At 42.8% G+C, this 243,793-nt stretch overlaps 13 protein-coding genes and 2 long non-coding RNA genes across 27 annotated transcripts; 8 read left to right on the forward strand and 7 right to left on the reverse strand.

The window, feature by feature from the left end:
* Window positions 1-6,738: 6,738 nt before the first annotated feature.
* On the reverse strand, window positions 6,739-11,782 carry LOC117816314. The gene is made up of 2 exons (XR_004631923.1): window positions 11,589-11,782; window positions 6,739-7,902 (listed from the first exon to the last, which is right to left on the reverse strand). It is a non-coding gene; the product is annotated as an uncharacterized LOC117816314 (long non-coding RNA).
* Window positions 11,783-14,591: 2,809 nt separating this feature from the next.
* LOC117816385 (ecto-ADP-ribosyltransferase 4-like) lies at window positions 14,592-20,590 on the forward strand. The gene is made up of 3 exons (XM_034688613.1): window positions 14,592-14,626; window positions 14,740-14,839; window positions 19,721-20,590. Exons 2-3 carry the CDS (start codon window positions 14,768-14,770, stop codon window positions 20,471-20,473), a joined length of 825 nt encoding a protein of 274 aa, XP_034544504.1. The 5' UTR covers window positions 14,592-14,626; window positions 14,740-14,767; the 3' UTR covers window positions 20,474-20,590.
* Window positions 20,591-21,910: 1,320 nt separating this feature from the next.
* On the forward strand, window positions 21,911-24,867 carry LOC117816420 (erythroblast NAD(P)(+)--arginine ADP-ribosyltransferase-like). The gene is made up of 3 exons (XM_034688674.1): window positions 21,911-22,013; window positions 23,146-23,263; window positions 23,994-24,867. The coding sequence occupies exons 2-3, from the start codon at window positions 23,201-23,203 to the stop codon at window positions 24,816-24,818; spliced, it is 888 nt and encodes a 295-aa protein (XP_034544565.1). The 5' UTR covers window positions 21,911-22,013; window positions 23,146-23,200; the 3' UTR covers window positions 24,819-24,867.
* A 3,147-nt stretch (window positions 24,868-28,014) lies between these two features.
* Window positions 28,015-29,518, forward strand: LOC117816409 (ecto-ADP-ribosyltransferase 4-like). Its single transcript, XM_034688659.1, has 2 exons — window positions 28,015-28,121; window positions 28,563-29,518. The coding sequence occupies exons 1-2, from the start codon at window positions 28,059-28,061 to the stop codon at window positions 29,298-29,300; spliced, it is 801 nt and encodes a 266-aa protein (XP_034544550.1). The 5' UTR covers window positions 28,015-28,058; the 3' UTR covers window positions 29,301-29,518.
* A 1,707-nt stretch (window positions 29,519-31,225) lies between these two features.
* LOC117816424 (T-cell ecto-ADP-ribosyltransferase 1-like) lies at window positions 31,226-33,239 on the reverse strand. The gene is made up of 2 exons (XM_034688683.1): window positions 33,139-33,239; window positions 31,226-32,090 (listed from the first exon to the last, which is right to left on the reverse strand). The coding sequence occupies exons 1-2, from the start codon at window positions 33,199-33,201 to the stop codon at window positions 31,266-31,268; spliced, it is 888 nt and encodes a 295-aa protein (XP_034544574.1). The 5' UTR covers window positions 33,202-33,239; the 3' UTR covers window positions 31,226-31,265.
* A 5,144-nt stretch (window positions 33,240-38,383) lies between these two features.
* Window positions 38,384-43,663, reverse strand: LOC117816113 (complement C1q-like protein 4). The gene is made up of 5 exons (XM_034688232.1): window positions 43,597-43,663; window positions 42,382-42,505; window positions 40,820-40,999; window positions 38,896-39,027; window positions 38,384-38,771 (listed from the first exon to the last, which is right to left on the reverse strand). The coding sequence occupies exons 2-5, from the start codon at window positions 42,473-42,475 to the stop codon at window positions 38,470-38,472; spliced, it is 708 nt and encodes a 235-aa protein (XP_034544123.1). The 5' UTR covers window positions 42,476-42,505; window positions 43,597-43,663; the 3' UTR covers window positions 38,384-38,469.
* Window positions 43,664-48,159: 4,496 nt separating this feature from the next.
* On the reverse strand, window positions 48,160-55,099 carry tppp2 (tubulin polymerization-promoting protein family member 2). Of its 2 annotated transcripts, none has more exons than XM_034688233.1 (4): window positions 54,961-55,099; window positions 53,974-54,165; window positions 50,008-50,161; window positions 48,160-49,810 (listed from the first exon to the last, which is right to left on the reverse strand). In XM_034688233.1, the coding sequence occupies exons 2-4, from the start codon at window positions 54,162-54,164 to the stop codon at window positions 49,619-49,621; spliced, it is 537 nt and encodes a 178-aa protein (XP_034544124.1). In that variant the 5' UTR covers window position 54,165; window positions 54,961-55,099; the 3' UTR covers window positions 48,160-49,618. The 2 variants fall into 2 exon arrangements, with proteins under 2 accessions (XP_034544124.1, XP_034544125.1); XM_034688234.1 differs by lacking the exon at window positions 54,961-55,099 and adding an exon at window positions 54,497-54,579 and having other exon boundaries at window positions 48,715-49,810.
* Window positions 55,100-57,057: 1,958 nt separating this feature from the next.
* On the forward strand, window positions 57,058-63,715 carry ftr84 (finTRIM family, member 84). Of its 4 annotated transcripts, none has more exons than XM_034688161.1 (8): window positions 57,058-57,093; window positions 59,864-60,576; window positions 60,739-60,834; window positions 60,923-61,156; window positions 62,236-62,392; window positions 62,471-62,527; window positions 62,652-62,705; window positions 62,802-63,715. In XM_034688161.1, exons 2-8 carry the CDS (start codon window positions 60,004-60,006, stop codon window positions 63,341-63,343), a joined length of 1,713 nt encoding a protein of 570 aa, XP_034544052.1. In that variant the 5' UTR covers window positions 57,058-57,093; window positions 59,864-60,003; the 3' UTR covers window positions 63,344-63,715. The 4 variants fall into 4 exon arrangements, with proteins under 4 accessions (XP_034544052.1, XP_034544051.1, XP_034544053.1 ...); XM_034688160.1 differs by lacking the exon at window positions 57,058-57,093 and adding an exon at window positions 57,439-57,627; XM_034688162.1 differs by lacking the exon at window positions 57,058-57,093 and adding an exon at window positions 57,439-57,627 and having other exon boundaries at window positions 59,889-60,576.
* A 10,508-nt stretch (window positions 63,716-74,223) lies between these two features.
* LOC117816318 lies at window positions 74,224-79,364 on the forward strand. Of its 3 annotated transcripts, none has more exons than XR_004631926.1 (3): window positions 74,224-74,308; window positions 74,440-74,544; window positions 74,737-75,697. It is a non-coding gene; the product is annotated as an uncharacterized LOC117816318 (long non-coding RNA). The 3 variants fall into 3 exon arrangements; XR_004631925.1 differs by lacking the exons at window positions 74,440-74,544; window positions 74,737-75,697 and adding exons at window positions 78,079-78,184; window positions 78,417-79,364 and having other exon boundaries at window positions 74,231-74,308; XR_004631927.1 differs by lacking the exons at window positions 74,224-74,308; window positions 74,440-74,544; window positions 74,737-75,697 and adding exons at window positions 77,864-77,948; window positions 78,079-78,184; window positions 78,417-79,364.
* Window positions 79,365-86,117: 6,753 nt separating this feature from the next.
* On the forward strand, window positions 86,118-87,939 carry LOC117816408 (P2Y purinoceptor 4-like). The gene is made up of 2 exons (XM_034688658.1): window positions 86,118-86,502; window positions 86,948-87,939. Exons 1-2 carry the CDS (start codon window positions 86,345-86,347, stop codon window positions 87,768-87,770), a joined length of 981 nt encoding a protein of 326 aa, XP_034544549.1. The 5' UTR covers window positions 86,118-86,344; the 3' UTR covers window positions 87,771-87,939.
* Window positions 87,940-91,492: 3,553 nt separating this feature from the next.
* Window positions 91,493-93,064, reverse strand: LOC117816311 (NAD(P)(+)--arginine ADP-ribosyltransferase 1-like). 3 transcript variants are annotated; one of them, XM_034688515.1, is made up of 3 exons: window positions 92,935-93,064; window positions 92,479-92,549; window positions 91,493-92,401 (listed from the first exon to the last, which is right to left on the reverse strand). In XM_034688515.1, exons 2-3 carry the CDS (start codon window positions 92,533-92,535, stop codon window positions 91,631-91,633), a joined length of 828 nt encoding a protein of 275 aa, XP_034544406.1. In that variant the 5' UTR covers window positions 92,536-92,549; window positions 92,935-93,064; the 3' UTR covers window positions 91,493-91,630. The 3 variants fall into 3 exon arrangements, with proteins under 3 accessions (XP_034544406.1, XP_034544405.1, XP_034544407.1); XM_034688514.1 differs by lacking the exon at window positions 92,935-93,064 and adding an exon at window positions 92,760-92,841; XM_034688516.1 differs by lacking the exon at window positions 92,935-93,064 and adding an exon at window positions 92,806-92,828.
* Window positions 93,065-95,731: 2,667 nt separating this feature from the next.
* Window positions 95,732-97,165, reverse strand: LOC117815499 (ecto-ADP-ribosyltransferase 4-like). Its single transcript, XM_034687254.1, has 3 exons — window positions 97,097-97,165; window positions 96,744-96,883; window positions 95,732-96,637 (listed from the first exon to the last, which is right to left on the reverse strand). The coding sequence occupies exons 1-3, from the start codon at window positions 97,155-97,157 to the stop codon at window positions 95,732-95,734; spliced, it is 1,107 nt and encodes a 368-aa protein (XP_034543145.1). The 5' UTR covers window positions 97,158-97,165.
* Window positions 97,166-99,965: 2,800 nt separating this feature from the next.
* LOC117815500 (ecto-ADP-ribosyltransferase 4-like) lies at window positions 99,966-101,162 on the forward strand. Its single transcript, XM_034687255.1, has 2 exons — window positions 99,966-100,103; window positions 100,298-101,162. Exons 1-2 carry the CDS (start codon window positions 99,966-99,968, stop codon window positions 101,153-101,155), a joined length of 996 nt encoding a protein of 331 aa, XP_034543146.1. The 3' UTR covers window positions 101,156-101,162.
* Window positions 101,163-109,141: 7,979 nt separating this feature from the next.
* On the forward strand, window positions 109,142-121,892 carry vwa10.2 (von Willebrand factor A domain containing 10, tandem duplicate 2). 4 transcript variants are annotated; one of them, XM_034688870.1, is made up of 19 exons: window positions 109,142-109,307; window positions 109,583-109,783; window positions 109,891-110,100; window positions 110,541-110,748; window positions 111,145-111,230; window positions 111,307-111,400; window positions 111,877-112,005; window positions 112,102-112,288; window positions 112,443-112,612; window positions 112,750-112,862; window positions 112,970-113,086; window positions 114,440-114,643; window positions 114,734-114,869; window positions 114,968-115,120; window positions 115,201-115,293; window positions 115,394-115,503; window positions 119,593-119,757; window positions 120,768-121,088; window positions 121,265-121,892. In XM_034688870.1, exons 3-19 carry the CDS (start codon window positions 109,900-109,902, stop codon window positions 121,703-121,705), a joined length of 2,928 nt encoding a protein of 975 aa, XP_034544761.1. In that variant the 5' UTR covers window positions 109,142-109,307; window positions 109,583-109,783; window positions 109,891-109,899; the 3' UTR covers window positions 121,706-121,892. The 4 variants fall into 4 exon arrangements, with proteins under 4 accessions (XP_034544761.1, XP_034544762.1, XP_034544759.1 ...); XM_034688871.1 differs by having other exon boundaries at window positions 109,915-110,100; window positions 119,593-119,754; window positions 120,765-121,088; XM_034688868.1 differs by having other exon boundaries at window positions 109,143-109,307; window positions 119,593-119,754; window positions 120,765-121,088.
* A 238-nt stretch (window positions 121,893-122,130) lies between these two features.
* On the reverse strand, window positions 122,131-243,313 carry LOC117816551 (cytoplasmic phosphatidylinositol transfer protein 1-like). Of its 2 annotated transcripts, XM_034688873.1 has the most exons (10): window positions 242,898-243,304; window positions 156,378-156,526; window positions 148,034-148,122; window positions 147,331-147,338; window positions 142,592-142,663; window positions 131,232-131,327; window positions 130,561-130,716; window positions 129,253-129,316; window positions 128,133-128,272; window positions 122,131-126,423 (listed from the first exon to the last, which is right to left on the reverse strand). In XM_034688873.1, exons 1-10 carry the CDS (start codon window positions 242,943-242,945, stop codon window positions 126,418-126,420), a joined length of 828 nt encoding a protein of 275 aa, XP_034544764.1. In that variant the 5' UTR covers window positions 242,946-243,304; the 3' UTR covers window positions 122,131-126,417. The 2 variants fall into 2 exon arrangements, with proteins under 2 accessions (XP_034544764.1, XP_034544763.1); XM_034688872.1 differs by lacking the exon at window positions 128,133-128,272 and having other exon boundaries at window positions 242,898-243,313.
* Between the last annotated feature and the right edge of the window lie 480 nt (window positions 243,314-243,793).

The raw sequence follows: 243,793 nt of genomic DNA on the forward strand, positions 1-243,793 counted from the left end.
ACAAAGGTTGTCTGATTTGGAGCACACCTGGACATCCAGAACTCATAAAACACAGAAAAGTTTGCAGTAAAATAGTGCACAGATAAAGTCTGACTTGCACACACACTGGGAAGTTGCATATCTATGATGGCTGACTTGGTTGGAGGTCCTTGACATGCAAAACCTTCCCTCACCTGCAAGGTCATGACCAGGCGGCCATATTTGATGCATGTGAGAATGTTTTTGTTCTGCCGTGCCCACCCTCACGTTTCTCAATGATGACTGACAGATATGTATGTGACAGATATCTAATTTAAGGTTATTATTTTACTTAAAATAGCTTGTTTTACCTAATCAAATAATCCAGTCGCCAAACAAATCCACTGTCAGTCTGAATCTGCATTATTTACCTCATTATTTCTATTTTTCTCTAATTCTTTTCTGTGCTGCCAGTCACAGAAGAATTAGCATAAAATGCTACCTTCAAGTGGTTTTCAAAACACCCTAATTATAGGAGTGTGAGCCTCAGAAAAGCCAGAGTAATAAATACACATGAGACAGGTAATTACACATGCCAAACTCTCAGTCTCCCTGCAATCTGAATTTAATTCTTTGTCGTCTTTCTGCTGGTTGAAGCTCCATACAACCTTTTTCCTAAACAGTGATCAGAGAGGCTTCAGTGCCCTGCAGTGCAACCATGTGACAGTTCTGTTTTCACAGGTGAAGTTATCACCTTATCCGGTTTCCATTTAGAAAAGGCTGGCGTGACATTTTCTTTATATGAAGTGACGTACCTGTCAGTAGATAATGACAGTTTTCATGTTTGAGTGACATTTTTTCTTTAATCCCTAAAAACCATCCTGACCACTCGTATGATGGAACTAAAATAACACATTTAGACCATCAAAATGTCAAAACATTGATCAGAGATGAACCTGGAGCACTTCACGTTTTGAATATGAGTGAAGAGGATGCAAACTGGAAACTAATCCATACAGAGCCCTCCTCTTAGCTGTCACTCCGTCAGACAAAGAAGGCTCATCACTTAGCTTTAATACCCACTGATGGCTCAGAGCCAGGGAGCTGCAGAAGGAATTTGACTTCTATGCATCAAAATACATTAATATATAAAGTCTGCTCGTACATTTTCTGTCTATTACACAAAGTAGAATAATGTATTCAAAACCTAATTAAGTCAAAACTTCAAACAGACATCAAAGAGCATGAATATATCAGCTCGGCTGTTTTTGTCCGTGTGCAGAATCCACTGTCTGCTGGCCTCAAAGCTGAACAACACCCTGTCCTGAGTGGGTGATGGTATGTTAGGACAAGGATACAGGATATGAAAACACAGTTCATCTGTTACCCACGCATATATCCCAAAACATTGTGACAGCTTAAGTTCTGATGGTGGACAAGTGGACCAAAAAAACAACTTGTTCTAAATCAGTAGTTGAGAAATGTAACGGCTAACTTCAGCCAGATCCATGTGCAGTCCATCAAGGCACCGGAGTTCCATCTTAGCTCTGACAATCCGGAGCCTCCCACAGCAGATACACAAGACTTGTATGTCTGCAGGATGCCAGAGCACAGCGCATCAATCAGCACAGAGCAGATTGAGCCGGACAGGAAGTCAGGACCAGCAGACGCTATTCAACTTAACTACAACAACAAACCGTCATGATGAGTGGAGCCAGGCCTGGAGTCAACAGGTCAGAGGTTTTCAGAGGACTAGAAAGACAACATGGACGAGGAGAGGAGGAGGAGAAACCTTGATTTAGTTATTACCGTGGGTAAACCTCGGTCACATGACTCCAGCTGTCCGGCGGTCCTGCTCCGTGCTGCGTTCTGAAAACACAACCGGTGGGTGTTGACGGACGAGGGAGCAGCAAAACCTCTTTGTGTCAGAAAACAAAATATGGTGTTTTGCATTGTCTCAGGACCTTCTGATATCTTAAGCAGTCTCACATGACCGAACAATGGTCGAAAAAATCAGGTTGAGTATCCAGATCACGCATTTCAAAACTGCAAGTTCAAAAAGCTTCATCAGCTCCACACTGACTGGAGGATGGAGCTAGAGGTATAAGCCTCTGTGGGTCTGATGATCATGGTTGTTAAATGATGGTCATTAACAGGACTGTTGACCTAGCTTCCATAAGTGTCATCTTCATCCTCCCCAGCCCTTCAACTTTAGATTCAGCTTCCCACCTACATCTAAAGGACAAGGGACATATATTCAAAGAAAGCGTAGGGGCAACATTTAACTCTTCTTACCCTAAAAGGACTAAAAAAACAACTCAAGATACTAATAAAAGAAAATGTTCTGCATTGAAATTCAAAGAAAGCTTATAGCTGCTTGCTGAGACACAGTCCTGATAGGTCATTCTATTAAAAGTCCCCCCTCTGACCATTGAGGCAATATAGCCTAGTCATAGCCTATCATAGGTTAGGATTTGGGATAGTCAATCAGATGTTGGGGGCTCATTTAGCTTCAATTAGCAACAGATTTATGCTAGTGATGCAGCTAGTAGTAATTTTGTCTGGCTCCTCCTGGCTCTTAGCATTGGGATGTTCAGGGCCCGTATGCACGTCCAGCCATTACACAAACGGGACCATTAGTCTCAATGTACCGTTATGGAACGGCCCATTTGGCCGTAGCGTTAGCCGCATGCACGACTGCAAATAATTGGCTAATTAACTAATTGCATCATGAAAGGGAGGCTGGTGCAAAACGTCATATATCCAGGGATCCTCCTGGAAAACCTCTATCCAACAAATTCAAACTGTGCATGCATAGTACGCAGAAACAACAATAAACATGGCGAGCGGTACCGGTGTGACTGAGAGAAGATCAAGAAGAAACAAATTTCAGGGGAAGAAGAAATGAACATTTGATTAGAAGAATATAGAATAAACAAACAGCTGTTATCAGCATGTCAATCCTCAAAGATAACAGACAAGGAGAAAGGGAAAGTTTGGCTTCAGATCTTGAACCTGGTAAATGCGTGTGGTGTTTCTGAGCGCGCTCAGTAGAAGACCTACAAAATAAAATAAGCAACATGAAAGCGGCTTTCAGCAACAAACACCGCCACCAACGTGATCCAGGTGGAGGACCACCTGTCCCACCCAGTGAAGGATGAGGACTTGTTAACGGAGTTGTTTGGGAAGGATTCATTTCACGGTGTTTCTGGTAGGTTACCTAAGAATTATGTTGTGTCTCCTAAATCTAAATTTGCTGTATATTTCAACATCGTCATACTATTCCAAAGGATTTGTTCGATGCCTTAATATCTGTTGTCTTCGCGTATTTCGTCTTGAATGGTAACTCATAAGCGCGATGTCCTCCATCCTTTAAACAGCCTAACAGGTGCAGTAATCCTACTGTTAGCACCTGTAATGGTGGGGTCTACCTCCATGAATGTAATGCTTTGTTGGGGCGTTAACCTGGCTCATGCAGACCGCTAATCCATTTTTTTTCACCATTGGTACAAACGGCCTGTTTTCATCGCTAATGGCTGGACGTGCATACGGGCCCTGGTGTTTACTCCTCCAATCTGAAAAGGAGTTTGGGCTGCAGGGAGTTCAAGCTCCCATCGTCCTCTCCCTGCAGTTCATATGAAAGCTATTTGAGCGCCCCCTACTGTCTTGAAAAACATGGGGAAGGTTTTTAAGCTGTGCATGATTTTGCATAAAGTGCAAGGACTTTCATGCACTTGCTTGTTTGTCATATTTAAGTTTAGAGTTTGTTTCTGTTGTTGTGTCTCTTTAAGATTTACAAAATATTTTAAAATCGCATCATTCCTGAATGTGCAGCTTCTTTCTCCTGAAGGAAATCATTTAGGCCACTGCAGCGTGTTTGCACTCGGAAGCCACAGTGAGTTATGTCCCGACCTAACGCCTCCTACCCTTCAGGTGCGGCTCCTTTATACCTCCATCCCCTCTCGCCGTTCTATCAATCCGTAACAGATTGTTTGGGAAAAACAAGTGAAGCGCACTCTCCACAGGTACTCCCACACTTGTGCTATGTGTCACAGGGTTTTCATTATTTTTTCGGGAGACTTCAGTGTGACTCCTAGCTCCTGACCAGTGTCACCTACAGAGCAGTTCATTTGAAGTGCAGCAGGAAGTGAGAGTGATGGAGCGACACTGGGGACCACTGCCGCTGCTGCTGACACTGTATTCTCCCAGATAGTAAACTGAAGAGACAAAAAGGAGGGCAGAGACAGAGAGGGGGACAAACTCAGAGAGCAGAGAAGAAGAGAGGGAGCTTTAATTGGGCTTGACTTGTTTGCCTTAAAGGTATGAAAACCAACTCGTTCTTATGCTTTGAGGCCGTCCGGTGATGCATAGTTAAAGGTGACATATCATGCAGAATGGACTTTTTAATGGTTCTCGACCTGAAATATATTTCCCTGGCATGTCTACAACCCCCCCGAGAATGAAAAAAATCCATTCTGCCCCTGTTTAGATTTCTCCACCTTTCTGTAAATGTGTGTGAAACCAGCCGTTTCAGACTTCAGTGTTTTTGTTATGTAACAACAATATCCGGTCTGTCACGGAGTCAGAGCTCGGAGCTTGTTCAGCCCATAGACTGTATAAAATACAACTCAACTTCTCCGTTTTTCATTCCCTGCACACGTGTGTGCTAACAAGGAGCTTAGGAGGGAGGCATGCTAGTTGTAGGCTGTCTTAATAAACACAAAGGTCGGTTTTACTCCCCACGTCTGCAGATTTGAAGATCTAGTGGATGATTTTTATTTATCATGGATAAGTGCTAGCGCTAGTTAGCATAGCTACATAGCTACATGTCGTAGCTGTAGCTGTGTATCAAGACACACGTCGACATACTGACAAATAAAACAACAAGAAACACTAAATCTGTGACCAATCCTTCAGAAAAGGTCCCGCTGCCTTTCTGGCAGAGGTCGGTTTTACTCCCCACGTCTGCAGATTTGAAGATCTAGTGGATGATTTTTATTTGTCATGGATAAGTGCTAGCGCTAGTTAGCATAGCCACGTAGCTACATGTTCATAGCTGTAGCTGTAGCTGTGTACGAAGACACACGTCGACATACTGACAATTAAAACAACAAGAAACACTAAATCTGTGACCAATCCTTCAGAAAGGTCCTGCTGCCTTTCTGGCAGAGGTCGGTTTTACTCCCCACGTCTGCAGATTTGAAGATCTAGTGGATGATTTTTATTTGTCATGGATAAGTGCTAGCACTAGTTAGCATAGCCACATAGCTACATGTTTGTAGCTGTGTTCCAAGACACACGTCTACATATTGATAAATAAAACAACAAGAAACACTAAATCTGTGACCAATCCTTCAGAAAGGTCCTGCTGCAGGCGCCTCTCCGTCAGGATCAGATTCTGGATCAGATTCAGAGGGTTGAAGTAACGTGATCTCTGAGCAGCCGTGTATATTCAGCCAACATGTAAACATTAGATCAATGTGCTGGAGAGCCGAGGCACATCAACTTCCTGAGGGGGCGTGGTCAGAGGGAAAACAGACTGTTCTGAGGAGGACTGAAGAAGAGGGTTTTTCAGGCATGCCAAAATCTGATTTCAAAGTGTTTTTTTGAGCATAAACTTTAAAGACATGTTTTGGGGACCTCTTAGACCAATATATATTGATGAAAAAGGCGTGATATGTCACCTTTAATGCAACTCAAATCAGAGCTACAAATTGTTGCTGCATTGTTTTTTAATTTCCAAATTGTTGTGTTTGAGTATAATTTTCTGCCTTGGATCGATTCAGATTCTCACACTCTAAGAGACCTCTTACTCAAACCTGCTTCCTTCCTTCCTTTAACTCTGTTGTCTGTAATTTAATGCTTCATTAACGCACACACACGACTCGTCTCTTGTAATTTCACGATTCAGACAAACATAGCGTTACTTATCGTGAAAAATTGAGACACAATGATATCCCCCCCGCAGCCTCGAGTGCAACCTTTTACTTCTTATGAATGTTTATTTGATACTGTGATTCTGCAAAAATGAGAAACAATCAAATGAAGAGAGAGAAAGGATAATGAGACAGAGATTGAATGCTCTTTGTGAAGAATTACCGTAAAACTTGCTGTAGAAGAAACCTTTTTTGCCTCATTTTTGAAAATACAAGGATAGAAATGTGTGAAGCAGAGAAGGAGGAAGAGACAAAGCGAGGTCATGGAACTACTAAATCCACGTTCAAAGAAATAACAGCCCAAGTATTCAATTTTGTTATTGTTATGCAAATCACAGCTTAACATTACACATGATTTCAAAAGTAAGGACGATACAACCTCTGCTCCGAGTTGCAAATCACGACTCCTCTACTGGTTTGTTTTTCTGAGAGAATAAAATGTAGAAAACTTTGAGAGCGGTCGACCAACCGCGAGAGAAACTCAAGGTTGACAGGGCACGAGAACGAAAACACAATGATACATAGTTAGCACAATAATGGATTATTTGATGATGACCTTGTTGGAAAAACACTTGTTTACCAAAGTAATGATGTTAAATTGTGTTTTGAGACGCCATGCAAGGGTCAAGCTTATTTAGAGGAACAAATAAAGAGCTGATAACAGTTTTTAGTATGCACATAGCAACCAGCAAGAGGTCTGAGGATTCAGAGAAGTCAAAGTAATATTAAAAAATATCTTTTAATGACAGGAAGTGACTTAAAAACTACAGTTGTTCTAGTGCATACAGTCTATTAGCATATCCGGGGCTGCAGATGTTATGATGAAATACTCGAGACACATATATGTGCATATACCTCACTGCATATTTAATGTTTGATATCATGTAATAATGTGAGCTTTCCTCAGAGATACACAGGCTTTTCTCATGTCAGTGGCACAGCTCTTCCTCTTTTATGACTGAGCATGGTCACACAAAGCTTCCAGTCAACAGGGAACACATGAAATTACAAAATTAAGGCTAAAAATAGAAGAAAAGAGGAAGTTTTATTCAATGAATGGAAAGAAATAACGAGAGGAGTGAGAGGAGTGAGAGGAATGAGAGCAGGCGAAGGAGCAGTCCCACCTCACCCACTGAAACATCTGCGGCCTGTCAGAGCTGCTTGACTTACAATAATAGGCAACACTATCTCTCTCTCTCTCTTTCTCTCTCTCTTTCTCTCTCTCCTCCCTCTCTTCTTTAAAAACAAAGGAGGAGAAACAATAGGGAGAGATTTACATGCACACATGCATACACAATGCTATGCTGCCATGTATGATAAATGTCCGTCCCTGCAGCCCCTGTGACCCACTTGAAGACGATCCCTGTGTCGACTGACACTTACTCACCGAAACACATTGCCTCCACACCTTCCTCCACTCATCCCTCTCCTCTTCATATATCATGGTTCTTCTGCATTAAAAAGGGTGGCGCCTTCTTCCTCCTTGTGTTTGCATCACCTGTTATCGGAGTATCTGTCCAACATCATCTACTTCTGCAGCCTCTCTCTCTTCCTGCTCTGTATTCCTTGTTGATATGACTTCAGGAAAACCGTGTATGAACGAGCAGATGTATATCTTCATGCCTCATGCAGCTGGTAGTGGTAGCCTCAGAACCTGTTGGCTGACGGTATATATGTAGAACACACACAGTCAGAGAGATGTGCCTCTGAAGCCAGCTTTTCTGGGCTTCCTGTGTAGCTTGCAATCAGTGGAAACGACTTTGGCTGCTTTGTCTGTGTGTTGCTGTTGTCTGCAGTCCAACCATCGATTTAGAGGCGATGCTGGAGCAGAGTCTTAGCTGCACTTGCACGCAGAGTCCGTTCACCATAAGGTAAATGTTTGTGATGTGGTCGACGGTGGGATACAATATCGCATTTACGGCTGATGAGTTCTGCCTCTTTGCCTTCCACACCTGATTGTTCCCTGCATGCAATCAAGGCCTGCTGAACACCAGAGGACAGTGTAGAGCTATAAATAGAAAACAGACACTTTCAATACCTAACATCATGATTTATTCAGAGAATCTTCACTGTTGTACAGAGAATTGTGATTATATAAAAGTTACACCAATAAAAGATTCAGAGGATCTAGAGCAGGGGTTCCCAAAGTGTGGGTCTGGATCCCCTGGGGGGTTCTGAAACAAAAAATGGGGGGTCGTGAGATGTCTTCAAGAGTGATTTTTTTTTTAAGTAATCTAAAAATATTCATTATTATTATTATTATTCATTTTTGTCTATTTACCTTGTTTTCATATGTGTATCTTCCTTTTTGTTTTGTACTGTTTATTATAATAATTTTGTATTTTTTTGTATTTATTCATTTTTTCTTCTCTTTGTTGGTTTTGTATTACTTATATATAATTTGTTAACTTGTGGTGAACGAAGAAAAAAGTTGAATGACAATAGTTATCTAAAAATAGTACATTTGACCCATGATAGTGCAAAAAATATCAACAAAAATAGAAGCTAAAATTGAAATAACACCTTGAAAATAGAAAATGTAATGAGTTTTCTGCCTTTCTTTTTGCCAGATGACTCCTAAGTTTAGTGTTAGTGATCAGTTACTTATCAAAAGCATCAGTAGCAGCAGGTTAATTTATAACAGCACAGGAAACACAGACACATGCTCATATAGGTAGGGTCATTTTCTGCAGACAAGCTAAATGAAGCCACATTAAATCATCAACAGCGGGGGTCGCAAGTCTTTGGCACCTATATTTTAGGGGTCTCGGGCTGAAAAGTGTGAGAGATCTCTGTACAGAAAGAGCAAGGCCAAAAACTAACACTTGGATCTTCGGATCCCCAGGTGGCACTGCATTTAAATCACAAATGCAGGTTAAAACTGAACCATGCAAAAAGGAAACCATTTAAACATGATCCAGAAATTGTGACTTCTCTGGAACTGAGCCCATATAAGATGGACTGAGGGGAAGTGGAAAACTGTCCTGTGGTCTGATGAATCAAAGTCTGACATTCTTTTTTGGAAATCATGGACGCTGTGTCCTCCGCTCTAAAGAGGACAGGGACCAACCGGCTTGTTAAAAAACTCACAGTTCAAAGCCAGCGTCCCTGATGGTATGGGGATCATAAGAGTCCAGAAACAAGTTACCAAACAACTATAGAAGTTTGGGATAATGGAGGCTGCATCCTCTGCTCCAAAGAGGGGTCACACAGCTCTAATGATTCCCAACCCTGATGGTATGGGGATCATACGAGTCCATGGCATGGGTAGCATCCTCATCTGTGAAGGCTCCATTAATGCTGAACAATATATACAGGTTTAGGAGCAACATATGCAGCCATCCAGACAATGACGTCTTCAGGAAGACCTTACACATTTCAGCAACACAACTCCAAACAACATTCTGCACAGATTACAACAGCATGGCTCTGTAGTAGAAGAGTCCAGGTGCTGAACTGGCCTGCCTGCAGTCCTGACTCGTCCCCCATTGAAAACATGAAATACGACAAAGGAGACCCTGAACTGTTGCGCAGCTGAAATCCTCTAAGCAAGACTGGGACAACATGTCATTTTAAAGTCCAGAACCTGGTCTCCTGGGTTCACCTACGTTTACAGAGTGTTGTTCAAAGAGGAGCTGATGAACACAACATTAAACATGTCCCAGTACAAACTGTTTTGCAACATTTTATATAGGTTGTACATGAATTTGCAAAATGAGGGCCTCAGCTTACTTGAGGGGCGGGTGTGTGTGTCGTAGCTTTTCTCCAGGAGGCGTAAAACCCGCCTCTGCTCCACCTCTTTGCCTGTTTCTAAATTTATTGCAAGTCAGGGTGAGTCAGCTTTCCCAACATGGCACCTGCCATCGTTGCCTGCCATTATTGCCTCCAAATGCAATGGTTCTACAGTCTGTGGTTTCTGTTAGTAAGGCTATGCTGTCAACTCAGTCAGAAGTTGGTTGGAGCCAGCGTTTCCAAAATGGCAACCTCCATTTTTCAGCTTCCTCGTGCCTCTTCAGAAAAAGATGGGAGGTGTCACCAAGACTGCTGTATATCCTTGTTTTATTCAGTCTATGGTAGCATGTTGGTGCACACTCACTCTCCTTCTTTTTCTTCACATCCCCAAAGGCATCTCTGCCTCTCCATCAATGACGTCGTCTCTCAGTTTGAATCTCTCAAGCATCCTCGTTTCAGCTGTGACCATGATTTGCTCTCTAATGGTCACATTTTGGGAATGTGTGACATAAAACCCTTCCCTCAGTACAATAACACAGGAGCGCATGCGTACCTGTGTCCCTTGTTCCTCCCACCAGCCTCACATTTTGACTTCTTTCTCTCTTTTTCGTCCTCTCTGCCCTTAGTCTGTCATTTGTAACGCACAAAGGCTCTGAGGTGTTTCTCCCTCTCATGAAAATCTGCCCTGATCGACAGCTGATTTTCCCTTCCCTCATTACCTTCCTGAAATCCCATTTCCTTTTTTCACTTTGTTTCCTTCATTTCCTTCAAACTCTCTTCTTTTTTCTTCTTCCTCCCTCCTCGTCTGATTACCTCTGACTTCATTTCCCTTCTTGAAACTTTGTCTCCCGTCTTTTCTTCCTCCTAGTTTCATCCTCTTCCTGATTTCCATCATTATCTGTATCTCACTCCCCTCCTTTGTCCTCTCACTTTCTGACTCCTTAAAGCACGCCTCCGTCTCATCCTTCCTCCTGCAGTATCTACGATTCATTTGAAGCGAACTCTTGCTAGCTTCACATCCCCCAGTTTGTTGCACTCTTACTTCACTCTGTACTCCTGTCTTTTCCAAACCTCCACACCTTGCTCTTCCTGTTGCTCTCATCTCAGCTTGGCCTGCAGAAGACTGGTGTCCATCCTCTGACAGATGCAGCTACCTGCTTTCACCTCCCTCCTCCTGGTTTATTAACAGCTTTCAGAGCATCTTGTATCTCCACTACCTCCCTCTGTGTTTAAAATCCACTCGTTCCTCCTTTTTTTTCCTCTCAGTATCTCTCCAACATGGCCTGCCTCCTCCTCTTTAACCCTTTCTCACTGTGTTGCCTCAACTGAGGATCAAATTGACAAATAATCTAAATTCTGTAGGGGTAAAGGCCCAACACACACACACACACAGAGAGAGAGAGAGAGAGAGAGAGAGAGAGAGAGAGAGAGAGAGAGAGAGAGAGAGAGAGAGAGAGAGAGAGAGAGAGAGAGAGAGAGAGAGAGAGAGAGACCTCCAGAAACTCAATGATTGCACCCAAATGTCTTGGACAATGCTGCCATCTACTGGAAAGTTTTTGAAACACAACACCTTCAGAAGTATTCAACCTGAGACCTCACAGCTTGTTGTAATAGAGACACTAAAGGTGTCAATAAGAGGAAAATGAGGGCTTAAGTTGACTCAGCCTCACGGTTGGTAGTGGCTCATGCTGGCTCTTCTTTTCCAGAGAAACACCACAGAGTTAATGAAGTTTTGTTTTAAAACTTAATGCTTCACTGGTAAATAAGAGAAGAGGAAAAATATCTAAAATGAGAACACTAACAATAACTTCTTCCACCACCTAGCCGTCCTATTTGTCGCTTTTGTCACGGCAACACAACCCTGGCACAAGCGTGGTCTAGGCCATCCAAGCGTTGGCTGCCCGCGTCATAATAAAGGAAAGAAACAGGTGGCTGTGGAGCGAAGGGAAAGGCGGACCTTACCTGTAGCGACTTTTTTCCAGGACACCATGCACGGCTCCAGGACCAGCTCATGCTGCTTCCTTCTTGTTACTCCTCAGGGTTTCAGATGACAGTTCATTTTAAGATAAAACATATAACACACGACAAGACTCAACGCAATGGGGTAAAGTGGGAGAACTTCTCAAAATGTCTTCACGGCTTCCAACAACGGCATCTCTTTCTCTTTCTCTTCTCGCCTCCTGCACAGGTGTCTGCCCAAGCTAATCAAGACCACAGTGTTCCCATTCTCATTGGCCAATTGGTCCGAGACCAGGAAAGCCCGCCCACCTGTAGCTCGACAGCCATAACACCCATGCTCAGGACAGTGCTGCTTTAACACTTTATAGTTTTGTTATTCATTTATTATGTTTAATATCATCGGGCTGCAGCTGAAATATTAGGCAACGTCTAAAACTGTCATGCACACCACAAGAAAATCTTATAGGGACATCTTTCACGCATTAATGATGGGACAGCGATATTTAAATCTTGATTTGCACATTGACTCTGTTTTTTTTCTCGTCTGTCAGTTCTTCCTTCATTTTGCAAATACATCTGTGTTGACGATACAAAGTCTTGATTGGGTGGGGTGTTGATGGACGAGAGAGCACGGAGAAGGATCGGACATGGATCTGGTGGTAGTTCGTCGTGACATTTTCTAATTAAAGAAAGTTTTCTCGATATGATATATCATGCTATAAATCCCGACCAAATAATGTCCACCCGCCCAAGCCCATTTAAACCCTCACAGTCCAACCCAAAACCGCCTAATCTTGCAACACTAGTGCTGGCTGAGCTTTAAAGATTACTTCTACAACCTCACTAAACAAGTAAGGTCATTTATAATGAACCTAAACCAGCTCTAGTTTGCTGGTTGTGCCTCTCATTAAGGCGTTTGGGGATTTCCATCCATCCATCCATCCATCCATCCATCCATCCATCCATCCATCCATCCATCCATCCATCCATCCAGCCAGCCAGCCAGCCAGCCAGCCAGCCAGTCATCCATCCATCCATCCATCCAGCCAGCCAGCCAGCCAGCCAGCCAGCCAGTCATCCAGCCAGCCAGCCAGCCAGCCAGCCAGCCAGCCAGCCAGCCAGCCAGCCATCCATCCATCCATCCATCCATCCATCCATCCATTATCTTGACCACTTATCCCATTCAGGGTCACGGGGGGCTGGAGCCAATCCCAGCTGACTTCGGGTGGAAGGCAGGGTACACCCTGGACAGGTCGCCAACCCATCACAGGGCAAACATGGAAGACGGGCAACCACACACACACACCGACACCAACACAGCCACACACACACACACACACACTCACACCTACAGGCAATTCAGAGTGACCAATTAACCTGGTGAGCATGTTTTCAGACCATAGACTGTATAAAATATGGACGTAGTATCCGTGACATCACCCATCTGTTTCTGAAGTGCTGTTTTGAGACCAATCGTCGTCGGCAGCCATATTGCTGCTGTCGAGCGATTGTGACGTAAAGAGGCGGGCTTTGAGCCTCCTCGCCAACAGCAGCAGTGTTCCCACCTGTCAATCAAGTCAGCTGGGCCTCTCATTGGAAGACTCGTAATCTTAATATCTTCGATCGCCGCATTAGAAACCCCCCCCCCCCCCATACAGTTTGTGCCAATCGAGAAATGATCTATCCAGACTAGACTCATTTTGAACCAGGCTGTAAACATGTTTATTTCTGCTGTAAAGATTGTCTTCTTTGAATTGGTCTGTATGTGGTTTCTGGTCCTTCCAGATCCTCGATGAAATGTAGCTCTAGCGAAAGTTCAGACAGGAAGACTATAAAGCAATCACAGCAGTTGTTTCACTCTCCTCTCCCTCGTCAATAGCTCACCTGCTTCCAGCTGCACGCTCCGGAGCTGTCATTGGTTAATCAGCAGCTGTGTCATCCAATAGCTCAGTGGCACGCCCTTATCGTCAGCCTATCAACTTTCTTCTGTCTTTTTAAATGCATCTCTCTCTCCTGCTAGTTCCTCTTGCATTGATGGTGGGCACCCCTCCACCTCCCCATCTCCACCTGGTCTCTGCAAGTCTTCAGTTCCTAGGATCATCAACCACCACCACCAGTGTCTGGACTCTAGGGGGATTTCTTCAGCTGCCAAATTCACGCATCCTACGCTTGCAACATTATCCCCATAGAGTCCTTACGCCAAAGATCTCTGTCAAGTTTCATTATTCATTCAGTTGTAATAAATAACCTTTAATATTCAAATTGTGTCTCTCTTGATTGAACTGCAGTTTTTAGCACTTCAGCATTGGACTCATATTTTTAGACTGGAGGTGGGAGGAAGCCGGAGTACCCGGAGAGAACATGCAAACTCCACACAGAAAGGCACCTGCTTGACCGGGGACTCAAACCAGGAACCTTCCTGCTGTGGGGCAACAGCTCTACCCACTGCACCACCGTGCAGCCTTAAGTAAACACTCTGACTTGCTTTGACAGCTTATAATAGGTGACAAAAACATTGATTACAACCTGTTTGATCTGAATTAGATGACTCAGCAGTTCTGTAGTGCAAACAGCTGCTGTTACATCTTGTTTTCAGATGGAGCTTCAGGTTTCTGCACATTGGTTAGTGAGTCCTTCTGTGAAGTTCACACAGAGAAGGTATCATCTCTCTGGTAGAAAGTCAACCTTGTTTCCTTGAGAGGAAGTAGCACACTCACACTAAGACCCACAATGTTGAGGTGACGAGCAGACATTCAAAACCACATTACACCTCATACGTGAGAATGGGCGAAAAGTATATCTCTCTGTGTGTGTGCGTGTGTGTTTGCATGTGTGTGTGTGTGTGTGTGTGTGTGTGTGTGTGTGTGTGTGTGTGTGTGTGTGTGTGTGTGTGTGTGTGTGTGTGTGTGTGGTTTTTGGTATTTGGTGGCCTGTTTGAAGCAGAGGGGGGCATACATAGATATGTAGGCTTTTCAAGTTAGCTGAAGACTCATTCCTGTTAAAACGTTTGAGCGGAGCGATGTGTTTTCTCTGAGAGACCGGTGAGTTATCAATCATTTCATTAACTTCTACAGATTTCAAAGGTACAAATTGAAAGACAGATAAAAACTGAAGTTGTTTTATATAATGGTGATGTCTGTGTGTTTAAATGTAGAAGCTGTTGGCCTTTTGAACCTGCAGTGATGAAGAGTAACATCCACTTTATTGCTTCGATGTTGGTGCTTTTCTGGCTGCAGCCCCTGCACTCCAAAAAGGTGACTTCAATCTACCTCTGTCTCTGTCATTCCTTTAAACTTGAAAGCTATATCACATCTCTGAGTGTGTTGCTCTCCCTTGAATCAGGGAAAATTAAGCATTACATTGTATTAATGTAGCAATAAGCACAGAAACTCTAGTTTTGAAGCTCTTACTGATATCCTGCAGTATAGGTCATAAGTCCCACCTCTTCTGTGTTGAAAGGTGGGTCATTCAAGACTGCATGCCTGTGTACCTATAAACCTGGAGCATCTGTGAAATGATGTAGCCGTTGTCACTCTGGCAGTGGCGGCTGGCCAATAGGGGCGCTAGGGCGCCGCCCCACCACCCACCACAAGACATTAAAAAAAAATAAAATAAATAAATAAATAATAAAATAATATTCTGAACTGTATATATATATATTTCAAAATGAGCAAGATTAATATTGTATAGTTAAATAATTATTAGCAAAGCTGTTTTGTTCATCTGTGTTGTCTGATTGGCGACGTATGTTCCTATGGGTTTTCCCCATAGACTGGTTTTCTCCGGTTTTCCTCCGGGGCGCAGAAATCTTTGGCCATAGACTCTGGTTAAAAGTTGTACATGCGCAGTAGCTCCTCTTCAATACAAGAGATAGGGCCTTGTCGGGGCGCACCTTCCCTGCGCCCAGAGCTGAATGCAGCTTGATTTACAAACCATCACCCTCCTGTCATGGGGCTGACGTCACAGCCGTCTGTCATCAAGCGCGGCTGATTGACAGCTCGAGCCGTGGGAGTAGGAGACGATCGGACAGAGACGCAGAGAAAGTAAATAACTCAGTGAAGTCACTCAAAACATCACCTTTTGAGAGGAGAACATATCAGGAGAAGCTCCACGTGAAAGAGCGTGGACCTGATCAGCCCAACATCATCATTAATCAGCAGTCCAAAGACAGAGGGAGACAATACACCCGGTCTGTTTCCAGGACCTGGTTTAGCAACAAGGCTAACTACATGCAGTGATGCTAATGCGTTAGTCTGCTTTCCCTGCCTCCTTTTCCAAACGTCAGGATCTGACCCAGCATGGATAAAGACAGGTATTACTGATTTAAAGCACTTTTCAGAAAAGTTAAACTGGCAGGAATAGTAATGCTATTATTTGACAGATTATTTGTTAACAAGCATTATACACAGTGTAACAGCGCCATCTGCTGGCGAGCATGTAATATCATTACTACACACACATTAATTGGTGATGCATGAATAATATCTAAACCTCTTTCAATAAGTACTGAGACAATGATTAGCTTACACAGCTTATACACATGGTAAACAGAAATCTTATTAATCAATGATCTACTGTAGCTATTTAGCCTACTGCAGCAGTGGCAGCATGAATACTACAGTCACGAGACACCATCACCATGGTCACTTATCTATTACAGGTGATGCAGCAAGACAATCAAATGAATCTCGCTGAATCTGAGAGGTGCTTCTCAACACTGAAGAGAATCAAGACCTTCCTCAGGAACACAATGTCACAGGATCCTCTCAATGCATTGGCCGTGCTCTCTATGGAGAAGAAACTTGTCAATAGCATCGCTGACTTTAACCATAGAGTCATTGAGAAATGTATTTCTCTCAAGGAAAGAAGAGCAAAATTTATGTACAAAAGTTAGAACAGTACATGACATTATAATGTTTCTTTTGCTGTTTTCGTGTATGTAAATACACTGGTGTGATACCCCAGACATTTACCAAAAAGCAAGCAAACATGTACTATTTTGGAGTTATAGCCCCCCCTGGAGAAAACTCCACCAGCCGCCACTGCACTCTGGTGTTATTGCTTCAGGAATAAAGCTACCATAATGAAACATCAGTTGTGCTACTTCTCTGCAGTGCAGGGGAGTACAGTCCTCTGTATCCTATGTGTACTTATCATGTGCTGTGTTTATGATATTACAGCTCATAAGGTGCAAATATTGAGTTTTATTTGCTCCATCATTCTCAGTTCTATGCAGGGTTGTCAGGCCAAATCAAATCAAATCAATTTTCTGTATATAGCAGTTTACACACAACACGGTTGATTCAAAGTGCTTTACAACAGACAATGAGGAAAACAAAGAGAACATGAAATAAAAACAACACAAACAGAGGAAGAGAGAGGGAAAGAAGATTGGTGAGAGAGCAATATCATTAAAAATAAAATTCAAAGTAATAAGACGACTTTTAAAAGACTCAACAGAGGGGAAGAACAGGATGGTGGGGGGAGGAGAATTCCACAGTTTTGGGGCACAGATAGAGAAGGCCCTGTCCCCGTAGCTCTTTGTCCTTGCTGTTCGGACAGACAGGCAGTTTTGGTGGGATGATCTGAGTGCTCTGACTGAGTGATGTGGAGACAGGAGTTCTGAGCAGTAAGAGGAGGCCAAACCATGTAGCGCTTTATAAACAAACAGAAGGATTTTAAAATGTTTTCTGTGAGTTACCGGAAGCCAGTGTAGGGAGGCAAGAATTTGGGTTATGTGGTCTCTCTTTTTTGACCTTGTCAGAATCCTGGCTGCTGCATTTTGGACTATTTGAAGGCGAGATAATGAGGACTGAGTGATGCCAAAGTACAAGGAGTTGCAGTAATTGATGCGTGATGATATGAAGGCGTGGATGACTTTTTTTCCAGGTCTGAGGTGCTTAAGATTGATTTGAGATTGGAGATGGTGCGGAGCTGCATGAAACTTATTTTTACCACCTGGTTTATCTGTTTGTCAAATTTGAATCCTGAATCGAATATGTCACCAGGGTTTTTTTCATGAGGTTTTATGGAGGGGGCCAGTGAGTCAAGATGAGGAGAAATACTATTGATGAGATGTGGTGGTCCTAATAAAATCACTTCTGTTTAATTGTCATTGAGTTGTAAAAAATTAGCAGCCATCCATGCTTTAACTTCTAGAAAACAGTTCCTGAGGTCGGTTAGCTTGTTGAGGTTGTTGGGTTCTAGGATGAGGTAGAGTTGTGTATCGTCTGCATAACAATGGAAAGAAATGTAATTTTGAATAATGTGGCCCAGTGGAAGCATGTATGTAGGTCAGCTGTTTTCTCGCAGAATTATGTTACTTTTTTGGGTGCTGGGGAGAGGGATTTTTCAACTAATCAATCTTTATTTATGTATCACCAAATCACCAGTAACTGCATGAAATCTCCTCCAGCCTAAATGTTGAAATCATAGTAAAGATCTGAGGCAGAACGTTCCAGGAGTAGAAGGTCACTGTATGTGATGTGGAAAATGTAAAAAGGCTGTTTCTTCAGCATACTAGAAGTTGTCTGGTTTGCCACTAACCCCTTTACAACACTTACAGAGATTAAGGGGTCGTGTTTGATATTAGAGGTATCATTGTTAATCTAAGTCTAAACAATACATACAGGAGCTTTAAATCCTGAGGATTATTTTACTCTGCAGAGTGGAAACTTCCTGCTCTTTAATCAAACATGTTGATCTGATCTCCACTTCTCTAGTCTAACCTTTTAAGGCTCCAACATGCACGAATCACTAAATTTGTCTCATGGAGGAGGTACAAGAAAAGAATAGTGGCATGTCTCACAAGCATCCAGCTTTCGTGGCGTCAAAGTGCATCAGAGAAGAATAAGTGTGACAAGTGTGGTCAGACTGAAAGGGGGGGCTGCAATAAGGTGCTAAACTTAAGCAAACTGCACAGAGCTGCAGAACTTAGTGGGCTTCTTTGTGCTCCAACACCCTCAGTACAGTCTGCTTTGTGAATTAGACCATGAGACGGAGCAGATAGGGGGGGGAATGATGCACAATTCTTGGTGCTATCAAGGACCGCAATCCAGTCTTGGTTAATTCCCCCCTTAGTTTAAAGCCTGAAGTAGCTTCATGCATTTTCCATCAGCCAAAATGTTGAATACATGCACGAATCACTAAATTTGTCTCATGGAGGAGGTACAAGAAAAGAAAAGTGGCATGTCTCACAGCTTCCATCTTTCCTAACATCAGAGTGCTTCAGAGAAGAATAAGTGCAACAAGTGCGGTCTGACTGAGAAGAGGGGAGGGGGGTGTTAAGCGGTCTGTGACTGGAACCTAGACAAGAGAGTTTCCTTTCTTACTGTTCTCATGAAATGTATTAAAGTATAAACATGATTTTAAATATAAGGTGTTGGAGAAGGAATATCATGAAGTGTTTTCAGTCTCTGTAGCCACACAACTATGAGTTTTGTCTGCACTGATGATGATGTTAAATACACCACATGCATAAAGAGCTGTGCACAAAGATGCATCTTATCACTCATTGAAAGTTAGAGACAGTTGAGGTAAAGTCTGTGCAGGCCCACAGTTAAAGCTGCATTTATTGAATGAAGCAGCTGCTCTTTAATGAATATGTTCCCTAACAGTTCCTGAGGCTGTAAGATTAAAGAACATGTTCAAACACCAGTGAGTGACCAGACCAGTCTGATCTCATCTTAATCCACCATGAGCAGAGCACTTTGCAGCATTTAGCAAGTTACAGTGGCAAGGACAAACTTCCTTTAACAGGCAGAAACCTCCAGCAGGACCAGACTCATGTTAGAGACAACTGCTGAGACCGTGTTGGAGAGAGAGATAGAGGGAGATGAAGAGAGAGAGAGAGAGATGATAGTGGTGAGACAGATAGTGGTAGTTGTAGCAGCTGGAGTCTGGCACGTCCGCAGCAGCAGAGATCCAGAGGAACCTACGAGACAAGGAAGCTCAGGGACTCCAGAAAGGTCTATGGTTAGTAACTTTAATGGGACAGGGAGAGTTAGATAAGGTTACATTATGTACAGTATATATATGGGCTGTTTATTTATATATAATGAGGGAGAAAGTTTATAATCCAAACACAGATATTTCATCTAATCCTCGTCTTCTTCGTCTTCTTTCTTCCTCTCTAGATCAGTTACATCATCAGCCAACATAAGGACGACCGAGCCATCCCACTGAGCATGGTTAAAGATTCTGTTGATGACATGTACTCTGGCTGCACACAGGCGATGCAAAAGGTGGCACATAAATACTTTGACAGGGAGAACAAAGGAGTGTTTCAAAGAGTCTGGAAAAAGGCTGAAAAGTGTACAAAGAGAAATATGAACCATAAAGAGGACGGGGCTTTAACTAAGGAGCATTTGCAAGCAATCTGTGTGTACACCACTGGTTTTCAACGGTTTCATGATCTGTTCAACGCTGCAGTCCGAACTAACAGGTCAGAATACAGCACCTCTTTCCCATTCCACTCTCTACACTTCTGGCTCACGTCAGCGATTCAGATCCTTAACAACAACAAACACTGCCTGGAGAGTTACCGCCGGTCCAACAGCGTGTTCACCGGCAAAGTCAACCAGGTCATTCGGTTTGGTTTCTTTGCCTCCACCTCCAAGAGTACAAAACTTACTCGCTTTGGTACAGAGACCTGCTTCAAAATCAAGACCTGTCACGGTGCTTATCTGAAAAAATATCCAACATTAAAAGATCATGAGAAAGAGGTGCTCATCCCACCCTATGAGATGTTCATGATATCTCAGATAGGGAAGAAAAGATTAGGAAATCTGAGCCAGTGTAAGACCATCTACGTCCTGGAGAGTGTAGGATACTGGAGCAATCTTAACTGCAAAGCTGCAAAGTTAGACCAGTCAGTCTCCAGATTATAGACGGGTGTGTGTTTGACTCTGTCTTAACTTGGTTCTGGTCTTGACCTGGTTGACTCTTAAAAGAAAGACTTTTTTACACTTCCAACATGTTAGTCTGAAGCAATGTCACAAATATATTCTCAGTTTTGTGTTTTATTCTGCATGAAATCAATAAAATGTTCAAAGAGCAACATTGGCTTGTGTTGTGCTTTTTCCTTACAAAGTGAATCTTATCAGTTAATCTGGGTAATCTGGAATATCAGGCCTTTTTCCTGCAGATGGATTCACTTAGCATTGATGTTATTTAGTCTTCTGAAAAAAAATTGGAAAGAGCATTACTTTATTGTTGAGAGACATTGAGTTCCACTAAATCAAACACAACCCTTTAATCCCTCAGAGGAGATACAGGGATTAAAGGGTCGTGTTTGATTTAGTAGGTTACAAAGAGGCGTCACTGTTAATCTAAGTCTGTATCATAGTCAGTTAAAACAATCCTTCCAGGAGCTTTAAGTCCTGAGGGTTATTATACTCTGCAGAGTGGAAACTTCCTGTTCTTTAATCAAACATGTTCACCTGATGTCCACTTCTCTAATTTAACCTTTTAAGGCTCCAACATGCACGAATCACTAAATTTGTCTCATGGAGGAGGTACAAGAAAAGAATAGTGGCATGTCTCACAAGCATCCAGCTTTCGTGACGTCAGAGTGCTTCAGAGCAGAATAAGTGTGACAAGTGTGGTCAGACTGAGAAGAGGGGTGGCAACAGTTTGTTTCCTTTCTCATGAAATGTATTAAAGTATAAACACGATTTTAAATATAAGGTGTTGGAGAAGGATTATCATGAAGTGTTTTCAGTCTCTGTAGCCACACAACTATGAGTTTAGTCTGCACTGATGATGATGTAAAATACACCACATGCATAAAGAGCTGTGCACAAAGATGTATCTTATCACTCATTGAAAGTTAGAGACAGTTGAGGTAAAGTCTGTGCAGGCCCACAGTTCATGCTGCATTTATTGAATGAAGCAGCTGCTCTTTAATGAATATGTTCCCTAACAGTTACTGAGGCTTTAAGATTAAAGAACATGTTCAAACACCAGTGAGTGACCAGACCAGGGACTTCTTTATAATAAAACCATGAAGGTCTATGTCACAGTTTTACACTTTGACTTTTCAGCTCTGGTTCTGGGTTACACTCCATCACTTTAAGGACTGCACATCTCTCACCAAGTATTGAGTCACACTGAATACTTATAGATTCACTGCAATAAAATAGGTGGTGTAGTGTGGAGGTATGCAGCACATAGGAAAATATAACAGACATGAACACACTCATTTCCAAACTCACACACACACACACACACACGCACACGCACATACACACACACACACACACACGCACGCACACGCACACACACACACACACACACACACATACACACACACACAACTTGTCCGTGTGTGTGTGGGAGGTCTTTTGACCTGCGTGGTCCTGTGGTAAGGTATAAAAGAAGAACACACAGAGGTCATAAGCGCTGAGGATCATCTTTCTTGAAGGACTGGTAAGTTGAACTTTCAACCCAACTTTGAAGTAAGATACTTTTTTCAGTTCCATTGAAGAGTTTTGTCATTTTCCATACCAGTGATTTTATTTGACATGTTTTCTATTGTCTTACTAAATATTTTTTTTTACAGAAGAGGTTTAGAGCCACTGGAAGAAAAAACTTTTTGGAGGTCTCACTTTTTAAAAAAAAAACTTGACTTCAATGTATAGATATATATATCTATATATATATATGATTTCAGAGGTTAAAGTTAGACTTGGAGAAAAATGTCAGAGTTTTGACATTAACTAAAAAAGAACAATAAAATGTATGGATGTATTTATTTATTTATTTTTGTATGACTTTAAAAAAAGATCAGCAGGCCTTATCCTCTTCAGCAGAATTCTGACATTGATAAAAAAAAAATCCTGGAAAAAGTCAGAAAAGTCTAATTTTCATTATTTTGGTTTTAAAATAAATGAAAAAAAAATAAAATAATTTTTTTTGATGATATTTCTTCCAAAAAAAAAAATTTCAGTGGCCTAATCTTCTTCCGTAGAAGACTTTCATATAACATTTTTGAGATTGTAGTCAGTATTTAACTTTAATATAAGAATTTAATTGAAAAAGTTAGAATTCTAGCTTTGATTATAGAATTCTGAGAAAAAGTAATGATTCTGAATTTTAATTCGAGAATTCTAATGACAAGTCAGAATTCGGGGCGCTGGTGGCCTAGCAGTCTAAGCGCCCCACTTATAGAGGCTATAGTCCTCGTTGCAGAGGTCGCCGCTTCGACTCCCGGCCAGTTGACCATTCAATGCATGTCTTCCCCCCCTCTCTCTACTCCCCACATTTCCTGTTCCTCTTCATCTGTCCTGTCAATAAAAGGCGAAAAAGCCCCAAAAAATATAACTTAAAAAAAAATAATCAGAATTCTAACTTTGATTCCAGACTTCTGAGAAAACAGCCTGAATACCACATTTAATTTCATGAATCTAAGAAAAATGTCATAATTCTAACTTCAAGCTCAGCATTCTGATATTAAAGTTAGAATGTATGGAGAAGTGTCAGATGTAAAAAATAAATAAATAAATACATTTCAAAATCTACTTTTTTTCCCCCAGTGTCCCTAATCCTCTTCTGTACACAGTTTCTTTTATTATTCAGATTCTTCAGTGTACCTGACTTCAACAAGGAGGAGAAACATGCTGACCTTTGTTCCACTGTTCTTACTCTTCGGCTGGATGCTGCCTGCAGACTCAATGACAGTAAGTGGAGCGTGTTCAAACTCTTGAATGTTTACCAAAATGTAGAAATTTGCTGACTGTAAAGCTTTTCACACTTTAGTTTAAGAGCACGCTGCTCAAAGGAAGTATTGCTGCAAACTCAACTTGTGAAACACGAAGTGAACAATAACTGTTAGTGAACAACAGTGAGGTGAGGATGAAATGTTGCTGGAGAAAGTAGGGTTCAGAATGCTTATGGAATACACACATGTTCAATTGAAGAAACTTACAACACACCTTTTGTTAATTCAACTTGTTGCATTCATATTTGAAATGTAACCCACTGTTGAGAATTTCTACAAACAGTTTGAAACAAATTGTAATCAGCTTGTGATTGTTGAAATGAAGCTCCTGAGGGAACCCTTCATTTGTACTGTAAAGCTTTTCACACTTTAGTTTAAGAGCACGTTGCTCAAAGGAAGTATTGCTGCAAACTTACTGCAACAACAGTGAGGTGAGGATGAAATGTTTCTGGAGAAAGTAGGATTCACACTTGTTATATTGAAGAAACTCAGAACATCTTTTATTAATTTAACTTGTTGCTTTCATGTGTACAATGTAACCCGGCGTTTACCATTTCTACTGATAGTTAGTTTTTATTCTTGAAACTAATTCTGATCAGCTTGTGATTGTTGAAATGAAGCTCCTGAGGGATCCCTTCATTTCAAGCCAATATGGTGACCCTCATCACATTCTTTGTTTCCCTTTTTAGATCCGTTTCAACTTCCCTCTTCGACGTACCTACCAGGACATCCCATTGAGCATGTATGAAGACTCCATTGATGACATGTACTTTGGCTGCGACAATGAAATGATGGAAAAAGTCCAGACTTATTACTTGAAAACAGAAATGAAGTTTAAACCATTTGCAAAAGCTTGGTCTAGTGCAGACAAGTGTGCTGAAAAGAAACCAAGTGAAGAGGATAAAGCTCTCACCAAAGATCACATGCAAGCAATCTGCGTTTATACTAGTAATGACACATACGCGACGTTCAATAAAGCAGTCAGGGAAGAAAAAAGCAGCTATAGCACCAAATTTAAGTTCCACTCTCTACATTTTCTTTTGACGTCTGCCATCCAGATCTTGAAAAGCAATAACCACTGTCACACCACATACAGACGCAGCCATGACACGTTTACTGGCCTTGAAAACCAGATAATTCGGTTTGGTTCCTTCGCCTCCAGCTCTTACCGTGATGACATATTTGACTTCGGAACAAAGACTTGCTTTAAAATCAAGACGTGTTTAGGTGCTTTTTTAAAAAACTATTCAGTTTACGATGATGAGGCAGAAGTGCTCATTCCCCCGTATGAAACCTTCAGAGTCACTAGGAAAATTATTGGTCGCAGTGAATCTGGAGAACTGGAAGACTGTGACCTTGTCTATGAGCTGGAGAGTGCCGGAGCTGTGAGCAGAATGAACTGCAAAGCTGTGTATCCATGGGTCATCTCTGCTCCTTCATCCAGGCTGCAGGAAAGAAAAAACCTGCTCCGGTCCCGTCCCAAGCTTTCTGACTTTCTTATCACAACTGAATAAGTTAAACATGCCAGCTGTTACGTCAAAGGGACCTTTCAGATGTGCTGTTTAGATTGAGTGAAAACAATGCTGTTTGTTACTCATTAAACTCATTAAACTGCTTATTGCAAAACAAGTTTGTTGTTATGCTCTCATTTCTCTGTGTCAAGATTAACCTTCAAACACTCTGACTGCTGTGGATATTTTAATGTATATCACATTATATTAAATAATTATCTTTGTTACATTATATTATGTTATATTATTCCTGTTTACTACAACTTACGGTCATTATATACCCATATGTATTTATTATATTGCTTAATCTGTCATAATCGCACCATAGTCACACCATGTCAACCTGTCACTACTAAATCATTTTTAGTACTGCCTGTAATTACTTCTGTTTCATCCATTTGTAACATTTGTAAATTGTATTCTATATTTATTTAGCTATTTTTATTTTTACTTATTTTATTTTACTAATTGAAACTTTTTCTTGATTGTACTTATGTCTGGGTTGATGCAACAACTGAATTTCCACCCTGGGGATCAATAATGTAATATCTTATCTTATCTTATCTTATCTTATCTTATCTTATCTTATCTTATCTTATCTTATCTTATCTTAAAGAGCTCATAGCGCCCTATTACCCTTCTAGATTCCTACGCTCCAAACATGCAGGCCTGCTCATCGTACCTAAAGTCTCTAAAAGTAGAATGGGAGGTAGAACCTTCAGTTATCAGGCCCCTCTCCTTTGGAATCATCTACCTGTCAGGGTCCGGGAGGCAGACACCCTCTCTACTTTTAAGAGTAGGCTTCAAACTTTCCTTTTTGATAAAGCTTATAGTTAGAGCTGGATCAGGCTTGGACCAGCTCTTAGGTATGCTGCTACAGGCTGAGACTGACACACTGGGATCCTGTCTTTCCCTCTCTCTCCTCTCTTTGCCTGTCTCTTACTTTAACTCTTCCTGTACCATTAAAGTTATTATTGAAGTCTGTATCATAGTCAGTTAAAACAATCCTTCCAGGAGCTTTAAGTCCTGAGGGTTATTCTACTCTGCAGAGTGGAAACTTCCTGTTCTTTAATCAAACATGTTCACCTGATGTCCACTTCTCTAGTCTAACCTTTTAAGGCTCCAACATGCACTAATCACTAAATTTGTCTCATGTAGGAGGTACAAGAAAAGAATAGTGGCATGTCTCACAAGCATCCAGCTTTCACGATGTCAGAGTGCTTCAGAGAAGAATAAGTGCGACAAGTGTGGTCAGACTGATAAGAGGGGTGGGGTGTTAAGCGGTCTGTTCCTGCAAACTACACAAGAGAGTTTGTTTCCTTTCTCATGAAATGTATTATTACTGTATGTATTTTTAAAAAAAGTGTTTTCAGCTTCTGTAGCCACACAACTATGAGTTTAGTCTGCACTGATGATGATGTTAAATACACCATATGCATAAAGAGCTGTGCACAAAGATGCATCTTATCCCTCATTGAAAGTTAGAGACAGTTGAGGTAAAGTCTGTGCAGGCCCACAGTTCATGCTGCATTTATTGAATGAAGCAGCTGCTCTTTAATGAATATGTTCCCTAACAGTTACTGAGGCTTTAAGATTAAAGAACATGTTCAAACACCAGTGAGTGACCAGACCAGGGACTTCTTTATAATAAAACCATGAAGGTCTATGTCAAAGTTTTCCACTTTGACTTTTCAGCTCTGGTTCTGGGTTAAACTCCATCACTTTAAGGACTGCACATCTCTCACCAAGTATTGAGCCACACTGAAAACTTTAAGATTCACTGCAATAAAATAAGTGGGATGTATGCAGCACATAGGAACATATAACACACATGAACACACTCATTTCCAAACACACACATACACACACACACACACACACACACACAAACACACACACACACACACACACACACACACACACACACACACAACTTGTCCGTGTGTGTGTGGGAGGTCTTTTGCACCGCGTGGTCCTGTGGTAAGGTATAAAAGAAGAACACACAGAGGACATAAGCGCTGATGATCATCTTTCTTGAAGGACTGGTAAGTTGAACTTTCAACCCAACTTTGAAGTAAGATACTTTTTTCAGTTCCATTGAAGAGTTTTGTCATTTTCCATACCAGTGATTTTATTTGACATGTTTTCTATTGTCTTACTAAATGTTTTTTTTTACAGAAGAGGTTTAGAGCCACTGGAAGAAAAAACTTTTTGGAGGTCTCACTTTTTAAAAAAAAAACTTGACTTCAATGTATAGATATATATATCTATATATATATATGATTTCAGAGGTTAAAGTTAGACTTGGAGAAAAATGTCAGAGTTTTGACATTAACTAAAAAAGAACAATAAAATGTATGGATGTATTTATTTATTTATTTTTGTATGACTTTAAAAAAAGATCAGCAGGCCTTATCCTCTTCAGCAGAATTCTGACATTGATAAAAAAAAATCCTGGAAAAAGTCAGAAAAGTCTAATTTTCATTATTTTGGTTTTAAAATAAATTAAAAAAAAAAAAAAAAAAAAAAAAATTCTGATCTTTCTTCCAAAAAAAAAATTTTCAGTGGCCTAATCTTCTTCCGTAGAATTCTGACTTTCATATAACATTTTCGAGATTGTAGTCAGTATTTAACTTTAATATAAGAATTTAATTGAAAAAGTTAGAATTCTAACTTTGATTATAGAATTCTGAGAAAAAGTAATGATTCTGAATTTTAATTCGAGAACTCTAATGAAAAGTCAGAATTCGGGGCGCTGGTGGCCTAGCAGTCTAAGCGCCCCACTTATAGAGGCTATAGTCCTCGTTGCAGAGGTCGCCGCTTCGACTCCCGGCCAGTTGACCATTCACTGCATGTCTTCCCCCCCTCTCTCTACTCCCCACATTTCCTGTTCCTCTTCATCTGTCCTGTCAATAAAAGGCGAAAAAGCCCCAAAAAATATAACTTAAAAAAAAAAAAATCAGAATTCTAACTTTGATTCCAGATTTCTGAGAAAACAGCCTGAATACCACATTTAATTTCATAAATCTAAGAAAAAAGTCATAATTCTAACTTCAAGCTCAGCATTCTGATATTAAAGTTAGAATGTATGGAGAAATGTCAGATAAAAAATACAAAAATAAATAAATAAATACATTTCAAAATCTACTTTTGTTCCCCCAGTGTCCCTAATCCTCTTCTGTACACAGTTTCTTTTATTATTCAGATTCTTCAGTGTACCTGACTTCAACAAGGAGGAGAAACATGCTGACCTTTGTTCCACTGTTCTTACTCTTCGGCTGGATGCTGCCTGCAGACTCAATGACAGTAAGTGGAGCGTGTTCAAACTCCTGAACATTTACCAAAATGTAGAAAATTGCTGACTGTAAAGCTTTTCACACTTTAGTTTAAGAGCATGTTGCTCACAGGAAGTATTGCTGCAAACTCAACTTGTGAAACATGAAGTGAACAATAACTGTTAGTGAACAACAGTGAGGTGAGGATGAAATGTTGCTGGAGAAAGTAGGGTTCAGAATGCTTATGGAATACACACATGTTCAATTGAAGAAACTTACAACACACCTTTTGTTAATTCAACTTGTTGCATTCATATTTGAAATGTAACCCACTGTTGAGAATTTCTACAAACAGTTTGAAACAAATTGTAATCAGCTTGTGATTGTTGAAATGAAGCTCCTGAGGGAACCCTTCATTTGAAGCCAATTTGATGACCCTCCTCTTCATCATATTCTTTGTTTCCCTTTTTAGATCCGTTTCAACTTCCCTCTTCGACGTACCTACCAGGACATCCCACTGAGCATGGTTGAAGATTCTGTTGACGACATGTACTTTGGCTGCGCACAGAAGATGCAAAAGGTGGCACATAACTACTTCAATATAGAGAACAAAGGAGTGTTTAAAAGTGTCTGGAAAAATGCTGAAGGGTGTACAAAGACAAATATGAAACGTAAAGAGGCCGGGGCTTTAACTAGGGAGCATTTGCAAGCAATCTGTGTGTACACCTCTGGTTATAAAAGGTTTCATGATCTGTTCAACGCTGCAGTCCGAACTAACAGGTCAGAATACAGCACCTCTTTCCCATTCCACTCTCTACACTTCTGGCTCACGTCAGCGATTCAGATCCTTAACAACAACAAACCCTGCCTCAAGAGTTACCGCCGGTCCAACAGTGTGTTCACGGGCAAAGTCAACCAGGTCGTTCGGTTTGGTTTCTTTGCCTCCACCTCCAAGAGGACAAATCTTACTCGCTTTGGTACAGAGACCTGCTTCCAAATCAAGACCTGTCGCGGTGCTTATCTAAAAAAATATCCAACATTAGGAAATTATGAGAAAGAGGTGCTCATCCCACCCTATGAGATGTTCAAGATATCTCAGATAGCTAAGGGAAAATTTGAAAATCTGAGCGATTGTAACACCATCTACGTCCTGAAGAGTGTAGGAGTTAAGAGCAATCTTAACTGCAAAGCTGCAAAGTTAGGCCAGTGAGTCTCCAGATTATAGACGGGTGTGTGTTTGACTCTGTCTTAACTTGGTTCTGGTCCTGACCAAGGGAGAAGTTCCCTCGGCTGGTCGTGAAGCTTTCAGCAGTGTGTCTGCCCCCTGGTGGCTGGCTGCAGTATAGGTCAAAAAATCTGTCTCCCCCATTCATTTGACTCTTAAAAGCAAGACTTTTTTACACTTCCAACATGTTAGTCTGAAGCAATGTCACAAATATATTCTCAGTTTTGTGTTTTATTCTGCATGAAATCAATAAAATGTTCAAAGAGCAACATTGACTTGTGTTGTGCTTTTTCCTTACAAAGTGAATCTTATCAGTTAATCTGGGTAATCTGGAATATCAGCCCTTTTTCCTGCAGATGGATTAATTTAGCATTGATGTTATTTAGAGATATGAGATATGCATGGAAAATAACTGGTATACGTTTGATATCAATGCACAGAAATCATGCATACAGCCACTGGTTAAAGAAAACATGTGGTAAACTCTGTGTGGAGAGGTTTACTGCACAAAGATAGAAACCTTGAATGTGTCACTTTTCTGGCGAAAGCTGTCTCATTTCCTTTAGTGACCTCAGAATAGTCATTGCAAAACTCTGCATCTGAGGAACATAAAGATCGTCAGACTGAGGCTTACATGGACCACAAACACACTGACCTGATTCAGAGGAGTGCAGCCCTTCAAGCTATTTGTAGATTGACATTGTATTAAAACTTGTAACTCTTTAAGTTCATTAAACACTTTTTGTTTTTACTTTTATTTGCAAAGTGTTTGATACATTGAATAATGAAGTACATTCTTAAAGATGTAGTAGTGTATGCTGCTGGAGTTGAGCCTGACTTCTCTCAACTCACCATGGTCCTTATTATGCATACCACTATATCTCAATATAATCAAAACAGATGAGTACTGAAGTAATGCAGCCCGTATATTATTAACAAAGACCCAACATCAAGACCGGATCAGATCCAGTCCCATCTTACAAACAGGACTCTCTTAATCCACCATGAGCAGAGCACTTTTCAGCATTTAGCAAGTTACAGTGGCAAGGACAAACTTCCTTTAACAGGCAGAAACCTCCAGCAGGACCAGACTCATGTTAGACACACATCTGCTGAGACCGTGTTGGAGAGAGAGATAGAGGGAGATGAAGAGAGAGAGAGATGATAGTGGTGAGACGGATAGTAGTAGTTGTAGCAGCTGGAGTCTGGCATGTCCACAGCAGCAGAGATCCAGAGGAACCTACGAGACAAGGGAGCTCAGGGACTCCAGAAAGGTCTATGGTTAGTAACTTTAATGGGGCAGGAAGAGTTAAAGTAAGAGACAGGCAGACAGAGGAGAGAGAGGGAAAGACAGGATCCCAGTTTGTCAGTCTAAGCCTATAGCAGCATAACTAAGAGCTGGTCCAAGCCTGATCCAGCTCTAACTATAAGCTTTATCAAAAAGGAAAGTTTGAAGCCTACTCTTAAAAGTAGAGAGGGTGTCTGCCTCCCGGACCCTGACTGGTAGATGATTCCAAAGGAGAGAGGCCTGATAACTGAAGGTTCTCCCTCCCATTCTACTTTTAGAGACTTTAGGTACGATGAGCAGGCCTGCATGTTTGGAGCGTAGGATTCTAGAAGGGTAGTAGGGCACAATGAGCTCTTTAAGATACAAAGGTCTCTGAACATTTAGAGCTTTTTAGGGTCTTTCCATTCAGAGCTGAGTGAGCAGATCTTTCCCATTAGGAATTCATCTGTGAGTCAAGCCCAAGTTCTTGTTCAAATAAACTCCATTTTGGAACTAAAGTGTTTGAAGGTTAATCTTGACACAGAGAAATGAGAGCATAACAACAAACTTGTTTTGCAATAAACAGTTTAATGAGTTTAATGAGTAACAAACAGCATTGTTTTCACTCAATCTAAACAGCACATCTGAAAGGTCCCTTTGACGTAACAGCTGGCATGTTTAACTTATTCAGTTGTGATAAGAAAGTCAGAAAGCTTGGGACGGGACCGGAGCAGGTTTTTTCTTTCCTGCAGCCTGGATGAAGGAGCAGAGATGACCCATGGATACACAGCTTTGCAGTTCATTCTGCTCGCAGCTCCAGCACTCTCCAGCTCATAGACAAGGTCACAGTCTGCCAGTTCTCCAGATTCACTGCGACCAATAATTTTCCTAGTGACTCTGAAGGTTTCATACGGGGGAATGAGCACTTCTGCCTCATCATCGTAAACTGAATAGTTTTTTAAAAAAGCACCTAAACACGTCTTGATTTTAAAGCAAGTCTTTGTTCCGAAGTCAAATATGTCATCACGGTAAGAGCTGGAGGCGAAGGAACCAAACCGAATTATCTGGTTTTCAAGGCCAGTAAACGTGTCATGGCTGCGTCTGTATGTGGTGTGACAGTGGTTATTGCTGTTCAAGATCTGCATGGCAGACGTCAAAAGAAAATGTAGAGAGTGGAACTTAAATTTGGTGCTATAGCTGCTTTTTTCTTCCCTGACTGCTTTATTGAAGGTGTTGTATATATGATCATCAGTATAAACGCAGATTGCTTGCATGTGATCTTTGGTGAGAGCTTTATCCTCTTCACTTGGTTTCTTTTCAGCCCACTTGTCTGCACTAGACCAAGCTTTTGCAAATGGTTTAAACTTCATTTCTTTTTTCAAGTAATAAGTCTGGACTTTTTCCATCATTTCATTGTCGCAGCCAAAGTACATGTCATCAATGGAGTCTTCAGACATGCTCAATGGGATGTCCCGGTAGGTACGTCGAAGAGGGAAGTTGAAACGGATCTAAAAAGGGAAACAAAGAATGTGATGAGGGTCACCATATTGGCTTGAAATGAAGGGATCCCTCAGGAGCTTCATTTCAACAATCACAAGCTGATCAGAATTAGTTTCAAGAATAAAAACTAACTATCAGTAGAAATGGTAAACACTGGGTTACATTGTACACATGAAAGCAACAAGTTAAATTAATAAAAGATGTTCTGAGTTTCTTCAATATTACAAGTGTGAATCCTACTTTCTCCAGAAACATTTCATCCTCACCTCACTGTTGTTGCAGTAAGTTTGCAGCAATACTTCCTTTGAGCAACATGCTCTTAAACTAAAGTGTGAAAAGCTTTACAGTACAAATGAAGGGTTCCCTCAGGAGCTTCATTTCAACAATCACAAGCTGATTACAATTTGTTTCAAACTGTTTGTAGAAATTCTCAACAGTGGGTTACATTTCAAATATGAATGCAACAAGTTGAATTAACAAAAGGTGTGTTGTAAGTTTCTTCAATTGAACATGTGTGTATTCCATAAGCATTCTGAACCCTACTTTCTCCAGCAACATTTCATCCTCACCTCACTGTTGTTCACTAACAGTTATTGTTCACTTCGTGTTTCACAAGTTGAGTTTGCAGCAATACTTCCTTTGAGCAACGTGCTCTTAAACTAAAGTGTGAAAAGCTTTACAGTCAGCAATTTTCTACATTTTGGGGAACGATCAAGGGTTTGAACAAACAAAGAAACAAAGAATATGATGAGGAGCAGGGTCATCAAATTGGCTCAACATGAAGGGTTCCCACATGAGCTTTATTTCAACAATCACAAGTTGATCATAATTTGTTTCAAGAACAAAAACTAACTATCAGTAGAAATGGTAAACGCAGGGTAACGTTGCAACTATTAATGCAACAAGTTAATTAACAAAAGGTGTGTTCTGAGTGTCTTCAATATTACATGTGTGTATTCCATAAGCATGCTCTTAAACTAAAGTGTGAACAGCTTTACAGTCAGCAATTATCTACATTTTGGGGAACATTCAGGAGTTTGAACATGCCCCACTTACTGTCATTGAGTCTGCAGGCAGCATCCAGTCAAAGAGTAAGAACAGTGGAACAAAGGTCAGCATGTTTCTCCTCCTTGTTGAGGTCAGGTACACTGAAGAATCTGAATAATAAAAGAAACTGTGTACAGAAGAGGATTAGGGACACTGGAAAATAAGGTAGATTTTGAAATTTGATTATTTTTTATTTTTTACATCTGACATTTCTGTATAAATGTTAACTTTAATATCAGAATGCTGAGGTTAAAAGTATAATTATGACTTTTATTTTCTGAGTTTTTTTACATTAAAGTCAAAATGCTGACTCCAATCTCCAATTTTTTTTTAATTTTTTTTTGCAGGCCAGCAAAAAAGTAAAATTTGGACTCTTAAAAACAATTTGACTTTTCTGACTTTTTCTTGGAATTTTTAGCTTAATATCAGAATTCTGACTTTTTTTCATACCAATTGTATGATTACATTCATAATTCCACAGAAGAGGATAAGGGCTGCTGGATCTATTTATTTGCTCTTGGTCAAAAATACATAAATGAATATATTTATGTATAAATACATTTTTTTATGTTAATTTATTTTTTCTCCTAATTCTGACATTAATCTCTGCATTCTGAAATGTATATATATTTTTTCTGTCATTCTTATTTTCTTATTCTGACTTTAATGTCAGAATTTGGAGAAAAAAGTCAGAATTCTAACATTAATGTCAAAATAAAAATAAAATTAAATATCAGAAAAACAATGTACTGATCTAAGATTTAAAAAAGCTATTTAAAATGCCCTAATTCTCTTCTGTGGAATTCTGACTTTAAAGTCAGGAGCCAAAAAGTTTTTTCTTGCAGTGGCTCTAAACCTCTTCTTTAAAAAAAATTATTTTAAAGACAATAAAAAAACATGTAAATAAAATCACTGGTATGGAAAATGACAAAACTCTTCAATGGAACTGAAAAAAGTATCTTACAACTTGCCAGTCCTTCAAGAGAGATGATCCTCGGCGCTATTGACTTCGGTGTGTTCTTCTTTTATACCTTACCACAGGACCACACAGGTCAAAAGACCTCCCACACATATGTACAAGTATTGGGTGTGTGTGTGTGTGTGTGTTGGAAATGAGTGTGTTCATGTGTGTTATATGTTCCTATGTGCTGCATACCTCCACACTACCCCACTTATTTTATTGCAGTGAATCTTAAAGTATTCAGTGTGACTCAATACTTGGTGAGAGATGGAGTTTAACCCAGAACCAGAGCTGAAAAGTCAAAGTGGAAAACTGTGACATAGACCTTCATGGTTTTATCATAAAGAAGTCCCTGGTCTGGTCACTCACTGGTGTTTGAACATGTTCTTTAATCTTAAAGCCTCAGTAACTGTTAGGGAACATATTCATTAAAGAGCAGCTGCTTCATTCAATAAATGCAGCATGAACTGTGGGCCTGCACAGACTTTACCTCAACTGTCTCTAACTTTCAATGAGTGATAAGATGCATCTTTGTGCACAGCTCTTTATGCATGTAGTGTATTTAACATCATCATCAGTGCAGACTAAACTCATAGTTGTGTGGCTATAGAGGCTGAAAACACTTCATGATATTCCTTCTCCAACACCTCATTTGTTTAATCATGTTTATACTTTAACACATTTCATGAGAACGCGTAACAAAGGAAACTCTCTCGTGCAGGTTTCAGCCACAGACTGCTTCACAACCCTGTCCGCCATCTCTCAGTCTGACCGCACTTGTTCATGAGGGGTTGGTTGCAAACCAGACAACTTCCAGTATGCTGAAGAAACAGCCCTTTTACATCTTCCACAGCACATACAGGTACCGGGGGGTCACTGAACTTCTACTCCTGAAACAGTCTGCATCAGATCTTTAATACGTATTCAACATTATGGCTGAAGGAGATTGTGTGACCCATGTGTAATCCTCTCAGGCCGTCCTCTAAGAATCATTCACTGGAGCCGCCAGCTTTTATTATTTCTGCCAGCCTGCATGTGTAACAAGACAAACAAGAGTAGAATGGTGATTCTCAAGGTAACCACACACACACCAACCTGTAGTAATTCCTCCACTGCTGTGAGGAATTTACTATGGAATATATAAAAGTGTTTTATTTTTACAAGACATAGCAACTTGTGGTCGTATAGAGGATCATTTTTAAACTCATTTCACTGACAGAGTAAATAAGTAAAAATGAAACAAACAAAAAGTGTCTGTCATTGTAACTCTTTGTAACAGTATCAGATAAATACCACAGTATACCTGCACTGCCATCTCTACTCTGAGACCGAGCTGCAGTTACACATATACGACAGCAGGTCTCACTGTTGCGCTATTTAGTTGGACCTATTTAACCATGTTAGAATTGCATGCAGCTACTTCAAGCTTTATACTAAGGGGGAATGGATTGCAGTCGCTGATTATTTGCCCTATCTGCTCCGTCTTTAAGTCTAATACACAAAGCCGACTGCACTAAGGATATTGAAGCACAAAAACACCCACTAAGTTCTGCAGCTCTGTGCAGTTTGCTGCAGTTTTGCACCTGATTGCTCACCCACACTCCTGCGCGTACATTTCCCCGGCGTGCACTCCGAGTCTCCGTCTCCTGCCTCTGCTTCCCCTGACTCCACTGACTGCCCCTCTCGCTCGACCTCGGGCCTGTCCCCTCTGACCCGATGAGGTGCTTTGCTCAGGACTGTAGTCCGGATCAGAGTCTGAAAAGCTCTCACCACGGGGGCTCTGACAAGCAGAAGAATGAATGACATTTAGAAAGTACTACAGAAATGTAGATGTACTGTAGCGTCCGTCCGATTCGTGAACACGTTGATCTTTAATAACCGGTCACTGTTGGCCGTGATCACGCCAACCAACAAAACAACAATCAATGTTTGAATGAATGAAGAACTTCTCCTCTTGTCTCTCCTCTCTCCAGCTCACACACTCTACACCTCTCCTGATGCCTTCACTAACGGTCAACACTGTAGGAATTAAGAACATCTACACTGAACACGTTTAACAAACAGTAGAGCTGTTACAGTATTGCATGTGTTATAACTTTTCTCCTGATATCGTGTCACCAGTACAACTGGATAATGCTAGCATGACAGTTGTGAGGGCTAACAGCAGCCATGTTTGTTTGTGTTTTTAACTTTTACTATGATAATGTTTTGGTGAGGACCGGTTTTGAATCAGTCACGATCATATGGTCGAGAGTCAGCGGCGCTCGTGCATGTGAGCGGGGGGGCGTCGTTTTGGAGGAGCTCTGAGGGAGGAGGGGAGAGGAAATGCTACATTCAAATTCATGCTAGTTTTCCGAGACTGCCAACCCCAGCTTTAAGGTCACAGATTTTGGTTGTCCAAAAGCAAACTTTAACATAATAAAGTTTGCAAGGAGAAATGTTGTTGAACATCAGGGGTCGGCAACCTTTGGCACGGGTGGCACGCCGTGGCATAAACAGTGGCATGATGGCACAGCTCAGTGTTATGACGATCCCAGCTTTATGTGTGGACTGATCTCTTGAGTTTGAGTGACAGCTCCCGCCCGCTACAGATGCAGTTAGCAATGTCAATGCTGGCAGCTAAAAAGGCCAAAACTAGGGCATTCCAGTCCTCATGGACACAAGAGTGTTGTTTTGTATTTTTGAAGGACCGTGCTGTGTGCACAGACCGTCAAGTGTTAAGCGGGATTTTAAGATGAAGCACGAGAACACTTTCAAAGACCAAGCAGATAAAGCAGAATCAATTAAACGCGCTGAGTCCAGGTATGACACACAAGCTAGCTCCCTCGAAGTTTTTGCCACAGCTAAAAATCATTGCATTGCACAGCATGGGAAGCCGTTCACGGATGGCAAATTTATTAAGGAAGCTTTTCTCAGTTGCTCAGTTGTTCTTTTTGGAAACTTGCCCAACAAAGAAACAATCAAGTCACAAATAAAGGACATTCCCACGTCAGCTAGAATGGTTCAGCGACGTATCGATGAGATGGCTGAAAATGTTCAGCAAACTGGATTAAAAGATGCTACAGTATTTAGCATTGCACTCAAGCAGCAACCTCCGGTCTAAAAATATGAGTCCAATGCGGAAGTGTTAAAAGCTACAGTTCATTGAGGATCCACTTGAGGCTGGCTCCGGAAGTACAGGAAGTCACATACACATGAATGGGGAAAAGACGATCTTTGCAGCATTAATAAACATGTTTACAGCCTGGTACAAAAGATGAGTTTAGTCTGAATAGCTCATTTCTCGATGTCCTCTCACTGTGAGGGGGGTGAATTTTTTTCTAATTCGGTAATTTCGAAGATATTGAGATTACTAGTCTTCCAATGAGAGGCACAGCTGCCTGCAGGAACACTGCAGCTGTTGGCTAGGAGGCTCAAAGCCCGCCTCTTTACGTCACACTGGCTCGACAGAAGCAATATGGCTGCCGCAGCCGATTGGTCTCAAAACAGCTCTTCAGAATCAGATGGGTGACGTCACGGATCCTACGTCCATATTTTATACAGTCTATGATTGCACTTAATGAAAGTGAGGATGTCAATGGCATCCAGCGTTTGGAAGTCATGGCTAGGTACTGTGATTCAACTGTCAGAGAGGTACTTTGCTGCTTGAAGCCAATGCCTGACACAACAAAAGGTGAAGACATAGCCAAGGTGTTAATTGAATATTTTGAGAAATGAGGGATTAAGATTAGGAAAGTGTTTGCAGTGACCACAGACGGAGCCCCAGCCATGGTTGGGAGACAAAAGGGAGCTGTCAAACTGACAGAAGAAAAAGTCAGCCACCCCATCATGAAACTCCACTGCATTATACAACACACTGGAGTTGACACACTGGGATCCTGTCTTTCCCTCTCTCTCCTCTGTCTGCCTGTCTCTTCCTTTAACTCTTCCTGTCCCATTAAAGTTACTAACCATAGACCTTTCTGGAGTCCCTGAGCTCCCTTGTCTCGTAGGTTCCTCTGGATCTCTGCTGCTGTGGACGTGCCAGACTCCAGCTGCTACAACTACTACTATCCGTCTCCCCACTATCATCTCTCTCTCTCTTCATCTCCCTCTATCCCTCTCTCTAAAACGGTCTCATCAGATGTGTGTCTAACATGAGTCTGGTCCTGCTGGAGGTTTCTGCCTGTTAAAGGAAGTTTGTCCTTGCCACTGTAACTTGCTAAATGCTGCAAAGTGCTCTGCTCATGGTGGATTAAGACAAGACCAGATTTGGCGCTATACGAATAAAGATTGATTAATTGAGAACACAAGTAATATTAAACCTCTTTAAAGTATTTTATTATATCTTTATTTTTTAAAGTCAACTGTTAAATAAAGAACAAAGTTAAATATAATCATCAGGACAGAGTGGGGTAGATCAAGGACCCAGAGAAGGTATTTAGGCCCTCCACGTTTCCACACAGCTGCCTGCCGCTCAGCAGCTCTACATACACCTGACCCCCCTGCTGCAGCGACAGCAGCACCGTCTGAGAGCTGCTGTCCTCTGAGTCCTCTCTGTTGTCTTCCCAGGTGGATGCCACCACCTCCCCGTTTCTCATGAGCCGCACCTTGTAGTACATCCTCTCCCCTTTCCCTCCCACCTTGGAGTAGACCGAGAAGGAGAAGGAATACAATCCGGGGCGAGGAGCTGTGAATAGGCCTGGAACAAATAACATTTTCAACACGGCTTTGTAAAAGGCTCCTCTGCATTTTCAGGTACAAGTTAGAGCTAACAGAATTCCACCAACTGAAGAGACATGGTGAAGTTAAGTGTGAGTGCTCACCCAGGGCGGGGTTATATCCTCTTCCTTGGTTGAAGGTGACAACGTCATAAGGAATGGGGCTGTTTCTGGTGAAAGATCCAAAGCAGGTCACTCTGCGGCTCATGGAGGCTGTGAATGCAACCCTTATACCTCCTGAAACAGAAGCACACCAACAGAGAAGAGACAACACAATCATTAGAGGTCTTCAACATGATCTTTATGCTCAAACTGCTACTTAATATTTCATATTGATGTCTGTAGAGTTTACCCCTCCATCAACAACGACAAAAAGAGAGTAGAAATTAACGAGAGCTGTGGTCTCAGGCAAGAAGTGACCTCAACAGTTTAAAAAGGAAGCCATAGCAGAAGCGTACAAACTGCAGTTCCTCTGTTGTCCACTTGAGGTTGGCTGCAAAAGTCAGGGAAGCCCATTAGGTCCCATGTTAAATGATTATTTCTACAGCTAAATTAAATAAAATTAAGTTGGTCTATTTAACTCATTTATATTTTTCTACAAACTGCACATGGGGGATTTTTTTTTATGCAACTGTAAAAATGATATAAAGGCAAAAGGACGTTCACAAAACGTGAATAAAATCATGTACAGTCAACGTAAAGCTGCGTGAAGACATGAGTTCTAGTTGGTTGGCGCGAGGAGGATAATCTGCTAAGTCTCGAAAACCTTTATATGTCACTTGATTCCAGCTATCGGTTGTACTATGTAGTTAGCCCCGCCCCCTTTAGCATAACCGGCTTCCCCATTCAATATAGACGAGCTCAACCTTGTTTGATGACGACAGACTGGAGCAGCGTCTGAAGGGAACCCCTCCACTCTCATGAAAGTATATATGTCATACAATGACATTGTAACACAAAGTGCTGCACAAGAAAAACAACTTAGAATAAATTATGAAAAAGATCCAAGCCCCAGCCCCGACCCCAAGCCCACCCCACAATCCTAGGGTTAACAACACAATATGCAACAATAGTAATAAAAACATTAAAATAAAATAAATAAATAAATCTAAATAATTTGCTGAATGAACTGAGGAAACGCTCTCATGTTATCTTAATGAGGAAACACTGGAGGTAAAATAAGAGGTTAAAACTCAAAACAGGAAATTAAAATCACCAAAGTAAAATACATTTCTAAGATAATAAAAGACTAAAATATTAAACCATTAAAAGAAAATAAGACGTGAGACTTAAAATAAATAAATAAGTAAATAAATAAATAAAGTAGAATAAAAGTGACTACATTTGAAATAGATAATAAATAAATAAATGAATATATAAAACTGTTAAGAACAAAAAATAAAACTTAGTTAAAAGCAAGACTAAAAATGTCGGTCTTGAGTTTGCCTTTAAAAATATTGATGCTCTGTGCAGCCCTCAGATCCTCAGGCAGGATGTTCCACAGGCGTGGGCCGTGATAATAAAAAGCTGCCTCACCGTGGGTCTTAGTTTTTACGTTTGGTACATTTAAAAATCCGCTTCCTGAAGACCTGAGTGCTCTCACTGGCTCATATGATAAAAGCAAATCTGATAAATAAGAAGGGCCAAGACCATTAAGAGCTTTAAAAACCAATAAAATAATCTTAAAATTAAAGGCGTAATCACAAAATATTCTGGAGTTCATACTCTTGTGAATAAAGAGATCGTTCACGTTTGATGTGAATGCAATATAAGAGTTACAGAGCTTACATTTGCATAATTAGGGGCTTAATCAGTAGGTCATTAGTAAATATAAATGTTGAAACCCATCTGATTTGATTAATTCTTATTTTTACATCTCAAAAGGAGTCATTATGTAATACTCATAGCCTTCGAAGTTGGAGAACAAAGCACTATCAAACCTAACTTTTCATGCTAACATGGACATAACATCTTTAATGATCCCAGAAAATACACATTTCACAGTGTCCTAGTTCTCATGACAGAATACCTATGACTTCAAGGACAGTGTCCCCCAGCTGGAACACTCTCTTGGCCAGGTCCATCACTCTGTGGAAGATTTGATCCTCTACTTCATGAAGTTCAGTGGCAGCACAACAGCAGCCTCGCGGGTTCTTAAAGGTACAGTCACAGTCCCACTTTCTGCATGGCAGCTCGCCGTCCCACGATACTGAAAGAGTGAAAGGAAGGAAGTCACTCGATCTCTGAATCAGACAAATTGATCACTTAATGCATGCAGTGTGTATACATGTTGATATTCAGACATTTAAAAACACAGAAAACACAACCCAAATGTCATAAGAGTGGGCAAAACATTGATTAAAAACAGAATTAGATGGTTTGGAAATCACCTGATGTCTGTATTAATTGAACTAATTTGCAACAGGTTAGAAACATGACTAAGCACACTCCAGAGAGGCTGGGTCTCTCAGAAGGAAAGGTGGGAAGAGGTTCACCAGTGAGCAAATAGTTCAACAGTTTCAGAATAATGTTCCTCAGAGTGACAAAGAGTTAGTGGATTTCATCATCTACAGAACATGACATCATTAAAAGGTTCAGAGGATCTGGAGACACCTCTGTACAAAAGGTGAGGTGGAAAACTGTCCTAGAGGGACCGCCCGGCCTGTTATCAGCTCACAGCTCTAAAACCAACGTCCCTGATGGTATGGGGATCATAAGAGTCCATGGCATGGGTAGCTTCCACATCTGTGAAGGCTCCATTAGTGCTCAACAATATATACAGGTTTAGGAGCAACACATGCTCCCATCCAGACAATGACGTCTTCAGGAAGACCTTGCATATTTCAGCAACACAATGCCAAACCACATTCTGCACGGATTACAACAGCATAGCTCTGTAGTAGAAGAGTCCAGGTGCTGAACTGGCCTGTCTGCAGACCTGACTCGTCCCCCATTGAAAACATGAAATACGACAAAGGGAACCCTGAACTGTTGAGCAGCTGAAATCCTCTATCAGGCAAGAAGGGGACAACATGTCATTTTAAAGTCCGGAACCTGGTCTTCTGGGTTCACCGACGTTTGCAGAGTGTTGTTAAAACAACTGAAACGTGCTGCTGGCATCAAATTTAAAATGAGCATGTGTTTTTAATAAAGAAATCATTTCCAGTATCAACATTTGCTTTGTTGTCTTTGTGTTGTTTCACTCTTTGGATGGACATAGGACGTCATGAGAGGTGACATCTCCCTGGGGAGGTGTTTCGGGCATGTCCGTCTGGGAGGAGGCCACGGGGAAGACCCAGGACACGCTGGCAAGATTATATCTCTCGACTGGCCTGGGAGCGCCTCAGTATCCTCCCAGAAGAGCTGGTGGAAGTGGCTGGGGAGAGGAGTGTCTGGGCTTCCCTGCTGAGGCTGCTGCCCCCGCGACCCGGATCCGGATATGCAGAAAAAGATGGATGGATGGATGGATGGACATCGAAAGTGTTTCTAAGTCTCAAACAGAGATGTCCTATGTCGTGTCTGAATTTGCTCTAACCAGCTCCTAAAGGGAAACTTTACTCTGAACATTAGTTGCAAAACAGTTGTGTTTACCTGCTTCCATTTTCAGGCTGCTGATTGAGTTGTCGGCTCTCACTCGCTCCCACACCAGGCTCAGGATGAACAGAGTGCAGGCTATAGCTCTCATCTCAGGGGAACGTTTGCAGTCGAGTTTACCCTGAATACAAAAGAAATACAGGAGGGACACGGTGGTATGTGATGTTTAACTATTATACAAAAGGCAGCTGATAGCTTAACTGAAATTTTTTTTTTTTTTGAATTTATTTATTTTTTAAACAGTTTTATTGTTTTTTGTTTTTCCACAAACAGAAAATAATTCAATCAAATCATACAACTTGTCTTCAAACAACATTACACATGTAAAGTAAAGCATTAAGAGTGGATAACATGAAGACATTTACATTAGAAGGAGAAGAGAAGGAAGAAGAGAAAAAATAAGTAAATAAAACAAAATGCATAAAACAAAATAACATACTGCCACCGTATCATACCAAACATTCCAAGTAACAGGAAAAAAACAAAAAAAAACAGCTGCCAGACCACTCCCCCCACAGGTTGATATCATGCATATTGCCATAGTAATACGTTTTCACATATCAAGTGTACGCAAATATAATACCTGATAATAAAAAATTTAAAAAAGGCAGATACCGACATTAGGGACTGAATAAAAAAAGAAGAACAGGATGCTTAATGATTAGCTCTCTGCAGGTTTGGCCATTTTATGTCGTTTTGTCCCCTCATCAGAAGCTGAGTCAGTTCTTTCGGTAAATAACTGAACACAGGAGACCACATGTCAATGAAGTGCCTCTCATTACCCCTCAGAACCGCACTGATCCTTTCATGAGGGAGGACCCTGAATAACTCCTGATACCACAGTGTAACTGTTGGCGGTTTATCTTTAATCCAATTTATCAAAATACATTTTCTAGCTAATAACTGCAGTTTGTCACACAGTTTGAAATGTGGTTTTGAGGGGAGGCTGAGAATGAAAAGGCCTGAGTCCCTCCTGATGCAGGTCCGGAAAATGCCACTCAGTTCTTTTGAGATTGCACCCCAGAATCTTTTGATCAGTTTGCACTGCCAAAAATAGTGATAGTAGGTTCCAATCTCCCTTCCACATTTATTGCACAGGGGCGAGGTCTGACGATCCATTTTATTGAGTATGTAAGGGGTTAAATGTAAGCGATGTAAAATTTTATACCGTGTTTCTCTGAGTCTGTTACACGTGAAGGTTGATCTAACTACCTTAATGGCCTCCTGCCAGTCATCCTCAATGTGTGCTGTGTCAAGGTCAATATATTTATAAAACGAGTAAGCATGAGTTTTCTTTTGTTGAAAGCTTGCTCTAAAACTCACCTGCATAAAGCTGGGGTTTGTATTTGTAATCCATTTTTGTCATTAAAAAGACAATAATAAAAGTACTCACTGTCGTCCAGCAGAGAAGCTTCTCTTGACTCTGTATCCGCTTCAAATCAGGCAACCCAGTGTCTGAAACCCAACTTATCCTGAAGACAAATAAACAGAGGACCTTGAGGTAGTTTGCACGCTGCCAGTTTGTACTCTATGTTTGTTTCCAGCTCACTTTTATTTCCAAGTGGGTGGGGAGACCCCTGTGTCTTTATTTCCCATACGTTCTCACTTTCAACCCTACGCTCCACAGACAAGGTGTAACCTGCGAGGGCACAGGGTTAAAAGCTCTGTGCAAACTCCCCAGTGTATATCAAAGTGTCCCAAAGATGGTATCTGGCCCCCTGTGTGTACAGTGTGGTTATTAGGTCAGAGGAGTCCGGTTCACAGATAGGATCACTCAGTGCGTTGTCTACGATAATCCAGCTGCATTATCCCTCTGCACCTGTCAAACCATCCGAAACTGAGGACACTGGGAAGGCCCTACTTTAGTGAAGGCTGGTGTTTCCAATATTCACCCTGGAGGAGAAATGATCTTTTGTTAACTTGAATCAATATGTTTGTATTCAAGCATCATTGAAGGGGCTTTTCCACAGCAGGAACTTCCCCAAGGAACTATAGGGACCTTTTGAGGAACTCTGCATGTTTCGACAGCAGGAACAAGGGTCTAAAATTAGTTCCTGGGTTGTTGATCTCCCTCTGAAAGGTCCCTGCCTTGGGGGGTAGTTCTTTTCAAAGGTCCGGGAACTTTAGGGGACGTGGTCTGTAATGCTGAACCTTTCTGATTGGTAGAGTCCCCTCAGTGTTTTTATCTCACCCTCCGTCCACAATAACATCCTACACACCTGTGATCCACTTGGTTTAATAACTCCTGAACAGCGGTCATCTCTGAGCCTGATAGTGTGAATGCGTCTCTGTCAGCTCCCGGTGTTCCAGTCTGAAGAGTGACCCTGTAAACTGGAGACCTTCAGCTGAACGTGTCAGTGTTTGTGGAGTTTACGACAGCTGTTGAAACACAGAAGAAGTCCTCAGGAATGCAAACTAGTTTAGTTTTTATTCTCCAAATATCCTCATCAGATATTTAATGATCGTCTAAAGACGTTTGTGAGGGACGCATCCGGCTGAGAGTCTCCAGTTAACAGGGTCGCTCTTTAAACTGGAACACCGGTCCATCTCTGACATGGCTTTAAAATCTGTCTTCTTGCTTCAAGTCGAGCGTCATGGCGTTATGAATCCTCTTTGTCTCATAACTTGTCTCCTTCCAAGTGTTGATTTAATGAATCCATCTGCATGATCAAAAACAGCACAAGTGGAATCTCCTTTATGCTTACAGGCTAACTGTGGTGTCGCTAATGATGATGCCGGCCTGTTGGTCTCCTTCTATGGTGTCATCTTTCTTGTATGGCCTTCGTATCTTTCTTACTGCCCTCTACTGGTCTGATAGTGCAGTGCAGTTACTTTTATTGCTTCCCCATATGTCATTTACTACAAACCACGATGAACACGTTGACAACAATGTGCCACAGGAACCTTTTAGTTCCTGGTACTTCCGGTTGAAAAGCACCTAGAACTGCTATTAACAATAGTTTTTGAAGCACAAGTTTTTAGGAAATGTATGTATGGTTCTCTTTAAAGGGATATATCTTCTTTCATTGAGATTGAATCATACGTTGAGCGAAACAGAAATGTCAGTGTAAGTTTACCCACAAACCCTCAGTGATGTTTATCAGCCGAGGCCTTTAGTGTGAGACAAAGAGGAGGAAAGCTCTCTTTAAACACATACCATCAGTGTCACATTACCGGGAGAGTCCAGGTGGCAGGTTGAGTGTACTTTGAGTGTTATTGTCCGACTACGACTCTTTGTCTTGTGAAATTGCATCCAAGCTATTTTGGGAAACCAGCAGGGATGAAGTAAGGTTTATCTTCCTTTGGAGATTTTGTTCTTAATAATCACCGACTGAAATCTGATGCTTGAGAATTATTTTAATTTACACTACCGTTCAAAAGTTTGGGGTCACTTAGAAATGTCCTTATTTTTGAAAGACAAGCACTGTTTTTTTCAATGAAGATAACATTAAATGAATCAGAAATACTCTCTATGTGTAACAGGGTTAAAAATGCAGTATTAATTATTCTTTCATTATAATTACACAAAGTATACCTGTGTGTGTGTGTGTAGAACCTCTTTGTATATTTCTTTTCCCAAAAGTATTTTGAAGTGCAGCCTTGTCTTCCGGTCATTTTCTTCTTTGTTGGTATCTTGACCTTTATATTTGATTTGCCTCCTTCCCTCTCCCCTTTTGTATGTTATCCCTTGGGGAGAGGTAGGTGTCCGTCACTTTACTTTTCTGTTTCCATATATTTACCTATTCTATGTGTGCTTTTGTCCTGTATAGTGTTCCTATGTGTATATTAAACAGAGTTTACTTTTATTCCTTTTTAAAGTCATGGTTAAGCAGACTAACTGAACATGCACCTGTTGGTTAACGTGCACTGAAAGTTAAGCTAGTCGAAATGTGCTCTCATCTGTGCAGGAGCGGAGGCGGGCTGCATACTGTATAAAACTCTGAGGCTCTTGTCTGTCTGTTTAACAGGTATGATTATTGTGTTTTATATCCTTTATGTGAGTGTAATGTTTATGCTTGTTACGCAGGCCCTTTTGTATGTTATCCCTTGGGGAGAGGAGCGGAGGCGGGCTGCATACTGTATAAAACTCTGAGGTTCTTGTCTGTCTGTTTAACAGAATAAACGCAGAACAAACGAAGTCCTGGTGTTGGTCGTTAGTCAACTTTAAACAAACACAACGCAGATTTCCACCGGTTACATATGCATTGTTAATGTGGTAAATGACTATTCTAGCTACAAACGTCTGTTTTTTAATGGAATATCTACATAGGTGTATAGAGGCTCATTTCCAGCAACCATCACTCCAGTGTTCTAATGGTACATTGTGTTTGCTAATCGTGTTAGAAAGCTAATGGATGATTAGAAACATCTTGAGAACCCTTGTGCAGTTACGTTAGCACAGCTGAAAATGGTTTTGCTGGTTAGAGAAGCTGTAAAACTGGCCTTTCTTTGAGCTAGTTGAGTATCTGGAGCATCACATTTGTGGTTTCGATTATACTCTCAAAATGGCCAGAAAAAGAGAACTTTCATATGAAACTCCACAGTCTATTCTTGTTCTTATAAATGAAGGATATTCCATGCGAGAAATTGCAAAGAAACTGAAGATTTCCTACAACGATGTGTACTACTCCCTTCAGAGAACAGCACAAACAGGCTCTAACCAGAGTAGAAAGAGAAGTGGGAGGCCCCGGTGCACAACTGAACAAGAAGACAAGTACAGTAGAGTCTCTAGTTTGAGAAATAGACGCCTCACAGGTCCTGAACTGGCAGCTTCATTAAATGGTACCCGCAAAACGCCAGTGTCAACGTCTACAGTGAAGAGGCGACTCTGGGATGCTGGCCTTCTAGGCAGAGTGGCAAAGAAAAAGCCATATCTGAGACTGGCCAATAAAAGGAAAAGATTAATATGGGTAAAAGAACACGGACAATGGACAGAGGAAGATTGGAAAAAAGGGTTATGGACAGACGAATCAAAGTTTCAGGTGTTTGGATCCCACAGAAGAAGATTAGTGAGATGCAGAACAAGTGAAAAGATGCTGGAAGAGTGCCTGACGCCATCGGTCAAGCATGGTGGAGGTAATGTGATGGTCTGGGGCTGCTTTGGTGCAGGTAAAGTGGGAGATTTGTACAAGATAAAAGGGATTTTGAATAATGAAGGCTATCACTCAATTTTGCAACGCCATGCCATACCCTGTGGACAACGCTTGATTGGAGCCAATTTCCTCCTACAACAGGACAATGACCCAAAGCACACCTCCAGATTATGCAAGAACTATTTAGGGAAGAAGCAGGCAGCTGGTATTCTGTCTGTAATGGAGTGGACAGCGCAGTCACCAGATCTCAACCCCATTGAGCTGTTGTGGGAGCAGCTTGACCGTATGGTACGCAAGAAGTGTCCATCAAGCCAATCCAACTTGTGGGAGTTGCTTCAGGAGGCGTGGGGTGAAATTTCTTCAGATTCCCTCAACAAATTAACAGCTAGAATGCCAAAGGTCTGCAATGCTGTAAATGCTGCAAAGGGAGCATTCTTTGATGAAAGCAAAGTTTGAAGGACAAAATTATTATTTCAACTAAAAATCATTATTTTAACATTCTCAATGTTTTGACTATATTTTCTATTCATTTTGTAACTCATTTGATAAATAAAAGTGTGAGTTTTCATGGAAAACACAAAATTGTCTGGGTGACCCCAAACTTTTGAACGGTAGTGTATAAACTAGTGAATAAAGTTGCATGTGCAGTTTTAAAAAGCTCATGAAACAAAGTGACAGGATCCAGATTTTACTGACTTTATTCCAAAAGTCCACAGAGTTATGGCTGCAACAGAAAAGTCTGCTGGGTTAATATGCATTGTAACACACAGATTAAACTTTACAACAGAGCATACATACAATACCGTACAGCAGGGTCACTAATTTCATGGTCTGGGGGTTATTATGTAAAGTAGATAGTATATAAGCTCATTTATTTACCATGTGTTCATATAATATACCCAAATAACAAACATAAGCGTTATAATTTTCTTGTTTTGAGGTTTCACATTGCACAAAAAGAAGGTCGAAAAATGAAGTAACATATCTTTTCATCCGTGTAACATCAGTGCAGTTTATAATTTGGTCCTTTCAGTATTTTACATTCACTTCTCTTATACCCTTTATTTAATTTTCCTCATATTATATATAAATACATGAGAGTGCATCATTTAATAAAGAAAAAACGTGAAAAAATTGAAATCAAATGAAATCAATTAAATTAAAATGAGTTGAATCAAAAATTTTAAAATAACAGTCATGTTTTGTTGTGTAATATTTTACATTTTTTACTGTTAATGTTCAGTACATATGCATATTAACTGGCAAACATCTATATCTTATTGCTATATATTTTCATCTTTATGCAACACAAAGGTGAATGTCTGTCGTGTGAAATCCTGCTTTGCAAAGATCTGGGTCCTGATTTTTGTTTTGTACATTGATCTGCATGCCTGATGGAATATAAGTTGACCTATATGAATTATTTTCATTTGCAGTAACGGGCACTGATTGGTTGCTTAGCGAAAGGCACTAAAATATAAATCTGTAAGCTTACGACTTCATCAGAGGGGCTGAACAATGGCAGCATGAGTATTGGACTTCTTACCAGCTGCCTGTCCTCTCCATATTACAATTTCATAATAGCACCTCAAACACATGTGACACTCACACCCATCTCGGGCGTTACATGACGCTCATTTGTGTGTTATCGTCGGAGAGTAACATCAACTAAACGTACAGTGTTGGCTAACATTTGGATAGGAGCATGGTGGTGCAGAGACGCAGAGGATCTTGATGTTTTCGATACATGCATGTTGTGAAAATCAGCTTTATCTTCTGGTATCTATTACCAATACTTACAATTTACTTCCACTAAAGCACTGGGTGTACATCAAAGCATTGGCGCAAGCTGCTACATCAATGTTAAGGCACAGTGTAAAGCTGCAACACAGGCTGAGTTAGTAACTAAATGCATGCTAGGATAAAAGCTACTTTCTCTTTCGGTGTCTAAAGTCTCTAAAAATACGCAGGACACAATCGCTCGGTTCTGTACTCAGAGATCGTTATTATCATCATCTTTTGGTTTCTTTTTGTTTGTCGTTTCTTTAAATGAGTTATTCTTTTTGTTATTTAAAACTCTGATATAGCTGGGGTAAATGCAAAGCTGTTGGAGTTTGTTTTTTACAACCCTGTCCGGTGGATTAGGCTTCTTTCACTTTGTCGTCGTAAGTGCCGGTGCCTTTGTAAGCCGACACGTAGCCGCTGGTGTCTGGGATGTCCTCACGGCCAGCCTTTCCCTTTCCTTTGCCGGACTCGTCGAAGCGCTCCTTGTGAGCTCCGGTGTATTTGGTTGTGTCAGTCAGTCTGTCCACGGCTGCTGCTTTTGCCACTTTCTAAAATAACAAGGCGAGAAAAAATCTGGATCAGCAGATAGTTATGAACCCTGGGAAACGATGGCACAGAAATCAGGTAAAAGACATAGCAGTGACACTCGTAGTTCTTCCTGTTTCTATCCAATGTAAGGTGAAAACATTATGATTTGTCAATACTTTGGTAAGAGTGTCAATTTATATTAACAACATATACTCACAGTGACTCCAGCATTGGCAGGCTCCTTGCCAACGACGAGACCGTAGAGCTGCTGGAGCGCGTCCTCTTTGCTCTTTCCTTTAAAACGTTTGGGAGCCAGTTCTGTCAGGGCCTGGTTAAACTGTTCGAATGTGATTACACGAGCTGACTTTGCCCTGAGGAAACACAAAGTCCATACTCAAACTACGTCACAACATTTACATTCACCAGAAGCAACATCTTAAAGGGACAGTAGGGACATTTTGAGGTTCTGCTTAGTCAGGACTGCAGGCAGACCAGTTCAGCACCTGGACTCTTCTACTACAGAGCCATGCTGTTGTAATCCATGCAGAATGTGGTTTGGCGTTGTGTTGCTGAAATATGTAAGGTCTTCCTGAAGACGTCATTGTCTGGATGGGAGCATGTGTTGCTCCTAAACCTGTAGATATTGTTCAGCATTAATGGAGCATTCACAGATGTGGAAGCTATCCATGCCATGGACTCTTATGATCCCCATACCATCAGGGTTGGGAATCATTAGAGCTGTATGACCTCCCTTTGGAGCAGAGGATGCAGCCTCCATTATCCCAAACTTCTATAGTTGTTTGGTGACTTGTTTCTGGTACTTGTCTTGTGCCATCTTTACTGAGGGTTGGTTACACTCGTGCTTTTCCTCATGTGTCTGCCTGGTTATTCAAGGTGGATTTGCATTCAAATATTCACTACAATGATCTCTGCAAACATGGACTCATCACTGTCATTCATGTGTAAGTGTCATGTGTAGCGCAGCTAGCCACAGGTGTCTAAGTCTTTTATCACTTAGAGCAGGGTTCCCAAACTTTTCAGCCCATGACCCCCAAAATATACCAAAGACTCTCGACCCCCACTGTCCCTCAAAGTGATTTAATGTGTCTTCATTTAGCTGGTCTGCAGAAAATGATCCTACCTATATGAGCATGTGTCTGTGTTTCCTGTGCCGTAATGAATTAACCTGCTGCTACTGATGCTTTTGATAATTAACTGATCACTAACCCTAAACTTAGGAGTCATCTGGCAAACAGAAAGGATGAAAACTCATTACATTTTCTATTTTCAAGGTTTTATTTCAAGTTTAGCTTCTATTTTTTGGGGTCCTTGGCTTGTCCCCTGGCCTGGGTCTCCCGCGGCGGGTTGGGTCCTTCGGTCTGACTGCTCTCGCGGCCCGGGTGCCGGGCCAAACCGCTCAGCTGATCTGACCCAAGTGGTTTCATCTGCACCAGTGGTGGTCTTGTTACACAAATAGAACACAGCACGGCGGCAACCCTCTGCGACCCAAGCTTCAGTAATGATTGTGGACACTAAAGGCTGATTTATACTTCTGCGTCGAATTGACGGCGTAGCCTACGCTGTAGGTCTGCGTAGCTCCCGTACCTACGCAGAGGCCTACGCACGTAGCTGAGTGCACCTCCTCCAAAATGTAACTACGCGTAGAGCCGACGCGGACCGCAAGCTCTGTGATTGGTCCGCTCGACGGCTTTGTCTTTCCCGCATTCACAGCACTTCCGGGATCCCGGACATCGGCCACACATCGGCCGTGTATTTCATCTCCTCCTCTCTATTCTTCATGTAATCATGTCTGTATGATAAACAGCAACATGTATCAGCTGTAGATTAACACAACACGCTCTGAACCTCTGTGGAAAAGTAAACAGAGATCGTAGCGGGGCAGGAAGCAGGCGACCGGCTATCAGAGAGACCACACTGCCCTCAAGCGTTTCGGAGGAGAATTGCTGCGCGACACGGACACATCGACGCAGAAGTATGTGGGGCTCATGTCCGCGTCAGCCCCTGCTGCGTAGGGGAGACGCAGAAGTATAAATCAGCCTTAAGGGTTGCTTAATCATTAGTATCACCCCACAGAGTTTTTTTTTGGCATCATGGTGAGATGGTCCCTCTCCATCTAAGTGTGTTAGGTCTCTATCTCCTTCTCTCTCCCTGTCCCTTTGTATATCCTTATGTAATCTTTCTTTCACTTTCTCTTATTTTTTATTTTATTTTTTGGCCCACCTAGGTGTTCACGCCCTCTTTTACAGAACATGATATTAGCTGTCAATAAAAGATAGGCCAGAGTTCTAAGAGGGATGGTGATGGTTGCATGCACACAGTCACAAGCACAGAAGAAAAAGGTTTTCTTTCTTTTCTTTTGCTGCAAGAATAAATTGCATTAATATTTGACAGTTTGTGACAAACATGACACAAACCAGAAATATATATGCAGACAAGAGGAAAGGAAAAAAAGAAAAAAAAAAAAAAAAAAAAGTGATTTAATGTGTCTTCATTTAGCTGATCTGCAGAAAATGATCCTACCTATATGAGCATGTGTCTGTGTTTCCTGTGCTGTTATGAATGAACCTGCTGCTACTGATGCTTTTGATAATTAACTGTTCACTAACCCTAAACTTAGGAGTCATCTGGCAAACAGAAAGGATGAAAACTCATTACATTTTCTTTTTTCAAGGTTTTATTTCAAGTTTAGCTTCTATTTTTGTTGATATTCTTTACTATAATGGCTAAAATGTACAATTTTTGCTTACGACCCCCCATTTGTGTCTTGCGACCCCCCAGGAGGTCCCGAACCACACCTTGGGAACCCCTGACTTAGAGAAACATGGTGCATTGGTAAGTAAGCATTAGCATCTTTGAAATCTTTTAAAAGAAAGATTGTTCTCAGAATGTTTTGTTTAGTTCAGCATGCACAACTTTTCAAACAGCGCCCCAAACTACACCAATAATCTCAAAAAACCTCCTTAAATCTCAAATTTAATAACCTCCTTGGTAACACTTTACAATAAGGGTCCCTTAATTAGCGTTAGTAAATGCATTATTAAGCATTAATTAACAGTTTAATAATTGTTTAATAACCGTTATAATTTATTACCTAACATTAACTAACACATTAGTTAATGCATTAATAAGCAGTTAATTAATGTCCACTGCTCAGAGTTAATTAATACATTATTAAGCATTAATAAAAGTTACAAAACTTAATTAGTTAATCATTCTCGAATGCTTTCTGGACCCTTATTGTAAAGTGTAACACATGCATCACTTAGGTAACACATTATAAATGCTAAACTGCCTCATAAGCATAAGCATAAGCATGTGCATCACTTTTAAGTGTCCTCTGGAAACACTTCTGTTGTGTTGCTGTCTATTTGCAGCGTTTTTTTTAATGTGTAGTGCTGTTGTCTTTGCATCGCGTTTTCTAAATGCTGCGCATGTGTTGTCAAATTGATGAAGATGTTTTCTTAATTTGCTTGTGTTTTGTCTTTTTGCATGTGTTTTCTTAAGTTGCAGTGCTGTGAGCTCTCAGGGCCACCGTACTTCTCTGTGCCAGTTGAGATGTTATCTGTGATTATCTGTTTTATTCTAAATAAAATGTGTTGAATTCTTTATATGTGTTGCTTCAACTACATTTCAACTCATTTTGCTTCAGAGTATGTGTTACCTAAGGGATACATGTGTTACACTTTACAATAAGGGTCCAAAAAGCATTCACTAATGCTTAATTATGGTTAAGTAATGCTTATGAGGCAGTTTAGCATTTATAATTCGTTACCTAAGTGATGCATGTGTTACACTTTACAATAAGGGTCCAGAAAGCATTCACTAATGGTTAACTAATTAAGTTTTGTAACTTTTATTAATGCTTTATAATATATTAATTAACTCTGAGCAGTGGACATCAATTAACTGCTTATTAATGCAATAACTAATGTGTTAATTAATGTTAGGTAATACATTATAACGATTATTAAACTATTATAAAACTGTTAATTAATGCTTAATAATGCATTAACTAACGCTAATTAAGGGACCCTTATTGTAAAGTGTTACCAACTCCTTTCACTGAGGTTATAGAGACAGATTTTCTAGACTGTTTGTTACACTGAAATATGGTTCCATAGTTACTGATTCCATTGAAGGTTTAGCATGAGTGAAATCTTACTTGACTTTGCTGAAAACGATGTCCACGTCCGTGGTGGTGACGTTCTTGCCGTCGATGATGTGACAGTCCTTGCAGAGCTTGACGAAGTTCTTGCCGTTAATTTCCTTCCCTGTGGCCTTGGTGTCTCCATGGACCGCAAACTTCTGGAAGGCGGTCTCCACCTGCGCTACAGACACTGCGCCCTCAGCCATTCTGATGGAGGCAGACACAGAACACATTATCAAATAGATCATGCTTACTTTGACTTAACCCTGAAATGAAGAGTGATGACATATTTGCTGATGCTCATTTTCTTTCAGTCCTAAAAAAAAACTCACTCAGACTTCTAATGACTCTATTAGCTGATTGGTGGTCAGCCTGCCAAGAAGCGGCTGCCGTCATCTTCAGTCCAAGTTCACATTTTCTCTTTCCCTCTAATACACACACACACACACACACACACACACACACACACACACACACACACACACACACACACACACACACACACACACTTTCATTTCCATCATTATGTCAGTGTTACCCGAGCTGCTCTTAGGCCAATTTAATTCAATCAACTCCATTTCCAAGTGGCTGCTCCGCTGTTCACTCTCCTGCAAATCAACCTCTTGCTTTTTCTTCTCCTTCACTCTCACTCTTTCTCTCTCTCACACAAACATACTGACACACTCATACACACATACAGGAAAGGTAATGAACACTAACACTGAAACATATAAACACAATTTTAACACAAGAATCTAAATGTGAACGAGAGGTGGAACAGTCATTCATTCACGACTCTCATTTTTGGCATATTTAAAAGCAAAGGCTTGTTGTTCATGCATTACACTTCATGCATACATTATTAAAGCAACACCAATGTTACTGCTGCGTCTAAAAATATCCCTCTGCAGGTTCATTATAGATTAAAGAGACAGAATCATAGCTCTACCTGCTGCAGATATGAGAGCATGAAACGGTGATGCTCAGAAAGGTAAAGTGTACCTGCTGCTTTAAATGAAGAGATGTGTGAATGTTCTGGAAGATCCCGATTTGTCCTCCTCCTCCTCCGCTTTCTTCTTCTTCTTCTTCTTCTTCCTCTTTCTCCGCTGCCTCTTCTTCCTGCCACTCCCAGGCTCACACTGATGACAGCGATGGAGAGATACAGAAGGGCAGAGAGAGAGACAGAGAGAGAGAGATGCAAGGGGAGGGAGGGAGGAGGAAGGGAGAGAGTACCAACCAGCACAGTCAATGACATCATGGCCACTCAGCCTCTCTAGTGTTGATTCAGTCTGGTCAGCTCCTCGCCTCTGTGTACAGATATGTCTTGGTTTCAAATGTTCCTGTTCTTCAAAAAGGGAAACATAGAGGGCAAAGAAAGAGAGAAATCTGTCCCACAGCTGCAATAACCTTACTAATCCCTGACTAAGGATTGGTTCTGTTTTTAAATCTTTATTTGTTCTTTCTCTTATTTTATCTACTGATTTAATGTCATGATCTTCTTCTTCTTCCTGATTCTTGCATTTGCACGGATCAGGCGACAACCTCTGGCTTTCAGGAATGAAGCCAATGCAAAAGTGCTAAAGGCTGCAGTTCCTCAAGCATCCACTTGAGGCTTGCTGAAAAAAGCCCAAGAGGCCACATACACACCCATTCTAAAATAGCAGATCTTTATACCAAAAATAAACATGTTTACAGTCTGGTTCAAAAAACAGTTTTGGTCTGAATAGCTCATTTCACACTGTATTTTTTTTGTTAATCATTTTTAAAAAATATTGAGGTTATACGTTTTGCATTTGACTGACTGGGAGACACACTAGCTGTTCGTGTGGAGGCCAGCTCACGACTTCCACCAGATCCATGTTTGGTCCATCTCTGACCAGCTGCAGTCCGGCCACGTGCTCGTCCATCAACACCCACAGGTTGCATTTACAAAACGAGAATGAGGCACAACCAGTGCTGGTTCAAGTTAATTATAAATGACCTTACTGGCTTAGTGACATTGTAGAAGTAATCTTTAAAGGCTAGACAGCACTAGTGTTGCAAAATTGGGTGATTTTGGGTTGGATTGTGGGGGTTTAAATGGGCTTGGGCGGGATTTATAGCATGATAAATTATGTCATATTTAAAATACATGTTGAGAAAACCTTATTTAATTCGATAATGTCACATCAGACTTCCACCAGATCCGTGTCAGGTCCGTCGGCATGTTCTCTCGTCTGTCAACACCCACTAGTTGTGCTTTCAGATAAGAGCACAGAGCAGGACCGCCGGACAGCTGGAGTCATGTGACCAAGGTTTTCTCACGGTAATCACTGAATCAAGGATTCTCCTCCTCCTCTCCTCATCCATGTTGTCTTTCTGGTCCTCTGAAAACCTCTGACCTGTTGACTCCAGGCCTGGCTCCGCTCATCATGACTGTTTGTTGTTGTAGTTAAGTGAAATACGATCTGGTGATAACACAGAGTGTTTTATTCTGAAAATTAACCGGATGTTTTCATTTTGTTTTGGTGAAACCTGACTTCCTGTCCCGCTCCATCTGCTCTGTTGAGATTGATGCGTCGTGCTCCGGCATCCGGCAGAAATAGAAGTCTTGTGTATCTGATCCGGAGGACTCCGACCTGCCGGATTGGAGATGCAGCCGGAACACAGCGGAGCGGATCCAGTGGAAGTTAACACATTGACTAGAATCGAAACCTATCAGATCTGATGCTGTGGCGGATCTGAGACGGACCAATTTGGCGATAAGATTCACCTCTACTCCACATCTTTGCCTCTTGTTAAGTCAACCAAAAATGATGGCGACAGTCATCAATAGGCTTCAAAACTCTTCTTCAGAATCCAACGGGTGATGTCACTGAGACTACGTCCATATTCTACACAATGTCCGGCATGCACACACTTACCAACTTATCAACTTATTCACACACTCAAGCAGACTACCAGAAAAAGCAATGTGCTTTGTTTATTTTTACATGATGTCACACACCTGGGATGCTGTCCTGAGTCTGTCGGACAACAGGGGGCGTAGTCGTCCTGCTGCTTCAGGTAGGATGACCACACCTCTATAAATCAGCTGACAGATAAGATCATGTGACACTCCTGAAGAAGACTGCAGGAAGTTTGTAGTCAAAACATGTCAGGGTGAAAAAGAGTTATTGTTCCACTGTTAATATCTCTTCAGTCTGTGTTTATCTTTAAATTTTAGGGTTAACATTGTCCATTATCCTCATGCTGCCACCACCTCTCTTCTTTAATCATGCTCTCTAAGAGAGGAAAACACCTGTGCTGTTTATTTCACTTTACTGAGAACCTTCTTCTGTTAACTTCTGTGTTATATCTTCTAATGTAAGTCAAGCTTATTATTCTCCACTGACTTAGCTTGTCTCACCCCTCTGAACTCAGCTGAAAGCCATCAGTCATTACTATGCTCTGCTGCACTATCTCTCTTCTCTCACTTACTGTCACTGTCACAAGAGCCCTCTTGTCTGAACAAAGATGACAACGGCCCTTCAGAGGACAAAGACCATTGACGAGAGCTCTGACCGACTGACACACTACGAGAGGGATTATTCCATCTCACAGCTTCATATCAAACTGAGGGTCACAGCAGGACTCAGAGAGGGCCTTACACTCTGATAATCATGCATGGACACGGGACACAGACTGCAGGTAAAGAGACAGGAACAGAAACCTGGGAGGGAAACTTTTAATATTTCACATACTAAGTGCAGTCATGTAGTTTCCCACAGGACCACAGGAGGGCACCTGTGATACATAAGCTGCAAGAAGAAGTGCACTTACTCACTCTGTGGATCCCAGAATCAGTCATCACACACTCAGTTCACTACTACACATGCTAGTTAAAGGTTCCACGCCCTGATGAAGACTCTGAGGGTCGAAACTGGTCAGCACTCTGTCCTGATTGTAGTGATTTTTATAAGACATGCCCTGAATGATTAAATGCTTTTTATTATCCTTGACTCAAGCAAGCGTGCCTGAAGTCAACCCCTCCATTGACAGATATTTCTGTTACTGAGGAGAGCTTCAATAAGGGGTGATCATAGCCTGTAGGTGCTTTTCAACAAAGAGTACCAGGAACTTTTAGTTTTAGGAACTTCTCTTTAAGGAACTAAATGGTCACTGTTTCCACCGAGACCTGAAGTCCTGTGAAGATTATGCAAATCAGACCAGTGACTTTTGGAAATGCAAGAAAAGGAACTGCACTACGCCACCAGACCAGTAGAGGGCAGTGATAGGCCGTGTGACACCCATAGACTGTACATATAATGGACAGTGTTGCTCTGCCTTTTCCCATTGTACGGTTTTGAAGCCAAAATATCCCATTCCAGAACGCTGCCATCTTGTAACTTTTCTGCAGCCAGAGTCTGTGCAGTAGGGAATTTGTGTTTCCACGGTAACAAGCTCCGCCCTACAGCGTAGCTTCCCAAGGTCATACAGAGTTTCTCTCAACGGCAGCTGTCAATCAAAGCAAACAGGAAGTAAAACACCATTTTTTAACCTCTAATAACTAACGAAGAAGAAACTTTTCAGAAAAAAGAGGCCTTGGACACAAAACAGTCAAATACTAACTACATATCACCACAGCATATGGACGTGAGAAACATTTGTACCACGTGTATTTATTTCTTAAAGTTTGACTGCAGCCTCATTCAAATGAATGGGGGAGACAGAGTTTTTGACCTATACTGCAGCCAGCCACTAGGGGGAGCAGTTTTTGTGGTGGCCTCACACATCCATTTTTTATACAGTCTGTGGTGACACCACACTTAGCCTGTTAGCATGGGACAGATTCCCCTTGTGCTGTTTTAGATCATGCTTTATGGCTTTGCAGATGGATTCAACACTTGGAAGGAGAGGAGCTCTGTTGATAAAGCTGATTCAAAACACCTGAAATGCATTCCTGGACCTTTGAAATTTACTATCCCCCAAGTAGGGTCTTTTCAGGGGAGATTAACAACCCAGAACTAAATGAAGACCCTTGTTCCTGCTGTCAAAAAGCGCAGAGTTCCTCAAAAGGTCCCTAGTTCCTGGGGAAAGTTCCTGCAGTCCAAAAGCACCATATGAGGATAACTTCAGCTTTCAATGTATGAAATGTGATTTAACAGCAGATGTAGCTCTAACCTGAACTGACCTTTGTGTTTTGTTCCTGATACCTCACAGCATCTGCTTTGACTGGAGCCAGCAGCCTGCTTTAGACAGGTTATATAACACTCAAAGTCATGCTTCACTACATTTTCATGAATGATTTTTTTTGCTCTTGATTCAAACTGATTCATAGTTGAATAATATGGACTGTATGTAAGCATGATGAAACATACAAATAACATCTTATTACACAACAGTGGAAGCAACCTTTAGTAAAATCCTTAAAGTGTTATCCTCTGGTGGTGCCGAGTTCACACACGGTCTTGTTGTGCAGGTTTTCACTGTGCTCCTGTGGGTGCCCACATACTGACACCGGTGCTCTGTGTTTTGTTCTCAGGGTAAACAGAAAGAGTTGTTTTGGCATCATTTACCATCATGAAACTCTTTTCTCAGTGACACGGAAATCTGAGGGGCGTGACGGACTGAATGACCTCGACTATTAACAGCTACAGTCATTTCCTCCCCATGAATCATGCTTTTATTCCAGTAAAATGAAGATAAGCTACAGCAGACAAGGGAGGTTTCCTCTGAACAGTTTGGGTTTACTCAGTCCAGTGTGTTGTTTAGTTTGCAAACACTTTGTGTGACCTTATCATGTTGACTTGCTTGTTAAGCAGATCCTGTCATGTCATGAACACCTCAGCGCTTTCTCTCAGATGTTGGGAAAAAGGTTCTGTGGGAAGACATCAGCAGTTTGTTTACAGGAGAAACAAAACCTCCCCTTTAAATATCACCGCAGGTCACTTTGTCTCTGGTTTGATAAGGAGCTGAGGGATCACAGGAGCCTTTGGTTGGACCTCAGCTTTAACTCTGCACCTAAACGTCCCAGCACAAATCGACTTCAACTTTCCGGATCAAGAGTTTTTGTGCTGCACCATCATGGCTGAATCCAGCTTCCCTTTACCGCCGGACTCCTTCTGCCAGCTGTGTGTGGACACAGTGAGAGACCCGGTCACAATCCCATGTGGTGACACCTACTGCCTGGAGTGCATCAAGATCTACTGGGATCAGTTTGACCATATGGGTGTGTACAGCTGCCCACAGTGTCGGGCCACCTTCACACCCCGACCCGTGCTGAGACGCAGTCTGCCTGACGTCAACCAAGAGCCACGCCGCCAGCTCCCCGAGCTCACTCCTTTCCCCCACATGCACCGGGAGTCCTACTGCGACTTCTGCGTCGGCCGTCGCAACAGAGCGGTGAAGTCGTGTCTCATGTGTCTGGCCTACTACTGCGAAACACACGTCAAGCCGCATTACGAGTCAGCCACCTTTAAGAGGCACAAGCTGGTGGATGAGACGGGACACCTGGACAGGAAGATCTGCCCCCAGCATGAGAAAGGCTTGGAGCTGTTCTGTCGCTCCGACCAGATGTGTATCTGTGTGCTGTGTACCGTCAGAGAGCACCGCAGCCACAACATCACCTCAGCTGAAGAGGAGAGGATTGACAAACAAGTGAGTCTGAACTGTTTGATGATCAAAATATAGGATTTATGGATGATAATCTGTTGTTGTGTGCATTCAATGAGCTGCATGAAAGTCCCCCCATAACATGTTGGAGCTCTCAAGAACTCTCCACCAACACTTATTTCTCTTATTGTCATGTTCTTCCAACAGAAAGTCTTGGTGGTGACTCAGTCTGAAGTCCAGTACATCATTCAAGAGAGGATGAAGGAGCTGCAAGACCTCAAACATAATGTGGATGCTCTCAAAGTAAGATCAGACACGTCATACAAAAATATAAAATATCAATTTTAAAGCCAATTTATGTCCTAAACTGATCTCTTATCGAACCTTGTAGAGTGCCGCCCAACGAGCACAGACAGAGAGCGATAAGACCTTCCATGAAATGCTGCAGGCGGTGGAGCGCTGGAAGGCTGAAATCAATCAGCTGATCATGGCCAACATGCAGTCGGCGATGTCCCAGGCGGAGGGCTACGTGGAACGTCTGGAGCAGGAGATTCAGGAGCTGCAGCGCAGAGATGCAGAGCTACGGCAGATCCTCGAGACGGAGGACAACATTCACTTCCTGCAGGTGCTCATAGATTGTACAGTCAGTCATCTCAAACAGCAAATACTAACTGTATTGTTAAAGCTAGGGTTGGTAGTCACAGAAAACTAGCATGAATTTGAATGTAGCATTTCCGTCTCCGTCTAACCCCTCCCCCCTCCCATCGGAGCTCCTCCAAAACGACGCCCCCGCTCACATGCACAAGCTCAGCTGATTCACGACCATATGATCTTGAATGATTCAAAACTGGTCCTCAGCACATGGTTTGTGTTTTGCACTACGTCAACTCATGTCTCACTCAGCGGTAAACAGCAGTGAAAGTTAAAAACACAAACAAACAAGGCTATTGTTAGTACTCACAACTCACAACTCACAGGAGAGAGGAGAGGGGAGAGACCGGCAGGAGAAGTTCTTCATTCATTCAAACATTGATTGTTGCTTTGTTGGTTGGCTTGGTTACGGCCAACAGTGACCGGTTATTAAAGCTCAACATGTTCACATATCGGCTCGTCATCCTACATTTTCTGTAGGACTTAGTAAATGTCATTAATTCTTTTGCTTGTCAGAGCCCCCGTGGTGAGAGCTTTTTAGACTCTGATCCGGACTACAGTCCTGAGAAGTACCTCATCGGGTCAGAGGGGACAGGCCCGAGGTCAAGAGAGAGGGGCAGTAAATAGAGGCAGGGGAAGCAGAGGCAGGGGACGGGGAGTGAACGCTGGGGAAATGTACGTGCAGGAGGCGGGCAGAACGGCGGGACAGGATTTGATTGGTTTCATAAATTGGACCCTAATGACAGTGATTGGTTGGTGTTTTCCCAGGTTTACTCCGGCTGTAGATAGCAGCTTTTTTACCTCTTTTTTAAGAACACATTATGTATTGATTACCATCAGGACGTAAAGATAATTTTAACCAGTATAACAAGAAATGTATCTAAATCTGATTACCAACCCCAGCTTTAATGAAATCAGAAGTTTTTTATTTATTTATTGTTTATATAGAAAAACTTGAAACTGCCTTCCTTGCATAACTCAGTACCCTGGTTTAGTCAAAAAGCAGTGGACTCACCCCTGACTATCGTCCTCTTTATTTTTCTCTCTGCACAGAACTTTCCCACCCTGTGCGTCCCTCCTGAAGCGATGGTTCCCAAAGTTCTCATTAACCCTCAGTTCTCTTTCGGAGAGATGAGCAAGACGGCCATGGACATGAAGGAACATTTGGACGACATCTGTAAGAAGGAACTGGGAAAAATCTCCAAGACAGGTTTGTGCACGTTTCAACAGAACGAGTTACATAAAGTTTGAACTGTTCAGCCAAACTAATGCTGCGTCCTCTCAACAGTCAGTGAAACTCCTGTGTACATTCTTCTGCCCAGGAATGGAGACAAGAGACTCAAAGGTGAACTGATATGTATTTGCACGCATTATTTTACACTTTATAGATTACATTTTTGAGGAAGAGAACAAGAAAGATAGGGATAAAATCTGTTTCACCTTCTGTGTCTGTTTTCACATCCAAACAGTTCCTTCCAGAGTCGATTTTCAGGAGCCGAAGACCAGAACAGACTTCTTAAAATGTAACAAAACAAACTTTGACATACTTGTATTTTTTTCCTTGCAAAAATGTGATAATCTTTCTAATGATTCTGTCCTGTGTGGTTGTCTTTGCTCAGACTCCTGCAAGCTGTCCTTTGATCCGGTCACAGTCTATAAAGAGCTGGTCCTGTCCGACGGTAACCAGAGAGTCACACGGAAGAAAGCGGCCCAGTTTTACCCGGATCATCCAGAACGCTTTGACGGTTTCTCCCAGGTGCTGTGTAAGGAACCGATGACTGGATTCAGGTTTTACTGGGAGGCTGAGTGGGGCGGTGAGTTTTCCATCGGCGTCGCTTACAAGAGCATCAACCGAAAGGGGAAGAATTCAAACAGCCTGTTGGGTTACAACGACAAGTCCTGGAGTCTCCTGTGCTCAGACTCCGGGTACTCCGCCTGGCACAACAAAGTAGACCGAGACCTTCCCGAAGCTCCCCGGGCCTCACGGCTTGGCGTATACCTGGATTACGCAGGCAACACTGTGGCCTTTTACTCGGTGTCAGAGACGATGGAGCTCATCCACAGATTCAAAGCTCAGTTCAGTGAGCCTCTGTATGCTGGTTTCGGTGTGGGCTCCTCGGTCATCCTCTGCCCGTTAAGGCAGAAACCCACGCCTTACTGAGACGCAACAAACAGGGAGGAGACAAGAAGGGCTTCAAACTGCTGCTGTATACACTGTAAATATAAGCTTTAATGCAACACAATATAACAGATTAAATGATGATTCACTGAGCACAACAGAAAATCAGATATGAAATATGTTCAATATATGCAAGTCATTCATTGACTTAACAGACGCTGCATGTTACCTTACAATCATTGTAATGCTAATGATTAGAGCTGTGTATTCAGCTATGCGATGGTGTGGTCAAAAGACGCTGCAGACAGAAGACAGAAACTTCCACACAGTTTGTCAAAATGTTTTTGTTAATGTATGTAACGTACAAAAACAAAAATACAGCTTTTCAAATAAAATCGTCTGTTCATAAAAATGGATGGTGCATCTTAATCTTCTTCAGGTGTTACGTATGCTGCATTCATGTGATGTAGAACCCACGGAAAAATGAGTGTCCAAGTTGGAGAATGCATGTGAACGCCTCCTGAAGCCGGAGCAACAACACAAACTCAGGCATGAATTTGGTGCCGAACCTGACGTTCTATTGACTATCAACATGGTTTAATTAATGTTAAGAAACGTTTTATTAATTCACATTTTGCACATCATCTTGTTGCATTCTTAATATGGTATCACTATTAGTTATTGTCCACATAAAGTCACCTTAACTGCTTAAAAATGTTATTTAATCTAGGATGAAGAGCCTACCCACAGATACTCCATTCTGCGGAGACATAGGTTTATTTTTATTGAAACGTAGGGACACTAAACATTTCCTTTCTATGTCATACTCTCTGTTCAACTCTGTGAATCCCTCAGATACACGCACGTTCATTCAGAAATGGAAACATGATTTTGGTACTGAATATATCGAAGACGACAGGCTTGAAGCAATGCGCTGTGCCAAAACTACCTTTATCTGCAATCACATGAGAGAAACCCAATATAAGATACTCCACAGAGCCCACATAACTCCTCTTATCTTAGTAAAATAAACAATCAGATCTCCCCTCTGCATTAAATGTAAAGAAAGTGTTGGGGGACACTTCCATTACTTTTGGGAATGCCCCTAGATTTCTAGATTTTGGAGTAACATAGCACAGGAATTGAGTAACATTTTCTCAGTGAAGGTTTCCAAAGACCCAGGCCTTTTTATACTGAGTTTACCCTCCAGCAGCCTGTTACACCAGCTGTGCATAAGTTGAGTCCTAAGTTAGGGTGTAAAGTCCTCCCTAAACCATACGTTGAAACTAGTTAGTTTGTAACTTAAGTTGTGACATAGTTTGGTTGCACCACGGAGACGTAAGGTTCATCTTAACTAGTAGACAGTAACGTCCAAACTGACCAAAACATGGTCGCAGATATGACGTATACACTTCCAGCAGCCAATCAGAGGAAAGCACCACTTTGGATGCATTATCTTTCGTGCCTAATCGTCTCAGAACTGACCAACGGCTGAATCAAACTAAAGTAAGGTGATAACTACAGCCTCAAGCCTTAATCTACGGTGTGTGTGTGTATAATAACAGTGACATCGAGTGGTACAATTATCAACTACAACATATGTTAATCATAGGAGGGCAAATCTTGGTCATCATATTTTTCCAAAGGATTTAATCTCTCGCGGATATCGCGCATATACAGTCTATGGTTGCAGACGTCCTATAGCTGGGAGGACCCTCTGTATCTCCTCATCATCCCACTTTTCAAAACGACGCGCCATGGCAGCCGATATACTGTACGGAGGACTTTACACCTACCAGGGACCAAGTGTAAGAATTAAGTTGCAACGTAGGCTTACGTTTGAACTTACGCACAGCTGGTGCAACTGATTTTAGGCTGTGTGATAAACTCTTGTTTCTGGCTAGGAAGTGTGTTCTAAAAAAGTGGATAAGTAACAAACCTCCCACAGTTACACAGTGGCACCTTGAAATATACAAAGTTTTCCCATTTGAAAGTTTAACTGCACGAATGAGGGGAGACGTCTACTTGTTTGAAAAAATATGGTCAGCTTATATAAAATATCTGCCCCCATCCCTACAGGAAATTGTTTTTTGGTAAAAGTGCAGCTATTGCGGATTTGGCTGTCATATATACATTCTTAGTTACTATTATTATTATTATTATTCTGTTACCGATATGGTAACTGTTGTCAATGTTCCATGTTGTTCTGTTGTCTGTTTTTGAGGATGCCCTAGCTTGGATGGTGGAATATTATATGTCTTGGTCCGAATGGTTGACCACCGGTTGTGTCCGGTAAAGAGCGCGGTTATTGTTTTGTTTTGTCTTGTCCCTTTTGTTAAAATGTGAAAAATCAATAAAAATCTTGAAATATAAAAAAATGTTTTTTAATATCGTCATGATTTACCCCTTAATTTAAGTCAGAAGCATTAGCTAAAGCAATATTTTAGTATTTATCAATATCCACAATAAAGAGTGAGGTAATGTTGAACCCAACTTTCTGAATTGAAAGCATGTGAAGACACTAAAGTTATAAGAACGACTTCTTGGAATCTGGGAGACATATGGTGACGTATTTTGGAGTCACGACATGTTACAAGAAATCCAGGTGAAGAAGCAGGGTCGGCCAAGTTGGAGGCATTGCAAGCGGCCGGAGGCGAAACAGTGTCTGCCATGCTGGTAGTAGCACCAGCCGGCCCCTCAGTGCCACAGATGAAGCCCTGGATAGGCCCGCCGAAGACAATTGTGTCCAAAACATTCTCTGTGTGGTAAACCAATGACAAAACATCCTGATAAAGAGATATAATAAACCAGTCCCTCCAGGATTTAGCAGAGTTTTATTTATGATTGTTGCGGCCCAAAAAGCCTGAGTTAGCGACAGCTGTTTGAAAAAACTGCGGTGGAAGTTGAGATTTTTTGGGGGGTGATTTTTTCCCCCAATAATATCTCAGGGGTAAGTAAGTACGCTAATGACGTGACCACTGTGACTGTATTTTGATTCTCTTGATTCACAGAAAAATGCCATGAAATGACTGTGTTGCACATTTACGACGGTGCTTGAATGCACCTACAGTAACAGGCGCATTGGACAGACAGTCAGTTCACAGCCCTCTGAAATGCATCTGCATCTCTCAACAAGGAGTTGATTAAACTCTTTCAACTCTCACATCAATAACATAACCCGGTCTGCATAGTTCCATCTCCGCAACATCAACCGTCTCCGCCCCTCTCTCACCCCTCAAACCACTGCCATCCTGGTCCACAGTCTCGTCACTTCCTGTATCGATTATTGTAACTCACTCCTCTTCTGTGTCCCTCACAAATCCCTCCATAAAGTTCAACTGGTCCAAAACTCTGCAGCCCGCATAATCACCGGAACCCCCTCCTTTCACCACATCACCCCTGTCCTCCAGCAGCTCCACTGGCTACCGGGCAAACTCAGAATCAATTTCAAAATCCTCCTTTACACATTCAAGGCCATCCACAACCTCCCCCCGTACCTGTCTGATCTCCTCCACATCGTCACCCCCTCTCGCTCCCTCAGGTCCTCCTCCTCCCTCCACCTCTCTGTGCCCCCTGCCCGTCTCGGCACCATGGGGAGCAGAGCTTTCAGTCGCTCTGCTCCCCAACTCTGGAACTCACTCCCACCAGACATCCGAAACTCTGACTCACTACCCCTCTTCAAATCAAAACTCAAAACCCATCTGTTTCAAACTGCATTCCCTGTTTAATTTCCACTGCTTCATTTTTAACTTGGTGTTCCTTTGCTTGTTGTTTTTATTTATTTTATCCTGTTGTTTTATTTATTGTGTTTTAATCTGTCTGTAAAGCGACCTTGAGTGTTTTGAAAGGCGCTTCGAAATAAAATGTATTATTATTATTATTATTATTAAAACCTTCTAAATGTGTCTGATGTTTCACCAAACTGGATTAAATCAAGCTGTAGACGAGGAGCTTTTTATGGTGATGGCCGCAAAAACTGCAAACATCAAATATTAAACAGACGTCCCCCGGTTGTGTCTTTGTCACTAACGCACACCGGGGGGTAAAAGTCATCAATGAAGATGAGACAGATGCATGGAGGTGAGGACAGCTGGTTCATAAAGCACACCTGCTGCAGGTAGAGACCAAGCTAACACTGAGCCCCTCAGATAATAACTCCAGTATCTATAAATAACAATGTTGTCATCGTCACTTGTCCTGCCTGCTGTCCTCGCTCTTCACCCGTTCTCTGTGCATGTTTAACTGTTGAAAAGTGCCGATCAAGTGAGGACTTATGTTTATGTTCCAAGAAAGTGAAATTGATGATGCAACCGATGACGTACAGGGACTGAGATTAAGGTAATTGGTCAAAATTGCCGTGATTGTATAACATTGCAAGGCAGCGCAAAAATCGCACTGATTGGTTGAATTTGCGTTGATAGTTGCGATCGCGAAATCCCAACTTGCTGGAGGGACTGATAAATGTTAATATCAGATGCTGGTGTACTGATTTATTATCAGAAAAAAAAAACCTCTATTAACTCATTAAACGTGATAATTTCATCCTCTGTAGTCACATTTGGCTAAATATCATAAACAGTTGCATTGCACACATCACATATACAGGAGTTTCCAGAAGAGGAGGTATGATAGGTAACAGTCCAAGAAATATTCAATGCCTGAGAGAGAAGGTTCCCTCAACTCAGATCATTTGCAAGAGAAAAGATGCAAAGCAGCAACACTGCTTTAAATGTCTGGAACATAACAGATGAAAAGCACGGCCCTGGCAACATATGCAAAGGGTTAGGGTTGTTACAGGCAGTGTGCCCTGTAAACTATGACACATTTATGGTAAGGCAGGGCAAGTTTAATTATATGACGCATTTCAGCTATCAGATGGTCAGAAAATATCCTATGAAAGAAGACATTTAAAAACCATTCAAAGGAGACAACCAAAATCATTTTAAAAGCTGTTTAAAATCAAGGAGGACAGAAGGAGGAGGAATTTAGCTTTCATATAATGTGGATAAACTTGTGTCAGGTGTTTAAATTGGTCTTCAAAGGACACAGCACATATCATATTAAGGTGCTCTCTGCTTGTCGATTTTTCTGATTATTTTCAACAAAGAACAAAGCAAATTCATCACAGGCCTCATTAGGATGAAGTTCAGGTGCTACTGTCACGGGAGGGTTTGTTAGACTGATGAGTTCTTTTGATATATGTTTTATTCTCCCAATATATAAAAAATTCAAATTAAATTCCCATGATTCAAATTCAGCTCTTCAAATTCGATAGCAGTTCCCTCAGACTCACATCTGTTTGATAGGGAAGAGTCACGGTACTATCAGACACAATCAAAGCACTCTAATGATTCTGACTTAGTAGCATTTAGCAAGTTACAGTGGCAAGGACAAACTTCCTTTAACAGGCAGAAACCTCCAGCAGGACCAGACTCATGTTAGACACACATCTGCTGAGACTGTGTTGGAGAGAGGGATAGAGGGAGATGAAGAGAGAGAGAGAGAGATGATAGTGGTGAGATGGATAGTAGTAGTTGTAGCAGCTGGAGTCTGGCACGTCCATAGCAGCAGAGATCCAGATGAACCTACCAGACAAGGGAGCTCAGGGACTCCAGAAAGGTCTATGAAAAGAGAAAAGTGAGGGAGACCAGAAGAAAGAAAAAGAGGAGAAAAAATGGTGAAGGAATGACAGAAGGAAAGGACGGGATAAGAAAAAGAGACATAGAGGATGAAGAAACATCGAAAAAACAAAAAGAGAAAAAAAGAAAACAAGGAAGAAGGGAATTAAAGGAAAAAGGAATAAAAGAGAAAGAAATAAGGAAGGAATTAAAGAAATGAATGAAAGGAAATGGAATGAAAGAAAGAAAGAAGGGAGGAATTAAAGGAAAAAGGAATGAATGAAAGAAAGAAGGAAGGATTGAAAGGAAAAAGGAAAGATGAGTAAAAAGAGAAAGAAAGAAGGAAGGAAGGAATGAAATAAAGAAAGACAGAAAGTAAGAAGGAATAAAAAGAGAAAGAAGTAAAGAAAGGAATGAAAGGACAGAAAGTAAGGACGGAAAGAAAAAAAGAAAGAAAGAAAGAAAGAAAGAAAGAACAGAAATGAAAAGAAAAGAAAGAAGAAAAGAAAGGGTGAATAGCAGACCCAAAAATGAATCTATGGCAGAGATCCGGAGGAACCTACGGGACAAGGGAGCTCAGGGACTCCAGAAAGGTCTATGAAAAGAGAAAAGTGAGGGAGACCAGAAGAAAGAAAAAGAGGAGAAAAAATGGTGAAGGAATGACAGAAGGAAAGGACGGGATAAGAAAAGGAGACATAAAGGATGAAGAAACATGGAAAAACAAAAAGAGAAAGAAAGAAAACAAGGTAGAAAGAAAGAAGAAAGGAATGAAAGGATAAATGAATAAAAGAGAAAGAAAGAAGGAAGGAATTAAAGAAATGAAAGAAAGGAAAATGGAATGAAAAAAGAAAGAAGGGAGGAATTAAAGGAACAGGGAATGAAAGAAGGAAAGAAAGAAGGAAGGAATGAAAGGAAAAAGGAAAGATGAGTAAAAGAAAGAAGGAAGGAATGAAATAAAGAAAGTAAGAAGGAATAAAAAGAAAAAAGAGAAAGAAGTAAAGAAAGCAAGAAAGAAAAGAAAGAAGGACAGAAAGTAAGGACGGAATGAAAGAAAGAAAGAAAGAAAGAAAGAAAGAAAGAAAGAAAGAAAGAAAGAAAGAAAGAAAGAAAGAACAGAAAAGAAAAGAAAAGAAAAGAAAGGGTGAGTAATAGACCAAAAAAGGAATCTATAGCAGAGATCCGGAGGAACCTACGAGACAAGGGAGCTCAGGGACTCCAGAAAGGTCTATGGTTAGTAACTTTAATGGGACAGGTAGAGTTAAAGTGAGAGACAGGCAGAGAGAGGAGAGAGAGGGAAAAACAGGATCCCAGTGTGTCAGTCTAAGCCTATAGCAGCATAACTAAGAGCTGGTCCAAGCCTGATCCAGCTCTAACTATAAGCTTTATCAAAAAGGAAAGTTTGAAGCCTACTCTTAAAAGTAGAGAGGGTGTCTGCCTCCCGGACTCTGACTGGTAGATGAATCCAAAGGATATTTGATATTACTGTGATAAAAATGTGATGCAGTATTGTACTCTGTTTTCTTATAATCTTGTGTTGTACAGGCTGAATTCATCAACCTTTCATCATCATTCCTAAATATTTACAACTCAAACCCATGATCTTTGACTCATAGATATGGAGTTGGCTGATCATTGCAAAAGCCATCCGTCTATCCAAGCAGGACAAAGGCAAGGCGCACCTTACAAAACATATTTCAGTCATAATGAGTGCTTCATTTCCATATGTTCAACTTTTCAAGCGTATTTGATTATGTCAACAGTAAATCATGTATATAGTGTCTGGGTGTGTAAGGTCATATCTGCTCTTCAATACTGACCGGAGCTACGGGGGTAAGTGGGTCCAGATTTATGGGATCAGTTTGTTGGTTTGAGAGCTTCTGATGCTAACTTTTCTTCTTCTTTACTACAGCTTCACTTTCTTCTTTGTTTTTGTTTTTTTGCAGCATGCATGCATATTTTTCTAAACCCTCACTTTAGTGCTGCATGACCAGAGCTCCTGTGAGCCCCGAACACTTCACCAGGTGGGTAACAGAGGCTGAATAGCTTGAGGGGGGAATTTGTTGGGTTGTGGAAAGTTCGGTTTGACTTTTGTTGTCAGTAAAATTTAAATAAATCTACGATTAACAAATGAAAATATTCAGGTACTGCTGTTAACTCAGATTATTTGAATAGGTCTGTAGTAACTGCAGTAACATTGTATTTCTTCTAGGAGTCACTGAGGCTGTCTTCTTTAAAGGCACAAAATGAACACCACCAATGCAGCAAATGATTCACCGATGATGTCGACCATTGCTTCAGTGTCAGTCAACCTGATCCTCAGTCTTCCTTTGAATGCTTATGTCTTGTGGCTGATACTGAGAGCTTCCAGAGAGACCATGACGTCAGACTTCCTTTCTCTTAACCTGGCCGTGTCTCAGCTCTTTTTCGCTGGACTCAGCGTGTGGTATCTGATTTGTATATATTTAGGTTTGAGTAGCGCTCTAAAAGTCTTCGCGTTTGCACTCGGCTTTCCCTTTACAGCCCAGCCCGTCTTTCAATGCTGCATCTGCATCGAGTACTATGTAGGGGTTGTGCACCCTGTGTTATTTCTGAAGTTTAAACCCTTAAGGTACAGGGTGGCCTGTTGTTGTGGGATCTGGCTGATAGGTCTGGGTTCTTGCATATACCATGTTAGCAACAATTTAAGTGAGTTGTCTCTGTATGTAACCTTCATCCAAAGTGTGTTGTTGCTCTGTGTGATGCTGTTCTGCTGTCTCTCAGTTCTCCGGGCTCTGAAACGCCCAGGACCAGGAGACAATAACACAGGGAAGAAGACGAGTAATGCGATGAAGAGGAAGGCCTTTAAAATCATTTCACTGATCATGGTTTCCATGGCCTTTAGTTTACTACTTTTCATAACCGTGATTCCAATGCAACATTGTTTTAATTCCAAAGACTTCTTTCACATGTTAGATATGAGTTTGGATTTCAGTTTAGTGACCGGGTTCCTACAGCCCCTCCTGTACCTTCACAGGTCTAGAAAACTCCCCTGGGTGAAGAAGGTCTAAATATCACATTATTTATACCTGAGCCAGTACATTGATGTGTGAGAGGGATTTCTAAGTAAGATTGTTGAATTATATTTAAGGGTTTTGCATGACATTTAAACAGCTTCATTTATTATTTCCTTTATTTATTCCTTTATATAAATCTACTGAAAAAGCATTGATGTGGAAGACTTGGGGAGCGAAAACAAAGAAGACAGAGAAACACAGGATGTTTCAAAATACTGAAATGTAAAATGTTGTAAAATAATCAATAAAACAATAAAATCATCAAGAACAAGCTTAAAGGTGACATTTCACGCTTTTTTCATCAATATATATTGGTCTAAGAGGTCCCCAAAACATGTCTTTAAAGTTTATGCTCAAAAAAACACTTTGAAATCAGATTTTGGTCTGCCTGAAAAACCCTCTTCTTCAGTCCTCCTCAGAACACTCTGTTTTCCCTCTGACCACGCCCCCTCAGGAAGTGGATGTGCCTCGGCTGTCCAGCACGTTGATCTAATGTTTACATGTTGGCTGAATATACACGGCTGCTCAGAGATCACGTTACCTCAACCCTCTGAATCTGATCCAGAATCTGATCCTGACGGAGAGGCGCCTGCAGCAGGACCTTTCTGAAGGATTGGTCACAGATTTAGTGTTTCTTGTTGTTTTATTTATCAGTATGTCGACGTGTGTCTTGGTACACAGCTACGAACATGTAGCTATGTGGCTATGCTAACTAGCGCTAGCACTTATCCATGATAAATAAAAATCATCCACTAGATCTTCAAATCTGCAGACGTGGGGAGTAAAACCGACCTCTGCCAGAAAGGCAGCAGGACCTTTCTGAAGGATTGGTCACAGATTTAGTGTTTCTTGTTGTTTCATTTGTCAGTGTGTCGACGTGTGTCTTGGTACACAGCTACAGCTATGAAGAAGTAGCTATGTGGCTATGCTAATTAGCGCAAGCACTTACCCATGACAAATAAAAATCATCCACTAGATCTTCAAATCTGCAGACGTGGGGAGTAAAACCGACCTCTGCCAGAAAGGCAGCTGGACCTTTCTGAAGGATTGGTCACAGATTTAGTGTTTCTTGTTGTTTTATTTGTCAGTATGTAGACGTGTGTCTTGGTACACAGCTACAGCTACAGCTACGACATGTAGCTATGTAGCTATGCTAACTAGCGCTAGCACTTATCCATGACAAATAAAAATCATCCACTAGATCTTCAAATCTGCAGACGTGGGGAGTAAAACCGACCTTTGTGTTTATTAAGACAGCATACAACTAGCATGCCTCCCTCCTAAGCTCCTTGTTAGCACACGTGTGTGCAGGGAATGAAAAACAGAGGAGGGATTCAGTATTATTTTATACAGTCTATGGGCTGAACAAGCTCCGAGCTCTGACTCCGTGACAGACCGGATATTGTTGTGACATAACAAAAACATGGAAGTCTGAAACGGCTCGTTTCACACACATTTACAGAAAGGTGGAGAAATCAGAACAGGGGCAGATGGAATTTTTTCATTCTCGGGGGGTTTGTAGACATGCCAGGGAAACATATTTCAGGTAAAGAACCATTAAAAAGTCCATTTTGCATGATATGTCACCTTTAATGGTTTGAAATTTAAATGTTAGATCTGAAATGAAGAGTTTGAATCGTCTCAGTTGTATTAATATATTCAGCCCATGAATAAGCTACTAATAAACAAATACCATTACAACAGGCTGGAGTTGCATTTGAACTGAGCCCCTCTCTTGCAGAACATTTGTATCTGTGGCACTTGCGTACACATGATTTTGATGTACAAGTAAACACAGAACATTCTGGTGTTGGTGTACGTGCAAGTAAGCAATCATTTATGTTTTGTGTGAACGCAACATCACAGAGTTCAGGGAAGCAACACATAGAAACAATCCAATTGTCCTACATTTTCCTGATAAATGAATCTCAGCCAGCCTGCTTATCACATCGTATGTCACCTGAGGATCTGCATGCTGATTGGCTATCATGGTGCGAATGAGTTAAGTGAGTTGAGCGTTGAAAAATTCACGCCTCACACCTCCAAACAAGAACCTACATCAACTCGATTCCTGAAATTGAATGCATCTCATGGGTGACTCCCTGGTAGAAGGGGAAGGCTGCTGGCTGACGACACTACCAGCTTTGCACCAGATTTTAAATACAACTAGGATATGTTGAAAACAGCTAAATTAATATTATATTGGCCTTTAAATAACTTGCAGACTGGATCTGCCTCTCCTATTTGCTCAGCAGGTGCTTGATGACCTGAGGACACAGGTGTGCCTAACTTGTGGCCACTAGGAGAGAGGGAAAAACAAAACATAAACAAAGCAGGTATACAACACGCACAAAACAATTTAAAGCTAATCACACACTCACAGACGGTGGGGTTGTGATAGAGGAATGATTTCCATGTGTCAGCCTGATGACTGATTTTTTATTTCTGTTTTGAATGATGTCAACAGTGCACCACATAGCAAGAGACTGCAGGGCTTGACTTGGATTATTACAGATCTACTCTCAAACACTGCTCGACAAGAACTCAAGAAGTCTGCTCAACACTTCAGCAGGTTTGAATTATACACAGTGTACCTTTAGATTCATGAGGTGAATTTGTTTGGTTGTGAACGGTTTGGTATCACTGTAAATTTATTTCAATTTCTAGGGTACAAAGCGTAACTGTGCATTATGGACCTTGTCAAATAACATTGATGTATTCTTCATATCTAATCTTCTGATGTTTTGTTTCTTCTTCTTTACAGCCACAAAATGAATACCACCAGTGCAGTGGATGGTTCATCAAGCCACAATGCTGATCAAGACTATGATCCAAACTTAGCCGGCGCTTCTTTGTCAATAAACCTGATCCTCAGTTTTCCTTTGAATAGTTACGTCATCTGGCTGATACTGAGAGCTTCCAGAGAGTCTATAGCCTCAGACTTCTTTTCTCTCAACCTGGCCGTGTCCGAGCTCTTTTTTTCTTTATCCGGTGTGTGGTTTCTGCTTTATGACAAGTTAAAAACTTCCATTTGTGTTTCTGCCTTCATGTTCTCACTTGGCCTTCTCTTTTCAGCACGCCCTCTCTTTCAGTGCTGCATCTGTGTGGAGCGCTACGTAGGGGTTGTGCACCCTGTGTTATATCTGAGGTTTAAACCCTTGAGATACAGGGTGGTCTGTTGTTCTGTTATCTGGCTGATAATTTTGGTTGCATGTTTATACCATGTGCATACATTTTTAAAACATTTGTATCTGTATGCATATTTCATACAAAGTGTGTTGTTGTTCTGTGTGATGCTGTTCTGCTGCCTCTCAGTTCTCTGCGCTCTGAAACGCCCAGGACCAGGAGACAAAGACACGGGGAAGAAGACGAGTAATGCGATGAAGAGGAAGGCTTTTAAAATCATTTCACTGATCATGGTTTTCATGTCCATACATTTCTTTTTGTATGTGGCTGCAATTCCCCTGCAATGTTGTGTGGAGAGGTTCCATTATGTCTTTAATATTTTATCAAGTGTATCTTTAACCACTGGGTTCATTCAGCCACTTCTCTACCTCCAGCGGTCTGGGAAACTTCCCTGTGTGAGAAAGATCTAAATGTCAACATAATTTAATCTAAATATATTGTGTGACATTAATTGTTACAAGAATTTCTGATCTTATTTTGTGAAGATCTATTTCACGTTTGAAATGTTTTGTATAATAGCAAAAGTTTGCAAGTATCAAGCATTGTGTTCCTCTTGTTCTCTTTCATTCTGAATTAAATTCCTGTTAGGCTCATTGATGCTTCAGTGCTTTGTTCTCATCTTTTCTGTTTCTTTGTCTAACACGTACTCAGTTCATTTAATGTTGCACATTCATATGATGACATTTTAACAAAGGCAGGGTAATGTAGAGTCTGCTTGGTACTGTCGTTTGACTGCGTCATGATCAGTAAAACTATTCTTTCTAACATAATGGGATCTTTAATCACCTCAGGTGAGGATTTTAAATGAACCTCTCAACGGTGCACTCTCAAAAACCAGGTTGGCTTCAGTACCAACAGGTGTGTTCTGGTTCACATTCAGTCCCAGTCCTCAAACTGGAGAGAGTCTCTTCACTCAGAGAACTATGGTTAAAGTCTGTAACCTAACGTTCTCTATCATATCCAGACTATCTCTACACTCTGTTACATATTCCATATGTATGGGATCCTGTAGGATAACCTGCAAAGGGATACAGCAGCACCAACTTCCTGTGCACTGTGTATCCTTTGAATGAGACGCTAAAACAAAAACCCATAGGGGTGTGCATTCAAACAAATCACCAACATGTATGTCAACAAACTATACAAATGTACACTATATACAAACCCATATGCCAGAAAGCCTCTCCAGATGAGGTGCTGCTGCCTGAAGCTAAGGTACCAGACGCTACTAAGGCTAGCCTACCTAAGATGCAGGAGGGCCGATGGCATTGCCTACACTGATGAGGCCAAGCCCAAGGACACTGAGACACAGTCCCCACTCAACTCTGGCCCCCAATCTGAAATGTGTGGGCCAGCTGTCTCTCCTGAGTCAATGTGAGCAGTGCAGTGCGGGGAACTACTACCAGAACTACTATAAGGCCCTGAGACTGCATCCTCTGCAATGCTGGGACTCCAGCATGTCCCAACTGAGACACAGGCCTAGATGCTGTAGGTGACTTTGGAGCAGGGACAAATTAGTCTGACATTACTCCTTTGAATGTGCACACAGGTGCCAATTACACAGATAATTTAAAAACATGTTTTCTTTCAGTCACATCAATGTCAGAACCGTCTCCATGCACGTGGTGAAGGGGTGGGGAGCTAAGGGTATTCCAAAAGGTAGAACCTGGAACTCGTACATCCTGCTGCAGAAGACAAGTCTGCGGAACCACCAGTGCCCATTCCAGAAAGTAATCTAGTAGTGAGCATTAGTCAGATTGATAGTTACGAACCAGACACCTCTGCTGATGTCCTGTCTCAACCCACAGGACCATCAACATCTTACACTGTATATGTCAGAAACGTTTTCTTAGTCCCCTTAAATTTAAAATGAGACGGAGTTTAACATCCTTCTTGGGGATGAGAAAAGGCAAACTGAATACGATATCTCTTGGTCATTGTGGAAACCTGTAGGCTTGCACCTAGTGCTGTCCAAGCTGTGAGATGTGCTGCAGCCAGATAGAGGTAGGCTGGGTCTGGGTGCTTGGGCCGGCCTCTTACCTCGGCCCCCTTACTCAGCTTGGCTTTCCCTTGACCTCTTATGTTGCCATGTCAAGCCTTCAAGGTAGTTCTCAGGTCTTCAGAGTCCCAGTTTAGCCCTAATGATGATGCAGGAGGCCTGGCTGCCTGCCCAGTGCTAGGCCATTTGCAACACCTCACACCATTTTCAGAATCACTGCACATTGACCGCACATGAGCCATACTTTCCATCTCCTTCTAACACATTCAGAGACTTTATAGTTCAATGTGGACATGCATGCAGAAAATGCAGTGGGACCCGAAACAAGCCAACGGACTAGCATAGGAACCATGCTGCCTACAAGCGTTTAGGCAGAGTATCGCAACCTGAACTACAATAAGGATTCGTGGAGCATCTTGTGAAGTTCAACTTTAGCAAAGGATTCATAAGAAGAATATTCCCAACCTTTTAGCAAATCAGTGGTATCAGGATTTGGACCAATTTTGCGAAAACATTGAGTCTGTTATGAAGAAGGTTAGGCTAATACCCAGCCTGTGAACACTTCTGCAACTGCTGTATATCTAAATTTTCAAGTGTAACTCCACATGATGATCCATGCAGAAAGACAACTAGGATATGTTGGAAAATAATATTATATTGGCCTTTAAATGACTTGCAGACTGAATCTGCCTCCTCTGTTTGCTCAGCAGGTGCTTGATGACCTGAGGACACAGGTGTGCCGCTCTTGGGGCCACTAGGAGAGAGGGAAAAACAAAACATAAACAAAGCAGGTATACAACACGCACAAAACAAATTAAAGCTAATCACACACTCACAGACGGTGGGATTGTGATAGAGGAATGATTTCCATGTGTCAGCCTGATGACTGATTGTTATTTTTGTATTGAATGATGTCAACAGTGCACTGATTTAGCAAGAGACTGCAGGGCTCAACTTGGATTATTACAGATCTACTCTCAAACGCTGCACGACAAGAACTCAAGAACTCTGCTCAACACTTCAGCAGGTTTGAATTACACACAGTGTACCTTTAGATTCATGAGGTGAAATTGTTTGGTTGTGTAAAGTTTGGTATCACAGTTAATGAGCACTTAGGTCATTTATTTCAATTTGTAGCCTACAAAAAATAACTGTGCATTATGGACTTTTATAACACAGCTAAAGAAAAAGATTGTCAAATAACATTGATGTATACTTCATTTCTATTCTTCTGATGTTTTGTTTCTTCTTCTTTACAGCCACAAAATGAATACCACCAGTGCAGTGAATGGTTCATCAGGCCACACTGCTGATCAAGACTATGATCCAACCTTAACCACCGCTTCTGTGTCAATAAACCTGATCCTCAATTTTCCTTTGAATAGTTACGTCATCTGGCTGATACTGAGAGCTTCCAGAGAGTCTATAGCCTCAGACTTCTTTTCTCTCAACCTGGCCATGTCCGAGCTCTTTTTTTCTTTATCTGGTGTGTGGTTTCTGCTTTTTGTGAAAAAGTTAGAATTTTCCTTTTGTGTTTCTGCCTTCATGTTCTCACTCGGCCTTCTCTTTTCAGCACGCCCTCTCTTTCAGTGCTGCATCTGTGTGGAGCGCTACATAGGGGTTGTGCACCCTGTGTTATATCTGAGGTTTAAACCCTTGAGATACAGGGCGGTCTGTTGTTCTGTTATCTGGCTGATCATTTTAGTGGTGTGTATATACCATGTGCATACATTTCTCAAACCATTGTATATGTATGCATATTTCATACAAAGTGTGTTGTTGTTCTGTGTGATGCTGTTCTGCTGCCTCTCAGTTCTCCGTGCTCTGAAACGCCCAGGACCAGGAGACAATAACGCAGGGAAGAAGACGAGTAATGCGATGAAGAGGAAGGCTTTTAAAATCATTTCACTGATCATGGTTTTCATGACCATAAATTTCTTTTTGTACATGGCTGCAATTCCCCTGCAATGTTGTGTGAAGAATTTTGGTGTCTTCTTAAGCTATTTCACATGTCTATCTTTAACCACTGGGTTCATTCAGCCACTCCTCTACCTCCAGCGGTCTGGGAAACTTCCCTGTGTGAGAAAGGTCTAAATACCTCCAGGACCAGATGGACATAAACATTCATTTCTGATCTTATTTTGTGAAGATCTATTTCATGTTTTGAAATGTTTTGTTTATTTGCAAAAATCAAGCATTGTGTTCCTCTTGTTCTCTTTACTTCTGAATTAAATTCCTGTTAGGCTCATTGATGCTTCAGTGCTTTGTTTGCATCTTTTCTGTTTATTTGTCTAACACTTAGTCACTTCATTTAATATTGCACATTCATATGGTGACATTTTAACAAAGGCAGTGTGGGCTCCACTGAACGAAGCCGTAGTTTTGACGCTCTCAAAATCTCCCAAAAATCCACTCGACAACTCAATGACAAGTTCAACTGTTTACTTAAAAATAATAGAACAGTGCAGAAAGGTGTCAATATTCCAAGTTTTTTTTATCCTAAAAATCCAAAAAGAATAAAAGAGAGCAAGAATGAGAGAGAGAGGTCAAAAAACTGTGTGGCTCCACTCTCTCTGCTTGTCTAACTGCTCATTAATTCAAAAATGAAACTTAACAAGGGGGAGTCACAGCATGCATGCTTTAGCCAACCTTCCAACACATGACAATCTATATCACACATCCACATACCATTTTAATATTATGAATTTTAACTGTTTATCATCCTGTCGTATCTGGACCGCCCGTGATGTGTAGATGTAGAAGGAATCTTCGTGACACTGGCTTGCTTGTTTAGTAATACATTTATTACAAGAAAACAATACCAGTATCGGACAAGCACCGCGGAATGCCTGGAAGACAGCTCTGCAAATCTGCTGACTTCCAGAATGCTGTTGTCCAGCACCTTTTATAGGTCTTTGAGCCAATGACATAGCCTACTGCAAAGCCCAAACTTGTCTTGATCTCTAGTTATTTACTATACCCTCCTGGGCTCTGCTAGCCTAATGGTTACAAACCTTGTCCATGCATGTCACTAAATTGGAAGGGGGTCTCAAACAAATTCCTTGAAAGTCTGGGGCAACATAGGTTTCTCTTTGACTTGTTTTACATCAGTTACTTATTAACTATCAGATACTTCAATCCTTATATTCGTAAACATTTATCCGAATCCTTATAAATGAACTATTCATGAAAAGTATTACTTACAATGTTACAATGTCATTTAGCAGACGCTTTTATCCAAAGCGACGTACGTACAAGAACAAGAACAACACAAGCAAAGATCTAGACAAGAGGAAACAAGATCAGTACGGGTAACAAAGTGCTTCAGGTCCATTTGGGTGCAGGTACTGCCAAGCAGTGTAAAGGCAATGCACAAAAATAGGTAAGGAATTAATTTTTTTTTTTTTCTTGAAATAAGGAACATCTACAATGAAGCAACCAACCAATTTAAGACATTCCGTTATCATCATCAACAATTAACATCAGCACAATAATGACCAAAGTACCAAGTGCTGAGTCACTCCAGACCTGAACACAGACTTGTACATGAACTTAAATTATTATAACACCATGATTTGTATTTAGGGGCTGCATGGTGGTGCAGTGGGTAGCGCTGTTGCCTCACAGCTAGAAGGTTCCTGGTTCAAATCCCCGGCCGGACGGGTGCCTTTCTGTGTTGAGTTTGCATGTTCTCCCTGTGCATGCGTGGGTTCTCTCCGGGTTCTCCGGCTTCCTCCCACAATCCAAAAAACATGCACAGGTTGATTGATCATTCTAAATTGCCCGTAGGTGTGAGTGTGTGCATGAATGGTTGTCTGTCTCTCTGTGTTAGCCCTGTGATAGGTTGGCGACCTGTCCAGGGTGTACCCTGCCTTCCGCCCGTAGCCAGCTGGGATAGGCTCCAGCCCCCCGTGACCCCTAACGGGATAAGCGGTCAAGATAATGGATGGATGGATGGATTTGTATTTAGGCTCCTACAGGCAGGGTAATGTAGAGTCTCTGCTGGGTGATGTTGCTTGACTGTGTCAGGATCAGTGAAACTATTCATTCGGACAGAATGGACCTTTAATCGCCACAGGTGAGGTTTTTAAATGAACCTCAATGGTGCACTCTCACAAACCAGTATTGAGTTCAGTACTGAAAGTTGTGATCTGGTTATCATTCAGTCCCAGGCCTCTACAACCTTCGGTGAGAGATTCTCTGACAAAACAACAGAATTAAGACCAAAAGAAAGAGACACAGAGAGAGAGAGAGAGAGGCGGAAAAGAGAAAGGGATGTCAGCTAATGTTTAATATGGTCCTCTGCATGTATTAGAAGTGAAACGTAATGTACTGGGAACTGGTCGTTTAGCAGTCAAGTCATTGTCTGGTAATATTCTTCAAAGTCCAAAGTAAGGTCCATGTATTTGGCAGATCATGACACTGTTGTGTACCTAAATCTTATTTAAGGGTGTTGACATTAAAGTTAAAGCCATGAGAGAAATATACAGTGAAACAATTTGCAGGGAATGTTTGTTACTCTTCAGGCGTAATGTTGAATTACAATACAACATCTTGGGGAAATCTGTCTTGGACTCAAGTGACGCATACGCTCAGCTGCCTCCAATAACAATGGTACCAATACATTTTAAAACATCAATAAAACAATAAGCCCCACAGAGAGACACATACCACGAAAACCTCAAATAACAGATGTTGCACAATATTCACATTGCACATGAAAATAGCATAAATAAGAGAAAGCTAAAACAAAAAGAGCCAAAGAGTTTAGCAAGTTGGATGGCCACAGCTTCCACATTGTACCAGAGACAACACAGAGTACAGATCTTGATATCTTGTTTGAGGTTCCTAGTTTTTTCCAGAAATTGTTGCAGACTTAGCCTAATGGTTAAGTTGCACGCCTATGAATCAGTTGGCCCGGGTTCGAGTCCAGCCTAACGCTTGGGCAGCAGTAGCTCAGTCCATAGGGCCTTGGCTTGGCAACCGGAAGGTCGCCAGTTCATGTCCCAGCATGGACGAAGTTTGGCAAGTGGACTGGTGGCTGGAGAGTTGCTGGTTCACTTGCCTGGGCACATCAGGTGCCCTTGAGCAAGGCACCGCACCCCCAACTGCTCGGTTGTGTCCATGTTCATCAGCCTGACCCTCAGCCTTCCTTTGAATAGTTACGTCATGTGGCTGATACTGAGAGCTTCCAGAGAGTCTATAGCCTCAGACTACTTTTCTCTAAACCTGGCCATGTCTGAGATCTTTTTTTCTCTATCTGGCGTGTGGGTTCTGCTTTATGAAAAGTTGAAATTATTATCATGTATGATAACCTTTCTGTTCTCACTTGGCCTTCTCTTTACAGCACGCCCTCTCTTTCAGTGCTGCATCTGCATTGAGTACTACGTAGGGGTTGTGCACCCTGTGTTATATCTGAGGTTTAAACCCTTGAGATACAGGGCGGCCTGTTGTTCTGTTATCTGGCTGATTATTTTGGCGTCTTGCTTGTACAGCCCATTCACCTTTTTTAAACCATTGTATATGTATGCATATTTCATCCAAACTGTGTTGTTGCTTGGTGTGATGCTGTTCTGTTGCCTCTCAGTTCTCCGTGCTCTGAAACGCCCAGGACCAGGAGACAAAGAGACGGGGAAGAAGACGAGTAATGCGATGAAGAGGAAGGCCTTTAAAATCATTTCACTGATCATGGTTTTCATGACCATAAATTTCTTTTTGTACATGGCTGCAATTCCCCTGCAATGTTGTGTGAAGAATTTTGGTGTCTTCTTAAGCTATTTTACATGTCTATCTTTAACCACTGGGTTCATTCAGCCACTCCTCTACCTCCAGCGGTCTGGGAAACTTCCCTTTGTGAGAAAGGTCTAAATACCTCCAGGACCAGATGGACATAAACATTCATTTCTGATCTTATTTTGTGAAGATCTATTTCATGTTTTGAAATGTTTTGTTTATTTGCAAAAATCAAGCATTGTGTTCCTCTTGTTCTCTTTACTTCTGAATTAAATTCCTGTTAGGCTCATTGATGCTTCAGTGCTTTGTTTGCATCTTTTCTGTTTATTTGTCTAACACTTAGTCACTTCATTTAATATTGCACATTCATATGGTGACATTTTAACAAAGGCAGTGTGGGCTCCACTGAACGAAGCCGTAGTTTTGAAGAATTAAAGTGAGCAACAATGAGAGAGAGAGGTCAAAAAACTGTGTGGCTCCACTCTCTCTGCTTGTCTAACTGCTCATTAATTCAAAAACGAAACTTAACAAGGGGGAGTCACAGCATGCATGCTTTAGCCAACCTTCCAACACATGACAATCTATATCACACATCCACATACCATTTTAATATTATGAATTTTAACTGTTTATCATCCTGTCGTATCTGGACCGCCCGTGATGTGTAGATGTAGAAGGAATCTTCGTGACACTGGCTTGCTTGTTTAGTAATACATTTATTACAAGAAAACAATACCAGTATCGGACAAGCACCGCGGAATGCCTGGAAGACAGCTCTGCAAATCTGCTGACTTCCAGAATGCTGTTGTCCAGCACCTTTTATAGGTCTTTGAGCCAATGACATAGCCTACTGCAAAGCCCAAACTTGTCTTGATCTCTAGTTATTTACTATACCCTCCTGGGCTCTGCTAGCCTAATGGTTACAAACCTTGTCCATGCATGTCACTAAATTGGAAGGGGGTCTCAAACAAATTCCTTGAAAGTCTGGGGCAACATAGGTTTCTCTTTGACTTGTTTTACATCAGTTACTTATTAACTATCAGATACTTCAATCCTTATATTCGTAAACATTTATCCGAATCCTTATAAATGAACTATTCATGAAAAGTATTACTTACAATGTTACAATGTCATTTAGCAGACGCTTTTATCCAAAGTGACGTACGTACAAGAACAAGAACAACACAAGCAAAGATCTAGACAAGAGGAAACAAGATCAGTATGGGTAACAAAGTGCTTCAAGTCCATTTGGGTGCAGGTACTGCCAAGCAGTGTAAAGGCAATGCACAAAAATAAGTAAGGAACTTTTTTTTTTTTCTCGAAATAAGGAACATCTACATTGAAGCAACCAACCAATTTAAGACATTCCGTTATCATCATCAACAATTAACATCAGCACAATAATGACCAAAGTACCAAGTGCTGGGTCACTCCAGACCTGAACACAGACTTGTACATGATCTTAAATTATTATAACACCATGATTTGTATTTAGGGGCTGCATGGTGCTGCAGTGGGTAGCGCTGTTGCCTCACAGCTAGAAGGTTCCTGGTTCAAATCCCCGGCCGGACGGGTGCCTTTCTGTGTTGAGTTTGCATGTTCTCCCTGTGCATGCGTGGGTTCTCTCCGGGTTCTCCGGCTTCCTCCCACAATCCAAAAACATGCTCAGGTTGATTGATCATTCTAAATTGCCCGTAGGTGTGAGTGTGTGCATGAATGGTTGTCTGTCTCTCTGTGTTGGCCCTGTGACAGGTTGGCGACCTGTCCAGGGTGTACCCTGCCTTCCGCCCGTAGCCAGCTGGGATAGGCTCCAGCCCCCCGTGACCCCTAACGGGATAAGCGGTCAAGATAATGGATGGATGGATGGATTTGTATTTAGGCTCCTACAGGCAGGGTAATGTAGAGTCTCTGCTGGGTGATGTTGCTTGACTGTGTCAGGATCAGTGAAACTATTCATTCGGACAGAATGGACCTTTAATCGCCACAGGTGAGGTTTTTAAATGAACCTCAAAAGTGCACTCTCACAAACCAGTATTGAGTTCAGTACTGAAAGTTGTGATCTGGGTATCATTCAGTCCCAGGCCTCTACAACCTTCGGTGAGAGATTCTCTGACAAAACAACAGAATTAAGACCAAAAGAAAGAGACACAGAGAGAGAGAGAGAGAGAGGCGGAAAAGAGAAAGGGATGTCAGCTAATGTTTAATATGGTCCTCTGCATGTATTAGAAGTGAAACGTAATATACTGGGAACTGGTCGTTTAGCAGTCAAGTCATTGTCTGGTAATATTCTTCAAAGTCCAAAGTAAGGTCCATGTATTTGGCAGATCATGACACTGTTGTGTACCTAAATCTTATTTAAGGGTGTTGACATTAAAGTTAAAGCCATGAGAGAAATATACAGTGAAACAATTTGCAGGGAATGTTTGTTACTCTTCAGGCGTAATGTTGAATTACAATACAACATCTTGGGGAAATCTGTCTTGGACTCAAGTGACGCATACGCTCAGCTGCCTCCAATAACAATGGTACCAATACATTTTAAAACATCAATAAAACAATAAGCCCCACAGAGAGACACATACCACGAAAACCTCAAATAACAGATGTTGCACAATGTTCACATTGCACATGAAAATAGCATAAATAAGAGAAAGCTAAAACAAAAAGAGCCAAAGAGTTTAGCAAGTTGGATGGCCACAGCTTCCACATTGTACCAGAGACAACACAGAGTACAGATCTTGATATCTTGTAGTGACGTTCCTAGTTTTTTCCAGAAATTGTTGCAGACTTAGCCTAATGGTTAAGTTGCACGCCTATGAATCAGTTGGCCCGGGTTCGAGTCCAGCCTAACGCTTGGGCAGCAGTAGCTCAGTCCATAGGGCCTTGGCTTGGCAACCAGAAGGTCGCCAGTTCATGTCCCACCATGGACGAAGTTTGGCAAGTGGACTGGTGGCTGGAGAGTTGCTGGTTCACTTACCTGGGCACATCAGGTGCCCTTGAGCAAGGCACCGCACCCCCAACTGCTCGGGGTGCGCTGGTTGATGGCAGCACTCTGACATCTCTCCCTAACTGCATGTCCACTGCATGTTTGTGCATAAAATTGTATGTATATACACCAAACTGTACGTGTAGCATGACCAAAAAATAACACAAGTGGAAAAATTGAATTTCCCTTCATAAAGTATGTTTCTTTCTTCTTCTTCTTAAATCACCCTGAGCATCAGGCCCATGTCGATCAAGTCCTCCAGAGACTCTTGGAAAGTAAATCGTACATTGAGGCGGATAATTGCGAGTTTCCCTCCAGCAAGATCAGTTCTTTTGTTTTGGATATTGAGAGGGGACAAGTTGAGCCAGCTAAACCTGTTGTCTCTAGTGACCTTTGCCCTGCAGCTGAACCCCCACCTTGATTCTTGACCACCACCAAGCATTCCCCCTTGGATTTTTGACACCAGGGATGGGGCCTTCAGTACCTTGTGATTGGGAGGGTTCTGGTCCTGAGGAACGTGCACTGATTCCCTGGTCGGTCATATTGGCCTCGGACATGGTGAGGGAGTTTCACAGGGCTCACCCTGAAAGGCCCGGGGGGTCGCCTCCGGTAACAAGGGGCATACTGTGAGGTTCCTTTCTTCCTCTGTTTCCTTTCCTCGTGTGTTTTTAGTCTCTGCTCACCTGCTGCACATCTGCTATCAATCACACCTCAACACATATTTCAAAGCCTGGGAGACCTAGATTTTCATATGTCAGCCTGTTGAATGATTGTTATTGTTGTAGTGTATTTGACTATGCCAACAATAAACAAAATATGGAGTGCCTGCAGGGTTATAGGTGTGTCAGTTGAGATCAATTCTTTATTCAGTGCTCAGCAGGACTCTAGATCATCACTCAGCACCAGGTCTAAATCAGGTTTGAATGAAAGATCATTCGATTTACAGGGTGGATCTGTTGAGTTGTTTACAATGTGATGCTGTGATTAAGTGTGTTTTTTTTAGAACAAGTGTGAATTTTCGTCTGTTTTCTGGTTCGAGCCTCTGAAGCTGTCATCTCTTCTTCTTTGCAGGAACAACATGAACACCACCATCGCAGAGAACTTTTCATCAAGCTCCTCTGATGAGTCTTACATATGGCCAATTGTGTCCATGTTCATCAGCCTGACCCTCAGCCTTCCTTTGAATAGTTACGTCATGTGGCTGATACTGAGAGCTTCCAGAGAGTCTATAGCCTCAGACTTCTTTTCTCTCAACCTTGCCATGTCTGAGATCTTTTTTTCTCTATCTGGCGTGTGGGTTCTGCTTTATGAAAAGTTGAAATTATTATCATGTATGATAACCTTTCTGTTCTCACTTGGCCTTCTCTTTACAGCACGCCCTCTCTTTCAGTGCTGCATCTGCATTGAGTACTACGTAGGGGTTGTGCACCCTGTGTTATTTCTGAGGTTTAAACCCTTGAGATACAGGGCGGCCTGTTGTTCTGTTATCTGGCTGATTATTTTGGCGTCTTGCTTGTACAGCCCATTCACCTTTTTTAAACCATTGTATATGTATGCATATTTCATCCAAACTGTGTTGTTGCTTGGTGTGATGCTGTTCTGTTGCCTCTCAGTTCTCCGTGCTCTGAAACGCCCAGGACCAGGAGACAAAGAGACGGGGAAGAAGACGAGTAATGCGATGAAGAGGAAGGCCTTTAAAATCATTTCACTGATCATGGTTTTCATGACCATACATTTCTTTTTGTACATGGCTGCAATTCCACCGCAATGTTGTCTGAAGAAGTTTCATGATGTCTTTAGCCTTTTCATAACTGTATCTTTAACCACTGGGTCTATTCAGCCACTCCTCTACCTCCAGCGGTTTGGAAAACTTCCCTGTGTGAGAAAGATTTAATTACTCCAGGAACATATTCCTATGCATCCAAATATACATTTCTGATCTTATTTTGTGAAGATTGATGTCATGTTTAAAACATTTTTGTATATAAGCTTGAGTTTTCAAGAATTGCGCATTGTGTTCCTCTTGTTCTCTTTACTTCTGAATTAAACTTCTGTAAAGCTCATCAATGTTTCAGTGCTTTGTTTGCATCCTTTCTGTTTTTATTCTTTTCTGGGAAATTGAGTCCCTAATTAAGGAGACACATGAAGATCAGCCAGATCCTGATAACCCACAATATGTCCCGGATTCAGTCAGGTCTCTGGTTCCTCTCTGGTTCCTCAGTGGATTCTGTCAGCCCGTTTTTCCTGCCACCCTGGCATCAATTGCACCCTGTAAATGGTAAAACGCCATTTCTGGTGGCCCACCATGGATGAAGATAACCAGTCTTTTCTCCTGGCCTGTTCAGTTTGTGCAGAGTAAACCTTCAAATTGCCAACCTGCTGAATTACTCAGACCTCTCCCTGTTTCTAACGTCCATGGTCTCATATAGTCATTGGTTTTGTAACTGGCCTCACTCCTAACAAGGTCACACAGTAATACTAACAATAGTTGATCAGTTCTCCAAGGAAGCTAATTTTGTAGCATCCCCAAACTCCCATCAGCCAGAGAAACTGCAGATCTCTTCACCACCCATGTTTCCCGCCTTCACGGCATTCCTCAGGACATTGTGTCTGACAGAAGTCCTCAGTTCATATGTGGCATTGTTTCTATCAAGCTTTGGGTGCAACTGTGAGCTTAACTTCTGGCTTTCATCCTCAGACCATCCTTCATCCTTCATCCCTCAAACCCTTCTACCTGGAGCTCAAACCACCCATTGATGGAATATGCCCACAACTCCCTCATCAGCGCAGCCACAGGTACATCCCCATTTGAAGCATCAATTGGTTCTCAGCTGAAACCTGTTGTCTCTAGTGACCTTTGCCCTCCAGCCGAACCCCCACCTTGATTCTTGACAACCACCAAGCATTCACCTTTGGATTTTTGACACCAGGGATGGGGCCTTCAGTACCTTGTGATTGGGAGGGTTATGGTCCTGAGGAACGTGCACTGATTCCCTGGTCATTCATATTGGACTCGGACATGGTGAGGGAGTTTCTCAGGGCTCACCCTGAAAGGCCGGGGGGGTCGCCAGGAGGCTCCGGTTATAGGGGGCAATACTCTGAGGTTAATTTCTTCCTCTGTTTCCTTTTCCTGTGTGTTTTTAGTCTCTGCTCACCTGCTGAACATCTGCTATCAATCACACCTCAACACATATTTCAAAGCCTGGGAGACCTAGATTTTCATATGTCAGCCTGTTGAATGATTGTTATTGTTGTAATCTATTTGATTATGCCAACATTAAACATAATATGGAGTGCCTGCAGGGTTATAGGTGTGTCAGTTGAGATCAATTCTTTATTCAGTGCTCAGCAGGACTCTAGATCATCACTCAGCACCAGGTCTAAATCAGGTTTGAATGAAAGCTCATTAGATTTACAGGGTGGATCTATAGAGTTGTTTACAATGTGATGCTGTTGTTTACTTCTTGTAAAACAGTTCAATTAAGTGTGCTTTTTTTTAGAACAAGTGTGAATTTTCGTCTGTTTTCTGGTTCGAGCCTCTGAAGCTGTCATCTCTTATTCTTTGCAGGAACAACATGAACACCACCATCGCAGAGAACGTTTCATCAAGCTCCTCTGATGAATCTCTGATGATATCAATAGTGTCCATGTCGTTCAGCCTGACCCTCAGCATTCCTTTGAATAGTTACGTCATGTGGCTGATACTGAGAGCTTCCAGAGAGTCTATAGCCTCAGACTTCTTTTCTCTCAACCTGGCCATGTCTGAGATCTGTTTTTCCTTATCTGGCATGTGGGTTCTGCTTCATCAAAAATTAAAATTTGTATCAATTATCTCAAGATAACGAGAAGATGAGGGTTTAGGGTTGGGTAGGGTAAGAGTTTGGGTAGGGTTAGTGTTAGGATTAGGGTAGGGTTAGGGTTAGGGTAGGGTTAGTGTTAGGGTTAGGGTTAGGGTAGGGTTAGTGTTAGGGTTAGGGTAGGGTTAGGGGTAGGGGTAGGGTTAGGGTAGGGTTGGGGTAGGGTTAGTGTTAGAGTTAGGGTTAGGGGTAGGGGTAGGGTTAGGGTAGGGTTAGAGTTGGGTTAGGGTAGGGTTAGGGTTGGGTTAGGGTTAGTGTTAGGGTTAGGGTAGGGTTAGGGGTAGGGTTAGGGGTAGTGTTAGGGTTAGGGGTAGGGTTAGGGTTAGGGTAGGGTTAGGGTTGGGTTAGGGTTTGGTTAGGGTTGGGTTAGGGTTAGGGTAGGGTTAGGGTAGGGTTAGGGGTTGGGTTAGGGTTGGGTTAGGGTAGGGTTAGGGTTGGGTTAGGGTTAGGGTAGGGTTAGGGTAGGGTTAGGGGTAGGAGTAGGGTTAGGGTTGGGTTAGGGTAGGGTTAGGGTTGGGTTAGGGTTAGGGTAGGGTTAGGGTAGGGTTAGGGTTGGGTTAGGGTTAGGGTAGGGTTAGGGTAGGGTTAGGGTTGGGTTAGGGTAGGGTTAGGGTTAGGGTAGGGTTAGGGTCCTAGCTTAAATCAATGAAAAGAGAGCATCACAAAGGAGCAGCGCGACTTTTGCTGGGAAAGTTCAGCAACGTCATGTGACGCCTGCGTCTCTAATTACAGACACCCCTGGTCGCAAGTCAGCGGCGCTCTTGCATGTGAGCGGGGGGGCGTCGTTTTGGAGGAGCTCTGAGGGGAAGAGGGGAGGGGTTAGACGGAGTCCTGAGGAAATGCTACATTCAAATTCATGCTAGTTTTCCGAGACTGCCAACCCCAGCTTTAATATTTCAAAATAAAAAATGTAAGCAAAAAAACCCACACATGGTGATTGTTTACATATACCACATGAAGCAAGATGGCAGGCTCTTCGTTTGTTTACGTCTGCTCAGTAATGTAAGGTTTGATTGAATGTTTTAGAAGGAAACCTCGCTGTGCTTCATCATTATACCGCTGCGTGTACTTAAATAATTATAATACACTGAATTGTTTTTAATTCTCCAATCACTCCCTCATCATAATGTTCCTCTTTGGTTTCTGACAGGCGTTTCCAACCGTATCTGCATTGTCATGAGGACAGATATGTTCAAAAACACCTCTGATGTGGTTTAAGTTGTGGGTGTAAGATATCTGGTGCTGCTTTGTTTAAAAGCTAAATTAGAAAAGTTCTCAGATTTTTTAAAACCTCAAATTTACAGGCTTTATATCACCATTCTTTTATTATCTCATGTTATCTGCAGATTCTTTATTTCTAAAACTAATCCATTTCTTATTTGCTATACAACCAATCTCTTACTTAAAAATAATCCCCAGAGTCATGACCTGGCTTCAAAGCTAAAAATACAGTATTTCGATCCAGCATTCATGATGATGTCCTGTATCTGAATCTTATTAGAAAGTGCAAAACATTGAAGTAAACTGTAGTTAGGAATACTACAAATGAAATAGATAATCTGAGATAATGTACGTTGCTCTTCAGGTAGAAGGTATAGGTCAGACTTAACACTCCAACAGGTGAGTTTCTCCAGATTAAAGTGACACAGAGCATTTAAATTAATGGACTTTTACCTAAAAATAACAGAAGGGAACCTCTGTAAAAACAATAACTGATACACATTATTCCTTGGTGACAAAAGAGATCAGGGCTCCACACAAAAATGTAGTTTGCATTTATTTTTTAAGTGACAGTTTTAGCGTGACGTAGGACATTCATCTCTCCCCCAGACTTTGGCAAAACAAAAAATCTGCATCATAATAGTAAGTCAAATTCTCATCAAGGTTTTCTCCATTATTATTTCAAAAAAAGAGCACAATTCAAATTGGACAGAGTCTTTCCCATGCTCTTCAGTCTATACACCACCTCACATGGTAGACTCTTCTGCTCCGATCTCCTCTCGACCCTCGTGACTTTGAAGACCTCATACGGAGGGATCAGGGCTTCTCTCTCCGCCTCTCCCAGCTTTGAGTACAGCGACACATCCGCTCCAAAGCATGTGACCACCTCAAAGCACGACTTGTCGCCAAACCTCTGCGAGCTGGGGTACCAACCCATGGAGCTGGAGGTGAAGGAGCCGAATCGGACCGGCTTGTTGAGGACATCTTGTCTGAAGTAGCCATTGACTCTCCTGTAGCCGGTCAGACACCTGTCCTCTGCAGGTTTTCGAGCGTTGAGGGTTTGGAGTGCGTCTGTGAGGAAATAGTGCAGCGAGTGATACCTGAATGTGGTCTTGTACTCAGATTTCTGTGTCCTCACTGCATCGTTGAACTCCAGATAGACTTGTGGCTTGTCGAGGCTGTAGGCATAGATAGCCATGACCTGTTCCTTCCCCAGAGAGGAGGAGGAGGGTCGTCTTCCTTTGTGACGCTTCCACTTTTTGTTGTAGTATTTCTCGGCTTCACTCCAGGCCAGGGTGAAGTTTTTGTCTTTGTTCCTCTCGTTCAGGAGGTACTCCTTCTTCACTCTGTTCTCCATCTTATCTTTGCAGCCATCGTACATGTCGTCAACAGCGTTTGGAGCCATATCGAGAGGAGCTTGAGTGTTAAACCCAAGAGCTGTGGAGATCTGAAAAACATAAACAGTGAAATCAAAATCCTGCGTTCAGATTCACAGCTTGGAGAGGATCAACACACTTGACCTGCCTTTAAGAATCCTAAAGAGGCTCCAAATGTCAACAACAGCGTCGGCCAAGCTGCCATCTTTGTTCTGAAACCTGCACACACAAAGGATTCTTTTTAGATTACACAACTTTTTTGGTTAAATCACAGTTTTTCAGTCATAATCTCTAACTGTCAGAGTCTTGAATATAAACCTGGTTCAGGCTTATGGCAGCACTTTATAAAACATGTTATCTCTGTATACTTCTTGACCACACTCTTTGATATATTATTCACAAAAATCCAACATGAGCAAAGCACTCAACATTTAGCAAGTAGCAGTGACAAGAAAAACTTCTGCCAGGCAGAAACCTGGAGCAGAACCAGACTCATGTTGAAGAGCCGTCTGCTGCAACCATGTTGGATTTGCAGAGAGAGGGAGAAGAGGAGAGACAAGCAGACTTAAAAACAACGAAGACATGAAGGCTCTTATTCACTCACCACTCTTCAGATCTCACAGGTTGTTCAGCTGAGCTCTTGTTGTCTCTCTCCAGCTGCAGGCTGTTCCAATCAGGGGAGGGATCTTCTTTGGGGCTTTCTCAAGCCACTCCCACCTTGTTTGCCTGTTCCATAGAGGAGTGTGTAACCCTGCACAGATGCAGGCTCTCTGACCAGGTGTAACATCCTCCTGGTAGACGCTCAGTTAATTCAATTTCTGTGTTTTAACCTGGATGGACTCAAACTGCTTTAATCAATCATACTGATGTACAAGTCTTTAACATCACAATATATTCAGAATCTAATCAATCAAGCTTTATTTGTATAGCTCCAAATCACAACAAACATTATCTCAAGACTCTTTCACAAACAGAGCAGGTCTAGACCACTCTATGTCAAATTATGAACAGAGACCTAACACCAAGACAGGGTAAGACTCAGTCTGACCCCACCTTAATCCACCATGAGCATTGCACCTCGCAGTATTTAGCTAGTTACAGTGGCAAGGACAAACTTCCTTTAACAGGCAGAAACCTTGAGCAGAACCAGACTCATGTTAGACACACATCTGCTGAGACCGAGGAGGAGAATAAGAGAGAGATGGAGTGGTGATAGTGATGAGACGAGTAGTAGAAGCTGTTGCCGCTGGAGTCCAGCACGTCCGTATCAGCTGGAGTCCAGAACGTCCACAGCAGGAGGACGTCTACGTCAGCTCAGAGGAACCTACGAGACAAGGGAGCTCAGGGACTCCAGAAAGGTCTATGGTTAGTAACTTTCAATGGGACAGGAAGAGTTAAAGTAAGTGATGAGGGGGTTGGGGGAAAGAGGGTGAGATAGGATCACAGTGTGTCAGTGCCCCAGTTCCCCCGGCAGTCTAAGCCTATAGCAGCATAACTAAGAACTTTTACATTTGCAATTACATAGAAAAAGATTAGATCAGATTATAAACATCCGGTTGAATTAGACATTAAGAAGTCTATGAAATAGAAAATAAGGAGTTTTTCTCTTATTGTGGAGAGTCTGCCAAACAGATATTTGTGTATACTCCTTATTATATGAGTGCCATGTTAACACGGTTACATAAATATCTTGTGTTTGTGAGAGTGAGGAGAATTCTTCTCCTCCATCGTGATGAAGTGTGCTTCATTCAGCTGTGGGCGTGACTCCAAACACAGCGGAGAGGAAGTCAGGAGAAGCCCCCGTTTCTGTGATTGTATTGAACTATATTAGTCTGCACATCTTGAAAAAAGGCAGTGTGGGTAGCTAGGGATATCCAGATAACACCTTAGATGTGACTGTGTCAGGAGGCTACCCCTGAGTTTAGTCACACAGCTCAGGTTTGAATGCTTTCAACTGTTATTTGCAATAGCAGTCGGACATAGTTTGAGTTTGGCGTCTCGGCTCTGACCTCGTCAATCCTTGCCGTTTTATTTTTACACACAGAAATATCTTCAACCACTTAGATGGAGCCTGCAGGTGGAGGTAGACTGAAGAGCACAGCACTTATGCATGGCAGCAGTGGGAATGACAGAGGCTTGCAGGCTTTGCTCTAAAACCATTTGAATGTTTTTAAGTTTGAAACTTCTGCAATGGCTACAAGCATCACTTTTATCAAACTGTTTATCTTTTTTAGTGAGGATTTAGTCGTTCCATGTGGTAAATGGTAGATGGGGTGTTCAGATTTTTTAAAATTTTATTTTACCTTTATTTTACCAGGAATAGTCACATTGAGATACAAAGTCTCTTTTACAAGGGAGTCCTGGCCAAGACAGCAGCATAAAAAGTTTCACAAAATAGAACAGGACAAAACAGTAACAAGTAACTATTACATCGATTTATAAATTAGCAGTGTTAAGCTCTAAAACATGAGCACAAGCTGATCAGATCATCCTTTATCCTAGTTTTAAAATCCTCCAACCGAATTAAACAATCCAGTTTCAGGCGACCCTGAAGCTCAAACCAAGAAGAGGGAGACAGACAAAAAAGACAGAGAGAGTCTGAGGAATGATAAAAAGAAGATGACAGCCACTGACAACTTTAGGAGTCAATAAAGAGCATAAATAAGACAGCAGCTCCTTGAGAACGGCCTTAGACAGCACCTTTTACACTTGGGTGCAAGAAAGGACAGCCTTCAAATGCTGCAGTAAAGAGACAGTGCACATCATTTAATGCTTATAAAAAAAAAACACTTTTATTTCTTCATAAAAAATAAAAAAACTGGAAAAAATATTGTTCATCTGAAGCCATTTTCAATCCATCTTTTTCTTTCACTTATCCAAGGTCAGGTTTCTTTAAAATCTAGTAACACTGATACCTCTCTGACAGGGGATAAAAAACAAGATAACATTAAGTAAAGTGAGATGAGGCAGCGATCCAGAAACTTTATGTAACCATTCAATAAAATTAAATTTTAAACTTTTTGTCTGTAAAGTCATATTTAAGTATTTCTTCACACTTTTATACACTTCTCTCAGAGATAATCTCCATGAAGAGGTAAAAAAGTCATGTTTCCATTCTGGAAATGACGGTCCAGTCTTGAAAGAAAATGTGCCAATAAACAAAAGCTGTAAAAAATATTTTTTGACATTTTCTCATAATGTAAACACTTCTTATTAGTTTATTTTTCTGGCAGGTTACTTCATTTTGATTTCACATATTGACAACACATGTATTTGTGAGCTTCTTGGCATTCATTATTTACAGTAGGACCTCAAAAAGCTGGATCCATTTGTATTTTCAACTTTTCTCACTTTTATACCTGACTGAAAAACACAGGTGTATGCTTTGGTGTAACAACCCCCTACTCTTTGAATAAAACTCTCAAAAGCACCAAAATAATCACCCACAGCAGCAGAGCACCGAGCACTGCAGCCACGAAAGCCTTCTGCCTGTGTTTAATCAGAACCACAGAGACCAGAACCAGCAGTACTCCACACGCCGACATCATCCAAACTCTGTTGCTCACATGCCAATCTGTTGAAACTCCTCCAAAATACTTCACCAGCTCCCTCTCGTCTAGTTTACAGTTTAAATCCGTCTTTGGCGTTTTGCTGCTCTGCAGCTTGTAGACCACGGTGCACCAGGGGTCATCCGTCAGGACGTCTGTGATGTGGAAGACCTCATACGGAGGAATCAGCATCTGACCTTTCTGTTTGGTTGCAGAGTAATAACTTATATCAGCACCAAAGCACGAGTTGATCTCAAAGCATGACACATCGCCGTTAAAGCTCAGCGACCGCTTGCTCATAGCCGTCCATGTGAAAGCACCAAAACGCATGTTTGTGTTGTTGACGTCGCGGTCAAAGTGTGTCCGCGTCCTGAGGTAGCTGGTTCTGCACGCCGTCTTATTTAGACGCAGAACTCGGATGGCATCAGTCATGTAGAAGTACAGATAATGCAACTTGAACTCATGAGTGTTGTACTTGTGTTTCCCAGTCTGCACTCCTTTGTTGAAGTCCCTCTGGATATTTTTCACCTTAGTGTACATGTACAGAGCGATGGCGTGGTCGTCTTTAACCTTCTTGTGCGCAGGTTTCTTTGCACTCCTTTCAGCTACAGACCAGGCGAAGCTGAAGTGTCTGTTAAAGTGCCACTCAAACACGCCGAACAGGTCGATGATGGAGGCGGCTTCAGAACGGCAGCCATCAAACATGTCATCGATGGACTCAGGCGCCATATCCAGAGGTTGCAGAGCAGGCTTGGTTCTCTGCAGCGATAGAGAAAAACACAAGGACAGTCAGCCGGATAGGATTGTAAATATTTCTTTGTGATGACTGATGGAAATAGTTTGCATGTTTACAAGTTGAACCCACCTCTGCAGGGTCCTGAGGCCACCAGAGGAGGAGAAACGGGTCATGAAACAAAAGGAGTGCCACCAGGAACAGCACACAAAGGATCGCCCAGTTTGAGAGTGACTTCAGCCCACACACCGACCCTCTGTCAGACTTCATATCTGTGTTAGAAGAAGAGATAGAACAGACGTTGAAGCCCTGCACCTCCAAGGAAAATGCATCATGTATGATTGAAACATTTACATCCACATTCTCTGCATTCATATCTGAAATCCTCTCATCACAACTCATCACGTTTCTCCCCTAAATGCTATCTCTTTATCTCTATTTTCTGTTTTAAAAATACAACAAAGACAGGTGTTTCTCTGTCTTACCTCTCTGCAGGTGAACGCTCTCAACAGCAGCATGATACTCTGAAAAAAAGAGGCTTTGCATGTGCACAGGGGCAACCAGGATTTACAGGTATAACCACCCAGCACAGACATTCTTTTACCCCCTTAGCTCCGAGGCAAAAGAGCTCATCGCATCTCATCATGCATGGTGTGTTGAAGCAGCAGCATTTGATTAAAAACCACCCGATTAAAGGACCCACTTCTTTTATTTTGACTGCAGGTTTTGTCTCCAGATGTGTGTCTGCATCTTAGTGAATGAATCCATGGCTCCTTTTCTTGATTTGCCTGTCTGTAGTTTCTGAGGGAGGTTCTACGACACACGCGGTGACACTGGTTTATCCGGTTCTGCAGCCTGCTGATGTTAAAACAAACAAAGTGAGAGCTGCAAAAATCAGAAAGTACAGACGGAAGCAGGAGAGAGTTTTCACCCTGGACGCTCCGGATGTGGTGAGTTGCAAAAAACTAGACAACAATCTAAGACAAATCTGTGCACTTTTTTAACTTGGATTATTTTGGTTAATGTACGTCTTTATTTGTCTTTACAGCAGCTGAACTTACGGTAGAGTTAGACAAGCTGTAACTGAATTAAAATAGATGTCACGATCCCATCCAGCAGATCAGACTGTAAAGATAAAACAGGCCTCACTAAGAGCTACATGCTTTGGTAGTTTCACTTTACATGCATCCTCACTTATCTCTGAGATTCAAGAAGAAACTCTGACGAACAAACCTTAAACCAAAACCATTTTTGAAATCAGTGCCTCACTGGAAAAACTGCCCCTCTAAAAACAAGAATTAAACTTATTCAAAGTTACTTTTACCTTAAAATAAGCAAAAAAAGATATCTGCCTGTAGAACAAGTGAAAATTTGCTTGGTAAGATTTCTTAAAATAAGACGTAATATTTAGAAAACTGTGATCTTAAAATTAGCAGGGAAAACTTATTTTAAGCATTAACCAGTATTTTAAAGCTTAGTGTCTCAGAATAAGACAGACAATTAGAATTTATTCACTCAAAAAAAGATTTCTGCACTAAACTTCTTCATTTGAGATACATTCACCTTCATTTGAGTTGTATTATAGCGGCACTTCTCTAGGTTTAAGACCTTCCCATAGGAAAATACATTTAGAGAGGAGATCTTAAAAGTGTTTCATGTATGTCTCCTAGACAACAATGAGATCTGATTGAAAGCAAAATGAGACTACAGCTTATGTCTCCTGTTTCTCATTCTTGCCTCCAGAAAAAAAGTTGCAAAAAGTCTCAGCTTAGTCTCCCATTCAGTTCCGAAGGAGATCTGGTCCAAATCTGAAATGATTCTCAGGTATTTCTCAAGTGTTGTGACTCCTTTTGAGCTCAGGTGGAGAAATCAGGGAGCTCTCTCAATCTAACCTCATCCATTTGTTTTGGTCAGACTCAGTTTTTGAGTCTCAAGTTGAGCTCAGATGGAGCAAAGAAAGAGCCTGAGCTCATCTTTTCATGAACATTTATAGTGCCCTGCAAAATTTCAATCTAATTGTCCACAAACTTACAATTCTCATTAAAACATTTGAACCACTTGCAAGATCAGCTATTTAGATGTGAAATGATCTCTTCTTTGACTTCACAGTATGGTCCTTCCTTTACAAGTCTGTGTGGAACAAAACAACTTCACAAAGATTTAGTGGATTTGAGAGAAATTGCAAAAGATAGAGATTTCATACCAGGTATGACAGACCATTTATTTAAAATATGGGCTGCAAAAGGACTGACCAGATTTAGCCAGATTATTACAATTAAAGCGGTGGATTCTATGGAGTGCTGGTGGCCTAGCGGTCTAAGCGCCCCACATACAGAGGCCACAGTCCTCGTCGCAGGGGTCACCGGTTAGACCATCTCCTGCATGTCTTCCCCCGTTCACTACTCCCCACATTTCCTGTCTCTCTTCAGCTGTCCTGTCAAATAAAGGCAAAAAAGGCAAAAATATGTTTTAAAAAAACAAGAAGAAAATTAGCCATTAATGAGATCTCTCAATTAAGTCTCAAATAAGACTCATGGTCATGGTCTCAACTATTTCTCCTAGTGAATTTTAGGAGACACTAATGAAAAATGAAAGAGAACAATTTGAAACTTGAATGAGGCTGAAGTGAGAATCTCAATTTTGTCTCAAGAGACTTAGAAGAGAAAGCCTTGAGCAGTAGAATTTTCCTCTGGGTTCTTGTACTTTAAATAAAAGGACAAAGTTTAATTTGAGCATTTTGAGATATAATGTCTTCTCATAGTGAGCTGGATATACTAATATTCAGTCATGTTGTTCTTTAGGATTAGTCAGCTATGCTCTAAAGGAGGTGTTTCATTGTGTGCATGGAGTTTGAGGATGTATATTTGGATCTGATTTAGAAGAAACAGTGTCTGAAAACTGTAACCCACCCTTAAAAACAACAACTTCTCTTTCTTTCTTTCTTTCTATCTTTCTTTCTTTCTTTCTTTTATCAATGGAGCTGTTTTCTGATAGATTCTCCAATAAAATGCATTTACTTAAATCAAGTAAAGGGTTTGTCTTAAATCAAGATTATCCATCTTCTACAAATCAGATCTCAGCTTGAAAAATGTCTGAAATGTAAAATAAACTTTGTTTCTTATAAATTACAACTCAAAACAAGATCATTTCAAGATTGTTTGACTTAACAAGATATTTAAGATGTCTTAAAACAAGTCCCTCTATCTTGCTAAAATGTTACTTGTTAAGTAAATTTATCTTAGATCAAGTGGGAGAAGACATTTAGACTAAAAATAAGACAATTTCACTCGGTAAGATTTTGAGTTTTTGCAGTGCTCAGCGTTCAATAACAGATTTCCTCTTTCCAGATTCACAATGACGCCACGGACGGTGAAAGCACGTCAAAGGGAAGATTCACCTGCATGTGTCATTGCCTCTCTTGTTCTCTTGGTGGCACTGCTGATGTTTGGGGTCATATTTGTGAGACTCTGGTTGCAGAATATTCTGGAAGAGGTATTTAGCTCTTGATATTTGACATTAATTGACATAAAATTGTGAATTTAATCTGAATTCAAAAGGAGTTGAGTCTGATTGAAGTCGTCTGTGCTTTGTTTTTGAGATGCAACAAAAAGAAGCAGCTAAACTTTGTTCTTTAGTGTTTAGCTCCATCTGCTGGATCAGCTCTGAACATCATGTCTTTGTTTCAGCCTTCAGTTCAGGATCCAGCTCTGGACCCTCCTGACAGCATGCATGATGACTGCTCATCCACAGCTGCAGTCGTCACAGAGGAGGAAATCCTGCAGAAATGGGATTCAGATAAAAACTTCAGTCAAGCCTGGAGTGATGCAGAGCGAGAAGCCAGAGCTCCTGCACACGTCTACATGGAGAAACATCATTCCATCGCCGTCTACATGTTCACAAGTGTTACACTGCAGCCTCACAAACGAAGAAGGAAGAGCTCAGGAAGGACTGGAGAACAGGAAAAGGAGACGTTTGAGTCCCGCTCTCTTTATTCAGCCCTGAGTGAAGCGGTTCAGATTCTACGGCACAGTCAGGTGACGTGTCTGAGTACAACTTACACATCGAACACACTCTCCAGTCAACACATCTCTGACAAACTAATACGCTTCAGCAGCTTTATACTAGGCTCTGATTGGTTGAACTCTACAGGAAACACTTCCTGTTTTGAAGTGTACACATGTTTTGGTGCAAATGTGACGCTCTACTCGGCCCTGAAGCAGAGCAGCCAGGTCCTGATTCCTCCGTACGAGGTGTTCAAAGTCACAGACATCCAGACAAACACGCAGGAATGTAAAGTCCTCTACAAACTGAAGAGCAACCTGGACTGTGTTTATGACAGAGAGAGAGAAAAACTGCATCCAATATCTGCTTTCAGTGAGGGAAGATTCTGGCTCATCTTCATCATCACGTGCATCTTTATTGTGTCTCTGCTGCTGATATGTGTCGCCGTTAAGGTGTTAAAAAACTGTAAGAGGAAGGATGATTACAGGGCTGCGTGCATGCATGATTATATCTTTTATCCTGGTAGTGTTAACATGATGTGACTGCACACAAAGGTATCTTATGATTCGTATTAACAGCAAAACTTCACACTGGAAATCAATTTAATAAGTTGATATGATTATTTATTACAAATAAAATATTGTGCCAATATTTTCCAAATTTCAGTGTCATATTTTATGGTAATTATTAAATTAAAGCTCTGTTACGTTGGCAATAAAGTTAGAGTTTGTCTTAAAAGTATGTCATCAAGGACAGAGGAGGGAAGGGTGTGTCCAGATAGGGCGGAGCCAGGAAGTTGATCCTGAAATCAACTATTTTGGTCATGTTAAACAGGCTGATAGAAGCTTCTTTGCATTGTAAAGTGCAACCAATCTTGGTAGACGGGGATTTTAAATTAGTTAAACAGATACATTCCGTTGTCCGAACTTGTTTTATCATTTGAGGCTTTTATCTAAGATTAAATCGGTTTTATCAATCAATCAATCAATCAATCAATCAATCAATCAATCTTTATTTGTATAGCGCCAAATCACAACAAAAGTTATCTCAAGATGCTTTTACAAACAGAGCAGGTCTAGACCACTCTATGTCAAATTATGAACAGAGACCCAACACCAAGACAGGGTAAGACTCAGTCTGACCCCACCTTAATCCATCATGAGCATTGCACATCGCAGTATTTAGCTAGCTACAGCGGAGAAGACAAACTTCCTTTAACCGGTAGAAACCTTGAGCAGAACCAGACTCATGTTAGACAGCCATCTGCTGAGACCGAGTTGGGTCTGGAAAGACAGATAGAGGGGAGTAAGAGAGAGAGGTGATAGTGATTAGACGAGTAGTAGAAGCTGTTGGCGCTGGAGTCCAGTACGTCCGTATCAGCTGGAGTCCAGAACGTCTGCAGCAGGAGGATGTCTACGGCAGGTCAGAGGGACCTACAAGACGATGGAGCTCAGGGACTCCAGAAAGGTCTATGGTTTTTAATGATTTTGAGAGATGCTTTTATTTCAACTTGACTGGACTACTGTAACGCACTTAATGTCGGCGTTAACCAGGCCTCCCTGTCACGGCTACAGCCAGTTCAGAATGCTGCGAGAGCACATCACCCCCACCCTGCCTCTCTCCACTGGCTCCCTGTTCATTTTAAGATTCATTTTAAGATTTGGTTGTGTTTTTTTTTTTTATCTTAAAATGGAGTAGCTCCACAGTACATCACTGACCTCCTGCAAAGCTACACTCCTGCAGGGTCTTTGAGGTCTACTGAACAGCAGCTTCTTGTGGTCCCTAAGACCAGGCTGAAAACCAGGGGTGGCCGTGACTTCTCGGTAGTGGCCCCCAAACTGAGGAACGAGCTGCCCCTGATGTTAGACTGTCCCCAACATTACAGACTTTTAAATCCCGTCTTAAAACACATTATTACTCCTTGGCTTTTAACCCAGCATGAGAGTTGTGTGGTCTCTGTCTCTGTCTGTTGTTTTATTGGATTTTTATTTGCTCTTACAGTGTTTTTAATGTATTTATTATTATTTTATTTTATTCTATTTTATTGTCTGACAGTGTTTTGTGTTCTGTGTGTTATAACTTATTTTACCTCACTGTGCAGCACTTTGCTAAACTTGATTGTTCTTTTAAATGTGCTTTATAACTGAAGTGGATTGAATTGGAACATTTTCTCTTATTGGGTCTCACATCAATTACTTAAAACATCTTCTTTTTGAGTCCTTAAAACAAGTTAAGTTAAACAGATTTAAATGTTTCCCTCAGTTGAGTTCTTATGAAGTTTGGATTCTTTTATATTAAAAGTTAAGCTTGCAGTGACAGCTTTGGCCTCCAGGGGCTGCCATTTAGGCTGCATGGAAATAATTCACATCAAGGACATTAAACTTTTCACACACCTGGCTCACAGAGTCAAGTATGCTCAAGGTTAACAAGACAAATTAAAGCTAGGGTTGGTAGTCACAGAAAACTAGCATGAATTTGAATGTAGCATTTCCTCAGGACTCCGTCTAACCCCTCCCCCCTGAGCTCCTCCAAAACGACGCCCTTGCCCACATGCAAGAGCGCTGCTGATTCATGACCATATGATGGTGACTGATTCAAAACCTTGAATCAGGTTGTGTTTTGCACTACGTCAACTCATGTCTTACTCAGCTGTAAGAAAACACCAAAACATTCTCATAGTGAAAGTTAAAAACACAAACAAACATGAAAAATACACTTTGCAGGAGGCGGGCAAGACGGGATTTGATTGGTTTCATCATTTGGCTCCTGATGGCAGGGATTGGTTGATGTTTTCCCAGGTTTACTCCGGCTGTAGATAGCAGCTTTTTTTACCTCTTTTTTAAGAACACATTATGTATTGATTGCCATCGGGACATAAAGATAATTTTAACCAGTATAACAAAAGTGGATCTAAAGCTGACTAACAACACCAGCTTTAAAGACTCAGAAAGTAGATGTGTTTCTAAAATCTCAATTGTAAGTACTAAAAAAATGTCAAGTCAACTTCTGCACACTGTGGATCTGTCAAAAATACATCAGGTACAGCCTCAAGTGGACACTTGAAGAACTGCAGTTTTTAAGCACATCCTCTTTATCTTAATTTGTCAGCACCTTTAAGAGCTCACCTGTTCCCCCACCTGCACCCTCAGTTGTGTGTGCAGTGAGATTCAGCTAAGAGCTTCTTCAAGCTGTCAGCGAGCTCAGTGAGGGAGCGAGGAGGTGGAGGAATGTCACCTGCTCCAGTGCCCTGACTTAAACACAAGAACGTTTATTTATTTATCTTTTTATCTGTGTTGTTGTTGTGGCTCATGTTCAGTGACTCGCAGACTTTGCCAATGTCACAAAATATGCTGCTGTGCAGGATTTGTAGTTTTGTTCACAGTGCAGGACAACACAGACAAGATTCTTACCTGCAGTCTGTCAGAGGAGCTGCTTTTCTTCTACAACATACTGATGAGGTAAAAAGCTGCTCCTTCAACAAACACCACCTTATTGGAGGATACATTCTTTCAGAGGAAATCGTAACACACGTTTGTTTCCTGCTTATATGAGGATGAAAACTGTAGCTGCAGAGGTTATTTTGTACACTGTAAAATAATTGGACCACTTTGTTCCTGCTAAAGCCTCCACGCCTCGACCTCTCTCTGTGCCTCCGTGCCAGAGTGAACGTTGAGTTTGGACACTTCACCAAAGCCGCTCTGTGTGCAGCTCTTCAGGAGGCCTCTTTCACTCATCCACTGTACCCTGAAAATTTCAGACTGATTATCTGAAGGGTCCTCACAAACCTGATCTGGACTCTGTCCTGCCGGCCCTCAAGTCAAATGTCCATGTAAAGTCAGGGTGAGCTGAGGTGTGAATGCAGCAGGTACTAGTCTTGAACATTCATGGCCGGCCAGCTAAAAATTAGCCAGCCCAGAAGTGCAAAAGACTGCAGTTCCTCAATTGAAGACGCATCCTGTCTCAGAGCGACGCAGAAAAACTAGTCCATGCATTTGTTTCCTTCAGGGTGGATTATTATAGTTCCCTTTTATCAGGCTGCCCTAATAAGTCTCTTATTCTTCAGCTGGTCCAAAATGCTGCAGCTCCAGTACCCACTAGGACTAGGAAGAGAGAGCACATCTCTCCAGTGTTAGCTTTTCTACTCCGGCTTCTTCTTCTGACCTACAAAGATCTAGAGAGCCCATAGTACCCCTTTAGAACACTACGCTCCCAACGTGCAGGCCTGCTCATCGTACCTAAAGTCTCTAAAAGTAGTATGGGAGGTAGAGCCTTCAGTTATCAGACCCCTCTCCTTTGGAATCATCTACCAGTCAGGGTCCGGGAGGCTGACACCCTCTCTACTTTAAAGAGTAGGCTTCAAACTTTCCTTTTTGATAAAGCTTATAGTTAGAGCTGGATCAGGCTTGGACCAGCTCTTAGTTATGCTGCTATAGGTTTAGACTGACACACTGGGATCCTGTTTTTCCCTCTCTCTCCTCTCTCTGCCTGTCTATTACTTTAACTCTTCCTGTCCCATTAAAGTTACTAACCATAGACCTTTCTGGAGTCCCTGAGCTCCCTTGTCTCGTAGGTTCCTCTGGATCTCTGCTACTATCCCTCTCCCCACTATCATCTCTCTCTCTCTCTTCATCTCCCTCTATCCCTCTCTCCAACACGGTCTCAGCAGATGTGTGTCTAACATGAGTCTGGTCCTGCTGGAGGTTTCTGCCTGTTAAAGGAAGTTTGTCCTTGCCACTGTAACTTGCTAAATGCTGCAAAGTGCTCTGCTCATGGTGGATTAAGATGAGATCAGACTGAGTCCTGTCTGTAAGATGGGACTGGATCTGATCCTGTCTTGATGTTGGGTCTTTGTTAATAATGAACATAGAGGACGGTCTAGACCTGCTGTTTGGAAAGAGTCTGAGGAAAATGTTTGGTGACATCGCTCTGACTACATCTATGCTGTTTACAGTTAATCATCCTTTTACATGATGTAGGGACATGGGCACTCAAACAGTCGCCATTACAGAAGACTCCTCCCCCTCTTTCTCCATCTGCATGCCGTTCCAGATAATTTCTAAGAGCATGACAGACACTGATAATCTCCCTCTGATAATCAGGGCCTCTGTCCTGAAATGATCTAGCAATGTCAGAAGTTCATGAATGGAAAGGGATGAATTATCAGTTGGTGATTGCTTCATCATTCCTTGAACTTCCCCTATGCTGCGAGTTCACCCCCACAGCTCTTGTGTAATATGGCATGCTAACAAACACAGCTTCACATACAGGGCCATCCCCACATTTCATCATCAACTAAATGTCGTGTTGTCCATAAGGTAAGACAGCCACAAAACATGTGTGTTACAGAGCTCATGGCACCATAAAAATAAGGTCAGTAAAGCTTCCTTCTGTTGTGAAGAGAGAATAATGTGAGGTATCTTACTATGTGAACCCTTTTGGGTCACTTAAAGAGTTGAATTCCTCCATCAGTGTGAGGTTTTGTGAGCATGGCAATTTTATTTATAAAGCACCATTCATACAAAGAGCAATTCAAAGTGCTTTACAGAGTTAAAAACAAAAAACAGAACGGTAGCAATCAACTAAAACATACAGCAAACACTTCAAACATTTACATTTTATACACGGCCAGTTATGTTTGATCTACTCTCTCTCTCTCTCTTTCTGTCTCTCTCTGTGTACTTATGTAACTTAACGTACATAGCAAACAGTGTTGGGTCTTATTATTTATTTAAATTAGGAAGGATTATTCTTTTTTTTTCTTTTTTTTTTTTTTCTTTATTCTTTCTCTTGTCTGCATATATATTTCTGGTTTGTGTCATGTTTGTCACAAACTGTCAAATATTAATGCAATTTATTCTTGCAGCAAAAGAAAAGAAAGAAAACCTTTTTCTTCTGTGCTTGTGACTGTGTGCATGCAACCATCACCATCCCTCTTAGAACTCTGGCCTATCTTTTATTGACAGCTAATATCATGTCCTGTAAAAGAGGGCGTGCACACCTAGGTGGGCCAAAAATAAATAAATAAATTTAAAAAATAAGAGAAAGTGAAAGAAAGATTACATAAGGATATACAAAGGGGGCGCTGGTGGCCTAGCGGTCTAAGCGCCCCACATATAGAGGCTACAGTCCTCGTCGCAGGGGTCGCCGGTTCGATTCCCAGCCGGTCGACCATTTCCTGCATGTCTTCCCCCACTCTCTACTCCCCACATTTCCTGTCTCTCTCCACCTGTCCTATATAATAAAGGCAAAAAGGCCAAAAATATAACTTTAAAAAAAAAAAAAAAAAAAAAAAAAAAAAAGGATATACAAAGGGACAGGGAGAGAGAAGGAGAGAGAGACCAAACATACTTAGATGGAGAGGGACCATCTCACCATGATGCCAAAAAAAATCCATGGGGTGATACTAATGATTAAGCAACCCTTAGTGTCCACAATCATTACTGAAGCTTGGGTCGCAGAGGATTGCCGCCGTGCTGTGTTCTATTTGTGTAACGAGACCACCACTGGTGCAGATGAAACCACTTGGGTCAGATCAGCCGAGCGGTACGGCCCGGCACCCGGGCCACGAGAGCAGTCAGACAGCCAGGGCGACCCCCAGGTCACCCAGTAGGGTCCCGCAGCCCCCCCAAGGGACACCCCCACAACACCGCCCCCACAGCCCCCCAAGACGGAGCCAAAGGAGCCACCAGGGCCGAGGGGGCCCGGCACCAGGAGCAGACAGCCAGGCAGACGGGCAGGACCAGGACAAGAGCCCGCCAACCGGCGCACCGGAGCGGGGGGAGGGCGGAGGCGGCAGGGCCAATCCCCCCCGCCCCCCCCAGACGGCCCGACCACTCCCCCCAGCCACGCCCCCCAGCCACGCCCTGCGACTGATGGACCAGGCTGCGGGGGCATGGAGGGACACCCCAATGGCTGCCGTAGTAACACCCCCCCAGCTGCACGCCACCCCACCCCCCAAAGAGGACCGCGAGGGAACCCCGGGAAACCCGGCCCCGAGGGCAGCCGCGGACCAGGCCCCCACAGGGGAGGGGGCAGCAGGGGGACGGAGGGTGACAGGGACACCAGCCACCCACCCAGCCCCGATGGACCCCCAACGAGTTGGGCCGAGCCAAACACTAAGGCCCCGCCAAACCTGATCTGTGTGTGTGTGATATGATTTGAATTTTGTTTTGTTTGTTTTTTTGTTGTATGTATGTTTGCTAGTGAGGTGGATTAAAATAGGGGGGGGCGGGAGAGAGGGGGGAGAGCCGTAGTGCACTACTGCATCACAATCCGCCGCCCCGCCCCCCCCCGTATAAAACCCGCCCCCCCAACCCTATATCTTTACCTATATCAGTATCTAGTGAGGTGCATTAAAATAGGGGGTGGGGGCGGATGGGGGGGGGGGGGGCTTGGTGCACTAATGCCCCATCATCTGCCCCTCCCCCCTGTATAAAACCCGCCCACCCATCACCACCCCCAACCCTATTGTCTTTTTTTTTTTTTTTGTCCAACTGTTCTAGTGAAGTGCGTTAAAAGAGGCAGGGCCCGTCTGCGGCAAGCCCACTCCAGGGGGCCCTAGGGCGGTGGCACTCCAGCAGTCCCCGACCCCCCCAGCCCCACCCACCAGCCCCCCCACCCCGTGATAGACAAGGCCCACAGCCGCCAGGCAGGGCGTGGCACCCGATCCGAGATCCCCCCCAGTATCCCACAGGGAGGCAGGGAGCCCTCTCTCTCTCTCTCTCTCTCTCTCTCTCTCTCTCTCTCTCTCTCTCTCTCTCTCTCTCTCTCTCTCTCTCTCTCTCTCTGTGTACTTATGTAACTTAACGTACATAGCAAACAGTGTTGGGTCTTATTATTTATCTAAATTAGGAAGGATTATTCTAAATAATCAGCCCCCTTCACTGCTCTGAAGTCCGTAACTTGCAGAGTCTCGTCTCGAAATGAACCTTTAATCATTCGATTCATCTCAGAACTTCTTCCCAAGGATTCAGACTCACACACTAAGTCTTGTTCGCAGCCCAAAGCTGACTCAGACCTCTTGACACCCCCTCAGGGTGCCTGATGCCCAACATTTAATTGTAGATCCAATATAAGGTTAACTCCATAACGCCATATCTTGTCAGGGAATATCTAACTTAATATTTAATATGACATTAAACAAACATAAGCATGAAAACATAAGATATTCAAAAATCTAAGATCAAGAAAGAAAGAAAGTAAAATTAGTCACATAATGTCATTTAAACTCAGTTTGTTAAAAGAAATTAAAAGTTTGCAGTTCCAGAAACAAAAACTATGCTCCAAACTCTGTGCTGACATCAGACACATCAGACATGTAGCCTTCCCCTTCATGGTCACGTTTAAGCTCCTGAAAAAAACTGTCACGGTGTATTTTCCAGGTGTTTCAATCTGATAAGAACAGATGAATGGAAAAAATGTGTATGGGCGCATGAGAGACACACCCACACCCACTCTGTCACTGAAGTGCATGCACCCAATGCAAAGAAATGCAGTGTGTGGGAGGAATTCTTTACATGAGTTCAGTTTGGTCATGACGGACGTAAGTACAAGAGGAAGGAGTGTGCACACTTGTTTTCAGATTTCAGATAACGCAGAGACTTCACACAATAGTACCTGAGTGCAAACATGCAGCGCTGACAAACACTGAAGCGCTGCCAAGCACTGAACACTGAGACTGCTGAGTGCACACAGGTAAGACGCTGTCAGATCTAATTGTCTTTAAACTGTTGTACCTCACTCTGAATGCTTGTCTTCATGATTCTAAAACTCATTTGTTGTTGTTGTTAGAAACTGTTATTTAAAGTAAGAAAACCCTGAAACTCCTCAAACAGCTGCAGAAGCATTTTTAAACTTCTGCAAAAACAGTTTCAAGTTTGAGGTGATATCACATGAGTGGACACTTATGCTTCTGCCCACAGTCTTCCCCTCCTGCCTGCTCCCTGTGCTGATTCTGTCTCTCTCCTCAGGTGATTCCACTTGTCAGCTGCTGCCTCGTCACACCTGGTTCACCAGCAGAAGTACCCTCTCTGTTGTTTCCTGGCTGAGGTGAATCATTGTTGGATTACTGGAAGCTGTGGAGGAGATTGATAACCAAACAATCCCCTGATTGTGTTCCAGTAAGTTTTGGTGTTACCAAGAGCAAAACCAAACACAAGACTTGGCAACTGGTGAGTATAAAAGCTGCAGGACAGAGGAGTTCAGACAGCTGGGAGGGTTTGGAGGAAGCATCCATAGTTTTCTTTCTCCTCAAACTCCATCGTCCTTCTCCTCATAGTCCTCCGTCATGATGCACAGGCAGGCAGTCGTGTTCATGGGGGTGGTGATCCTCTCCCTGTCAGGCCTCATCCACAGCTTCCAGCCGCTCTTCACACTCGACGGGAAATCCACAACTCACCGTGTCATCACGCAGATGGCGTTGCTCAGGAAGACAGCCGAGGTCTGCAGAGACATCGCAGCCACAGAGGGACGAGACTTCAGCCTGACTGTGAGTTTCAAACTGCACCCAAACATCTTCAGAAAATATTGCAGGTTTTGTTTTTATCTTTGTGACATTGAGCCAATTTTTCCACACATTTTACTTTGAGTGAAACCACTGGAGGTGGAGTGAACAGAGGGTATCACCAAAAAGTTCACTTACAGGACATGGAGGTGGCAAATTGCAACACATTGTGGAATTGTTCACCTTATATGGAGACTTCTGCATGGCTTTGAGTGCTTAGACATCTCACACAGTGTTTCCTGCAAAGAACAGCAGCACCAGAGCAGAAATATGAGTCTCTTATCTTGATGTTGAGTCATCAAACTAACAAGTCTCAATGCACAAGCTGATTCAGGCTCAAATAAGAAGGAACAGTGCTTTTGTTTTGCAGATTTTCAAGCACTCAGCCGAATTTAATCTGATATCTGTCGTGTTTCTGTCTCCAGATTGACAACAGCCTGACAGCTGACAAAGTGCAGACGGCCTGCTCCTCCTCAGACCCCTCCTCTGCAGTCCTCTCCACCGTCAGGTTCCAAACCTCCATCGCCAAAGTGTACTTCAGCAACGCCAAAGTGGACGTGATCTATGCGCTGAGTGAAAAGTACCACTTTGATGACGAGAGCTTCGAGGCAGGACGAGATCTCATCACATCAGGTGAAGATCATATATTGATTCAACACTTCCCTTAGTTTTATATTAAACTTTATCTGTAGGTCAGGTTCTTAAGAAATTGGAGTGCTGACACTTAGTTTCACTTCTTTAAAGACGGGGAATTCAGATTAACTTCTCGGCAGTAAATGTCACATAATCTCTTAAATTACATTGAGTAAGTTCATGTTTTGAAATCTGATGCATGAACCAAAAAAATCATCTGTTGGTGTATGTTGTCACCTCTGCGGTACAGGGTTTGGATAGTTATATCTCTATGAATGAAGCCCCCTCTGCAGGACACAGTTTGCATGTTACTTATTATATTTTTTATACTCTGATGAGTTAATTTTGCAGCTGTAGCTTGTGTCTAACTCTCCCTGATGTCTGTTTCCTGCTGAGGTGTCTCTGCCGTGAAGGCCAGCGTCAAACTGGAGAACTTTGTCGCAGGGAGGTGGACTCTCGGACGAGTCTGTCACACCTTACAGGTGAGCATCACGACACATTACCAAACTAAAGGCCCGCCCCGTGTAGTAAATCATGTTCTGTATTCTGTTCACGCAGGACTTCTACAGCCACAGTAGCTGGGTGGAGCTGGGGAGAACGACCCCTTACAGCTCTCTGATCAGACCAGACGAGCCTCTTCAGAACCTGGCAGGTGAGACGCTGCGGTCCATAAATCTGCCGCTTGGTCAACTTGACTGTAACCGCTACAGTGAGAAAGAACTATAGACACTTTGTATTTTCATCAGTCAACTGCCAGCTACAAATACCAGCCATGTCACGGCTTGTTAGGCATTACAGGGGCTGCATACATGCTCTCACAAAAACACGCATGAAGACGGATCTCTGACAGTGACAATGTACAAAAAGCTCTCACACAGTGCATGCTTTGTTTGATATTACTACATCAAACTACTCACATACTGTGAAGTCAAGCATTGCTTTCATGTCATGATTTTTTTTTTAAATGTCAGATTTTTCTTTATTTACTGGGCTAATCTACAAAATATAATAATAATAATCTTAATTTGCACTAACCCTCATCTTGTAAATCTATCACATCATGTTTTTTTATTTTTATTTTTCTTATGACATCTGTTGTGTTGCGCTGTGTGCTCGTGTTTGCTGCAGGCCCCACTGTTCCAACCTGCCGAAGCTGTAAAGGGGGAAACTGTACAGACAATCTTCTGCCTGACCTGCTGCAGCAGGGACTTATTACTTCTGGCTACTTCAGCATCTTCTCCTCGAGTAAACCTGCAGGTGACTCAAAAATGTATCTACATTCTGTAAAGTTCCACTGGTATTAGGATATTAAAAAACACTTGAGTAACATTAACTGTTATGTCTTACTTAAAGGAAAATGCAGCCATGGTGGAACTTTTGACCGCACAAGCAGACGTGATCCAGTCGGGGGAATCAACAAAGACGTCGTCGGGTCCAGTCATGGTTTCCTTCACCAAAAAGCAGCTGATCTGGCTGTGAACGCCACCGTGGAGCTGCTGCAGGACATCAGGGTGGCTGTGGGAGACAAGAATTTCCTGCAGTACGTGACCCCTTCACCTGAGTCCCGTTTTGAGCCTTTAAAAGAAGAATGAAAACATGTTGCATCATTAGGAGGCTTTTTCTTTCTACTACGATCACTGACGGATGAATTACCCATGACTCACGGTTGATTTGTCGTCCTCTTGTTCCTGCAGATTGATGGGCCTCTCCCAGTCCTCGGTGCTGTGTTTCGTCATCGACACGACAGGCAGTATGGCTGATGACATCGCTGAGGCCAAGAGAGTTTCATTTGATATCATTGACAGGAAGAGAGGAACCCCGCAGGAGCCCTCCGCCTACATACTGGTACCTTTCAATGACCCAGGTACGCACATATTTGAAGGCAGTAGCAACAAGACAAAGTCGTGAAGAGCTGTTTGCTGAGTGTATGAGTGTACTTCAGCATAAAGGGCTCAAAGTGAGATGTCAAAGTGAGTGACAGTGAGTGGTTATGTTTCTTAGATTTTGGACCGTTGTTGAGGACAACCGATGCAGACGTCTTCAAAGACAACATCAACAGGCTGTCTGCAGACGGGGGAGGAGACATTCCAGAGCTGTGCCTGTCAGGTCTGCAGGTAAAGACTGTACATTATATCATCACCTTCCAACAGAATGTAAGAGTGTAAACACTTTATTCAACCTTTCTTTCATGAATACACTTTGTTCGATGTTTGATTGACAGCTCGCCTTGACTGCTGCTCCACCCTCCTCTGAGATTTTCGTCTTCACCGACGCTCCGGCCAAAGATGCTCATCTGAAAAGCACCATCACTGCTCTTATAGAGAGCACCAAGTCTGTGGTAAGAGCTGGATTACCTTTCAATATCCCTTTATAGACTCTTTCCAAACAGAGCCGGTCTAGACCGTACTCTATGTTCTATTATTAACAAAGACCCAACATCAAGACAGGATCAGATCCAGTCCCATCTTACAGACAGGACTCAGTCTGATCTCATCTTAATCCACTATGAGCAGAGCACTTTGCAGCATTAAGCAAGTTACAGTGGCAAGGACAAACTTCCTTTAACAGGACTTTAACCAGACTCATGTTAGACACACATCTGCTGAGACCGTGTTGGAGAGAGGGATCGAGGGAGATGGAGAGAGAGAGATGATAGTTGTGAGACGGATAGTAGTAGTTGTAGCAGCTGGAGTCTGGCTCGTCCACAGCAGCAGAGATCCAGAGGAACCTACGAGACAAGGGAGCTCAGGGACTCCAGAAAGGTCTATGAAAAGAGAAAAGAGAGGGAGACCAGAAGAAAGAAAAAGAGTAGAACAAATGGTGAAGGAATGACAGCAAGAAAGGATGGGATAAGAAAAGGAGACATAAAGAATGAAGAAACATGGAAAGAACAAAAAGAGAAAGACAGAAGGAATGAAAGGAAAAAGGAATAAAAGAGAAAGAAAGGAATGAAAGAATGGAAAAAGGAATGAAAGAAAGAAGGAAGGAATGAAAGGAAAAAGGAAAGATGAGTAAAAGAGAGAAATAAAGAAGGAAGGAATGAAACAAAGAAAGAAAGTAATAAGAAATAAAAAGAGAAAAAAGGTAAAGAAAGCAAGAAAGGAAAGAAAGAAAGAAAGAAAGAAAGAAAGAAAGAAAGAAAGAAGATCAGAAAAGAAAGAAGAAAAGAACAGAAGAGAATGAATGACATACCCAAAAAAGGAATCTACAGCAGAGATCCAGAGGAACCTACGAGACAAGGGAGCTCAGGGACTCCAGAAAGGTCTATGGTTAGTAACTTTAATGGGACAGAAAGAGTTAAAGTAAGAGACAGGCAGAGAGAGGAGAGAGAGGGAAAGACAGGATCCCAGTGTGTCAGTCTAAGCCTATAGCAGCATAACTAAGAGCTGGTCCAAGCCTGATCCAGCTCTAACTATAAGCTTTATCAAAAAGGAAAGTTTGAAGCCTACTCTTAAAAGTAGAGAGGGTGTCAGCCTCTCGGGCCCAGACTGGTAGATGATTCCAAAGGAGAGGGGCCTGATAACTGAAGGCTCTACCTCCCATACTACTTTAGATATGATGAGCAGGCCCGATCTCGTCTCCACTTCCCCACTTGTATGCTGACTACACAGTATTGTATTTGTAGTTGTTTTGCTGATTCTCTGCATTTTGTGGTAAAAATGTTCCATCTCTCCTCTCCTCGTCCTTGTAGGTCACTTTCATGTTAACCGACGTCCTGGCCACTCGCCAGCGTCGCAAAAGTCTCCAGGGTGTGAGTCAACGCTTACTGAGCGAATCAGACGCTCAGCTGTACCGTGACCTCGCCCAGGCCTCTGGAGGTCAGGCCATCGAGGTCACCAAGTCAGATCTTTCTCTGGCTACGAGTATCATACAGGATACATCAGCTGGTGCTGTGGTGAGACGCTGAGAGAAGAAGATCATCTGATTGATGTTTTAATCTTGAGTGTGATTCTAAATGTGCTGCTCCTGCCTCTTCTCGTCTCAGGTGACAGTTTTTCAGGTGGTGAGGAATCCTGGAAGCCCTGCTGAGTTCACATTCCCTGTTGATAGCTCTCTAAGGAACATGACTGCCTACATTACAGGAACCTCCTCTCTTAAGTTCACTCTCACCAGCTCTTCAGGTGTCAGACTTTCACTCCGTATATAATCTACCTTTTAAAAGGATTTGTTGGAGCTGGTGGACAGAAGCATCGTTTAAACATGCTGTCCTGTGTTGCAGGTGTTTCTCAGAGCTCCAGTCAGTCCAGTGGTCCTCTGGCATCCGTCACCAGAGCAGGAAACCTTCTTCGGTTAGGCCTCAACACTGAGAATCAGACAGGATCTTGGAGAATCAGTGTTGATTCTGATAACCCGTACTCCGTTAAAGTCACAGGTCAGAGATCTTGATGTTGTGTGTTTGTCTGCAGATGTGTTAGCCATGAGGCAGCCCTTACAGTCTGTGTTTACATGTAGGTCAAAGTTCAGTGAACTTCATTTTTAACCTTGTGGAAGCTCACGAAGGAGTCCACGGGGACTTTGATCTGAAGGAGGGACGTGCGCTTTCAGGTCAGACCCCTTTATCTGTTTTCGAACACTTCTGCAACGTCATTAAGAGTCAGTTAAGACTCCTCTCGCTTCTTTGTACTTTCTTTTTCTCATCATTCAGGTGGTAACGCCAGCCTCCTGGTCTCTGTGACAGGAAGTGACACAGTAAAGGTCACGGAGGTAACTCTGTTCGACAGCTCAAGGTCGACAGAGGTCAACGGATCGTTACAAGTATGTTGCATATTTTAAAATCTTATAAGGCCACACCCAGCTGCTTAAATGTTGAAGCTTCTGGAGGAGCTTTTGCTTTGTACAGAGTTTGGCGCCCCCTCTGGACAAATGTTATATCTCTCTGCTGATCTTGCCCTGATGCATAGATGAAGTTTTCTGTTGTAAAATCTCATCCTGCTTTCTTTGAATGATGAAACATTTCAGTCTTTGTAATTGTTTGCCATGGAAAAGGGAAACAAAGGCTATTTCTTAAAGGTGACATATCATGCAAAATTGACTTTTTAATGGTTCTTTACCTGAAATATGTGTCCCTGGCATGTCTACAAACCCCCCGAGAATGAAAAAAATCCATTCTGCCCCTGTTCTGATTTCTCCACCTTTCTGTAAATGTGTGTGAAACGAGCCGTTTCAGACTTCAGTGTTTTTGTTACGTCACAACAATATCCGGTCTGTCACGGAGTCAGAGCTCGGAGCTTGTTCAGCCCATAGACTGTATAAAATAATACTGAATCCCCCCTCCGTTTTTCATTCCCTGCACAAATGTGTGCTAACAAGGAGCTTAGGAGGGAGGCATGCTAGTTGTAGGCTGTCTTAATAAACACAAAGGTCGGTTTTACTCCCCACGTCTGCAGATTTGAAGATCTAGTGGATGATTTTTATTTGTCATGGATAAGTGCTAGCGCTAATTAGCATAGCCACATAGCTACATGTTCATAGCTGTAGCTGTAGCTGTGTACCAAGACGCACGTCGACATACTGACAAATAAAACAACAAGAAACACAAAATCTGTGACCAATCCTTCAGAAAAGGTCCTGCTGCCTTTCTGATAGAGGTCGGTTTTACTCCCCACGTCTGCAGATTTGAAGATCTAGTGGATGATTTTTATTTATCATGGATAAGTGCTAGCGCTAGTTAGCATAGCCACATAGCTACATGTTCGTAGCTGTGTACCAAGACACACGTCTACATACTGATAAATAAAACAACAAGAAACACTAAATCTGTGACCAATCCTTCAGAAAGGTCCTGCTACAGGCACCTCTCCGTCAGGATCAGATTCTGGATCAGATTCAGAGGGTTGAAGTAACGTGATCTCTGAGCAGCCGTGTATATTCAGCCAACATGTAAACATTAGATCAACGTGCTGGAGAGCTGAGGCACATCCACTTCCTGAGGGGGCGTGGTCAGAGAGAAAACAGAGTGTTCTGAGGAGGACTGAAGAAGAGGACTTTTCAGGCAGACCAAAATCTGATTTCAAAGTGTTTTTTTTGAGCATAAACTTTAAAGACATGTTTTGGGGACCTCTTAGACCAATATATATTGATGAAAAAAGCGTGATATGTCACCTTTAAAGCACCTGTGAGGAGTTTTGAGACTGAAATCAAACACACAAGACCATCAAGACAGATTATTTCTTTATTATTATTTTCGATGCCTGGAGCTGCAGATTGGGCCTGTTGTAGTGTAAACCCTGAGTTTGATAACCCTGAAATCAGGGAAACTTTGGGTTTTCTATTTCAGAGAGGGAGGTAACTCAAACCTGAGAAGAGGGGCATGTCTTCTCTTCTCCTCCTTCTCACAGTGCAGGAAACACAGTTTAGTTTCTGCATGCATTCATTAAGTCTGTATTCAGTGTCTCATTAAATATAAATCCAAGTGTTTTCATACATGCATTGGATTAAACATACTCTTTTCTGAACATGGCGTGTCTTTTAAGAAGCAGCCTGTAGATGACAGGGCTGCGTTACTCTGCAGGGAGTCCCATTGACGTGAGGAGAGGATGTTCTTCTATTTATATTTAATTCATAGCTGCTTCAAAGTTTGCTTTTCTTCGCCTGGATCACATCTTAATGAAAATAAATGTCACCAGTAATATTTTCTTAGCCTATAATATCATTAAAATGACTGTTCAAACGCACCGGCTGACTCCAGCAGCAGCAGTTTTCACCCATGCTGTTTCTCTCTTTTGCCGCCGCAGCAGTTTTGCTTCTCTGTCAGTAAATATGATGACAGTTATGCATGAGTGCATGTGAATATCTGCTTCCACATGGGTGAAAAACACAATGCAAAAAGAGCCAGTCTTGTCACTGATGGTCTTGTTTGTTTTTTTTAGGTCAGAAAGAGACATCAGTTTTAATTACAGCCAGTTTCAAATCCACTGAGGAGCCGTTCACAGACGTTTTATTTCTTACTTGGAAGCCATTTGTTGTGACGTCATGATTCTTCCATGCCACTCCTTTAATACATTACTAATCAAGAACAGGAAATTACCAATATTATATAATGCACACTGCAAATCATGAGTCTTGTGGTAAACCTTAACTGTATCATCTGCAAAGACGCTAAATGGTCAGAGGTTAATGATGCAACTCAGTGCAAGCATTAAAGACAAGTCAGCTTTTTTCTGTTCTCCAGTTTAGGTCAACCTTGTAACAGCATACACTTGAGGTCAAAATGATTAGCCCCCCAGGAATTCTGGAACATTTCCCTTAAATTCTGCCCAATGTTTGAATCATTGATAAAACTTGATATAAGCAAACATTCACCAGTGTTCTTTAGTAGCTTTGGTACATTTTGGAATGTAAAATACATTTTTAGGATAACTTTATATCAAATATAGTGAAAAATGGGGTGGTCAAAATTATTAGCCCCCATGTGAATTTTTACTTTTAAAACACACCTGAGCAGTCAGCTGGTTTCCTAACAACACCTGTCGGTCAGTTGGCTTCCTAACAACACCTGAGTATTCAAACAGCATTGAGATTTCCTTAAGGTACTCTAAACAGGGCACTTGAACACGTTATTGAGAGAGACTACTCTTACTAACCATGCCAAAGACAATGGAAATCAGTCTTGAGCTCAGAAAGAAGATAATTGAGGCTCATAATAAGGGGGAAGGCTATACTGTCATGTCCAGGCATTTTACAGTGTCTAGAACAGCTGTGCGTTGCATCATTGCAAAGTACAAGGAGTTAAATTCTGTTAGAATCAAACCTAGGCGTGGTAGAAAATGCAATATTTCAAGAACTTTGGAGAGGAAAGTAGTCAAAGATGTCTGCAAGAAGCCCCGGACATCTGCCAAGATGATTGTTGCTGACCTGACCTCCTCTGGAGTTGATGTTTGAAGGAGCACAGTTGTGAGGGATCTTCATCGTAGTGGGCTTCAGGACCATCGTCCCAGAAGAACCCCTTTACTCAAAGAGCGGCACATCAGAGCCAGACTGAGGTTTGCCCGAGAACATTTGAAAGGTAAAGATGAGTTTTGGAAGTCCATCCTTTGATCTGATGGAACTTTTTGGGCATATGGATGTTGTTCATGTTTGGCCAAGAAAGGGAGAGTCCTTCAACCCTTAGAACACGGTCCTCAGAATGAAACATGGTGGAGGGAGCATCGTACTGTGTGGCTGTTTTGCAGCCTCAGGCACAGGAAGTCTTGTTCGGGTACGTGGCATCATGAAAAAACAAAGTTATATTGACATTTTGAGGGATAATGTGAAGAACTCTGCTCTTACTCTAGGCTTTGGTCGGCGCTGGGTCTTCCAGCAAGACAATGATCCAAAGCTTACATCAAAATTGGTAAAACAGTTATTAAAGGACACCTAAACCAAGGTCCTGGAGTGGCCCGTACAGAGCCCAGATCTAAATCCTGTGAAGAATCTGTGGCGGGTGCTCAAAGTGAATGTCCATGCTCAGAAACCATGTATTTTGGACCATCTGGAACAATTTGCATTGGAAAAATGGGCCAAAATCCCTCCAGAGACATGTGCTGACCTTGTAGAGAACTATTTGAAGAGGTTGTTGTCTGGTATGGCTCAGAACGGGCGCACTATTGACTACTTAGGGCCAGGGGGCTAATAATTTTGGACATGCCATTTTTACCTTTTCTTGTTTCAATTCATTGCATCAATAAAATATCCAAGTCAAACATAGTGAACATTTGTCTTTGTTATTTTGGAAATACATAAACTATAAACACTTGATTTTAATGGTCATTTTCATGGAGAAATCAAGGGTTTTATCTGATTTCACAAGGGGGGCTAATAATTTTGACCTCAACTGTATGTGTCTCTCTCTTCCTGTACTCACAGTCATTGGGAAGTGGGAACTTCCTAGTGACGTTCAGGGAAGTCCCAGCCGGTGACTTTGTGGTTCGCATGAGGGGAGAGGACAGCAGCTCCGGCTCCAGGTCACCGAACAGCTTCCAGAGACAAGCAGCCACGCAGCTCAAGACCTCCAGCATCTCTGTGACTGTGAGCACCGTCCATTTTCATCTCACATGAGTTAGATCACATTCATTAGTGGATTAAGAGAATTTAGACATTGGTGGAAGCTGCATTATCAGGGAGGATGGCAGATCATCAAAAGGTGCATTTTGACCAAGAGTTCCAGGGTCTAGAACTACTTTCCCCTGAACTAAAAGGTTCCTGTGCCTCTATTGTTGTCTTTGTTTCAACCAAGGGTTGAAGTCCCGGGTAGATTGTGCAAATCAGGCCAGTGACGTATGGAGAAAAAAAAAGTGAATGCGCTACACCACCAGACCAGTAGAGGGCAGTAAAACAAAGAGGAATGCCATTCATCACAGATGACACCATAGAAGCAGACGGACAGGCAGGTATCATTATGAGCAACACAACAGTTAGCCTGTTAGCATGAAGAGACTCAGCTTGCGCTGTTTTAGATGGTGCTATATTTCATCATTCAAATCATAATCTGACAGAGCAACTTTCACTTGTATTGGAGTAATGTTTGACCAGGAGTATCTATATTTTGACGTAAGTAATGAAGACATGTACTTTGTCCACCACTGCATGATATTAACACCTACAGAAAGTCAGGTAATAATAGAGTTTAGATCAGCATGAACACTTGATGTGTTTGTGAACTTTATGGAAATTTATCTGAAGTACTTTAGAGGTAAAATGACCATAACCCAGGGCTAAAATCAGCCCCACTGTTACTTTTGTAATCAACTTATAATCATTATTGTCCTGCTGCTCCCCTCCCTGACCTTGAAGGCTTTCCTCATTGGCTGTCAGATCTTGAAATTAAACATTTTTAAAACATTGTTGGTTTAATAAACGGAGGACGCCTACATGGTACTGGTTTAAATTTGATTAGGCCTGCAGTTGTTTCCCTTTCTTCACTGCAGGCCTTAGATGCAGGGGTATAAAATCTATTTCATCATGTTACTACGTCTGTCTTTATGTTTTTCCCCAGCAATGCTTCTTTCTGACTAAGGCTATATTATACCACTTTTCAGGCTCAAGCCAACACCACCAACACAGAACCAGGCTCCACCATCATCATCCCTTTTACAGTCGCTGCCACCACCAATGGTGTCGTCAACGACTCTGCGACCGGGACGTTCACGGTGCGAGCCAACAACGACCGCAGCTACACCTCGACGTCACCCAGCACCGTCACCGTAGCAGAGGGCGGAGGAGGCAAAGCCAACGGCACGGTGACTCTAACCGTACCGGAGGACGCTGCAACGGGGACAGACGTGACGCTCACCATTGAGGCTGAAAATGCAGCTGCTACTGACGTCAACTACGCAGTCATCAGGCTGTCTGTCGCTGCCAAGGTGAGAAATAGACTTACTTTAGAGAGAGGATAAAGATATTCTCCTCATGACTCTGAGGATTTCAACAGTTTGGCGAGGGCTGATGCAGTTCATCGCTCTAACAGCTGAGAGAACTGAATACCAAACCTCTGACAGAACTTATCAGGACTTAAAACTGACTATCTCTGTGTCCCCAGGTTACAGACGTTACCCGCCCAGTGTGCCAGGTGGTCATGATATTAGACACCTGTCCGTCCTCTTCATCACTCTGTGCGTCTTCTCAGTGGACATTCATCGCCAACCTCACCGACGGCATCAACGGAACCGGCATCGACAGCATCACCATCCGCCTGGGAAACGGCACCCTGAACACCACCACGGCTACAGGAGCGGGGGGAGAGAACATCACTGTGGCCTCCTACAGCGCCCCCTGTTGTTCACCGAACGTGGAGCTGACTGTGGTGGACAAAGTGGGGAATGTGGGGACGTGTGCGGGGCAGGTTAGAGCGCTCACCACGGCTGTGCCTGCAGTGACTCCAGCTGCAGTTAACACAACATCCTCTAGGGGGCACACTCTGAGCACGTCACACTGTCTCCTGATCCTGATCAGTGCGGTGGTTTTCCTCCTCTGGAGGTGAGACAGATCACTGGAGATCACCCTGTTAATGTGAAACTGGAGCGAATTAATTCAAAGCCCTCTCAGGAGAATGTGTGTATCCATAATTAATAACACCAGGTGTGTTTACGTGTGAGGTTTGAAGAGAAGTCCTGTTCCTTCTGTTTGAAATAAAAAAGATTGTTGATGACAAATCATTATTTTACCAACCACGTTTCCTTGATGGGTTTCTTTTCAAGGTTTTGATCCATTGTATGCGTGGTGCATGGACTTGTTGCATGGACTTGGGATACTGATGAGTGAGGCTGGCTGCTAAATGCACAAGTAGAGACGTCACCACGACCTTAAACAGCCGCAGCACACTGTTAGCTTGTGTGTCTCACAGTTTGGTGTCCAAAGACTGGGTTATGTGAAGTATGCATGGTAAAAGAAACACAAGATTAACACTTTTGCAATAGCTTGTAAATTTATTTGTCTGTTTCAGAAAAAAGTAAAGATACAACAGAGAATCAAAGGATCTTCAAAGGGCGGTAAAAATGTACCAAATACAATAATAATAATCAAAGTTGAAGAGAAAAAGCGACTTCCAGCAGCCAAACGAGAACGGCACCTTTGGGTCTGTTTCACAAAACAGGATCAGAAGCACACTTGATCTCCAGCAGAGTGAAGAACAGGGGACTCCTCATGATCCTGGATTGTGAGACGGGTCCCAGGAGAACAACACAACAGGGAGGTCAAAATGCAAACTGCAGCAGGATGAGTGAAATGCTTGGTCCTTTTCTCAAAAGAAACAAAGATAAACTGATTGAAATCTCCCTTCAAACAATACAGCAACCACAAAATCAAAGTACAGCAGATTTACTACAAAAAAAAAAGAAACCAATCACCTTTCAATTAACATCACCTGACGTCAAAGCAGCCACCCCACCAAAATAAAAGCTTCTTTTTGTTTTACAACTTGTACAAAGAGTTTCGCCCTGCGGGGTCAACGAAAGCAAGAGTCAAAAATCTACCACTACGATGAGGAGTCTTCATATTAAAGGGACTGAACCCTTGAGAAATGACTTCATAGATACGACACATTACTTCTAGGAGACAGACCTTTACTCTGTGTCTGTGAAGAAGTCATCCCGACACTTTGAGAATATCCTTCATTGTCCATTTGAATTCTTTGAGCACATTCGCGTCACATCAGATATGCAACCTGGAACAAGTTCAATGTAAGAAACTTACTATATTATTCATTAACAACAGTATTTACAATACCTAATAGGTTACTCTTTTAAACAGAGCAGAGTGTAATGATACACAAATGAATATTTTGCATTATTTTTAACGGCCTGTGGTAGATCAAACAAATCCCTGGATCTCTGTGTTCCTGACAAAGAGAGATGGACGATACCAGAGTTGTTAGTATGTAGAATCTTTACATAACAGACCGATACAGAGGGCCCATAAACGGTAAGTAACATCCTCAAAAGGCAAAGACAGAAGCTACAGTTACAGAGAAATAGCTACAGTTGTTTTGTTTTTTTAACAAAAGCAAGTGAGAAACTGTACATAATATTAACAGCTTTAATGGCAAGACCACTGAGGACTCTCTCTTTGACCTGATCCATTTAAAAGCACTCCACTGTACTGAAGGACTTTGGTCCAACGAACCTGAAAGACTGTAATGTAACACGTTTCTTCATCGTCAAAGAAGCTGTCGAAGACTGGAAGGTGCAAAAGAAATGTAAAAGTTATTGATATGAGCGGGGAAATATACTTCAACTAGGAGTTAGCACTTTGATGCAAGCATGTGATGGCGTGGTGTGCAGCAGGGGTGTGTCCAGATGGGTATCCGGGGTGGCACGGCCCCCTTTGGAACTCTAATTGGTGCAAAATTTCTAAATTATGATAGGCTACTGGCTTTGTCGGAGGTCGGGCTTATGTGACGATTAACTATCTGGACTGTGTAGCAACTAGGGTTATTCATGAGACAGTTGCATCGCAGAGGAATCAGATCATCGAAGATTGCAAGCAAACTCCTGCATGTATCAGACTGTCAGAAATACTTTTATCTGCAAAGTTTGAGAGCTAACGTTGACGTGCTTCTTCTTTTTGAGTCCCTAAAGAGAGACAGGGAGTACTTTGTGTCAGCCCTACATAAGCCAGTTCCCCTGTCAGGCCCAAGCAGCAACCTCCGGTCTCAAAATGAAGCCCATGCGGAAGAGTTATAAACTGCAATCCATCGAGAATCAGCTTGAGGCTGGCTGCAGAAACACCAGAAACCACATACACACCCATTCAAAGAAGACAATCTTTACAGAAGAAATAAACATGTTTACAGCCTGGTTAAAAAAAAACGCTTGGGTCTGTGTTGCTAATCTCTCTATCAGCACACACTGTACGGGTGTGAATTTATTTCTAAAGCGGCGGTTTTGAAGATATTAAGATTACCAGTTTTTCCTTGAATGAGGACATGACTGACTTGACTGACAGGGGGGTACACATAGCTGTTGGCTAGGAGGCTCAAACCCCGCCTCTTTACGTCACACTAAGTTTGATTGAGTTCAGCATTTCCAATATAGCTCCCGCAAACGATTGGCTTCAAACCAGCACTCAGGATACGATCGGGCCACCCCAGTAAAGGACGTCTTGACACGCCCCTGCACTTCGATACGATTGACCTTCTATGATTACGTTGGACTTCTGCTTTAAAGGGTTTAGGCCCATTGTTAAATTTACTGTTGGGTAGAAAACAGGCAAAGAAATGTTTGAGTTTGTGCTGTTAATGATAACATGACAAGTGATTTTGGTTTACGCACTGGTAGGCAATGATACAATAGTTTCATGCAGAGGCACTGAGTTGCAAGAGTTTGTAGGCCTATATTCTCTGGACATGCTAACCTGTCACTCAAAGTCGGATGTATCTACCACTCAGAGTTAGTACAGAGCTTCCTAAGTCGGCATTCACTTGATCATACGGTTGCATCACAGAATAAACTTTACCAATCCATTCATTTACAGTATATACATATACACTTTACATCATATGTATATATGCTGTGAACATTACATGCAGCATATAGAACCCTCCTTGAATCACAACATTGAATTGAACCTGCTGTCGTCATGTTTTCGTTTCTCCTTTAAGGGATCAGATGTAATAACCAGCAGCACTTAAGATAATCGATAACAGCGGGGGGGGTTATCTCATCTCAAAATCCCTGCCAACCAAAGCGCCGGCTCAATATCACCAAGCAGTGCTGGCAAAACAAAGGTGTGAGTACTTTTGCAAATATTATGCAGCTAGGCACATACTCAAGTCAGCTTGATGCACGTGCCCTTCTTCGGATCAAGCTCTGATTTCATACGACCTCCTGGGTCAGTGCTTCAAAAACTACAACATGGCCTTGTTCCCGCACGTGACATTAAAGTGATTTGGTAAAATGCATCACCTTCACGTCACATGAGATGTCCAGCATTAATTTCAGGCAACATTTAACATTTTCTTACGTCAGGTTGAAGAAGATATACGAGTAATAAACTTCATCAAATTGGGTTTTAGATCATTAAATCGTCATGCTATAATACACAAATGCTCCAAGGTTTCAGATGTGTAAACATTCCAAGGGTTAAGTAGACTGGTATAGTACATACAATAGGTGCTATGTTGCAGTATGTGTAGAGGTATCATATGCAGCTGTTTGGCAATAAGCAGGGACACAAAGGTAAAGTTACATCCCTGCCTTTGGAGTGCGAGTCAGGAAGAGTTGGGGAGACCTGAGGAGTAAATTCTCTGTGATTGTACTGATCTTGCATCTGTTGTGTAGCTGGACTTTGAGGGTGCAGCCTGGTGTGGACAGCTCAGGAAACAGGGGCTAAGCTCTTTTGTAATGAGCTGCTATAATGGGTTTAATATCTGATTTAATTACACAGCTGGTTGCTGAAGAGTCAGTCGTTAATTGAGCACTGAAGAAAAGGAACACTGGCTCTGTGGTGGTAAGGCAACAGATTCATAGCTCGACAGATCGTCAGGTATCAGCTGATTACACAAGAACATAAAAGAAGAAACACGATCAGGGAAACACTAAGCATTTCTACGGAAACATAAGAAACTGCCTCTAAGAGATAATCATGGCGGCTCTCTGTGAAAACAGGCGAGACGTGTTTGGCTGAGGTCAGCCTGGTCAGGGTAGAACTCACAGCTGCCTGGATGTTTTCAATAACACTGACAGAGATTGATTGTTGTATCCAGCATTATGGCAAATCAGCGGATACGGCGAGAACACTTTAATATCAGGGCGCTGCTGTGTGGAGGTTAGTCTCAGTGGACTACAACAGGTTTGGGAACATACGTGAAGAAACTGTTGGGGTAAGACATCCCGAGGTCTCTCTACGGCTCATCCATCTCAGTGAGATCAGAGCTGGAGGACGGCGTTGTGGGCGACTGGATGTTGTTTGAATCTGGTAGTGGGCTCAGCGCAGAACCCTGGGAGACGCCACTCGATGCAAGGCGGGGAAGGGTGAGGGTTTCCGGGGCGGATTTTTTACGGGGTCGGTCTTTGGGGACGGAAAGGGACTCGGGCGCCTCGGTGCACATTGGCGTGGTTGGGGCGCTGGCGGGGCCGGTGAGGGCATAGGAGGACAGGGGCGTCTGGTTGATGGAGATCGATGGGGGGAACATCCCAATCTTCTGGTTGGTGGCCTCCTGGATGGTGCGCTCAAACTCTCTCACCTCATCCATCGTCATGTCTGGACGGAAAGAACAATTACAACAAATCAGAGGAAGAACCAGGAGAGTTGTTTGTCTTTGCAGAAAATGTCAAATCAGTTGTCGTATTTTTTTAGCGGCTTAAATTATGCGACATAGATGTTTCTAGTAAACATTTTCATTGTTTCACCAAACCTGAGAGGGATTTGGTAGACTTCAACACCTCTCCAGAGTTCATCTTTACATTCTCAGTATGGACAATAATGCTGCAGCTCGTGTACTGACATCTCTCCCATGTTAGCTTCTCTACACTGACTCCCCATAAAATCCAGAATAGAATTCAAAATCCTTCTTCTGACCTACAAAGCTCTTAATGATCAGACACCTTCATATCTTTAAGAGCTCATAGTTCCCTAATACCCCTCTAGAACACTACCCTCCCAACATGCAGGCCTGCTCCTCTTGCCTAAAGTCTCTAAAAGTAGTATGGGAGGTAGAGCTTTCAGGTATCAGGCCCCTCTCCTTTGGAATCATCTACCAGTCAGGGTCCGGGAGCCAGACACCCTCTCTACTTTTAAGAGTAGGCTTCAAACTTTCCTTTTTGATAAAGCTTATAGTTAGAGCTGGATCAGGCTTGGACCAGCTCTTAGTTATGCTGCTATAGGCTTAGACTGACACACTGAGATCCTGTCTTTCCCTCTCTCTCCTCTCTCTGCCTGTCTCTTACTTTAACTCTTCCTGTCCCATTAAAGTTACTAACCATAGACCTTTCTGGAGTCCCTGAGCTCCCTTGTCTCGTAGGTTCCTCTGGATCTCTGCCATAGATTCCTTTTTTGGGGTCTGTCATTCATTCACTTCTCTTGTTTTCTTCTTTATTTTCTGATCTTCTTTCTTTCTTTCTGTCCTTCTTTCTTGCTTTCTTTACTTATTTCTCTTTTTGTTCCTTCTTACTTTCCTTTTTCCTTTCATTCCTTCCTTCTTTCTTTCATTCCTTTTTCCATTCTTTCATTCCTTTCTTTCTCTTTTATTCCTTTTTCCTTTCATTCCTTCTGTCTTTCTCTTTTTGTTCTCTTTCCATGTTTCTTCATTCTTTATGTCTCCTTTTCTTATCCCGTCCTTTCTTTCTGTCATTCCTTCACCATTTGTTCTACTCTTTTTCTTTCTTCTGGTCTCCCTCACTTTTCTCTTTTCATAGACCTTTCTGGAGTCCCTGAGCTCCCTTGTCTTGTAGGTTCCTCTGGATCTCTGCTGCTGTGGATGAGCCAGACTCCAGCTGCTACAACTACTACTATCCGTCTCACCACTATCATCTCTCTCTCTCGCTCGCTCGCTCTTCATCTCCCTCTATCCCTCTCTCCAACACGGTCTCAGCAGATGTGTGTCTAACATGAGTCTGGTCCTGCTGGAGGTTTCTGCCTGTTAAAGGAAGTTTGTCCTTGCCACTGTAACTTGCTAAATGCTGCAAAGTGCTCTGCTCATGGTGGATTAAGATGAGATCAGACTGAGTCCTGTCTGTAAGATGGGACTGGATCTGATCCTGTCTTGATGTTGGGTCTTTGTTAATAATAGAACATAGGGCACCGTCTAGACCTGCTCTGTTTGGAAAGAGTCTGAGGAGAACATTTTTTTGGATTGACAAGAATGAATGGATGTGTGGATATGCATCTTTGACAGCTCCTTGCACAGTCAACAACAGTTAAAATATGAAACAGAGAACGAGCAATGTTGAAACAATGAAAAAGACACATACGCTTGCTTTGTCATGGATCTCTATGTCATCCAATGAAGATGAGTTTGTTGTGGAATGCTCTTGCTGCTCACTGCAAACTTTTATGTTGGTTTTGTCATGCATTTGTTTCTCGTAATCCCGCACGTCATCCAAAGTCATATCTGGAAGAAGGGGAGGGGTGGAACGAGGGTCAAAACGTTGGTAACGCCTCTGTCATGGTCAGCTGACAGACAGTTTGGGACGGGGAGGGTTATAGTGCATGTCACGGGGAAGCAAATCAGTGCAGCGTTTCAGGGATAGAAGGAAAAAGTGCTAGCCTCCCACGACTAAAAGAGTTTATGAAAGTCAGAGCCACACCGGGAGAAAGAGAAGAAACAAAGGATGTCTCAAGACAAAGGAGAAGCAAAGACAATCCACACCAAAATAAGAGGTTGGATCTGAGGGAAGCAGAGGAAAGTCACAGCTGGAGGGGTTCACTTATTCTCTGGTCAGTATCATTCCACATGTGAGAGGTCTGAAGTAGTGTTTGAAGCTTTCGGGCTGGAGGGAGTTGTGATAGAAAGGTTAGTGGTTGCAGAGGGAAGAGAGAGAATATGTTTCATGGCAAAGATAATGGCTTTTTTTGATTCCAAGCCCTGAAGCTATGGAAAAAGCTCAACCCTTGAAAGCCATTAAATGTGGCTGCAAACAGGTCTGCCTCTTGTGCTGCACGCTACAGTGACAGTGTGTGTCTTTAGTAGCATGCATTTCCTGTCGTTCCACTATAACACAACTCTTCTTTGTGGATTTGAACTCAGTCTAACATGTTTGGTTAGAATGATATACCACTGTATATTTGTCTTTAATTAAAACTGTTAAATTAAGTGATTGAGTTTCTCTCACATGAAACATGACAGAGTGAGGTGTAGCTTCACTCGACTCAAACACTGAGCGTGTCCGTCCACAGTGTTTGTCGTTGGGGTGAGTTTAGGGACAGTGAGCGGAGGATCCATGCAGAAAAAGAAATAAGTAGGACGAGCAATGAGAGGGTTGGATGCAGGTGGAGTGACTTTTCATGCACACTAACAGGTGAACAAACCAAACAGTGATTTATATCATCAACATAGAAACGACAGCTCAGACAGAGCGCTGAGAGACCTACCGATCCACTCGTCCACCCAGGCAAACGCCTGTCTGTGACCGAGCAGCAACACATCCCGAACAACCTGCAACACAACACCAAGACGCTTTAATCCAACAACACTTTGAGACTGTTCATTTAGACATAATATACACATATTTGATTTATGACTTTAGTTATGTTGTATTTAAGTTGATGCTCAGTGCTTGTATTACTTGGCTTTGTGGTAAAGTTATTATATTTTGCTGCAAATCTGTAAGAACATGTGGCTAAAACAGATTATCAATCTAACTTATGTATTCCAGATAAAACCTTCATGTGTTGAAAATTAAACCACAATCAAAGATAAAAAAAATATCAATCATTTAAAAAAATGTTTTATTGTTTTTTGATTGTTTTATTATTTTTTATTGAATTTAATCTAATGAAATAGAATTCATTTTTCTTGTTTAATTATTGTTTTATTGTATTATATTCATTTAATAGAATTTAATTGATTCCTTCTTGTTTATTTATTGTTCAATCAATTTTGATATAATCCAATCTAATTTAATTTATATTGTTTAATTATTGTTTTATAATTTTTAATTAAATTAAATTAAATTTTCATTTTCATTGTTTCATTATTCGTTTGTTATTGTTAATTTAATTTAATTTTTATTTTAACTGATTCATTAATTTATTTGTCTTTTAGTAATTTATTTATTTATTTTTGCTCTTATGTTTCTTGTTAAATTTCAATAATATAATATAATATAATATAATATAATATAATATAATATAATATAATATAATATAATATAATATAATATAATATAATATAATATAATATAATATAATATAATATAATATAATGCAATGCAATGCAATGCAATGCAATACAATACAATACAATACAATACAACACAATATAATATAATATAATATAATAATGCAATGCAATGCAATGCAATGTAATGTAATGTAATGTAATGTAATATAATATAATATAGTAATATAACATTCATAATTTTATCAGTTATTGATTGTTATTGGTTTTGAAGTACAATTACACTTGTAAAATCAAAGAATCACTTGACCAAAAGTTATAAATGAGACCTGAATGTATATCTGGAATGTATGTAACACAATGCTCCATAAAAGATAAACAAAGAAATAAAAAAAAACACCAAACAAACCGTGAGATAGAGAGACACTCGGTCTAACTACTTAAAATAAACTATGCCATAATGACAAGAATAAAAAAAAGCTCATTTAGCATGTTTTTTTTGGAAGATTTATCTCTTTATAACAGCAGATGTGAGATTTATCCAGTGGGTGACCTCTGACCTTGTGCACGAACTGCTCCACCCTTGTCTGCAGACCCCACACCTCGAATTTGACTGTGACCAGTTTGTACGAGCACATGATGGGATCCTGAGTGTCCCTCCAGCCCTCCTGAAGAATCCCCCGCGACGTCTTCTCCGACTTGAAATATCGCAGGTCCTGCATCGAGCATACACAACCTTTAATGTTTGAATGACTAACAACAACCTTCAGGCAGAGTTTGTGATTCTGCATCCCAGAGGAGGACGCACATCCCCGTGGAGAGGCTGCACAGATTAGATGCATGACTGAATGCCAGGATTAAATACCTGTTACATTAACCTCTCTGATCCTCGCAGAGTCTCTATTAAGGCTCATCAGAGCTCAGGCACTGTGTTATCTTTAGACAATAAGCAGCTCTGATACTTTATACAGTGGGTATGAAAGATTCACAAGCCTCTGAGGTTTCTGTTAGAGTGGGCGTTCACACTTTAAAGATGCATTCACCAAACAACACAAATAAATCAGGTATATCAGGATAAAGAAAGGAGCACAGATAGACACTAAAATCACAGTTTCAGAGTTTTTACTGGAACATTTTCAGCTTCCACTGCACGTAAACCCCTCCTCTGGCATTACCTCACCCTCCCCCAGAGCATTTACACACACTCACCCACACACACACACAAGCTCACCTCAGACTCTTTGTAGTAGCGCTCGGGGATCTCATCGTAGGCGATGTCGACGAAACACACCTCCCTCTCCTGGTCCTTCAGCTCTGTGTCAAAGATCTGAAAAAGAGAGGAGTGGTTTGAAGAGGTTTGCTGCCACTCAGGAGCGTCTCCAATTAAAACAGCATCCCAGAGATGTGTGGATCTTTTTCCTGGTTCCACTGTTTGGAATCTAAACCTGCGATCCTGCATGAACCAAAGGCTGGGTGTTATTCTTATTGTTACTGCAACTCGACTCTCTGCTCAGACAAACACCAGGAATAGATCCTCACAGTTTTGTTTGTTAGACTTTAGTAACGTTACAGTCGCAGTGTGTCCCACAGAATGAAGATGTAGCAGCATCCACAACTCTCCTCTCCTTATTCACACAGCTATGTCCCGCCCCGCCTCCTATAGTTTCTCCCTGTCTTCCTGTATCTGTCTGATCTTGTCATGGCTAAATCCCACCAGATCCGTGTCTAGTCCGTCTCTGATCCGTCACAGCACTGGATCTGATAGGTTTCTATTCTAGTCGATGTGTTAACTTCCACTGGATCCGCTCCATGCGTTCCAGCTGTGTCTCTGATCCAGCAGGTCAGAGTCCTCCGGATCAGATACGCAAGACTTCTATTTTTGCCGGATGCCGGAGCACGACGCATCAATCTCAACAGAGCAGATGGAGCGGGACAGGAAGTCGGGCACCAAAACAACATGCAATCGCCTTTGTCATCGTTGCCCCGACTCTCTGAACTCCCTCCCTTGACACATCCGCAACTCTGATTCTCTTCAATTATTTAAAAACCACCGGAAGACCTTCCTGTTCAAAAATCTACAACACATAACCTCTACTCCCAACACACCTCTGTCTTTGTTCTGCTTTATTAATTTGCTTTATTTTTATTTTTCTGTAAAGCAACTTTGAGTACCAAGAAAAGCACTACACAAATCCAATCAATTATTATTATTATTAGTATTAGTATTAGTATTAGTATTAGTATTAATAATAATAATAATTGATTGGATTTGTGTATTGTGTATTATTATTATTATTATTATTATTATTATTATTATTATTATTATTTTATGGACAGGATCTCGAGGCGCAGCCGGGGGGAGGAGGGTCTCCAGTTCGGGGAGCTTGGAATCTCATCTCTGCTTTTTGCAGACGATGTGGTTCTGTTGGCTTCCTCGAGCGGGGACCTCCAGCGGGCATTGGGGCGGTTTGCAGCTGAGTGCGAAGCGGCCGGGATGAGAGTCAGTACCTCCAAGTCTGAGGCCATGGTTCTCTGCCGGAAAACGGTGGATTGCTCTCTCTCGGTGGGGAGTGAGACTTTGCTCCAAGTGGGGGAGTTTAAGTATCTCGGGGTCTTGTTCGCGAGTGAGGGTAAAATGGAGCGTGAGATCCACAGGCGGATTGGTGCGGCGTCAGCAGTGATGCGGACGTTGTATCGGACCATTGTGGTGAAGAGGGAGCTGAGCCGGAAGGTAAAGCTTTCGATTTACCAGTCGGTCTACGTTCCAACCCTCACCTATGGTCATGAGCTGTGGGTCATGACAGAAAGGATAAGATCGCGGATACAAGCGGCTGAAATGAGTTTCCTGCGAAGGGTGTCTGGGCTCGGCCTTAGAGATAGGGTCAGGAGCTCGGACATCCGGAGGGAGCTCGGAGTAGAGCCGCTGCTCTTCCGCGTCGAAAGGAGTCAGCTGAGGTGGTTCGGGCATCTGATAAGGACGCCTCCCGGACGCCTCCCTTTAGAGGTGTTCCGGGCACGTCCAACTGGGAGAAGGCCCCGGGGTAGACCCAGAACGCGGTGGAGGGATTATATCTCCCGCCTGGTCTGGGAACGCCTCGGGATTCCCCAGGAGGAGCTGGAAAGTGTCGCCGGGGAGAGGGATGTCTGGGTCAATTTGCTTGGACTGCTACCCCCGCGACCCGACCCCGGATAAGAGGAAGAAAATGGATGGATGGATGGATGGATGGATGGATTATTATTATTATTATTATTATTATTATTATTTATAGCAAAACATCTATAAAAATGATTTATTAGTCCACTCTTTCATCACTTTATTATGTTTACTTTGCATCTACTCTTTTCAACCTTTTATGTTGTATTTTGTTTTTTGCATTCATGTAAATTCTCTCATCTTCCTGAAGTCTGCCAGGCTTGGTTTTTCAAAGCACTTGACAGCTGCACATGGAGAGACGTGACGGGGCAATAGATGCATCTACAGGAGGGACGAACTGAAGGACCTCTCTCTCTCTCTATGATCACCTGCAGAGCGAGCGTCAGCTGCTGCAGATCAGACACGAGGGTCATAGAGCGACAGGAGAGCGTCACATCGATCCTGGATAGAGATCGTATGGAGACAAATAAAGAACAAGACAGACTTCCTGACAATGTGTGGAAAAATGAATGAATAAAAGCATTCAGGTAAAGGTTTATGCTCTTTGATTTATGGTAGTTAGATGCTCTATTTTTATTCTCCCACACACACTTTCAGACTCTCTCTTGTGTAAGCTTCCTCTCACTGCAGAGTCCATCAGAGCGCCGTGTGGAGCGTCTGTGTCTGTGCATTTAAAGTGAGGTCAGAGGTCACAGGATCCATTAAAGGGATTATTTCTATTTTATTAAACTGAAGGTTTGCTGCTGTCAGATTCAAACCAGTAAAATCAGATAAAGACAGGATGAAGTGCATGTTCCATCTGAGGTCACAGAGCTGGCTGCGGCCACAACATCCCTCACCCATAAACACAAGATCATCACTCCATTTATTCCCTCTCTTTGCAGCTTCTCCCTCGAAGAAGTGTAAGCAGTCACCCTCTGCAGACACATCTCATCTCATAACATCCCCTCCAGAGCTGTCTCCTCCTCCTCCTCCTCTTCCTCCTCTCAGAGCGTGCATCTAGTCAGTCATTTACAGTTCGGCTGAGCTCTGCTGGCACAATAAGGCCAATGTGTCGGCGTGCATGTGGGCAGTCAAGCAACGGGGCGAAGAGAGAGACAGAGGAGGATGAGAAGAGGAAGGAGAGAGATAAACAATTGAAAACGTATCGTCTGGTGAAGAGGAAGGCATGAGGAAGACCGTGTGTAATGTGTGTGATTAGAGGGGAGGGATGGAGTCACACAGAGGGAGAGAAAGAAGGTGGAAATGTATGCAGGATAACTGGGAGGAAAGGCACAACAATGAAGAGGAACATGGATCTGTGTGATCAGAGGCATGCAGCGAGCATGCATGCACCACGTAACATAAATCAATAAGTGCACTTATTGCTTGAAAGAGTCCTCGTGAGTATTGAAGGAACTGAATGTGACGTTCTGTTATCAGGGATCTCCTGCAGAGGATCGTGTCTTCTTGAAGCTGGGACACTCAGTCCACTCTTTGTTATATATCATGTAAAAATAATAAAAAAACAAAGAGTTGTGTTTGTTCTTATGTAAATATCAAAACAAGAACTATTCCCTAAAAGACACTTCTATATTTTCATCAGCAACAACGACCACTGAGTGATTTGGCAGAACAATGAAACCTCCATTCTCTTCACAGCAAACTCGATTTACCAAAATGAAAAAGACTCAAAATGAGACGTCAGGCCCTGGGCGAGCCGCTCACCTTTGAGACACTTTGCAGAGCATAAATGCACCGTCTGACTCATGTGAGTCTTCATGGTTCCACAGGACTATAAACCACGTCCCCTCCAGCTCTATAGAGATACTTTTTATTATTTTATTTGACCTTTATTGTACCAGGTAAAAAATATTTGAGAACCAGTTCGCATTTATAAACATGACCAGGCCAAGAGGCGCCAACAGGAATGCATACACATGTAAACTACAGTCACAAACATATAAACATAAAATAGAGCAAAAGTGAACTAGTAAGAAGCAATGTGCGTGAAGTGTAAGAAACGTATGTGTGTGTATTTAAAGGTGACATATCATGCAAAATGGACTTTTTAATGGTTCTCTACCTGAAATATGTTTCCCTGGCATGTCTACAAACCCCCCAGAGAATGAAAAAAATCCACTCTGCCCCTGTTCTGATTTCTCCACCTTTCTGTAAATGTGTGTGAAACCAGCCGTTTCAGACTTCAGTGTTTTTGTTACGTAACAACAATATCCGGTCTGTCACGGAGTCAGAGCTCGGAGCTTGTTCAGCCCATAGACTGTATAAAATAATACTGAATCCCTCCTCCGTTTTTCATTACCTGCACAAATGTGTGCTAACAAGGAGCTTAGGAGGGAGGCATGCTAGTTGTAGGCTGTCTTCATAAACACAAAGGTCGGTTTTACTCCCCACGTCTGCAGATTTGAAGATCTAGTGGATGATTTTTATTTGTCATGGATAAGTGCTAGCGCTAGTTAGCATAGCTACATAGCTACATGTCGTAGCTTAAGCTGTAGCTGTGTACCAAGACACTCGTCGACATACTGACAAATAAAACAACAAGAAACACTAAATCTATGACAAATCGTTAAGAAAGGTCCTGCTGCCTTTCTGGCAGAGGTCGGTTTTACTCCCCACGTCTGCAGATTTGAAGATCTAGTGGGTGATTTTTATTTATCATGGATAAGTGCTAGCGCTAGTTAGCATAGCCACATAGCTACATGTCATAGCTGTAGCTGTGTACCAAGACACACGTCGACATACTGACAAATAAAACAACAAGAAACACTAAATCTGTGACCAATCCTTCAGAAAGGTCCTGCTGCCTTTCTGGCAGAGGTCGGTTTTACTCCCCACGTCTGCAGATTTGAAGATCTAGTGGATGATTTTTATTTATCATGGATAAGTGCTAGCGCTAGTTAGCATAGCCACATAGCTACATGTTCGTAGCTTTGTACCAAGACACACGTCGACATGCTGATGAATAAAACAACAAGAAACACAAAATCTGTGACCAATGGTTCAGAAAGGTCCTGCTACAGGCGCCTCTCCGTCAGGATCAGATTCAGAGGGTTGAAGTAGCGTGGTCTGCTAGCAGCCGTATATATTCAGCCAACATGTAAACATTAGATCAACGTGCTGGAGAGCTGAGGCCACATCCACTTCTTGAGGGGGCGTGGTCAGAGAGTGTTCTGAGGACTGCTGAAGAAGAGGGTTCTTCAGGCAGACCAAAATCTGATTTCAAAGTGTTTTTTTGAGCATAAACTTTAAAGACATGTTTTGGGGACCTCTTAGACCAATATATATTGATGAAAAAAGCGTGATATGTCACCTTTAAGTATGCATGAAAGTAAAGTCTGAAGTGATCAGCAGGAGCAACAGTCGAATACAATCTGTTGAAGTTTTAGCTTGAAGGTTGTGAGTGGAGTCAAAGTTGAGAGTTTGAGGCTGTTTTGTAAGATGTTCCAGTTTTTAGCTGCAAAACGAAAGGAATTAAAAACAGTAGAAGTACAGGGGATGATGAGCTCGATGTACTCACTGGACCTGGTGTGATCAGAATCCTGAAACATGGGCGACGTGAAGAAGAGAGGACAGGTAGGGAGGTGTCCTGCCCAGGATTGACTTATATACAAAATGAAGCCAGTGGTGAAGCCGCCGTGTACGAAGGGAGGGCCACCTCACCAATTTATAGAGATTGCAGTAGTGATTGTGGAAGGTTGCAGGCGTACAGATGAGGAAAGCAACTTCAGTGAAATACTTGCAGCCGGGTAGCTCATACCTGGAGGCGTTTTGAGCATGTGCATAAACCCAGTCGTCTCCATCATGTCCCTTTCTTGTCTTGCGCGATGCAATGGGAAAATGATTCTGTGATACTTTTCAGTGAGTGTTTGTGTGCTGTACAGGGAGACTCATTTCTCCCTCTCTGCTGCACAGCTCAGTTAATGCTGTTGAACTAAGTCGCTCTTGCTGCTGCAGCCTTTCAACACATCTTGCAGCAGACTGTTTTTCTGACGCTGCAATATTGTTGTTGTGTGGTAGGTGATGTAAACATTGGTATTTTCATTTTTAAAAACTGTTTGCTGACATGAATGAATCAAGGAAATCAGTGCATCAGTCAGCCCTGTGATGCAGGGCTTCCTAAAGTAAAGTAAATATCTGCACAAGCACCAACGCAGAAGACTCAGCAGCATCCTTTTTCCCTGTAATAAGACAGAACTTGCACTAATCTAATGCTGCAACACTTCTTTTGTCATTTTTCCAGAGCTAAGTGTGAATTCACAACAAACTCAAAACACGGGCAGTGAGGGAGGCCTCTGAAGAACTGGACACGCTTCGTTCTGCTCCAACAGGAAAACAAACAAACAACAGTCGATCTGAATCAGGAGGGAGGCCGTCCAAGCATAAGTGGGACACAAAGAAGACGTATAAATATTTATTGCACAACAGGACAACTGCAAAGAGCGCTGCAGCTTTATGAGAGGTGCTGTGTGGGTTACAAGGAAGGAGGACATCTGTGAGCATGCACGCAGCTCTGAAGTTTATCATATGAGATGAGGCAACTGTAGATGAAGAGTGGGGAGATGAGCACCTTAGGTAACAAACTCTTCATTGAGCTTTGTATGCCGCAGAGGTCCACGTAACACTCATTCAGTCCTCACTCAGTCACTTGTGTAACCTTCTGCTTTATGTAACACACCTACTGTGCAACATTTCACTCTCCTCTCCGTCTATAATCTTTCATCCTCCAGGACTTTGTTATTCTCACTGTGCATTGTATGGATCACATTCATCTGCATGCATTACTGCTCACGAGTCTCATCTTGTCCTTTTAACGTGCCTCTAAACTGCGTGAGCTTTGAGCATGTGTTACCTGAGAACATGTGAGAGAGCCTGCAGTGATGCAATGCATGTCAAAAAGTGACCAGCCATGTGTTATTACATAAAGAACGTGAAGGCGCTCACACACTCAGCGAGAGGAGAGACAGATATAAAGACACAGATGAGTTTCTTGTTCCGCCTGCTGTGCAGCGAAGGAGCGGAGAGATTACGAGAGCAACACGAGCCTCAGGACACGATTTAAAGCTTAATGTGCGAGTGTGTGTACATGCATCAGCACATGTAGCCTCTCTTCAAACCGTCCAATCACATGTCAACACACGATTCATGATTCCCTCCTCTCCTCTTCAAACCCTTCCAAGTGTTCGTACGTGTATCCTTAAACTGTTCCTGCATCCTTAGAGCACAGCTGTACATTCTACCATGAGGGAAACATAAGGCAGCCACATGCATATTTATCTCCCAGCATTCTGCATAACCAACTAATGAACTGGTTACACAACGTCATGAAACATGCAGAGCTTTGTTTGCTTGTCCTGAAGACGTTACACAAAGTCCTGCAGCTGCATCATTGAATCACTGACTTGAGTGCACATGTGTGTGTCTGTCTGGCGTCTGAGCACGTCACCGCAGCAGCAGCAGCAGCAGCAGCAGCAGCTCTGTCATTAGAGTAAGATGTTTGTTACCCCGAACGTGCGTCTGCTGCGGGCGCTTTCTCCCTGATTTAATGGAAAAATCTCTGACATGTCGTCATGTCCTGTCAAACCACGTCAGCATCTCAGACATCACTTCATGTTTGACAAGTTAGAACAGTCGGTCCGCTTCTGTCAGCCTCTTCATCTAGAACACACGAGTGAGCATCATAGTTTAAACTCCTCTCTGATGAAGGCACAATGATTTTAAGGTAAATTTGAAGATGCAGTCACATCAATTACTTAATCATCAATCACATCACATTGAGCGCATGCGCCAACCGTGCATGCAGCCTGTTAGAGTCGCTCCTCTTCGTTCATTCTTCTTTCTGATTTTTCTTCTCTTTCTTCATCATCATGTCGGATTGTTCTCTGGCAGTTTGTTGAAGTTGTGTTTTTCACGATGAAATCATCAACTTTAACTTTTACTTGCAGCTTGTTAAGATGAAGCCGGCCAGCTAGTCGGCTCAGGCCGCTGGATGTTCCTGCAGAACTCTGGAGATTTAGGACACATAGGGGCAGAGGAGGTATAGAGCAAGAGGAGGAGAACTGGTATAAGCAGACAGAGGTCTATGGAGAGGAGATAGAAGCCGTGTCTCTCCTCTCTCATCATGGGCAACGTGAGATCTCTGGATAATAAGACGGACGAGCTAACAGGACTAGCCAGGAGTCAGACGGAGTTTCAGGAATGTAGCATGGCGTGCTTCACGGAAACGTGGCTGCATCAGGATATTCTAGACCACAACGTCTTCATTGACGGCTTCCAGACTGTCCGGGCAGACCGGGATAGCACCGAGAGCGCTGTGGGCCTCTGACCATGTTATCTGCACAGGGAGATCTCACATGTCATACTGGTAGCTGTTTACATCCCCCCTCTGCCAACCTGACTATGATGTCCAACGTTCTCAACGCTGCCATAGCCAGACTCCAGACAGCCAGAGAGCCCTCTTCCTGATCTCCAGACAGACCACCAGAGTGCCCTCTTCCTGATCTCCAGACAGACCACCAGAGTGCCCTCTTCCTCATCTCCAGACAGACCACCAGAGTGTCCTCTTCCTGATCTCCAGACAGATCACCAGAGTGCCCTCTTCCTGATCTCCAGACAGACCACCAGAGTGCCCTCTTCCTGATCTCCAGACAGACCACCAGAGTGCCCTCTTCCTGATCTCCAGACAGATCACCAGAGTGCCCTCTTCCTCATCTCCAGACAGACCACCAGAGTGCCCTCTTCCTGATCTCCAGACAGATCACCAGAGTACCCTCTTCCTGATCTCCAGACAGACCACCAGAGTGCCCTCTTCCTGATCTCCAGACAGACCACCAGAGTGCCCTCTTCCTGATCTCCAGACAGACCACCAGAGTGCACTCTTCCTGATCTCCAGACAGACCACCAGAGTGCCCTCTTCCTGATCTCCAGACAGACCACCAGAGTACCCTCTTCCTGATCTCCAGACAGACCACCAGAGCGCCCTCTTCCTGATCTCCAGACAGACCACCCGAGTGCCTTCTTCCTGATCTCCAGACAGACCACCAGAGTGCCCTCTTCCTGATCTCCAGACAGACCACCAGAGTGCCCTCTTCCTGATCTCCAGACAGACCACCAGAGTGCCCTCTTCCAGACAGACCACCAGAGTGCCCTCTTCCTGATCTCCAGACAGACCACCAGAGTGCCCTCTTCCTGATCTCCAGACAGACCACCAGAGTGCCCTCTTCCTGATCTCCAGACAGACCACCAGAGTGCCCTCTTCCTGATCTCCAGAAGACCACCTGAGAGCCCTCTTCCTGATCTCCAGACAGACCATCAGAGTGCCCTCTTCCTGATCTCCAGACAGACCACCAGAGTGCCCTCTTCCTGATCTCCAGACAGACCACCAGAGTGCCCTCTTCCTGATCTCCAGACAGACCACAGAGTGCCCTCTTCCTGATCTCCAGACAGACCACAGAGTGCCCTCTTCCTGATCTCCAGGGACTTCATCCATGGATTTATTTTATACAGAGCTCATTCTGTCTTCTGTACATACTTTTATTATAATTATATTCATTGTATTTGTATTAATATCTTATTAATTACTTCTTCTATTACTATTATTTGGTATTCTTACTTATTGTGTGTAGGAGCAGCTGTAATGACTGAATTTCCCCCCGGGATAAATAAAGTGTTTCTGATTCTGAATACATAGCTATAAGATAAACGCTGTTTGTCTGTTGCACACTCCCAGAGCATTCTTCTTCTTCTCTGTCAGGGCCGTGGCAGCGGCTCATTGGATGACTAATGCTCCTATATAAAGTGAAGTGTTGTGAAATATAGAGAGAAAGAAGGGGAGTGCTCCAAACCCCAAATAAAATTAGCTGTCCAGAATGTGGAGCGGTTTTTGGCAGCCTCTCGGGACGCATTGTGCAGTTGGCACTGTGAAAGGACGGGACTGCAGCGGAGGGTCTGCGAGCTGCCAAATCTGCCCGCATGGTTTAACTCCTGTTATTCACAGAGGTCTTGTTCTCGACCGTATGTCTGTTAGGAGATATCTCGGCTTATTTCTGCAGTCAGACAAAACATGCAGCAGGGTTTCATGTTGTGTCAGAGTCCTGATGATGAATACACTGCGGCTTGGTGTAAGCTTATTGCAGATATTTAAGTCGTGGTTGTATTTCAGCTAATCTGAGAACTGTCAGATACGTCTGACTTCGAGTTCTCCTCATGGGGGAAACAAAAATCCGTCTGGGCTCTCAGTGCAGCCGCTGGATATCTGAATCCCTGATAACAGATATCAGTGCAGACTTCCCCACGCTGCTCAATGCATGCAATATGAGACACAAAGAGGGAGTTGGAGAGGAGACACAGTATTAATGCCAAGAGTGTTTCTGCATCCTTCTGCAGATTAAAAGCTGAGACACAAGCCGAGGAGTTCAGGGTTGAGACTTTGGTCATTCAGTCTCTCTTGCTCTCTCTCCACGGGGTTGTGAATGTAACTCTGTCGGCACACAGAGAATCAAAACTCTTCTGGCACAACAAATCTTCTCGTTGCTGGCTGTGGATTATGTAGTATCAACATGCATCTCTGTTTGTAGGGATTAGAGATGCAGGTTGTTACTGCAGGACAGAGTATGTTGCTGTGACGCAGATTTCTTAAATGTCCTCTCGTCAGAAACTCCTCCTGGATGAAGAGGCATGCAGAATAGCGGCTTCGATCAAAAGGTGCATTGAGTATTTAATCTGAATTAAACATGCAAGAAGAAGAAGAAGAAGAAGAAGAAGAAGAAGAAGAAGAAGAAGAAGAAGAGAAGAAGAAAAAGAAGAAGAAAAAGAAGAAGAAGAGAAGAAGAAAAAGAAGAAGAAGAAGAAGATGAAGAAGAAGAAGAAGAAGAAGAAGAAGAAGAGAAGAAGAAGAAGAAGAAGAAGAAGAAGAAGAAGAAGAAGAAGAATAAGAAGAAGAAGAAGAAGAAGAAGAAGAAGAAGAAGAAGAAGAAGAAGAAGAAGAAGAAGAAGAAGAAGAAGAAGAAGAAGAAGAAGAAGAAGAAGAAGAAGAAGAAGAAGAAGAAGAAGAAGACGCCTCCTCACATTGCTCCTCTCTCTGCACACCTGATGTTTTACTCTCCTCCTTAAAATTCAAACTTTTTAGCTGCCCCGATGTCTCTTTTCATTTCTGCGTTATCAAAAGTAGAAACTCATCACATCACATTTGCAGAAATAACAACTTTACCTTGACCCGGAGGAAGCAATCAGTCTGTACATGCATGATGATCCAAAGCACAAACTCCCCTCACCCACCTCTGCAGAGTGAAATGACTTTCCAAAAGGAACTGATTGTTTGCTCTCTTTGTGTCAAGGTTTCTACATAAAGCTGTTTTTATCCTGATCAGGATGTTCTTCTGATTAGTAACAGGCTGACACTCTCTCCAGCTCTGATAGTGCACACACGGCGTACTCACGTTGTCATTGCATCCTTTGTTGTCCTCGTACTTTGTCTCTATGTGGATGGAGAACTTCGGCAGGAACGAGCACTGAAAGAGAAACACAAAAACAGGTTTATGCAAAGCACATGATGTGCTTTAGATGTCGTGGTGAGTGTGTGTGTGTGTGTGTGTGTGTGTGTGTGTGCATTCGTTTGTGCGTGTGTGTGTCTTTGTTGTTTTACAGCTTTCAAAGGACTTCACAGAGCTGATAAAGAGGTGGTAAATACTTCCTATGGAGAGCAGCTTACTCATCATTAGAGACAAAGAAGCTTCTTTATTTAGATTGATGTCCTAAATCTAGCTCATGGCAAACTGTCTTTCTGTGTGTGTGTGTGTGTGTGTGTGTGTGTGTGTGTGTGTGTGTGTGTGTGTGTGTGTGTGTGCGTGTGTGTGTGTGTGTGTGTGTGTGTCTCTCTCTAACAGCTTCATGCTTGTGTCACTCTGTTCCTGAGGACTCCCTCGCTGCATTGTTCAAATAAAACAAATGAAACTTTAGAGATGTCGTATCTGGACTTTTATCTGCCTGTCAGAACTGACAACAGCTGAAATATTCCTTCGTCGTCCTCGTCTTCATAAAAACCAGGACGGGGCCCATTAACAATGATTCACTCATAAACACAAAACACTCCCACACATCAACACACAGCACTCAGCACTCTGTTGTCACAACACTGTCGTCTTCCCTTCTTTCATTCCCGCAGCCTGAAGCTGAAAGACTCACGCTGTCCACACTCGTCTCTCAAGAAGCCTGACGGATAGATCTGATCATCACATGTCCTGCGAAAGCTTTGTCTTTATTTAAGGGTTGATCTGGTCATTTAGCATTTCAGGTGTTAGCGATGGAAACCAGTGAGAAACAGATGCTTTAATACAGGGTCGTCCAAACTGTTTTCATAGAGGAACATGTTTGATGTTGTGAAATATTTCATGTTTAATATCTCTATTTCATAACAATTGTTTGAATGATCTCTCAAATATCAGTAACTAGCTGGTGTTTCATATATTCATGCTTTCATCGCAGGCTTACAAAGTAAGTGCTAACTGTCTCCAACAAAAACAAACTCACACGCACCACAAACACTGCCACCAAAATCATCCGCCTCCCCACACCCAACCTGTCTGACCTCAACAACAGAGCCATCATACACAGAGCACGCACTATAACACTGGACCCCCAACACCCCCTCTACTCGGTCTTCACACTACTCCCCTCCGGTCGCAGATACGGAGCCCCTTACTGTAGGCGAGCCCGGTTTGGCAGAAGCTTCGTCCCATCGGCCATTGCACTGCTAAATAGAATGCCACTGTAATGTGTCCGGTGTGTTTATATGAGTCCGGTGTGTTTTATATGTGTCCTGTGTGTTCATATGTGTCCGGTGTGTTTATATGTGTCCGGTGTGTTTATATGTGTCCGGTGTGTTTTATATGTGTCCGGTGTGTTTTATATGTGTCCGGTGTGTTTATAGGTGTCCGGTGTGCATATATGTGTCCTGTGTGTTCATATGTGTCCGGTGTGTTTATATGTGTCCGGTGTGTTTTATATGTGTCCGGTGTGTTTATTTGTGTCCGGTGTGTTCATATGTGTCCGGTGTGTTTTATATGTGTCCGGTGTGTTTATATGTGTCCGGTGTGCATATATGTGTCCTGTGTGTTCATATGTGTCCGGTGTGTTTATATGTGTCCGGTGTGTTTTATATGTGTCCGGTGTGTTTATTTGTGTCCGGTGTGTTCATATGTGTCCGGTGTGTTTATATGTGTCCGGTGTGTTTATATGTGTCCGGTGTGTTTATATGTGTCCGGTGTGTGTACGGTGTGTTCATATGTGTCCGGCGTGTTTATATGTGTCCGGTGTGTTTTATATGTGTCTGGTGTGCATATATGTGTCCTGTGTGTTCATATGTGTCCGGTGTGCATATATGTGTCCTGTGTGTTCATATGTGTCCGGTGTGTTTCTATGTGTCCGGTGTGTTTTATATGTGTCCAGTGTGTTTATATGTGTCCGGTGTGCATATATGTGTCCTGTGTGTTCATATGTGTCCGGTGTGTTTATATGTGTCCGGTGTGTTTTATATGTGTCCGGTGTGTTTATTTGTGTCCGGTGTGTTTATATGTGTCCGGTGTGTTTATATGTGTCCGGTGTGTTTATATGTGTCCGGTGTGTGTCCGGTGTGTGTCCGGTGTGTTTATATGTGTCCGGTGTGTTTATATGTGTCCGGTGTGTTTTATATGTGTCCGGTGTGTTTATATGTGTCCGGTGTGTTTTATATCTGTCCGGTGTGTTTATATGTGTCCGGTGTGTTTATATGTGTCCGGTGTGTTTTATATGTGTCCAGTGTGTTTATATGTGTCCGGTGTGCATATATGTGTCCTGTGTGTTCATATGTGTCCGGTGTGTTTATATGTGTCCGGTGTGTTTTATATGTGTCCGGTGTGTTTATTTGTGTCCGGTGTGTTTATATGTGTCCGGTGTGTTTATATGTGTCCGGTGTGTTTATATGTGTCCGGTGTGTGTCCGGTGTGTTTATATGTGTCCGGTGTGTTTATATGTGTCCGGTGTGTTTTATATGTGTCCGGTGTGTTTATATGTGTCCGGTGTGTTTTATATCTGTCCGGTGTGTTTATATGTGTCCGGTGTGTTTATATGTGTCCGGTGTGTTTTATATGTGTCCGGTGTGTTTATATGTGTCCGGTGTGTTTTATATCTGTCCGGTGTGTTTATATGTGTCCGGTGTGTTTATATGTGTCCGGTGTGTTTTATATGTGTCCGGTGTGTTTTATATCTGTCCGGTGTGTTTATATGTGTCCTGTGTGTTTATATGTGTCCGGTGTGTTTATATGTGTCCGGTGTGTTTATTTGTGTCCGGTGTGTTCATATGTGTCCGGTGTGTTTATATGTGTCCGGTGTGTTTATATGTGTCAGGTGTGTTTATATGTGTCCGGTGTGTGTCCGGTGTGTTTATATGTGTCTGGTGTGTTTATATGTGTCCGGTGTGTTTTATATGTGTCCGGTGTGTTTATATGTGTCCGGTGTGTTTTATATCTGTCCGGTGTGTTTATATGTGTCCGGTGTGTTTATATGTGTCCAGTGTGTTTATATGTGTCCGGTGTGTTTTATATCTGTCCGGTGTGTTTATATGTGTCCGGTGTGTTTATATGTGTCCGGTGTGTTTATATGTGTCCTGTGTGTTCATATGTGTCCAGTGTGTTCATATGTGTCTGGTGTGTATATATGTGGGATGAGGTGCACCATTGCTGTGAGGCTGGGTGGATGTTTATTGTTTATTGTGTTCATCCATGTATTCCTGTACAGACGGTGGCAACAAATCTCCTTATTAAGGACAAATAAAGATCTATCTATCTATCTATCTATCTATCTATCTATCTATCTATCTATCTATCTATCTATCTATCTATCTATCTATCTATCTATCTATCTATCTACTATCTATCTATCTATCTATCTATCTAAAACCTCTCCTCTCCTGAGTTGTTTCTTGATGCCTGAGGATGTCTTCAGTTCTCTATGAGCCACATAAACATCATCTCACTCTCCCTTCCTCTCCAGGAAAATGTTCTCCATTAGGGGTTGGTGATGTGAGAAATATCACATCATGATATTTTTTAAATGGCAGGATCACGATCTGGATTTCATCACACTTCTTTTTCATTCTGTTTTTAAGACTTTTAGCACAAAATATATTTCTTTCCCTGAGTTTTGAACAAATTCGATGTACTTATTTTCATCTTTTCTGCACCATTTCATAATTTTGATCTCGTCTTGTGTCTTCTTTTGAACTTGTAGTTTTCATCAGGAATGTTTCCACATCATGATAAATGTGTTAATTTAAAAACATGCAAACTTTAAGAGTTCTTGTGTCTCTGCTGTACATCAGTCCTGCAGAATTCACAGAGTTTTGTGTTTATGCACGTGGCTTTTTTGAAGTCCACATGTAGTTCTGTGTAACAGCTATGGATTGACTTCAGTTTTGTGTGTGCACTTGACAGAAAACACAAATTTACACATACATTTTTGTGCCATAAGAAGCTGAGGGCCGAATGAAAATAGACCTTGAGCCGGACTTTGGATATGCATCCTTCAACATGTTAATGTTTGTATGTTTGCGTCTTTTGTCAGGCTGCAAGACAAGATTCATTTCTTACTAATGAAAATGGAAGTCAAATTTAAAATCCTGTGTTAAAACCTAGAGGCAACATCAGTGAGATTTATTTGCTGAAAACTTACCTGTAAAGCTTTTATTTTGAAAATATGGCAACTCAGCCAGTAGCAAACTAGCTTTAAACTCTTGGTTGTCACCGCTGCACTCCTACATCACCTGACCTCGACGGCCCCTAAACTCCAGATCGCATCTTATCATCTTTAGCCGACTGTTTGGCTCCACAGATCACAACTTTCATCTTTCATTTACTCCTGCAGTTTAAAGCTCAATATTAAAATACTTCATCTTCATTTAGAGTAAAATATGAAGGTTATATTGGTTTTATAATAAGTTATCTTTGACACAGCACTCTGTTTTTGTGCGATCATGGTTAAAAAAGTGAGGGAGAGAAGATTTGAGAATCCTCTAAAGACCCGCAGCGTGCTCTCCTCTTGTTGTGCACTTCCTGTGACTCCTGCTGCACTTTAATGCAAACAGAAGTCACCTCTTCTGTTCTGTTGATGCATGCATTCTTAAAAATAGCAGAAAGATACTCACTGTGTATTCTACAGACGTGGCATGGCGTGAGGCAGACATCCGGTCAGAGCGGAGACACAGAGAAACACAGTTAGAGACACAGACACTCAAATGTTAAACAGCATTAAAGGACATTATTAAAACTGACTGTCACATATTTGTTCTCTCAGATCTTCCCCTCCTCCGTGACTTTCTTCCCTGCTGGCTCTGATTTGCCCTCATAAAGAGGTGTTCTCTTTCATGTGGCGTCCTCCGCTCGTTACGGGATGCAGATCATTAAAACATCACAGACGCGGGCTCCGCGCCGCAGCTCTGATCTCTGGACTCGTGTCTACTGTTTGCACCGAGCTGAGTTTATGTCTCAGCTCCATTCATTGACAGTAAGCGTGGAGGAAAACATGTAAATACATGTTGTTTACATGTCAACAAAACGTCATGCACCCTCACGCTGAAAACACAGCTTGACGAGCCACCGTGAGTCATGATCTCATTTAAAGCCAGTTCTGTTAGCAGAAGCCGATTAAAGCAGGCTGTTTATCTGTGGAGTTGTTGTCAGACGTCATCACTGTCCGCTTTTACAAACAGAAACTCTCCTTTTCTTTCTTCTTCAGCCTGAGCGGTCTTAGCTCCGTTTCTGCACCGAGCTGGAGAGGAGGGGTCTTTGATATGATGTGAGTGCTGAGCGTGTGTGACAGCCGTAGTCAGTGCAGACGTTTAATCTCACCTGTTATGGTGTAAGGGTAGTAGTTCCAGGCTTTCTCTGTCACGTAGAAGATTTTAGGAACCACTGCTCGAGCCCAGCTGGGTAATTTACTGCAGAGAGACATGGAAACAGACAGAGACAAATCAGGAGAGAGAGAGAGAGAGAGACTGTGAGTGTGTGACGGTGGAGCAGGGATGGGAATGAAACTGCCTCCGTTATCAAGGCGATCAGGACGAATTTGTCCAGGTTGAGAAAGTGGAATGTGATCAACGTCTAAAACACTGAACTGAAGGAGAGAGAGAGAGAGAGAGAGAGAGAGAGAGAGAGAGAGAGAGAGAGAGAGAGAGAGAGAGAGAGAGAGAGAGAGAGAGGAGAGAGAGAGAGAGAGATATGACAGGAGACCAAACAGATCCGTCTTTAAAAACACAACACCCCAACCTTGTTCTCCTAACTGAAGTATGTCTTCAAATAAAATCACATTTGTCCAGGAAACTGAAGAGCTACGAAGAGCTACCAAAAGGTTAAATGCATTGCTCTATCAGGCCCCTCTCCTTTGGAATCATCTACCAGTCAGGGTCCGCGAGGCAGACACTTTCCCTTTTGATAAAGCTTATAGTTAGAGCTGGATCAGGCTTGGACCAGCTCTTAGTTATGCTGCTGTAGGCTTAGACTGACACACTGGGATCCTGTGTTTCCCTCTCTCTCCTCTCTCTGCCTGTCTCTTACTTTAACTCTTCCTGTCCCATTAAAGTTACTAACCATAGACCTTTCTGGAGTCCCTGAGCTCCCTTGTCTCGTAGGTTCCTCTGGATCTCTGCCATAGATTCCTTTTTTGGGTCTGTCATTCATTCTCTTCTCTTCTTTCTTTTCTGATCTTCTTTCTTTTCTTTCTTGCTTTCTTTACTTATTTCTCTTTTTATTCCTTCTTACTTTCTTTCTTTGTTTCATTCCTTCCTTCTTTCTTTCTCTCTTTTACTCATCTTTCCTTTTTCCTTTCGTTCCTTCCTTCTTTGTTTCTTTCATTCCTTTCTTTCTCTTTTATTCCTTTTTCCTTTCATTCCTTCTGTCTTTCTCTTTTTGTTCTTTCCATGTTTCTTCATTCTTTATGTCTCCTTTTCTTATCCCGTCCTTTCCTTCTGTCATTCCTTCACCATTTGTTCTACTCTTTTTCTCTCTTCTGGTCTTCCTCTCTTTTCTCTTTTCATAGACCTTTCTGGAGTCCCTGAGCTCCCTTGTCTCGTAGGTTCCTCTGGATCTCTGCTGCTGTGGACGAGCCAGACTCCAGCTGCTATAACTACCACTATCTGTCTCCCCACTATCATCTCTCTCTCTCTCTTCATCTCCCTCTATCCCTCTCTCCAACACGGTCTCAGCAGATGTGTGTCTAACATGAGTCTGGTCCTGCTGGAGGTTTCTGCCTGTTAAAGGAAGTTTGTCCTTGCCACTGTAACTTGCTAAATGCTGCAAAGTGCTCTGCTCATGGTGGATTAAGATGAGATCAGACTGAGTCCTGTCTGTAAGATGGGACTGGATCTGATCCTGTCTTGATGTTGGGTCTTTGTTAATAATGGAACATAGAGTACGGTCTACACCTGCTCTGTTTGGAAAGAGTCTGAGGAGAACATTTGTTGGAGCCGTCTGTGACTGATGTGCAGCTGGAGGAGTTTCTATAAAGCATAATAAAACTAGAGAGTAATGAACTTCCTCCAAAGCTCAGAGAGAGCAGATTATTATAATATTAGTTTATGATTCTGGATTTGACAGTAAGTCCTTTCTGGCAGGCTCCTGGTTCAGTTTTCAGGTCTCAGAGCTCTCGGGGGACTTTGTGTGTGAGAGCACGTTCTGTAATCTTTGGTCTCTGCTCAGACTGTTATTGAGGATGCGTTTAAAAAACGTATGTATCTGACTCGTCAAACACGTTGGCACGCAGCCTTTCACGGAGCTTCTCCTCGTCTTTGAATCTTTTGATTGACGTGGAAAACAAATTTATTGAGGACAAAAATGGCTCCGGCTCCATCGTGAGTAAAAACAGCCTTCGACGGTCACATTGTGCGAACGCTGGCAGGAATATTCGCTCTCGCTCTCTTTCTCTCTCCCAACAAAAGAGACTGACACTCCTCCTCCTACACCCCCATCTGTTGAATGCTGCTCTTCCCTCCCTGGTCTTTTGAAAGGCTTCGCCAAAAAACTGGGGTGCTGGGCGCCGCGGTTGCCAAATATGCGATTGCGGTGGGTGGCTGATAAAGTTTTCATGCCAAAGTAAGCATTCGTATTTAGAAGACAAAAAAAAAGAACTTGTTGTTTGGATCCATCCCAACGTCATATTCCTCTAATAAACCAACCATCGTGTCCACGCTCCTAATGAGGGTTACCGAGCGAGCACACACACGTGGTGTCGGTGTCGAGGTCGGTTGGGATGAGGCCAGACAGTGAAGCGCGGCGCAGTCAGATTGTGCCGGCTAATGGGGCGGTTGAAGCGTGACAGAATGAGTCCAGATTGGCCCTCCTGCTGTGAAATCAGAGCTCAATGTTTAGGTGTTGCAGAGCCAGATGGATGGCCGGTTTAATAAGGCAGAGCAGTTGTCAGAATCATAAACATTCTTCATGTAATATCATCCGAGCACAATGAGCACAATGAGAGCGAGGAAGACGAGTTCAGGGGGACTTTTGGTGACAAACATGGCAGATGTCGCTTCTTTAGTTCCTCTGAGGATGCTTCTACTTCGTTCTTTCCTTTAAGATTGACAGCTTTTAAATTAAAGTGCAGAGACCTACGTTGTCTTTTTATGTAGCCGATCATTCAGCATAGGTGTCTTAAGGTTTGCATCCTGCCTAGAGACACATCTTCACTTTTATCACGCAAGAACTGAAAGTTTCATGAACATCAGACTGTTTCTCAAAGGACGAGGTGTGCAGTGACATTGCAGAATTTATCTTCAGAAAATGTCGGCCTCTCAGGAAAGTTAACTTTTTAAAAATGTTGTCTCTGTCTTTTATGCTTTTTTGAACTAAAATTCCCTACATGGGTAAAAAATGTTGGAAGTAAACTTAGTATAATCTTGCTGCAGTGGAAGCTTTAGATTTAAAACACATTGGAATTAAAAACTTGGACTTATTTATTTTAGTTGACAACATCTTCAGCTACTCAATGATCGTTGAGACAACTTCAATCCCCTCCTGACCTCCGTCACTAAGACCAGGCACCGCACTTCGAGGGACAGAGCCTTTTTCCATTGCTCCAGCAAGATTGGGCATCTCTCTGGAGCTCTCTTCTCCAAACATCTTTAACTCTGCCTCTCTTCACTCGTTTCAAAATCAACTGAAAACCAAAGAAGCTGCAACATGTGACTTCAACGTCCTCCCTCTCTCCCTCTCTCTCTCCCTCTCTCTCTGTGATCCGTCTTTCTGAATATTATACCTTTATTTGTTTGAATGCTATGTCAAGCATCTTTGAGTATTTAGAAAAGTGCTTTTAATACCTATCAATTGCTATTTATTATACCTATTGCTTTATTTTTTAACAACAGCCACTTTAAAGGGTATGCACAAGATCTCGTGGTAGGCAGAGTCACGGCAGTCACATCCAACGAGCATCAGAGAGCTTGCAGCATTAAAAGCACCGAGCAGAGGCGTCAGTGTACAGCATGATGACTTCCATAAAGATCTGAGGGGAGTAGCTTACTACAGAGCAAGATTAAAGGGGCGATATGGGTCTGTTGATTTTCAGGTCAGAGTGTTAAGAACCTGTTCAACCCAAGCAGCAACCTCCGGTCTAAAAATATGAAGCCAATGCGGAAGTGCTAAAAACTGCAGTTCACCGAGTGTCCACTAGAGGCTGGCTCCAGAAGTACCAGAAACCACACACACACTAATTCAAAGAAGACGATCTTTACAGCAGAAATAAACATGTTTACAGCCTGGTTCAAAAGGCGAGTGTAGTCTGGATAGCTCATTTCTCGATCAGCTCACACTGTTCGGGGGGTGAATTATTTTTTAACGCAGCAATTTTGAAGATATTGAGATTACGAGTCTTCCAATGAGAGGCACAGCTGATTTGATTGACAGGCTCAAAGCCCGCCTCTTTACGTCACACTCGCTCCACAGAAGTCAGGTTGAGTTCAACATTTCCAACATGGCGGCCGCCGCCGATTGGCTTCAAAACAGCGCTTCAGAAACAGATGGGTGACGTCACAGATACTACGTCAAATATGCTGAGAAGTGCTGTCCTAATAATGTTCTCTGCTAAAATAACTTTTACTAATAATATTCAACTTAAACATAAAGAAAGTTGCATGTAATCCATGAATGGGAGTCTCTCTGTTTCCTCTCTCTCCTCCTCTCCTCTGTAGAACAGAGCCGTGCTGACTCAGCATAATTAGTTCCCAAGCATAACGAATGCTGACACAGGTATTTGTGCTCCAGCAAATGGCCTACAGCATCTCTCCCCCTCTCTACACACACTCTCTCTCTCTCCTGTTTTCCATCCTGCTGTTATGTTCTGTTCTTCTTCATTATCTTTAAATATCTGCATCGTAGTTTAATCTGATTGATTATTGATTAATGCACGGAAAGGTCTCAAACACATCTGCGTCATAAACTCATGCACTGTATCCGTGTCCTCCCAGGGTACAGAGACACATCAGAGCAGGCTGATAAACAACAGTGATGGATACACCTGCTGCAGTACCTTGTAGTAGGTAGCTGTGTGTGTGTGTGTGCGCGTGCGTGCGTGCGTGCGTGCGTGCGTGCATGCGAGCCTTATCAAAAGGCTGCCCATAATCTCAGCCAGCTGATTTGCAGATAGAAGGACATTAAAATGTTCCCCGGGTTCTTTGAGGACTGGAGAAAGTCAGGGCTTGGAATTAAATTTTTTCCCGGAGTAAGAGAGTTCAGGACAGGATGGGTCAGCGAGTTCAAACTGTGATTCTGAGCTCACTGCTGCACGACTCTGTGACGTCTCTTATCTTCAATGAAGCACTGACAAAGAGGAAATTTAAATCCTGATAGTTGACTCGTCTAAGGATAAGAGAAAACGAAAAAATGAAGCACGATTTACCTCACGAATCCAAACACAGGATCAGAGAGTCTGCAGGTTAACAATGCTAACAGGTTTGCAGATTGTGCCTTACAACAGCGGAGCTAGCACCACCAGCCTTCAGTCCTCCCTGCAGGTTAACATTTACATGCCTGTGCTGGTTACACATTGCTCCTGTCAGCTGACATGCAACTTTATCTCCATCTTCTAGATCAAAGTCCTGCCAAATCGTGCCACATTATGAGACGATGTCCGACACCTGTGCTCGTTTACATCCAGGTTGTAGACTTTTTTGTAGCATTAAGCTAGCATCCATTAACCAGAGCTGTAAAGCTAGTTTTTTCAAGACAGTCCAGCTGCAGACCTCCACTCTGAGATCCCCTCCACCGTCAGAAGGAAGTGACGTCAGGATTAAGAGAGTGGAGGTCTGCAGCTGGACCCTTCTTGGTTTTTCTGCGTTTTGATTACCTTTGTCAACCTGATTCCTCAATCGTGTTACATTGAAAAAACAAAGTATTAAAAAAAAGTATAAATGTACGTCATCAATAACTAGGGATGAGTATCTTTCACATTTGAACCGATATGGTACCGATACCCGGTACCTGGGAATCAGTACTGGTACTTAACGGTACCAATTTTCGGTACTTTTGTGTGTCTATGTGGTAATAAATGTTAATTTTTTTAATCATAAAATCTCAAAAATTTTAAATTTAACATATTTATTTCATTTAACATGAAATGAACAGAAACAGGATTATATAGGTGATTAGATATATTAGCGGACACGTGCTCGTGGCGTCTAATCGCTCTTTCGGGAGTTTATCAATGAACACATGTGAACGCCTGAACGCCTGCGGACGGGAAAAAGTCAGTTCTCTGTCTCTTTATAATAACAGGACACACAACTTACTTGTTGGACATTCACGCACACAGTAAAGGCTGATTTATACTTCTGCGTTGAATCAACGGCGTACCCTACGCCGGGGGTCTGCGTAGCTCTCGTACCTACGCCGAGGCCTACGCACGTAGCTGACGTGCACCTCCTCCAAAATGTAACTCCCCGTAGAGCCAACGCGGACCACAAGCCCTGTGATTGGTCCGCTCGGCGGCTTTGTCTTTCCCGCATTTACAACACTTCCCGGATCCCGGACATCGGCCGTGTATTTCATCTCCTCCTCTCTATTCTTCATGTAATCATGTCTGTATGATAAACAGCAACATGTATCAGCTGTAGATTAACAGAACACGCTCTGAATCTCTGTGGAAAAGTAAACAGAGATCGTAGCGGGGCCGGAAGCAGGCGACCGGCTATCAGAGAGACCACACTGCCCTGAAGTGTTTCAGCGGAGAATTGCTGCGCGACACGGACACATCAACGCACAAGTATGTGGGGCTCATGTCCGCGTCAGCCCCTGCTGCGTAAGGGAGACGCAGAAGTATAAATCAGCCTTAACGGTTATAAACAGGGCAGGTAGTCGGAGCGAGAGAGTCCGTCTCAACTTAATCCTCCTGCAGTTCTGCCTCACTGTGAGTGCGCGCACCCGTCAGCTGCAGGCTCCGTTTGGCGCGCTCTCGTACAGATGCAGAGAGCAGAGGGCAGAGACGTCCACCCGGTCAGTCTCAAACTTTATTACAGGGCGAAACTATGGAAAATCGCCTCCTCTTCCACTCCCTCACAGTCACAAGGATGCGTTCAGGTACTGAAACATGGTACCGTTTGATTTGACGTGAGTTGGTACTCAGTAGTACCGACAGAATTCAGTCGGTACCTATAAAAGTACTGAATTCGGTACCCATCCCTATCAATAACACAACATAAATTGGTGGGCACCTCCGTTTGGTGTAATGATCTCGAGCGTTTTCATTTCCTCCAGAGACACGATTGTTTGATTTACGCCCCAGTCCTCTCACAACCTCTGTGGTTACATTCATTGTTGTTTTAACCGTAAAAGGGGGATAGAGGTAGGATAACTTCAAGGTTTAAAGATTCACAGCAATATCATTCACTTCATGTTATATACACACATGAAGGTAACATTTGTTCATGTAAGTCAGCTTCATGGTAACTATTTTACGGTTATTTAGTTAGAGTTATTTTTGATATGATGCTGATTAAAGTGACTCCAACAGTCCAAAGCTAATTGTCTCATGCTACGATATCTAAACGTACAAGACGTTATTCTACGTTAGGCAGGCATATTAATCATGTGACTTCCGTCCGACGATAGAGGAGGAGGAGCTGGAGGAGGAGGAGCCTATCAGACGGCTGATACTGCAAAGGAGGATTTACGCCACTTCCGTCCTACGATGGAGGAGAGCTTCTGGTTCACGTTGGAGGAACCGTTAAGCCGGCTGAGAGTGGAGGTCTGCAGCTGGACCCCTCTCAGTTTTTTTCTATGCAGCTTTATTATATCCAAAGATAATGCAAAGACTCTAAAGATCACAAAAACTAAAATGCATAACTTCACTGATGCCACTCATGAAACTTGTTTGTTGCATTTGTACGAGATGCATCTTAAAAAAACGGCGTTACTTTGAGCAGTGAAGGTGTACCGGCCTTCAAGAGAGCCGTGATGTTTTATTAATCTGCATATGGATGTACTTAATTTGGGCTTTGTTTTATCAATCAATCAGACTTTATTTATAAAGTGCTTTTCATACAATGACATTGTAACACAAAGTGCTGTACAAGAAAAACAACTTCAAATAGAATAAATTAAGAAAAAGATCCCAGCCCCAGCCCCGACCCCAAACCCACCCCACAATCCTAAGGTTAACAACACAATCTGCAACAATAGTAATAAAATCAATAAAAAACATAAAATAAATAAATAAATAAAAAATCTAAATAATTTGCTGAACGAACTGAGGAAACGCTCTCATGTTATCTTAATGAGGAAACACTGGAGGTAAAATAAGATGTTAAAACTCAAAACAGGAAATTCAAATCACCAAAGTAAAATACATTTCTAAGATAATAAAAGACTAAAATATTAAACCATTAAAAGAAAACAAGATAAATAAATAAGTAAATAAATAAATAAAGTAGAATAAAAGTGACTAAACTTGAAATAGATAATAAATAAATAAATGAATAGATAAAACTGTTAAGAATAAAAATAAAACTTAGTTAAAAGCAAGACTAAAAAGGTAGGTCTTGAGTTTGCCTTTAAAAATATTAATGCTCTGGGCTGCCCTCAGTTTTATAGCGATTCTAGCTGTAAGTAATCCCTGCTCCATGTATTTGCTGCTCCAAACACTGATATTATTTTAGTTGTGCACCCCTAATTATTATCCCACATGCTTATATCCATCATCATGTCCACTGACCTGTTGAGGTAGACTCGTTTCTCCGTGAACTGTCCTTGTCCATGCGCTGGGTCTTCATATGGCTCGTTCTGGACAACCTCGACCCCCTCCCCTCTGTCGCTCTGCTCGTGGCTGTGTTTACTGATCATGTACAGCTGGCCAATCCGGTACTGGAGGAGGAATCAGACACAGAAACACATTAGGTCATAGGGTAACAGGATGAAAACATGCTGCAGTGATGGTATTCTCAATCCAGAGCTTCTGTCAGTGACACTAAACCCACAACAGAGAAGAAGTCATACACAAATAAATGATTTATATCAAAGAGAGGAAACTTGAGGAGTTTTAATGAGAACAAGAACTCACAGAAACTCAAATCAAAGACAGAAAAATGAGACAACTGGAAACCTTCGACGACAGATTGTGATTAAGGCGGAGAGATGTAGAAAATGAAGCCTAAGCAGATGGAAAGATGGTCTGATGATGAACAATGATGCTTATGATCCTATTAGAACATAAAAGCCTGAGAACAAATGAAGATGCACTTCTTTCCCTGCACAAACGAGCACTCATCCTCACATGTGTTTGAGAGAGAAACAGTGTGTGACAGTGAGACGCTGCTAATGCAGCAGAGTCAAACCATCCTCATTCCCTCGGTCCTCACACTTCCCCTCGTCCTGACCTTTACCTGCCGCGGCTGCTGCTGCTGGCTGAGCTGTGAAATGCAGTCAGAGGAAACGTGCGCGGTGCTCTCCTAAAAATAGCTCCCAGGAGTGGGATTACAAATGTGTGTGAGCATGGAGTTAGCCAGAGGAGAAACACTTCTCCTACAGGTGCCTGCTAAGAATAAGTGAAAGCATTATGTAAAGACCTGCATGTTATTATCTGAGCCGCCCGCTGGAGGAATGCAGAATGAAGAGGCTGTGAGGAATACTATCCTAACGGGGATTTGTGCAGTGAGGGCATCTGTGGCTTCTAGAGGGCGAGTCTGAGCACATGCATGATGATGTTTGTGTGGTGATGATTTAAAAGAAGAAATAACAGGATAATAGAGGGTATAAACAGAGGTAGAATGTTTGGTCTTACACAGCACATGAGCATGAGCCAATGGTTATCTGTATCTTTAACTTTATGTACTATTTTGACATAACCCATTGGTTTCGAGATGGCAGGCAAACAACAATGCTCACCTGTCAGTCAAATAAGCCACGCCTCTAATTATGCAAATGTATATGTAACACTTACCCTTTAAATAATCAAAATGAATGCATTAAAAAACACTAGTTTGTGTTAGTATTGTTGTACAGCCTGCCGATTTAGCATGCTAACCGAAGCTAACATTTTAGCGCCTTTTTTTACCAATATGATGCTAACCGAAGCTAACATTTTAGCGACATTGTTTACCAATATGATGCTAACGGAAGCTAATGGTTTTACCTCACCTTGCGGTCTATGGTGTTAACAAGAAGAAGCTAATTGTGCCGGAACTCTTTGATGGGGATTGATTTGACATGACGTGTCATCAGTTTGTCTCTGGGGTTGATCATGTTGGTGAATGTTTACAACTATTGTCAAGGGGTTTGGACCAATCAGAATCAAACATCTTACACAACTGGAAGATCAGTGAGAAAACCAGGAAATAAGCAGCTTTATCATGAGCTTGAAATTAGATCCAAACCCAACGATGACCCAAGCTACTTGGTGGTGTGTTTAAGACTAGAACAATTGACAAGACCTCACCTACGGTATATTCGTTCTCACCTACATTGCAGAAGGTATGAATCAAATCATGATTTTTGTTTTATCAACAAGTCAAAGTCCAGTATTTTTGTCTTGATAGTCAAGGAGAAAAATCCAGCCCTGCATGGTAACCTCTGAGGGAAATATCTTGCTTTTTGGCTTCTAAAAGTTCATGCAGCTAATAGTTTACTTTTTATCTTTGCTAATTAACATCAAACAGAGAGCAAAACCATTAATATTGCAAGTTAGCCCAAAGGTTAGGTTTAGGGATCAAGTCCAGTGACAAATACTGTAGGAAAGGTTTGGGGATAAAGTCAACTGACAAATACTGTAGGGTAGGTTTAGGGATCAAGTCCACTGACAAATAATGAAGGTTAGGTTTAGGGATCAAGTCCACTGACAAAAACTGATGGTTAGGTTTAAGGATCGACTCCACTGACAAATACTGTAGGTTAGGTTTAAGGATCGAGTCCATTGACAAATACTGTAGGATAGGTTTAGGGATCAAGTCCACTGACAAATACTGTAGGTTAGGTTTAGGGATCAAGTCCACTGACAAATACTGTAGGTTAGGTTTAGGGATCAAGTCCACTGACAAAAACTGATGGTTAGGTTTAAGGATCGAGTCCACTGACAAATACTGTAGGTTAGGTTTAGGGATCAAGTCCACTGACAAATACTGTAGGTTAGGTTTAGGGATCAAGTCCACTGACAAAAACTGATGGTTAGGTTTAAGGATCGAGTCCACTGACATATACTGTAGGTTAGGTTTAGGGATCAAGTCTGGTGACCAATACTGCAGGTTAGGTTTAGGGATCAAGTCCACTGACAAATACTGCAGGTTAGGTTTAGGGATCAAGTCCACTGACAAATAATATAGGTTAGGTTTGGGGATCAAGTCCACTGACAAATACTGCAGGTTAGGTTTAGGGATCAAGTCCACTGACAAATAATGTAGGTTAGGTTTGGGGATCAAGTCCACTGACAAATACTGTAGGTTAGGTTTAGGTATCAAGTCCACTGACAAATACTGTGGGTTAGGTTTAGGGATCAAGTCCACTGACAAATACTGTGGGTTAGGTTTGGGGATCAAGTCCACTGACAAATACTGTAGGTTAGGTTAAGGTATCAAGTCCACTGACAAATAATGTAGGTTAGGTTTAGGGATCAAGTCCACTGACAAATACTGTAGGTTAGGTTTAGGTATCAAGTCCACTGACAAATACTGTAGGTTAGGTTTAGTGATCAAGTCCAGTGACCAATACTGTAGGTTAGGTTTAGGGATCAAGTCCACTGACAAATACTGTAGGTTAGGTTTAGGGATCAAGTCCACTGACAAATACTGTGGGTTAGGTTTAGGGATCAAGTCCACTGACAAATGCTGTAGGTTAGGTTTAAGGATCGAGTCCACTGACAAATACTGTAGGTTAGGTTTAAGGATCGAGTCCACTGACAAATACTGTAGGTTAGGTTTGGGGATCAAGTCCACTGACAAATACTGTGGGTTAGGTTTGGGGATCAAGTCCACTGACAAATACTGTAGGTTAGGTTTAGGGATCAGGGATTATTCGCTCTACAACAGAAACCAGCTTTCATTGAGGAGCATTTTCCAAGTTTGAAAACCCCTTGGACAAGATTCATAGAGAGGTCAAGGCTCTTTTATTTCTATTACGCAAATCTTGAAGAATCAACTAGTCACTTGAAAGTTCAGCAGAAGTTCAGGAAGTGCAGCAGAAGTTCAAGAAGTGCAGCGTAGTGCTAGCCTGTCATGTTGAAGGATTGTGAAATGCATCGACTGACAGGACGTTAAAACAGCTGCAGAACACTTGAAAGACTTTTAGAGAGCCTGAAAATGACCCGAAGTGACCAGTACTCAGTGAGGGAATCTGTCCTGCAGCTACTTCTGCAGCCAATGAATGAACGACAAACTTCTCAGTCTAACTTCACACAAGTTTGCATCATTAGTATTTTATAAATATTAAACCTGTTAATGTTTCAGTGATCAAACTCAGGCTCCTGACAGCAGCTGGTCTAATTCTGGATCACTTAAGAGCCGTCACAATGAATTAATTAGGAGGAATGTCAAACAGATAAGCAGTGAGAATAAACGGGCTTTCAGCTCTGCAGAAACGAACCAAACCTGGTGGAGCTGCACGAGAGAATCTTACGCAATTCAGTGTTTAAAGCAGAAAAAGCCCTCGGCCCATTGGTGTTAATTTATTCATGAATACGTGAGCTAAAGTTAGCACATTACCTCTCTTATCCCTTGCAGAGTATTTGGTAACAGCCAGAACAAATTGCATAACACGTTCTGTTTGCATCACCTTCCCTTTGGTTCGCTCTCTGCAGCCACAGCAGCTCGGTGGATAAACGGACGCTGCTTTCTCAGAAGTCTGAAAAAGCTAAAGGCAGCACTTCTAAAAATAGACCTGTGGGCCGGAGTGAGTGCTCGCCCGTCAGGTTAAGAGCGCCTGTAAATAATGCAAATACTCTGCGTCCTTCGTCTTCATGCCACATACCAGATGAGGATGGGTGGGCGGTGTGAAGGGAAAGAAACTGAGGACATGTTGAGAAGGAAATTAATGTTTAAGTCTTTGACTCTGTGAAGCACTTTGACTGGAAGCCAGCTATAAATACTTTTATAATTATTATTATTAGAAAGATGAAGGAGAAGGAGGGAGTTCTGTGCTGCTCAGGGAGGGCGAGGAAACGATAAAAAGGTCCAAACAGAGAGAGTGAGATCTCAGTGTGACATCAGCCCACTTTCATGCTCATTCAGAGAAGAGACGTCCTTTACCGTTCTCTTGCAGCAGACATCAACTTCTAAAAATACCAGCGTATGCATACATCATCTCCTCTATCTGAAACGTGTGAGGACACTGACGAGTGTGCTCGACCTTCAACAAACCGCTTTACAACGACAAATAAAAGCTTGTACTAACTGGTGGAACAGCTCTGTTATTTTCCTCTTTGGACCAACACAGGCAGTCACTGGAGTAGCGCACGCCACAGCGCTGAAGTACTTTTCTGCCTTTTGTCTGGAGTCTTCTTCACGGTGCGATCGATTGTTGAGCTGCACAGCGCAGAGAGGCCGGCGCTCACTCCGTCTTTATTCGATTTGTCTGATGACAAGTCGCTCCTGTTTGTTGTTTCTCATTAATCAATGGCAATAAACCGGAGTGCGTTGTCATCATCACCGCCCGTCAGAGGGTTCTGGTTGAGGTAATTGGAATCAAAGTCCACGCTGTGAAATCACGTTCGACTGCTGGGTCCTGCTGCTGTGTCTTCACTGAGTCAGAAAAACGTTTCAATAATGACGGCGATTCATCTGAAAATGTGAAAGGATGCGTTCAATACGTCTTTTCTTCGAGGTATCACACTTCACAAACACAACACCGAGGACTTAAAAGGCTGCTCTCTTCACTCTTCACAACAAACCTCATTAATGTTTCTAAAAAGCCTCTTTGGGAAGTCTTAATACTTGTGAAGAACACATAAAATCTGGGTCAGGTTTGATTTTGTGCTTTTTTTCTGGCTTCCATTTCACACTTGCCTGACTGTAACAGAAGCTCGTATCTGCTGTATCACGCTCCATTTCTGCTGAGGCGGCATTTCTCTCTTAGAAATGTTACGCAAGAGAAAAACTTTAGAGCTGCAGAGTCCAAATGTTTGATATGAGTGAATAAAAACATCAAAAGTTCAGCAGCAGTTTGAGTTATCTTTAAGAGAATGGAGATTACTGTGAAGGAAGAAGGGAGGGAAGAGGAAGATGGCAGCATGCATGGACACGTCACCCCCTGCATTGATCATCTAGCATCTTTACAAGGCGATGCTAGACTCATCTTCCTCACCGTGTCCATCATGGTTTGCAGCAAAGCGGTCACTTGCATCTTCTGAGGAATACACCGTAGCATGATAAAATACCTCTATCAGCTTCTTCTACAGGCACATCAGTCTCACTGGAAAGTCGCAACTTAAAGATAGGTATAAGAAATAAGTCTTCGTCTTCATACCACAGCAGCATGAAGCTGAAATGTAAAAGAACTTAGAGAACACGGTGGTCCATGACTCGGAGGAAGAGAAGTAAAGCGATGATCCAGAGTTACTGATTACACTGGACGTGGTGGCATTGAAGTTACACTGCCTGGATGCAAGACCTGGATCGTGACCTGCAGGAAGACCTCGAGGAAGCAGTTGCAGAGATGGAATCAACCACAACTGGGAGACATTGAAAGCCCAATGATGGCGGCCACCATATTGGGAATGAAGACTCTTTGGTCGGACCAGAAACCGGCAAAGAGGTGCAGCTGAGGCGGGTTGTTAGCCTCCTGGAATACAGCAGCTAAACACCCACCTGTCAATCAAATCAGCCACGCCCATAGTTATATAAATGTATGCATATCTCTTAAAGGTGACATATTACGCTCTTTTTCATCAATATATATTGGTCTAAGAGGTCCCCAAAACATGTCTTTAAAGTTAATTGCTCATAAAAACACTTTGAAATCAGATTTTGGTCTGCCTGTAAACCCCTTTTTCAGCCCTGCTCAGAACAGGCTGTTTTTGGTGTCTGTGCCTTTAAATGAGAATGAGCTCTCTGACCACGCCCCCTCAGGAAGTGGATGTGGCTTCGGCTCTCCAGCACGTTGATCTATTGTTTACATGTTGGCTGAACATACACGGCTGCTCACAGACCCGCGTTACTTCAACCCTCTGAATTTGATCCAGAATCTGATCCTGACGGAGAGGCACCTGCAGCAGGACCTTTCTGAACCATTGGCCACAGATTTAGTGTTTCTTGTTGTTTTATTTATCAGTATGTCGACGTGTAACTTGGTACACAGCTACGACATGTAGCTATGTGGCTATGCTAACTAGCGCTAGCACTTTTCCATGAAAAATAAAAATCATCCACTAGATCTTCAAATCTGCAGACGTGGGGAGTAAAACCGACCTTTGTGCTAATTAAGATAGCCTACAACTAGCATGCCTCCCTCCTAAGCTCCTTGTTAGCACACGTGTGTGCAGGGAATGAAAAACGGAGGAGGGATTCAGTATTATTTTATACAGTCTATGGGCTGAACAAGCTCCGAGCTCTGACTCCGTTACAGACAGGATATTGTTGTTACGTAACAAAAACACGGAAGTCTGAAACGGCTCGTTTCACACACATTTACAGAAAGGTGGAGAAATCAGAACAGGGGCAGAATGGATTCTTTTCATTTTCGGGGGTTTGTAGACATGCCAGGGACACATATTTCAGGTCGAGAACCATTAAAAAGTCCATTTTGCATGATATGTCACCTTTAATTCTGATTTTAAAAACGTGCATTTGAATATTGGTGTTAACAGGACTTCAAGGGCTTTTGGAGTCTGCCTCGAGTGGACACTCAGGGAACAGCAGTTTTGAAAATTCAGCATTGACTTCTTTCCTCAATACTAGAGGCTAGGGCTGGGCGATATTGAATTTTTTTCCCAGTGTGAGGTTATTTCCATAATTTGATTTACATTTATAACAAATGTATATCAAATTGTGTACTGTATATCAGTTTAGTAGAGAATTGTTTTTGAGTTGCGCACAACCATGTAAGATTACTAACGGTTACAAATGGAGTGATGTTGTTTCCCACAGTGCAGTGAATGCATCACGGTTATTCAGTGTTCAGTTGTCCTACGGTCGCGGTGGACATTAAACATGTTAGAAATGAACAGCAGAAGTTGTCTCTGTGCTCTTCCTTTACCCACATCCTGAGAGTGTATTTAATGAAGTGTATGAAGTTAATAGTTGAAGCGGAGTCAGCTCAGTGTCAGAGTAACCACTCTGCTTTGAGCTGCTAGGTTTTGAGTTTTCTTCAGTGTCGCTGTCCCTCGTCTCAGCTGTTTACATTCAGCCCCTCACCCCTCTCACCCCGCGACATGATTGGCTGTTCAATGCCTCTTCTTCTTCTGTCTAATGTTGGGTGGCAAGTAGCGTTTTGGCTCATTAGCGCCCCCCTCCATTTTAAGTGGCCGGGGTGTGTAATTACATGTTTATTTATATCAAATTTTTATGGAAAATGTTTTATATTCATGTCAACAAAAATTATGCCATGATAATTATCGTTATCAAATTATCGCCCAGCACTACTGGAGGCTACTCCTTGGAATTTACCCCCAAACTACAAGCTATCTTTTCATAATCAATCTCAGAGCTCATCAGAGACAATCTGGAGATAATGTAGCCTTGGGGAGGAAGAGCAAACTTTCAGGGGTCATGCTGAAGCTGCCGTAAGCACCGAAGGACTGCTAGCCAAGACTTGCTTTCCTGTGCATGAGCGCTTTGAACAGTCCCATGAGCCTTTCCCTTTACAGCCAAATAAGTGACTGGATGATGTTATTCAGTCTGCAAATGCACAGCAGATAAAAAAACAGTCTTCAAACAAGTCTTACTACAGGTGCACATTTTGCTCAAATTGCAGAGACAGATTTTTGTGATTGTGTCGATCTCGTTTGGGCCACTAAAGAACAAATCTGTGTGTGAGCATCTCCAACATGAGACCTGCTGTTCTGAGACTCTGACAGGATTAATGCTCCAGATTGCAAATATACGCCCACGGTGAAATATTAGAGGCTTGGACTGAAGACAATGTGGCGTAAGCTGTTTGTGTTTGGCACCCAAAGCGTACATGCATATTCAATTAATGAAACGACTGACACCCTTTCAGAAGAGGTTATTAATGTGCATGTTTAGGAGCTAAAACTGTGAATGATTCAAACATATGAAATATTGAATCCCACGTTCAACTTCCAACATTCAGATCATTCACAAACTGCTGCAGCTGCTCAGGTTTCTGCAGGCTTAGAGGTCTAGACCGGCTGGAGTGGAGTCACGCAGTAGGAATGAACAACACTGCAGCGTTAAGCTGTATAGATCAATATGTGGTCAATCTGGACTCCCTCAGCATTTCTGTGCAGTCAATAAAACCACGGAACGAGGAGTGATCGGAGGACGGGCAGAAAGTGAGGACGGGTATCAATCCCTCATCTGTAGAGGTGGTCGTGTTGATGAGGGGAGAGGAAAGAGGAGGATAAAGAAATGGATAATCAGCAGATAAAAAGGAATGAGAGGAAGAAAGTGAGAGGAGAGTTATGATGAGCGGGACACATGTCTATGTAAATCAAAGAACTGGAGAGAAAATCGAATGATTGAGAGCAATAAAAAAAGACGACAAGAGGACAGCGTGGATTCGTTTCCTGTCCACTGTGGAGTCGATTCTGTACATGATCATGTTCTCTGAAAACTCACATTTTTATCTGACTTACGATTTTTTAAAGAAGTGAGATAAATACTTCACCCTCTGTGTGAGCATTTCATTCATTTCACAAGAAAAGATCAGCTGTTGAAGATGCCTTCACTGTGCCTTTGCTCCGACACGTTGAACCCCGCCAAAGCGTGTTCCCCTGTGCGATGTCACGTCCCATTACGGCGCTGCAGAAGTGCGAGGGACACGGCTTGTATGCACACAGCGGGACACACACTCAGACATGCATACACACACACACACACACACAGCCCTGCAGGCTCCAACGCAACACATCAACACCATCTTTCCCTCATTCTGCTTCTGCTGCTGTCTCCAAAGGCGGATCAGAGGCAGAACAAACCTTTATGCGTCTGTGCGTTAGGAATACAGATGAATCCTACAGAGGGGCCTTAAAATGGCGGGGGTGAGTAAAAAGCCTGATATTGTGCAGCAGCCCTGACCAGACAAGCAAGGACTTCTCTAGACCTCAGAAGCGGAGCTGTGGTATCTGGCACCAAGATGTTAGAAGCAGCAGTCTTGTAAGTTGCAAGGTGGGGCCTCCATGGATACCAGGAACTCTGACACAATCCTCCAGACATCACAATTTGGCCGATGTAAAAATCGCTCTACACTGGTCTGTCTCTGATCCACCTGGGTCCGACAGCTGGAGTCATGTGACCGAGGTTTCCCTGTGGTAATCACTGAATCAAGGATTCTCCTCCTCCTCTCCTCATCCATGTTGTCTTTCTGGTCCTCTGAAAACCTCTGACGTGTTGACTCCAGGCCTGGCTCCGCTCATCATGACTTTGGTTTGTTGTTGTAGTTAAGTGAAATACGATCTGGTGATCACACAGAGTGTTTTATTCTGAAAATTAACCGGATGTTTTCACTTCCTGTCCCGCTCCATCTGCTCTGTTGAGATTGATGCGTCGTGCTCCGGCATCCGGCAACAATAGAAGTCTTGTGTATCTGATCCAGAGGACTCCAACCTGCCGGATCAGAGACGCAGCCGGAACGCAACGGAGCAGATCCAGTGGAAGTTAACACATTGACTAGATCCGATGCGTTGATGGATCAGAGATGGATCAGAGATGGATCTGGTAGATATTGGTCGTCACATTCGCCCATTTTCTGCTTCAACACATCAACTCTAAGGTCAAAATGTCCACCTGCAGCCTAACACATCCCACCCACTGACAGACACCTTACCTGTTAAAGTTTGTGCTAATGGTTGGGTGATTACAGCCTCCATCTTTATATCAAAGCGATCCGTCAACAGATTTTGTTTTCAGATCGGGCTGCCATTAAAGTCTCTGATCTTCCAAAGTTTGATCTGTCGTGTCAGGGTGTTCGTGACAAATAAGATGTTTGATGTTGAAAAGTTTATTTAGAGAGCAATTAAAGATGACAGCTCATGAAACACTTTGCTGTCACAAATCTGGATAATTGGTTCATTTGTGAATCCACATGATGTTTTACCTTCAGAAAGAGGCCGAGTGTGATCAACCAGCGGCTGAGAGAGTCGAGTTAATGGAAAAATCTCACAGAAGCTTCTTTTCATAGCCGATATAAATACAAGTATTGGATTATTTGCAGCCTTTATTTCATTCCAGTAATCTTTCAGACATAACCTTGGTGGATGAAGCAGACTGAATGACCTGCATACAGGAGTCCTCACCTGAAGACTCTCATGAACAGAAGTCTGAGTGAGGACATCATTAACCTTCAATCACAAAGCGCTGCTCGTCTGCAGCCGGCTCTGCACACCTCTCTGTTTGAATGTCAGAGTGAATTCACGGCTACACTAATAACTCTGCTAATCACTGTGCTCCACTCGCAGAGAGACCGCTGCAAGGCCCACAGGGAGCTCCATGGCAGCACAACATAAAGACCACTTTGAGCTTGGCAGTTACAGAAACCCTGACAACCTACGAGACCCACTTTAAGGGGAACAGAAGCCTGTCTGGCCGAAGAGTTCACGCGCTTTAATTGCCCAACTTTCCCACCAAAGAGCAGCCCAGTCACGGAGACGACAGCAGAGGCAGAGGGATAATTGTAGGCGCACAGCTTTAATTAATGAGCTCAGCGTGAGCTCTCTGTGGACACGGAGGGAAAGGATCAGTGTGGGAGGAACCAACGTACAGAGCTCTTTTATGTTCACATGCAAAGGTCCTGTGGCAACACGGCAGGCAGGTGGGCTGCTCTTCTATTAAAATGTGTTTCTTTAATCATCCTGTGGTGACGTTTGTAGGGAAGCTTTCACAGGAAGCTTGTTTGATCTTAAACACAACACAAGTTCAGAAAACATAATTCAGATTGTGACCTTTGCACCTCCTCAAACATCATCTTTAAAGGGTGATCACTTAGGGTCTGATCTGTTATTCAAACACTCTACAGGGTAAGAGTTAGGATTGATGTTTAGTAGCTCAGAGGAAAAAAGTCCTGGAGATATCTTCATCCTCAAAAAGAGGGAGAGTGTGCTTCTTTATTACCTCTCTAATCAGCTCTTCCCTCGCTCAGACCCTCAGACCCTCGTCCCCTCACGCTGATGGATGGCTGCATTATTGGGCCGATAGGGGCTTGAGTAATGGAGATTGGTGTTGGAAATGTGGACAGAGGTGCAATATTAGATCAGATGGAGAAGACCAATATCAGGGTACTACCGAGAACGTGTGAAGATTAAATCCTCTTCCTCTGCATGGAGCCGTCCAGCTTTCCCTTGGGACTTCAAACTTAAACACTGAAGACTTCAGCAAGACTGAACGAGTCAACGTGGACAGGAAGTGAGACTGAAACATGTTTGAGCTCTGCAGTTATCAAACTCTCTTACCTGAGAATCAGCCTCTGATGCGACTAGATAGCAACAACGTGACATCCCAGAATAATAAATCGAACGCATTATATCTGAGGAGCCGTGTTTAGAAAGTAAAGACAGAAATGCACGCACAGTTGCATACCGTTCCCCCGATCGTCACCATTGTTGTGCCTGCCAAAACCCAACAGCGCTGGATACCAGTCACCTGCAGCGTGCTGGCAGAAACTCACATCACGTTGGCTCACAGGAATGAAAGGCCACGGGGATTCATCCAACACAGCACAGACGGTTCAGAACAATTCAGATCGACTCAGAAGCAATCCATGAGGAGATGTAGCGTTGTGAAAGATGACGTAACTTTGGAAGACGTGTTCTCTTACTGAAAGTGGGACTGCGACATGTTTGCATGTGGGATTTTGCAGGCAACAGTTCTGTCCTCTTTCTAGCACTGTGCACCGCCACTGAACTAGGGTTGCAAAGGGGTGGAAAATTTGGGGTAAATTTTCATGGGAAGTTAAGTTTGGGAATTTTGGAAATATTAAAAATTGTAAACTTTCCATGGGAATTAATGGGAATTAACTGGGAATTGAGGGTAATTTAATGGAGAGGTATCATATCCAGCAAAGATATGTTTTGTTATAAGCAGACTCCATCCAAAATAATACAATTAAAACAGATTTATTTGTGAGTAGAACTTTATCAAGTGTTAAATATTTTCATGAACAATTAATTATTTCATTGAAGAACAAAAACATGAAGGTTGAGTTAAATATTACTCATCCCCCGACCCAACCCATTCAAGAATTAACAATAAATGCAATCCCAACAAAGTCCCATTCAAAATGTTAAATGAAAAGAGCCGCTCTCCCTCCAACAAAGTCCCATTCAACATGCAAATCAAAAAGCATCTTCCCTCAAGCTTCTCAAGCCTAGCCTCTGCAGGATTTCTAGAAATCATGTGTGCATGTGATGGAGGAATGCACAGTGCATGTAGGGGGCGTGGTCTCAATAGCCCTGCAGTGAGCAGTGTGCTATGTGCATGTGATTGAGGAATAGCATAGATTTTCAACTGTTCTTGCATGAAATCTTGTTGTTTTAGTCAGGATTAGGCTAAAATATATTTTCCCCAACTACATTTAAGTTCCCTATTAAGAGCCAACCTTCAATTTAGTCAATTCCTGCTTTATTCCTGTTTCTTCCCATACATTCCCCTTAATTCCCATGGAAAGTTTCCAACTTTGAAAATTCCCCGGAATTTGCAACCCTACACTGAACCTGCAGTACTGGACTGTACCGACATACTTCCACTCCTGATGGTGCATCTCCTGCAGCAACAACTTCCGTTCAACTCCTCGTGGAACGTTGTAGAAACAAACACTCGTGTTGCTGACCTCTCTTTCTGACGTCCAGCTCAGTTTATGCTTCACGTTCACTATCGACCACAGAGCTACATTTGTGATGCTTCCATCTTGGAGAGCATGCTTAGCTGTCCTCGAGGTACCCACTCTGAACAAGTCTCACACAAGTGGCAACCTCCGGTCTAAAAATATGAGTCAATGCGGAAGTGTTAAAAGCTGCAGTTCATCGAGGATCCACTTGAGGCTGGCTCCAGAAGTACCAGAAGTCACATACACATGAATGGGGAAAAGATGATCTTTACAGCAGAAATAAACATGTTTACAGCCGGGTACAAAAGATGAGTGTAGTCTGGATAGCTCATTTCTCCATGTCCTCTCACTGTGAGGGGGGTGAATTTTTTTCTAATGGGGCAATTTTGAAGATATTGAGATTACAAGTCTTCCAATGAGAGGCACAGCTGACTGCAGGAACACTGCAGCTGTTGGCTACGTCACACTGGCTCGACAGCAGCAATATGGCTGCTGCCGATTGGCTTCAAAACAGCGCTTCAGAAACAGATGGGTGACGTCACGAATACTACGTCCATATTTTATACAGTCTATGTCTCACACCACAGGGAAATCAGGCTAGATCATCTTTCGAAGCATCATAAAATCTGGCCTTGTTGACTCCTGTTGGACGGGGTAACCTGTAGGTTGTGCCCGACTTTTATCATGGGTAGAAATCCAGGATCTGATCCAGATGAGATTTGTGATCTGTTGCATACCAGCAGTGTTGACACCCTCACAGCCTAGCATAGCGCTGACTTCTCACCAAGCGTCTGCAGGAGTAAACCTGTAAACGCTCAGAGTGAGGGGGATTTTTTCCTTTTTGCATCGACACAAGTGCCGAGCACGGGGTTCTTGAAAAGCGTTGTGCTCTCTCTGCACTTTAATCTGAAGAGCTGGGATTACACCGGTCTGCAGCCTTTACTTCATATCCATACTGCACACACTTCAATGTATACATGCACAGCCTCATACTGCTGGCACAGCTAAATGCCCATCACTTTGCAGTTTGATTACCTATGATGGCAAAGGCACACACACACACACACTCACACACGCACACACACTCAATCTTCTTCCCCGTTCTCTGCACATTTAATCAACTGGGCGGCAGTGTGCAGAGCGCTGGGGCTGCTCTCTCCAGATAAGATTATCCTTCAGCTGCAGGGCTGACGGTGGAGCAGGAGTGTAATTAGTGAGTGTGTGTATGAAGGGAAAGAGGGACTAAAGGGCAAAATAAAGAAGACAACAAAAAGATGGGTAAGATAGTGATTAAGTGAAGGAGATAGAGGAAGAAACGGAGCGGGTCACGGGGTCGTCCGGCGTGTACGGACGGAGCTCCAGAAGAGAAAGAAACCTGCAACATGTGCAGAACATTCCTGACCCGTCCTCTACACGCTGCCTCTCGTTCCTCTCATCTTCACGTGGTGCCTTCCCTCAGATCAGGTCAGCGGTGGGATGGGGATTTAGAATTTGCTGAGACAAAGAAAAACCAGAGAAGGGGCAGCTTCTTCTGTCAGAGATTCTGAAGGAACGACGGAGCTGAGGCCTCGATGTGAGACCTATTTGAATATTGAATCCTGCAGCAGAGTGAACACTCACTGCAGGTAGAGCTGGAGGGATTCTGCATGAAGGGATGATTAAATATTCATCAAGTCGATGTAATGAAACTCCCTCCGAGTGATGCTATCGCTTTGCTAAAATGGGACGGGAACAAAAGCCTGATAAGTGATCATTAAGACGTTATGATGTGACGGTGAAGACGACCTTTGGGTTAAAATGTCTCCACTTCAAACTGTCATAAATCCTTGACGTTGGTGTCCAGTGGGAAGTTTCACCTCCAGGTGTTCTTGATGCATAGTGATCTCATGAACGGGAAAGACAAACACACTGAATAACAAGATTTACAAGACGGCTGGAGGATATTTCCGTCCGCCTCTTCTTCCTCATCACTGTCTTTCCGTAACGAGGAACAACAACACTTGAAGGACGCACAGGTGCTGAAATATGACGTTAAAGTTGTCGTATGTTGTTTCTAATGGCTCCCTCTTTGACCTCTAAGTCAAACAAACCGTCCTGACGTGCTTACCTGTGACTCAGCCTGATACCTGTCAGCTTTAAGCTCCTATTAATGTGGGATAAAGGGCCGTCCAGCTGAGGTGTACACCCGTGACTCACGCCTCCCCACGACACAGCCATGAATCACCGGGGCTATTATTATTCCTCTTCATGTCATCACGCATGCAGACCAGACATATGCACACTTAGGTGTTACACATTTATACAAACAAATCCAATCGTGGAGACGGACGAGATGACGTGTTCCTGAGAGGGAGACGTGGGTCACGATGACACAGTGGAGAGAAAATGACTGGAGGAGAAATGATGCATAGGTGACTTTTAACCTTTCTACTATCTTGCAACAACAGAGCGATCTCAAATCTCCCCTTCTTTCCTAAGATACTACAGAAAGTCCTTATGCAATATCTTTCAACTCACATTACATATCATACACATGCGTCTGGTGTTAGAGAGAATCATGGCACTGAAACTGAAAGTTATCCACAACCTTTAGAACAACCATCCTGAGGAGATATGGCCGGCAGAGTCAGTGACATCTTTAAGTCTCTTCTTTAAGGTGACATATCACGCTTTTTTCATCAATATATATTGGTCTAAGAGGTCCCCAAAACCAGCTTTAAAGTTTATGCTCAAAAAAACACTTTGAAATCCGATTTTGGCATGCCTGAAAAACCCTCTTCTTCAGCCCTGCTCAGAACAGGCTGTTTTCTACCGTGTGTGACGTCCTGCTTCCTGTTGCATGCCCTCAAACACTCAAACACACATTTAAGACTCAATACCTCTCGCCTCACACACCTCCAGCACAGATACAATCATCCTCCCCGACACTGCTTCGTCTGACGCTATATGTTGCCCTTTTTTTTTATTATCAGTTTCACAGTTTGAGAGATTAATTAATCAACTGCATCCATTAACGATCACTGAGTCTGCATTCAGGAGGATTCATTTGCACCGACCTACATTTACATACAAAAAAAAAGATGTTAAAGACCTTTGGGAGCGACATGAACCAGGTGAAGTGTAGTTTAAAAGAGTCTAATTAACAGACAGGTTTCTGTTTCATTGATGAAAATATATAAAATGCTGTCTGCACTTTGAACCAATTCTAGGGGTGTAACGATTCAACTACTACATCGATGTATTGATTTATATTCCTATGATCGGACTACATCGATCTGTGCTCGGCAAGTTGGCCTTCCAGACGACATATAACGATCTAACATCGTTTTAAAAAGGTAATAAATCGATTGTATCCATACTAGGAAATAATGCATTGGATTTAAAGGTGACATATTCCGCTCTTTTTTCATCAATATATATTGGTCTAAGAGGTCCCCAAAACATGTCTTTAAAGTTTATGCTCAAAAAAACACTTTGAAATCAGATTTTGGTCTGCCTGTAAAACCCTCTTCTTCAGCCCTCCTCAGAACAGGCTGTTTTCTCTCTGACCACGCCCCCTCAGGAAGTGGATGTGCCCTCGGCTCTCCAGCACGTTGATCTAATGTTTACATGTTGGCTGAATATACACGGCTGCTCACAGATCACGTTACTTCAACCCTCTGAATCTGATCCAGAATCTGATCCTGACGGAGAGGCGCCTGCAGCAGGACCTTTCTGAAGGATTGGTCACAGATTTAGTGTTTCTTGTTGTTTTATTTGTCAGCATGTCGACGTGTGTCTTGGTACACAGCTACTAACATGTAGCTATGTAGCTATGCTAACTAGCGCTAGCACTTTTCCATGAAAAATAAAAATCATCCACTCAATCTTCAAATCTGCAGACGTGGGGAGTAAAACCGACCTTTGTGTTTATTAAGACAGCCTACAACTAGCATGCCTCTCTCCTAAGCTCCTTGTTAGCACACATGTGTGCAGGTAATGAAAAACAGAGGAGGGGATTCAGTTTTATTTTATACAGTCTATGGGGTGAACAAGCTCCGAGCTCTGACTCCATTACAGACCGGATATTGTTGTGACGTAACAAAAACACGGAAATTTGAAACGGCTCGTTTCACACACATTTATAGAAAGATGGAGAAATCAGAACAGGGGCAGAATGGATTTTTTTCATTTTCAGGGGGTTTGTAGACATGCCAGGGAAACATATTTCAGGTAGAGAACCATTAAAAAGTCAATTTTGCATGATATGTCACCTTTAAAACCCATTTTTACAGACTTGCTTTTATGAGACTTCATCCTTTTAACAGTTTTTACTTATATTGTATTATTATTATCATTATTATCTTTTATCCAACTAATTAATTGTTTTTAATTTTATTTGATTATTTATTGTTTTAATTTATTTTATTTAATTAATTTACTATTTTAATGTTCCTAATTTATCCTTTTTACTTTTAGTGATGTCGTCCTCTCATTCTGAAAAAGATCACTGAACACCTTTCTTTTTCCTTTGGCCTTCCCTTCAACAATTATAACACACTTTGGTCAAAGCTGGTTGTTTTTAGATCTGCTTTTTAAACCTGAAATGTGCTTTATCAATAAAACTGATACTGCTATTCATGAAAAACATCTCTCTGCAGGTTGCTGTTTGTCTTATGATAACAAGACAACAACTGGTACCATACACGTGCATGCTTTCGGACATCCCTGCTGCATTTCAGGCACTAATAAAAGCTGATATTAATGCTCGTATTGGAGTTGCATCGGTAAGTAGTACTGGACAAGAAAAGATTGAAATTTCCAGATAATTGCATCACTACACTATAAATGAAAAATGCTTGATTCTGATTGGCTGGAGGAATGGATTATTTCCAGATAACATCCCCGCTCTGAAGCAGCATCACTACCATCCTCTGATTTGGTATTCACAGGCATGAGGACAGCGGCTGGCAGAAGTCCTCAGAGAACAAAGGGTAATCTATTACCTGAAACAAGCGCATGATTCATTCAATACATGCCCGACTGCTTGGCTCATAGTCCTGCATGAAAATCTCCTTCAATGCTAGTTTCTGGTGCTGGCTCGAGGGGATGATGATACACCTGTTTGGACTGAGGGATGATGGGAGCAGCGGGGGATGTGGAGTGAAATCCTCGGCCGATATGGAGCCGGGCTCAAACCCTGCAAGCTGTTGGCATCGAGGTGAAGGTCATGGTAGTGTGTCATGAATTGCAGATTAACATACGCAGCTGCAGCTCAGTGTGTGTGTGTGTCACAACAGAGTGGTGTGAAGAGCACTCTGTGACATGTCAGTGTGTGTGCGTATGTGTGTGTGTGTGGTGTTGATGGAGGGCAGAACATATGTTCAGTGCTCTCTGTGTCATTGGCTTTGCCTCTTCAAAGCAGGCAGATGATTTACTGAACAGATACCGATGTGTGTGCGTGTGTGTGAGGATGAGGTGTTACCGTGTGTGACGTCCTGCTTCCTGTTGCATGCCCTCAAACACTCAAACACACATTTAACACTCAATACCTCTCGCCTCACACACCTCCAGCACAGATACAATCATCCTCCCCGACACTGCTTCGTCTGACGCTATATGTTGCCCTTTTTTTTTTTTTTATCAGTTTCACAGTTTGAGAGATTAATTAATCGACTGCATCCATTAACGATCACTGAGTCTGCATTCAGGAGGATTCATTTGCACCGACCTACATTTACATAAAAAAAAAAAGATGTTAAAGACCTTTGGGAGCGACATGAACCAGGTGAAGTGTAGTTTAAAGGAGTCTAATTAACAGACAGGATTCTGTTTCATTGATGAAAATATACAAAATGCTGTCTGCACTTTGAACCAATTCTAGGGGTGTAAGGATTCAACTACTACATCGATGTATTGATTTATATTCCTATGATCGGACTACATCGATCTGTGCTCGGCAAGTTGGCCTTCCAGACGACATATATGGATCTAACATCGTTTTAAAAAGGTAATAAATCGATTGTATCCATACTAGGAAATAATGCATTGGATTTAAAGGTGACATATTCCGCTCTTTTTTCATCAATATATATTGGTCTAAGAGGTCCCCAAAACATGTCTTTAAAGTTTATGCTCAAAAAAACACTTTGAAATCAGATTTTGGCATGCCTGAAAAACCCTCTTCTTCAGCCCTCCTCAGAACACTCTGTTTTCTCTCTGACCACGCCCCCTCAGGAAGAAGATGTGGCCTCGGCTCTCCAGCACGTTGATCTAATGTTTACATGTTGGCTGAATATACACGGCTGCTCACAGACCAGCGTTACTTCAACCCTCTGAATCTGATCCAGAATCTGATCCTGACGGAGAGGCGCCTGCAGCAGGACCTTTCTGAAGGATTGGTCACAGATTTAGTGTTTCTTGTTGTTTTATTTATCAGTATGTCGACGTGTGTCTTGGTACACAGCTACTAACATGTAGCTATGTGGCTATGCTAACTAGCGCTAGCACATAAAAACAAATACCTAAACAATACCAAATTTATATCTAAAAAATACCATTTTATATCTTAAACATAACCAATTAATTCCTAAATGTTGTTTAATATGTTTTTATTTAAACAAAAGGAGAAAGTTCATCTGTTCCACCTCCACACTCTTAAAACACAGGGACTGTAGATCCCTGCCGACACTTGAAAGGATGTAAACAAACCATTAGTCTGTTTTACCGGAGGGAACGAACACACACACCCACACCCACACACACCCACACACACACACACACACACACACACACAGCCATGAAAGCCAGCATGCATCCATGTAAGAGAAAAGTACACACATACATAAATATACACACACATCAAGTGTGTCTACACGGAGCGTGATGTTTAGATCATAAATGTTTAAAAGCCAAAACAGGATAAAAATGTTCTCTGTTGGAAGAAACACGTTCGCTGCATGCTCCGTTTGATCTCGGCTCCATGTAGTCCGTCAAAGACCATGTCTGTTTTCTGAGGCTCCTTATTTTAACTTCTTTGTTTCCACTAAAGACGAACTCTCTGCCATTGTCCAGCTGTTAGCTGTGTTACATGGACCAGAAGAGGAGAGGGGCGTGAGGCTGATTGACACACACACCCTGTCCACATTGATATCTTCAATTCAGAAATATTGTCCCTGTAAACACAGCTCAGGACAGTATCAGCGCATGCTCTGTAAAGCCATGCTGCTGTTGCCCTGCATAAATGGGACAGAGAGTATTTTCCTGAGCAGACACACATCGTTACGCCTCCTCATGTCCAGCCTCTCCTGGAGTAATGAGTCACAGTTTACAGATTCATCTGCATTCTCCTGCTTTAAACATTCAGCTGTAACACGTACGGGCAGAGGAGCTGCTTCATGCTTTAAAAGCTGGAGGGTTCATAAAAAATCTTGTTTCTCTTTGCTTGGCTTGTTTGTTTGCAATGCAAATGTTACATAAATTATGCACAGACAGCCTTCAGCGACTCTGCAGGCAGAAAACATTGATGTGAAATCAAATTCATCAGCGTGTAATGGCTCATGTAAAGTTAGCCGGTGGTTTGAGTGAGACGTGACCCCGCAGTGAGTCTTGATACGGCTCAGCTCGAAAGAAGAAGACTTGAATGAGTTATGGTCACGGCCTGTTGTTGAATCTGTGATGAAATGTGTCTCCTGTATCTCAAGAAAGAACATCTCATCCGACCCACTGACCAACACGACCTCTGAAGTGATGATTTACAGAGAGACGGTGGCGGAGATGGAGAGTGGACACTCAATCCTGTTTTAAAGGCACAGAGCCAAGAGGAAGAAGAGGAAGAGGAGGAGGAGAGGTGTGTGACTGGTCTGAGTGCCTTTGGTGTTGTTTATGAGCTGGCAGCTTTTATAAATCCAAACAGCAGTCAGTAGCCCCTGATCAGTCCCTCGTGTGTCTGCCTCAGAAGTCTCCTTTGTATTGTTCTTCTGCCAAAACACAGAGTCTGCTCGTCTCTCTGTCACAGAGACACAAACAGCTCAGAGATCTTGGACTCATGATCTTGAAGTATCAATTCAGCCCTGAAGTCCAAAACAGAGAGTGTTGTGCAGAACGACCAGCATCAGGAAACATGTAAAGCACATCTCACTGATACCCCATTTCGACCGAGGCAGTTTCAGGGCTGGTTCAGAGCCAGCGCTCAATTGAGAACCGTTTTTTCATGTTTCAACTGTGAGTGAACTGACTCCCGGACGGGAAAACCAGTTCCAGAGCGGCTCCAACTCTTTGCTGGTCTAGAACCGCGAACTGCTTACGTCAGGGGCGGGGGAGCGGGGTGGCTGTGATCTGAAACACAAACCAAACTTGTTTCCTCCATTGTCCTGCAGCCAAAAAACTAAAGAGACTAATGGATTCCAAGGCAAAGCAGCGGTCGGCTGAGGAGACAAGCTGCCGTTGTCCGCCATCGTTGTTGTTGTGAGGGAAAGTTCATGCCAGTGCTGTTTGGAACAGCGGTCATGTAAATCTGACGTCATGACGTGCCTCCTCCAGGGGCTCGAGCGGGCGCAAAAACAAACGGGTGCAGTGTTGGTCTCCAGTTCAACCAGCTCCAAACCAGTGCGAGCACCAGCCCGTAAATACAACCCGGTTCACATTGGTCGAAAAGAGGTAAAGACAGTCTGGAGACAAAGACAGAGGTCTGTGAGTAAGCACTTTTTTTGATTTTGCTCTGCACGTTTTGCAAGAGCCGAGTGAGGAATGTAAGATCTGTGCTGTCTTCATTTTCGTGCTGTTGTTGCTGTTGCTGCTGTGAAGTGCATGAGGAACTTCTCCTGCCTGGAAGCGGCTTCACTGAGCTGTTAAAGGCCGGCTCCTTGGGGCCAAACTCGGTCGATCACAGGCTCCGGGTGCACAGAGAGGTTGTGTGTTTGTGATCTGAACTCCTGAGAGAAAGGCAGACGGATAAAAAGAGAAACAAAGAGTGTGTCGTGAACTCGACAGTTGGTGTGGGAGGAGTGCAGGTGAACGGTTGGACCTGCAGGGAGGCTGTGAATGGACGAGAGAGAGAGAGAGAGAGAGAGAGAGAGAGAGAGAGAGAGAGAGAGAGAGAGAGAGAGAGAGAGAGAGAGAGCTCAACTTAAATGAAAAGGTCAGGATGTGTGAGGGCAGCTTTGATGGGAATGCCCACTGGGTTGTGTATGTGTGTATATGTGTGTTTGTGTGTGTGTGGGTGCGTGAGAGAGCAGCAGGGCCACTACTGTACTATTTTTAGCCGTGCTGGTTGATGCTTGCCTTCATCATAAGGGACAAAGGACAGTCAAGTCCTCCTCCTCCTCCTCCTTTTTCCTTCCTCTTTGTCTCCCGCTGCTCAGCACGTGTTTCCACATCGTTGTTCTGGTTATACAGTCTGACTGTTTCCTTCCTCGTCTTCATCACTTGTGCCTCGGTTCCTTCAGGTTTGGACGCAGTGACTCAGATATTTGAATTCACCTTCGGGAGGTGTTTCCTGAGAGGCTGAGTCAGAGTGTTTCTAGAGCTTCTTTAATCAGCTGGATGTACATGCAGTGAGTTTTCTTGTCTCCTGTTCGAACAGTTGTTTCTCTGATTTGATGCCAAATCTGATCTTAATGAGACGGTTAATTGTCGCTCTACTCTGGAGCAGCTGCCCTCCAGATCGGAAACATGGGCCGGGTTGTGCAAAAGCAAGCCGGATGAGTTTGAGCCACTGGATATGATTACGTCTCCAAATTGAGTCGTTCGAAACTGATTAAAAAAAGGAAGATAAAATCAGGTAATCTGTTGTTATCTGGGTAAAACCTCTGTTTGAGAAGGATCGGGAAAACTTGGATCCAAAACACGACATCATCCAAGCAGAGGGCTGGATTCAGGCTGCATTTCAAGAACTTCTCATGGAAGAAGTCAATCAATCAATCAATCAACCAATCTCTATTTGTATAGCGCCAAATCACAACAAACGTTATCTCAAGACGCTTTTACAAACAGAGCAGGTCTAGACCACTCTATGTCAAATTATGAACAGAGACCCAACACCAAGACAGGATAAGACTCAGTCTGACTCCACCTTAATCCACCATGAGCATTGCACCTCACAGTATTTAGCTAGTTACAGTGGCGAGGAAAAACTTCCTTTAACAGGCAGAAACCTCGAGCAGAACCAGACTCATGTTAGACAGCCATCATGCCTCGACCGAGTTGGGTCTGGAAAGACAGATAGAGGGGAGTAAGAGAGAGAGGTGATAGTGATGAGACGAGTAGTAGAAGCTGTTGCTGCTGGAGTCCTGCACGTCCGTATCAGCTGGAGTCCAGATCGTCCGCAGCAAGAGGACGTCTACGGCAGCTCAGAGGAATCTACGAGACAATGGAGCTCAGGGACTCCAGAAAGGTCTATGGTTAGTAACTTTAATGGGACAAGAAGTTTGGCTTCGGATGTTGCTAAAAAGACGCCGTTCTTCAGACTCTAGCGTAGAGTGTTTGCCATTAAAGACAGCTCCACTAATAACCTGTTGCACTATCTGTGAATCAACCATTGCACAGAATGTGAAGATTATGAAAAGCTATGGTCAACCACAACCGACCAGAAAGACTCGGCAGACTTGAGCAGAGTCATTCTCGTTCACATCACGGGAACATAGACTGTATTAAATATGGACGTAGTATCCGTGACGTCACCCATCTGTTTCTGAAGCACTGTTTTGAGACCAGGCGGCGGTGGCAGCCATATTGGAAATGCTGAACTCAACCTAACTGCTGTTGAGCGAGTGGGAGGTGGGCTTTGAGTCTCCTAGCCAACAGCTACAGTGTTCCCACCTGTCAATCAAGTCAGCTGTGCCTCTCATAATGGAAACTCGCAATCTTAATATCTTTCAAATTGCTGCGTTATGAAAAAATTCACCCCCTGTACAGTGTGTGCCGATAGAGACATGAGCTATCCAGACTACACTTGTTTTTTGTACCAGACTGTAAACATGTTTATTTCTGCTGTCAAGATCGTCTTTTTTGGATGGGTGTGTATGTGGTTTCTGATGTTTCTGCAGCCAGCCTCTGGTGGACACTTGATGAACTGCAGTTTATAACAGTATTTACTTGCTTGACTCAGTTTTAGGTTACTAAATTTGACTCTTTATTCTTAAATATGTTGTTTTTTACTTTCATTAAAAACAGCTACTATACTGAATAGAGTGAGCTAATGCAACACACCACTTTTACACATTTTTTCTCCACATTTTTTTTAAAGGAATACAAAATATAACCAGATGTCTCTTGTCAATATCGCACACCCATCCACATGCACATTACATTTTAACTTTCAGACACAACAACATGCAGGGACAGAGTTCAGGGTCTTCGCTTTGATGCTTTTGATGCCTCGGTGAAAGGACGGATGGGGGAGAGACAGAGAGCCAGAGACCATGTTTCAAATCCTGGTCTCAAGATGAAGCTGCAGAGACGGTGATGTTTGCAATGAAAGAAATACAGACTATTACTGCAAGTACTTCTCATGGACTTTGAAGCAATCTGGCTTCAAGCTATCCCTTTAAAGTAGAAGTCACCTGTGTTCATGTGTCTTCTAAATTTCCAGATCGAGCTGATCTGAACCGGTTTGTTCTTTCTAAAACCAGGACACAAGTAAGCTGGATTACCTGATCCTGGATGACAACAAAGTGGATTCCCAAATGCCGGTCATTCTTCTCCAGATTAAGCTTTTTGAAGCATCTGATCCAGGTCATGACATGTTCAAGGACTTTACTCCTGTACCTCAAAGTCCAGTCGCACCAGATAAAATCACCTCTCTGTTTTTTTCACAAACTTAGCTCATCAATGTCTCAATGAACTTTGTAATCATCCTGTAAAGTAACAAAAGTTTTCATAACACCACAGCTTTGAGTCCTGATCAGTGTTTCAGTGTTCATTAACTCAAGAATGAAGTGTTTACCTCACCCACAGAGGATCCTGAGACGCCCTGTGCAGCGTTTAATTAGAGCAGCTGTGCAGACACCTGCAGAACGCGACTATTCCAGGACTCAGATTGACACTGCTGCAGCAGAAAGTGTCCAAACAAACACGGGTCACAAAGTCACGGAGGTAGAGATGAACTTGAAGAGCGTTTCTAACAAGAAGTTTCACCATTAATTTGTGCAGCTTCCATATGATGAGATTATCTGTGGAATGTCATGGGAACAGCTTTCCTCATCTCTCCTCTGAACTCTCTGACTTCTCCAACCTCACGTCTAAGCGCTGACCACACACATTCAGCTCCCTGGTTTTTATCCATCTTTTATCCTGCATTACCTCCCTGCGTCCGTCTCTTTTGCTTTCACTAACCACGGTGCGTGCATCGTCCTGTGCTCCGCTGATGTAATGGACTTGTGTGCAGCACGCTGGGTTATTGCATAAAGGCAGTCAGATGGTGTTAACGTCCGCGGAGGCGTAATTCTGTACGCACTAATGCTTCCTGATGTAATATGACAGCATGGTCAGTCAGATGGGGTCAATTTTCTCCACAGCCTCGCTCGCACTCACTCCGCCTCCATCCGGCACATCACGCCTCTTCATATGAACGTCCTTTAGCTTCAACATACAGATTCAAAATCTTCTTCAGTGTGCTGACGTACAGAACATCATTGCATTGATGAACGATATCAGGTTGTGGTGTTTGTCTTTGTGCTTTTATGAACCCTGGAGTGAGCCCTGTTTACAACATAAGGTTGGGCACATTGACGAGCTGAGAGAAATCAATAGACTATTATTGGGACAGCAGAAGACTAATGGATGTTAAGCTGGGGATTATAAAATCCCAAAGATCTCCAATGGACCTGAAATAATCTATAACTGTGAGTCCAGGTTTAAACAGCATGGTATGAAAGAAACACTGGATAACTTGACTTGTATCCGTTGCTTCTTTGGTACAGTGAGGGTTCTTCCTGCATAAAAACCAGACTGTATAATAGGGCTGTCAAAATTGCTCCAAAATGACGTTCGAATATTCGCTCTAGAAAAACCCAGAGGTTCGAACCATTCGAATATCTATATTTGTGCATTATGTCAATAACAGGTGGACAAACTAATACAAGGAGATTTCAGATTTAACATGACTAAAACATACCTACACATTACAAAACAAGTAAATGATCTAATGGTCTATACCGTAACACTTTTAAGACTGTAGACCTCTCACTCGCTCGCTCGCCCCCCTCCCCTCTCTGTGCGCAATGCGCTGAGTGAGTGCTGAACAAGACTTGTGCGAGCAATTAAAGGTCCTGACTCTTGTCCCTAATATAGGCAGGCTTCATTCAGTGATTGAAGCAAATATTATTAACATTAATTGAAGTTAAAGTTAAAAAGGAAAAAGTAGTCCACTTACATTCTTGGTGCTTGTATAAAAAAAGAGAGGAAAAACTGCATTTTATCCCAGTGTCACTGATTGTCAGGCTCTTTTAGTCCACTGTCAATGTAGGGTCTTAGGCCGGACAGGTTATTTGCCAAAAAACCAAGACGGTCAACATGAGAAGAAGACAGTCCACATGTGAAGAAGACAGTTCACATGTGAAGAAGACAGTCCACATGAGAAGAAGACAGTTCACATGTAAAGAAGACAGTTCACAAGTGAAGAAGACAGTTCACATGTGAAGAAGACAGTTCACATGTGAAGAAGACAGTCCACATGTGAAGAAGACAGTCCACATGTGAAGAAGACAGTTCACATGTGAAGAGGCCCAATCTCTTATATTCCCAGTGGAGAAAAAGACGTGTTCAGAGCGCACTGAGGATCCGGGGACGGAAAGATTTCACTCTGCCATCTACTTCACGCTGTGCATGTGTGACTCCTGTGACCTGTCCCTGACCCGTCATGCAGTGCGCCCACTCGCAAAGCAGCCGCTGATGTGTTTTTTTTCCACAGTCGAATATTAATTTTCACAATTGAATCTTCGTTTTTTTTTATATTCAAATTTAGAATATTCGTTGACAGCCCTACTGTATAATAAATGAACATAGCATCCCTGATGTCACCTATTTGTTTCTGGGGCAGAGTTCTGAAGCTGATCATGGGTGGGGTCAATGTAGGGTCTTAGGCCGGACAGGTTATTTGCCAAAAACACAAGACAGTCCACATGTGAAGAAGACAGTTCACATATGAAGAAGACAGTCCACATGTGAAGAAGACAGTTCACATGTGAAGAGGCCAGTCCACATGTGAAGAAGACAGTTCACATATTCAGTTTATATTCAAATTTAGAATATTCGTTGACAGTCCTACTGTATAATAAATGAACGTAGCATCCCTGATGTCACCTATTTGTTTCTGGAGCAGAGTTCTGAAGCTGATCATGGGTGGGGGACACATTGAAATGTTGATATAGTTGATGTAGATGCATAGTTTATTTTATCTTATTTTATTTATTGTGCCTGCTATTGTGAGACGCAGTGTTGCCGCCACAGCCCGGGGTGGCTGTGGTTCAGTGGGTAGAGTCGGTCGTCTATCAATCGGATGGTTGGCTGGTTCGATCCCAGCTTCGGCAGTCACATGCTGAAGTGTCCTTGAGCAAGACACTGAACCCAAAATTGCTCCCTCTGATGTTCAGAGGTGTGTGAATGTGAATGAATGAGATTAGCTAACACTGATGGTCCCTCACTACATAGCAACCTCTACCATCAGTGAGTGAATGGGTATGAATGGGTGAACGTCACAAGTAGTGTAAAAGCGCTTTGAGTGGTCAGAAAGACTAGAAAAGCGCTACATAAGTACAAGTCCATTTACCATTTTACCATCTGTCAATCAAGTCAGTCATGCCCTTATTTGGGCAGAACTTGAAGGTTTAATATCTTAAAAACCCTGTCCCTGTGTGCTGGTAGAGAAATGAGCTCTTCAGACCTAAAGTGTTTTTTGAACCAGGCTGGAAACATGTTTATTCCTGCTGTAAAGAATGTCTCTTTGAATGGGTGTGTATGTGGTTTCCGGTGTTTCTGCAGCCAGCCTCTAGTGGACACTCGATGAACTGCAGTTTTTAACACTTCCGCATTGGACTCATAGTTTAAGACCACTTGATAAAAATGTGCAAGGCAACCGCCTCAGCCTGATCTTCCTACAGACCCTGGCCCTCATCAGCTTTGACGAGTGTTTCAGTATAGAACAGCGTCTTCCAAGGACAGTACTTGGTTGGTCAAAAAATGGTTGACATCATAACCATCAGGTGGCTTTACATGATCCCTTATTTTAAACCCCTGAAGCTGCAGAGAGCTGCAGACCTCTTACTCAAGGACTGGGAGCTGGACTGTGATGTGATGTGTTTACATGGTAAAGTGAGACAGACGTCTGCAGAGTTCAAATTACTGCTGCACAATTACAGACGTGGACACACCCTCAAGTATCACTGAACATCTGTCAGAATAAATAAACATATTCAACTCTGAAAAAAACTGTTTTCAATCATTGCTCTGTCCACTGATTCCACGTCTACGCTGCATTTACAGTTAAATGACAGGACAGGAGGAAAATTCCACAGCATAATTGTTCAGGTAAATGCACTCTCTGTAACACACACACACATACACACACACACTGACTTGGTGGTGCTACCAAGGCAACGAAAATACAAGAGCTAATTATAGTTATAGCTGCAGACCCCGAGACACAAACTCAGGCTCAAGCACACCAACATGAGCAAACACACCGAGCACACAGGCAATTTATCTCCACTGAGACAGTCAATAAATCCAGGTTCAGAGGGGTTCGGTCTCAGCAGACCGCACGCTTAGGTAAAAATTAACAGCCTGCTCCATCTGATGCTATGCAGACGATGTGTGTGTGTGTCGGTGTGTGTGTGAGGACGAATGAAGGATGAATGTGTGCACAGCCAAGTTTCTTTCTTCCTGCAAGAACACTTTGTGTCCATGTTCGGAGCTCCAGATCTACAAACACAGTGAGCCTGCTTCATAGCGGATGTGCAGGGATTATTGAGTTTCTGGTGCATCCACATCCACCACACCATCATCATCATCATCATCATCATCATCATCACTGGGCAGCCTGCAGAGAAACCCCTCAGCGTCTTCTCCTCTGTCTTCCTCCAGCTCCTCTGATGTTGATCCCTTCGGCTCTTTGCAACGTGGCGATGAATCGCAGAGAAGGGAGTGACTGACGGCTAATATGAACCGATGTTTGATTATTTATGTGAACACAGGGTTGAACAGAGCGCTGGTTGATGCCTCTCCGCAGGTTTTATTACCCTGTAGGAAATTGCCTGGTTTCTTTGTGTGACACTGCATGTATAACCTCAACCCTTGAATGCACAATCAACTTGTAGACATCTATTTATTCAGGACAACCCGAGCTTCCAGAATGTGTATGCTTGGCTATCAGGAGAACAAAGCACGCTCTCTTCTCTAAAATAACTCAAAATGTGCACCAGGAGGCTACCACACACCGCTGCCCGTGAGTAAAGCATCTGCACCAACGTTTCAGTGGAAAAGTTGTGATTAAACATTTCAGACCAGCTGTGTTGTATAATACGTGGAGGACTGAGTGTCCAATATGCATGGCTTATCAACAGGGGTACCTCAAGGGTCAGTGCTTGGTCCCCTCCTGTTCTCAATTTACACCACATCACTTGGTGCAGTGATCCGCTCCCATGGCTTCTCCTATCACTGCTATGCAGATGATACACAGCTTTTCCTGTCTTTCCCACCTGACGACACAACTGTCTCAGCTCGGATCTCATCCTGCCTTGCTGACATTTCTAAATGGATGAGGGAACGTCACCTACAGCTCAACCTGTCCAAGACTGAGCTTATTATCATTCCAGCCAGTCCCACTATGGACCCACAGATCAATATCCAGTTTGGATCTCAAAACCTCATGCCCACTAAGTCTGCCCAAAATCTGGGTGTCATGATCGATGACTAGCTAACCTTCAAGGTTCATGTTGCCTCGATTGCTCGGTCCTGCCGTTTTTCCCTCTATAACATCAAGAGGATCAGACCCTACCTGACAGAACACGCAACACAGCTCCTGGTTCAAGCTCTTGTAATGTCACGCATTGACTACTGCAACTCTCTACTGGCAGGCCTCCCTGCATTCACAGTTAAACCTCTGCAAATGATCCAGAACGCAGCAGCACGTCTGATCTTCAACCAGCCTAAGACAGCTCATGTCACTCCCCTCTTCATCTCACTACACTGGCTTCCAGTTGCAGCTTGCATCAGATACAAAACTCTAATCATGACTTACAAAGCAGTCATCAAAACCGCTCCAGTTTACCTGGAACCCCTCATCCAGGTCTACTGCCCTTCTCGCCCGCTACGCTCAGCCTCTGAAAAGCGCCTAGTGCTTCCAGCACACAAGGCCTCAAAATCACTAGCTGGACTCTTCTCTTCTGTTGTCCCTAAATGGTGGAATGAATTGTCCAACTCCATTCGATCTGCAGAGTCCCTCTCTACTTTCAAAAGACAGCTAAAGACCCAGCTCTTTAGGAAGCACTATGCACTTAGCTAGACTGTTCTCCACTGTTGTCCCCAGTGGCAGATCATGTCTTCCAGCTACAGTTGACTCGCACTTTCCTGCTCTACTCTGGGAATCTGTGTTCAGCTCTTGAGTGACCCAGCACTTGGTACTTTGGTCATTATTGTGGTGATGTTAATTGTTGATGATGATAATGGAAGGTCTTAAATGGTTTGTTTGCTTCATTGAAGATGTTCCTTATTTTACAAAAAAAAAAAAAAAATCCTTATGTACTTTGTGCATTGCCTTTACACTGCTTGGCAGTACCTGCACCCAAATGGACTTGAAGCACTTTGTTACTCTTACTGATCTTGTTTCCTCTTGTCTAGATCTTTGCTCGTGTTGTTCTTGTTCTCGTATGTACGTCGCTTTGGATAAAAGCGTCTGCTAAATGACATTGTAACATTGTAACTATTTGCTCTATCTTTTCCAGACTGGTAAATAACTATCTTGCTACTTGTTGATCTTTGGTTATGTCCCTGTCACACTTTGATGATTTAGCCAGCGTATGCCGGCATATAAAAAGGTTGGCGAGTAGCATTCTCACATAAGTTATAGGTAAGTTTTGTATAAGTGAAGAGCACGCTGAAGCACGCTGGTATACGTCATAGTACAGCGAGTAAGTTGTATGCAGCGTATGGATCATACTTCAGGCATACGCCTATCAGTGACATTCTGACATCCAGGTGAGAGCTCTGTGAAAGAAAAGACAGCATATGCAGAATGACTCCACCAAGATGTCATCACACGCTTTCCTCCAACACTCAGGTACACAGACGCAGCGTGCAGGGCAGGAAGACGTCTCTGATTCATGAAAAAAGTGAAAAAACTGCTGTGATATCTCTGCAGAACCGCTCCAACTGAAATCACTGAAACGATTTCACAATCTAAATGAACTTTCTTTGGATTAAAGTGTGTAACCTCCTGTTTCCACCACAAACACCATCCAGGCCGTGCTTCTCTTCACTCAGAGGCTGAGTGATGTGAACAGACGTCCAGGCTTTCTGCACACTCCTCTGAAGTTCAAATGTGCTGCAGGACATACACCACGCATTAACTGAGAGAACAAACAGCACTCTCATTTTAACACAGAAACTATTATAATTAAAGCCGCAAGCGGCGATGAACGGGCCCTCGCACACCCGCGACCGCCGCCTACGCGAGCCGCCGCCACACGTAAACCGCCTCCTGATGTTTGCCACCACACGATGCGAAAACAAGATCTGAGAGTTATGCTGCCTTAGGTGGTGCAAATGTTCCAAGTTTTTGGCAGATTGCCAAGAAAACCTCAAACTTCAGAGTCTGCCACGCCCACAATTTTAGTCTGACCAGAATGCCTTTAATGGTTTTATAATTGTCAATATGTCTGCTATAGAATTTGCCTTGTTTGGACTGAATCGGAGAAAAACTCTAGGAGGAGCTCTCAAAAGCATGCACCCTCATTCGGGCTTCATTCTTCACATTCAGAGCTGTATGTGCGTTTGATGCCCCGCCTCAACGCCTGCCACACCCACATTTTTTGTCTGATCAAAATTTGTTCTGATAATTTTTTCTCGTCAAGGTGTCTACTATAGGTTGTTCTTGGTTTGGACTGAATCAGAGAAAAGCTCTAGAAGTTAATAGCGTTAGTATGTACCCTTATTTTGACGCCACTTTTCATGTTCAAAGCTAGGTGGCGCTCTTCCTGTTGAGTTTGGGATATGGGTGCAAGAGGCTTTTTTGTGCGTCCTGATGCCATGAATGTGTAAAATCTTTCAAGCATGTAGCTCAAAATAACCCCTATGGGGAGGGGTTTTTGAAAACTGTAGGGGGCGCTAGTGAGCAAATTTTTTCGACTTTTTTTGCGAAACCCATAAAATGTCGCAATTTTTCCCAGCACTGACGAGTGTGTTGGATGAGGTGAGATTACGTGGATTTTAAAGTTACAAAATTACATTTTCCGACGTTTTTTTTTTATGCCCCGCCCCAAAGTCTGCCACGCCCACATCTGTCGTCTGAACAGAATGCCTTTACTTTGTATTAATCGTCAATGGGTTTACTATAGAATGTGCCTCGTTTGGACTGAATCGGAGAAAAGCTCTAGGAGAAATTAGCAAAAGTATGCACCCTTGCACGGACCCATTTTGGCCCCATTTTTCATGTTCAAAGCTAGGTGGCGCTCTTCCTGTTGAGTTTTGAATATGGGTGCCACTGACTTTTTTGTGCGTCCTGATGCCATAAATATGTGTAAGATGCGTAGGGTGTTATTTTTACCTCTAGGGGGCCCTACATAATTTTTTTTTGCGAGACCTATAATAACTTGCAATTTCCACCAGACCCGATAAGTGTGCAAAAATATTCGCGCTTTCATTAACATTCAGGGATCCAAAACTGCAATCTCCTATAATAATAACCCTTAGGGTTACAATAGGGCCTTCGCCACCAGCGGTGCTCGGGCCCTAATAATCAGGCTGCTGGATTCAGAGACCGGCCCCTTTGGGTGCTCAATCAGGACTCACACGGCTCTTTGGTCTGTGAGGACCGTCACAGAGATGAGAGGACGACAGAGGAGGAATAAATCCAGCTTTCTGCATCACTACGACCGGTTTGCATCTGAAATGTTCATTTTAGCAGCTGTACCTGTCTCTGCTGCTGCTCGTTTTCTCATCACTCTGCAATCTGACCGTCTCTGGGTTTAACCTCCTGCTTGAGTCATTCCCCCTCTTATCTGAAACATTTTCAATTTTCTACTCTTCTCACCTCGAACAGGAAGACACATGGAGAACAACATCCAACCGGCGCTTCAGTAGGCTGCAGGACGTAGACTCTCTGTGCTCCTCAGCTGCCATTAAGTATGTTTGTTTGTTTGCAGCCCAAAGACACTGAGATAACCGTTGTCTGTAGATCCAGCTGAAAGATAACCCCGCTAGATGTGATTGCAATACCTAACATGACAAAAGGTGCCTGTGCATCCCTGACAGACACACATCAGCACTCTGCATTTATTATCTCTTTCATCTTTACAGGCCTTGCAAAGAAAAAGCAACAAACTCCGGCTCAAACACTTTCTACGTCTCTGCAGTTTCATTCTGATACCGCTGCACGCAGGTTAAAGGTACGATAAGTGATCCTGTGGAAAATGTTCTGCAGACTGTGCACAAGCTGTGTCTCAGTCCCTCTGACATACATGCACAAGTAAGTGCTGCATCCTCTGCCCTGGAGATGCTTTCACTCAATAACATGAATAATATTAAAAGAGAGCACACACACACACACACACACATACACACACACACACACACACACACGATGACCTATGAAGGTCAGTCTGAAAGTGAGGTGTGGTCAAACACCCTCATTCACCAAAAACGTCAAAACTGCAGGTGTTTAAAAATGTCTACATTTACAACAACATCCTAAGTCCTCACAAAGATATCTGCTCCAGGAAGTTCACCAACACACACACACACACACACACACACATACACACACTCACTCACTCACTCACTCACTCACTCACACACGCACACATTCACGCTTCCTAGTGGAAATCGACATGTGCTGACATGTCGATTCATGGAGCCCTCTCCTAACCCGTTATGTCATGCGGGTTATGTCATGTCATAAAGCATGTCAAGGCTGCTTTCTTGGCTGTGTTTTCTTACTGCAGAGGTTGGTGTGTGTGTGTGTGTGTGTGTGTGTGTGTGTGTGTGTGTGTGTGTGTGTGTGTGTGTGTGTGTGTGTGTGTGTGTGTGTGTGTGTGTGTGTGAGAGAGAGAGAGAGAGAAAGAGAGAGAAAGAGAGAGAAAGAGAGAGAGTGTGTGTGTGTTGACGCTTCAGTACCTTGGACAGCTGCAGTTTCTGCACTCAGGGAAAGTGGGTGCGGTCATATTTAACCTGTGTTGACACCACATTAATCTTAATCTCTCACTCTTCCTTGTGTTGGCGGTGGTCACACAGAGCCTGCAGATTAAAAACAAGCTCTTCTTGGTGTCTGTCATGCTGCACTGTCATGTATGCATGCACATCACACAACAGGCCGCCCTCCTCATGTTTCAGGACTACAGATGAGTCTGACCTCTGCGTTCACTGCAGACCAGCAGGTAATTTGCTGTATGTCTGACCCGGCAGATGTAAAGTGGATTAGGACCGTGTGGATGGACTGATAATAATTAGAATTACCGAGCCCGTCTATGTGAATTTAATCCTGTTTAAACTGAGCTCGAGCCTGACACACTTCTGATCGGCGCTGAGTGCAGAACAGCTGCTGGAGGGGAAAACTGAAATCCTCTGCTGGGGTTGATTGCACATGTGCTCAGTGGAGTGCAGCTATGCAGTGTGAATCAAAGATCGAACGGATGGTAAAGTAGAGTGTGAGCATGCATAACTGGATGTGTTATATTCCCCATTAAATGCATGGATTTACAGCATCCTCAGAAGACTGCGGTGCAATGAAACCGTGAGACTAATGGTGTTCTCACTTCAGCTGTAAAAAGCTCTCTCTCTGCTGTCACCTCGCCCTCCGTCTGCATATATTACACCCTGCGGTCTGGAACACACACACACACACCACATACCACACACCACACACACACACACACACACCACACACACACACCACACACCACATACACACACACACACACACACAACCACACACACACACACAGACACACACACACACACATACACACAGGGAGGTGATGGAGGAGAGCAGGATGAAGTCAAATTCATTCAGGATCAGGATTCACTCAGTCCTCTCACGAGACAGGGAGTCCCAGCGTTCACCCGTCACACACACTGACACTATCTTAGAGTGCATCAGCGGTAAAGTGACAGCATACTTGACTTTCACTTTGATCCCAGCATGCACTGCTGTAAAAATAAGCCTCCACCCTGAGCAGCAGGTTGTTTTAAAAATAGGTCTGCATGTCTGATAACACAGGCCGTCTTTCTTTAGTGACTCGCTCTCAGGCTTAGATGTGCAGCGTGGAATTTCACAGGGAAATGTCAGCAGTCAGAGGAGGGAGAGAGGTCTCTGAGAGATACGGGACAGGTGGGGTCTCAAGGAGGCACAGGGTTGAATGGAGGTTTAGATGGACAGTAACTCAAAGAGTCACTCACAGAGGAACACAGGAAGTATGCCGAACCACTAAGGAGCGTCAGCTGGGAGGAACATTCATGCTGAGGCCTCTTTAACTACAAAAGGACACGACTCCATGAGAACAAAGACTGATCCTAATAATACAGATATATTCACAGCCTGAAACCGCTGCCACAGAGATTTACATGAACACCTTTGTTTACATTTTCCAAGACTAGGACTGTAGGCAAAGTGTTTTAGAAAGTATTACACCTCACTGTCAGTAGTGATACATCTGACTGACTTAAAGTCTTCTCCACAGACTGAATAAAAAATAAACGTCCCCCGTTGGTTTCTGACGATGCATTATGAAGCTAAATGGTAGACATCGCTATATCGGCTCAGGGCGACGTTGGCCTTGCAGTTGAAGCGCACGGTGGCTGCAGTGGTCACAGGCTTGACTACAAGCCGACAGTCACAACGTGCATGTCTTCACTAGGGTTGGGCAATGGTTATCAAATATTCAAATATTCATTCACTTAGTAAAAATCGAAGAGTTACTTTGAATATTTTCTCATTTTAAAAGTAAAATTTTTCATCGTTTTTACCGGTGCCTGATTGTTAATACAGTAATCCCGCCAGACGGTGGCTACAGAGCGTCTTAAAGCTGTTTGTAAACCACATTAAATAACAGAAGAAGAATGCTAACTGCATTATAGGTGACATATTATGCTCTTTTTCATCAAAATATATTGGTGTAAGAGGTCCCCAAAACATGTCTTTAAAGTTTATTGCTCATAAAAACACTTTGAAATCAGATTTTGGTCTGCCTGTAAACCCCTCTTTTTCAGCCCTGCTCAGAACAGGCTGTTTTCTGTGTCTGTGCCTTTAAATGAGAATGAGCTCTCTGACCACGCCCCCTCAGGAAGTGGATGTGGCCTCGGCTGTCCAGCACGTTGCAGCAGGACCTTTCTGAACGATTGGTCACAGATTTTGTGTTTCTTGTTGTTTTATTTGTCAGCATGTCGACGTGTGTCGTGGTACACAAACAAGTAGCTATGTGGCTATGCTAACTAGCGCTAGCACTTTTCCATGAAAAATAGAAATCATCCACTAGATCTTCAAATCTGCAGACGTGGGGAATAAAACCGACCTTTGTGTTTATTAAGACAGCCTACAACTAGCATGCCTCCCTCCTAAGCTCCTTGTTAGCACACGTGTGCAGGGAATGAAAAACGGAGGAGGGGTTGAGTTGTATTTTATACAGTCTATGGGCTGAACAAGCTCCGAGCTCTGACTCCGTTACAGACCGGATATTGTTGTGACGTAACAAAAACACTGAAAACTGAAACGGCTGGTTTCACACACATTTACAGAAAGGTGGAGAAATCAGAACAGGGGCAGAATGATTTTTTTTCATTTTCAGGGGGTTTGTAGACATGCCAGGGAAACATATTTCAGGGAGAGAACCATTCAAAAGTCGATTTTGAAATGCCCATCCCTAGTCTTCACCTGCTCTCTACTCCCCATATTTCCTCTCTCCCTTCAGCTGTGACAGTGAAATTGTTGACTTGGCCTAGCATTCAAGCTAGAGGTAAAGAGGTGGAGTTGGGACGTCCTGGAAAAAAGCTTCATTGCATCTGCAGTCACTCAGTCGCGCCCTTAATCATACAAATTCACGCATAACTCTGAACTGAAATATCTACAGAACAGACGAGGGATGCACAGTGTAATTGTGCAAACAGGCTGTAAACATCTTTAATATTGCCGGTAAATGTCATTTGTAAATTCTATTCCCTCTCGAGTACTAATGTAATATATGTTTCTTTGGGCAAGTTGTAAAAATTCAGTTCAAGATTTTGTTGGTTAGAAATCATTTTTATTTTATTTTATTTTATTTATATATATATATATATATATATATATATATATATATATATATATATAAAATTAAAGGTGACATATAATGCAAAATTGACTTTTTAATGGTTCTTTACCTGAAATATGTGTCCCTGGCATGTCTACAAACCCCCCGAGAATGAAAAAAATCCATTCTGTTTTGATTTCTCCACCTTTCTGTAAATGTGTGTGAAACGAGCCGATTCAGACTTCAGTGTTTTTGTTACGTCACAACAATATCCGGTCTGTCACGGAGTCAGAGCTCGGAGCTTGTTCAGCCCATAGACTGTATAAAATAATACTGAATCCCCCCCCCGTTTTTCATTACCTGCACAAATGTGTGCTAACAAGGAGCTTAGGAGGGAGGCATGCTAGTTGTAGGCTGTCTTAATAAACACAAAGGTCGGTTTTACTCCCCACGTCTGCAGATTTGAAGATCTAGTGGATGATTTTTATTTGTCATGGATAAGTGCTAGCGCTAGTTAGCATAGCCACATAGCTACATGTTCGTAGCTGTGTACCAAGACACACGTCGACATACTGATAAATAAAACAACAAGAAACACTAAATCTGTGACCAATCCTTCAGAAAGGTCCTGCTACAGGCGCCTCTCCGTCAGGATCAGATTCTGGATCAGATTCAGAGGGTTGAAGTAACGTGATCTCTGAGCAGCCGTGTATATTCAGCCAACATGTAAACATTAGATCAACGTGCTGGAGAGCCGAGGCACATCCACTTCCTGAGGGGGCGTGGTCAGAGAGAAAACAGAGTGTTCTGAGGAGGACTGAAGAAGAGGGTTTTTCAGGCATGCCAAAATCTGATTTCAAAGTGTTTTTTTGAGCATAAACTTTAAAGACATGTTTTGGGGACCTCTTAGACCAATATATATTGATGAAAAAAGCGTGATATGTCACCTTTAAAAAAAAATTTTTTTTTAATTAAAACATTTTTTTTGTTTTTGTTTCATGAGTCCTTCCTGTTTTCTTTTTTTTAAGATAACTTATTTCAATACACATTGGGTTGGACTCTAGTGGTTGTCATTGTACAATGTGTTCTTGTTTTTCTGTAAAAATATAAAACTGGGTAACATGCACTTTTTGATTGATGTATACAGCAGAAACACCTAATAAAAATATATATTAAATATATGTTATATATATATATTGCTGTTAAATGAGTGTTTTAACATTTGTGCAACTGCAGGCGGTTGGCACAATCTTTAAATAAATGAATCTTTAAGTGCAGAAGTGTTGCAAACAGTCTAATGAAAGAATATGTCAGACATTAATAAACGTATTGAAGAATCATCACTGAGCATCGTTGATCGTTCTTTCACAACAGCACCTCTCTGTTTCTCTGCTTTGAGCTCTGCTCTAAAAATAAAGCACAGCGCGAACAACCAGAGAAGAGATTCATCCTTATGATATCATTCACTGATAAGAGTTCAAAGATATGACAACATATGCTCTTACAAATTGATTATTGATGGAAGAAGCTATGAGTACCTCTGAGGCAGTGCATGGGGCCGTAGAGATAAAGCTGGAAATCGCAAAGAGGAATGTTTTGTAGATATTCTTTAGACTCAGGGTCACTTTTCATGCTGTCTACAAAAGGCCAGATTGCAAATGAAATGCATGATCATTTTGAATACTTTCATTCTTTCTTTGCACTATAAGTGAGGGAACAGAGAGCAAAGAGTTAAAGAGTCAGCTCAACTTCTCAGGAAAAGTCTGCTTTTGCATCTGAAATGGAAAACAAACTCATCCGTGGAAATAAGTTGAGTAAAAGCAGGACCAGTGTGAGCGCAGAGATGAGCTCAGCTGGCACAGGAACAACACCAGACTCTGAGCTGTTCCACATTGTTCCTCTCTCTTTCCTCTGCAGCAAGCAGAGAATAGAGCCGGATTCCAAGAACTGCCTCATTTGAGCCTGATGGTATTTCCATGGAAACACTAAGGGTTGAAGGTGAGAGAGGGGAGCGCGGAGCTGTGCAGAAATGTGATAATGGACAGCTGAGTTCTGATATTTCTTTAGAGCAGCGGCACGCCACAAAGTATGCAGACCACAGCAGAGGTATTTACACAAACAAGCCGGGTGACTGATTAACGGTCCCCTCTAACCCACTGGGGTTAGAGAGCGGCTGAAAACACACACTGTCACTTTAACACACTCCCTCTCTCCTCAGGGCTGACTGGGCTCATTGTTCAGGCCTCTGCTTTAACAGGTAAGTGTGTGTCTCTATGTTTGGATCGAACCTCATGACTCTTATTACCTCTCCAATCCTCTCGTCCAAGCTGCATTAAAAACAACTTTAAGAGAAGGAAAGACGTGAAACTAGAAGTGTAATCTGTAATGTGTTACAGCTCAGAGTGTTTCCCCGTTTAAAACCTGACAGGTGAGAAATAAACGTCTCTCTGAATGTCAAAGCAACATTAAGAAGAAAAGCTTTCAGTGTTTGTCATGTTGATATTGATCTTTATCGTAGCAGCTTTCTGACGTCGTTTCAGAGCTTCACACCTGCACGACTAACCAGAGCTGACGGTGTTAAAGGCCGTCTGTCTGACCTTCAGTTACACTCACTGTAGGAGGAAAGAGACAGCCGTCATCTCTGGGAGGATGAGATCCTGGAGACTCAGAGGTGTGTGTTTGCAGAGAGAAATAAACATGATGTACGCCATGTGTTTCTGCGTCTTGTCATCTCAAAAAATGAAGCTTTGCAGAGTGTTTTAAAATCTGAAATACTCCATTAATGAGGTTCAGTGAGTTTAATCAGTCACTTCTGACACCGGCCACACACACACACAGCTCACAGTACCTGCAGGTAGATCAATACAACTCCCCTTACTCAGTGTCCATCGCTGAGGCACCCTGAAGGCAAGTGACCGCGAGCCCGTGAGTGTGTGTGTGTGAGAGTAAGACAGAGATGCATTGTGTGTGTGTGTGATTCAGATGTTTACTACACATTTCTCTCAGCTGTCACGGAGTGAAAACTGATGCAACAAGAATGTCAAACATTTCTGTCAAGGCACGGCCAGACGAGGAGCTCCTCTGAGTGACTGCTGAGTAACGCAAAATTAAAAAAACACACAGCGGTCTGCTTGTATTCTCCGAAGACCTCTGCCTCGTTCCTAGACCTCAGTCCTCAGATAGTCACGGTGCACAAACTGCTGAAACTGCATCAAAACCATGAGGCTCCTACATTACTCAAGCAAATATCTCTCCAAAGGATGCATTGACTTCCACTACAGAGTCATGTCTGTTTGTAATGCAGTGACTTCCACTACAGAGTCATGTCTGTTTGTAATGCAGTGACTTCCACTACAGTCAAGTCTGTTTTTAATGCAGTGACTTCCACTACAGAGTCATGTCTGTTTGTAATGCAGTGACTTCCAATACAGAGTACTGTCTGTTTTTAATGCAGTGACTTCCACAACAGAGTCATGTCTGTTTTTAATGCAGTGACTTCAACTACAGAGTCTTGTCTGTTTTTAATGCAGTGACTTCCACTACAGAGTCATGTCTGTTTGTAATGCAGTGACTTCCACTACAGTCATGTCTTTTTTTAATGCAGTGACTTCCACTACAGAGTCATGTCTGTTTTTAATGCACTGACTTCCACTACAGAGACATGTCTGTTTTTAATGCAGTGACTTCCACTGCAGAGTCATGTCTGTTTGTAATGCAGTGACTTCCACTACAGAGTCATGTCTGTTTGTAATGCAGTGACTTCCACAACAGAGTCATGTCTGTTTGTAATGCAGTGACTTCCACTACAGAGTCATGTCTGTTTGTAATGCAGTGACTTCCACTACAGAGTCATGTCTGTTTTTAATGCAGTGACTTCAACTACAGAGTCATGTCTGTTTTTAATGCAGTGACTTCCACTACAGAGTCATGTCTGTTTGTAATGCAGACTTCCACTACAGAGTCATGTCTGTTTATAATGCAGTGACTTCCACTACAGTCAAGTCTGTTTTTAATGCAGTGACTTCCACTACAGAGTCATGTCTGTTTGTAATGCAGTGACTTCCACTACAGAGTCATGTCTGTTTGTAATGCAGTGACTTCCACTACAGAGGCATGTCTGTTTTTAATGCAGTGACTTCCACTACAGAGTCATGTCTGTTTGTAATGCAGTGACTTCCACTACAGAGTCATGTCTGTTTTTAATGCAGTGACTTCAACTACAGAGTCATGTCTGTTTTTAATGCAGTGACTTCCACTACAGAGTCATGTCTGTTTGTAATGCAGACTTCCACTACAGAGTCATGTCTGTTTATAATGCAGTGACTTCCACTACAGTCAAGTCTGTTTTTAATGCAGTGACTTCCACTACAGAGTCATGTCTGTTTGTAATGCAGTGACTTCCACTACAGAGTCATGTCTGTTTGTAATGCAGTGACTTCCACTACAGAGGCATGTCTGTTTTTAATGCAGTGACTTCCACTACAGAGTCATGTCTGTTTTTAATGCAGTGACTTCCACTACAGAGTCATGTCTGTTTTTAATGCAGTGACTTCCACTACAGAGTCATGTCTGTTTATAATGCAGTGACTTCCACTACAGAGTCATGTCTGTTTGTAATGCAGTGACTTCTCTAAAAGCATCATCTTATCTGTTGAAGGTTAGTGATACGGAGCTCTGGAGACAGAAACAAAGAGAGGAAAACAAGCCGTACAGACAGCTGCTAATATAACAAGATTAACACGGACTGCAATGGAGTTGCAGTTTAACAGAGCCGCCTTAAAGGTCTGCAGTCGACTTGTTTCTTCTGCAGGAATGTAAGCTGGTGCCTGTGATGCATTTGTGTGTGTGTGAGAACGTAAGAGAGGAAGCGGCAGAGAGAGGCTGAGGCATGAGGTGGTGTTGCCAGAAAGGCAGCCAAGACAAGACATTTCAGTCCTTGTAAATCACTGGAGAGACATTTATGACCTGATGGTTGGCTCTGCGTTCAAAGCCAGTCTGGGATCGCCTCTACAAAAGGAAACGTTAGCTCAGCCAAGCATGAGTGAGAAATACTGAGAATGTTGGAGGTAACTGAGCCGTTAGCGATGCAAAGCTAATTTTTACGGGCAATTACAGTTTGATTTTCAGACAGCTGATGCTTTTATACGGTTACAAACACAACCTGCAGGATCAAACCTGGAGAGAGAGTTTACAGCACTTCCTCTTTTGTTTAGTCAACAAGCACAACGAAGGCTGACTCATCAGGCTGCTTTGATATCTCAGCAGACAAAATGTCAAGGTAACAGCAGCGGGTACAATATGCTGACTGGCTAAAAGGTTCCTGTCCTTGACTTTTTGTGTGTCTGTGTCTTTTAGGAAAACTCGCCATGTTCCTTTAACAGTGTTGCTAACAGAGAGCACGGATCCAAGGCCAAACACGGAACAGAGAGAGGATGCAAGAAACAGTCTGAGCAGTCACAACAATATTACAACACGATGGAACAGACTGAGGACGTGGAGTTTGGTCACGCAGAGTCACACACGGTCTGCTTACATGATGAGGCCACTTAAACACGAACTAGTTTATGTACAAACACAGTAAACACGGGCGAGACAAGCAGAGTCTGTTTGGGGTCAAACATGGCAGAGAGTGATCTGAATGGAAAGAAGAGCGTCCCTCACTTCGGCTCTGTGGTCTGTAAACAACCAGGGACGCCCAGGCTCCAGAAGTGTTTGGGGTTTCTGTGATCTGAGGAAAAGGTCTGCTGCAGAAAATGCAACAGCTTTAAATAAAGTTTTACTCCTGCAATAAGTCAATGAATAATTTGAGAATTTGCACAGGTTCAGGTGTTTCTCACAGCAGGACGTCCTCCCTGTCAGACGAGGAGGATGGTGGACGGAGGAGGGGAGGAGAGGAGTCTCAGGAGGCTGGACATGACATGAAGGGCAGACAGCTAAAGTCACAATGTAATGTTGATGACGTGCGGCAAACAGAACGACCAGCCGACACATTCATATCAATGCTGTGTGTAAACAAAGAGATGTGCAGACATCTTTCTGTTCTTGTCTTGATAATCGTTCTCCTTCTTCAACCTTAGATGTTTTGATCCTTTGATTATGTGTCATTTTTACAGGTTTACACCAGTTGCATGATATAAACACTCTGCTAAGTATAAAAACTATGCCCACTAATTCACAAACATGCAGGTTTGATGCCCCTGAAATCAGCTAAGATGATCTGCAGCTTCATGAATCAGATTCGGAACTTAAACAGAGCCTGGAAGCCTCTGAGTAAATGTTCCTCTGCAGGGTTTCAGTCTGAGAACCACACAGGAGCCACAGACCAGGGATTAGGCCCGACAGCGAGGATCTTATTTCTGCAATATTCACTGATTTTTTTTACAAAGGGCTGATGTGGTGAACGAAACCTTTAGAGTCCATTAGAGGAGACCAAACAAAACCTCTCTTACGGTTACTGCCTGATGGGATTGTTCTGGATTTCACAGTATCACATCCCTTTTTAAAAACCCACTCAGTCCTCGGTGTGGGATCGCTTTCAGATGGCCTTTATGAAAGGAGACGCAGAGGTGTGTGGAAATTCCTCTCCTGAGAACAGAACCAGCACACAACAGAGGATCTGCAGTTATATACACCACATTTAAAGAGCAGAGTAGATGAGGCTTCAAAAAGTGAGTGTTTCTGCTTCACTTTTCTTTTTCTTCAGACGGTGGCGACTCTGTGTCGGAGCCGGATTCCTCTGAAACACGATTTTTTAACAACTATCTGACTTTTTCCCCGTTTCCCTGCAGCATTCCTGCGTGATGACGCTCAGTGAGCACCGAGTCACGGCGTGTTTGTGAGGCCGCCTCTCTTTTTGGCAGCACCTCTGCTTCCTTACAAACTACTTCCTCCCAGCTGTCAATGTTGTCAGAGCGGCTGCAACTCATTTCTCTCTCCCCCCTCCTCCCCATCCTCTTGAGTGTACCCCTCTCTCCGTCCTCCCCTCCCTCTCCCTCTCCGTGTCTTCACTGGAAGCAGCGACTCAGTGAAGGAGGGGAAGGTAAACAAACGGAGGAGGGAGTCGTGACGTTTCTGGACCCGTTCCAGCTCCTCTGACTGGTTGCTTGCGTCGTCTGGTTGGAAACAGGCTACACCCGAAACCAGGGTCAACCCCAGAGAGAGAGGGAGGCCACTTCAGCACATCAACAGCCTTAATGCTAATGCTAAACTTGCTTTTAAATTAACATTTCTGTGTGGATGACTTTGCGACCGTGGTGCAGTAATAATTGAGCTCTCTTAAAAAGCAGGATTTGTCGAGAGCAGCTTCCAGTGAGTGCAAAAGGAGGGCCTGCAGAAGATCCTCTTTTCAGGCCCCTTGAGTAGCTTTCAGAAGTATGCACGACGGTCCAGTTTAGCCTCCTGCTGACGTCAAAGCCCTAATAAGGCCAATCAGCTCAGCCTCTCCCCCCCTTTATTGTTTGAGGAAATCATTCTGCTCCTTCCAAAATATCTGCACCGCTGAGTCCCAGCCAGCGTGAGTGAGCGAGCGGATCAGGATGTGTGTGTGCCGCGCGGCTGTGTGCGATGACATCACTTGGGGTGCAGAGGGGAAGGAAGTTGGAAGGAGAGATTGTTACTTAGACGGAGACGAAGCAGAGACACGTCTTATTAATTACCAGAGAGGTTAGACGCTCGGCTCAGTTTTACAGCCGCCTTGTTCTTCTTCCTCCCCTCCGTCAGACTAACAGAGGAAGCACTATTCACTAGTTTAACCTCAAGGTAACCGCAGCGTTATCCCTGCAACAGTATTCTGAAAAAGAGGCCGTCACTCTGCTGATTAGCACCCTCTGAAGTTTGTAATCGTTCACGTCGATGAGGTCAGATTAGGAAAACAGGCTAAAAGAAGTTCCTTAAAGCTAAAGAAGGATGATCTGTGGAAACAGTTCTCCCAGCTCGCTCATCTCTTTCAGGAAGAACAGACGGAGGAGATTCCAAGGAAGGGTGTGAACCATCACAACAAGAGTCCAGTTACATGAAGAAGAGCTAAAGTTCGCTCTGCAGGAACCCTCTGGCATCAATTATCACAAAGAGAACTTTCTATTCAACCTACGGAGGAAAACCGGGACCTGTGTCGACCTCGGACACGACAGAGTCCTGCATAAAGACGGCCTCATTTCCAGTCCTCTGGTTTGATTCTGGGACTTTACTCCTGTAGTTTTGCATGATTCACAACATGAGTGTAAACTGTTTATCTCGGTCTGAGAAGAGCCATGTCATCCCGTTCCTTTAAGGCTGTCATTCTCTCATTGGCCAGCTTTCAACATGCAGCGGTTTTGGAACGTCTTTGAGCATCACTTGAAATTAAAAGCTTGAAAGGAAGTCTCAAAAAGCTCTGGATCTGATAGGTTTCTATTCTAGTCAATGTGTTAACTTCCACTGGATCCGCTCCGTTGCGTTCCGGCTGCGTATCTGATCCGGCAGGTCGGACTCCTCCGGATCAGATACACAAGACTTCTATTGTTGCCGGATGCCGGAGCACGACGCATCAATCTCAACAGAGAAGATGGAGCGGGACAGGAAGTCAGGCACCAAAACAAAATGAAAACATCCGGTTAATTTTCAGAATAAAACACTCTGTGTTATCACCAGATCGTATTTCACTTAACTACAACAACAAACCGTCATGATGAGCGGAGCCAGGCCTGGAGTCAACAGGTCAGAGGTTTTCAGAGGACCAGAAAGACAACATGGATGAGGAGAGGAGGAGGAGAATCCTTGATTCAGTGATTACCGCAGGAAAACCTCGGTCACATGACTCCAGCTGTCCAGAGGTCTTGAAAACACACCCGGTGGGTGTTGGCCGGACGAGAGCACGGAGACTGACCGGAAGTCCCAGGTTCGACCAGACTGAGATGACACAAACGTTTTTGCCACAGTGTCAACAGGAAGAGGGGAATCCAAGGATTGATTTGAAATGGCTTGTGTGATCAGGTTGTCCTGGCTTTGCCTTTGTTGTTAAGAATCAACTACAGGTGGTTCATTGGTCTTAAGAATGAAAGCTGTATCAGGTGTGTGTTCTTGTTCTGATAAAAAACAGCATCCAGTTAGTTCCAAACCACCTCAGCCGTGGATTCAACAGACCTCCATGTGAGGGAAGCTGTATCTTTGTTGTTTACGAAAAGGCTGAAGTGTCGTCGTGTGTCGTCATCTTTTAGAACCCGCCTTGTTTCTAAATGAAGCACTATGATTGGTCTGAAAATGATGGAGCTGGCTTTTAGCTGTGACCAGGCTGATCTGAGACGGCCACTTGCATTAGATGATGTTGTTGTTGAGCTATGATTCCAAACTCAAACACATGGAGCTCTGGCGAAAGTTCAGACAGGAAGACTATAAAGCAATCACAGCAGTTGTTTAACTCTCCTCTCCCTCGTCAATAGCTCACCTGCTTCAAGCTGCACGCTCCGGAGCTGTCATTGGCTAATCAGCAGCGGCGTCATCCAATAGCTCAGTGGCACGCCCCTATCGTCAGCCTATCAACTCTCTGCTGTCTTTTTAAATGTGTCTCTCTCTCCTGCTAGTTCTTTTTTGCATTGATGGTGCGCACCCCTACACCTCCCCATCTCCACCTGGTCTCTGCAAGTCTTCAATTCCTAGGATCATCAACCACCACCACCAGTGTCTGGACTCTAGGGGGATTTCTTCAGCTGCCAAATTCACACATCCTATGCTCACAACATGATCCCCATAGAGTCCTTATGCCAAAGATTTCTGTTAAGTTTCATTATTCATTCAGTTATAATAAATAACCTTTAATATTCAAATTGTGTCTCCTGATTGAACTAGTGATAGTACTGGAGACCGGTCTTGGTCTCAAGACCAGATATTTAAGGTCTTGGTCTCTGAATAGAAAGCATTTTTACTCGGTCTTGTCTAGGTCTAGGACTGGGCGAACTCCGTATTTTAAATCAAGACCGGTCGAGACCACCACTGATGCGCTCTGTGTCCCTGTCATTACTGTACGACCTCCTACCTCTCCTGAAATCACAGGCAATATAAACCCTGTTTTAACTCTGATCAAAAGCAAAAGTTAAACTAACGACCACAAAAACTAAAGTTTAGGAGTCAAAAGTTTCTCACAGCGCGTCAAAAGAAAGTCAACAAAGTCAAAAACCAACCTTGTTTGTTGCTGTTAGTTGTATTTAAAGCAAACTTAAACAAAATAAACAGAAGTCTTTTATTTTGTTAACTCTCATGAGGATTTTTCCTTGATATATATGGCCTTGGTGTTGTCTTGGTCTTCCCCTGCCTTGGTCTTGGTCTTGACTCTGTCTCAATCCCTAAATGTCTTGGTCTTGGTCTTGGTGCACTCTGGCCTCGGGCACGTCTTGGTCTCGGTTACAGTGGTCTTGACTACAACACTACAACCACCATCTCTTATTGTCCATCATGATAAAACCCTGACAGTTTGTATCTTCTCCCACATTCGTATTCTGCCAGCGCTGCAGCCCGTCTGTCACGTACCCACATGAAGTCGGCTGTGTCTCCTTGTTAATCAGCCTTTCTGAGTTCTGATGATGAGTCAAACGTACAGAAACACACCAGCACACCACCTCTCAGCCCAGATTCTGACTCATCTATGAGGTCTACATATGTCGTCTCCAAAGCTTTTCTTCTCACCGATTATAAACAGAATCTTTCTTTACGGATTGAAGAGCTCGAGCAGAGGCCGGCGATGTTTCTCCTTCCTGTTTGCCTCAGAAGATGAAGAGACTCATGCACCTGTTTGTCCCAACATGCAACACTTTTATCACAACAAACAAAACAGAAGATTCAACCCCCCCGACCCGTTACTTGGATTCTGGTAGAGCGCTTTGAAAACAGCCGACCTCAGGAGATGTGGGCAGAAAGTGATTCACACACACAGAAAAACAGGCTGGGAACAGAAACATGTTTGGGAAGTGATCAGCGGTGCATTAGCCCGAAACAATCAGTGCACAGCAAACATGAGAGGAAAAACAGAGGGTGAAAAAGCAATCACAGGATGATCAATACGAGATGAATCATGACAGAGAGTCCAAGCGAAGGCTCGTTTTAGAAAGAGACGCTCATCGGCGAGGACAGGGCGAGCTGTGCAAACATGCACCAACGCTGGAGGCTCGCACCGCTTCCACTAACACTGATTTCACTTCTTTCCAGGTAGTTTGATTTCTAAGCTTGGAAGCAGACCCACGCTGGTTCTGCAGCAGCCGTCGTAGAGCAGATTAATACCAGGTGCAGCGGTCACGAGTCTCTTTACGGAGGGAGCACGAAACCAACGCAGAATAAACGTCAATAATTGTCCGTGATTACTGGAATTTCTGAGGGGCAGCGAGGGACCGTCGGACATTAACTGGAGCCGAGCAGCACGCTTGTTAAGACCTCTTTAGGTCTATTTAAAGAGCCGGCACATCTGCCCCCTGTTTGCCTTTCCAGGGCTGTAAAACCTGGAAAGTGAAAGGATGGTGAGGCGTGATGAGAGAGAGAGAGAGAGAGAGAGAGGAGCTGGTCTTTATGAGCTGCACACTTAGACTGTTTGCACCATGGGCTCCACACCAGCAGAATGAAGCTTGTTCATACAAATCAAGCTTGCTCAAGTGCTTCTTCTTTTCCTTCCACTAGCTGGAACACTTAAAAGGTGAGGTCTGTAGATTTTTGCAGCAGTGGTCCACTGCAGTCTGTTTATCAATGGTGGATGCAGAAAATAAGAGAGCAGGGCGACCGATGGCTGGACAGAGTTGGTGTAAATGGAATATAGTATTATATGCATGCTTACATAGATGGTTAATCACCTGAATATGAAGATAAACGTGTTCTTGTTCACTTTAAATTAGCTTTTTTATAACTACACGGGTCTCTTGCAACTTTGGCCACCATTTTTGCACCGCCATGACAAACTAGTAACATGTGTGTTTTTGTATTTAGTGAGTAGCCGGGCGAAATGCACCAGTTGGGAGAAGAAGAAGAAGAAGAGAGGTGAAAACTTGGCGAATGGAGGATCATGATATCATGCATCACAGGAGCTTTTACCTCTTATCCACCAATGTGAACCAGGTTGTAGTGCAAACTTTCCCTTACAACAACGATGGAGGACAACGTTAGCTTGTCTCCTCGTCTGACCACTGCTTTGCCTTGGAATCCATTAGTCTCTTTTATTTGTTCGCTGCAGGACAATGGAGGAAACACGTTTGGTTTGTGTTTTTGATCACGGCAACCCCGCCCCTCGCCCTTCGCCCCTCGCTCCTCGCCCCTGACGTAAGCTGTTCGCGGTTCTGGACCAGCAAAGAGTTGGAGCCACTCTGGAACCATTTTTTCCTGGCCGGGAGCCGGTTCACTCACAGTCGAAACACGAAAAACTGGATCTCAATTGAGCGCCGGCTCTGAAACTGCCTCGGTTGAAAAGGGGTAAAAGGCCACTGTCATTTCACCGACAAGAGGGGTGAGTAAGAAAGCCTTCAGTCTTGAATCTGACCGCTTAGCACTGCATAATATTCCCACTTCTGCACACTGTACCTTAAAGATGACACTGAAACTGAACAACACAAAGTCAACACCTTAAATCTGCATCATTAAGTTTTTGCATGTTTGAAATGTGAAAAGCGAGACTTTGAAATCTTTTGCAGGACGGCACGAGTCGACTGCGCGATGCAAACTCATATCAGCCTGTTGATGTGTCTGCGGAAGGAAACCAAGAGACAGAAAAACAACAAAAAGAGGAAGTGTCTGCATTTCAAGGATATGTCATAAGCCTAGAACAATACTCAGATAAGAAGTATTTCAGAGGCCATGACTCCTGTCTCCAGCATGAACTGTAACAGCTGACGTATGAATGTGTTGCTGCTTATTCTACTCATTTAGGTTGTTTTATGAAGCAGGGGAAGAAATATGAATATCTCCTCCTCTAACACATCATGATGTAGAGACTGCATGATTCTGTTAGAGGAGAAATGTCAACACGAGTAACAGGAATCATCTGCAGCTAGTTGAAACTCTGCAGGAGCACTTGTTGCCTCGTTCCAGATTCAAAAGTCTGCTCAAGACTTTCATAAACTCTTCTCATTTCTGTTTTTATACTTAAGAACCAAATCCATAAGTCAGTCTGGAGTCCTCTGGCAGACTCTCCTCTTCAGAGGTCAATGGGTATAAATACTTTTAAAAGCAAACTCAAGACCTACCTCTTTAGTCTCGCCTTTAACTGAGTTTTATTCTGTTCTGTTTTATTTCACCTTTATTTATTTATTTATTTATTTATTGATCTAGTTCCAATTTTAGTCACTTTTCTTTTTTTTAATTGTATTTATTTATTTTGTAAGAACAGCATCTTATTTTCTTTTTAATGGTTTAATATTTTAGTGTTTTATTGTCTTGGAAATGTATTTTATTTTAGTGAGTTGAATTTCCTGTGTTGAGTTTCCTATGTTGAGTTTAACCCAAAGGGGCCGGTCTCTGAATCCAGCAGCCTGATTATTAGGGCCCGAGCACCGCTGGTGGCGAAGGCCCTATTGTAACCCTAAGGGTTATTATTATAGGAGATTGCAGTTTTGGACCCCTGAATGTTAATGAAAGCGCGGATATTTTTGCACACTCATCGGGTCTGGTGAAAATTGCAAGTTATTATAGGTTTCGCAAAAAAAAAATTCAGTAGCGCCCCCTAGAGGTAAAAATAACACCCTACGCATCAGGTTTTTTGAGCTACATGCATGGAAAATCTTACACATATTCATGGCATCAGGACGCACAAAAAAGTCAGTGGCACCCATATTCAAAACTCAACAGGAAGAGCGCCACCTAGCTTTGAACATGAAAAAATTGGCCAAAATGGGTCCGTGCAAGGGTGCATACTTTTGCTAATTTCTCCTAGAGCTTTTCTCTGATTCAGTCCAAACGAGGCACATTCTAAAGTAAACCCATTGACGATTAATACAAAGTAAAGGCCTTCTGTTCAGACGAAAGTTGTGGGCGTGGCAGACTTTGGGGCAGGGCAAAAAAAAAAATGTCGGAAAATGGAATTTTGTGACTTTAAAATGTACGTAATTTCACCTCATCCAACACACTCGTCAGTGCTGGGAAAAATTGCGACATTTTATGGGTTTCGCAAAAAAAGTCGAAAACATTTGCTCACTAGCGCCCCCTACAGTTTTCAAAAAACCCTCCCCATAGGGGTTATTTTGAGCTACATGCTTGAAAAATTTTACACATATTTATGGCATCAGGATGAACAAAAAAGCCTCTTGCATCCATATCCCAAACTCAACAGGAAGAGCGCCACCTAGCTTTGAACATGAAAAGTGGCGTCAAAATAAGGGTGCATACTAACGCTATTAACTTCTAGAGCTTTTCTCCGATTCAGTCCAAACTAAGGTCAACCTATAGTAGACACCTTGACGAGAAAAAATTATCAGAACAAATTTTGATCAGACCAAAAATGTGGGCGTGGCAGGCGTTGAGGCGGGGCATCAAACGCAGCTTTGAATGTGAAGAATGAAGCCCGAATAAGGGTGCATTCTTTTGAGAGCTCCTCCTAGAGTTTTTCTCCGATTCAGTCCAAACAAGGAACATTCTATAGCTGACATATTGACAATTATAAAACCAAAGGCATTCTGGTCAGACTAAAATTGTGGGCGTGGCAGACTCTGAAGTTTGAGGTTTTCTTGGCAATCTGCCAAAAAACTTGGAACATTTGCACCACCTAAGGCAGCATATACTCTCAGATCTTGTTTTCGCATCTTGTGGTGGCAAACATCAGGAGGTGGTTTACGTGTGGCGGCGGCTCGCGTAGGCGGCGGTCGCGGGTGTGCGAGGGCCCGTTCATCGCCGCTTGCGGCTTTAATTATTATTGTTCCATATTGTGTTCTTAACCTTAGGGTTGTGGGGTTGGTTTGGAGTCTGGGCTGGTGTTGGGATTAGGATGGGGGAGTCTTTTTATCTTTATTTTCATATATGTATTTTTTTCAATTTATTCTATTTGAAGTTGTTTTGTATGTACAGCACTTTGTGTTACAGTGTCATTTTATGAAAAGCGCTTTATAGATAAAGTCTGATTGATTGATTGAGTCACTGTGGAGCTCAGTCAGGCTGCATGCTAGACTTCTACTCATGCACCGTATTTCTAAACGAGCTCTGAAGATCAGAATATTTCAAACAATGATGTTTAATTTTTAATAATCGTCTGTTTTAGAGGAGCTGCTGTGAGTGTGTGTTTAAGATAAGATAAGATAAGATATTACTTTATTGATCCTACGAGGGGAAACTTCAGTTGTTACAGCAACCCAGACAGAAGTACAATCAAGAAGAAGTTTCAATAAGTCAAAATAAAAATAAAATAAAATAAAATAAAAATAAAAATAAAAAAGATAAATAAAGCTAGAATACAATTTAGATATATACAATGTTAGAAATGGAATTTAAATTAAATAGAAGTAATTACAGTCAGTTTTAAAAAATTCCAGTAGTGACAGGTTGACATGTTGTGATTATGGTTGGTAATGACAGATTAAGTAATAAATAAAAATAATATGGGTATGTAATATGACCATGAGTTGTAGTTAGAATAATAATGTAATATAACATGATATAGGGGTTGGGGGGGGTTGTCAGTGTTCAGCTAGGTGCAGTCTGTGGCCTCCGTTACTGTTTAACAGTCTGATGGCGGTGGGCACAAAGGAGCGCCTGAAGCGTTCAGTCTTGCACCGTGTTGGAATGATGCGTTGACTGAACGAGCTCCCCATCAGCCACAGCTCATCATGGAGAGGGTGAGAGGGGTTGTCCAGGATGGCTCGCAGTTTGTCCATCAACCTCCTCTCAGCCACTGATTCCAGACTGTCCAGTTCTAGGCCAACCACAGAGCGGGCCTTCTTTACCAGCTTGTTGAGCTTGCTGGCCTCACCCGTCTTGATACCTCCACCCCAGCACGCCACAGCAAAGAACAGAGCACTGTCCACCACAGACTGATAGAAGGTCTTCAGAAGCCTGCTGCAGACACTGAAGGACCTGAGTCTCCTCATGAACAACAGTCTGCTCTGTCCCTTCCTGTAGATGGAAGATGGTTTCAAAGTGACCTCTGTCTGGATGCTGTATAAAGAGGGGGGAGGGGGGGTCGGTCTCAATTGGTCTTCATGTCATGTGCGTCCTTGTTCCATATTACAACATGTCTCAAGTCTGTCCTCAAATTGATGACGCCTGAGACACTCAGGAACACTCAGTCAAAGAGTTTAGAAGCAGAAACCGTAAACACACACACACACACACGTCCTCATTGTTTACATCCAGTTTTATCCCCGTAGTGCAGAGAGCAGCGACGTAGAGCTTTAATCCCCTCACTAAAGTGACAGCCTGCAGCCTTTAACGTGATAACGGTCCTGTTATCTGAGTAAACAGACAATAACCGCCCTCTTCTTTAACCTCAGATATTATTATTACAGCACTCTCTCTCCTTCACAAGCACACTTTCTCTGATCACTCCATCCTCGCAGCTTTTTTCACTCCCTAATTCAGCAAATCACACTTCAGCTCAGCCGTGATGAGGACTCCGCTGAAGAGGACACTCAAAAACACACTAACACACGTCCTGACGAGCACCAACGAAGAAGAGAATCCATCCTCACTCTTTCTTTAAGGACGGGTGAGATCCGGATCTACCTCAACGTCATGTGAGAGACAATAATTCAGTCCTGACAACCTCCCCCACTCCCTCTCTCCCTCTCTATCTCACACACACACACTCTCTTCCACCACCGTCCTGCCAGCGGCCAGCACCGACTGAAACACTGTGAAGCCATGAAGATAAGACGCAGAGTTTATTAGCCGATGATCATGGCGTTCCCTCGTCACAGTTCCCTCTGTGTGGAAGTGACAGAGGAAATATTGACCTCACATTCTTCCTGCTCTCAAAGAACATCACTCTCCCCTGAAAGCTCTCTGCTTCCAGGAAGTCCTCCTGCAGGGAAGCGGGACAGGCCGAATCATCTTCAGGGTGACACCAGCCCGGCTCTGATGTTTCACAGCTGTTCTTAAACAGCCGTCACGGGAGCTGTTCGGCATCTGTGCTGCACGTACCTGAAAAACACTGCGCTCAAGCTTCAGCACACCAATAATACTGATCTTATTTCAGCAGTTTGTCTTTGCACAGGCAATAACATGAACATTTCTTCACGGAGCATCAGTATCAGGTCAGTTTCAGGTCTCAGGGGCTGTGGCTCCTCCATGCACGCACGCAAACGTAGAGTTATTGTAGATGAGAAAGGTGTAGAATAGTGCACAGACTCTCTCTGCAGAAATCTTCACTTCTTCTTTCTCTCCACCTCCTCTTTGGAAGTTTAGGTAGCACTTTTTTTCCCAGTGCACCCTCATTACCGCACAGCTGTGATTACAGTTATCAGAGACAAATCCACAGAGCGCTGTCCTCGTTGGAGAACAGCGCTCCTCATGTCAGGCTTTGACGAGAGCTGCGGGCAGGACAAGAGTCGACGGGGTCTGCAGCTTTTGTGATTTCCGGTGCAGGGGAAAGCAGGACTGTAGGAGACGTTGGAAAGAGATGCTCTAGAGATTAATTATCATGAATCTCCAAATCCAACCTCTCATATTTGGATCAGTTAAATATTTGGTATATAAACATTCACAGTCTTCAGAGTATGCATCTTTTTGACTGGTGTGACTCCTGACTTCACCACTGGAGTGAAGAACACGAACTCTTTTCTAGCCCGGGTTCTGCTTCTTAAGAATCCATCAGAGAAAGAAAACATTGAGAGGATTATCAGCTGTTCAACGTGCTTCACATCAGCATGTTAGGTGAGTTATTGTGAGCATGGCTGTTGTTTGAAGCATCACGCTTTAAAGCGCTGCAGAGCAGATCATGGCTGCATTAAAGGCTTCCCTCAGTGTCACTTTGAAACGCCACAAACACTAAAGGAGCACTAATCCCTCGCTGCACTGGGGCATCATTGTTTACAGTCCATTAAGCAGCCGTCCCTCCACCTCCATCTTTAAAAAACTCTGCAGCACGTTGTGAAGCGACGGCCTCAGATCATGTTTACCTGGAATATCAGCTCAGTTTATTTACCCTCACGTCACTGCGTATACGTCACGCTGCAAGATGCTGTTTGGTGCTAAATCAAGGGCTTTAGGAGAAGGTAAGCCTCCGTAATCTGCCTCATTATTTGACAGTGAAACCAGCGATGGTGTCACTCCATGATCACTATAATCCACGCTTTGATTCGGAGGTAACGGTGGGGACCGATGGCACCGGTTACCATAGAAATGTGCAGTGATAATGAAGTCTGTCAGCATATAGCTATCTATAGAACATCTAATTTGTGTCTATGTCCATGTGTGTGTGTGTGTGTGTGTTTCAACAAGTGTGTGCATGTGTGGGTTGAGCTGGTAGTTCTTTCAAAGACGCGTTGCACCTGTGTGTGGGCTGCAGGGATAGCAGAACAGCATGATGACCAGTGTGTGCGAGTGTATTCTTATCCTGAGTGTGTTCTCGACTCCAGGAAACTTTCTGCAAAGTAGAAGAGCGTGTGAGTCACAGCCGACCACATTTACACTCTCATGACATTAGACTAATCTGCTTAAAGAGCCTCAGCGATTGGTAAACAAACTAAAAAGCTTAATTCATATCTTTTAAAGCTGTTAGTGCGGCGGATGGTGAAAGCATTTTAATGCGCCTGCGGGCAGAAACAGTCTGACGCTGAGACAAAGAGCTGCTCACAAACCACACATGATTCCCTTTCAACTTCACCTCCGTCTCTCTGCAAGAACCTCGAGCATCAACCAAAGCTTCCTCTCACCACCTCCATTTGTCTCCCTTTTAATCTCTCTTTCTCATCTTTCTACAGACTAATGGAGAAACAGAGAAAAACAGAGCATGAAAAGAAGAGAGAGAAAGCTTTACTAGAGAGAGTGTGTGAGTGCAGACCCAGAAAAGACCATCAGCTCTGTGCCTGAGAACACGTACGCATCTACAACTGCACACCCACAAAGAAACAACAGCAGGAGGGAGAGAGAGAGAGAGACAGACAGACAGACAGAGAGAGAGAGAGAGAGAGAGAGAGAGAGAGGAGCAGAACATTAAATTAAATCTGATCAGATGACAGCTCACGCTCGGCCTGCGGTGCCAACAGCTCGTCAGATATAAAGGACGGGTAACGATGTTCCCTCACCTTCGACACGTCAGACACACAGAGCATGGCAGGCTGTTGATCGTGTGGGCAGATTAACACAATAACAATAATAATAATAACAATAATAATAATAATAATAATAATAATAATCATAATAACCTCAACTGTGCCGCCCCTGCAGAGCAATAACCAACATAATTTTACTCTCCCTATTTTAAAAGCCAAGGAAAGATCTGCTTCTCATTTTTTGGGCATCAATGCGTAGAGAAACCATCACAATAACTTTCTATCATTCGTCAAATTTCATGATTTCTGCATTATGACCCGGCTGTGTTAAATGCTTCATTCTGATTGGCCCAAAACCAATAACAGTATTTGATTCTCAACAGCAAAAGTGATGCTAGGGGCTAACACTAGGGGTGCAACGGATCAAAAAACTCACGGTTTGGATCAGATCACGGTTTTGAGTCACGGATCGGATCATTTTTTGGATCAGCAAAAAAAAAAAAGAAAAAAAAAAAAAGATGACAAGACAAATATAACTTTGTCCCTCCATTTATTTTGTAAAACACTTTGCCCATTAAATAAAAACAACATTTAACTCAAAATGTACAGCATGTGCAAAGCACCCTATCTGTGGGCCCAGTCCTGCCTCGTTCACTGCATTTCATGGCATGACAAGTGAAGGAGCAGAGGAACTTCAAAAGTTTCACTCCATTCTTCTTTCATTTGCTGATTTTCACCGTCCACTTTTCTTTGAGCTGCAAACTGTGAACACACCGTTTTATTCTAGGGTCCTACAGCTGGCAAAGTGCCAACATGTGAACTGCTCCAAAAATGAAAGTGAAGGTTAAAAATTGCACTTGCAGCATTGGACTCTAAGTGACCCAGTGACAGCCTGTCTGCGTATCGTTGGCATGGAGACAAGTCCCGGTAAACACGGGGTGACCCGACCAAAACACAGAGTGAAGGAGTAACAGTTCTGGGGCCACGAATAGACGGCCGGGTGCTGCCTGCGGGCCGCGTATTGACGGCCTCTGGTCTAGTGGGTGCGCAACGGAGTTTCATAACGTGGCTCAATCACATTCAGCATTCACTGTATTTCACAGGGAAACCAAAATGCTCCCATACATGTGACTTACAAGATGTAGGAGGGTTTTAAAGTCCCTCTGCTCCTTCACTTGCCATGACTACCGCTGCGCTTGACAGGTGAGTGTGGATTGAACATGCAGTCATCACGTGAACACGCGCAACTTTTTTCATCGACCGATCCGCGGACCACGTCCGTGCCGAACCGTGGAGAGGCATCCGTACGGATCACGGATCAACGATGATCCGTTGCACCACTAGCTAACACACACACGTCATATCAAATCTGTGGCAACATCGAGCACATGTCACCTCTGCCTGTTGACACTGTGGCAAAAACGCTACTTCCTGTTAGCTTTGTTCATCGATAAACATTGCAGCATATGCGTATATTTTAGGGACGCACGATAAATATCGGTTTCGATAATTATCGGTTGGATATTGGGAAAAATGACGTCAAACCGATAAGTCTGATATTGAAAAAAATTACCGATAACAAGAGCCGACTCAAATAAACCAAGATTGCTCTGATTACGGTCCCTCTCGTCTTGCCTGTGCTGCATGCACAGACTGTATAAATATGGCTGCATGCTGTTGTCGCGATCATGACATCATACTACTGCGCCTGCAGGTAAACATGGCGCCTCAGAGTTTAGTTCATATTATTTGGATTTTAGTCTGAGATTGTGGACTTTTAGTATAAGTGCCGGTGGTTCATTAGTCATAATTTCAACAATAATAACAACTCTAGTTGAATTTTTCTTCTCCCTCAAAATAGTTGACTTTAATTCTAAAATGACGATGTTTTACATCAAATGATGTCTAAAATGAGTTTTTCCACAAAACAGTTGGACTAAAAATCTCTACAATGATTCCCTCCCTGAACACTTACATATCTTTAAATTTGGCACATGATATTTCACATTCATTAATCAGTAATGATATACATAAAGGTTTATGTAAGGTGTGGGCTTTCATTACTACCTGCGACAAAGACAACGCGATTGCAATTTGCAATAAATGTTCAGCCGAAGTTCAGAGAGGAGGGAAAAGGAGCGTGACATACAACACACCAAACCTCATAAGTCACCTAAAGTTTCATCATCGCTACGACGGTGTATGGAAGGAATACGAAGAGGCTAAATCTGCTGCGGCTAATGCTACCGAACCAAAGTAACAGAAAGGCTGCGGGAGAAGATTAAGAGCAGCCAGGAGGACCACGGCTCAAAGGGTAAGAGAATATAAATATTTGTTTCTGTCTGAAAAGTTGGGGGCATCTACAAGATTTGATGGGGGCTGTACAAAAGTCTAATTCTAATAATGCTGCTGTTTGAAATGTGAAAAGAGAGTGTAGCTGCTTATTATCTGTCAGTAATAGAAATGGAAATGAATTGGTTAAATAAAGTGAATGACGATAAAAGAGAACTAATCTTGGGGTAAAGTTTGAATCCTCAATCACAGTTGTTATTGACATTCTGGGATTTATATCTTGTGGCATTTTAAAACAGTTAAAAATCTTTGCTCCTCACTCAGGTACCACAGATGAGCTGCAGAGGACCAGGACAGACGAGAACATTTTCTGCTGCTGCTCATGTGATGCACTTTTCAGGACTTTATTGCACTGAGACTGTTGTTTTATAAAAACTTAGAATTTTGAATTGACTAAAGCACTTTATTTTTTGTATTGACTGATGCATTCGGGTTTTTTTTAAACTAATAAATGTTTATTTTTTGGGAGACTGAACTGTTGTTGTTGTTGTTGTTGTTGTTGTTGTTGTTGTGATTACAGCTATAGTATTATCAGATACATAATTAGTTTAGGTCAAAGGCAGAGCCATGATGTTGAACTCATCTTTGCACACTCGCCTAGCCTTTTTTACGTCAGGTGAGCATAGACTATTAAAAAACTGATATCGGTTATCGGTATCGATATCGGTTTGGAGAAGCAGGAAGTTATCGGTTATCGGTATTGGTGGAAAAAAACAGTTATCGTGCATCCCTAATATATTTCCAACTCAGGCTGGTTCAGTCCATACTTCTCTGTCGACTCTATGCCGTAGTGGCCGGTGCAGTCGTAAACTCTACACACTTGTGCATCGTCGTGTGCACGTTGTTCTGCAGTACTCCGCCTGAACACTTGAGGGCAGTGTGGTCTTGGGTCGCCTATTTCAGGTCCCGCTACGTTCCTGCTTGTTTTTTTACACAGCGATTCCAAGCGCATTATGTTAAAGGTGACATATCACGCTTTTTTCATCAATATATATTGGTCTAAGAGGTCACCAAAACATGTCTTTAAAGTTTTGCTCAAAAAAACACTTTTAAATCAGATTTTGGTCTGCCTGAAAAACCCTCTTCTTCAGTCCTCATCAGAACACTCTGTTTTCTCTCTGACCACGCCCCCTGAGGAAGTGGATGTACCTCGGCTGTCCAGCACGTTGATCTAATGTTTACATGTTGGCTGAATATACACGGCTGCTCAGAGATCGCGTTACTTCAACCCTCTGAATCTGATCCAGAATCTGATCCTGACGGAGAGGCGCCTGCAGCAGGACCTTTCTGAAGGATTGGTCACAGATTTAGTGTTTCTTGTTGTTTTATTTATCAGTATGTAGACGTGTGTCTTGGTACACAGCTCCGAACATGTAGCTATGTGGCTATGCTAACTAGCGCTAGCACTTATCCATGATAAATACAAATCATCCACTAGATCTTCAAATCTGCAGACGTGGGGAGTAAAACCGACCTTTGTGTTTATTAAGACAGCCTACAACTAGCATGCCTCCATCCTAAGCTCCTTGTTAGCACACATGTGTGCAGGGAATGAAAAACGGAGGAGGGGTTGAGTTGTATTTTATACAGTCTATGGACTGAACAAGCTCCGAGCTCTGACTCCGTTACAGACCGGATATTGTTGTGACGTAACAAAAACACAGAAGTCTGAAACAGCTCGTTTCACACACATTTACAGAAAGGTGGAGAAATCAAAACAGGGGCAGAATGGATTTTTTTCATTCTCGGGGGGTTTGTAGACATGCCAGGGACACATATTTCAGGTAAAGAACCATTAAAAAGTCAACTTTGCATGATATGTCACCTTTAAATTAGAGCTGATATGTGTTGCAGTTGATCATCCAGCAATTATTATAAGGAAGAAAAGAGAGGAGAAGTTGGAGGAGATGAAATTTACGGCGATCCTGGAAGTGTTGTGAATGCAGGAAATACATGCCGCCAATTTTTAAAGACAGTTACCACTACAGTTAGCTGAACATGCTAATAAGCACGAGAATAAAATGTTAACAGGTAGTTATGCAAGTTATAATCCAGACAGGGTGACCCAACGTGAAGCAGAATGGCCATGCACACTGAGTCGGGATTCTTCTTTGCTTAACCACCCGTTAACGATACATTGTGTTTGTTTGTTTGTTTGTTTGTTTGATTATTGGTTCATTTGAAAATGTAAAGTACAAACTGAGCAACACTTATCTTCCTAAACATGTTTAAATCTGTGCAAACGTCTGTAAATAAATCATTACACCACTCCGTTTTCAACTCTCATATTTAATCTTGTTAATCCGGTCAACAGATGGGCGTCAGACGGCACACAGATAAATATTTAGTTTAGAAATAAAATGTTGGTTCAGCCACAGAGCTGAGAGTTTCCCTCTGTGATCTCTGAATGTGTTCCTGTGAGTCAAAGTGACTCAAAGTGATGAAGCAGATCGCTGCAGCCGGTCACATCACTGATGTTGACAGAAATCAGACTGTGTGAAACGAAACATCCCATCACCTCGTCACAAACTAGAGCTATGAAAAGATGTGCTCATGATTAAACTGTGAAGTGGAGCAATGAGCACAGAGCTCTTCATAGGTCCTGCTTCAGATACAGATCTTTAAAGAGAAAACCAGGCTGACGTCACTGACTGGGTCTGAGGTCTCTTTGGGAAACATCAGACAAGACAACAGAACAAATCAAAGTTAACGTTACTACGATGAGCAATCAGCCCAGATGTAAGCTAATGCTAACGTGTGTCTGAGAGAAGGCGGCCCCAGCCTGAGGGGGCTCACGGCGTGGCTCTGAGCGTGGCCCTCAGCGTGGCTCTGGGCACGGCTCTGACAGACGTGTGTTTCTGTTCTCTCAGACAGCTTCAGTCATAAACAAGGAGACACGATGAGATCTGTGTACTGCTACATCAGCACTCTGATTCAATGTTTTATGGCTCCATCTGAACCAACCCGTTAAGAGCCAGGCGGTGCTAAGAATACACACACAACATAAACACTCTCCACACCATAACTTCACTCATAATCCCTCCTTATTAAACAACGCCTCCTACAGCAGTAAGCCACATTCAATTACCGCTATGTGTGATGGATTGTTAGGCTTTAGAGCTTTACAGTGTTTATTCAATTTAACCCCCTGCTGCTTTTGGAAGAAATCAATTAAATTATTCATAAAACTCAGAGGGGGGCGGGGGGGGGGGCACACAAGGCTGTAATGGAACAGATTATAGAAGGAAGGTCTTTGCAGAGAGCAAAACCAGCTGGAGCTAGGTGTGTGAAGTACAGGACTACAGTCATGGCCAAAAGTTTTGAGAATGACACAACTATTAATTTTCACAAAGTCTGCTGTTTCAGTTTTTATAATGGCAATTTGCATATACTCCAGAATGTTATGAGGAGTGATCAGCTCAACTGCAATTAATTGCAAAGTCCCTCTTTGCCTTGAAAATGAACTTTATCACCAAAAACACATTTCCACTGCATTTCAGCCCTGCCACAAAAGGACCAGCTAACATCATTTCAATGACACACAGGTGTCACACACATTAACACAGGTGTGGGTGTTGATGAGGACAAGGCTGGCGATCAATCTGTCATGATTGAGTGACTGGACACTTTAAAAGGAAGATGGTGCATGACACCATTGTTCCTCATCTGTTAGCCATGGTTACCTGCAAGGAAACACGTGCAGCCATCATTGCATTGCACAAAAAGGGCCTAACAGGGAAGTTTATAGCAGCGAGTAAGATTGCACCTCAGTCAACCGTCTATCAAATTATCAAGAACTTCAAGGAGAGAGGTTCAATTGTTGCCAAACAGGCTCCAAGGCGCCCAAGAAAGTCCAGCAAGCGCCAGGACCATCTCCTGAAGGTGTTACAGCTGCGGGATCGGGCCACCACCAGTGCAGAGCTTGCTCAGGAATGGCAGCAGGCAGGTGTGAGTGCATCTGCACGCACAGTGAGGCGAAGACTTTTGGAGGAAGGCCTGGTGTCAAGGAGGGCAGCAAAGAAGCCACTTCTCTCCAGTAAAAACATCAGGGACAGACTGATATTCTGCAGAAGGTACAGGGACTGGACTGCTGAGGACTGGGGTAAAGTCATTTTCTCTGATCAATCCCCTTTCCCATTGTTTGGGGCATCTGGAGGAAGGCTTGTTTGGAGAAGACGAGGTGAGCGCTACCATCAGTCCTGTCTCTTGCCAACAGTGAAGCATCCTGAGACCATTCATGTGTGGGGTTGCTTTTCGGTCAAGGGAGTGGGCTCTCTCACAATCTTGCCTAAAAACACAGCCATGAATAAAGAATGGTACCAGAACGTCCTCCGAGAGCAACTTCTCCCAACCATCCAAGGGCAGTTTGGTGATGAAGAATGCCTTTTCCAGCATGATGGAGCACCTTGCCATGAAGCAAAAGTCATAACAAAATGGCTCGGGGAACAAAACATTACGATTTTGGGCCCTTGGCCAGGAAACTCCCCAGATCTTAATCTCATTGAGAACTTGTGGTCAATCCTCAAGAGGCGGGTGGACAATCAAAAACCCACAAATTCTGACAAACTCCAAGCATTGATTATGCAAGAATGGACTGCCATCAGTCAGGATTTGGTCCAGAAGTTGATTGACAGCATGCCAGGGAGAATTGCAGAGGTCTTAAAAAAAGAAGGGTCAACACTGCAAATATTGACTTATTGCATGAATTCTGTGTAATTCTCAATAAAAGCTTTTGATACTTATGAAATGCTTCTAATTGTATTTCATTATACCATAGAAACAGCTGACAAAAACACCTAAAAACCCTAAAGCAGCAGACTTTGTGAAAATGTAATATTTGTGTCATTCTCAAAACTTTTGGCCATGACTGTACAACTTAATTTACTAAGTGAACAAATGTTCAAAAATCATTGCCCATCCCTCCCTTCTCACTGCTAGTATTGCAGTTGTAGGGTGCAGCAACGTTTTGGCTTCTGTTAGCATTTTCTAAGATTTCAAACACTCTGAGGAAGATGTAGCTTTCATTAACACCATCACAAATCACTATTGATTGGTCTTGTGACCACAGGTTTTTAATCACAGCTGTGAATACCCATGTGGTTATGACTGGCGAGCAAGAGGAAGAGATTGGGGAAACGTTTTGTTCGCTCACAATCATTGACTCCATATGGAGATACAGCAACAGCAAAACATAATCCAGTTCAAGAAGAAGTATAAAGAAGTCATTTTCATGAGGAACAGGGAGGAAGACAAGTGTTGAGAATCATGAGGGGTTTACTTTTGATTGAAGTTGTAAATATGGCAGAATGGCAGAAAATAGTGAATAAAGGGGATTAGATCAGTTTGAACTTCTTCTTACTCCTTTTCATACATGTAAAATAAAATGTTTCAGTGCTTGCTCATGGAACTGATTGATTTGGTGGGATTTTGTATAACTATTTCTTCTTTTTTACTTGTATGTTTTTTGTTTTCTATTTTACTTTTACATGTTCGAAATAAAGACATCAAATCAAAAATTTCGGTGTGTGGCATTCTATTTGTTATTTACTACTATAATTCAATTCATTCAATTTTTTTTTTAAACACAGGAAATTTCAGGGGATGTCACGATCAGCTTTTCTGGCCTCCGGTCCCGATCTAATATTTCAATATGGAGTATCTGCTGATACCGAGTCCCGATTTGGTACCTGTGTTTGTTTGTTTGTTTACAAAAACATCTTTAACAAATGAACTAAAATGCGTCTTTGGCTTATTCCAGATAGCATTGTTGTGAATTGTCAAAATTGTGCTCAGAATGGTGCAAAAGCTCAGTTTCATCTTCTTCTTCTAATTGGCACAAAATCTACATTAAACAAACTCCAAAACTTCTCTATTCCCATCAACAACTCGCCCCTCTTCCCCTCCCCTCAGGTTAGGAGTCTGGGTGTCATCCTCGACAGCACCCTCTCCTTCACCTCCCATATCAACCACGTCACCCGGTCCGCCTACTTCCACCTCCGCAATATTAACCGTCTCTGTCCTTCACTCACTCCCCACTCCACTGCCATTCTTGTTTACAGCCTCGTCACCTCCCGTTTGGACTATTGCAACTCCCTTCTGTTTGGTCTCCCCCACAAAACCCTCCATAAACTTCAACTGGTTCAAAACTCAGCCGCCCGTATCATCACACGCACCGCCTCCATCCACCACATCACACCCATCCTGCAACAGCTCCACTGGCTCCCCGTCACACACCGGATCAACTACAAAATACTTCTCCTCACCTTCAAATCCATACACAACCTCGCCCCTCCATATCTCTCTGACCTCCTCCATACTGCCACACCCGTCCACACCCTCAGATCCTCCTCCTCCATCCACCTCACTGTCCCCCCTGCAGAGCCTTCAGCCGCTCTGCTCCCCAGCTCTGGAACTCTCTCCCACCTGACCTCCGCAACACTGACTCACTCCCACATTTTAAATCCAAACTCAGAACTCATCTGTTTAAACTGGCTTACTCCATCTGACCACAACTCCTCTGTCCATTCACTTCAAACTTTTTAAATTGTGTTTTATTTACTGTTTGTTATTTAAACTCTGTTTGTTTTTAATGTTGTAAGGTGACCTTGAGTGCCAAGAAAGGCGCCTATAAATAAATTGCATTATTATTATTATTATTATTATTATTATTATTATTATTATTAATCCAACAGTCTGCTAATGGTGGCGTACAGCTCCGGTAATGCGGCCTCTGACATGCCGTTGATCCAAAAGCTCCAAAAATCAACACAAAAACCTGCATTCACTACCACATATCACTGGTTGTCCAAAGCGATGAATTAAACCAACATCTCTATGATCTTTTTGGCCGTATTGCTCTTTCAAGGATATTTATCCTTCCAGATATTGTTGCTTCCATGCAGCAGCCTCTTCTTCTGCAGCTTCAGTACTGCTGCATGTTTCCTTATAGATGTCGTGTCAAGCTGGTAATATCTAGTGCATCTCTACTGATACAGCCTCATGAAAAGATTGCACTGCATACAGTTGAGGTCAAAATTATTAGCCCCCCTTGTAAAATGAGATAAAACCCTTGATTTCTCCATGAAAATGACCATTAACAATAAGTGTTTATAGTTTATGTGTTTCCAAAATAACAAAGACAAATGTTCACTATGTTTGACTTGAATATTTTATTGATGCAATGAATTAAAACAAGAAAAGGTAAAAATGGCATGTCCAAAATTATTAGCCCCCTGGCCCTAAGTAGTCAATAGTGCGCCCTTTCTGAGCCACACCTGACAACAACCTCTTCAAATAGTTCTTTACAAGGTTGGCACATGTCTCTGGAGGGATTTTGGCCCATTTTTCCAATGCAAATTGTTCCAGCTGGTCCAAAATACATGGTTTCTGAGCATGGACATTCACTTTGAGCACCCGCCACAGATTCTCAACAGGATTTAGATCTGGGCTCTGTGCAGGCCACTCCAGGACCTTGGTTTTGGTGTCCTTTAAGAACTGTTTGACCAATTTTGACGTAAGCTTGGGATCATTGTCTTGCTGGAAGACCAAGCGCCAACCAAAGCCTAGAGTAAGAGCAGAGTTCTTCATATTATCCCTCAAAATGTCAACATAACTTTCTTTTTTCATGATGCCATGCACCCAAACAAGGCTGCCTGTGTCTGAGGCTGCAAAACAGCCCCACAGTACGATGCTCCCTCCACCATGTTTCATTCTGAGGACCGTGTTCTAAGGGTTGAAGGACTCTCCCTTTCTTGGTCAAACATGAACAACATCCATATGCCCAAAAAGTTCCATCAGATCAAAAGATGGACTTCCAAAACTCATCTTTATCTTTCAAATGTTCACAGGCAAACCTCAGCTTGACTCTGATGTACCACTCTTTGAGTAAAGGGGTTCTTCTGGGACGATGGTCCTGAAGCCCACTAAGATGAAGATCCCTCACAACTGTGCTCCTTCAAACATCAACTCCAGAGGAGGTCAGGTCAGCAACAATCATCTTGACAGATGTCCGGGGCTTCTTGCTGACATCTTCGACTACTTTCCTCCCCAAAGTTCTTGATATCTTGTGTTTTCTACCACGCCTAGGTTTGATTCTAACAGAGTTTGTCTCCTTGTACTTTGCAATGATGCAACATGCAGCTATTCTAGACACTGTAAAACGCCTGGAAATTACAGTATAGCCTCCCCCTTATTATGAGCCTCCATTATCTTCTTTCTGAGCTCAAGACTGATTTCCATTGTCTTTGGCATGGTTAGTAGGAGTAGTCTCTCTCAATGATGTGTTCAAGTTCCCTGTTTGGAGTCCCTTAAAGCTGGGGTTGGTAATCAGATTTAGATACACTTTTTGTTATACTGGTTAAAATGATCTTTATGTCCTGATGGCAATCAATACATGATGTGTTCTTAAAAAGAGTGAAAAAAAGCTGCTATCTACAGCCGGAGTAAACCTGGGAAAACACCAACCAATCACCGTTTTTTGGCTCCCCAAATTTTAAACCAATCAAATCCCGTCCAGCCGTTCTGCCCTCCTCCTGCGCATACATTTCCCCGGCGTGCACTCCTCCGAGTCCCCGTCTCCTGCCTCTACTTCCCTGACTCTATTTACTGCCCCTCTCGCTCGTCCTCGAGCCTTTCCCCTCTGACCTGATGAGGTGCTTTGCTCAGGACTGTAGTCCGGATCAGAGTCTAAAAAGCTCTCACCAACAAGCAGAAGAATGAATGACGTTCAGTAAGTCCTACAGAAAATGTAGATGTACTGTAGCGTCCGTCCGGACGCTGTAGGGATGACGAGCCGATTCGTGAACACGTTGAGCTTTAATAACCGGTCACTGTCGGCCGTGATCACGCCAACCAACAAAACAACAATCAATGTTTGAATGAATGAAGAACTTCTCCTCTTGTCTCTCCTCTCTCCAGCTCACACACTCAACACCTCTCCTGATGCCTTCACTGACCGTCAACACTGTAGGAATTAAGAACATCTACACTGAACACCTTTAACAAACAGTAGAGCTGTTACAGTATTACATGTGTTATAACTTTTCTCCTGATATCGTGTCACCAGTACAACTGTATAATGCTAGAATGACAGTTGTGAGTACTAACAGCAGCCATGTTTGTTTGTTTTTTTAACTCTCACTATGAGAATGTTTTGATGAGGACCGGTTTTGAATCAGTCATGATCATATGGTCGAGAATCAGCGGCGCTCGTGCATGTGAGCGGTGGGGGGGGGGGGGGGGGGGGCGTCGTTTTGGAGGAGCTCCGAGGGAGGAGGGGAGGGGTTAGACGGAGTCATGAGGAAATGCTACATTCAAATTCAAGCTGGTTTTCCGAGACTACCAACCCCAGCTTTAAGTAAATGTCAATGCTGTTTGAATGCTCAGGTGTTGTTAGGAAGCAAATTGACCAACAGGTGTTGTTAGGAAACAAACTGACTGCTCAGGTGTGTTTTAAAAGTAAAAATTCACAGGGGGCTAATAATTTTGACTACCCCATTTTTCACTATTTGATATAAAGTTATTCTAAAAATGTATTTTATATTCTTAAATGTACCAAAGCTACTAAAGAACACTGGTGAATGTTTGCTTATATCAGGTTTTATCAATGATTCAAACATTGGGCAGAAATGTTCCAGAATTCATGGGGGGCTGATCATTTTGACCTCAAGTGTATCTTTAAAACAGCTGTTAGACTGTTTTTGTGTTCTCACCCTGCTGACATTTTAGCTACGAGATGCTACTGCTAAGCTACTTAAATGACTTCAACTGACTACACTTCTAATACACTGCATCACATTGAGCTCACATATTGTCGTACTTTGATGCTCTCCAGTAAAACCTTGCTATCGTTGGTGTTGATCATCGTGTCACCAAAACTCACATCCAGGAGAGAAACTGAGCTTGTGTAATCTTTCACATCGTGCCTGTCAGATGGGCTCAGCCACATCCTGTCACATCACCTCTGATGAAAGTGAAAGAAATGCGCTCACATCCACTTACAGGTGCTTCACTGAGGACAGAAAACGAATGTCTGAAATGTCAAGTAGTGTAGAGAGGCTGTGAAGCTTCACTGCTCACATAAATCCATTAACTGACCCTCTCTTCTCCCATCCAGCCACTCAGCCTCGCACCACACAATCCACATCACGCCAACGTTACTTTTAAACAAAGCTTTGTTCTCAGTTACACCGGAGAGAGCGACCACTCAGATTCCTTTAGGGTGTTAATGATCAACGAACAGCAGAGTGTTGATACGACTGTTTCAGATACAGAGGAGGACAGAGAGCCAGGAGCAGCAGAGCGAGCTCTCAGTGAAGACGTCCACACTGAACACGAGCTAAAGAAGACGCTCCGCTGTAGAGAATCAGCTGCTTTGTCTTTATTTTCAGACACACGGTCCAGATTTAGCAGCCGCCTTCAGACTGTGGTTGATGCTGCTGTGATGTGCTGGTGCAGAGATGCTTGTTTTTCCTCCACAGCAGCACAAGACGCCACAAAACATAAACATAGAAGATGCAGCTAAATCACAAGAACTAACCAGCTTTAAAGAACAATGCTCTCATTGACAACAGATGAGCCAAGGTGATGTAGTTATGAGGTGAAGAGATATCTCATAATTGCGCCTTTTAACAATTAATGCCTAACAATAGTAAAACAATGTTTTTTTGCAAAGCAGTCACACTGAGCAAGAACAATGAAGCCTCTCTTTTTCTTCTTTAATTCAATCAAAGTGGGAACCTTTGGTGTTCAAGACAGAATACAAAGCAGAGGTGCAAAAAAATAAGTGCAGTTCCTCAAGCGACCACTTGGGGAAGGCTCCAAAAGCCGAAGCATCCCCACTGTATCCCCTCTTCAAACGTTTTCACTGCAAATTGGAACACTTTTGCAGCCCGGCTCTAAATTCAGTTTGCAGGTATGTGTTGCTCGTTCAGTATCAGTACAAAAAGTGCAGGGGGGATTTTTTTTAAAAGGTGACATATCACGCTTTTTTCATCAATATATATTGGTCTAAGAGGTCCCCAAAACATGTCTTTAAAGTTTTGCTCAAAAAAACACTTTGAAATCAGATTTTTGCAAGCCTGAAAAAACCCTCTTCTTCAGTCCTCCTCAGAACACTCTGTTTTCTCTCTGACCACGCCCACTCAGGAAGTGGATGTGCCTCGGCTCTCCAGCACGTTGATCTAATGTTTACATGTTGGCTGAATATACACGGCTGCTCACAGAGCCGCGTTACTTCAACCTTCTGAATCTGATCCAGAATCTGATCCTGACTGAGAGGCGCCTGCAGCAGGACCTTTCTGAACGATTGGTCACAGATTTAGTGTTTCTTGTTGTTTTATTTATCAGTATGTCGACGTGTGTCTTGGTACACAGCTACAAACATGTAGCTATGTGGCTATGCTAACTAGCGCTAGCACTTATCCATGATAAATAAAAATCATCCACTAGATTTTCAAATCTGCAGACGTGGGGAGTAAAACCGACCTCTACCAGAAAGGCAGCGGGACCTTTCTGAAGGATTGGTCACAGATTCTCTGTTTCTTGTTGTTTTATTTGTCAGTATGTTGATGTGTGTCTTGGTACACAGCTACAGCTACAGCTACAGCTACAGCTACTAACATGCAGCTATGTGGCTATGCTAACTAGCGCTAGCATTTTTCAATGAAAAATAAAAATCATCCACTAGATCTTCAAATCTGCAGACGTGGGGAGTAAAACCGACCTTTGTGTTTATTAAGACAGCCTACAACTAGCATGCCTCCCTCCTAAGCTCCTTGTTAGCACACATGTGTGCAGGGAATGAAAAACGGAGGAGGGGTTGAGTTGTATTTTATACAGTCTATGGGCTGAACAAGCTCCGAGCTCTGACTTCGTGACAGACCGGATATTGTTGTTACGTAACAAAAACACTGAAAACTGAAACGGCTGGTTTCACACCCATTTACAGAAAGGTGGAGAAATCAGAACAGGGGCAGAATGGATTCTTTTCATTCTCGGGGGGTTTGTAGACATGCCAGGGACACATATTTCAGGTAGAGAACCATTAAAAAGTCCATTTTGCATGATATGTCACCTTTAATGCATTACCTTCTGAAATCAAAAGGGCTGAGAGTTCAGCATAAACTTGCACAACAACAGTCACGGTGGAGTTGACACATAGCTGTTTGCCAGGAGGCTAAAAACGTCTCAGACCCAAAAGGTCTCTTCAGAAACAAGACTGAAACTGTTTCATTCCGATCATGACTCAATCAATACATTTGTATTTTAAAAGCAGGAAGGTTCCTGGTTGGAGTCCCTGGTTGGGCAGGTGCCTGTCTGTGTGGAGTTTGCATGTTCTCCCTGTGCATGCGTGGGTTCTCTCTGGGCTCTTTGGCTTCCTCCCACAGTCCAAAAACATGCTCTCCAGGTTGATTGGTCACTCTGAATTGCCCGTAGGTGTGAGTGTGTGTGAATGGTTGTCTGTCTCTCTGTGTTTGCCCTGTGATAGGTTGGCGACCCATCCAGGGTGTACCCTGCCATCTGCGCAAAGTCACCTGAGATAGGTTCCTGCCCCCCGTGACCCCGAACGGGATAAGCGGTCAAGATAATGGATGGATGTATTTTAAAAGCAGGAAATCACAACAAGTGTTACCTCATTACACTTTGCATTTGTACATTATCTACAGAGATCCAACATTAGGACACAAATAAGGAAGCAAGGCAGAATCTTCCTGAAAAGCTAAACTCATGTGTGAAAGACATCATCTGCAAACAGAGAGGCAGAGAGAGAGGGATAGAAGAAACAGAAAGAGAGAAGTTCATTTCTTTTTCTTCATGAATGTATCTCTTCAGAATTTCTGTCAACAAGGAACTCTTCCTTGAACAGGCAGACAACTCCAGCAAGACCAGACTGATTTTTTTGAAAGCCAACAGATGAGGCAAAGAGAAAGAGACTGGAAGGAAAGAAAGAAAGAGAAAAGTGGGTGATGGTTTATTTCTCTCTTTCATTTCAGTACATTTTCTCAAAAGCTCTGAACAGGCTCTTCACTCTCGTAGTCCACCAGCACACGGCCCTCATCAGAGGACTCATCTGGGCACCTCAGGACTGGAGTGCAGGATGCTGCAGTGAAGCACGGGAGGATGAACAGCGGAGACGGTGATGATGTGATGATGTGATGATGTGATGTGTGTTCAATAACACAAACACTTCTCTATCTGCGTTCAAGAGACACAAACAGTTTGACTGACACACAGCGTCACCGTCTCATAAAGCTCTCATGTTATGAAACAGGCTCTCTGGTAAGACAAAACACACACACACACACACACACACATCAAGGAAATGAGAGCGGGCCTCATCCGTGGATAATGGTCCATCACAAGTCATGATGGTTTCCTCTTGAGGAGTAAATGGCAGCAAATGGGATGTTGATTGAATCACAGCATTGTCATGTAAACCAGATGGCAAAGAGGCTTTGCACCTTACCATGACACCACTGTAACAAACAGCGTCAATGAGCTCTATTCCTCTGAACACACACGGAGTGGAGGGGCGGGCCGACCAGGAATAGAGACGCATTATTCTGAATTAATGGGCCCGACAAAACAATCTGGACGGCGTGTACCTCGGAGCTTTTGTTTCATTCAGACGTGCTTGATGTTCTTTGAAAGGCTGAGGAGATCACATTTATTTGTTGTTGTTGTTGTTGTTGTTGTTGTTGTGCACGTCATACTTTAAATTTCCCACAGAGACAAGGTGTTTGTTTTCTTCACTATTCCAGCATTTATATCCGTCTGTAAAGCAGCACAAGCAGCAGAGTCCTCCCTGTCTCTCAGTGTGGTGTACATTTTCTTTAAGCTTCATCCTTCAATGTCGATCACTCCTGCATATCACGCTCCTGCTGACTGTTAATCCTCCTCTCGCAAGCACAGGAGTCACTTTCACCGTCTTTCAGGTGATTATGCACCACTGTAAGCATGCATAAAAGAATGCTTACATTGGTGCATAATCACCTGAATATAAAGATAGACTTGTTTGTTTAATTTAAATGAGCTGTCTTATAACTACACAGGTCTCCTGCAACCTTGGCCGCAAATATTGTATTGCACCGCCATGTCTCTACCGTAGCACTGCCATGACAAACTAGTAACATATGTGTTTTTGTATTTAGTGAGTTGCCGGGCGAAATGCACCAGTTGGAAGAAGAAAGAGAAGAGAGGTGAAAACTTGGCGAATGGAGGATCATGATATCATGCATCACAGGAGCTTTTACCTCTTTTCCACCAACGTGAACCAGGTTGTATTTCCGGGCCGGTGCTCACGCTGGTTCAGAGCTGGTTGAGCTACGAATCAACACAGCACCTGTTTGTTTTTCCGCCCACTTGAGCCCGTGGAAGAGGCACGTCATGACGTTAGATTTAGGTGACCACTTTTCCCAGCAGCCCTAGAGTGAACTTTCCCTCACAACAACAACAATGGCGGACAACGGCAGCTTGTCTCCTCGGCCGACCTCTGCTTTGCCTTGGAATCCATTTGTCTCTTTATATTGTTCGCTGCAGGACAATGGAGGAAACACGTTTGGTTTGTGTTTTTGATCACGGCAACCCTGCCTCTCGCCCCTGACGTAAGCTGTTCGTGGTTCTGGACCAGCAAAGAGCTGGACCCTCTCTGGAACCATTTTTTCCCGGCCGGGAGCCGGTTCACTCACAGTCGAAACACGAAAAAACGGATCTCAATTGAGTGCCGGCCCTGAAACTGCCTCGGTTGAAAAGGGGTAAAAGGCCACCGTCATTTCACCGACAAGAGAGGTGAGTAAGAAAGCGTTCAGTCTTGAATCTGACCGCTTAATACTGCATAATATTCCCACTTCTGCACACTGTACATAAAAGATGACACTGAAACTGAACAACACAAAGTCAACACCTTAAAGGTGACATATCACGCTTTTTTCATCAATATATATTGGTCTAAGAGGTCACCAAAACATGTCTTTAAAGTTTATGCTCAAAAAAACACTTTGAAATCAGATTTTGGTCTGCCTGAAAAACCCTCTTCTTCAGTCCTCCTCAGAACACTCTGTTTTCCCTCTGACCACGCCCCCTCAGGAAGTGGATGTGCCTCGGCTGTCCAGCACGTTGATCTAATATTTACATGTTGGCTGAATATACACGGCTGCTCAGAGATCACGTTACTTCAACCCTCTGAATCTGATCCAGAATCTGATCCTGACGGAGAGGCGCCTGTAGCAGGACCTTTCTGAAGGATTGGTCACACATTTAGTGTTTCTTGTTGTTTTATTTATCAGTATGTAGACGTGTGTCTTGGTACACAGCTACAGCTACAGCTATGAACATGTAGCTATGTGGCTATGCTAACTAGCGCTAGCACTTATCCATGACAAATAAAAATCATCCACTAGATCTTCAAATCTGCAGACGTGGGGAGTAAAACCGACCTCTGCCAGAAAGGCAGCAGGACCTTTCTGAAGGATTGGTCACAGATTCTGTGTTTCTTGTTGTTTTATTTGTCAGTATGTCGACGTGTGTCTTGGTACATAGCTACAGCTACAGCTACGACATGTAGCTATGTAGCTATGCTAACTAGCGCTAGCACTTATCCATGATAAATAAAAATCATCCACTAGATCTTCAAATCTGCAGATAGTAAAACCGACCTTTGTGTTTATTAAGACAGGCTACAACTAGCATGCCTCCCTCGTAAGCTCCTTGTTAGCACACGTGTGCAGGTACTGAAAAACGGGGGAGGGGATTCAGTATTATTTTATACAGTCTATGGGTTGAACAAGCTCCGAGCTCTGACTCCGTGACAGACCGGATACTGTTGTTACGTAACAAAAACACGGAAGTCTGAAACGGCTCGTTTCACACACATTTACAGAAAGGTGGAGAAATCAGAACAGGGGCAGAATGGATTTTTTTCATTCTCGGGGGGTTTGTAGACACGCCAGGGACACATATTTCAGGTAAAGAACCATTAAAAAGTCCATTTTGCATGATATGTCACCTTTAAAGACCTCCGCTTCATGTCGGGGTCTTGTCTCACCCTGTCGGGATTCTTTTCCCCATAACAACCTGCTAACCATACATTATCCCTTACATAATATACTCTTTATTGGCATTGACATCTTTATTTCTTCTGTAAAGATCAGGAACTGCAGTTTATAACACTTCAGCATTAGCTTTGAGTTTTCAAAGACCTGAGGTTAGTTCCTAGCCGTCATTGTTTCAGGAGGGACAGGTATGGGAGTGACTCGTGCAGCCTCAGCACGCCTTAGTTGTTGTGACTGCGCAGTGAAGAGCTCGGCTGTGCTGTCCTGGTGCTTTCATGTCACACGTGATGTGATGGGAAAAGGATTTCGCTGATGTCTGCTGCTCTTTAGCGGGTGTTTGTGGTGCATCTCGTAGTGCGACACATCTCCGTCACTCAGCTGCATGCCTCTGGTTCAGATATTGAAATCATTTGGTTGTGCAGCTGCCTTTAGCTGCAACAGCCTTTGAACAAGATTTGCAGCGGGCTGTGGTACGTTCAAGGTCTGACACCACACAAAGGAACCAATCCCAAACGACACATTAACTGATGAAGTGATGCATCACCCATCCCTGTGACACAACAACACAAACTCTCAGCCCTGTGCCTGTGTTCTCTGCTTCCAGCTCGGGTTAGATCTGAACATAAAAACAGAAGGGTCGGCCGGTTTGGGTGGAGCTCTGTTTCTGCTCTCTCAGACAGGCTTGGTTTAGACAGAGCTACACTCCTCCAACAGCGACCCAGGTGTCCCTGCAGCTATTCATTCAAGCATCCAGCCCCACATCCTCTATTCATACACTCATCCGTCTCAGGCAAAGCAGCCGTCGTCTCAGGGTGCCAACAGCAACTTAACAAGCAGCTTCCCACCACGTCATGATATAAACACACCCACACGCCACCTATGTGACATGCATTCAGAAGCTTTATCATGTGTTAATGTGATAACAGTTCAAGCGCCTGACGATACGATACATGCAACATAGAAAGGTGTTGGAGGAAGTGAGTCACACGACATTAAATCAAAGAAGTGACAAAGACAAGAACCAAAAGACAACATTTACAGACGTAGAAGAAGAAGAAAGGAGGTTATGTTTGGTGATTAAATCAACAATAACATGATTGATCATGGGTTGGGTCTGTTAAATTGGTATTATTCTGAGCATGGGTTGAAAATATTTACACCTGTTAGAGTTCCCTCGCCCAGAGGAGAGGTTCCCACAGCAGATGACGGTCTTACACAATCATGTGGTGTCATAATCCCTCAGCTAACATCACATCAAACCACAGTTTGAATCACTCCTTCAATGCTGGGCTCATTCAGATCTGAATGGGAGTCTTTCTCTCCGGCCTTGGCTAAGCGTCTGAGTCACCGTGGTTGAGGGAGGGAGGACTTCTGAAAGTGTAAACAACGGTGTGAAAACCTGGTTCACCTGGTGCCCTGTGTGCCCCGGGTCTTTGTGAATGTGAAGGAAACTCTGTGAGTGTTTCTTTTTATTCCTCCTTTCAGCACAAAACTGAAACGTTCTGTTGTGACGGGGACTTGTTAAACCGAGTCTCGACAAAGGTGGATCCAGTTTGTGAAAGGAGGCGTGCTGCTGGAGACACACGATGACTCAGGGCAGCCAAAGGTTGGGCCGTGTCAGCGTATTTCCTCCTCAGCCTGTCAGCTGAAGACAGGGAGGTGTGAGAGAGAGCTAATGCAGCAGAGGGAGAGAGATGTAAGGGTGGATAGATGGACAGCGGGAGAAGACACACATATATCCGTGTCTCCTGTGATGCATCACTTCTCTATCCTTTCCAGGAAAAAAAAAACAGGGGGTGTGGCGGCTGATGAATGGCTCAGCTCGCAGGAGGAGAAACAGCCGAGTAAGCCCCGAGGGAGTGAAAAGGGAAAATGATTATTTGTTGGCTAAGTGGTTCTGCTGCGAATTACATCGAAATCTTGTCAGAGATGGAAGGTAAGACGAGGACGAGGACTCGCACACGGACGATGTATCCTGATCAGAATAATCACCAACATCTCAGCACGAGCAGATTTCATGATTTATGTTGACTGAGTCATCTCATCGTTACATAATGAACAGCAGTGAAGTTGGTGTCACTACGTCATCACAAACAAACACCTGAGGAGGCTTATCTTCACATATCTCTGACATGTTAAAGGTGACATATCACGCTTTTTTCGTCAATAAATATTGGTCTAAGAGGTCCCCAAAACATGTCTTTAAAGTTTATGCTCAAAAAAACACTTTGAAATCAGATTTTGGTCTGCCTGTAAAACCCTCTTCTTCAGTCCTCCTCAGAACACTCTGTTTTCCCTCTGCTCACGCCCCCTCAGGAAGTGGGTGTGGCCTCGGCTGTCCAGCACGTTGATCTAATGTTTACATGTTGGCTGAATAAACACGGCTGCTCACAGACCCGCGTTACTTCAACCCTCTGAATCTGATCCAGAATCTGATCCTGACGGAGAGGCGCCTGCAGCAGGACCTTTCTGAATGATTGGTCACAGATTTAGTGTTTCTTGTTGTTTTATTTATCAGTATGTAGACGTGTGTCTTGGTACACAGCTACGACATGTAGCTATGTGGCTATGCTAACTAGCACTAGCACTTTTCCATGAAAAATAAAAATCATCCACTAGATCTTCAAATCTGCAGACGTGGGGAGTAAAACCGACCTTTGTGTTTATGAAGACAGCCTACAACTAGCATGCCTCCCTCCTAAGCTCCTTGTTAGCACACATGTGTGCAGGTAATGAAAAACAGAGGAGGGATTCAGTATTATTTTATACAGTCTATGGGCTGAACAAGCTCCGAGCTCTGACTCCGTTACAGACTGGATATTGTTGTTACGTAACAAAAACACTGAAAACTGAAACGGCTGGTTTCACACACATTTACAGAAAGGTGGAGAAATCAGAACAGGGGCAGAATGGATTTTTTTCATTCTCGGGGGGTTTGTAGACATGCCAGGGACACATATTTCAGGTAGAGAACTGTTAAAAAGTCAGTTTTGCATGATATGTCACCTTTAAGGGAAGATGTCTTTTGGTCTGTTCATTTAGACTGCAAGTTATCCTTTGACTTCCTGGATTTAAAGGGCCAATTCACAACTCAACATTTCTTTTTTCACTGACAATAATAGTAATGGCAACGACATTGTCTGCAAACCTCCATAAGATAAGATAAGGTAGTCCTTTACTCGTCCCACAACGGGGAATTTTTTAAAGAGGTAAAAATAAGCATATCTTACAACATATATATATATATTATTGGTTATAGAGTCTGACCACTGCAGGAAGAAAAGACCTGCGGTATCTCTCACCGCGGGTGAAGAAGTCTGTCACTGAACCAGCTCCTTAGTGTTGTTATGGTCTCCTGGAGGGGGGGTGACGTGTTGTCCATCAGAGAAGATAGCTTTGCTATCATCCTCCTGTCAGCCACCATCTCCACAGGGTCCAGAGGGCAGCCCAGGACAGAGCTGGCCTTCTTCACCAGTCTGTTCAGCTTCTTCCTGTCAGCAGCAGAGATGCTACTTCCCCAGCAGACCACTCCAAAGAAAATGGCTGATGCCACCACAAGGTCAAAGAAGGACTTCAGAAGAGCCCCCTCCACACCAAAAGACCTGAGTCTCCTGAGCAGAAAGAGTCTGCTTTGTCCCTTCTTGTAGAGTGCGTTGCAGTTGTCTGACCAGTCCAGTTTATTGTTCAGGTGAACACCCAGGTACTTGTAAGATTTCACAATCTCAATGTCCTAAACTGAGTCCTGACACTCTCTGGACACGATGGTGGAAAACGTATGCCGGCCACAAACGCTCCTCTTGATGTGAACACAAAGACGTTTGATTTTAAGGGCTGGTGGGTAAAAGTCTGGATAAAGTTGGGGTGAGCAGATTTCATGATTTATGTTGACTGAGTCATCTCATCGTTACATAATGAACAGCAGTCAAGTTTGTGTCGCTATGTCATCACGTCTTGAGATAACGTTTGTTGTGATTTGGTGCTATACAAATAAAGATTGATTGATTGATTGATTGATCACAAACAAACACCAGAGGATGCTTATTTTTACATATCTCTGACATTCACAGGGGAAGATGTCTATTGGTCAATTCATTTAGACTGCAAGTTATCCTTTGACTTCCTGGATTTAAAGGGCCAATTCACAACACAACTATTTTTTACAGTGGCGGCAATCACATCATCCGCAAACCTCCACCAAGGTAATTTCATTTACCATTTTTTGCATAAAGTCCTGACACTCTGGATCATTTCAGAAAACATTTCAAAGGGATTAACACGACAGTAGAAAATGCATGCTGACATCTGTGGCAACACAAACAATACAAACAAGCTGCAAAACTCCTCTGGATGTGAACATGAAGACGTTTCACTTTAAGGGCTGGTGGTAAAAGTTTGGATAAAGTTGGGGTGAGCACATTTGGGCTTTTTGGTTCACAACACTGGAACATTTTCAGGAATGCATGTATCTGAAAGGAGCGATGCAACAATTCCTGTGGCACGACGTCTTCCTGAAGAAAAGAAATCCTTAAAGAAGAAACATGAGTCAGTCTCTCGCTTGAAATTTGAACATTTCTTATTCTGAAGTCATCTTGTTCTCTTTTGAAGACGTCCTTTTTTGAATCCCCAGAGGTCCTAAACCTCTGAGATTCAATTTAAGACGTCATCTGAGGCTTTGAGGGAGACTGATGTGGATTTTTCATGATGTCCTCGAATTTCATAGAGTTATGAAAATCAGATTAATGAAAAGCACTCTGCAGTGAGCCCAATAATTCAAACCACAACCTCTTGGTTTTAATTCCAGAGTGTGAGACCGGCTCGAAAGGTCACTGCAAAGAGCGTCATTATGTCGGAGTCTTTGTTGGAAGTCTGAATGAAGGAGACGGAGGTGAGGAGACAGGAGTAACACGCCAGGCAGGCACACGCCCTTTAACGCTACAGATGATTAAGAGGCCGGAGAAGAAAGGCTCAGAGGACAGCTCATACGCTCTGGTATTTCTGAATGAGCGTTTCAGCAGCGTGCGCTCCGTTTGGTGGACTTGTTAAATCTCTGTGGGGAGAACCGGCAGGAGTGAGACTGTGATGACGCAACAGCCACACTGATCTCCTCTCAGAGACAATACACGGAGAGACGTGACCTTGCATGTCCCCGTGACTCCAAATCTGAGCGCTCACACACGCACACGCACACACACACACACACACACACACACACACACACACACACACACACACACACACACACACACACACACACACACACACACACACAGGCGGTGAGTTAGTGCATGACCCCTGGGAATTAAGAGAAAAAATACTCACAGAACTCCCCTCATCATCCTCCCCCCCCTCCCCTCTTCCTTCCTCTAAACCCCTCTGCAGACGGCACAACATCCACCCTTCCTTCTCTCTGTCCTTTCCTCCTCTCCTGTCAGGAAACCAGCTCAACTTTCAGAGGTCAGGGGATGATGACATCCTGCTCCATGTGAGCGTCCATGACGAGAAGAAACAGAAACAGAAACAACAGCGAGTAGACTCTTGGTAAGTCACAGGGCTGAGGACAAACAATCCGAGTACGTCTTTATCTGTGCAGGGACACAAACGGAGGCAAAGTGCAGCGCTTATCTGAGCGGTAATGGACGGACACTCGTTCTCTCGTTTGCTGAGATGTGATGCATTCATCTCTTTTTATGTGCAACGATGTGAGCACGCTGAAACGCTCGTCGCTGCTCTGTAATCTGGGTTTTTTAATTCAGACTGCTCAGTAATGGCATTCGTAAGTCAGTGATGCGGCTATAATCCCAGACTCTGCAGGACTAACTCTCATCCTATCAATCTGCAGAAAGATGACAGGAAATTCAACGTCTTCTGTTTGCTGTGAGAGAAATAGAAACAAGACAAAAACTGCAGCAAACTAAATATATTTAAAGAAACGTGAAGCTGGACGACTGAAATAAACACAGACTGAAGTCAACACGCGAGACACACACAATCAGACGAGTTAAGAGTCACCAAGAAGTTTGTGAGTCCAGTTCTTTTGTTGTATTTACAGTCTGACAACAACCATAACAACACCTCCACCTCCAGATAAACACAGGCTCATTAAACATATAGCTCAGCTGTAAACTGAACACATACGGCTTACGTTTGGCAACATGTAGTGAGAGAAACTGCAAACACATGGATGTTTGTGAGGTGCATTAAAGCTGACTTATGTTGCTCATGGAGGAGTATTATTAGAACCATGGTTCATTCTCAACCACAAAAAGCAAAACAAGACAACCTGATCTGGAGCAACATCCTGTCCTGCGATCCACTTCATGTTTTAAGGTGTGTTAACGTCAAAGCTCAGAGAAGAAGGAGAGATGAATGAGGATGGAAATGTCAATGTAAGTATTCCTGCAGGAGTCTTGTTCACCACGTTTTGGACTTAGTGTTGCAAATGTTAGTGACACAGGACTAAAGCCAAGGCGTCCTCTCCTTTGCATGAACCTGTTTACAGTCTGAGCAGCAACTTGAGTCCAAGTGTAAATAATGCACTGAAGAGATGGTGACTCAAACTGACTGTCACCTGAACTTGAGTACAGTCATGGCCAAAAGTTTTGAGAATGACACAAATATTACATTTTCACAAAGTCTGCTGTTTCAGTTTTTATAATGGCAATTTGCATATACTCCAGAATGTTATGAGGAGTGATCAGCTCAACTGCAATTAATGCAAAGTCCCTCTTTGCCTTGAAAATTAACTTTATCACCAAAAACACATTTCCACTGCACTTCAGCCCTGCCACAAAAGGACCAGCTAACATCATTTCAATGACACACAGGTGTCACACACATTAACACAGGTGTGGGTGTTGATGAGGACAAGGCTGGCGATCAATCTGTCATGATTGAGTGACTGGACACTTTAAAAGGAAGATGGTGCATGACACCATTGTTCCTCATCTGTTATCCATGGTTACCTGCAAGGAAACACGTGCAGCCATCATTGCATTGCACAAAAAGGGCCTAACAGGGAAGTTTATAGCAGCGAGTAAGATTGCACCTCAGTCAACCGTCTATCAAATTATCAAGAACTTCAAGGAGAGAGGTTCAATTGTTGCCAAACAGGCTCCAGGGCGCCCAAGAAAGTCCAGCAAGCGCCAGGACCGTCTCCTGAAGGTGTTACAGCTGCGGGATCGGGCCACCACCAGTGCAGAGCTTGCTCAGGAATGGCAGCAGGCAGGTGTGAGTGCATCTGCACGCACAGTGAGGCGAAGACTTTTGGAGGAAGGCCTGGTGTCAAGGAGGGCAGCAAAGAAGCCACTTCTCTCCAGTAAAAACATCAGGGACAGGCTGATATTCTGCAGAAGGTACAGGGACTGGACTGCTGAGAACTGGGGTAAAGTCATTTTCTCAGATGAATCCCCTTTCCGATTGTTTGGGGCATCTGGAGGAAGGCTTGTTCGGAGAAGACGAGGTGAGCGCTACCATCAGTCCTGTCTCTTGCCAACAGTGAAGCATCCTGAGACCATTCATGTGTGGGGTCGCTTTTCGGTCAAGGGAGTGGGCTCTCTCACAATCTTGCCTAAAAACACAGCCATGAATAAAGAATGGTACCAGAACGTCCTCCGAGAGCAACTTCTCCCAACCATCCAAGGGCAGTTTGGTGATGAAGAATGCCTTTTCCAGCATGATGGAGCACCTTGCCATAAAGCAAAAGTCATAACAAAATGGCTCGGGGAACAAAACATTAAGATTTTGGGCCCTTGGCCAGGAAACTCCCCAGATCTTAATCCCATTGAGAACTTGTGGTCAATCCTCAAGAGGCGGGTGCACAATCAAAAACCCACAAATTCTAACAAACTCCAAGCATTGATTATGCAAGAATGGACTGCCATCAGTCAGGATTTGGTCCAGAAGTTGATTGACAGCATGCCAGGGAGAATTACAGAGGTCTTGAAAAAGAAGGGTCAACACTGCAAATATGGACTTATTGCATGAATTCTGTGTAATTCTCAATAAAAGCTTTTGATACGTATGAAATGCTTCTAATTGTATTTCATTATACCATAGAAACATCTGACAAAAACACCTAAAAACCCTGAAGCAGCAGACTTTGTGAAAATGTAATATTTGTGTCATTCTCAAAACTTTTGGCCATGACTGTAGATGTCCAACAGAAGTGATGGTGTTTGGTCCCAGTGGCCCATGTGAACCTCCTGTTGACTTGGGCCCTTTGGCAGATTATTTGAGGCCAACAGTCTCAAACTTGGGTTTTAAGATGGACAGTGATTTTAAATTGGATCGTCAAATTAGCTCTGTAGTGAAGTCCAGCTTTTTTCAGCTTAGGCAGCTGGCAAAGGTGAAGCCTTTTCTTGCACAGCAGCACTTTGAGATATTAATTAGGGATGTACATTTTAAGTATTTTCCGTGATCGATTTTTGGAAATGTTAACGATCAATTATCGATTAATTGATAAAAAAAAAACATTATTATTCTTACGTCAAAAACAAAGCCAAATAGGTTGTTTTCCCCTTAAATTATATTTTCTACAGCAACAAAATGCAAATAACTGGCAGGATTGAATACGGGCACACGTTTGACACGCAGAATATCAACGATCAGGCTCATTAAAATATTCTCTGCGGACATAATCTTATAAAGTGAAGGCTCATAACACTAACAGAAAAGTACTTCAGACTCACAGTGTCCAGTTTTCTGTCTATTCGTTCTTATTGAGAGAAATAAACATGTGTATTCAGTCAGGTGTCAGCCGGGAGCACAACCGGGTCACTATCAGTCCAGCTGCAGAAAAGCTCAGACGGCTCTGATGTTGCTGCTCTGTAAACGTAGCGAACCATAATTTCCCACCTGTCTGTTGCCTTTGTATCCAAAGGTTAAAATATCCTGTTTAAAGCTGTCAACCTTTGTGTCTGTGTTGTTGTTGGCAGCAGTTTTGTATTGATCCTCTTTTAAAAAGCGCACGTGCAGACCTGACGCACAGCCGCCAGCTGAGCGTCTCCGCTGTGCGCAACACCTTTAACAGCTGATTCACATCCAAACATGCTTTAAACTTAAAACACCTCCCTGATAGATGAGTGTAATATGAGACCACATGATGTTTGTTCCACGTGACGGAAAATTGATAACAAAAATGCGTGTTTCGAGTAATTTCTTAACAATCAATTAATCGATAATCGATTAATTGTGGTCATCCCTAATATTAATCCATGCTTTTATTACTTCTCGGCTGGATTACTGTAACGCACTTTATATATTGCAGCTGCTCGCCTCTTAACTGGAGTATGTAAGAGGGAGCACATTACTCCAATCCTGGCCTCCCTCCACTGGCTCCCTGTGCACTTCAGAGTCCACTGTAAGATTCTGTTATTTGTTTTTAAATCTTTAAATGGTCCGGCCCCGCCTTTCCTCTCTGAGCTCCTTCACCCCTACGCTCCTGCTCGGTGCCTCAGGTCAGCTGATCTGCTGCTCCTGGAGGTACCGAGGGCAAAACGGAAGCTGAGAGGGGATGGAGCTTTTTCTGTTGCTGCTCCAAAATTATGGAATGAGCTTCCCCTCCACATTAGACAAGCCTCCTCACTGTCCATTTTTAAAACTCATCTTAAAACCCATTTTTATTCCTTGGCTTTCAACCCAGCATGAGACTCTGCTCCTGTTTTTAGTGTTTTATGGCTTGTTTTTATTTATTGTTTTATTGTTTTTATTGTTTGGTCGTTTTAAAGTGCTTTATAAATAAAGTTGAGTTGAGTTGAGTCTGTACATTGAGATGAATGAATAGCTGATTTAATGTCAGATGACCGTGGGAGTCCAGAATACATCACAGCCAACACGCCTCAACACTTCTGCTCCTAAATGCCGCTGCACACACACTTCTGAAAAAGAAGCAGCTCATGATGACACATACCAACATATTCTGTATGCACAGATACTGTGATTAGAAATTAATCTGACACGTCAATGTTGGAATCAAACTGCTACTGAATCCTGCATTCTGAGTTTTACATTGAGCCTTTAATTACACGCCTCTGTCATGTCATAACGACCATCTGTTCACCAGTGAGACGGACATGACAGGAGAGCTCTCACTGCTTCTCTGGGTGAGAAATACTCGCACGGTGAAGGCTACAGGTGCACATACTGGAAGGTAGAGGCATGTACGCATGCAAACCACGCATCAAGTGTGGACACACATTAGAGTATTTCAGAAGACCTGCGAAGGCCCTCTTCCTGGAACACGCTCGTATCTGAAGACGCAGGTTTCTGCATGCACGGGTGGTTAAACGCTTTGTTCACATCTCGTGAGGACTAAATTTAGAACCTGCAGGAAATGCAAAAGTGTTCTTCTTTGAACCGGTGCTTGGTTAGACTTTCATGCTGCCTCTCTATCAGCCTACAACACACAGCCATCCCTTTAATTCCTGGAAAGCCTTTTAACCGTCCTTAGAGGAATGGGCATAAACTTGATGTAGACCGCTGCATGCTGGTAGAAACACGGGGAGAGGATCAGAGCTTTGCAAGAACAAGAGATAAGATGTTTATCTGCTTTCATCTCCATCTTGCTTTCCAAAAAACTATTCATATGTCAAAGCATCCTGATTATTCAGCTCGTGCATGACTTAATAAAGCTTCATGAAGACCAGATCCCTTGTGGGCTTATCTCACTGACGAACCTGACAAGATGTGGCTGCAGCTGGACTATTATTCCACCTGACTGCAAGCCATCAAACACCACCAATAACACCCCCGCATGGCAGCTACACAAGCAATGAATATGATGAGTAAGTAAACAATGGCAGTGGTGATGATTGAAGAAGGGGCCGTCATCACAGGATGGAGCAAAACATGTAGAGACCACATTCAATGCACACAATACACACTTCAACAAGCAGTGTTGCACAAAAGCATCTATATGAGGTATAAACACAACTAATTGCTGCTGTGCATTATGCTGGTGCTGTCATGTGGAGCCAATCAGGCTGCAGGAATGAATGATTGAATGCAATTTGCATGTAATTGTGTGGAGAGGTCGCAGTGATCACACAATGTGTTGGATAAATGTGTTACACAAAGTTTGGCTGTCACAGTGATGGTGTGAGGCTTCAGGAGGATGAATGGAGGAGAGTTTTCATGTGTTTCTATGTGTTTGAGTTAAAGGAGGAGCAGTGTGCATGTGGATTTATGTGTGTGCAGGGTGACTCAAAAGGCAGCAGAAATGAAAGCCAGGTGTGGACTGAAGTTGAGCTCAGATGCAGCTAAGTCCCCTCCTGCCACATGTCCCCTGGCTGAGAGTTTCACCTCCTCAGCCTCCGTCATCGTTACACTGACGGTAAGAGAAAGAAAGGAGGGTTAAACTCACCTCCTCCACCGTGAGAGGCATACATATCCTGTACTCCTTCAGCAACATCTTTCTCCTCTGCGAGTCTCTTCTGTTCACTATGTGTCAACCCGAGCAGGTCTGCGTCCCTCCGCCGGGATGTGTGTGATATCTGGAGACGTGTCAGCACATGTGGGAGAAAGATCGATCCGGGTTATGAGATACTCCGCGAGTTCAGATCGACTTCTGTCCTCGGCACCAGAGGACAGGCTCTCCGAGAACGTGAGAGAGGAATGAGCTCGGTCCAGCGTTGTCCCTCCTTTCAGGCTGCGGAGTCAAGTGAGCACGCGCAGCGAAGAACGGCACCGGAAGTAAGGGCTTCAAAATAAAAGCGGTAGATTTTCTAGAAGTTTGGTAGAAGTCCTACCATTTTCTCTGTAGGATGTTAAATACTCCAATTTGATTCACAATTAGATTCACAGTTAACCAGGAGTAAGTCTTCTGCTCCAGCTCAAGGCACGCTGTTATTAAAATGTGTTGTTTTTAATTTATTTATTTTTAAATGTTAGCATATTGATTTTACATAAATTAATAGTAATATATACCTTATGAATCATCCTTAATTTATCATATATAGTCTAAATTAGCCCAATGTAAAAAAAAAAAATGTTTAAGGAGTTTGGGCTTCAAAATAAAAGCAGTACATTTGCACAGTTGAAAAAACAGTCCTACCATTTTCTCTTTCCCTGACATTAACTCTTTACTCTACTCTTTACATAACTCTTTTATTAAAAAATTTATAAACCCTCCAATAAGATTCACAGTTCACCTGAAGCTAGCCTGTGAGGCAGTTTCTACTGCATAACAAGGTACGCTGCTATGAAATTTTTTGTTTTAATTTATTTTAAAAAAATGTTATCTCATTGATTTTACATTAA

This window comes from Notolabrus celidotus, chromosome 7 (assembly GCF_009762535.1).
Source record: "Notolabrus celidotus isolate fNotCel1 chromosome 7, fNotCel1.pri, whole genome shotgun sequence".
NCBI lineage: Eukaryota > Metazoa > Chordata > Actinopteri > Labriformes > Labridae > Notolabrus > Notolabrus celidotus.

Excerpts from the sequence above, each read along its gene's own strand:
- LOC117816385 (XM_034688613.1), top strand. The coding sequence starts at position 14,768 with ATGAAGAGTAACATCCACTTTATTGCTTCGATGTTGGTGCTTTTCTGG. Across the intron at positions 14,840-19,720 it reads AGCCCCTGCACTCCAAAAAG|ATCAGTTACATCATCAGCCA; the intron begins GTGACTTCAATC and ends CTTCCTCTCTAG.
- LOC117816420 (XM_034688674.1), top strand. The coding sequence starts at position 23,201 with ATGCTGACCTTTGTTCCACTGTTCTTACTCTTCGGCTGGATGCTGCCT. Across the intron at positions 23,264-23,993 it reads TGCCTGCAGACTCAATGACA|ATCCGTTTCAACTTCCCTCT; the intron begins GTAAGTGGAGCG and ends TTCCCTTTTTAG.
- LOC117816409 (XM_034688659.1), top strand. The coding sequence starts at position 28,059 with ATGCTGACCTTTGTTCCACTGTTCTTACTCTTCGGCTGGATGCTGCCT. Across the intron at positions 28,122-28,562 it reads TGCCTGCAGACTCAATGACA|ATCCGTTTCAACTTCCCTCT; the intron begins GTAAGTGGAGCG and ends TTCCCTTTTTAG.
- LOC117816424 (XM_034688683.1), bottom strand. The coding sequence starts at position 33,201 with ATGCTGACCTTTGTTCCACTGTTCTTACTCTTTGACTGGATGCTGCCT. Across the intron at positions 32,091-33,138 it reads TGCCTGCAGACTCAATGACA|ATCCGTTTCAACTTCCCTCT; the intron begins GTAAGTGGGGCA and ends TTCCCTTTTTAG.
- LOC117816113 (XM_034688232.1), bottom strand. The coding sequence starts at position 42,475 with ATGAGAGCTATAGCCTGCACTCTGTTCATCCTGAGCCTGGTGTGGGAG. Across the intron at positions 39,028-40,819 it reads CACTGTCCTTGAAGTCATAG|GAGGTATAAGGGTTGCATTC; the intron begins GTATTCTGTCAT and ends CTTCTGTTTCAG. Across the intron at positions 38,772-38,895 it reads AGGATATAACCCCGCCCTGG|GCCTATTCACAGCTCCTCGC; the intron begins GTGAGCACTCAC and ends TATTTGTTCCAG.
- tppp2 (XM_034688233.1), bottom strand. The coding sequence starts at position 54,164 with ATGGCTGAGGGCGCAGTGTCTGTAGCGCAGGTGGAGACCGCCTTCCAG. Across the intron at positions 50,162-53,973 it reads ATCGTTTTCAGCAAAGTCAA|GGCAAAGTCAGCTCGTGTAA; the intron begins GTAAGATTTCAC and ends GTGTTTCCTCAG. Across the intron at positions 49,811-50,007 it reads CTGCCAATGCTGGAGTCACT|AAAGTGGCAAAAGCAGCAGC; the intron begins GTGAGTATATGT and ends TTGTTATTTTAG.
- ftr84 (XM_034688161.1), top strand. The coding sequence starts at position 60,004 with ATGGCTGAATCCAGCTTCCCTTTACCGCCGGACTCCTTCTGCCAGCTG. Across the intron at positions 60,577-60,738 it reads AGGAGAGGATTGACAAACAA|AAAGTCTTGGTGGTGACTCA; the intron begins GTGAGTCTGAAC and ends TTCTTCCAACAG. Across the intron at positions 60,835-60,922 it reads ATAATGTGGATGCTCTCAAA|AGTGCCGCCCAACGAGCACA; the intron begins GTAAGATCAGAC and ends CGAACCTTGTAG.
- LOC117816408 (XM_034688658.1), top strand. The coding sequence starts at position 86,345 with ATGGGGCCTTCAGTACCTTGTGATTGGGAGGGTTCTGGTCCTGAGGAA. Across the intron at positions 86,503-86,947 it reads CCGGTAACAAGGGGCATACT|GAACAACATGAACACCACCA; the intron begins GTGAGGTTCCTT and ends TCTTCTTTGCAG.
- LOC117816311 (XM_034688514.1), bottom strand. The coding sequence starts at position 92,826 with ATGAGTCTGGTTCTGCTCCAGGTTTCTGCCTGGCAGAAGTTTTTCTTG. Across the intron at positions 92,550-92,759 it reads GTCACTGCTACTTGCTAAAT|GTTTCAGAACAAAGATGGCA; the intron begins GTTGAGTGCTTT and ends TTGTGTGTGCAG. Across the intron at positions 92,402-92,478 it reads CCTCTTTAGGATTCTTAAAG|ATCTCCACAGCTCTTGGGTT; the intron begins GCAGGTCAAGTG and ends TATGTTTTTCAG.
- LOC117815499 (XM_034687254.1), bottom strand. The coding sequence starts at position 97,157 with ATGCAAAGCCTCTTTTTTTCAGAGTATCATGCTGCTGTTGAGAGCGTT. Across the intron at positions 96,884-97,096 it reads GAGCGTTCACCTGCAGAGAG|ATATGAAGTCTGACAGAGGG; the intron begins GTAAGACAGAGA and ends CTTCTAACACAG. Across the intron at positions 96,638-96,743 it reads GGCCTCAGGACCCTGCAGAG|AGAACCAAGCCTGCTCTGCA; the intron begins GTGGGTTCAACT and ends CTATCGCTGCAG.
- LOC117815500 (XM_034687255.1), top strand. The coding sequence starts at position 99,966 with ATGACGCCACGGACGGTGAAAGCACGTCAAAGGGAAGATTCACCTGCA. Across the intron at positions 100,104-100,297 it reads TGCAGAATATTCTGGAAGAG|CCTTCAGTTCAGGATCCAGC; the intron begins GTATTTAGCTCT and ends TCTTTGTTTCAG.
- vwa10.2 (XM_034688870.1), top strand. The coding sequence starts at position 109,900 with ATGATGCACAGGCAGGCAGTCGTGTTCATGGGGGTGGTGATCCTCTCC. Across the intron at positions 110,749-111,144 it reads ACGAGATCTCATCACATCAG|GTGTCTCTGCCGTGAAGGCC; the intron begins GTGAAGATCATA and ends TTTCCTGCTGAG. Across the intron at positions 112,289-112,442 it reads GGAGACAAGAATTTCCTGCA|ATTGATGGGCCTCTCCCAGT; the intron begins GTACGTGACCCC and ends TTGTTCCTGCAG.
- LOC117816551 (XM_034688872.1), bottom strand. The coding sequence starts at position 242,945 with ATGTTGCTGAAGGAGTACAGGATATGTATGCCTCTCACGGTGGAGGAG. Across the intron at positions 156,527-242,897 it reads TGCCTCTCACGGTGGAGGAG|TACCGGATTGGCCAGCTGTA; the intron begins GTGAGTTTAACC and ends TTCCTCCTCCAG. Across the intron at positions 130,717-131,231 it reads GCTACTACAAAGAGTCTGAG|GACCTGCGATATTTCAAGTC; the intron begins GTGAGCTTGTGT and ends TGCTCGATGCAG.